The sequence below is a fragment of the Schistocerca cancellata genome, chromosome 2 (assembly GCF_023864275.1).
Source record: "Schistocerca cancellata isolate TAMUIC-IGC-003103 chromosome 2, iqSchCanc2.1, whole genome shotgun sequence".
NCBI lineage: Eukaryota > Metazoa > Arthropoda > Insecta > Orthoptera > Acrididae > Schistocerca > Schistocerca cancellata.
In genome coordinates this window covers 492,298,614-492,586,971 of record NC_064627.1, presented here as the reverse complement: position 1 = coordinate 492,586,971, position 288,358 = coordinate 492,298,614, and the positions used below count along the sequence as shown (strand labels likewise).

At 40.2% G+C, this 288,358-nt stretch overlaps 1 protein-coding gene across 1 annotated transcript; it reads left to right on the top strand.

The window, feature by feature from the left end:
* Nucleotides 1-57,963: 57,963 nt before the first annotated feature.
* On the top strand, nucleotides 57,964-246,868 carry LOC126155594 (glycerol kinase-like). Its single transcript, XM_049916239.1, has 11 exons — nucleotides 57,964-58,056; nucleotides 58,154-58,397; nucleotides 58,525-58,742; nucleotides 84,647-84,756; nucleotides 103,081-103,183; nucleotides 129,507-129,617; nucleotides 151,569-151,825; nucleotides 179,795-180,000; nucleotides 198,330-198,473; nucleotides 209,505-209,591; nucleotides 246,765-246,868. Exons 1-11 carry the CDS (start codon nucleotides 57,964-57,966, stop codon nucleotides 246,866-246,868), a joined length of 1,677 nt encoding a protein of 558 aa, XP_049772196.1.
* Nucleotides 246,869-288,358: the final 41,490 nt, after the last annotated feature.

Genomic DNA, 288,358 nt, shown 5'->3' with positions numbered 1-288,358 from the left:
AGTTCTGTCACCATTTGTGGCCTGCCTTGAAATACACTCATGGACATGAAGTCGGTTTAGTGCCAGGCTACACTCCAGTCAACAATAGTCCACAACAAGTTGTGAGAAGATATTGTGCCTGGCCAAAACAGTTAAGTCGATCATTTAGGCTCTTCAAGTAAATCTGCAGATCTTTGCATATTTTGGTGAAATTTGTCTGTGAACAGTGCTATGAGAATGAGTTTCTATTGAGTGAACAATGCTATGAGAGTGAGTTCCTGCTGAACAGTGCTCATAGCTGTATTACCAACAACAGTCTGTTTCATCACGAGTGTTAGACTAATTCTATCAATATATACAAATATGTCTGCTCTAATCCATAGTGACAGCAAAGAAGTTGTATAATAAAAGGTAAAGCTGATTTTTGAATGTAGGTATATTACAGTTTTAACATTTTACATGTGCAATAATCGTGTCATTTATCACATGTTCTGAACTCAATTCATTTGTGACAACCCATCACATCTTCTTCAACAACATGGGCCAACCACTTCTACATGCCCCTGAAAACTTTTGGTTCCAACAGTAAAGCTGAACAGTGCTGTCCCACATACTCTATAATGTGGAGACTTCAGACTCTCCCTAACAAGTCCAAGCTAACGACTGGCACATGAGCCCCACGTCCACCAAACGTTTATGTTCCCTTCCTTCCACTATTCCTAACAGGCAGCATTCCTCACATATATTTCTGCAGTTCTTTGTCCTGCTGTGAATACCATCTGATGGTTGAGGCATCAATGTCTGTGTTTAAGAAGCACTTACCCAGACACTAGCTGCCTTCAACATGTGGTCTGTGTCTGCTTCTCCACACTTAACTTTCTGGCTGGCGGCATTGCTTCATCAGATGGCCCACACTCACATCGAAAATATTTCATACCAGAAGACACTATGGTCATTTCATACCAAAGTAGCACTGTCAGTTTCATTCCATTGTGTAGCAATCCTAAAGCCACTGAACAAATCACATGGATTTTCCATTCTGACTTTGCTCGAGATGTAAGTGGAAACACCCTTCACAGAAACTTCAAAGTCCCTGATTTCTGTCTCGTGCAGGATGACACTTTGCATTCTACATTAGCTCTTATGTATGAGCATTAACTTTCCTGTTCTTGTCAGTCGAGACAACCACAGTTTCTCCATAAAAAGCTTCGTGCTGTTATGTTTGTGGTAACATTGAACATCTCAAAGAGCCAGCTAGTCAAACATGTGCAGTTTACTAAGAGTCTTGAGGACATAATACGCATCTCTGCATCATCCACTAATCATAACATAGCCATATTTAAACAAGTATCGCTTGTCCAATTGCATAGTGTAACGGCAGTCCTTAATTCACTAATAAATACAGATACACCTTTGGTTTTTCTCCCTGAAAAAGATCACTACATTAGCTGCTGTAGGATGAATGGAAGGAGCATGTATACTCGCAAGGTTTTTCTAATTCTTTCTAAAACTGTCTACCAAAACTTTTCAAAAATTATTACCAAACAAATAACTCGTAACTTAACTCATGTGTTGCGAAAAACTTACTATACTGAATTACACAAAGGCTTAATATGGTTTTCTCAATACTGTCTACAAATTGAGGTTTCTATAAAAATGCAATGTTTCCCTGAATGCTACCTAACTTCTGAAACAAGTGCGCAATTGAACTTAGAAAAAATCCTGGCCCTAAATTGTATTTTTCCTTACCTCGTGTCTTGACATAAGTTTCTGCACATTTCTCTAAAGATGCTCATAAAACAGTAAAGAAGAAAATTCCGTACCACAAGCCGCGATATGTGTATGTGCATTATAAACTGAACGAAAGTCGGAACTTGGTAAGGTCTTCATTCTAAAGTAATGCTTTAGAAATGAACTGAATGTTGACAATAGTATTTACAAAATGTGACACTAAGAAACAACTTTAGGCAAGGGGAATCTCGTCTTACTATCAGATCTATGCACATAATAATCACTCTGAGCTTCATTACTATCAATAACACACAACAATCCTATGCTCTTGCTTACCACAATCTCTCAAAATTCCAAAAAGTCTCACAAGTAATCCCAGCTCCTCTCTCAATAAATGAATCCAAAAGATTCATACTCATACCCTCAAACACACATTATAAAGAAAATTAGATTTCTTTAAAACACGTCTGCTGCTCAACACTGCTCAATTTATAATGTCTGTTACTTGCTAGCGCCCTAAGGTACTATAGCAATTCAAAGATATTGTATCAATAATCAAAGATAAATCAGCTACATGGTTTTACTACGTGCGAGCTATGCATATTGATATTCGTGTAATAAATAGAATTTACAGAGTGACCTAAATAACATGCATACTTCACAATTGCTCCTCGGCCCAAACCTTACAAGTATCACATGTAACAGTAACTCTGTTAGTATATGGCAACTCGTGCCCAGACAAATTACAAAGCTGGGACTTCACACCACAGGCAGATTTCCCTAAAATTTCTCTAATACTGGAAAGGATCTGCAGGCTCCTGCAGTTTAACGAAAGTAACCTTCAAATTTCTGTGGACGTTTATATGACCCAATTCGGCCACAAATTAAAGTCAAACAAAAGACACTGAGCTACATCCTGGCGAACTGCAATCCGTTGCAGTCGAGCTCGAGGAGGCACTGGACAGGCAACGTCAGCTGCTGATATTGTAGATATAACATGGAACCAGGTACAGAAATCTATGGATGGCAGCCACTTCTGATACCCCCCCCCCCCCTGCGGGTCCAGGGTAAGAATAGGCCCGAGGTATTCCTGCCTGTCGTAAGAGGCGACTAAAAGGAGTTTCAACCGTTTCGGCCTTCCATGTGATGGTCCCCCTTGGGGTTTGACCTCCATTTTCCAAAATTCTACAGAAGTACGAGCCTTTTGGGGAAGGACGCCTTACGTGGTGTATCACTGGTCCTCAGTGCACTAAGACCTTGGCACTCAGCATTGTAACGGCGTTGTAACCACACCCACTATTCCTCAAATTGGGTCTAAACGCCTGATGGGTTGCACAAGTTATGCCCATAGTGCGTCCCCATCTGCACCTACGATCATGATGGACTTTCCATGGCACCCAAAATCCAGCACGGTAGCCAGCCCGTTGTGGTGGGGTCGTCATGTACCCTCTAGGTTGTAGCCCCCTGACAACACAGGGATCGTACTGCCGATACCTGAGCTGCACCCTCCCCACGTCGGCAAAGGAGTAGATGCCCGTCTCCTTGGGGCATCAGGACTCCTGGCAACGGTCATCCTGCCAGGTGGCCCTTGCTGAGGCTGGGTGGCGCCCATGGGGAGAGCCCCTGGTCGGAGTGGGTGGTATCGTGGCGGATGTTTCGCAGATGAAACGTCAACATGTATCAGGTCGATCTGCGACCGAGTCTTCTAAAAAGAAAGGTACTGTCTCTGGTTCTGGTTCTCCTGCCCTTTCCCCCTTGGCCACTCCCTGGTAGGAAGGACAAGCCCGCCGGCTTGGGGCGAAGTACTTCCCCCGCTATTTAGTCTGTTCTCGGACTGATGGGGGGACGTTCGCCACCTTCAAGCCCATGTTCTTTGTCCAGCACATCGAGGACATCTTTGGGGAAGTCGAGGCTCTCAGTAAAATGCGTTTGGGGTCCGTTCTTATAAAGACCACCTCCGCCACACAGTCGGCGGCGCTCCAGGCGTGCGACCAACTAGGGGACATCCTAGTGTCCATTGTCCCGCATCTGGCACTGAATAGGATGCAGGGGGTTATTTTTCATCGGGACCTCCTGCTGCAATCTGATGAAGAGCTCAGGACCAACCTGGAGCGCCCAGGCATGCATTTCGTCCGGCGAATCCAGCGCGGCCCCAAAGACTGTCGCATCGACACCGGGGCCTTTATCCTCGCCTTCGAGGGGGACGTTCTCCCAGAGATGGTAAAGGTGATATGCTACTGGTGCGACGTGCGACCTTACGTCCCACCTCCTATGCGCTGCTTTCGGTGTTTGCACTTTGGGCACATGTCGTCATGGTGTGAGGCTGAGCCCCTTTGTGGCGATTGTGGATGTCCTCTTCGTGAGGAACATACATGCACCCCACCACCTCGGTGCGTCAATTGTCCTGGCATACACTCGCCTAGATCTTCAGACTGCCCTGCGTATCAGATAGAGATGAAGATTCAAGAATTAAAAACTTTGGATCGTCTCTCTTATTCTGAGGCCAGGAAGAAGTATGACCGCCTCCATCCCGTGACGTTGACAACTTCGTTTGCCTCAGTCATGTCCACTCCTTCCACAGTCTCCTCACCCCTATCCTGTCCCCCCTCCACCTCCTCACCCCATCCGGAGTCTATGCCTCCGCCTCCCAAATCCCTCCCTTCAAAATCCTCCTCCCTCGCGGCCCCTGCCCCCTCTGCCCTGGGGGCCACCCTTCCTCCTCCTCCCCCTTCGCCATCTGAGAAGCAATCCTCTTCTCAGGCGTCCATCGGGGAAACGTTCCGGACCCCGGCTTCCGAGGTCTGGCGTTCCAAAATGGACCCTGCGCGTGAGGACCTTCTTCGGGTCCAGCCCACCATCCCCGTGGCTCATCGGACTTCCAAGAAGGCCTCCAAGAAGAAGTCTTTATCCCCCTCCCCACCCCGGCGCGTTTCGTCTGACGCTCCATCCGTGAGTCGCTGCTCCCGGCCATCCTCAGTTTCGCCGGGACGCTCTGCTGCCAGGCGCTCAGCTGGCCTCTCGTCGGCGAATGATGCTGCCCCTCCTACACAACCCGGGAAAGCGGCCGCAGCTGGCGACGACTCGATGGAACAGGATCCGCCTCCTGCCAGTTGTAGCGTTGTTCCCTCGAAACCTGGCCCTCCGCGGCCGTCGAGGTGACCAGCTCTTCACCCGTTTCGTTCCCCCTTTTTTCTGACTAGCGATGGCTTTGTTACATTGGAACATAAGAGGTATTCGATCTAATCAGGAGGAATTACAACTGCTCCTCCGCCTGCACTGTCTGCTCGTCCTTGGTCTCCACGAAACCAAGTTGCGCCCAACTGACCGTATTTCTTTTACCCACTATACCTCGGAGCGGTCTGACCTCACCCCTGTGGACGGTATTCCAGCTCATGGTGGGGTCATGTTGCTCGTTCGGGACGATGTCTATTACCATCCCATCCCATTGACCACCCCACTCCAAGCAATAGCTGTCCGTATTACTCTTTCCACCTTTACTTTTTCTGTTTGTACCGTCTACACTCCATCGTCATCCGCAGTTAGTTGGGCTGACATGATGCACCTGATTGTTTGGAGACTTCAACGCCCATCATCCCCTTTGGGGCTCCTGCATCCTGTCAGAGAGGCTCCCTCTTGGCGGATGTCTTCAGCCATCTCAATCTTGTCTGCCTCAATACTGGTGCCCCGACTTTCCTCTCGGACTCTACTCATACCTACTCCCACTTGGACCTCTCGATCTGTTCTACCACTCTTGCCCGTCAGTTCGAGTGGTATGTCCTTTCTGACACCTATTCGAGCGACCACTTCCCCTGTGTCGTTCGGATCCTGCACCACACCCCATCTCCACGTCCTCCGAGTTGGAACATACCAAAAGCTGACTGGGGACTTTTCTCCTCCCTGGCGACCTTTCCGGACCACGAATTTCTCAGTTGTGACAGTCAGGTCGAATACCTCACGGCTGTTATCATCAATGCTGCCGAACGTTCCATTCCTTGTCCTACCTCTTCTTCACGTCGCGTTTCCGTCCCCTGGTGGAATGAGGCTTGTAGAGACGCTATCCGTGCTCGACGACGTGCTTTACGCACCTTTCGCCGCCAATTGGCGAATTGTATTGGATACAAATGACTCCGAGCGCAATGCCGTAGAGTCATCAAAGACAGCAAAAAAGCTTGTTGGGCCTCTTTCATCAGCTCCTTTAACAGTTTTACTCCCTCTTCTGTCGTCTGGGGTGGCCTGCGCCGGCTGTCGGGCATTAAGGCCCACTCCTCGGTACCTGGCCTGACTTCAGGTCATGAGGTCCTTGTTGATCCTGTGGATGTCTCCAACGCCTTCGGCCGCTTTTTCGCGGAGGTTTCAAGCTCCGCCCATTACCACCCTGCCTTCCTTCCCAGGAAAGAGGCAGAAGAGGCTGAATCTGGAAAATTATAATGCACCCTTTACTATGTGAGAACTCGAACGTGCACTTGCACTGTCCCGGTCCTCTGCTCCGGGGCCAGATGCCATTCACGTTCAGATGCTGGCACACCTTTCTCCGGCAGGCAAAAGCTTTCTTCTTCGTACCTACAATCGCGTCTGGACCGAAGGTCAAGTCCCCATGCGTTGGCGTGACGCCGTCGTTGTTCCTATACCCAAACCCGGGAAGGATAGACACCTTCCTTCTAGTTACCGCCCCATTTCTCTTACAAGCTGTGTCTGTAAGGTGATGGAGTGCATGGTTAACGCTTGGTTCGTTTGGATTCTTGAATCTCGACGGCTACTTACCAATGTTCAATGCGGCTTTCGCCGCCGCCGCTCCGCAGTTGTCCACCTTGTGACCTTGTCGACATTCATCATGGACAACTCTTTGCGAAAGCGCCAAACGGTAGCCGTGTTCTTCAATTTGGAGAAGGCTTATGATACCTGTTGGAGAGGAGGTATCCTCCGCACTATGCACAGGTGGGGGCTACGCGGTCGCCTGCCCCTTTTTATTGATTCCTTTTTAACAGATCGAAAGTTTAGGGTACGTGTGGGTTCCGTATTGTCCAACGTCTTCCTCCAGGAGAACGGGGTGCCTCAGGGCTCCGTCGTGAGCGTAGCCCTTTTTGACATAGCGATCAATACAATTATGGATTGCATTCCACCTAATGTCTCAGGCTCTCTTTTTGTCAATGACTTCGCGATCTACTGCAGTGCCCGGGGAACATGCCTCCTGGAGCGCTGCCTTCAGCGTTGTCTAGACAGCCTACACTCACGGAGTGTGGCAAATGGCTTCCGGTTCTCTGAAGAGAAGATGGTTTGCATCAACTTTTGGCGATATAAAGCGTTCCTTTCGCCATCCTTACATCTCGGTCCCGTTGTTCTCCCATTCATGGAAACAACTAAGTTTCTAGGGCTCACACTGGACAGGAAACTTTGTTGGTCTCCGCACGTCTCTTATTTGGCTGCCCGTTGTACACGTTCCCTTAATGTCCTCAGAGTTCTTAGTGGTTCATCTTGGGGAGCGGATCGCACTGTCCTGCTTTGCTTGTATCGGTCCATAGTCCGATCGAAGCTGGATTATGGGAGCCTTGTCTACTCGTCTACTCGCCTGCTTGGCCATCCCTCTTACGCCGTCTCAACTCCATCCACCATTGGGGGTTACGTCTTGCGATCGGAGCATTCTACACTAGTCCCATCGAGTCTTTATGCTGAAGCTGCCGAATTACCATTGACCTACCGGCGCGACGTACTGCTTTGTCGGTATGCCTGCCGACTGTTGTCAATGCCTGACCACCCCTCTTATCAGTCCTTCTTCGCCGATTCTCTCGACCGACAGTATGGGTTGTATGTTTCTGCCCTGCTGCCCCCTGGAGTCCGCTTTCGTCGCCTGCTTCGACAATTGGATTTTGCCTTCCCTACCACCTTAAGAGAGGGTGAGAGCCCGACATCACCTTGGCTCCAGGCTCCGGTTCATATTTATCTCGACCTCAGCTCGCTCCCGAAGGAGGGTACTCCGGCTGCAGTGTATTGTTCACGGTTTGTCGAACTTCATGCGCGACTTGCCAGTCACACCTTTCTTTACACTGATGGCTCCAAAACTGACGATGGTGTCGGCTGTGCCTTTGTCGTCGGGGCCGTCACCTTTAAATACTGGCTCCTCGACCAGTGTTCCAGCTTTACGGCCGAGCTTTTTGCTCTCTATCAGGCCGTTCAGTATGCCCGCCGCCACCGCCATTCATCGTATGTGCTCTGCTCTGATTCACTCAGTGCTCTTCAGAGCCTTGGAGCTCCATATCCAGTCCATCCCTTGGTGCAACGGATCCAGCAGTCCCTCAATTCTTTTGCTGATGATGGCTCTGCTGTCAGCTTTCTGTGGGTTCCCGGCCATGTAGGAGTGCCTGGGAATGAGGCTGCTGATGCTGCAGCCAAGGCTGCAGTCCTCCTGCCTCGGCCAGCCTCCCATTGTGTCCCGTCATCTGACATTAGTGGGGTTGTTTGTAAGAGGCTTGTGTCATTGTGGTGGGATACTTGGTCATCACTTCAAGGAAACAAGCTCCGGGCAGTAAAACCGTTCCCAACTGCTTGGACAACCTCCTCCCGACCATCTCGGCGGGGAGAGGTCCTTCTGACCAGGTTGCGGATTGGGCATTGCCGGTTTAGCCACCGCTACCTGCTCTCCGGTGACCCAGCCCCGCAGTGCCCTTGTGGTCATGCCTTGACAGTGCGCCATGTTTTATTGCCGTGTCCCCGTTTTAGTCAATCTCGTGTTGTCCTGTCTCTGCCATCTACTTTACAGGATATTTTAGCTGATGACGCTCGAGCAGCTGCTCGTGTTCTTCGTTTTATTACTTTGACTGGCTTGTCCCAAGACATCTAACCCTTTCACTTATTTTATCTGCATCTTTGTAAGAACTTTCTGGTGTCCCCCCCACCCCCCCCCCCCTCTTGAGTTTTACTAGATTCTATGTGCTCTAACAATCGTGACTGGGCGCTAATGACCTCAGTAGTTGAGCGCCCTTAAACCCCAAACAAAAAAAAAAAAACTTCTGATACCAAACATACAGGGCTAGAGCTTTGGCCTCTATGGTTGTCACAATAGCATGATGTGGAATGCGGGGATGGGAATCTTTCGTACCCTTGAAGGCGCTAGTAAGATGTTGTTAACATTGCACACATTCATTATTCGTGGATACACAGTTGTCTTCTTTGAGGTGGCCAGTAGCCAGGTGAGTAGGTAAAGCTCCCAAAAGACCTGTATGCGCAGACAACTGCGTATATCGTGATCTGTCACCACAGCAACACGGCTGCAGTCACAACGCGCAGCAGCGTCACAGGTTTCCGATTGGGAGCACTGCAGATGTCTGCATGGTGCTGGTGGCCAGCAGCTTACTAGGGCACTCGCATTGATGTAGAGAGTGTTATCCGGGAAATGCACCCAGCAGCTCTGCACAAGGTGAGTCGTGAAGAGGTAACGCACAGCCTGTCAGCGAGAAAATGGCGAGATGCTGGTTTCTGTTCATAGAGGCAGGTCGGGTGTGGAAGCTACTGCGCTCGCCTAAGATGTTGGCTGTTTGCCAGTTCATAAGGTACCATCAGGGGCCTGGTAATAGGAGATACCCAAATCTTCTCGTCAGTAAAGGCGTCACAGGCGTCGGAATGCCTACTCTACATGTCTGGAACAGGTTTTAAAATACAAATGTGTGATAACTGGAAACGTAAGCTAATTGTTCTGTGTGCTCAGATAGGTGTACAACATATTAAGAATATTAATCAAAAAACCTTATGGGCGATATTTAGCTTCAAAACTGTAGGCAAAATGACCTGAAAAAAATTTGAGTTGCCTTATTATATTTCAGGGACCAAAACTATGACGATCGTGGAAGTTGTCATACACTAAGCTGAAAACACATTGTTCTCAAATATAAAACGTTACTTATGTACCACTTGGCAATACTGAATACCACTTGGCATTACTGAATGAATTAAGTGAAAACTTGAATATTTTATGAACAGGTAAAAATGAGGTACCTTCGTCCTGATTTTGTAAAAAAAAAAAAAAAAAAAAAAAAAAAAAAAAAAAAAAAGACACCACCTTTTATAAAATTGCAGAGCAGTGTGTTTGGTTATCCGAAGCGAGCTGACAGTGTTAGATAATTTGAATCAAAGGTAGGCGCAAAAATAGCGCTCGGATTGTTACATCTCACAGAGTAAACGCACGCTGAACAGGGAGCTTAATAGGCAATAGCTCGGTAGCACAAGGATGTGGAATGCAAAGCTTCATCACCTACTTTTTCTCAGTTATCTACAAATCTGTCGAAAAGATTTTTTGTGAAAATGTGACATTCCTTTTACAAGTACTGTTTTCTATTCAAGCCTCAAAACCAATCACAAAATTGCGCCCTCCCCGCCCCCATTACAGAAGAGTTGGTTTAATTTCAATATGGGCTAACAATGCTACATAAATCGAGGTAAAGTAACCTGAAAAATCACGATGCGAATGAACTTTTATCTTAGACTTCTTGTATCCCCTTAAAGGCATGAAAACATGAAACTTTGGACAAACTACTTAGCAATATAAGGCTTCACAATACAAAATATCATTTCGTTACTACTTCCTAAATTTTTATAAAATCAGTTCAGACCTAATTTTCATAAAAATTACTGAAATAGATCATATTAAATTGATTTTCCATAATTTACTTCAGACTAGTCACAGCTGGAAGGAGCAGGAGCATATGTTACAGCACGTTCAATTTTACGATGTACGCACACAGCATCTGAAAACGACAGATAAATTTGAAGGAACATACCATGGCAACAGGCTACATTGTCGTCCATGTTTTGCAGCACGTGGTTTCTATTTTTAAATTGACTAGTAACTGTGAACTTCTCAACACCGGAGTTTATGTTCTTCGAAATTTCTCTGCAGTTCATTTTCTAGAAATCTGTACTGTCGGTCACATGATGACGTTGAAGGATGAGAACGGGAAGTGACGTGTTGCTCTGGTACCCAACATGCATCATGTGTTTCTGGCCAATAAAATGAATAAATGAGGGGGGGGGGCTGGGCTTTGAGGATGCATAAGTCTTATCAGTGCCTCATTTTGGTCCACTGATGTGCCAGTTCCAATTTGATTGTCTCGGAGGGGACATCCAATGATACCACACTTGACACCCTTCCACATGCGTGGGTGGTGGGGGTAAGTTTGAGATATTCAATAGGAACCCTCGTTTTTATTTCAGATTATGATTCTATGGCAAAATCTACATACGTTTTGTCTGAAGCATTTTTTTAGTTTCACCACAGATGGCAGTGTAATGGGAGGTGTAGTGATGGGCACACAATCGTCATTTATGACATGGTACTAAATGGCCCTCAAATGTACAATGACACCTGGGATCCCACCACAACACTGCTATGGTAGGACAGGCCAGTATTTCACAACTTCTATTTGGAAACACCATTCGCAACGCTATATTCCTCCAATGTATCGAACTGGGGACTACTCAACGCACCAATAGTAGGGTGATGTCTGTTCTGGTCCACTTCGTGTGGGTTGCATACATTCAGGGCAAACTCGATTCATTTACGACCATCTCCCCCTCCCTTTAACCTATTGTGATGATAATTGGTTTATAACCTCCCCTCTCTGTGGGGAGCCCTGGGAATAATCTGTCATCCTGAGAACCCCCAACTCTCCCCGTCCCCCTTCTCATCCACCATCCCTCTGGGAAATCTCCAACACCTCCTCTTCTCACTCCCCCTCACCGATAAAGCACACTTTTGATATCCAATTAATCGACTAATTAATTAAATGGATCAATTAATTACCCCCTCCCCTCCAGGGAAATCCCCCCCATTCCCCCCCCCCCCCCATGTCCTAGGTCAGAGGTTGTGTAGTGCTACATGCCAGTGTGAATGCAGATGTCAGCAATTGCACCAGGTCTGCAACCAGACTCTCTGCAACAGGGAGGACAGGCCAGCTGTGGAAGGTGCCCAGGATGACTAGAGTGGCAGGAATTTGGATGTTATGAATTCGTCCATTGCATACAGTTTTAAGTGATAGATACTGAATCTTCCCAGATGCTCATGTAAAAATTGGAGAATACTCAAAACACACGCAATTGCAAAGGCTACCCAACAGATACTTTCTATCGCTTCTCTATTCACTCGCCTATAGGGTAACACAGTGAGGTCAACTGCATCCCATACCCCGCCTAACCCGTTTAGGAGGCTCAGTGATGGCTAGCGCCTTGAGGGGACCACACCCTGCCTATCTAACCCATGTTAATTTAGGCAAGTATTTGACCCATTTCTGAAAAAAAACTATTTGATGCAGGGCCTTAATATTTTTACTGTATGTTACATAGTGCCAGGAGTCAACTGTACTAAAATCTACTTTATCTCTTATAGTTTTTAAGAAATACTTTTTATATTTATTAACAAAAAATATTAAAATTTTACTACAGAAAATATTTTTTTGTGAACTTCCTAATGGGAGAATATTAATGAATGTAGTACCAGAGGTGGCTTTTCATGTTATGCAGAGTCTCTGAAAATTTCATTCATTTATCTGATAGTTTCTGATATAATGGGGCATATGTACTGAAAATTTTAGTTTGCCAGAAATTACTGTAAAGAAAAAACTTTTAAAATTTGTTACTTACAGTTAATTAAAACACTCCTACTGCATACGATGGCCCTTCTTTGGCCTCTAGCAGGTCTTCCAGCTTCTTTTTCACCTTCCTGGATGTTTGACTTGCTTTCTTGGCCGTATTAGATGCAGACCTGTCTGAATCGGTTATCCTCATTTTATCGCAATGTTGCAGCCCAGTGATCATATTTTCACCAGGATTAATTCTCAGCTTTTTAAGTACCCAACACTTTCCAATATTACCACAACTGAATGCAATAACAGCATCATGAACTCCTAGCTTCATTGTATGCATGCTTACAAATTCAGTTTTAGGAAGGCGGTTCCAAATTATACTGTTGAAACATTCATTTGGGTTCTGTGTCTGCTATGCAGACATTTCCTTAGATCAGGATGAGCCAAGTGTCTGAAAATAAGTTTAATTGCTGTAATAACAGCATCAAGAAGAGAATGCTGGCGAGAATAATTCTCCTGATGGACACAATCCATGACATGGCTTATCATCAGTAGAGGACTTCTGGAAGAACATAGCCCAAACATCTCTCTTCATTGCCTCCGTATTTTCTTTATTTCTCCTAATTGCCTGCTCATAGTACACCTGCAAGTTTTTTTATCAGTTTTAGATAGCTGATCCTGTCTGGTCAACAATTTTCCATCTTCTAACTTTTCCTCTCATATCAACAGTTAGTTTTCTCAGCCTTGTTCTCAACCGTTTTTGAACATGGTCTACACCTATTTTGCTAATAATGGCATCTCCATATGGCTTTGAGTTGACAGTAGGTGGGTTGACAGTATGTGACAGAAAAATGGGCTTGGCACATAAACACAAGTGGTAGGAAAATGCTCTTTAAATACTCGAAATTTTTTTTTCAGCAAAATCCTTTTCGGAATACTTAAATAAAACCTTAATCTATCGAAATATAAAACCGAAAACATATTTTTTCAACCTGAACCACGGTGAGGTCCCCTTAAACTGGAAACGTCCATTAGTTCCACTCACTAGCTTCCTCCGCCATGCACCTGGAGAGCAGGCAGTGTCGACCTAGAAAAGAAGCACACACACACACATATATAATCAGTGTAATTACAGTTAAATATTACGATAGTAGTGCCAACCTGTGGACATTTGACAGTGAGCAAAGTATTGGATATTACCTCCTCCTGACGACTGTGGCCTTGGAAACATCAATTTCCATCATAAATCGGTATCCTAGTTAGAATGGACATAATTTTTCACATAATATCCTTCATCCCTTTCGCCCGCCCCCTTTCGCTATTTAAGCATTGAAATCTCAATTTCCCCCGTCAGATCTATACTAGACGACCGGACACTCGTTTTCTTTGCACAGGTCAGAACACTGATCCTAGTAACTTTATTCTCAAAGAGAAACACATTTCCGATTATCCATTATATGTGTAAAGCGCCCAAAAAAGGCTCTAAGCACTATGGGACATAACATCTGAAGTAATCAGTCACCTAGACTTGGAACTGCTTAAACCTAACTAACATGACATCACACACAATCATGCCCGAGGCAGGATTCGAATCTGCGACTGTAGCAGCGCAGTTCCGGACGGAAGCGCCTAGAACCAGTCGGCCACAACGGCCGGCACACAAGCTAGGCGTCTCGATTCTCCTAACTTATAGGAAATTGACGTTTAAGTTTTCCAGTCTATCAGATTTGAGAGTAGACTGCAGGTATTTTCAATCAGCATTCCTGGAAGGTTCTGCATCTTACCAAGACCCTCTCAAACAAGTGTTACAAAGGACAGGCGTCCGGTAATATGCCATTATCTAGAGCTCCCGCGGTCGAAAGGGTTGGGACATCACCGATATGGGTTGGTGATGTGTAATAAACGTCGCAGCCGATAGTGCGAAAAAGAACGTGAGGAACTGCTTAGGGGAGCCGGTAAGAGGACGTTACGTGTATCCATTTGGTTACAGCCATATTGCTCACCCTGTCTGTATACTAAAGCAGTCCAGTTGAACACTTCCATTGATATATTGTGCAGGTATTTACGAAATGAATCGATCACCCCTTGTGGTCAAATACACTACTCAATGTGTTCAAATTACAATTCCCCACTTAAAATCGATCACTCCTTAAGACTAGACATACGTAACTTTTTACAGGGGTAGTAGTCCGATCACTTCCCACATACGTCTTGTTATGCCGAAACAATAACCACTGTAACTTTACATTTCAACAGCACAGCACTCCCGACAAGTTGCGTGATTATCATTTCTAGGTGTATAGCGTCCGAAGAAATTGTCATGTCCACACTCAAAGTAATTGGGTGTCGTTTCTCACTGCTTACAATAGCTTCCCAGTAGCGAAATCCTCCCGCGACATTGTCGTTATTACATATTTATAGAGAAAAAAAGGGTGTAATTACAATTACAATTACAATTGCAAAGATCTCGCGTCTTTTATTTATGTTCCGTATATTTTTGCATGATAGCTGGCATTTGCCAGTCCAGGAAGAACTGATATCCCAGCCAAGTCATAGACCCCTGGTAATTCTCTCGAAATCCCATCACGTTCCAACAGTACAGATCCATAGTTACAGGACTGTGGAGTCCTCAATCCGACACTGACTAGGTAGAGAGCGATCACAAAGAGAAAAATAGCTCACCAGCTTACAGGCACAAAGAAATTCAGAAGCATGGCACTACAGATCATCAGTACCGAATAACAGTCCACAAATATCCTCATGTGTATGCGCTAATCTCCTGGAGGAGGAGGAGATTAGTATTTAACGTCCCGTCGACGACGAGGTCATTAGAGACGGAGTGCAAGCTCGGGTGAGGGAAGGATGGGGAAGGAAATCGGCCGTGCCCTTTCAGAGGAACCATCCCGGCATTTGCCTGAAGCGATTTAGGGAAATCACGGAAAACCTAAATCAGGATGGCCGGAGACGGGATTGAACCGTCGTCCTCCCGAATGCGAGTCCAGTGTGCTAACCACTGCGCCACCTCGCTCGGTGCTAATCTCCTTTTCCTATTCCTATGATTATCACGTTAGCAATACGACAGTGTAATGCCAGTCTCTCTCTCTCTCTCTTTCTGCGAGTGCCGCCCCCCCCCCCCAGGCGGAGGGGAGTGGGCGCACTTAAAACACGTTGTTTAGAATGTGACTGGCTTGTAAGTTTTAATAGCAAGCGGCATGGTCAGTACTGCTTCGACAAACGTTAAACTTTAGTAATGTTAACTGAAGTTATGTGCGAATGTGCACATAAAACTTCATCAAAATCCGCGTTGATAGAGTAGGAAAATGTTCCAAAAACAGGCGATTTGACATATGACACTACTGTATTGTAGGATCTCAAAGGGCGGCGTATTGGTGCTGAAGAAAATATTTGACAGAAAGCTTTGCCAGTTTCTGCCGACTGAGGATTGGAACAAGGAACGACGATGAAGGATTCAAGCAAAAAAGTTGGAGAGGATATTTAGTTAACTTTTTTCTCCAGCTGCCCATAAGTGACAGTTGGTGAAATTTGCTTCGCACATGAAAGAAAAGCCAAGAATAAGGCTTGTGGCTAGAGTGTTAAAATCTATTCCTGTAAGCTGAACTCTCGTGTCAGTGAATGTATGCTCTGCCATTGGTCTTCTAACGCGTAGGTCAAGTACCTAAGTTAGGTATTCGTTTTTTTTTTTTTTTAGTCTAAGACTACACGTTTAATTTGTTGAGTGAAACATTTTTCATATATGTAGTTCATGTAAGTACTGTTCTTAAATGATTCGTTTTTCCTAACCCTGATTATGGAATTACAATATTCGCTAAACCTGTGTAGAAAAAATTGGAAAAAGATTTACGCAGTGGAAGGGGCACAGCGTTGACAATTCTCAGGGGCGCAATATCACTTCGATATGGCTCTGCTTACAGGCAGCTAGCCGTAGCAGAAATGGAGTCCAGTTACGGTTTTTTCAATAAATAAGAGCCAATCACTTAGTCTCCAACAATCCCGTGGCTAACGTTCACACTGCACTGCCTCTGATGTCCAACCTTTCTCAAGCCCATGTGGAATGTTAAGAGACCACTAATGAATTTCTTACATTCTGCTTCCCACGGATTGTAACGGTAGGTTCATCGATAAACACAATTCTTTGTTAAAAGTACCCGTTGCCCCAATGTAGTACCGGAACCGAACGGCAGAATTCCATGAGTCTAGGGGACTGATGACCTCAGATGTTAAGTCCCATAGTGCTTAGAGCCCTTTGAACCATCTGTACACTCCCTATTGTGCTCTCAGGATAGATTAGACATTGGTAAGAATTCATCTTCCCCCCCCCCCTCCCCTCCTCCTGAAACTGAAGAAAAAAATGGTTCAAATGGCTCTGAGCACTATGCGACTTAACTTCTGAGGTCATCAGTCGCCTAGAACTTAGAACTAATTAAACCTAACCAACCTAAGGACATCACGTACATCCATGAACGAGGCAGGATTCGAACCTGCGACCGTAGCGGTCGCTCGGCTCCAGACTGTAGCCCCTAGAACCGCACGGCCACTCTGGCCGGTGAAACTGAACAGCAACTCTCAAAAGTCCACATACAGATAAGCTATCATCGAACAACAGCTGCTGAAAAGACATAAAATACGAATTTTTTATAATTTGTAGTGCATAAGGATTTGTTTATCTACAGTGTTTTTAATCCCATTTGCTACATCTTTACTCTTCATCTAAATTTGCACTCCATGTGCTCACGCAACGTAATAGTAAACTTCGCCGATGACGCGGCACTGGCGCTGGCGATCCACAATAGAAATACCACAAGGTAAAAAATCATCGACTTCTGGTGAGAATCGACAAGCGATAACAGACGAAAAAATTCCACCAGCGAAATATATAGCACCATAGAGATTAACCATACGTGTAACCACACCCGAAAAATCACCAACGAGAACACATCACTCCACTAATAACCCAAATCGAACCACAGCGAGAAAAAAAAACCGTACTTGAACATAACACGCCTCTGGCGTGGACAACCAACGTCCATCTCGCAAGATGCCCCCATCGGTATCGATGGCATAATCCAAAGCACATCAACATCCACTATCGGATCACAGATCAACTTACGTGGCACCACTATCGCATCCTCACTCGGAATGGTGGAACAGACCGTGCATACACCCCAACGGAAGAAACCAAACCATTACTGTATTCCAAGATGAATTCTGAGAAGAATTGTCGCAAAGATATGTGCAATTATTTCTGGGCCAAAAATGCAATTTTCACGTTGTTCCAACACATATCTTTGCTGTGGTTTGACAAGCTGCTAATAAAGTAATGCTCAAGGATTAAACCAATCAGTTTTATGATAAACTCAAGGCGTTTCAGCCGAGAAATCGGCACACTTTCCTATATATGAAATAAAATACTGTCTGTGAAACATGAGAGGGTACCAGTATGTCTCAAAATTGCGGTAAATCATCAAAATGCAAAACTCATTGAACAGATTTCATGGAGATCTTATCCTCTACTTATAATAATAAATTATCCAAAAAGTGCAATTCAAGCAACTAAGGAACAACACACAATATGACTACATAAGAGTTGGAAACAAATGATTCTTAACACAACCGTAATGATATAACCGTAATGGTTTGCCCGTACCGATAGAACCTGCGGCTTTGTTTTGGGCTGAGGCCGCAGCGGCAGACTGTCAATTCCTATGAAGATCCCCTACGCAGATTTCTGCTGCGGTTTCTGTTTGAGGGGTTGGGTGGTCTGATTTCAACTAAGTCATTCTAGTGATCATGTTGCGGACTTTGCCTACCAATCCTCCATTATTCCTTGTTTGCCCAGATTGGCTGCCTAAACCGGTCAGAATTTTGTATTCCTTCCTGTTGCTAATTCTGTTTTCTTGAAACTTACCACCATATGTCACCCGTCTGCTTCTATCATTCCACTGAGGCTCATTGCTAAATCTTTTGTCACCCTCTTTCTGTTTGTTTTGCTCGTTATTATTCCCACCTGATGCACACCTCGAATTTCGTTCATTATATCGCGTTCGGTTACTCGCGTGTTGTGCCTCCTTGACAAAGTCTGACACTCGTGGAGCGCTTTTAAATGACATTATTGAGTCATTAGATTTGCCAATGAGCAGTTCCTGGTACCTCAATGGCAGATTCATGTTGCAGTGTGTCATTATCGTCTTATCACTACACCGTTGGTCCAGGTAATAGTGATTGTTGACAAGCCTGCAGAAAAACTGTACCGGACTGTGACACCCCGATGCTTCTTAATCCTTCCCTAACATAATCTCCTGTTTAATCCTTTCTTGGGTGTCCTGTGAACAATAGGTCTTTAGGATAGCTGCTCTGAATTCGCCGTAGCTGCGGCAGTTTGCTGCAATGCTGCGCATGTGCTCTGCCTTTGAACCTTCCAGGTATCCAGACAGATTCGAATTTGTATGCTAGTGGCCATGACTGGGGTAGTACGCTACCATACTGAATAATCCATGACTCGGGATTTCATGAATTGTGCTTCTCTTTGTAAACCTGAAAATTTTGGACTGAGAGATGTTTTAATCCGAAATATTCATAATTTTCCGCCACTGAACTTCCTCTAACTTCCTTTAACTTCTGGCTAGCGTGCACCCAATATTTCATGGTAGAACGATCCCTGACTGCTGTGGCACCCTCGTCTCGTGTCATCAGAGTCATGTAGTAATGTTTCCGTACATCTGAGACGCACGCAATTGTCCTGCTTGGTACTTTGTGTGCTAAGCGCCACTGACTGCACGCTTTCGGCCGAGCGCCGTACACCGTTATACCACGAGACCTCTGTTCTAGTAGACGAATGCTGCAGTGTGGCTTTTGTTATTAAAAGACGCATGTAAATGAGCTACATCTGTCTGGAAAAAAAACGTGGTGAATACTGTACACTTTATTCTCTGTTACGGCAATTACCAGACGAGTTCTACTAATACATGAGATGAAGGGAAAAAGAAACACGATGCCACAAAAGTGAAAAACGTTTTAACTTTGTGGCGCCACGTTCCTTCTCTCACCAGCAATTAGCGTCAGAAGGGACCACCAACTTAGAAATAACAGGCGGTAACTGATGTTTTTCATGTTTATAACCGTGTTTTACGGAAATATAAAGTGTCAGTGATACACCACACTAAGGACACCTCAAAAATGTTTTTCAGAGACTCGTTTATTACGCTACAATGTCAAGATGTGTGACTATGGTGTGCAAAGATGTTTCCAATGAGGTTATGAGCACATAACGGTTGATTTGCGAGGTGGAAGTACGTGTTTCTATATCTGTCTAATGAAGGTAGATCTGTTGTTTTACAGCAGCTCACTTTATTCTAAAAATGGTGAAAATTAATGCAGTACTGGCAGCATATTCAGATAATGATTCTAGTACACTTCACTGCTCTTTAAACTCCTATCCAGTGGATTTGAGAAACGAAGTAGCAGTATTCCTGGGGGCAGTATTATTTCAGATTGAGTGATGCTTTTAATAAAGAAAATAAATATTACAGTGTATGTTAGTGCACTTGCACGAAGCACAGTTCCAAAATTCGGTATATAATAAACTAAAAATTTCGTAGTACAGGTATCTGAAGTGCAAGAATGAAAATATTAGATTTTAAACTAGTATTTAGGAATCCTAAATATCATCCAACATATCACACAAAAACTTTGAAACTGTACTTTTGAGTCTGGTATAGGCCTAATTATTAGAATGAAGTAATCGACAGATGTCAAATACCAGATTGTCACTTCCAGTATCGGATTTTTTAGTAGACCTCGAACCACACCTCTACACATAGGGGCTACCTGAAATCTGTTTAACTGAATTTATTTGAAGTTGTGCAGGCACACGTCAACTAACCTTCAATGACTGTCATTCAATATACCTGTGAAAGAAAACAAAGTTTAGTATAAGATACTCTGAACACCTAAGGCACTGAAAATATACCATATTTGCAAACCACTTCGTATAACAGAATCATCACCCTACTGCCCAAAAAGCGCCAGTAAGAAGTAATAATAATTTGTAGACACCTGATGTCCACCTGCCCCAACTCAAAAAAGATCCACTACAGTAACTTTAATCAAGAGATAAGCCATCCTTGTTACTTCAACAGATTACTTTTCGAGGTTATAATCCACAACTAAACTTTCTGTTAAAAATATTGCATACTTGTGGTTTCCAATAAACCCGCGATTTCAGTCCATACATTCGGAACTTTAACGAGGTAATGATATTTTTTATGTTCAGAATACCTCAAACCCCAATTTAGACTAAACTTATTAGTTCCTTAGGCTACACTTCGTTTCGTGTCGTGACGGCCATTATGACCGAAGAAAAAAAAAAAAACCTGATTTGAATTACAGTGATTGTCGTCCGAAATCTGTACGTTCGGACGATGATGTCGGCTACATTGTGACCGCACACGTAGTGGCGTACTGATTTGAAACGATCGGCCGATGTCGGTCGTCGGCGGAGCGGGCGCTCCTGCCCTTTATCGGACATTGCCGGTGATGTGGCTGCAGGTTGGGTTGTAAAATTTTGTCTTTGACATTCCAGGTGACCAACGAACTCACGGAGACATGTTGTTGCTTCTGGCTGAATTTCTACACGAGCGGCCCCTTCGCACATTTGTCTCATCTCACCTGCCAGCTGGCTCTACTGGGTAGTCAGACGTGTCTGCTCGTCTTTGAATTCTAAAATTTCTTCCTGTGTCTTTTCAGTTACTCTCTGTCTCTGTTTTTTGAGAGTAGAAATAGTATTCTTGGTTGCATTCTCTTCGACCTTCGCCAGCGCTGCCTGATATCGCGAAATTTGGGCATTTTTTGCGCATCTCGTGCTACAAATCTGGCTGTCTTAGCCTCATTTATGACTCTACTGCTACACTACTGGCCTTTAAAATTGCTACATCACGAAGATGACGTGCTACAGACGCGAAATTTAACCGACAGGAAGAAGATGCTGTGATATGCAAATGATTAGCTTTTCAGAGCATTCACACAAGGTTGGCGCCGGTGGCGACAATTACAACGTGCTGACATGAGGAAAGTTTCCAACCGATTTCTCATACACAAACAGCAGTTGACCGGCGTTGCCTGGTGAAACGTTGTTGTTGATGCCTCGTAAGGAGGAGAAATGCGTACTATCACGTTTCCAACTTTGATAAAGGTTGGATTGTAGCCTATCACGATTGCGGTTTATCGTATCGCGACATTGCTGCTCGCGTTGGTCGAGATCCAATGACTGTTAGCAGAATATGGAATCGGTGGGTTCAGGAGGGTAATACGGAACGCCGTGCTGGATCCCAACGGCCTCGTATCACTAGTAGTCGAGATGAGAGGCATCTTATCCGCATGGCTGTAACGGATCGTGCAGCCACGTCTCGATCCCTGAGTCAACAGATGGGGACGTTTGCAAGACAGCAACCATGTGCAGGAACAGTTCAACGACATTTGCAGCAGCATGGACTATCAGCTAGAAGACCATGGCTGCGGCTACCATTGACGCTGCATCACAGACAGGAGCGCCTGCAATGGTGTACTCAACGACGAACCTGGTGCACGAATAGCAAAACGTCATTTTTACGGATGAATCCAGGTTCTGTTTACAGCATCATGATGGTCGCTTCCGTGTTTGGCGACATCGCGGTGAACGCACATTTGAAGCGTGTATTCGTCATCACCATACTGGCGTATCACCCGGCGAGATGGTATGGTGTGCCATTGGTTACACGTCTTGGTCACCTCTTGTTCGTATTGACGGCACTTTGAACAGTGGACGTTGGTACTGATTTCTCAGGAACTATGCACCCAAATTGCGTGAAAATGTAATCACATGTCAGTTCTAGTATAATATATTGGTCCAATGAGTATCCGTTTCTCATCTGCATTTCTTCTTAGTGTAGCAATTTTAATGGCCGGTAGTGTACTTCTCGCGTCTCATCTGACCTATCCCTGAAGTCTTCAACCTCTTCTTTTACACCCTTAACTTAATTCCTGGCGTGATTTACGTTGTAGACAAACTCATCAGTCCTCCTTTGAATTTCCTTAATTTCTTTTATGACTTCGACCTGTCTGTTTTCCTCCTTGTCTTGTCGCTTCTGAATGTCTGTAATTTCATTAATGAGGATCTCCTGTCTTTGATCTTCTTCCTGTAGTCGTCTCTTCTCTGCCTCTTGTGTAAACTGAATGATCGATTCTCATTGCGTACTTAGAGCAATGCATTCTGGACTAGACGCACGCAACTTAGCTGCTCTATGGTACCTTATCCGCGAAATCGGACTGTTACTTTCCCTGACTGTACCTCTTTCCGTATTTACAGAACCTATATGACCTGCCACCTCGGTATTGTTTTCACTTTCATTTCCTGAGTGAACTCAGCCTTCATCATTGGAGTATTCTGGATTTGACATTTGCGCCCTGTTTGCAGACTGATTTAAAATGAACTTCTTCCGCTGTTCTATCTTGCTCGGCATCAATGGCTGGCTCGTGTTTCATTTTGAACCACATTAGTGTGCATCCTCCCTCACTATACAAACGTGCTTTGCTTTCGTGACCATTCAAATCGATTGCTACTTCTGCAAGTTTCCGATTCTAAGGCCACGTCCTACATACGCGACAGAAACGACTGACAGCGCGCGACAACTTCAGGCGACAAAACACAACCGCAGGTAGTTACGGGAGTGTCGTAACTGCCTGTCTTCCACTGCAACTGGTGACATTTGAATTCAAACGTGTTTGAATCTTGTCGCTGCAGCATGCGCGACAGAGCGATGGCCACGTGTCTTTTCGTCAAAGCAGTGGAGCGGACGCGACAGCAGTTGTCAGTCTGTGTGTTTATCTGTGTATTTACAGTAGTCATTCTTCCGCATTTATTGGCTGTTGAAAATTCTTGATCATAGAAAAAAAACATTCGTCTTCAATTTATTGGTAAGATAGTCAAATTCGCCTCTGCTCATTCACGTGTATTCGAAGAATTTGTCTGGTGATCTTCGTAGTTGATGATATTTATGAAATTCTCCATGGAGAGTTCTCTTTCTAAATTTCATGCACAGTATTCCTTTTCGCTTTATTTTCTTAAGTAAACCTAATTTTGGAGCCTTACTCTCCAGCTACAGTATTCTATAGTTTACAGGCTGGTTGGTTGGTTCTAAGCAGGCATCTCGTAGAGCGACATGGTTGTTCACAAGCAGGACACCCTAGCTTTTCGCCCGATGCTGCTGCTCGTCGCTGGAGTGTCGCGTATCCAGAAGTCGCTCGCTGTCGGTCGCTTCTGTCGCTCACGTAAAGGCCGGTTCCCACTAGGGCTGCCGCGCGTCAAAACCTCGCGTCAGCAGCGTGGTTGCCATGGAAACGGCATCAGCGGCACGGCGCGGCGGGCTCTGCGTCGCGGTTTGACCATGTCGAACCGCTTCCGCTGCCGCGTGCCGCGCTCCAGGTGCGCGCCGCCAATCACAGAACGTGCTGAGCGTGACGTCAGGTACGGAACCCCAGGCCACACGAACTTTCGCCGAACCGCTGGCGCGGACGCGGCGGCAGCCACGAAATACTTATCATCCGATTCCAAGGAAACGATTCGGTAGAAAAATTTGATTCTTGGGCATGTTACAGCCTGATATATTCTCTCGATAAAGGACCTAATTTCTTCTCGTTATTCGTCGTGGTTACTTGCTGTATCGCATTTACGTAAACCTTTACACGAAATTTTAATGAGTGTGCAGAGGTAAAAACGCATTGCGTGGACTTTGCGTACAGTTCATTTTAGGTAATACATTATTGCGTATGAAATTTAGTCAACATATCGAAATTGTTTTTAAAGCTGAGAGCAGAACGATAGCTATCGCCGTTCTCGAGATATTGAATGATACGTTGGCGGATGGGCTGTGCGGTGACCGCGTGCGGGTCGCTCGCGACGCGACCGGTACTTCGTCCTGCTCGTCGTAAACCATGTGGTTGTATCAACCGCAAATTTCGTAAACGGTTCAAGAAATCGAAACGTGTTTTTTTGCAAACGATAACTTGTAAAAAGTCAGGTATTTCGTCACATGATAAATATCCTAAATCTGTTTATCTACCGAGATATGAAAGAAACTACAGTTTTTCGGAAGGGATAGATGAATTTTTTTAAACGGCATTTAATAGCATGTGGAATGAGAAGTTACACCGAGACTAATTTACTGGTATGTCATAAGACGTAATTTGCTAAGTATCTACAGCTACTGATTATTTTCTTTGGAAGTAACAAACGTTTTTTTCTTTATCCAGTGTACTTTATTGGTTCAACACGAGTTTCGCCTTTTACTTTAAGGCATCTTCGGTGGAATCTAGAATGATTCAGTTTTGTTTTGATTTGTGATACTTGCAGATTATAAAACAGTTCACATCTTTTTTTACGTGAATAACTGATTACTTACAGTGAATCAAGTTATTGGCGGACATCTGCGTTTCCCCTGGAGGTTGAACTAAAACTTACAATATGGAACATAAGCACATTTTCACGTTCTTTTTTTTGTTTCTTCTGTCACTAGCTGTAGATATTTTACCGAAAACACTGATTTGAAGTCGTAACTACAGTGTGTTCACCTCATGTCCCTTCCTGTTTGGTTTGTTTATGTACATGTTGCCAACCTAAAGAATTATATGCTGAAAACTAATGTTTGTTTATTTCTGTTCTCCTTATATCTGTATGTGTTTATGGCTATCCAGTGATAGTTATAGAAAGTTGAAAGTGAATGCAGTAGTTGTCAGACAGTGGTTGAAAGATTTGGTGTTCAGCTGATTTCAGTTTTGGTTCAAATGTTTTGTGGAGTAGTGCATGGAAGAGTAAATTCATTGCTTACATTAATAGATAAAATAGTAGAATAGCATTTCAACAGATGATTATTATCAGAATACTATCACCCAACCCCTTTGTCCTCAGTCTTTGACGCCTCATAATATGTCCTGTCAACTTACTCCTCTTGTAGTCAAAGTTGTGCCATAATTTCCTCTTCCTCCTCTATTTAATTCCGTACCTCTTCTTTAGTTACATGATCCTCATATCTAATCTTCAGCATTCTTATTGATCACAACGTTTTGAAAGCGTCCATTGTCTTCTTGACAGAACTGTTCATCGCCCACGTTTCACTTACATACAAGGCTGCACTCCACACAAATACCGTACTCCACACAAATACCTTTGTAAAATAGTACCCAGTCATTAGAATTTATATTCGATATGAACAAATTTTCTTTTTCAGAATGCTTTTGTTGTTATTCACAGTCTTAATTTTATATCCTCTCTACTTCTGCCTTCTCAATTACTGCTTCCCTTTCAAGTCATTGAAGTCTTAGAAATGCAGTTTGGTTTTTGTACAAGTTGTAGATAATCTTGTGGCCCTGTGTTTTATCGATGACATCTCCAGAGTTTCAAAGAATGTTTTAATTAAGATTGTCAAAACCTTTCTCTAAACATGCAAATGCTATAAACACAGTTTTGCAGTTCTTCAGTGTGTCTACTTAGCTAAGTGGTAGGATCAGTATTGCCTTGCGTGTTCAGACATCTCACAGGAATCTAACATTGTGCTTATGTTAGTTTGTACAACCCCTCCCCCTCTCCTCTCTACATATTCCTTCCACTTTCTAGCCTTCTCTCATTTGCTTAGTTCTGGCTTTGCCAAATGAGTTCTTGGCAGTTGCTTCTCCTTTGAGCAAAGTTTTCTTTGTTCTTTCTCATTTTTCATTCCCATATGTTTTCCAAGAGCAAAATCGCATTGCAATTTTGGACTTGCTGTTAACGTCATATATAGACATTTCTATTTCCGATGGCCTACTTTATTTGCTACATTTTTATATTTTTCCCTCGTGTCAAATTTAATATATCACGTTTTATCTAACGATTTCTACTGTACCTCCCCATTCACATACTCTGCTGCATTCACCACTTCTTCTCTCAAAGATATCCATTCGTATTCTAGCGAATTCCTTCCTCTGTTTCTGTCAGTCGTTGCATTACGGTAACTTTAAGGTTATCGAAAAACTGTGGGTCTTGACTTATTCAAGTTCCATTTCCTTAATTTGCTATCGTTTACTGTCTCTTTAGTTGTAAACCGCAGCTCGTAACCAATAAATTATTGTAGGTTTGCGTCAGCACCAGGAGATGTCTTATAATTTAAAATCTGGTTTCGAAAACTTTGTTCCAAAAATATTTTATTCTTTCATGATTCTTAAGCAAGGTGCTGGCGATGATTACATTATGCTCTGTGCGAAATTCTATCAGGTGGCTTCCACTTTCATCCCTTCCCCCAAGCCTTTGTGTTCTTACTGTTTTCCTGTACATGCTACCGTATCACATTTTAAATTTTTGTCTCGCTTAACCCTCTGAATAATCTCTTTTGTCGTACATTGTTTCAATGTGTTAGGAGATAGTGAACAATCATGAACGGTAGTCACGAAATCTGTTTATGGTGAAATGAGAAAACATGAATAATGAAATATGTGAAAGAGTACATTGTACAGAAAATGAAAAATTGGTATGTCTTCACCCAACTTCGACTTTCCTTCATGTAGGTGTAAGATATAGTTATTCAAACACACCGGTCGTTTCGGTGGGTCCCAGCCCGTACCTCAGTGGCTGTCCGTCATTGGCTACCGCTGGCGTCTGCCGCTTCCAGGTGGGAACGCCAATTCCGCGAGCCGCCGCGTCAACGCGGAAAACGCTTGCCGCTGCCGCACGCCGCGCTGCCGCGCTCTAGTGGGAACCGGCCTTAAGACACGGTCTTTAAAGCATTACGTGCCACAGCTCTACTCTGATCTTCCTTTAAATAATGCACACATTTACGCCTAATCCCATGAAACAAAACTTACTCTAACTAAAATGTCGTACACATACCCCATAAACAAATTTGTTCCACAAAAGCTTGCGAAACGCTGTGGGAGGTAAATTTGTTTTGGGAAAGAAATATTGTACGAAAAAGACCTTTTTGGTGACAACAGTGATGCGTCTGATGATTGACAATGTTTGTACTACTTGGAACTATGCTCGCATTCAAAACCTGGAGAACAGTGCTTAAGATGTCAGCAGTGTAATTTGTGGGAAAACACTGAATGTACTGGAGTAAGCAACAGAACAAAAAACTTTATTTGTGACGTATTCAAATAGATAGGATTGTTGAGAATCATTTTTTCAGAAACTGAACTAATTTTGTTGCTTCATGGATTCACATTCGTAATTCTACTTCCAGTGTTCACTTTTTGTACGATTGAAGTGAGAAACCTTTTGTTAAACATAACCTATCACATATCTAACGTTCATCTGAATTTTTTACTTTTTCTCACTCCTATGTCATTTTACCCTGACTTTGGTCTAGAATGACACATGCACTTTTTACAAGAATGTCAAAAACGTATGGTTTATATTAATTTAAAAACATAGCATCAAGATAGCGAAACCTACAAGTGAATGAGGCATGGTCCTAATACAAATTTTATTAACATTATGGTTTATGAAGCAATAATAAACTAAAAACAGATTGGAACATCATTTCAGCCCCTACTCCTCTAACATTTTTTTCTGTTTTTTATGTTTCGCCACGATTATTATTCATTAATAATAATAATAATAATAATAATAATAATAATAATAATAATACTGCAACAACAGTGAAGACTGCTTTGGTTTTTAAGAATAACTGCACTTCTGCAACAATAACTTGCAGGAAGTTGCTGAAGTAAACTTGTAAACACTGCAGCAAGTACTTATAGAAGTTAGTAAACACAAGCCTTCCTTAATATTTCGCGTCTAGGGGCACCTTGACATTGACGGCGCCTGGTGACAAAGTAGTAGTAGCAGTAGCTTTATTCATCTGTAGATCTCTTTTTACAAGCATACCGAACATGTCGAAGTATTTAGAAATTTAGATCAATTTAAAATAAGGTAATTCGTATACACATATATTTACAGACCTATAGTTAGAGGCAATCATTAGATTTACTCCTAGTATACAATACTCTTTTTTTTTTTTTTTTTTTTTTTTTACAAATACAATAACAGTGTTCACTCATACCCCACTATCAGTCACTGCACACACTATACACACATTTTTTCATAACCCTACACACACACACACACACACACACACACACACACACACACACACACACTGGTGATCTCTGGGCCACACACTGGTGATCTCTGCGCCATTTTCTGTACAGCAACTTCCAATTTGCTATCCTGTAAAACTGAGTCAGCATCCCTCCATACTGAGTGAGAAGTTGAGCTCAGAAAGAGGAAGAGGTGTTAATATCATGCTATGCATAGATTGGGGGTAAGTATTTCTAGAAAGGAAAAAAAGAAGGAAAAGAACATAAAGTGAAGGTGTTACGGGGAATGTTGGATATTTTATAATCATTATTTTATTATTTATTTGAATAACATTTTTTCATCAAGCCCCTACTCTGTTTTAGCTAAGTGATCCTTCAATGTATAAAATGTATTGCATAACATGTACTTTTTAGCTGCCTTTTTAAATAAGTGTATTTTGGCAGCTTCTTTAATCTCTTTTGGTAATTCATTGTACAGTTTTATTCCTTGGTAGAAAATACTGTTTTTAGTTTTATGTTTATTTTTTCTTGGTAAATGTAAGTTGAGTCTCTCTCTTGTTGCATGGTCATGGGCAGAGCTGTTTGTGCAGTAATTACCAATGTTATTTTTGATGCGTACAACTGACTGGTAAATGTATTCACATGGAGCAGTTAAAATCACCAGTGTTCTGAACAGATCTTTGCAATGAGCTCGACTAGTATTTTTGGTTATTATTCTTATGGCTCGTTTCTGGAGTTTGAAAATTGTGTTCATAATTTGTGCATTTGTTCCCCAAAAAAGGATGCCATAGCTAAGAATATCATTCAGGTGGTGCCGATTTTCTCCGCTTCTGGCAGCACTAGTGCGACCGCCAAGTTAACGTGGCCAAACAGCACTATTCATCTCCACGAAATGCGTGTTGTCAAGAATGTTTAGGAGGCGAATGAACCCTCTAGTTACCACATTAGTCAAACCGCTCGTATTTGTAACCTACAGCAGGAGCAAAGTTGCCAACTTTCCTAAATGAAATAAGCTAAAATGTCTACGAAAAATGCCAGAAAAAAGCTGAAATAAAACAAGGTGTATTGTTGTGCAGTTTTATTTTTACAATAATTATACTGTTTAAGATATTTAAGGGCGAGAGAACTTCAAACGTACGAAGAACAATTTTATCACATTTTATAGGTACGCAGAGAAGTCAAAATGTAATCAACATTTTAACTGGTTTTAACTTTATTCCAAAGTTCTTGGAAAATAATTTCCTCAGGTTTACTCATCCAGTTCAAACTAACCTCAGGAAATAACTGTTCTACATGATTTTGCATCATGTCTAAAATGCTTGTATGACGTATTAGTTTAATGGCTTAAACAGCCGGAGGGAAAAGTACAGATATTCAAAAATGTAAAGTTTTCGGTAATCACAAACGACTTTTTTATTTATACGATACGCAAACAAAATATTAGCCCATATTTAAAACGTCCATATTTTGACGCAAATTGGACTTAAATAAACATCTTCATGTCAGTTTTTTTCGCCCAACTTTCTTTATCTCACAATTAAAAAATATGCTTCTGCTAGGACCTTACAGGATAAATTTCACAGTATCTGCACTGTAATATTAAATTAATCCTTATAGTTAGCAAACTACTGCACCGAATACTTCGCTGTTCCTCACAAACACATACACAAACACAACCACAACATAGCATTAGTTTGCTTTGTTGTGCTTTGTAATTCAATGCAATAATACACCTTTCATCGGATATTAAAGCGTTTTCTGAAATCTTAGTCCAAGGCAAATAAATTTCCTCTAATCAGCATCGGTTTTTTACGCTTTCCTATAGTCCCTAAAAAAGGAGCCAAATGATTGTTGAAAAAGCCATACTTCTGGACCCAATGAAATTTCTTATTTGCTAACTAAATGCTATTAAACAATAGATGATTTGGCGGCGCTGAGCAGGAGGGAGGCGCATTACCCCAAAGTCTACCAACTGCTACACCATGTTTTGATGGCTGTAGGGCCTTCAGGCAAAAGTGAAAATAAATAAATAATAAAAAATTTCAAAATCGGAGCCTGCCCTCTGTATTCAAAATACTGTAATCTATGGTGATTGTTATCGTGGTTCTTGATATTTGTGTATGTCATACCTAATTGTTGTTCCATGGGTTAGAACTTGGTGTGGAGAATAAATCAAGTACAGCAAGGAGGTAGCGAGATTTGAAATACAAGGTGCTTAACTGAATTTCCAACACTAATTAATTGCCTTCATGTATTGAGTTGAACTTAGGATAAAGTCTTGTAAGTAACAGATATTGTTTCTAAATTTCGATGTAACGTACTTAGTGAACTGGATACGTTTTCGTGTTGGGTTAACTTGGATACCATTCATAGGGAAAAAACATAGTATTTTAAAACACAATTAAAATCAAGCATACAGGGAGTGAAACAGATTTCCGTTTGCAGTTGCACGTGTATAACACGACAAAAAGTAATAGGGTATTACATCCCAATCAGTAGCAATGTTGTAGAAAAGAAACTTTGATAGTTTTATTGACGTATCAGTCGCAGAAAACCATCTGGAAGCCTGTTTTAAACAACCCCAGAACGAATATATTTGATCTCTACTACTTCACTGAAATCTTGTTACAGATTGATATGTAGCGTAGACAGAGGTCTAATTAGGTTGAAATATGACAATATTGTTGAGAGCTGACAAAGCTGACGCATCTGTATACGAAATAAATGCTGTGATAAGAGATTGGCCCATATGGTAGCCCCATTTCTACGTTCACACGATATTTGACGCAGTTAAAACAACTAAAAATGCAAGATAAATTCAGAAAATATGTATTGCAGAGTATGTTGTCAAATCTTCAGTTTATGTATACATAAATGACGTATCTGCTATGAAAAATTTCGTAGGGAGGGTGGGCACTGTGTGAATTTCATGTTTTCAATGGCTTCCTCCTTTTTTCTTTGCCCTTGCCTCTGCCGTTATTCGAGGTCAGTACTCCTAATCAAGTGGTGATCTCTGTCCTGGTAGCAGGCACCACTTTCACGAAGATTTAGCATATGAATCTACCTCTATACTCTGCAAACCATCTCAAGGTGGTACGTTCCATTGTACCAGTTATTAGATTTTCTTCCCATCCATTTACATATGGAGCATGGGAAGATTGTTTGAATGCCTCTGTGCATGCTGTAATGGTTCTTATCTTATCCTTACAATCCCTATGTGAGTGACACATAGGGGATTGTGGGATATTCCTTGAGTCATCATTTAAAGCCGATTCTTGTAACTTTATTAACAAACTATCTTGGGTTAGTTTACGTCTATGTTCAAGAATGTCAGTTCAGTCCATTCAGTACATTGAAGGGGGATCACTGCTATCAGCCATGGTGGGACACTAAGTGGGATCAGCAGCGACGAGTGAAAATCTGTACCAGACCGGGTTTTGAACCCGGGATCTCCTGGTTACAAGACGTGCGGTAACAGCTGTGCCATCTGGGACGGTGTTACCACAACTGCATGGACCATCTCAGTACGCCTCACAGCTGATCCCCACTCTAATTGAGCACTAGTATGATAACTTTGTTGTGACAATTCCTAAATCATGTAAATGATTTACAGGAAGATAATAAAATGAAATGAAATGAGTCCCTTTCCTTCAATATGTATCTGACACTTTCCCACATGTCAAACAAACCTTTGGTTTCTTGCTGGCCATCTTTGCATATGTTCAGTATCCCTGTTAGTCCTATTTGGTACAGGTCCAACACACTTAAGCAATATTCTAGAACTGGCCGCACAAGTGATTTGTAAGCAATCTTCTTTGTAGGTTGATTGCTCTTCTCCAGTATTCTACAAATAAACCAAAGTCGCCACCTGCTTTACCCACAATTGAGCACATGCGATCATTTCATTTCATATCCCTACAAAGTGTTGCACACTGATATTTGTAAGAGTTGGCCAATTCCAACAGTGACTCAGTGATATTATAGTCATAGGATCCTACATGTTTTCGTTTTGTGAAGTGCACAGTTAGCTTCTTCATATCATGTTGAATATTTGTCAGCCATCTGGTTGGAGGTCTTTCTCTGCCTCTTCTGCTCGTAACGATGGAAAGACACTTTCCTACAAGATCTTCACGTATTTGTGTTACTGTATGCAGAAACTTCGTTTATCAAATTAACAGATAATGTAATTGCAGTTCCTTTGGATGTTCCATTTTATTTTTTGTACTACATAGTTCACACAGTGGCGAGGTATGGTTGACACTGCACCTGTTGCTGTAATGAAGGTTTGTTGGTATAGGCCATTGTACTGTAGTTAAATTTGATTTTCAAGAAAAGTAAAAGCACTTTATCTAAACATGGAATTCATAGCAATGGATGCCTCATCCTCGTTTTACTCTTTTTAAATATGACTTTTTGTAGCAGCCAATCGAATAATTTTTTAAAATTTTTGTCTTTGTATATTTGTAGGAAACTTCATGGGCATTGAAATGTATAGTTTATAGTAGAGTATTAAAATTAAGGATGCCTTTGTTTTCTTCAGTTGTTGTTGTTGTTGTCTTCAGTCCTGAGACTGGTTTGACACAGCTCTCCATGTTACTCTATCCTTTGCAAGCTTCTTCATCTCCCAGCACCTACTGCAACCTACATCCTGCTGAACCTGTTTAGTGTATTCATCTCTTGGTCTCCCTCGACGATTTTTACCCTCTACGCTGCCCTCCAATACTAAACTGGTGATCCCTTGATGCCTCAGAACATGACCTACCAACCGATCCCTTCTTTTAGTTAAGTTGTGCCACAAACTTCTCTTCTCCCCAATCCTATTCAATACCTCCTCATTAGTTATATGATCTACCCAACTAATCTTCAGCATTCTTCTGTAGCATCACATTTCGAAAGCTTCTATTCTCTTCTTGTCCAAACTAGTTATCGTCCATGTTTCACTTCCATACATGGCTACGCTCCATACAAATACTTTCAGAAACGACATCCTGACACTTAAATCTATACTCAATGTTAACAAATTTCTCTTCTTCAGAAATGCTTTCCTTGCCATTGCCAGTCTACATTTTATATGTTCTCTACTTCGACCATCATCAGTTATTTTGCTCCCCAAATAGCAAAACTCATTTACTACTTTAAGTGTCTCATTTCCTAATCTAATTCCCTCAGCATCACCTGACTTAATTCGACTACATTCCATTATCCTCATTTTGCTTTTGTTGAGGTTCATCTTATATCCTCCGTTCAACTACTCTTCCAAGTCCTTTGCTGTCTCTGACAGAATTACAATGTCATCAGTGAACCTCAAAGTTTTTATTTCTTCTCCATGGATTTTAATACCTACCCCAAATTTTCCTTTTGTTTCCTTCACTGCTTGCTCAATATACAGATTGAATAACATCGGGGAGAGGCTACAAACCTGTCTCACTCCCTTCCCAACCATTGCTTCCCTTTCGTACTCCTCGACTCTTATAACTGCCATCTGGTTTCTGTATACAAATTGTAAACAGCCTTTCGCTCCCTGTATTTTACCCATTCCATCGTAAGAATTTGAAAGAGAGTATTCCAGTCAACATTGTCAAAAGCTTTCTCTAAGTCTACAAATGCTGGAAACGTAGGTTTGCCTTTCCTTAATCTAGCTTCTAAGATAAGTCGTAGGGTGAGTATTGCCTCACGTGTTCCAATATTTCTACGGAATCCAAACTGATCTTCCCCAAGGTCAGCTTCCACCAGTTTTTCCATTCGTCTGTAGAGAATACGCGTTAGTATTTTGCATCCGTGACTTATTAAACTGATTTATCGGTATTTTCACATCTGTCAGCACCTGTTTTCTTTGGGATTGGAATTATTATATTCTTCTTCAAGTCTGAGGGTATTTCGCCTGACTCATACATCTTGCTCACCAGATGATAGAGTTTTGTCAGGACTGGCTCTCCCAAGGCCGTCAGTAGTTCCAATGGAATGTTGTCTACTCCCGGGGCCTTGTTTAGATTCGGGTCTTTCAGTGCTCTGTCAAACTCTTCACACAGTATCGTATCTCCCATTTCACCTTCTTCTACATCCTCTTCCATTTCCATAATATTGTCCTCAAGTACATTGCCCTTGTATAGGCCCTCTATATACTCTCTCCACCTTTTTGCTTTCCCTTCTTTGCTTAGAACTGGGTTTCCATCTGAGCTCTTGATATTCATACAAGTGGTTCTCTTTTCTCCAAAGGTCTCTTTAATTTTCCTGTAGGCAGTATCTATCTTACCCCTAGTGAGATAACCCTCTACATCCTTACATTTGTCCACTAGCCATCCCTGCTTAGCCATTTTGCGCTTCCTGTCGATCTCGTTTTTGAGACATTTGTATTTCCTTTTGCCTGCTTCATTTACTGCATTTTTATATTTTCTCCTTTCATCAATTAAATTCAGTATTTCTTCTGTTACCCAAAGATTTCTACTAGCCCTCGTCCTTTTACCTACTAGGTCCTCTGCTGCCTTCACTACTTCATCTCTCAAAGCTACCCATTCTTCTTCTACTTTATTTCTTTCCCCCATTCCTGTCAATTGTTCCCTTATGCTCTCCCTGAAACTCTGTACAACCTCTGGTTCTTTCAGTTTATCCACATCCCATGTCCTTAAATTCCCACCTTTTTGCAGTTTCTTCAGTTTTAATCTACAGTTCATAACCAATAGATTGTGATCAGAGTCCACATCTGCCCCTGGAAATGTCTTACAATTTAAAATCTGGTTCCTAAATCTCTGTCTTACCATTATGTAATCTATCTGAAACCTGTCAGTATCTCCAGGCTTCTTCCATGTATACAACCTTCTTTTATGATTCTTGAACCAAGTGTTAGCTATGATTAAGTTGTGCTCTGTGCAAAATTCTATCAGGCAGCTTCCTCTTTCATTTCTTAGCCCCAGTCCATATTCACCTACTACGTTTCCTTCTCTCGCTTTTCCTACTACCGAATTCCAGTCACCCATGACTATTAAATTTTTGTCTCCCTTCACTATCTGAATAATTTCTTTTATTTCATCACACATTTCTTCAATTTCTTCATCATCAGCAGAACTAGTTGGTATATAAACTAGTACTACTGTAGTAGGCGTGGGCTTCGTGTCTATCTTGGCCGCAATAATGCGTTCACTATGCTGTTTATAGTAGCTTACCCGCACTCATATTTTTTTATTCATTATTAAACCGACTCCTGCATTACCCCTATTTGATTTTGTATTTATAACCCTGTATTCACCTGACCAGAAGTCTTGTTCCTCCTGCCACCGAACTTCACTCATTCTCACTATATCTAACTTTAACCTATCCATTTCCCTTTTTAAATTTTCTAACCTGCCTGCCTCATTAAGGGATCTGATATTCCACGCTCCGATACGTAGAATGCCAGTTTTCTTTCTCCTGATAACGACGTCCTCCTGAGTAATCCCCGCCCGGAGATCCGAATGGGGGACTATTTTAGCTCTGGAATATTGTACCCAAGAGGACGCCATCATCATTTAATCATACAGTAAAGCTGCATGCCCTCGGGAAAAATTACGGCTGTAGTTTCCCCTTGCTTTCAGCCGTTCGCAGTACCAGCACAGCAAGGCTGTTTTGGGTAGTGTTACAAGGCCAGGTCAGTCAATCATCCAGACTTGCCCCTGCAACTACTGAAAAGGCTGCTGCCCCTCTTCAGGAACCACACGTTTGTCTGGCCTCTCAACAGATACCACTCCGTTGTGGTTGCACCTACGGTACGGCTATCTGTATCGCTGAGGCACGCAAGCCTCCAGTTGCAATGGTGATGCTTCACCTAGCAAAGAGGAATTCAGAACGCTACATTCCAAACCAATTGAAGGACATTTTTTTGTTTCTGAGCTCTGATCCAGTTTTGATGTTCCATGTTCTGTTTTGTTCTGTCTATGAATGTGCTGCGGAGGTCACATATTAGGGGTTTGCATTTACTTTTTGAAAGTTCCAGTAAAACCTACAGTTTTGAGCAGTGATTACCAGACCATCAATAATGATTTACTAGTGGCTCACAGGGACATTTTTGGTACTTGCTCTGGTTGGCTAACCTGATTGTTTCACTGAGCTCAGACCACTCTCATGACAATAGTTGCTTGTTTCTTCCACACAACTGCCACTGTCAGTTGAGAATACTACATTGTTGGTCTCATAGCTGAGTGTTGCATATGCAAGAGGTTGTGAGTGCTATATTTTTCATGTTTATATCAGACATTTGGTAATGTACACTCCTGGAAATTGAAATAAGAACACCGTGAATTCATTGTCCCTGGTAGGGGAAACTTTATTGACACATTCCTGGGGTCAGATACATCACATGATCACACTGACAGAACCACAGGCACATAGACACAGGCAACAGAGCATGCACAATGTCGGCACTAGTACAGTGTATATCCACCTTTCGCAGCAATGCAGGCTGCTATTCTCCCATGGAGACGATCGTAGAGATGCTGGATGTAGTCCTGTGGAACGGCTTGCCATGCCATTTCCACCTGGTGCCTCAGTTGGACCAGCATTCGTGCTGGACGTGCAGACCGCGTGAGACGACGCTTCATCCAGTCCCAAACATGCCTGTTGGAACAGCAAGTTCCCTTGCCGGTCTAGGAATGGTAGAACGATGGGTTCGATGACGGTTTGGATGTACCGTGCACTATTCAGTGTCCCCTCGACGATCACCAGTGGTGTACGGCCAGTGTAGGAGATTGCTCCCCACACCATGATGCCAGGTGTTGGCCCTGTGTGCCTCGGTCGTATGCAGTCCTGATTGTGGCGCTCACCTGCACGGCGCCAAACACGCATACGACCAGGCAGAAGCGACTCTCATCGCTGAAGACGACACATCTCCATTCGTCCCTCCATTCACGCCTATTGCGACACCACTGGAGGCGGGCTGCACGATGTTGGAGCGTGAGCGGAAGACGGCCTAACGGTGTGCGGGACCGTAGCCCAGCTTCATGGAGACGGTTGCGAATGGTCCTCGCCGATACCCCAGGAGCAACAGTGTCCCTAATTTGCTGGGAAGTGGCGGTGCGGTCCCCTACGGCACTGCGTAGGATCCTACAGTCTTGGCGTGCATCCGTGCGTCGCTGCGGTCCGGTCCCAGGTCGACGGGCACGTGCACCTTCCGCCGACCACTGGCGACAACATCGATGTACTGTGGAGACCTCACGCCCCACGTGTTGAGCAATTCGGCGGTACATCCACCCGGCCTCCCGCATGCCCACTATACGCTCTCGCTCAAAGTCCGTCAACTGCACATACGGTTCACGTCCACGCTGTCGCGGCATGCTACCAGTGTTAAAGACTGCGATGGAGCCCCGTATGCCACGGCAAACTGGCTGACACTGACGGCGGCAGTGCACAAATGCTGCGCAGCTAGCACCATTCGATGGCCAACACTGCGGTTCCTGGTGTGTCCGCTGTGCCGTGCGTGTGATCATTGCTTGTACAGCCCTCTCGCAGTGTCCGGAGCAAGTATGGTGGGTCTGACACACCGGTGTCAATGTGTTCTTTTTTCCATTTCCAGGAGTGTAGATAGGCCTAGTTTGATTTATACATTGATACTAAACTAGTTTTGTTTTAATGATGGCATGTTCAAGTAAAAATCAAAAAACTTATTACTTTCATTTGGAATGGGAAACTGATTACTTCTCTACCCAGGTGAAAGACAAATTTGTGTGTTTACTGTGCTGTTCAGTGTTAAAGTGTATCAGTTGGGAACCAAGGAAATGTCAAATGTCACTTCAAGGCTGTTCACCCAGGGACTGAAAAGGATTTCCCACTCAATTCTGCCCTAAAGAAAGAAAAGAAAATCCAAAGTTTATGCCCAACAATCAACTGTTTTAAACCGTTAGACAAGAATAAAGCAGCAAATGGGGCATCTTTGAGTTTTGAAGATTAGTACACAGAACAAGAAACCTACGAAGGTGGAGAATCTATCAAAACTGCCATGTTAGAAGCCACAGATTCATTATTTAATAGTTCCAAAAATAAAACTGCGATAATATCTGCTATGAAATCTGTACAGCTTTCTGAAACTACAGTAATGAGGAGGGTTATGGTTATGTTTTGATGTTACTTCACAACTTAAAATTGACTTTGATTGCTGCAGCTATTTTTCCCTACAATTTGTTGAATCAACTGATATAGTTGATACAGCTAAGTTGAACATTTTTGTAAGAATGGCTTTTGTTAAATTCAAAATAAGAAGGAGCTGGTAAAGATTATACCACAAACAGGATGTGCTACAGGAAAAGACATATTTGTAGTTAAAGATCTTATAAATTCTGAAAATATTCCTGTAAAGAACTTGGTGAGCTTGGCAACTGATGGAGCTCCTGCTATGGTAGGTGGAGAGAAGGGATTCATAGCCTCGTGTAGTAAAGACAGCAGCTTTCTGAAATTTCTATCTTACCATTATATAATACATCAGCATCACTGTGTAGATAGTTTTTAAGTATGAATAACTGTAAAAGCAGCGAACAAAGTTAGAACATATGCAATACAGAGATCCTTGTTCGAAGCACTGGCTGGTGACTAGATTGTTACTATGGTGATCTCCAACTTCAGACAGAAGTTCATTGTCTTAGTAGACGCAGAGTTTTACATTTTGAGTTGCTTCCTGAGGTAGTAGAATTTTTGAAAGTAAGAGGGGAATCCTTCTGTGAACTAGAAGATCCAATTGGGATGCAGGATTTTGCTTTGCTTTTCTTGCAGACATCACCGGAAAGTTAAATATCCTTAACTTGCAGCTTCAAGATAAGGATAAAGACATTGGTGGAACAATTGTAGGTATTGCTCTATTTTGAAGAAAGCTGAAAATGTGGAGGAAAAAAATATCATCCAAGGTAAGTACAGACACTTCGCCTGCTGGAAACAAACCCTTGAAAAGTAAGGCTCTTCAATGCCTTCTTACAATGCCAAACAATTCAATGAAATTATTTAAGATTTGAGTATTCAATTTGATTAATGCATCCAAGATTTCAAAAGCATTTCAGTTGTTGCACGGTTTGTGTTTGCCTTTAAATTTATCTGCATGTGTTGTGGAGCATTTTGTTTTTCAATAAGACAGTGCTACAGTGGACTTGGAACTAACTGATTTTCAAAATGGTGTACGATTAAATTTATTTTCTTCAAGCCCTGAAAATATTTGGCATCTTGTTCCTAAAGAAAAATACCCAATTTTGCTCCAGGTTGGTTTCAAAGTGAAGGCAGTGATCAGCTCTACCAATGTATCTGAAGTTCCTTTATCCAGTAGGCCTATGAAATTTATAAACACAGGCACAGAGACAGACTGACTGATGAACACCTGGGCAACTGTATTTGAATAACAATAACAACCACTACCTAATCTCCCCCCCCCCACCCCCCCCAAAAAAAAAAAAAAACAAAAAACGCACACTTGTTAATGGACGGCAAGAGTGCCATCCTTCTCATTAAAGACAATAATTCTGACAAAAATCTATTCTTACATTTGTTGTCTAGTACTAGCTGCTCTTCAATCTCTTTCTGATGTACTACAGAATTTTCATTTGCTTCTTATACACAGTTTAATTAAAATTCATTTCATATTTACTAGAAATGTAAGTTTACAGGCAATAAGCAAATGTAAGATTTTTTAAAGAAATTTTTATTTCTGTCCTAATTTCTTTTGTTAGCTCACAGTATGATCTAAAAATGCTATGGTAACTTACAATCTTCGTAAGTTTGGTGGCCATGAGTTTCAAGTTAAATGTAACCAGATGTTGGAGAGTTATGATGTGCGTATTTCATAGAAACTTGGAGCTGATTAGGAATAAATACATTAGCATATTATTCATGATATGAAGGTCAGCATGCATGAAGCTGTTGGCACTCAACGAAATTACATGTCCTCCCACCCCTATAAAAACATGCACACATTGTATACATTTTGTACCAGTCTCAACATAGAAAGCAAAATACAGTAGAAATATGTTAAAATGTGAGTTTTAGTTCAATATTAGTGTAATAGTTGATATTCTATTAACGCTTCTAGACATGGCAGCATACTTGAAGAAGTCACCAGAGAGTAGCCCATGTGCGCAATATGTTGTACTTGTTGACTGATAGTATCTTACCTATATGGTCAGCCAAGAAGCCCCTTCTTTGTAGCAGTCACATTATGGGGATACCTCCAAGCCAGTATGATATAAGTTTCCCTCCAGCAGAAGTAGTTGAAGGTGAGGTGTGTTCGTGTAAAATATTTACAGCTAGTACTTTATATGTTGCCTCTCTGCATTGTCAGACACAGCTTTGAATAGCTTATCTAGTATTTCATTTCAGGAGTGCCTCATTGTGCTTTTAACCAGCAGTTGGTAACAGCTTGATCTCTTGTTGTGACATAATATCACGTAGGGCCCCCACGAGCACATAGAAATGCAGCAGTACGACGTGGCATGGACTTGACTATGTCTGAAGTTGTGCTGGAGGGAACTGACACCATGAATCTTGTAGAGCTGTCCATAAATCCATAAGAGTATGAGGGGGTGGAGATCTCTTCCGAACAGTACATTCAAGGCATCCCAGATATCCTCAAAATATTTATATCTGGGCCTGACCAGGCAACATGTTTCCAATCAACAACAGTTGAATGTCGGTGTTGACGGGCCCAGGAGAGGCATAAAGCTTAGTGTTATGCAGTCATCAAGGGTACATGAGTGGGCCTTCATCTCCGAGAGCCCATACTGACGATTTTTCGTTGAATGGTTTGCACTATCCAAGAGCCCATACCCATGATGTTTCGCTAAATGGTTCACATACTGACACTTGTTGATGTCCCAGCATTGACGTGCAGCAATTTGTGGAAGGGTTGCACTGCTATCATGTTGAACGATTCTCTTCGGTCATCGTTGGTCCCATTCTGGCAGGATCTTTTCTGTCCGCAGCGATGTCAGAGATTTGTTGTTTTACTGTATTCCTGATATTCATGGTACACTCGTGAAATGGTCTTATGGGAAAATCTCCTCTTCATTGCTACCTCGGAGATGCTGTGTCCCATTGCTTGTGCGCCGACTATAACATCACATTCAAACTCACTTAAATCTTGATAATCTGTCATTGTAGGAGCAGTAACCAATCTATCAATTGCGCCAGACCCTTGTTCTCTTACATAGGCATTGCCGACCGCAGCGCCATATTCTGCCTGTTTACATATCTCTGTATTTGGAATATGCATGCCCATACCAGTTTCTCTGGCACTTCAGTGTATTATTGTCATAGGTGCAGGGTGACTCATTTGCCTTGATGAAGAGAGTGGTACTCAATGTGGATTTCACTTAGCTCCCTACAAACCTGAAGTAATACTTACATATATCTAGCTGTATAAGACTTGTGTCCAGATCTGACATGAAACAGAAGCCATGTGTAACCCATATATGGCCTTATTAAGGCATAATATAATCCTATATAGTCCAGTCTCTGCACCAAATTCCACATTATCTTGATGGAATTTTCATAGTTAACAGCAGCATTTATGATAGCTACTCCCCACTGCTGTCGCAGGTAGTTTTGTGGCCCAAGCTTCTGGGTCACCGAGAGAAAGACTCTGTATCTTGTCACAAAACTTTATAGGCAATAAATATAAACCATACAGATTGTGGATGAAAACATGGAAACACCAAAAAAACAACATGTTACAATGCCTAAAACAGTGTAGGAAAACTGTTGGCATTCGAAACAGCTTCCAGTTGTCTCAGAATGGATAAGTACAAGTCCTGTGTGGTTCTCAAGAGAATCTTACACCATTCTTTGTGCAAAATAGTGGTCAGTTTAGATAATGAAGATGGAGGTGGATAGGGATCACACACCCTTCTTACCAAAGAAGACCACAAAGTTACAGTAATATTGTTGGCCAGGGGAGAAACAGTTCATCCTCATGGTGACAAAACCTGTCCTGTACATTGTGAGTTGTCTTGTAACACAGCATTGCCATTGGGGGACTAACTGTGTCAAGGGATGTACATGATCAGCCAAACTGGTCCGCGGGTCCAAAGGTCGCTGGTGGTACTCACACTGACAGCTTCTGGTCTAGGAAGCATGCATAAGCTGTGACATCTGCTGATGTAACCCCTCTGAGCTTAGGCCACTTGGTATACCACTGCTCTGAGAGGATTTGCTGGTGTGTGTAGCATACAGCCTTTATACAAAATTTAGCATTTCCTTATTGACAATAGCTTCAGAGATGCTATGGTTCATAACCAAAAGTTCCTGTCAACCAAAATGCTAAGCACACATTTGTTTATTTAGAGCATAATTTTGTCACTGGTACATTTCTGTTTGGCATGGGGGGGGGGGGGGGGGGGACAAAGCTGTATCTCCTTCCCAGGTTTTGTATTTTTGCTAGTTTCCTTCGTGGGTACCAGATAGTAAGCACACTTGTATCTCCTGTTGCCCCAGTCTGAAGACATTTGAAAAACACAGTCCTTTCCACAAAACATCCTACAATTTAATCAGTCAGTAGAATCCTTACGAAAGCTTGCAGGTTCTCTTGGACAAAAAATTTTTGTGGCTACTGCATCTGAATTATTGATTTATGTGTTCTCTCTTTTGTATGCTAGACCAAACACACAGAATTACCTAGAGGGTTCCACATTGTTGTAGGTAGTTATGTTATTGTTTGGAATCACATGGGAAATGTTTTTCAAAGTTACTGGAAGAAAATAAATGCATTATACAAACAACGGAGACTCCAAGTAGGAATTTCAACAATATAGAAAAAGACTGATTGCTACTTACTGTAAAGATGACACATTAGATTGCAGACAGACACAATTAAGTCACTCACACAAAGCTTTCGGCCACAGCCTTCTTCAGCAAAAGAGAAACACATTCCATTCACACACACAAGCAAGCACACCTCGCGCACACATAACTGCCATCTCTGGCAGCTCAGGCCAGAACACTGCACCTGTTGGGATTGTAGTCCTTGCACACACTGCCAGCGGGCATTCCTCCCTCCCACCACCCATACACTACTATCTCTTTCCCTTCCCCACCCCCTCCAGATTGCTACTTCCATCCCACGTAATAGTTGCTTTCTGGCCCGAGCTGCAGGAGTTGGCAGTCATGCGTGTTTGAGGTGAGCTGCTTGTGTGCATGAATGGTATGTGTTTCTCTTTTGCTGATTAAGGCTGTGGCCAAAAGCTTTGTGTAGGGGTCTTAATTGTGCCTGTCTGCAGCTTAACATGTCATCTTCACAGAACAGAAAAAAACTGTCTCGGGGTTGCACAAAATAGGTTTATTTAATCTTCACATGTGACGAGATTCAACTGTTGTAGGCATCATCAAAGAATCGATAAAAATTCTTGCTGGTTGTAACCACGGCATCAAAATGTAATTAATAGTCCCATAGACCTTGGAGATAACAGCCAGATAGCCACTGTTAATGCTTCAATTACATTACTGACAAAATTCTTCCTACTTGTAACTGAGGTGTCAAACATGGTTAAGAGTCCCAAAGAACTGGTATCTAACAGCTAGGTAGCCACTGTCAGTGCCTCATTACATCACTCGTGAAGAAACTGTCCCATGAACACACATATGGTCTGTTTACAATGCTGTGAGCACATGCAGTCATGCTGGCATTACATCGCTTACTCACAGATTGTAAACAGATCATATTTGTGTTCATGGAGCAATTTCTTCAAGGGTGATTTAATGAAGCAATGACAGTGCCTATCTGGCTGTCACCTACCAGCTCTTTGGGACCCTTAATCACATGTGATGCCATGGTTACAAGTAGGAAGAATTTTATCGGTGATTGTATTTAAAGCTTTAATGTTGCTGTCTGGCTGTTACCTCCCAGTTGTCTGCCAGCATAGCTGAGTATTAACATGTTTGCCTTCCATGCAGCATGACTGGTTTTGATTCCTGGCCGGGTTGGAGATTTTTCTCTGCTTGTGGACTGGGTGTTGTGGTGTCCTCATCATCACTTCATCCCCATCAGTGGTGCGCGAGTCACCTAATGTGACATCGACTGCAATAAGACTCGCACTCGGCAGCCAAACTTCCCAAGATGGGGCCTTCCGGCCAGCAATACCATATGCTCATTTCATTTCATTTCACTTCCCAGTTCTATGGGACTCTTAATTACGATCGACACCTCTGTTATGAGTAGCAAGAATTTTTATCGATTGTCTGATGATGCCTAGAACAGGCGGCATCACATGTGAAGATTAAATAAATATTCATTGTGCAAACAAGACTATTTTTTTTGTTCTGAAGATCTGTTATGGTTGCTGCACCAGTGCCACTGCCTAGCCATGGAGTGGGGTGATTTTACAGTAATTAGCAGTCCGTCTTTTCTTACATTGTTAAAAGCATTATACTGTATTCATTAGTTATTAAAATTGTTTAAATATCATTTATTCCCCCTCAGGAAACACCGCTTTAACAAAACATTGTCCTTGTGGGTGAGGGGGTTTGTGTGCTCCAATGAAGTGGAGGGCTATGCCGGCGGTGGTTTAACTACCAGCAGGGTCTCCCAACCCGGGCAGGTCTCCATAGAGGATCCAGACAAAGTGTGTCTCACAATGTCCTGTCCACTGTCCTGTCCTGTCCTTTCCTATCCCATCCCATTCTATTCTATCCAATCCTATACACTCCCTTCCTCTCCTTTTTCTCCCTGTGATTGTTTGGCAGCAGAAACAGTCACCTAATGTGGACAGCAGAAGATCCTTGGAAACCAGGACAACGTTGATGTATGTAGGCCTTCCTGAGAAGGGATGGATAGTGTTCTGTAGTCGTGGTAAAGACAAGCTATCTGACGGATAAGGCCCTGAAATAAAACCTTGGCAGGTGTCCATGCCATGAGGTGGCAGCCCCACCAGGACACTCGGGGGCTGTGGGCTGATAACCCCCACCGCCAAAAAACACATATCACAGAAACTAAAAGCAGAAACAGCCGGATGGATCTTAAGGATAAGACCTTTGGCCTGAAAAGGAAAACCCATATTGGGTTTTGGAATGTAAGGACATTGAGAGAGGCAGCGAGGCTAAGACAGGTCGAGAAAGAGATGGAGAGCTATCAACTAGATACTAAATGAAATAAGGTGGCCAGAATCTGTGGAATTCCAAACACAAAATGATGGAGTGTTGCTGTATGCGGGTCAGACAGGTGAGGACGCGATGCATAGGAATGGTGTAGGGCTCTTACATTTAAAAGCAGCAAAAGGAGCTAACTGGAGTGCAGAATGGATAATAACCGTACACTTTAAAACAAATGTGTGATATGTCACCGTAATTCAATGCTATGCACCTACTGAAATAGCTAAAGGAGAATTAAAAGATGCATTTTATACAGAACTTAACAGAATCCTTAGACAAATAAAATTTTAGGGACATAAAAATTTTAATTGGTGACTTCAATGCAAAAGTTGGTTCAGAAAATGAAGGGCTTGAACATATCATGGGTGTGCATGGCGTGGGGATCAGGAATGTAAATGGTGAACTGTTGATAGATATGTGCGCTGAACGTTACCTAGTCATTGGAGGCAAATTGTTTCCACATCGTAACTGCCGTAAGATAATGTGGGTTCCTCCAGACGATGTTACCAAAAATCAAATAGACCACTTAGTCATAAGCCACAAGTTCCGACACTCTCTGTTAGATGTCAGAAATAGAAGAGGAGCAGACGTTGGAAGTGACCACCACCTAGTTTTGACAGAATTCAGACTGAAGATAGTGGCAAATAGAACAAAGTTCAATCACAGATGCAAGAAAATAGATGTGGCAAGATTAAAAGACCAACAGATCAAAGAAACATTTGCCCTTGAACTACAAAACAGATTCCAGGTCCTCTCTGAAGAAAACTTTATGGAAGAGGGAACTGAAACATGTATCTGGGTAGTACAGTGATGGAAGATGTTGGAGCTGGAGATGACGTGAAAAACTGCATTAAAAAGGCAAATGCTGCCTTCATACAATTGTATCCAATATCACGTACAAAACAAAAATCTGTATTTTTAATACAAATGTGAAGGCTGTCCTTCCGTACGCCAGTGAAAACTGGAAAATGGATAAAAAGATAACATCCCAGTTACAAAGCTTCATAAATAGATGTCTTCGACGCATCATGAATATTTGGTGGCCAGAAAAAATATGCAATGAGGAGCTCTGGCGAATAACAAACCAGATACCTGTAGAAGACCAGATACGAGAGAGAGAGTGAGGTTGGTTGGGGCACACCTTGAGAAAACCAGATGGAGCCATGGAAAAAAAGCATTGGAATGGAGTCCCCAGGAACAAGGATGAGAGGAAGACCAAGGGGCACATGGAAGAGGACAGTGGAAGGGGAAGCAAAAAGAGTTGGCAAGACTTGGGCAGAATTGAGGCAAATGGCCAAAGACAGAGACGAATAGTGAGTTCTCCTGGATGCCCTATGGCCCCGTAGGGGCCAAAGAAATTAGGTCAAGTTTAAATATCATTTATTGGTTTTCTTCTACTTTTTGAGATAGTTCTAGATGGATCTGTTTGGACCCTGAAGAAGTAAGGGGAATGTTCTCGTTTTGAGAATATGTAGTACCCTTAGATATACAGCACTTGTAAAATTCTCAGAATTTTCAAGATTGGTGTTTTACAGACAACAGAATTATAAAACATTTATAACTTTGCACAGAGCATAATTTAATAATTACAAAAGTTTTGCTTAAGAATCATGAGGTTAGTTGTATATGTAGAAGACACCTGGAGATATTGAAAGGTTTCATATAGTGTGTGTAATGGTAGCATAATTTAATAATTACAAAAGTTTTGCTTAAGAATCATGAGGTTAGTTGTATATGTAGAAGACACCTGGAGATATTGAAAGGTTTCATATAGTGTGTGTAATGGTATGACAGAAATTTTAAAACCAATTTTTAAAGTGTGAAATGTTTCTAGCGGCTGATGTGGAGATCCGAGATAAATTGAAAGAACTAAAGGTTGTTGAAGATTTCAAAGGAAGGATTACACAATCATTGATGAGAACAAGGAAAAGAAAGCAACAGAAGATGAGTAACTAGCTTTGAGAGATTGAATTTTGAAATTAGTAGAGGATCAACAGTCAAAAAGAAAAGACCTAGAAATACTAGGATAACACATGAGATACTCAGTTTAATTTACAAATATAGAAAATAGAAAAATGCTTTAAATAAAGGCAGTAGAAGGGAATATAGATATCTAAAAATGAAGAAATTGCTAAATGGCAAAGCTTGAGTCACTAGAGAAGAAATTCGAAGCTTTAGAGACACACATAACTGTTGGAAAGATCAATGTCATCCCTAGGAAAATCATAGAAAACTATGGCAGAAAGAGTAGCTCCAATATGAATATTAAGAGCTAAGGTGGCAACCTATTACTTACATCTACATCTACATCTACATTTATACTCCGCAAGCCACCCAACGGTGTGTGGCGGAGGGCACTTTATGTGCCACTGTCATTACCTCCCTTTTCTGTTCCAGTCGCGTATGGTTCACCGGAAGAACGACTGTCTGAAAGCCTCCGTGCATTCTCGAATCTCTCTAATTTTACATTCGTGATCTCCTCAGGAGGTATAAGTAGGGGGAAGCAATATATTCAATACCTCATCCAGAAACGCACCCTCTCGAAACTTGGCGATCAAGCTACACAGTGATGCAGAGTGCCTCTCTTGCAGAGTCTGCCACTTGAGTTTGCTAAACATCTCCGTAACACTATCACGGTTACCAAATAACCCTGTGACGAAACACGCCGCTCTTCTTTGGATCTTCTCTATCTCCTCCGTCAACCCGATCTGGTACGGATCCCACACTGATGAGCAATACTCAAGTATAGGTCGAACGAGTGTTTTGTAAGCCACCTCCTTTGTTGATGGACTACATTTTCTAAGGACTCTCCCAATGAATCTCAACCTGGTACCCGCCTTACCAACAATTAATTTTATGTGATCATTCCAGTTCAAATCGTTCCGCACGCATACTCCCAGATATTTTACAGAAGTAACTGCTACCATTGTTTGTTCTGCTATCATATAATCATACAATAAAGGATCCTTCTTTCTATGTATTCGCAATACATTACATTTATCAATGTTCAGGGTCAGTTGCCACTCCCTGCACCAAGTGCCTATCCACTGCAGATCTTCCTGCATTTCGCTACAATTTTCTAATGCTGCAACTTCTCTGTATACTACAGCATCATCCGCGAAAAGCCGCATGGACCTTCCGACACTATCTACTAGGTTATTTATATATATTGTGAAAAGCAATGGTCCCATAACACTCCCCTGTGGCACGCCAGAGGTTACCTTAACGTCTGTAGACATCTCTCCATTGATAACAACATGCTGTGTTCTGTTTGCTAAAAACTCTTCAATCCAGCCACACAGCTGGTCTGATATTCCGTAGGCTCTTACTTTGTTTATCAGGCGACAGTGCGGAACTGTATCGAACGCCTTCCGGAAGTCAAGGAAAATAGCATCCACCTGGGAGCCTGTATCTAATATTTTCTAGGTCTCATGAACAAATAAAGCGAGTTGGGTCTCACACGATCGCTGTTTCCGGAATCCATGTTGATTCCTACAGAGTAGATTCTGGGTTTCCAAAAATGACATGATACGGGAGCAAAAAACATGTTCTAAAATTCTACAACAGATCGACGTCAGAGATATAGGTCTCTAGTTTTGCGCATCTGCTCGATGACCCTTCTTGAAGACTGGGACTACCTGTGCTCTTTTCCAATCATTTGGAACCTTCCGTTCCTCTAGAGACTTGCGGTACACGGCTGTTAGAAGGGGGCAAGTTTTTTCGCGTACTCTGTGTAGAATCGAATTGGTATCTCGTCAGGTCCAGTGGACCTTCCTCTGTTGAGTGATTCCAGTTGCTTTTCTATTCCTTGGACACTTATTTCGATGTCAGCCATTTCTTCGTTTGTGCGAGGATTTAGAGAAGGGACTGCAGTGCGGTCTTCCTCTTTGAAACAGCTTTGGAAAAAAGAAGGGAAGCCTGAAAGGTGGAAGGAATACTCTGCTAGTTCAAAAAGTTTTAAGAAAGGTTAAGATGCTAATTTTAATGTTTCAGGTGTTGTACATAGTGCCCCCCCCCCCCCCCCCCCCCCCATACCACACCCATCTGAGTATAGTGCATAGAACATTCATTCAACCGTGTGAAACTGTCAGAAAAGTCCTTCTTTAGGATGTTGTTCAGTTTGTGTGTCACATTGGCCTGAATGTCAGTTACATTACCAAAGTATTGATACTTTATATGAATTTCCATACTTTGTCACTTTGTGGTAGGTTTGTATTGATAACACCAAATATTGTCATCACTTGACAGTTTTTTGCAGAAAACAAAGGTCCACAGTTTGCATTTCAATTAAGTCACACTGTACATCCATGCATTGTGCTTTTTGTCCAGGAGATGAGGTCTGTGGGATGAAATTTGCACAGTTTTCTGTTCTTCAAAACATCCTGGGAAAGATGTTGCTCCATTGCGACTTGTGATACAAAAGTGTTGACACACTACAGCCACTGCTTCACACTGCCTACTCACAAATGACTGGTCAGCTGTACATCTGTTGTTTACGGTTGTTAGTTCTGACTGTCCATGTGGTTACTGTGCTGACATTACTAGTGTATATATTGTTAGGTTAACAGCATTTTTTGCTAAAAACTGTATCATAAACTGTATGCAGTTTGTGTTCCAGAGGAGAAAACTTAGTGTCAGCTGCATTTGAATTTATTAATATAATCTCAGCAGTGCTAGATCAAGGCCAAATTTGTGTTGGTGTTTTGTTTGACTTACCTAAGGCTTTTATCTTGTTAACTACCCAATTTTAATAATGAAGCTACACTACTATGGAATTAGAGGAACAGTTCTCAGTATCATAAAGTCATTTGAAAACAAGCAGTGAAGGTGTCATGCAGACAAGGGAAGCACCTGTCAGAACTAGATGACATAGGACATGGTGTCCTACAGGGTAGTCTTTCAGGGACCTTCCTTACCTTCTAACACAGAAAGTGAAATGACAATATTTGAAAAGGATAGATTGCTACTTACCATATAGCAAAGATGCTGAGTTGCAGACTCAATCTGTGCTTTTTTATAGTATTGTCATCATTCCATCCTGGACTTTCCATTGTTAGAAAGTGAAATGACACTCTTTGCACGTGACACAACAAACATAATCATAAGACTGAGCTTATAGGAGGCCGTAACTAAAAGTAATCACTCACTGGCTTGAAGTGAACGGGCTACTTCTCATTTATTAGAAAACTAATACAATGCTGTTTAGAAACAACAGAAGAAAAAAATGAATTGACTAAATTGCAAGTGCTAGATGTAAGAGTAGTTGAAAGTACAAAATTTTTAGGGATAACTGTAGACAGTTGTTTAGGATGGGAAGATCGTATTGCCAACGTAAGCAATAAACTGAGTTTAGCTGCTTTTGCTCTCAAACAAATTAAGCTGCTAATAACTGGAGATGATCTACACATGGTGTGTTTTTCATACTTCAATGCTATAATGACCCATGGTACAGAAATCTGGGACCACTTGACAGATACAATTAAAATATTCAAACTAAAAAAGAGAGCAATCAGAATGATAGGAAACAAAAGAACAAGAGGCAGTTGCAAACCTCTGTGAGAAAAATACAAGATTCTAAATTTCTACAGTTTGTACACATATGAAATCCTGCTCTTTGCTTGGGATCATAAAGATAAACTCAACAAAAATGAAGCTGTACACCACCACTCACCACCACTGCTCTAGAAACTGCACGGAATTAAGAATTCTGCAGAAAAATACAACTCAACCTGAGAGGAGCAGTGGTTATGTGGCAATAAAGTTGTAAAACTGTTTACCACCACTCATCACTAATGCCAAATTGAAGGTTAAGTTGAAACATTTGATCACACAGCTATTATTATAAATTCCTTTATATTCAGTCAGTGAATTTCTTTCACATGAAACTGTCTGAAGTAAACAAGCAGAGTATTTTTTAAAAAATGTACATAAGAAGAGAGAAAAGGGAAAGTAAAATGATGTAAATTCTTAGCAGCATTTTTTTATCTAAATGTTGTAACTTTGGTACAGTATTACTGTTTTTAATTTTTTTTATTAATGTAAACATAAATGGATAGAATATGTATGCCATGTATGACTGGTTTGTGCCATATATATAAAATGATGTAACCATGGTATAGAATTATTGCAATTAAATTTTCTTTCATTTATGCACATAGAATACGTATGTCTCATAAAATCTGTTTGGATTACTGTATCTGTAATTACATAACTATTACAGTAATTTACAGAAGCGTTGTGGCTGAAATTTATTAGTCTTGTAAGCAAATCTGCAGTCTGAATCAGTAAAAGTAATGTATTTTAATGTAAAAGTGGAGAATAAATATGTACTCGGACATGCTCCATAGATGTACATCCTAAACTGCTTAATAAATAATTAAAAATGAAATCAGTCTTGGAACTTTTTCCATGGATATTTTATGAGGATTGTATAATGGATATAAACTTGAAGATAAAATTGTGGAAAGCAAAGCATAAGTGAATGAACATGAGATGCCTGATGTGATACTATAAAAAAAATTTGCCATGGTGCTGAAATATCAAAGTCCAAATGAGGCACCTGGAGCGGATGACATCCATCATAATTATTGAGATTCTTGGGAAAATATACCATGACAGGTCTCTTCCACTTGGTGTGCAAAATGTGAGAGATCCTAATTACTGCCATACTTCAAGAAGAATGTAACACTTCCATTTTGAAAGAAGATGGCCCTTGACAGGTTTGAATGTTGTGGAACCATCAGTTTAATAAGTCATAGTTGCTAAATACTGGCACAGACTATTTACACAAGAATGTAAAGATTGGTAAAAATCGGCCTCAGATGTGATAAGTTTGGTTTCTGGAGAAATGTAGGAACACGCAAAATGCAACTGACTCTTTGTCTTACATTTAGAGGAAAGACTGAAGAAAGGCAAAGCTACATTTATACCATTTGCAAATATAGAGGAAGCTTTTGACAAACTTGACTGGAATACACTATTTGAAATTCTGAAGCTAGTAGTGTAAACTACAGGAGGTGACACTTTATCTACAATTTGTACAGTAAACAAACTGCAGTTATGAGTCAGAGATATAAAGAAAGCTGTATGTCTACATGACAACTCTGCAGTTCATACTTAAATCTTGGGTATTAATAAGTGCTTCAACTGTATTTGGTCCTTTATTACTGTATCAGTACCAGTTTCGTGGCACTAAAAGCCATATCTTCAGGTGCCTGGCAGAGGGTTCATCAAACCACTTTCACTCTATTTCTCTACCATGCTACTCTCGAACAGTGCACAGAAAAATGAACACTCAAATCTTTCCATGTGAGCTCTGACAAGGATGTGAAACAGGGTTGTAGATAGAGTTCTGTATGGATATGAAAATGCTAGCTCCATCTGCACCACATCCACAAGTCCCTTTCCATATCTGCATCTGCAAATTTTTTTTCTGCATCTGCATCCACACATATTAAAATATTGTAAATCACTTTATCCTCTCAGTATGCTGAGCTTCTGATGGCAAGCTTGTGCCAGGCCTGCATTTTTATCTAACGAAGCTGGACCTCATAATTTATGTTCCATAGACTAAGAATGTAGAGGCTAATGATGACTGTATTCTGATACAACATATTCTGTTATATTCTCATTTCCTTAATGTACAACTTTGTGTGGTAATTCCTGAAACAGATTTTGGGAAATTTTCTGAAGAATATTTTCTCAACATGGGGAAGTCAAATGAAAAATGAACTTGTTGTCATTGTCTTTCATACTGTTAAATGTTAGCCACATAGTTCATATATCAAATGTCCATTAATTCACCATAGTGTTAAATCATGTTATTGTGTTACAATTTTTGATGTAATATCATTGCATTGTGCACTTGTAAATATTTCTAAGTAAAGTATTGATAATGTCACCAATTTTATACCATTGTCTATGTGATGTATGACAACAATATGATGAAAAGGACAGGTTGCTACTCACCATATAGAGGAAACATTGAGTCACATGTCACAGACCAGAATAAGAAAAGATTGTTATGTATTTGAGCTTGCAGCCCAAAGCGCTTCTTCTTCAGTAGAAAACACACCCACATTTACACAAGCACAACTCACTTTCAGATGACCACAGTCTCTGGACACTGAGGCCAGACTGTGTACAGCAAATGTACCTGTTGGGAGAAGCAATCTGTGGGCGGTGGGGGTAAGGAGAAAGCTGGGGCGAGAAGGGTGAGGGATTGCAGGGTGGGGGTGGTGGTGGTGGTGGTGGTGTGTGTGTGTGTGTGTGTGTGTGTGTGTGTGTGTGTGTGTGTGTGTGTATGTGTGTGTGTGTGTAGTGCTGTTTGTGGGAGCATGCAGGAACGTGGTAGGGAAAGGAGCAGTAGAGAGGTTTAAAGGGGGGGGGGGGGTTGGGGGTGCGAGCTGGAAAGGAAAGGAGAGGAGGGGAAAAAGACTTGTGGGTGTGTTGGTGGAATAGAAGGCTGTGTAGTGCTGGAGTGGGAACAGTGAAGGGGATTGGTGGGTAAACAACAACTACTAGCAAAAGTTGAGGCCAGGGGGTTAAAGGAAAGTAGTACATATTGCAGAAAAACTTCCCGTTTGCGCAGTTCCAAAAAGCTGGTATTTGTAGGATGGATCTAGATGACACAAGCTGTGAAGCAGTCATTGCAATGAAGCATGTTTGTTGGGCAGCATGTTGAGCAACAGGTGGTAATTTGGCCACAGTTTGTGTGGGCATTCTGATGGCTTATTGGTGGACAGGCCCACATAGAAACCAGCACAGTGGTTGCAGCTTAGATTGTATATCACATGACTGATTTCATAGTAGTCTTGCCTCTGATGGAGTACATGATGGCTGTGACCGGACTGGGTTAGGTGATGGCGGGGAGGATATATGGGACAGGTCTCTGCACCTAGGTCCATTGGAAGGATACGACCCATTAGGCAAGGAGCAGGGGTGGAGTAGGGATGGACAAGGATACTGAGTAGGTTTGGTGGGCAATGGAATACTACTGTGGGAGGAGTGAGCATGATAATGGGTAGGATATTACTTATGACAGGTAATGATATGAGGTAGCACAAACCTTGGTGGAGAATGTGATTCAGTTGCTTGAGTCCTAGATGGTACTGAGTCACAGGGGGGAGTGCTCCTTTGTGACCAGACGATGTGAATGTGGTTCTGTGCTTTTGGTTGGTATGTTTGATATGGATAAAGGTACTGATGTGGCGATTTTTGAGATTTAGGTTAACATTAAGGAAGGTGGCTTGTTGGCTTGAGGAGGACCAGGTGAAGCAAATGGAGGATTGAGGAGAAGGTGCTGAGGATCTGGAGGAATACGGATAGAGTGCTCACCATCAATCCAGATCACAAAGACATCGCAGTGAACCTGAACCAGCTTACGGGTTTGGGATTCTGGGTGGTTAGGATGGATTCTTCTGGATGGCCCATGAATAGATTGGCAAAGAATGCTGCCATTTGGGTGCCCCTTGCTGTATCATGGATTTGTTTGTAGATGAGGCATTTTAAAGATGAAGTATTTGTGGGTGAAAATATAGTTGGTCATGGTGACCAGGAAAAAGGTTGTAGGTTTGGAATCAGTCAGGCATTGGGAAAGGTAGTGTTCAATAGCACCAAGGCTGTGGGTGTTAACGGCATAAGAGGGAGGTAGCATCAATAGTGATGAGTTGTGTATGGTACATAAAAAGGAGTCAGATCATGACATGATGAATCCAGTAACTGGAGTGTCCTACAGCAGCCATCAATTCACATTGTGACTGCTTTCAGTACTTATTTGAATGACTTGCATTAATGTAAATTAAACAGGATGGACTCAGACTTAAGGCAGTTGCTGGTGCAATGGAAGCAGGATGTACTTGTACTTGTGTGGAAAATCAGGAAGACTGCTATGTCACCATCATAATTGATTGCAGATGTCAACAGTGCATCTACTGTTTGTGGATACCACTCCTTCAAGCAAGTATAGTGGCATTCCTTCCTGGACAAGTAATAGTAATTACCTAAACAATAACAATACTTTTTATGGGTCTTTTTCAATGAAAAATGGATGGAAATAGTAATAATGAAACTACCATTTAACTTTTAACCATGAAATAATCATTATTGATCAGATAACTACTGATGAGCTACTGAGTCAAAGTGGGAAATCAGAATTTTATAGCATAATACGTCTAAGAGAAGGTATCAGGTGACAGAACAAATCATCAGTTTAGTAGTGAAAAAAGTGTAGGGATAAAAATTGTAGACAGAGACCAAGGCTTGAATGTAGTAAGCAGGCTCTAATGGCTCTAGGTTTCAGTAGATACAGAAAGATAAAGAGGCTTGTGCAGAATAGGCTAGCAAGGAGAACTGCATCAAACCAGTTTTCAGACTAAGAACCACAACAACAACACAGAGCAGCTGTTATGAGACTGTTTCTTCCTCCATCATATCATCCACTCGTGCAATTTCTATGACCTAAGCCTCCATAAGTCCCCTTCACACTTCCTTACCTTTGCTCCCACATTTCCTGTCCTCGTATCTCACAGCAGTCCAACCTTGTCCAAACATTATGCTCTTGTTTTCTACACACATTACTTCTTTCTCCCTCTCCCTCTTCCTCTTTTTTCCCTGTCTCTCTTTCAACATGTTTGTGAATGTTACCTTTGTCAGTCACTATTTTGCTTCTCTGTTAGAGATCAACATGTGTCCTCTACTATCATCCGTCTTGTAACCACCTTTATCCATCCTTGCCTTGTATATTGTACACCCTTTTAGCGACACATTTTGTTTCGTCTGCTCTCTCCTCCCCACTCAGACTGAGCAAGCTAGCATAAACAGCCCTTGTCCATCACCAGAGATGAGTGTATTTGGTTACTGTTATGTATGTCAGTATGACAGTATATATTTAAAGAGGTAAAAGAACAGTAGTTCAAAAGCTAGAAAGTTCATTGTATAGTTAAATATTTCTACACACCTAGCTTTAATCATCTACAGAAGAGTAGTTTGTCATCAATTTGTTATGTTGTATAATTCTTTATAAAGTCAGAACTTCTGAAAAGGGGTTATTTATTTATTTATTTCATTCGTTTTCTGTAGACCCATTAGCGATGAATCGCTTCAGTGTAGAATGTGACATTTACATAGATTTGAGACATTTGTTTATAATAATAGGTTGTACAATGAATAATATATTACATAGAAAAAAATGTTTACAAAAGAATTGTTTTTGTAAAAAGTTACACATTACTTTGAACAGACTTACAATAGATCAAAATCAATTCACATATTCCCATACATAAATTCGTCCAGTGAGTAAATGGTTTTACTTAGAAGATATTGTTTAAGTTGATCTTTAAATGTAGTTGGATCAGTAACTGACATTTCTATTGCCTGAGGGAGAGCATTAAATATTTTTATGCAAGAGTAGTGTGCTCCTTTTTCTACCATACTTAGATTCTTTTGTTCAAGATGTAGATCATTTTTTACCCTAGTGTCATAGTTATGATACATGCTGTTCATTTAAAAAAGGGAATGGTTTTTACACAAGAAACACATGAGAATGGCTGACTCCTCCATTTGTGTATAATGGTTAATCAGCAGTAATAGTCTTTTTTTCTTTCATCTCTTTTCTGTGCTTAATGTATCTGTAACTTTCTTTTATAATGAATAATTGCTTTGTGTGTTAGGTACAATGTGTGTATGTGTTTTCCCATTTGGATGTAACATGAAATTTTAAACATTTTGGAGCATTTCAGCCATTCTTTTCTCTCATTATTTCATGCAAATACATCAATGACAAAATTATTGAGTACTTGGAAACAATAAACAACAGTGTAATGTAAGTACTTTGCTAGAGAATGTCCTTTTATATCTATGGGTACTGACCTATTAAAAACATTTTATGTACTTTACTGCAACATTTTATTGCTAAAAGATGGTTATGTGTGTTGTATGGCAGATGTTTTGACAGCTGCTCATATGTTTTTGTGAATAATGTTGCATAGACCAAAATTTTTGATATGTCTACAGTTTAAAATAATATAAGTGTTAATGATTTTGCATGTAATTTGAGGCCCATCTGTCAGATATTACAATCTTGCAGCATGAGGAAAGAATCCAGTGAGGATACTCTCCTCCTTCCAAAACTGTCAGTAGTTTTTAATAACTGTACCTTACTGACGGAATTAAATCTATATACATCAGTCAAGGGCGGCTGGAGTTAGCAGAGTCTCTATTATTAGCATTGAATGCTATTCTGCATTATGTGTAGTACAGTCATCATATTCACAGCTCTACAGATGTATCTATGTATTTGTATTATGAAATATCACAAATTTAATGCCATTGTGTGGTTTTTTTCTCTTTTATATTTTACTGTTTCAGATTTATCCTTTGCTTTGACTTGAAATTATAGCAAAAATTTATAAAAAATCATTTACAGAACTTGATTTATAAAATTTGTTTCCAATCATCTACAGTTGGATTTAGATTTTTTGTAAGAAGAATGACTGAGTCCTCAGAAGAAGATTCATCACCTTTGATTGGAGTAATAAATGAAGGCACTAATACTGCAAGTTTTGTGGTATGCTCTGTGAAAGTCAGTCTCAATTTATAAAACACTGTTGTTTGATTTCATTCTTTGCTTTGTATCATTGTGCAAGACTGTTGCATATTTGCAGCTGATTAGTTCAAAGACATGGGAGGAAATTGTGTACCATACAGAAAGAATTAAACAAATATGTCCTCATGAGGGTTGGCAGGAGCAGGATCCAATGGAGATTATTGATCTTGTTAGAAAATGCATCAGTGAAACTCTTCTCAAAATGGAAGAACAGGGTATTGACATAAGTAGAATAGTGACCCTTGGTATAACAAATCAAAGGGAGACATCCATTCTGTGGGATTCAACAACTGGCCAGCCACTTTACAATGCAATTGGTAAGCCTAATGTTTTATTCTGACTCTGCAGTATTGCAATGTATCCTGGAATGGTATGGTTCTTGCACTTAGATTTTAAAATAGTTGATATGTCACCTGATGATAGAACATTTCTTTCTCTTTTCAGTTTGGTCTGACATACGGGCAGTATCATTAATAGACAATGTTTTGGCAAAAGTTCCTGACAACGACAAAAATGCATTGAAACCTATTTGTGGCCTTCCCATTAGTACATTATTTAGTGCCCTGAAAATAAGGTGGATGATAGAAAATGTGCCTGAAATTCGAAAGGCAATTAGGGAACAAAAGTGCATGTTTGGCACTGTTGATACCTGGATAGTATGGGTAAACTTTGACATTTTTAAATAATATTGCAACAATAATAGCCTTATGTATACCAACATTTTGTTTGCAAAGTACCAAAAATACAATTCCAATTTTAGATACTTTTAATTTGTCAATTGTCTCCATATTTTTAAAAAATTAAGTAGACAAAAGAGTTGTGAACTTTGTATTAAATTTTAACTGCCTTTAGCTAAACAATATTATCCACACAAGTAATCAGAAATAAAATAAAGAGGATGACAGTTTATCTACAACTTGTGGTATGGTACTGCAGTTCAACAACTGAAGGACTTGAAAGGAAGGCAATAGTTGACAAGGCAGCAAGACAGGGTTGTAGCCTATTCCTAATGGTATTAAATTTGCACATCGAGTGAGCAGTAAAGGAAGCTAAGGAGAAATTTGCAAAGGAAATTAAAGTTCACAGAGATGAAATAAAAATTTTAAGGATGGTCCTTGACATTGTCTTTCTGTCAAAGATAGTAAAGGATTTAGAAGATCAGATTAATGGAAATGATTCTGTTTTGAAAGAGTTTGTAACAATAACATCAACAAAAGTGAAACAAGGCCACTGGAATGTAGTCAAATGAAATCAGTTGATGCTGAGGGAATTTGTTTTGGGAATGTGACACTAGTTAGTAGATGAGTGTTCCTGTTTGGCAACACACTAAGTGATGACTGCAGGAATATAGAGGATATAAAATTTGGACTGGTAGAAACAGTGGAAACGTTTCTGAAACAGAAATTTCTTAACACTGAATATAAATTAAAACATTTTATGCATTTATGCATATTCCTTCTTCATTCTAGGTTAATTACTTGAAGACCTTTTCCAAGGCTGTAGAAAATAATTTAAGTGAAACGGAATCTCCCTATCTAACTTCTTTCTCCATTATGAATTTTTCACTCTAGTGGGGTAATTGAATGGAATCCTTTCAAAATATGCCTCATTGTTATGGGACCATGTGTTTGCATATTGAAAACATCATATTTCATCCCACTATATATTAAATACGTTATTGTATTTTATTTATTATGTCAGTATGCAAGCGTATTGGCATATCGCTGGCTTAGTTGTGGAGAATCTTTGTGGGCAGCCGCGTCTGTAGAGAGTCGAGCACAGGACATGGGACTCTTACGTTGTGTAGTGTGTAGCTCTGCATGTAAGAAGCATTGTTAGTATTCAGGTTGAAGTGTTGCTACAAGTGCTATTACAGTAAAGTGATTAAACATGGAAGTAATTCAGAAGAAAGTGCATCAAGATGTAATTAAAAAATGAGCAGTGCCGCTGATAACGTATTTGTGTATCCTCTCGTTGCGTGTCGCACAGTATCAATCATCCATGCCATGTTCGGTCTCACCAACAATGAACAAATGTGAAAATGTGAATCAGTAATACTATTTACCACAAAAGAGTGCAATCAAGTGCAAGTGATTTTTAGCGAGCGTGAGGACCTGTGTTCGATCATCGTGATTCCGCATTGTCAACAATCAGCCGCTCCGCGACGGTTACGCGCACGCTCGTACAAGTGAGAACTGAGAACTGAAAAATTAACTTTACGAACAGTGTTATATCATTACTAGTGACAAAGAGGACTATTACCAGGTATCTGTATGTGTGACGAGTGTAAGAACTTGCTTTCGATCATTCGGCTTCTGCATCATCAACAATCACCTGCGTTGTGTCTGTTACGCGTATGCTCATCTGAATTATATTTTTGGACTGTTAATCATCAAGATTGTTAATTAGGATAAACATTTACAATTTAGAGTGTAAACAGTGCAACCTGTGGTTTCCATATCGTCTCATAATATAGACGCTCATACCAGACATAGAACAGTGTTGTGTTTTAACATTGAGTGGCTCCCCTAAACCCGCTTGCATATTTCGATAGATAATTTCAGGCAAGCCAACAGCCAGCTGTGGTGCAGAACAATACAACCGCCACGGGATTGCCAGGTATGTGGTGTGGACAGGGCGCATGGTCACAAACGAGAAGTCAGTATAAGGAACCACCCCACCCATTCGTACTCGCGGGCGTGTTACAAGTAGTCACAGGTTCTTGCCAGGAATATTTATTATTAGTATCTGTACCTTCATATAATTGGCTCATCAGTCAATCAAATAATTTGTTTCTTTTCATTGCTATAATATCAACCAGAGATAGACTTCATTACTTCTTTGTTGATTTAGTGTCAGAGATGAATTATTCTTTTTCTCAACACCTGAGGTACCATTTTTCTTTTTCTCAACACCTGAGGTACCATTTAACTTAAGACTTCTGTTAAATTATTTTTCACAATCTTTAATACAACTCTACATATACGTCTCTGTGGATCCTCTGCAAATCACACTTAATTGCCAGGCAGGGGGATCAAACCATTTTGACAATGTGATTCTTCAACTTCTCCCGGTGTGTTTCTTGCTTGAACAGTCCACGGGTGTACTGCCGGTCCATAGTGTCCAACGGGCACAATATTTCGGCAATCAGACGTATCGCCATTGTCAGGTGTGCTGACGAACTGAGCTCCTGTGGGCTGGTGTCCGTCCGTCCTAAATCCCCTTCCCCCGCGAAGCGTTTTCCGTGGTCCACGCCTGCGGCCACACGTTGGCGGTCGCTGAGAGGCTGGCATTGGCATCTGTGGTGGCACCAGTGTAACTGCCTCGTCCTCCCTGGTCGGTTGTTCATTTTCTTTGTTGAACCTCTTTTTAATTAGACACAGTGCTAGTTCCCATGCCTTGCTGAGGTTATAGCCGCAATCTCTGTTGATCAGTCCGTCCCTGTGTAAGGGGTCCGTAGGCCCTTACTATAAGTTTGCACTCGGCACAGGTCGATAGGGCAAACAATCGATAGTGTCGTGTTGCGAGAGCGAGTGTAGAGTTGAGTCAGTCCCACGTTGCGGGCTGAGCGGTGTGGAGGCCTGTTGTTGTAATGCAAGGCTTTACCGACAAAGGGAGTGGCCATCGCCGCGGTTTAACCCCTTTGTGCTAGAATGATATTGGGAAAGTGAAGAAGTATAGTTACGAGAGTGATCAGTGATATTTCTGTGCCGATATTTTGGTTTCGCGTCTACCGCGCCGGCATCATTTTGGATTGCAGTGTTGGATTGCAGTGATTGTATTAGCGTGTGACGATAATGAATAACGAAGAGGCCTGTGCTGAGATTAGCCGTAATTAAATATGTATGACGAAGGCAGTGGCTGTCTCCTTCGTTTTGTGTTCTTGAGACGAATATAGGTTCTTGATTAGTGGAACTGTGTTGGTGTTCTTCTTGTTACCAGACATTTCATTATTACAGCATTTGAGAAGAACAAACTGGAAAGTAACAACTCCGTAGCAGTCAATTCCGATTGCCAGCCCCATTAGGTACACGTCACATTAATTAATAATTATTGGGCTGCTATTCGATCAGATCAGGTCGGGTCGAAAATTATAAATCGGCGGTGTTACACCTTGACTTCCCGTGAAAGGACAAGTGCAATTTTCTGACGAATCATAAGAACAATAGGTAATTTTATCTTGCTCAATGCGAGAAAATATTTTTCAATTTCAAGACAGAGTATAAACTTTGAAATCGCGACAAGAAACAGTGCATTTTGAACAATACGAAGTAATAGCATCTTACGATTGTGACTAAACTGTTTTTTTTTTCTCGCCATATTAGATCAAAATAATAGTGTCGATAAACTGTGTTATAATGTGCAAACGCGTAAATCCGCACGAAAAACTGTGAAAAGTGAACACCAAAGAAAGACACGTGTGAACATACAACAGCAAAACGAAGTAAGAATTAGTCACGAAAGCTTTAAAGAAGTGTTTAGTGGTAATATTGTGACCGAAATTACTCTTTGAATGACGAAAATCGAGCAAATTCATGTGGACCCATAAACTGTTATGCAGGCGACAATTTATTGTGGCGACGCAATTGTTGAGTGACGTCACGCAGACCTGTGCAGCAGCCACGCCAAAGAGTTTCGTTCCGCGAGGTGATTTCACACGTCATCCCAACTACCTGTGCAAGGAGTAGGTCAAGCACAGACGCACTACACCGACGGATCTTCAGCGCGACTTCGAGACACCGATCGCCATCCCGGCATCTAGCGGCCGAACTACAAACTACGCCCGCCTGAAGCGCCACGGAGCGGCCGGCTGAGAACTACGACGTCTCGCCACGGATCTTCAGCGTGACTTCACACGGCTTCGGCGGCAGTACAGCACCACGCCCACTTCAAACGTCAAACATCGCGGCAGTACAGCGCCACGCCCACTTCAAACGTCAAACATTGCGACTCGTGGTAACGTCAGTTGGTGAGTGAAGACGACTGGTTGGCATAACATTAAATTGCAGTGTGCAGTCTTCGCGGTAAATAAACAATTTTAAACTGAGTTTCACATTAGGAAAAGTGCCCAATTACAGTAATTTCTGAAAAGTTTGCGAAACATACTCTGAAATATAGCGTAATTATTGATGCATGCTTCACTGTCTAAATGGTGATTCTACAGATATGCTCAGTGTTTTTGGGGATTTTACATTTATAGATTTAATGAAGGGTGTGATTTGTCTTATTTAATATATTTGACATAAACTGTGTATGTGAGAATTGATATTTGAAATTATTAGGTTTTGAGAGTCGTTATGTTCAGTATTCATACGTATTGTGTCAATTTCGGGATTAACTGAAGATACTGCAGTTACTGTTTGATTAGTTTCGTGGTAATTAGGAGTGTTTTGGGTTACTAGAGGTTATTTTATATTACTTGCCTGTGCATTAAAAATAATCCAAACATGTCTACCGAAGATAAGCAGGTTTGTGTGGCAGTAGTTGAAAAGAAAGGGATAAGACAGGAAGACAGAGATGATTCAGGAATCAGTGATTGTGGGTTGTCATTAGAAAGCCCATTAGCACATTCAACCAGTTACCCCGAGACACCGGGACAAACGACGAGAGATAAGCCAGTTTCAGAGGATGCAGATATAAGGTCGATTTTAGCAGACTTGTTAAAGGAAACCAAGGCAACTAGAGAATCATTTAAGGAAGAGTTACAAGAAACCAAAGAAAGCTTAGAAAGGTCATTTAAGGAAACTATAGCACAAGAGATCAAAACATCGCAAATGAAGATGGAATGTAATCTGAAGAAGGAAATGCAGGAGTTACGAGAACAATTGAAGATGGACATCGACGAGAGAGAGAGGAAGCTACAGAAGAGCATAGACCAAGTCCAGGGAGACGTGGAGAAGATGGAAGGAAAGTTAACAAAAAGGATAGAAGACGATATTGAAGAAACTAAAGCCGAATTGGGAGAAAGGATCACCGAAGTGGAAACAAATTGCAATCATCGAATCACCGAGGTGACGCAGATGCAGAAACAATGCAATGATGCGGTTAAGGGGATAGGAAATAGGCAAAACCAACTGGCTGTCAATCTGAGAAATGCTATAGCCATGCAACGAGAAGAGGATGACCAGAGGGTTGGAATGGAAGGTGAGGCCTTCACTTGGGGAGTCAGGAAGAAGAAAGGGACTACTAGTTTTGATCAGTTTGAAGAGGAATTCTTGAAGAAATACTGGTCCAAAAGTCATCAGTGTGCAGCACTTGAGGACCTACTACACCACAAGTCACTTAATACATGGAGAGGAACGTTGAAAGAGTTTGCCGAACATTTGTGGGAATTGGACGAGACCTTGGAGCAACCCCTGAGCGATGACGTAATGATATCAGCGATAAAAAGAAGATTGAGCCGGAGAAAACAAAAGAGACTGTATCCGGGAGGCTAATTAAAGATAGGGAGGCCTTGATAGAGATACTGGAACAGTTGGAATCTGTTCGATCACAGGAACACAAGCAAGCTAATCATCAAAACCGAGGGGTAAGTAATGACCCAAGGAATCATTTTAATCATTTGTCTGATTATAGAGGAAGAGGTGGAGGAACCGGAAAACTGAATGACACTCCAGGTGAGGTCCGGTCAAGAGTGAGAGCTACAAGGACCCGAATAAACCTACTAAGATATATTTAGGACATTTAGTTGTTAAACGGACATTTGAAAAAGGGGAATGTTTATTTGCATTGTATTTTCTGATGTATTATAGCTAGAACTTCATATTTCATATCAACGATTACCTGAGAAAGGGTGTAAAACCTGTAATAACTAATTTGTAGTATAATAATTCATATGTCATGTGTTCACGTAATAATTTTTGATTGTATGTTGTGTGTTACATTCAATATCGGCTATAGAGGATTATTGCTGCTTGATAAAAAATTGTAATTTGGACAATGCCATGTTTATGAGATGTAATAACCTTTTGTAGAATATTATTGTGGAGGCAGCCCACTACCGGAGTCGAGGGATTATTTGGTGAATTGTAATTACATTGATTATTTACGCTATGTGTTTTGTTCAGATGTAGCAATGTCTAATTCCCTTGCCGATTCTTTTACGCCAGAGGCTCCAAAGAAGTTTTCGAGGGCGGGGATGTAAGGGGTCCGTAGGCACAGGTCGGCACAGGTCGATAGGGCAAACAATCGATAGTGTCGTGTTGCGAGAGCGAGTGTAGAGTTGAGTCAGTCCCACGTTGCGGGCCGAGCGGTGTGGAGGCCGGTTGTTGTAATGCAAGGCTTTACCAACAAAGGGAGTGGCCATCGCCGTGGTTTAACCCCTTTGTGCTAGAATGATATTGGGGAAGTGAAGAAGTATAATTACGAGAGTGATCAGTGATATTTCTGTGCCGATATTTTGGTTTCACGTCTACCGCGCCGGCATCATTTTGGATTGCAGTGTTGGATTGCAGTGATTGTATTAGCGTGTGATGATAATGAATAACGAAGAAGCCTGTGCTGAGATTAGCCGTAATTAAATATGTATGACGAAGGCAGTGGCTGTCTCCTTCGTTTTGTGTTTTTGAGACGAATATAGGTTCTTGATTAGTGGAACTGTGTTGGTGTTCTTCTTGTTACCAGACATTTCATTATTACAGCATTTGAGAAGGACAAACTGGAAAGTAACAACTCCGTAGCAGTCAATTCCGATTGCCAGCCCCATTAGGTACACGTCACATTAACTAATAATTATTGGGCTGCTATTCGATCAGATCAGGTCGGGTCGAAAATTATAGATCGGAGGTGTTACACCTGGTACGAATTTCGATAGCCTCACTAACGACACTGTCCCAGTATTTAGCTGTCTGTGCTAAGACCCTGGTGTCTTGGTAGTCCATTTTGTAATTTTCAGACAAACAGTGCTCTGCGATTGCCGACTTGTTGGGGTACATAAGTCGAGTGTGCCTCTGATGTTCTTGGCAATGATCTTCGATGGTGCGCACTGTCTGTCCAATGTAAGTCTTCCCACATTCGCAGGGAATCTAGTGTATGCCAGCCCTCCGCAAACCAAGATCATCTTTGACACTTCCCAGTAATGCTCGTGTTTTATTGGGCGGGCAAAAGACAGTTCGTACTCGGTGTTTCCTCAGTTTTCGTCCTATGTTCCCTGATAGTGTTCCAGCATACTGTATATAGGCGGTGGCTATCTCTTACTCCGTGACTTTGTCCATCTCCACACGCTGTACTGTAGAGGTGGGCTGGACAGCGCATCTGATCTGCCATTCCGAGTACATGTTTTTCCGAAATACAGTTTTGAGGTGTTCCAGCTCATGGGGCAGCTCATGGCTCTCTGTGTCCGAGATGGTGCACGCCCTGTGCACCAGTGTTTTTAGTACCCCATTCCTTTGCGAAGGGTGGTGGCAGCTATTTGCATGCAAATACAGGTTGGTGTGCGCTTTCTTCCTGTATACCCCATGGCCCAGGGTGCCATCCGCTCTTTGTTTGACCGTGACGTCCAGGAATGGTAAACTTCCTTCTGCTTCAGTCTCCGTAGTGAACTTGATGTTCGGATGTATGGAGTTCAGGTGTGTAAGGAAGTCTAGGAGCTTGTCCCTTCCATGGGGCCATATCACGAATGTGTCATCAACATAAAACATAGAAAACAAGTAGGTTTCCATTTGGATGATGCCAAAGCTTCCTCCTCGAAATACTCCAAATAGAAATTCGCAACCACACGCGAAAGTGGGCTCCCCATTGCGACTCCTTCTGTTTGCTCATAGTATTCTCCAGTAAACAGAAAATACGTTGAAGTCAGAACGTGCCTGAAAAGGTCGGCCGACTTCTCGTCAAATTTCTGTGCTATGAGCTCAACTGACTCTCGAAGAGGCACCCTGGTGAATAACGAGACAACATCAAAAATCACCAGGATATATTAGTCTTTCAGTTTGAAGTTCTCAAGACGTTTTTACGAAATCCATAGAATTCCAAACATGATGAGGGCATTTACCCATGTAAGGGCTTAGTAGTTCTGCCAGGTATTTGGCCAGCAAATATGTAGGTGCCATAATGTTGTTGATAATTGGTTGTAACAGCACCCCTTCTTTGTGGACTTTAGGGAGTCCATAAAGTCTTTGCGGTACAGGTCCTTGAGGTGTTAATTTCTTGGTGACACCCTTTGGTAAATCCGCGTCTTTGAGAAGAGCCCTAGTCTTGTTCTCCACCTTCTTTGCGGGGTGAGCATTGATTTTCCTCTAGGATTTGTCACTTAGCAGGCTCTGCATCTTCTCAGTGTAGTCCTTATGGGAAAGGACAACTGTAGCATTGCCTTTGTCAGCTGGTAAGACAACAATCTCAGGGCTCTGTCTCAGGTCTTGACTGGCTGCCCTCTCACTGCTGGTAATATTCGACTTGATCAGTTTAGTTCTCGTCAGAGCACGGCATGTTTCCTGGCACACTTCTTCAGCTGCTTCAGGTGGTAGTTGCGCTGCAACCTGTTCAACTGCACTGAAGATGTCCGCTACCAGCATGAACCTAGGTGTGGGCACAAAATTAAGTCCCTTCTCCAGAACAGAGACCGCATCACCAATCAGCTCAATGTCTGTGAGATTGATGACCGTCTTGTGTGGGACCTCCAGCGATGGTTTGTTAGAGAGACGAGAAAATTTACATATCTGACGTCCCGAGGCCTTCTTATGTGCTACATCGGCGGTCACCCAGGTAACACCATCAATCCAGTCCCAGGTTATGGAATTAAAATGATTGGCTAGTTGTAGATGTAGTTTAAGTAGTTCCTGGGAGTTGTACTCAAGGCTGCGGCAGGTAAAGTGCACCCTCTCACAAACTAAGGCGAGGCTAGCACACTTCTTAAATCTCTTAGCTGCTGCAGAGTCGATGTGATGCATGACGTTAGCAAAGTTTGGCACAACCTGATTGGCACTACATCTCTTCAGAAAGGTAAGAGCACTCAGCAAACGGCTCCTTCGGTGGTGCAGCTTGTCGAATTTCTTCATGCTGTGATATATCTCCTCCCAGTAGAGGTATATGATGTGATTCTTCAACTTCTCCTGGCGTACTTCTTGCTCGAACACTCCATGGATGTGCTGCCGGTCCATAGTGTCCAGTAGGAACAGTATTTTGGTGATCAGACATGTCGCCATCGTCAGGTGCGCTGACAAACAGAGCTCCTGTTCGAGCCAGACATACACCAGGAGAAGGTACTTAATTTTGCACCCACACCTAATTCATGCCATTAGCGGACATCATCACTGTAGTTGAACAGGTTGCAGCGCAACTACCACCTGAAGCAGCTGAAGAAGTGCGCCAGGAAACAAGCTGTGCTCTGACGAGAACTAAACTGATCAAGTCGAATATTACCAGCAGGGAGAGGGCAGCCAGTCAAGACCTGAGACAGAGCCCTGAGATTGTTGTCTTACCAGCTGACAAAGGCAATGCTACAGTTGTCCTTTCCCATAAGGACTACACTGAGAAGATGCAGAGCCTGCTAAGTGACAAATCCTAGAGGAAGATCAGTGCTGACGCCACAAAGAAGGTGGAGAACAATACTAGGGCTCTTCTCAAAGACGCGGATTTACCAGAGGAGACACCAAGAAATTGACACCTCAAGGACCTGTACCGCATAGACTTTATGGACTCCCTAAAGTCCACAAAGAAGGGGTGCTGTTACAACCAATTGACAGCAACATTATGGCACCTACATATTTGCTGGCCAAATACCTGGCAGAACTACTAAGCCCTTACGTGGGTAAATGCCCTCATCATGTTCGGAATTCTATGGATTTCGTAAAACGTCTTGAGAACTTCAAACTGAAAGACTCAGATATCCTGGTGAGTTTTGATGTTGTCTCGTTATTCACCAGGGTGCCTCTTTGAGTGTCAGTTGAGCTCATTGCACAGAAATTTGACGAGAAGATGACCGACCTCCATGTATTTTCTGTTTAATGGAGAATACTATGAGCAAACAGAAGGAGTCGCAATGGGGAGCCCACTTCTTTCGCCTGTGGTCGCGAATTTCTATATGGAGTATTTTGAGGAGGAAGCTTTGGTGTCATCCAAACGAAAACCTACTTGTTTTCTATGTTATGTTATTGACATGTTCGTGATATGGCCCCATGGAAGGGACAAGCTCCTTGACTTCCTTACACACCTGAACTCCATACATCCGAACATCAAATTCACTACAGAGACCGAAGCAGAAGGAAGTTTACCATTCCTGGACGTTATGGTCAATAGAAGAGTGGATGGCACCCTGGCCATGGGGTATACAGGAAGAAAACGCACACCAACCTGTATTTGCAGGCAAATAGTTGCTACAACCCTTCGCAAAGGAATGGGGTACTAAAAACACTGGTGCACAGGGCGCGTACCATCTCAGACACAGAGAGCCATGAGCTGCCCCATGAGCTGGAACACCTCAAAACTGTATTTCGGAAAAAACGTGTACTCGGAATGGCAGATTAGACGTGTTCTCCACCCCACCTCTACGGTACAGCGTGTGGAGGTGGACGAAGTCACGGAGGAAGAGAGAGCCACCGCCTATATACCATATGCTGGCCCACTATCGGGGGAAAAATAGGATGAATATTGAGGAAACACAAAGTAGGAACTGTCTTTTGCCCACCCAATAAAAGACGAGCATTATTGGGAAGAGTTAAAGATGATCTCAGTTTGCGGAAGGCTGGCATATACCAGATTCCCTGTGAGTGTGGGAAGACTTACATTGGACAGACAGTGCGCACCATCGAAGATCATTGCCAAGAACATCAGAGGAACACTCGACTTATATACCCCAACAAGTCGGCAATCGCAGAGCACTGTTTGTCTGAAAATTACAAAATGGACTACCAACACACCAGGGTCTTAGCACAGACGTCTAAATACTGGGACAGTGCTGTTAGAGAGGCTATCGAAATTCGTACGAGGGACGGACTCGTCTACAGAGATTGCGGCTATAACCTCAGCAAGGTATTGGAACCAGCACTTAGTCAAATTAAAAAGAGGCTCAGCAAAGACACTGATGCCACCACGGACCCCGACACCAGCCTCTCAGCGACTGCCGACACGCGGCCTTGGGCGCGGACCGCGGATAACACCTCACGGGGGGAGGGGATTTAGGACAGCCGCCTGTCGTCAGGAGTTCAGTTCGTCAGCACACCTGATGATGGTGACATGTCTGATCGCTGAAATATTGTGCCCGTTGGACACTATGGACTGGCAGTACACCCGTGGACTGTTTGAGCATTTTCACAATAATTCTTTTATTCCACTCTTGAACAGTGTGAGAAGAAACAAACACCTATATCTTTCCGTGTGAGCTCCAATTTCCCTTATTTTATTATGATGATCATTTCTCCCTATGTAGGTCAAGGTCAGCATCAACAAAATATTTTTGCATTCAAAGGAGAAAGTTGGTGATTGAAATTCTGTGAGAAGATCCTGCAACTGCGAGAGATGCCTTTGTTTTAATGTTGTCTACTCCAGACGCTGTATCATGTTCATGACACTCTCTTCCCTATTTCTCAATAATATAAAATGGCCCGCCCTTCTTTGAACTTTCTCTATGTACCTCATTAACCCTATCTGGTAAGGATCCCACACCATGCTGCAGTACTACAAAAGAGGATGGACATGTGTAGTGTAGGCTGTCTCTTTAGTAGATCTGCTTTATTTTCTAAGTGTTCTACCAATAAAATGCAGTCTTCTGTTCACCTTGCCCACAACATTTTCTATATGTTCTTTCTAATTTAAATTGTTTGTAATTGTAATTCCTAGTTATTTAGTTGAATTTACAGCCTTCAGATATAATTGATTTATTGTGTAACTGAAGTTAACTGATTCCTTTTAGCACTCATGTGGGTGTCCTCACACTTTTTGTTATTTAGGTTCAATTGCCAATTTTTGCAAAATACCAGTATCTTTCTAAATCGTTTTGCAATTTGTTTTGATCTTCTGATGACTTTAGTAGGCAATAAATGACAGCATCATCTGCAAACAACCTAAGACTGCTGCTTTGGTTACCTCTTAAATAATTTGTGTGGGCGAGGAACAGCAGGGGGCCTATAAGACTATGTTGGGAAGCACTAGGAATCACTTCTGATGTACTTGACGACTTTCCATCAGTTACTACAAACTGCGACCTCTCTGACAAGAAATCACGTGTTCAGTTTTGTAACTGAGATGATATTCCACAAGCACGCAATTTAATTACAAACCATTTGTGAAGTATGGTGTCGTAAGCCTTTTGGAAATCTAGAAATGCAGAATTGATTTGAAATCCCTTGTCGATAGCACTCAACACTTCATGTGAGTAAAGAGTCTGGACTGGAAGACTCGATTTTATTAAGTAATTTATGTTGCTTTACTATTATGACGATATCTGCTGCTAAGTTACTCATGTTGGCAGCCGTTCTTGATTTCAATTCTGGAATATTTACTTCATCTTCTTTGGTGGAGGAATTTTAGAAGGCTATGTTTAATAACTCTGCTTTGGCAGCACTGTCATCAATAGTATTTCCATTGCTAACTTGTGGAGAATGCATTGATTGTGTCTTGTCCCTAGCATACTTTACATATGAACAGAACCTCTTCGGATTTTCTGCCAGGTTTCGAGACAAAGTTTCATTGTGGACACTATTAAAAGCATCTCACATTGAAGTCTGCAATAAATTTCGAGCTTCTGTAAAAGATCGCCAATCTTGGAGATTTTGCATTCGTTTTAAACCGGCATGCTTCTTTTTGTTGTTTAATATATGAAATATGTTCAGAGAATTCTGGAACTTTGTCCACAAAATTTTTTTACACTTACCTTTCGCTTACTGTGCATGGTCTCCTTCGAAATACTCTCCTCCACAATTGATACACCATTCCCAATGCCGTTTCCACTTCTGGAAGCAGTCTTGATATGCCTCTTGCTGGATCGCGCGAAGTACCATCTGCTAATTTTCTTTTATCTCATCAATTGACACAAATATTTGTCCTTTCAATGAGTTTTTCAACTTTGGGAGTGAAAAAGGAAGTCTGCAGGGGCCAGGTCTGGAGGGTACAGAGGATGAGGCTGGACAATGATTTTGTTTTTTATGAAATAGTCATGCACCAATAGGGACGAATGTGTGGGTGCATTATCATGATTCAAGAGCCATGAATTATCTCGCCACATTTCAGGCTATTTCCTTCTCACAATTTCTTGCAGGAATTGTAACATATTCTGATAGTACCACCGATTAACAGTTTTTCCCTGTGGCACGAATTCATGATGAACTAATCTTTCAAAGTCAAAGAACGACCAAAACCTCTTTGGATTTTCTGCCAGGTTTCAAGACAAGGTTTCAGTAGGGAAACTGTTATAAGCATCTCACATTAAAGTCCACGCTAAATTTTGAGCTTCAGTAAAAGATCATATGGCTATGACATTTGACCTGAGCTGACGAGCTTTCTTTGGTCTTGGAGAATGTTTCCTGGCCCACTGTGAAGATTGAACCTTGGTCTCAACATCATAACCATAGACCCACATATCTTCACCAGTTATGATTCTCTTAAGGAACAGCTTGTTTTCATTTGTGCAATTCAAAAGCTCTTTGCAGATTGCAAGGTGAAGATCTCTCTTGTCTTGACTCATGAACCATGGGATGCACTTGGTAGTCAAACAGTGGATGCCAAGATGCTGTGTCAGGACTTCATGGCATTATCTAACTCAATTGTTACATTCTTCTGCAATCTCTTGGACACTCAGTCTTCGATTGGCATGACAAATTTTGTTAACATCCCTGACGTGATCGTCAATGGTAGATGTCGAAGGCCATCCTGATTGAGGTCTTCTTCAACATCTGTTCGGCCATTTTTAAACCATGTGAACCATTCGTAACACTGAGTAGGGCTTAAGCACTTATCACCGTATGCTTTCTGCATCATTTGGTGTATCTCTATACAGGTTTTCTTGAGTTTCATGCAAAATTTAATGCAGATGCCTTGCACCTCTAACTCATGTTCTACTCAATACAGCACTGAACAATAACTAATAGGCATAGAACAATGAAATTTGTGGCAGTTACACATTTAACACAGGGGTGTGCAGGGATGCCAACTGCATTTCGCTCCAACACACCATGGCTTGAAATTAAGAATGTTCCAGAATTTTTTGAACAGACCTCATACAGTGTCTGCATATCATTCCTTGTTTACTTTTACCTAAATTTTAATATTTAAGAACTGTATGAATTTAATAGATTGTAAATTTTTCCACATTAATAGTTCAGCAGTGAACTGTTCTTCTTGTTTTGTACTTTGCAATAGTATAAACATTTCACTTTATTCACCAGTCATATAACTTCCAATAAAACTCAGTCAGCCAGCTTATTTATTTGCAGTTCTCACTAATAAAAATATTTATTTTTTCATTTTACAGTAACATAACTTCACAATTAATAAATGTGTTTCTGTTGTTATCAACATTACATGGTCTTCAGTATATTACAGGGCAAACAACCTTTCACTACTATATACATGATAGAAATGAAACATTACAAAGGTTAAATTCGTACATGTTTTACATGCCCCCTTTAAAAAAAGAAAATTACAATTACTGTAATAATGGTCACAGGGAAAGTGAACATAATGATGGTAACTTCTTACAGTCACTGGCTGTTAGCTGAATGTGTCACTCTGACTGGTGCAATGATGATTCTCTCCCAATGAAATATTTGTGACGATGTTGTTTTGATGCCCACTGATTCAACATGAATCGCAAAAAATTAATATTTTTTAAATTATCTTACTGACCATAATGAGTGAAAACTCCTTAATTATGTTTAAAAAAGAAAAAAATGGTCATACATCTCTCAGGCTGCAAAGATAACATTACAATTGAAGATTCTATCACACTACAAGCCCCACATTTGTCGTGGGCATGCTTCAACATAATGATGCTGTTACATTTTATTCCTTGGTGTCAAGTGCTTACCAACACAGATTGTACTGCAGAAGAGTCAAATGATTTCTCATCCACACTAAAATTATAATTGCAAAATTAATTCTTCAGTGGATTGGAAATGACAGCCAACGAGTTTCAAAATATAGGTTTTTTAAACCTCGACTATGGTTTTGACAATTTTAAAATTATCTTCTTCAGAAGGTATAGTACGTAGAATCACATATTATCTATATCCAATGTGGGAGTCATTGACTCTGTCTAGTACATGTGCGTGTCATCTACTTAATCACATGATTTGTGTGATACACACATTTAGTAGACAGAGTCAATGGCTCCTGCATAAGATGTAGATAATATGTGATTCTGTCTACAATACCTTCTAAAGAATATAGCTTTAAAACTGTTGAAAACATGGTCAAAGTTTAATAAACCTGTAGACTGCAAGTGGTTGTCTATTATTTCCAATCCGTTGAAGCTCTTGTATGCATAGTTGCAGAAGTGCAGCCAACCGATTTTGATGAAATTTGGTATAGTGGTAGCGTGAACCCTTAGGAAGAACATGAGCTACTTTGGAAAGTGTGAAGCACAAGATATTTATTGATTTGAAGGATAACATTAACTAGGGAAAAAATTTACTCCTTGAATAAGTTAGATACTCTTTAACTTTTGAACTTTTCACATTTGTGAAAATTGTTTTATTGGTTGATATGTTCTACTTAATGTGATTCAACAAACAAATACAGTGCTTATACATGTTGGCACAGTTAAAAGCAGCCTGCCACCCCTTTGAATGCAAATGCAATATTTTGACTTCTGAAGTAGAGTAAACAGCTGCAACAATGTTCAGTTTTATGCAATAATGTATTGTCAGCATTCTTCTGTCAGCACTTCAGTTTGTTTCATCGGTGAATTACAGCTGTTTCACTTTGTGGTCTGCAAAAGACTTTCTCCATAGAAGAAAGAATTTTCATTGTAGAAGCATAGGTGAAAACAGGTTTGATTAAGGAAATTTGCAAAATTTTTTGGGTCAAGTGCCAGGATAGAGGACTACCAGCAAAGAGAGCAATACAGAGTGTGTATAAAAATTGGTGTACCTATAGATCTTTGCAAAAAGAATTCCTTCAGTTCTCACACCAGAAGTTATTGCAAACATTCGTCGAAGGATTAATCAGAGTCTGCAGAAGTGTACACATAAATTGGCCCAACAGGCACATGTAAGTAGGAGGTGTGGCCAGCAGGTACTAAAAAGTCTTAATTTGAAGCTGTGCAGCAATTATAGGAAGATGATAGAAATGCGTAAACTACTGCATGTGGCTTTTGAATACCATCAGTGATGGTTTGTTAGACCCTTTCCATTACATCATGAGTGATGAAGCATGGTTTCATCCTTCCGGTCATGTGAATTCACAGAACCTATGGTACTTGGCAGTGAACCCTAACATTGTGTGTCAGAAACCACTCCATGACTAAAAAAAATTGGTATTTGATGGAGTGGAACAGGAATGTACATCATTGAGCTGATGTTTTTTGACACTACCCTCAACAGTGTTGCATATATTGAAATTTTTGATACATTTTGTGCTCAACACACTGAATATGAAAGGCAATGCTCCATCTTCCAGCAACACACCACATGTATATGGCATCCCTGGAATGAGTCAATGATGTCTTCACTGAGGAATGAGCTGTCAGCAAACATTTATGGCCACCACGTTTGCCAGATATAATAACATGTGAATTTTTTCTATAAGAACACTTGAAGAGGGAGATCTGTGAAGCGAATCCAAACACAGCAAAGGAACTGAAAGACAAAATCAGCCATGAAGTTGCCGTCTTCAGTATCCGAGCTTTACACCAGGTGTATCTGAATATGAGGTGCACAGCTGTGTATTGACGCTGCAGGGGTCATTTTCAGTATCTTTTATAAATATATTTTTCAGTATATTTTTCATTGTAAATAAATGGTAAGCCCATTTTAGTTCTTCATTTCTGTAATTCCACTGCATTTCCTTTATACTTATGCAGCCTACTTTTATCTATGCCACCCTGTGCAATCCACGAGATGTTTAATCTGTACTTCCATAATAATATTATTCAATGTGTAAGTAACTCTGCAGTGTTAAAAAATTAGTAAATTTATTGCATAATCTACACATTGCATTATGTATAGTTCAATAGCATGATGCGTAGATGCATTCTTCTGCCCATGCCATTTCTGCTGCACCACCAGGCAGCGATGCTGCATGTGCAGTAGGGAGGAGGGAGGGTGGGCACTCATCCTAAGCTGTGCTTACCTGAACAGGCAGATATGTGTGGGCAGCTAAAGTTAATTGCAATTACAACACTTACTTAGCATCTGTCATCAGAACCAAACTACTGATACAAAAGGTAAAATGGTGTGTTTTTGATGTTTTCCGCTCTTTGCCTTTTCTATTGTGTTCAGCATGATGCTTTCTGCATGGTTGCAACTGCATCACTAAGTGAACTACACCTGCAAGGATAGATCAAACCCTTTGTGTCCACGCACCAACACTTCAGCACTGGACCCACTGCCCACTACCTGCTAAAACTTAATGTATTTATAATGGGACATACACATAAGTGATTCGAAAGTAGTATGTCAATGTAATAACTATAAATCACAGAAAGGATGACTATAATCTGATGATTTCTGCATGGTTGCAACTCATCTCCGAGGATAGATCAGATCCCTTGCATCCACACTCCTGCACTTCAACACCGGACTCACTGCTCAGGAAAAACTAAGCATTGATCGTTTGCTCTTGCCACATGTACTTGAAGGTACTAACCAACCTAAGACATACTACTCATAGTTGCTAGAATGTAATGTTATTCAGCACACCGTCCTCAGTCGCTAACAGAAATATCTTCTATTGTTACATCCTGTATAAATGTATAATTTTTTTAAAAATATGGAATTATATTTACTTGGAGAACAAGAGATTAAGAATGTTTGCAATATGTCTGATAAAAAGAAAGGAAGCTATATACATGTTAGCTGAAATGATAACGTTTCCAGATAACGTCAAGTGACTGAACTATAAATAGAGATTAGTCACACATGAGTAATGTTAGGAATGAAGAATCTCAAAAATTGCAAGGAATTCTTCGAAAATGCAAATTATGTTTCTAGTGAAGTTTGTGTACAGTGGGGCAATTCACAGTAGCAAGTGGCAATGTATGATGTAACACCATGCAACAGCATAATTCCAGCATGGCTGTCTGCAGAACATTAAGCATTGATTTTCATGTTAGGTTAGTTATGGTGAGGGTATTTAGTTGCAGCAGTCCTCAATATAGCTAGCATAAAGCAGACTTAAGGGGTTGAGACATGACCTACCTGCAAAGCAAATACTGCACTCAGCATTTCATTGAAGAAAGGTCATAAATCTACTGTGAAATGGTAGTATGGGAAAGCTTCCAATGATATTCACTACCAACTTTAATTAATGTGACTTTTCCCACATTTATTATCGCTATAAGTAGCATGATGACCAGATCCGGCTCTTATGCAAAAGATTATTTGTAGGTAGTGACCGGGGACAGTGGCAGGTACCGTGCGTTTTTGTAACTGAAGTCTGACAGACGAACATTCTCAAGTTGATTTAAAATTACACAGTTGGTGGACACAGTATTTTGCCCGATGACAGATAATAATAACGTAGAAATGTATTTAGTTGACACTGAGCAGTTAATAGAGTATAAGCATGAGGTGGATTTGAAGCACTGCATAATTGGTGTTTAGGTATGAACCGAAAATTTTCCAAATTACAAAGATACAAAATACGAAACTGCATTATATTAAGATTTTGATACATAGGTGCAGATTCTCTTGTAGATGTTAGTCATGTCATTACCGGCTTTGGACTTGAACATAACACTAACTATCCACAATTTCCCAAACTTCCACATAAATCCTCTAAGATTTCCAAACATGAACTATTTTGACGTGGAGTATGTTATATAACGACTGGCTTATAAGCATTTTAATGTTTAAGAAACTACATAATCATTTGAAAAACTGCTACATTAGATTTTGCTAATTGGACTGAGATATATGTTATGGCATAATTTGGTTTACTGAATATGTGTTTCATTGACAAAATATAAAAGTTCATGGAACATGTTGTGTGCATACATTGAGAACAACCCATTTACAACTACAGGCACCATCTTTAGTTTTAAAGTTATTTATGGAATTTCTTAATTAATGGCTTAATTACTTAATGAAGGAAATCATCCAGTGTATAAAAGTCAGGACAACAAATGCACTGTACTAAATTCTGTAATTTAATAAGTATAAAGGCTCAATCTGCAATGAAAAATCTAGGTGCTTTTGAACTTTTTTATTATCTAGTAAGTTACATAGTTTCACAGAAATTGAAATAATGTTATTTCAAGCTTGGGATACCACTCTTTTTAAAGAGAGATGTCAGCATATTCTATGCAAGCAACGTTCCCTAACTTGTATTAAAGTCAAGTTTTCAGTTCTTAATAACTTTTAAATAATGTGGTTCCCAATAAAAATAATTACAATACTAGAATCAGCACATTGAAAAGAAAAACCTGAACAATAATTCTAAGTGAGGTTTTTGATAGACTCTTGTACATACTGCACATGTACTTCATAGATACTTGGATGAAAAGTGGAAAATGAATAGAAAAAAATTATTGACAGGGATAGAGTCATTGTAGGTGCAGTCATTCCAGCTTGCTAAGGTAGAAAATGTAATATTGGCAGGTTACAGTGTATACCAGCACTGCTGCTTTCCTAAGCATATACCAGTACTGCTGCTGATTATTATTGGTTTTAAGGATACTAAATACCTAAGGTCTTAAGTCTCCTAGTCACTTCCTAGGACAGAATCAGTGTACCCACCTGTCTGTCTAGAGTGCATACTATGTGCAGATCTGAGAAAGTGTTCTGAATGTTTGTGTAGCATGTATCAGAGGATGAATGTTGGTAATAGTTCAGTACTTATACAGTGGGGTGTGGGAAGCTGGATGCCTAAAAGACACATCCAGGCTAACTGTTAATCTGCCAGGTGGATTCAAACTTATGCCACTGGTGGCCATGGAAGTCGCTGTAATGCTGTAAGATACATGAATGTCATCCCCCGACTGATAGTGCAACCATATCGGCAGCATATTGGTGAGACATTTATCTTGATGGACGAAAATTTGTGCCCCCATTGTGCACACCTTTTGAATGACTTCCTTCAGGATAACGACATTGCTTGACCAGAGTGGGCAGCGTGTTCTCCAGACATGAACCCTATTGAACATACCTAGGACAGATTGAAACAGGCTGTTTACGGATGATGTGACCCTCCAACTACTCTATGGATCTATGCCGAATCGCCATTGAGGAGTGGGACAATCTGGACCAACAGTGCCGTGATGAACTTGTGGATAGTATTCCATGATGAAAACAGGCATGCATCAATGCAAGAGGACGTGCTATTGGGTATTAGAGGTACCAGTGTGGACCAGCACCTCTGAAGGTCTCGTTATATGGTGGTAAAACAATGCAATGTGTGGTTTTCATGAGCAATAAAAAAGGCAGAAATGATGTTTGTTGTTGTTCTTGTTGTTGCTGTTGTGGTTTTCAGTCCTGAGACTGGTTTGATGCAGCTCTCCATGCTACTCTATCCTGTGCAAGCTGCTTCATCTCCCAGTACATACTGCAGCCTACATCCTTCTGAATCTGCTTAGTGTATTCATCTCTTGGTCTCTCTCTACGATTTTTACCTTCCATGCTGCCCTCCAATACTAAATTAGTGATCCCTTGATGCCTGAGAACATGTCTTACCAACTGATCCCTTCTTCTAGTCAAGTTATGCCACAAACTCCTCTTCTCCCCAATTCTATTCAATACCTCCTCATTAGTTATGTGATCTACCCATCTAATCTTCAGCATTCTTCTGTAGCACCACATTTTTGAAAGCTTCTATTCCCTTCTTGTCCAAACTCTTTATTGTCCATGTTTCACTTCCATACATTGCTACACTCCATACAAATACTTCTAGAAACGACTTCCTGCCACTTAAATCTATACTCGATGTTTACAAAATTCTCTTCTTCAGAAATGCTTTCCTTGCCATTGCCAGTCTACATTTTATATCCTCTCTATTTAGACCGTCATCAGTTATTTTGCTCCCCAAATAGTAAAACTCTTTTACTACTCTAAGTGTCTCATTTCCTAATCCAATTCCCTCAGCATCACCTGACTTAATTTGACTACATTCCATTATCCTTGTTTTGCTTTTGTTAATGTTCATGTTATATCCTCCTTTCAAGACACAGTCCATTTCCGTTCCTCTTCCAAGTCCTTTGCTGTCTCTGACAGAATTACAATGTCATCGGCGAACCGCAAAGTTTTAATTTATTCTCCATGGATTTTAATACCTACTCCAAATTTTTATTTTATTTCCTTTACTGCTTGCTCAATATACAGATTGAATAACATCGGGGATAGGCTACAAACGTGTCTCACTCCCTTCCCAACCACTGCTTCCCTTTCATGCCCCTTGACTCTTTTAACTGCCATCTGGTTTCTGTACAAATTGTAAATAACCTTTCGCTCCCTGTATTTTACCCATTCCATCTTAAGAATTTGAAAGAGAGTATTCCAGGCAACATTGTCAAAAGCTTTATCTAAGTCTACAAATTCTAGAAATGTGGATTTGCCTTTCCTTAATCTATTTTCTAAGATAAGTCATAGGGTCAGTATTGCCTCACGTGTTCCAACATTTCTACGGAGTCCAAACTGATCTTTCCTGAGGTCAGCATCTACCAGTTTTTCCATTCGTCTGTAAAGAATTTGTGTTAGTATATTGCAGCCATGGCTTATTAAACTGATAGTTCGGTAATTTTCACATCGCATGCTTTCTTTGGGATTGGAATTATTATATTCTTCTTGAAGTCTGAGGGTATTTCACCTGTCTCATACATATTGCTCACTAGATGGTAGAGTTTTGTTAGGCCTGGCTCTCCCAAGGCTGTCATTAATTCTAATGGGATGTTGTCTACTCCCGGGGCCTTGTTTCGACTTAGGCCTTTCAGTGTTCTGTCAAACTCTTCACAGCAGTATCATATCTCTTATTTCATCTTCATATACATTTTCTTCCATTTCTATAATATTGTCCTCAAGTACATCGCCCTTGTGTAGACCCTCTATATACTCCTTCCACATTTCTGCTTTCCCTTCTATGCTTATTACCGGATTTCCATCTGAGCTCTTGATATTCATGCAAGTCATTCCCTTTTCTCCAAAGACCTCTCTAATTTTCCCATAGGCAGTATCTATCTTACCCCTAGTGATGTGCGCCTCTACATCCTTACATTTGTCCTCTAGCTATCACTGCTTAGCCATTTTGCACTTCCTGTCAATCTCATTTTTGAGACATTTGTATTCTTTCTTGCCTGCTTCATTTACTGCATTTTTGTGTTTTTTTTTCCTTTCATCAATTAAATTCAATATATCTTCTGTTACCTGAGGATTTCTATTAGCCCTCATCATTTTACCTACTTGATCCTCTGCTACCTTCACTATTTCGTCTCTCAAAGCTACCCATTCCTTTTCTACTGTATTCCTTTCCCCCATTCTTGTCAATCGTTCCCTTATGCTCTCCCTGAAGCTCTACAACCTCTGGTCCTTTCAGTTTATCCAGGTCCCATCTCCTCAATTTACCACCTTTTTGCAGTTTCTTCAGTTTTAATCTACAGTTCATAAACAATAGATTGTGGTCAGAGTCAACATCTGCCTCTGGAACCTTTTTTGTGAATCTCTGTCTTACCATTATATAATCTATCTGATACCTTCCAGTATCCCCAGGCTACTTCCATGTATACAACCTCCTTTCATGATTCTTGAAGCAAGTGTTAGCTATGATTAAGTTATGCTCTGTGCAAAATTCTACCAGGCAGCTTCCTCTTTCATTCCTTACTGCCATTCCATATTCACCTACTACGTTTCCTTCTCTTCCTTTTCCTACTGTCGAGTTCCAGTCACGGTAGAGCTATCTGTATCACTGAGGCACGCAAGCCTCCCCACCATCGGCAAGGTCCATGGTTCATGGGGGGATGTTTATGATATCAATTCCAATTTTCTGTACCAGTTCTGGAACTCTCAGAACTGAGGTGATGCAAAACTTTTTTTGATGTGTGTATAATAAAACATTGGATACATTTTATTGTTGTTTTATTAAAATTCTAGGCATACGTGGTGTGTTGAAATTGAGGATGGTGGTAAGTGATATTGGAATGGAACACATCTGAAGTGTACCATTGTGTATATCAGTGGAGCGAATCATGTGGAACAGTGTGTAACATTTTGTCATTTTTTCTTTCAGAAAGTCTTCAAAATTTGTATGCTAGGCAAATACACATATTTTTTTTGCCAAGTTCAATTGAGTCCTGGCAACAGTGGAGCAGATAATGATACCTCTGTAATGATTTTTCTCATCTGTTGTGATTTTCATTATGGCCTTACAGACCACTTATTGCACCCAGCCAGCTGAGAAATGTGTCTGGAATATCTACAGCACTATTGTGCTGCTGCTAAGACACGTAAAAGTTGTGTCACTCTGCAGAAATATCTCAAAGAATTTGGAGACATATTCATCTCAAAGGCAGTTCAGGAAATGATAGAAGTCAGTGATCCATTTTCTTGGATCCAGTGAAGTCTCTACTATGAAAGTCAGTCTTGTAACAGTGATAAATGATCCATTTGTTTGGATGCCATAAAGTCTCTTCTTAGGAAGACAGTGATGGAGCAATGAGATGGCATAAGATGTAAATGAGGACAGTAAGATTTGATTGTTGAAAACAGCTACTCATCCTGGTGTTTCTCTTAGTTACACAATTAGGAGATGCTAAATCTCCTCTGTGTAAGTTACTATTTTATTTGAAATAGTTCCTTTCATGAGGAGCTGACAGTCTGTGGGTGAAGCTTGTTATGTACAGGTACACAAATTGTTACAGTTATGACTGAAAGACTGCAGCCTCAATTACTGAGGAGTCTAGTTCACAAGCCAAAGTCCATTCCCATAAACAGTGTCCAGTTAGTCTCACCAAGCATAGACAGTGAATAATAGAATATTCCAAAATTCTAGTCTGGGATTCGGAGCCTGATTGTAACTCTTGATTATTGTCATAGATATCAGCATTCCATAGCAATGTGAGACGAACTGGCTGTAATGGTCTGTGTGCCCAATTAAATAAGGCCAAGTGTTGTGTTTGCACCTATGCAAACAGGGTGGTGGCCACAGGTCACAATGCTTTACCCTCTATCAGATGTACTGAAGTAGGCCTGTCTGGCTAGCCTGTGAGTCTTCCTGGCATGCTGTGGCTAGTGTTACTATTGTTGTTAATCTCATTTGCAAATTGGTCGAGGTAGCCATAGCAGGATAGGTGCTGCCACTGCTTGGACTATCTTGCTTCTGCTTGACATGAGTTGCAGTCACTGCGTTTACACTTTGTATTGAGAGGCAGTGATTTATTTGTAGTGTGAGAGTTTTGTTGTGTATTTCCAGTGTGTTTTAAGTGGGTATTGATGGCATTCTACATTTCTGTTATATCCTTTTTTATGACCAAAAATAATAATTTAAAATACTCAACATATTTTATGTAATATTGCTACTGTTGAAATCTTTATAATATTTTCACTGCTGTTGTTATTATTTTTATTTTATACTGCAATAAAAATATAAGTGTGTGTAAGAAATTAACAAGAGGCAGTATATGCTATGTCAGAGCAACAGGTCTATGAGACAGTCATTCTTGAAATGCTCTAGAAACTATGGGACAAAGTGCACAAATCAATGTAAACAAACTATTTTTTTGAATAGTGGGATATTGTAGCTGCATTTCATTAACCTTGATGTCAGAATCTGAAGCCAAACTCTGACTCTAACCACCATGAGAAACTCTTTTTAATGGGGAAGAGAGATCTGAAGCCAAGCAAGGACCAGGAGAACACTACAAATGAAGTTAAAGTTCTGACTGAACAGGAATTTGGTTTTGACTTTTTGAAGGAACTGCCCTATAATTCTCCTAAAGAGATTGATCAAAATTATATAAATTGTCATTTCTATAAAATGGAAAATTCAAATAAGAATGTTTCAAAGCTTACAAAGAGACAAAGGCAGGCCAATACTTAACTTTGAATAGAACAACTACCATAACATTCAATAGCAGCACTCCCCTGAAAAATGAATATTTTGTTCTGAAAGCTAGAAACGTTGTTTTCTGTTTGAAGTATTTTTATGCTGCTTGGCAGTAATGGTAACGTAAGTTCCAAAGACGAATTACAGTGTTCAGTTCTTCATTTGTGTGGCTAACTCAGTACTTCCTTTTTGAATGGTTGCCTTTTCAGTATTTGTGTTAATATTTATCAAAGAGTTACTGCATCACATTAAACAAGTGAATTTTCCAGAAATTATGTGGAAAGTAACTCTTTTGGTGCACTTCATCTCTTCTCATCATTTCTTCCAGTGTAGAATCTGTGTAATAATGAAGTGTATTTAGTTTTTGTACTTAATACATCTTTAAGCCATAAATTTTAGTGTAAGTTAGACTATGAACCTAAATTAGCACTATTATTACATTTCATTTCAGAATTTGACAGGTGGTGTCAAAGGAGGTTTGCATATAACAGATGTTACAAATGCATCCAGGACAATGCTTATGAATATAGAAAGTCTTCAGTGGGATTCAGTACTCTGTAGGTATGTTTAATTCAGAGCTGTTCTGTGATTTTATTCCTTCAGAGTAACAAAAGTAAAAGTTGTAGAAACAAACATGAAACATATATATTTAAAAAAATAATTTATTTGGAATTAAAGAATAAATAATGCCATAGAAGGATGCGACAGTAGATGATTAGAGAGATTCATGAAGATCTCATTTACAATCAATAATTAAGGGCACTCATTTAGAAATTATCTCATAAAGTACACCTACATACACATTCTGCAAGCCACTATGTGGTGCATTACACTCGCAAATGGAGCGAGGAATAAATGACTCCATCTGCACCTCCGTATGAGTTCCAATTTGTCTTATCCTATATTTGCAGTACTTGTGTGAAATGACATTGGTGGCAGTAGAATCATTCTGCAATCAGCTACAAATGCTGGTTCTCTAAATTTTCTCGACATTTTTTTATGAAAAGAATGTTATCTTCCTCTGGGATTCACATTTGAGTTAATTAAGCTTCTCTGTAATACATGCATTTTGATCAAACGTACCAGTAACAAAAGTAGCAGCATGCCTCTGAATTGCTTTGATGTCCTCTTCTGATACAACCTGGCAGGAATCCCAAACTCTGGAGTGATACTCAAGAATGAATCCTTCTGGTGTTCTGTACATTATCTCCTTTATAGATCAGCTGCACTTTGCTAGAATTCTCTTAGTAAACTGAAGTCAACCATTTGTTGTGCCTGCTACCAGCCTTACATGCTCTTTCCTCTTCAAGTCACTTTGCAACATTATCCGTTGATGTTAGTTGGTGTGACCATGACAAGAAGCACACCACTAAACTGTATTCATACATTACAGGATTATTTTTCTTACCCATCTGCATCCCCTGAATTTTTCTACATTAGAACATGTTTCCATTCATCAAAACAAATAATAATTATGTCTCAGTCATCCTGTATCCTACAACAGTCATTTAACAATCCTATACACTACAACACCATCCGCAAACAGTCACATATTGCTGCTCACCATATCTATCAGATCAGTTATGTATGTAGAGAATGAAAGCATTCCTTTCACTTTTCCTTGTGGTACTCATGACAGTAACCTTGTCTCTGATGAACATTCACCATCCAGGACAGAGTACTATTACTGAAGAAGTCTTTGAGCTACTCACAAATTTGGGACATATTGTGTACACTCAGACCTTCATTAACAGTCTGCAGTGGGGCACCAGAACCATTTATTATATTTAAAATTAGAATGTACTCAGGAATTAGAAGCAGATTGATATTCAAGATAGTGACCTGTAATTTTACAGTCTGTTCTTTTACCCTTCTTACACACAGGAATTGTCTGTGCCTTTTTCCGGTTGCACAGGACTTTGCACTGAGTGAGTGATTCTGGATGAATGCAAACCAAGCAAGAGACCAGTGGGCCAGTATAGAAGAGTATTCTCGGTAAATCAGAACTGCAATTCCATCCTTATTTATTTTCAACTGTTTCAGTTGCTTATCAGTGCCACAGGTGCCTATTACTAGGCTCTCCATGTGATAATATTTGTGATGGTCAAACAGTGGTATGTCTGTTATGATCCTTGTTGAGTACCACACAAGAGGTACACAACAAATACTGCAGGAGGCTACCAACACACAGGAACAGTCATCTGGCATCTCTCAGGTCCATCTTTCTAGATTGCACTCACAAATCTGGACCTCTACCTGCTTCCATGCCTCTTCCTCTGGCATGTCATATGTCTGCCGATTAGAGTGGACAACAGCCAATATGGAACAGTGTCAATTGTGAGCTACTTTGCTTTCCTCTTGTACGGGCAGACATGGATATACTTCTGCTTACAGGCACAAAACATGATGTGCTGTGGACACAGTTCCAGACCAGCAATTGGACTGCGATATTCAGTGCCTACAGTCAGCTCAGTACAGTATTCTAAAGACTGCCCTCTTACGTAAGAGTCACTGTTTGTAATTGGATTGTTGATTGTTTGTGTGATAACAGTCAGTTACAGTGATACTATACACACTGCCAAAAGTCAGCAGTGTTATTTTAGATACCATTCTATTAGGTTTTGCACATAAAGTGCCATGTCAAATTATACCAAAGTGAAGTGACAGTTTGTAAAATGCTCTTAATTAATGGTATTTGTTACTTTTTATTGTGTTGCCACATCTTTGTTATATTGCTCCCTTGTCAGGCAAGTGTTTAATAATGCAATGATCACCATAAAAGAACTGTAGCAGGGAAACATTTTTTTGCTATCATGGATGTTTAGCCTGAATTAATAGTAGCATTCAGTTACGACACTCAACAATCCTGCATGAATAATTTTTTAAAAGTGAAATTTAAAAGTTCAACATTTCTTTTTATCTCTTCTGTTGCCACACAAGATTGGTCTATGAGTGAGTGAATAGAAGCCTTTGACTTGCTTAGGAATTCTTTCTAGGGCCAAAATTTTCTCGGGTTCGCAGCAAGATCTTTTGGTAATGTATGATGGTACTAGTTATATGCTTCACAAATCAGTCTTTTTATAGACACACAAATTTCCCTAACTTTTGCCTGTTGACATTTCCTTATTCTTTTTTTCAACTGAGAGAGGAGCAATCTCTTGTCCTCTCAGAATTATCTGAATTTTGTTATTCAACCACAGTGCGGCTTTTCTGTCCTTAATCCAGTTACTTGGCACATACTTCTTAAGAGAGTAGTTCACAATCAGTTTAACTTTGTTCACAATTCCTGTACGTCCATCATATTGGAAATAAATTACGTCCTTTCATTGTCTAAGTGGAATGCAAACAACTGCTTATCTGGTCTTTTGAGAATAAAAACTCTCCTAGTGTTCTTGATAAAGTCATTAACTCCAATAACTATTGCACCAACGGTATACATGGATAGGGCTTTTAGAGCCCAGAAGAGAGCAACTAGGATAATATAGAATATTAGTAAATGTCAATCCTGTAGAGAATATTTCATGAAGTATAATATACTAACAGTGTATTCATTATATGTTCTAAGGACTATACTGTTTGGAAAAGAAAATATGGAGCACAGTATAATAAATAGTGATATCCATAGTTATAATACGAGGAAGAAAGAGGATTACCACATACAATTCAGAAATAAAAAAGCAACCGATCATAATCCATTTTCTGCTGGAAGATTTTTTTACAACAGACTGCCAAATACCATAAAAATGTTAAAAGGAAACATATTTAAAATAAAATTAAAGCAGCTGTTAATTGCTAAATGCTTGTACTCCATCAAGGATTTTTAATGTTGTATGTACCTTATTTCTACTACTAAACTATATTGTTCATGTATGTACTGACTGACTATGTCCACAACTGTAAAAGTTATTATGGACAAATAAACCATTATTATTATTATTATTATTATTATTATTATTATTATGACATAATGATCACCAATCCCTGTCTCTGTACCAATGCTGTCAGTAAGATCAGTGCTATTTGTGGCTACAAGACCTAAAATAATTCCGCTATGTGTCGGCTGTTGAACTAACCACAGTACAATTTTTGGGAAATGAGTTCAGAACAACTTTACAAGATTGTCACCTGCAGTGAATCCATAGAGGCCTCAATACTTTGTGATACACCAGAAGAGGCATCTGTTCTTACTTGTATCAGCAAATCAGTTGTATATGAATGTTGATTTTTCATGCTTAGCTTGACTGCAAGTGAAAACTTGCCTTTTCCATTCACCAGGCCTTCTCTATGACCACATTGTTTCTTACATGTTGCTGTATGTGTTGGAAGTTGAAGCTGAGGACTAAGGTCATGGCACATCACTGTGGTATTGTCAGTGTAAATAAAAAGTTAGTAAAATATGAACACCTGAAATCATTAACAGTGGCATAAGCATATTCAATGAAAAATATAAAATTCAAATTTAGACTGTATCACAGGTAAGTCCTCAGACTTAGAATCTTGCTTTTTACAGGCAATGCTCTCATCAAATGGCTGTGTGAGTTGGAGCAATGATTAACACAGTGGACTCACATTCAGGATGAGTGGAATTCAAATTTTTCTTTACCTGCCTGTATTGAGATATTCATTAATTTCTCTGAATCAGTTATGACAAATGTTTTGATGATTCCCTTGAATAGGCCTTGATAAATATTTTGCTACTGCCATTGCACTCTCAGCTACTACTTCAGTGGCATAATATTAAAACCAGATATTTCTTTTTCTTTTCCTCTTTTTTTAGCAACTGGGCTGTCAAGGAAGACCTCACAACTTTTGTCTGTCATTACCACTCCCATACTTTCTGATCTCCACAGGGGTTCTCGTGCATGCCTTGGTGGTCTGTCTCGTTTGACAGGTTCTATATTGTGGAGAATGGCTTAGACACAGCATGAGGTTACTTCCAAAATTAAGTTCAACAAGAAACCAGAAGGCTGACAAACTGAAGAAGTGAGGTGCCCATGAAGTGATATTGTATCATGAGGAGTTAGTAAGATCATTGCCTCTGATGCACAAGGCTCTGGGTCAACACCATAATAGTTGGGAAGAAGGGTGTACTGGGCACTCACCCCATACTTCAAAGTCTGGGGAACAAGACAAAGTCAGTTTATGCTCCCCAGAATTCACGTAGTGATGTACGTGATCGACAAGCAGAGCCAGTAATAAAAGTTATGCTGCAAATCAGCAAATATGCAGTTATCATTTTGATTGACAGCAGTTTTTGCTTATGACTGAAGCAAACTGTTGCATCCTTGAAGTTACTATCTGTCAGATAATATTACACAAGTTCTAATTACTTCTACATTCTACCCTCATAAATTTCTGTGAAGGAGTAGAAGTTCTTGCAAACTGGAACAGATTGTTTATTATCCATGGTTACATTACAGAGAAAAGAGTGATAGTTTTTTCTGCTATGAATGCTTTAGGTCCATCCACATGGTGACCATAGAAGACCACGGAAAGAAACAGCTTTTATGAAAGAAGATTTCTATAACTGGAAAAACACTACAGAAAAGTTAAAGTACATGGGAAGGATATTTTTCAGTGAGGGTTTTGATGTAACCCTTATGTGTATTTTGAAGTTGCACTCAGTTTTTATGTATCTTGCAAGTATCATGTCTGTACTGAAAAGATATGCTGCAAACTGGTGCTATGGAGATTGTGCCAAATGATGTAGGACAAACAGGAATTTAATTTTAAGAGTGGTTAATCCTACTTTGTATACACTATATGTTACTGATGAGCTGTTCCAGTTACAGGAATCACAGTTTTTGCAGGCAAAGAGACATACGTCACATTGTTTTCAAACACGTACGAAAGAAACTCATCCAAACATTTATCAGACTCACATCATCAGTTACATTTCATGGTGGCATAATATAAAGTGACAAGAACATGAAAGTAATGTGAAACAACATGTATTGTGATCAGCAGAATTAATAACACTGTCTAGTATATATTATTTATCAAACTTTATCTCACTGAAGCCCTCCAAACACTGGCTTTCACAGATATGTTATAGTCATATTAGATCGGCACTGACTTTAATGCAAATAGACCTCACGAAGTGACTTATGTTATCTGAGAGAAAACTTTTACTACAACCAAAATAATTAATAAATTGATGAATAAATATTTTATGATTCTAAATTATTTGAAATTTTGATTACTGATCAAATTAATTAATGAGAAACAGGTGTTGTCCATGTCAGAACAAATACAGCAATAAAATATCATCAGAGTTCAGAATTTTGCAGGCATTCAAGAAAAATAGGCAACTGAAATTTCGAGGGTCTGAACTTAATGTCAATTATTTCATAATTAATTAATTTCAGATAATTCCAAGTATGTCATCAGAAAGTTGGGAATGCTGGTTTCGAATGAATGGTAACAATACCTCCTACAGTATGTTGTTCAGTAGCTCAAAATGTTTATCCAGAGTAGAAGTAATGTGTTTCAGCTATATCACATGGTTCTCAAAATTAGATGAACAAAATTGTTTCCAAGGAGCTGGATGTACAACATTAGACCTGCATTTATGACTTAAGAATGAGTTTTTTTCTTTTTGTAGAACAACTAAGTGCTGACTACCCAACACACCTCCCTGCACTATTGTTATACACATATGCTTGATGGTTTTACTAAATGGCATATGTTTAATTCATAGTAGATGAACTCAGTGAACAGGCATGTTTGCCCTTATTTGCTGTTATTTGAAAAGTAATTTAAAACTTACACTGTTCTTTAATGGAAGTTTAATGAACACTGCTTAAATTCCACTCCAAAAAGTAGATTCCGATTGATATGCATGCACAACTGTGAAAAAAGAGAACAATCAGCATAGCTTTGAAATCAGCCATAAACCTACAACAACAGACACTATCATATATCAGATTTCAACTCACCCACACTCAAAGAAGCAGCGTCCACTCAGTTACATGCTTTGTAGATTGATTGATTTATTGATCCATTTTCATCTACAGCTGCACAATGTGCAAGATATATTTGGATTTTTATGTTAATATTAACTGTTTTACATATAATATATCTTTGTACATAATAACACACATTAATATATCAATTAATGATGAATACTTAAATAAATGTTGTTACACTATATACAGAGAAATAAAATACAAATGTTCTTCTGAATGAGACTACACTGGGTTAACACAGAAATATTTAGTTTTGTAGGTATTCATTTACTGTATAAAAGCAGTGATCAATCAAGTACGACTTCAGTTTAGATTTGAAGTGACCAATGTTTTGTATGTGTTTAATGGTATCTGGTAAGGCATTTTGTAGTTTGATACTAGGATGGATAAGGCCATTTTGAAATAACTTTGTGTTGGCGCTTTGAACATGTATATCCAATTTTTGTCTTGTATCATAGCTGTGTATTGTGTGATTTTGATTGATGAGTAGTCTTTTTGTATGTAAGTTTTGCCTTAAATACATTATATTTTAAAGTATATATATGCAAGGAAGTGGTAGGATCATCCTTTTTTGAAACAATGGTCTACATGATTTGTGATTATTTACCCCCTTCCATTAGTCTTATATATATATATATATATATATATATATATATATATATATATATATATATATATATATATATATATATATATTTTGAATTTTGAATGTTTTGATGGCTTCTCCAGAATTTCCCCAGAACATAATCCCATACCAGAGGTGAGAGTGTACAACTGCATAATATACACTCTGAAGGGTGTTGTAACTGGTACAGTTTTTAATGTATGTAACACAAAACAAGAAGTACTTAATTTTTTGTTCATTTGCTCAATATGTGCTTTCCATTTCAAGTTGTCTTGTAGATGAAGTCCAAGAAATTTGGTACAGGCTGTTTTGGCATTTGTCTGTCCATATAGCTCTAGATTGGGTGATATCAGATTTTATGTTTGTTCCCATAGCTACAATTTTTTCAGTGTTTATTATTAAGTCATTGTCATCAAAGTAACATGTTAGTCTGTCAGTGGCTTCTTTTGTGTTTTTTACAAGAGTTTCTTCTGAGTTTCCTGTAATTAGAATACTCATATCATCAGCAAATTGAAATATTTTACTGCTGTCATTGCTTATGTTTAGGTCACTTACATAGAGTAGGAACAGAACAGGACCCATTACTGATCCTTGTGGCACTCCATATTTAACAGTCAGTAGCTTGGAATTATATTTCCTAATGACGTTGTACTTTTCTTGATCTATTTCCACATATTGTTCCCTGTTCTTAAGATAAGAGCTGAGCCAGTTGTTAGCTGTTCCCCTAATGCCAAGATTTTCTAGCTTGTGTAGCAATTTGTCATGATTTGTGGTGTCAAATGCCTTTGACAAATCTAAAAATATGCCCATGGTAAGTTTTTTGTTGTCTAATGCTATCAGTGCCTCTAATAGAAAGGAGTGAACTGCTGATTCAGTTGAGCGGTTTGCTCTAAATCCATGTTGAGATTCTGACAGAATGCTATTATCCTTTAAGAAGTCTGTTAGCCTCTTATTGAAAAGCCTTTCTAATATTTTTGTGAAAACAGACAGGAGTGCCAGTGGTCTGTAGTTGGAAATATCGTCTTTGATTCCTTTCTTGTATAATGGCTTTATTTTTGCTATTTTCAAACATGAAGGAAAAGTTCCTGTAGCAAAAGATACGTTACATAGGTGGGTTAAGGGCTCAGTAATCAAGTCCCCACACTTCTTTATAATGAAATCAGGTATATCATCTACACCTGCACAGTGTTTCATTTTGAGACTTTTTATTGTAACCTGTACTTCTTCTACATTTGTTGGATACAGAAACATTGATCTGCTTGAGACTTTTTTGACTCAACATAGCACCACTCAGCACACAAAACTACCAGAAAGAGGTAGAGATCATCACACAAAAAGCAAAAACCAATGGGTACAGTAGTAATCTAGTCACAAAGTTAAACAAAAAATTAAATAACAAATACAGTCAATAAACATGACACATGCTCAATCAAAAACAACAATACAAGAAAACACCACACAGAAACAAGCACATCCAGCAACAGGAGAACAATGACAAAGAATACATGAAAGAAAGAAGATTCAAGATGGTACACAAGACCAACAGGCACTAACTCATACACAGAATAACAAATATTTTCAAAAGGCAAGGTATAAAAGTTATCATTCGAAATGGATGTGTCAATCCAAAAGTACATTCAAAAAATAATTAGACATGGACATCTATCAGAAAGCAGGAATATACCATCTACAATGCAACACATGTGATGGAAGATATGTACAACAAACCACCAGAACATTCGGCACCCACTACAAAGAACATATTAGAGCATGGAAATGTGCTACAAGCTGCTCAACTTTTGCAGAATATTTAAGAGAAAATAATCACAAACCTACTACAAGAGAGAAAGACATGAAAATAGTTAGAATAAATCATGAAAAACATCTCCTAACGCCACAAGAAAATTATCACATACACAAAAGAAAGGTTGAAAGGAAGATACTACTAAATGAGCAAGTGACTGTGACTGACTACTCACAGTGTACAATGACTGATCATATAATAGACAGTAATCCCAATTGATGATCACAAATCCCATTTCTCTCCCAAAGTATAAATGTGTATGGGGAAAAAAAGATAAAATAAAAGTATGCGCGTGCGCACGCGCGCGCACACACACACACACACACACACACACACACACACACACAAATTACATTAGCACACATACAATCACAGCAAAATCAGTTAAAAGCAAACCCTGAGAAAGTTGGAGGCACCTACAGAAACAAATGATTATATACACAGAAAATGGAAGTTGAATTGTTATGTGTTGAGTGCAATGACCATAAAGAAAATTGCAACCTTCAACCAGTTTGCCATGCGAGAGAAAGATGTGTGGCTTAAAAATAATGAATGAGACACTGATCTAAAGTACTTTTCCATTTTATTACAAAAACCTGAATGAACTGTTTTAAACCCATAACCTATAAGTGCAAACAATAACCTGTATGCCCAGATGAAAAAATCATATAATATTTCAGAAGGTATTTCTGAAGATGCCTTGTAACTAAGACATCTGGGTAGCAAGATAAATAAAAAATACTTAATTTGTAGCATGCAAAAGACATTTTTCTTTTGAACTACTGTAGTTTACTTAAAAGTGCATACAAACTGCAGAGAAGTACATGGAAATCCCTCTTTCCAAGCATTTATCCCGACATGCTGGGTCTGCTGCTCTGGTTAACTGGATTTGGCATATTAATTTTATGGGGTGGCTGGATGCCCTTCCTATCACCACACCGTACCCTTACTGTATTGCTGCTCATTTCAGTCACAGCAATATAAGCTGTCCTCTTTGGTTCCTGCTCAACCACCCACTCAGAAATCACCGTATGTTTGCAGATAAACAGTCAAGTATTTATTTCATCCTTTGTTTTGTAATCAGACAGAGGTCACAAAATCGAATAAACTCATTCCTTAGAGAATGCATATTTATATGTAAGTAACATCAAATAGTGCAGAGCACAATTGTATTAGATTCATAAGAAAATACCAGACTGTTAAAAATGCTAAGATGAAAAAAAGTTGCAAATAGTGAGTGCAAACCTATTGGGTTAATGCACAAGTTCTTGCATTTATCCATAAGTTTAATAAACACATCAGATATACATAACAGAGGCTTTAGTCATCAATAATATCTTCTCCTTCACTATTTACAACTGTCTGCCAATGCTGAGGTAACTTTTCAATTCTGCTACAAAAGAAATCACTTGGTTTTGAGGCAGAGAACTCATAATGTCATGTTACAAGTGCATTTTCATCCAGAAAGGTAGTTCCTGGAAGATAGCTCAGTGAAGAGTGGAAAAGAAAAGGGCACAAGATCATGTAAATAAGGTGGGTGCAGATTGACTTCCCAACCCAGCTTCTGTGTAGTGTTTTCTGTCAGTCTAGCAGAATGTGGGCTGTCATTATTGTAGAGTAGCATCACTTCACACAGTGTTCCTGGTCACTGTTCTTGAACTGAGTCTCCAAGATGTCTCAGTTGCTGACGATAAATGGCAACAGTGATGATTACACCTCAGGGAAGCAATTCATAGTACACCATACTGTCACTTTTCCACCAGATGCATAATATTATCTTTTAAGGACGGGTGCAGGTCTTTGTACAGGGAGTTACTGCTTTGTTTGGGCTTAATCATTCCTTTCTTTTCCATATGTTAGCATAGAGACACCATTTCTCATCACAAGTAATAATACAGGGTAGAAATAATCGGTGTTCTTCATGAGCTAATTGTTGATGAGCAAGCAGAGATGCACGTGTGTCCATGCTCTGATTTTCGTGATTTTGCCTTAAAGCATGTGGTACCCATACACCCCATTTTTGAACCTCCTCCATTGAATGTAAATGTCACACAAAGATGGAATGATCATGGATATCACCTTCACTAGTTTTCAAGTATGCTGATGTGGATCATTGTAGATTAATGCATTTAAATGATCTTCCTTTACCTTTAAGATCTTCCTGAATGTGGTGAGTCAGCAATGTCAAAATGATCCTCCTCAAAATGAGAAAACCATTTTCGTCTTGTGTTCTGTCCAATGGTATTATCCCCATACAAAGTGCAAATGTTTCTGGCTGCCTCTGGGTCGCTCCTCTATTGAACTCAGACAGAAAGATACGTCAGAAATGTTCAGATTTCTCCATTTGGCACTCCATTTCCTAGTGCCCACTGATAACAAAATGATAAGGTGTAAACTCATATAGCAACAGTAAACTACAAATAAAAAATAGCAGTTAATAAATAAACCCATAGAAACTGGAATACCAACATACAAAACAAAAACATTGCAAACTTATGCACAAACCTAACACTTCCTTCAGCTCTGTGATCCATGTCCCTATCCACTACATTGTACTGAAGACATGCAGTTTTTGTCTTTTGTGTCAGTTATCATAGTATCTCTTGAAGGCTTATATCATTGAAGCATCACTGAATGACATTTAGTTATGAGGATGATGTGTTGGTGATAATCTTCAGTGAGCCATTGCCTTGAAATGGCAAGGTGCAAACTATAATATGAAACAGCTAAATATGCGAAAACCAATGTTGTGTCTGTCACATTGTGTGAGATGGTATTTTGACATCACTTCCGAATGAGCATTTTAAAGTCAATAGTGGTATGGTGCAATAGTCTGTGGCCCTTAATGGAAGTGGTATAATTATATCATTAAAACGTGCTAGAATAATCATGCAGTGCAGTGATATTGTTGGCACATTCATCACTCATAAAAGGTGTGTTTTTAAAACAACTTCATAGATACCAAGAGAAATACATTCCTTCAACATCTCTCCTTGAGTGTTATCACCTATTTTAGGCTGATAATGGAAAATGGGTAGTAAACAAGACACAGGATTTAAGATTTAGATTTGTCTCATGAGATATGGATAAAATCTCAAGAGGTGCACTTTTCATCATTTGAATCTTTTAACAAAAGGAAAGTGGAAAATGAGAAGTCTACACAGCAAATGTTTATGAAATATGTCTCAGATTCAGCTGCTGACAACAGTATAAGACATTATTATGCATATCATTGATATGGGAATTTTGTCTCTAAAAGTAAAGGCACTAGACTGCACCAATTACAATGCGGCAATAAAATTTTTGAATGTCCATCAAAAATAAATGTCATTCAGGCTGTAGATGAATCATGCTGTGTCAAAATTGTATCACCTTGTGTCAGTTGGGATTCACAAAACAGAAAAGAAAATTAAAGCACTGAATGTCACCAATAAAAGCACCATCCTTGCCATACTAGATAAAATATGAGACTTAATTTCTGACTTCAAACTTGAAAGAATTAACCTGTTAACAAGACGGGACTATAAAAATGAAAGTTGCTCGGCCTCACATTATTCTGCCAGTGGTGAGTCGTGTGCATGAAGTTGAAGGAGGTAATAGCCCATGTGTGTTATTTTACAAGACGGCAGAACACAATTAAGGAGCTGCATCTGAAGATGAAAATACAAATTTTTCGTTAATTATGATGAACAATGCAAATGACTGGATTTGTATAGATGGGCTCATGGAAACAATAATTATGATTTTGAACTGATGACATTATTGGTGTTTGATGGTATGAGACAAGGATTTCCATGTGCCTTCCTCATATCAAATAGAATGATCAAAAATACTTATTTTGCAAATAGAAACCTAGGTTGCAGTAGTTTCACCAAAAGTTTTCATGTCAGTCAGTGCAGAAACTTTCTTTAATGCGTGGCTAGTTTCAGTGGGAGCTCTGAAAATAAGACTTTATTCCCCATGCCATGTAGGCAAGGCCTGGACAAATGTACAAGATTCTGAGCACATTGTTACAGGAAGCAGACATCTTACGTTTGAAATTATGCTTCCTGTTGTATTAGTAACCTTAGAGGGCAATTCGTATACTACTGAGATTTTCACTTACCTATTGGAGAAGTGTTTCCATTACATGCATTGCTGGATGCATTGCCACAGACTGTATGCTGGGCTGAACTCAAATGTGCACATAAAAAGAATGTGTCACACTTTGAAAAAAGTTTATCTGGAGGGGAAGCTTGATAAGCATCTTGATGAAGTTGTTTTTGAGCTAGTGTCTTTTGTTAAACACAAATTGTTTGAGTGGCATATAGTGATGAAAGATATTCATTACAGGCATAAATCAAGTGGAGCAATGGACAAGGACCTCACTGTACAGGAGGATAGTGGTTAGGAAGTGCCATCTGCCTCAGAACAGATGTGTCCTGAGCACAAAACTTGCACCCATAGATATTTGTGACATGTCGATTTGAATGTGCATTGTAACATGTGAAAACATATACCAAATGAATGCCTATTATTTTCAGCCTCTGGCATCCACAGAAAATGATGGTACACTTGTCACAATCAATGAGAATCTTTTGGCACTGAATAAATGAGAAGAAATACTACACCAGGATTTGAACCATCACCCACAACAAAAGTGAGGCATCATAAAAACGTTGATGGATAGAGTAAGAAACATCAGCAAAGCAGAGCTACTTGAAGCAGAACTAAAGCATTGCTCAAGAATGGTTATTTGTTTGCTGAGGTAAAAAGAACATTAAGACCACCACACAGAAATCATAGAAATACTCAAGCACCAGGGATATCGAAAGATTTACTGCCTTCTGTTAAGGACATTACTGACCACATAGGAAAAATCTTGAAAAAGTGGAACATCATGGTAATCTACAAACCCATCTGCAAGATACAGTATCACCTAAAATCAGTGAAGGGTGCTTGCCAAATGGGAAAAGGCAGGAATTTATAGGATTCTGTGTAGTTGGTGGGGTGGGGGTATGTGGGCACTACACAAAGAATTGTCAAGAAATGACTAGAAGAGGATGAGATTGACAAATAAGCTGTTGCAAAACATGCTTTGCAGCCAGGAAACCAACATATTCATTGTCATAGGACTAAAGAACTGATAGACATAAGTGGATACCATGAAAGGCTATACAGAGAGGCCAGAGAGATTGTAAAACACCCCAAGAATTTCAGTAGGAAGGAGGAGGGCATGAAATTGAATTACATCTGGATTCTGGTGTTACCATGGGGTGATAGCAACAGTGGATGATGGGAGTTGTCAATGGCCAATTGTGCAAAGGTATCCAAAACGTGATGATGTCACACCACTGTGCTGAAGTATGCAGAAGAGGGATTTTGCTGCAGTCAGTAGTGAGCCAGGATGTGAATTGGACATTCAAAGAAGTTACGGTCCCCCTTGAAAATGTCCTCTGCAGATGGGGACAAAACATTGGGTTTTAATGTGAAATCCATTCAATCACAGCATAACAGGACAGAACATTTTATTGATTGTGACATTTCCAGCTGTAAAAGTTTACATTTTTCACTAGTGCTAAGTAGGCTATATACATCTTTCTAGTGTCCTAATACAATTCATTCCTCATTTATTAGTTCTCAGTTTCTTTTTCATTCATTAGTCCTATAGTTTAACTGTGAATACCGTATTTACCCGAATCTAAGCCGCACTCGAATCTAAGCCGCACCTGAAAAATAAGACTCGAAACAAAGGAAAAAAAGATTTCCCGAATCTAAGCTGCACCTGAAATTTGAGACTCGAAATTCAAGGGGAGATAAAAGTTTTAGGCCGCACCTCCAAATCGAAACAAAGTTGGTCCATTGTAATATGAGACACAATTTAGGTCGAATGAATGACGATACAGCTACAGTAGTTTGGTTCAAGTCGTAAGCTTTACCAGGTAGCCATTGCTATGCGTCAGGCGCTCCGTCCGTATTTATACGGGTACCCTTCCTTTTTCACGTGCTTCGTCTGGTTTGAATCGATTGCTTATTTTGTTTGATCTGATAAGTGCCGTTTTCTCTGTTATAGGTGTTTACGTCACTCTAAGCTGAAAATGCATCACTGTACTGTGTCATGCATTGTTTGTCGCATTCTGATAGTGCGTGTTTACGGTCTGTCGCCGTTCGCGGCATGGCTTGCTTTTGTGCGCGCTACCGCCGCTTACAACTAAAAAGAGGCGAATCGTCTCATTAGTGAAGCAATGTCAAGAGACTGCTATTTGTTGTTACTTACACTGCTGCTTTCTTTGAGAATGATCAACAAGAACCAAATAATAGGCTGCGTATGATAGAACATGTTCTGAACGAGAGTTAGGCGAAAATTTTTCTCCGTTTGAAAATCTTTGCGGCCGCTTCCTTAGTACATCAAATTCTGCACAGAAATTAGAGTCATCTTAGATTTAAAAATCTAGTCAGTTGCCGTGGTTCATTTCTGACTGTATCACTAAGAATAATACGAATATAAACAGACACGATAAGTGTATTCTTCCGCGTTTGCTGTTGTCTCACTCTAGTTTCGTAGTTTATTAGGAAGACAGGATTTAAATGAGATAGCAACAAACACGGAAGAACACATGGCAAAATGTTTATATTCGTATTATTCTAATGGTGAATGGTGAAGAGAATACTGCTTGTGATTCACATTTCATCAGGTTACTATTAGCAACCATCTCTTCTCACAGGTAGGAAAAAATTCAGAACGTAGAGTTGGCCATATTGAAAAACATCCCAAACAGTCTTGCCAGTCGGATTTTTGTAGTACATTGAAATTCTAATACATTCGAAGATGAACAATACGGAATTTGTATTTACTTCGTTCGATAATGTTTGAAAATGCAGTGGTCGAAACTCGGGGCGGAGAAAAAAAAGCTCGTCTTCCACCTTTTTTTTTATTTATTTACTGACGCAGAGGTTTTGGCGCCAGTATTTATCTTTGTGCCTACAAAGCATGTCTGTGTAGCGCTACATATATTCGACGGCAGAAGTTAGTTGTGGCGGCACCTACCAACATTTTTCAGAACTTCCGCTTGCTTTGCACTCGATTCTAAGCCGCAGGCGGTTTTTTGGATTACAAAAACTGGAAAAAAAGTGCGGCTTAGATTCGAGTAAATACGGTATTTACACAGTTTGTTTTGGGACCTTGTGTTTCTGTAGAAATGTTTCCAATAGTGGCATTGCTGATTACCATAACTCTTCGTATAAATTGTATGAAGGACAGTTGGATTTTATGAAATGACAAGGGATTTGAGTATAGCTGCCATGAACATTTAAATTAAAATGTCCACTTAGTATTACCATGTGTCATTCCATTTATAACTTAAAAATCCCTGTAACTGTTTCACAAATACCTCATAATCATATGGTGCCCAGCGTATTGCAACTATTATTATGAACTCCCAGCCAATTTTACTTCTGCAACAAAAGTTTCAAAATGCTAATCACTCAAAAATTGGAGGTGCCAATTCTTTTTATTTTGATATCACTTCTTAATGTATTTGGCAACTACAGCCTCACTTCACTGTTCAGTGTGGTTCTTGGTCTCTGAATAACTATAAACTCTAATGTAAAGTTCTTACTCAACATGGGCAAAACAAAGTGAAACTAAACTACACAACCCTGCAGTAATTAGACAATAGAATCACAGTCATATTGCTACACAGATCCCATGTGTTCCATACTTTGGCCAGATTTCCATGCAATCACTAACTGATAACTGTGATTTGCTCACATGTATGATGTACAAAGCAATCACACGCCCATCTAATGGTCTGCTGTTTTGATTAACTTTTCATGGTAATTGCTGGTTACTTTACAGAATATATTACATTGCTGATGCCAAGTGGAATGTGAACATCTTTCCAGTGTGCTAATGGAGTTTGTTTTTCATTCATTAGTTCTCAATTCATACTTTTCTTTGTTTATAGAAAAAAAATGTTCTGAGGCTGTTACTATATGCTGTTTGTGCTTGTTTCTTTCACCCTCAGTGATAACCGTTATTTACTACAGCATAGTTTGAAAAGTAACTCAGTGTATTCCTGAAGCACACTGCTTGACAGTAAGATAGTAACAACCAAGTCATCTTGATATCTCAGAGGTTGCTCTCTTAACACTCAGTTGTGTCATTGGCATATTGTTAACTGTTAGTGTAAAGGAATCTTATTTGTAATGCATGTACCTTTCTTATTATCCTGACAATAAATCCAAAACCACAACCTATTGTTGTAATCCATCATGGTGGTCAGACATGTGTATAGGACCTATGATGTAAAGTGACTGTCAATTCTCTTCCCCATATTTCAGCTCTCTGGTTTTAGTTGTGTGATAAATCCACAGTAGCAAGCTCACTGGAAGAATGTCATGTAGTAGCAACCAGTTACTGAGTATTGCCTAAGGAATACTGGACCTGTTATGCACATTTGCTTATCTCACGGTTTTCACAATTTTGATGACAGTACTCGTACTGCTTCTCTTGTCCCAGAACACCACTGTTTATTTACCCCACACTCATTGCCATTATTACTTGTTTATTATTTCCTTTGAAATCTGTATTTCCTTTAAAATTTCCTGACAGATTAAAACTGTGTACCACACCAGGACTCAAACCTGGAACCTTACCTTAATGGGCAGTGTTCTTGCTGATAACTGACTTAACAGGAATGTGACTCATAGTCTTCCCTCAACTTCACTTCTGCAATTACCTCTCTTCTGCTTTCCAGTCATATGAATAGACAGGCAGGAGAGGTTATGTGAATTCTCTTTTTTACCTTTTTTTACTGTATTAGTGTTAAAAGGCCTTTGCTTTTTCACTTTAACAAGAGTAACTATTGATACATACATACCACTTTATAACAACAGTAACTACTGATACATCAAAACAATACCATGACCCTGAGAAAGGGTGCTGACGACCACACTTTTTAGTCCCCAACGATTGTAAATCCATCCATCCAGTCTTCACTGAAGGCAGCGTATCTTGCTGCACTAACACTTCTGGAGGGAAGAAGGTTGTAGAGAAATGCTGTAGCCACAGTCTAGGGGACTGATTTCAACCTGCAGTGGAGTGTGTGCTATTTTGAAACTTCCCAACTAATCAATATGCCTATTGTATGCTGGGTTGGTACTCGAACCCAAATTCTTGTCATTTGTGGACAGTGCTCTTTCCTTTGTTTGAGGGTTCTGTGTAACTTGCTGCTGAACACAGTAAATGCACGTACATTCAGCATAGCTAGCTTCCTCCCCTCACAACCTTACATTTTTATACCCATATTATTCATTTCTGTGAATACTCAAGATCAGGATTTTCAGTTTAGAAACTTCAACTAAAATTTTAATTTTCTTTGTTGCTTATTTGTTCATATTTCCAGTACAGTGTAGCATATAAATTGTAGTGAATTGTAACACGTAATAAAGAAATGTTTTAGATTTAAAAATAATGGAAACTTTTACAATCATTTTATGTTTTATAGGTATATGCAAGTACCTAAGGAAATTCTTCCTACTATTCATAGTTCATCTGAAATATATGGTTATGTAGCAGAGGGACAATTGAAGAATATTCCAATATCAGGGGTGAGTTCAACAAATGTTAAATCAGTAGCTGTTTTATAACTATGGTGCAGCAGTAAAAGTTTGTTTACCTTCTGATAAACAATTATTTGTGTAATGGTGAAAATGATCTGGTGTACTGAGCAGTCTGTGAATATAACATCTTGAATGGATTCAAATGACATTTTAGTGTTTTAATAAGCAAGGCTAGTGTCAACATTGTGAGAGCAATTTGTAAGTTTCTGCAATAAGTATTACAATATCTAGTTCTGCACAGTAATTTTAGTTATGAAGGGGAATGGTTAGTAAGTGAAGGATGAGGCTAGACTATTTCCTAGAAAGGGGAAAGGACGAAAAAGACTAATGAGGATAATTTTGGAGAGACTATGATCCCTTGTGGCAGCAAGAGCTAGTGAAAAGTGAAAGGCAGAGAAGAAGAGGGAAAGGGGTGAGGATAAATTTCCATGGGAGAATGCAAGACAAGAAACTGTTGGAAGCTGGTAAGAACTTTAGGTATTTGTACTGATCAGAGACAAGAATCAAAATCTAAATTGTATCTAGAAGTGAAGTCGAAGGAAAATGATAAATATCATGAGTAAATGGGGATAAAAGGAAAACAGATGTAGAATGGATAGTATTGATCAGTAACAATAAACTCTAATTACTAGTATATCAGCAATCATTCAGGTTATGTGGAAAATAAGAGCATTGTTAATGTTATAGTCATAACTCTACAGCTCAGAAAACAAGGAAAAATAAACAGTTTAAGTTGTGAATATTAGCAAGTGAATGTATGGGACTGTTACTAATAAAACATGGCAAGCTTGAAATTCAAGAAATGGCAGTACTCTGAAAAATGCTTGTTGGAAAAATGTAAGCTACTGTGAAATTGCCAACACTTGTGATAATTATTAGTACAATGTAACTTTGAGATCACTTAAGGAGAGGGTGAGGGTGTTGTGTTATTTGCCACATGTGCCTTCTGGGTCATTTCAAATATAGTGAACACCTCAGGGAACTTGAACAATTTTGGCTGCCTATGTGTTGCTGAACTTGAGGTTCCTGAGTTGGGTGCAGATGAGTGCTGACAGTTGCCTTTTACTGCAACCTATGAGATTGCCGTAGAGATCACTGTTTGGTGTGACAGTGGAACATTGTGCGTCAGGGAAAGCAAAGATTTTGGCTTAAGTGTCTTTTATTTGATAGTTTCATTTTCGACGGACCATTTTGCATGATAAATTGTAATGACGTGGGATGAGTCAGTTTACATTCCAATTGCAAATTCATTTGTACATTCGGCTACATGCCAAACTTTTTTTTGTAAATATACAGATGTGAGTCAGTAAATCCTATCCATAGCCTTTTACACATTAAAATAATAGAAATTCTTCTATGGAATAGAAGGAGTTGTCAAGGGGAAACTTCTTCAGTTTGTATTCAAATTTTACTTTTCTGTCTGTCAGACATTATATATCACCCGGTAAGCGAAAAAAAAAAAAAAAATAAAATAAAATAAAATAAAATAAAATTAGTTGCAACATTTTGCACCCGTTTTTCTGCTGAAGACAGCCTTCATGTTGAGCAATGAAGTCATTTTTCCTTCTGGTGTTGTAGTTATGTACATCATTGTTCTTTTTGTACTGCAGTGGATTATTTATAAGCTAATAAATACATATGAATAAATTGTCAGAATGTCCAACTCCGTAAATAGATGCCTACAAGATGGTTGTAGGTGGGCACCACATATTATTATTACAGCACATTTTTGAGCTACGAAGACCTTTTCTCCTTAAAGATGAGTTACCAAAGAACATTATTCAATATGACATTACTGAATGAAAGTATACAAAATATGTAAAATTACTGATTTGTCTCTACCACACATGTGCCATGTTTCTAAGTACAAATGTGGCTGCACTAAGTTGTGTTAGGAGTTCTAAAGTGTGCTTGTTCCTTTTTTCAAGAATATTGAAGTTTCCAGCTTATTTTTGTTATTTCCTTATCATGTATTACACCTATTACACCTAGAGGTTCAGAACTTAATATGTAAATTTTTAACACTGAGGGTAAAATCATCAACAGAAAACCACTCAATGATACTTTTAAGAACATTATTTACCATTTCTTCTGTTTTTTGAGATATGCTTGGATTGATTACAATACTAGTGTCATCTGAAAAAAGACCTATTTCTGCTTGTTATATATTAGATGGAACATTGTTTACATTTATATGAGGAACAGTGGTGGACCTAAGATTGAGCCTTGGGGAACCCCATACATGATTTCTTCCCAGTCAGAATAATGTCCCCAGACTGCATTGGTTGAATTACAAAGTACAACTTTCTGCATTATTTTGGTTAGATATGATGTTGTCTATTGGTTAGCTATACCATCAATCCAATAAACCTTCAATTACCTTGCATAATACTGTGATTCACTCAATCAGATGTTTTAGATAGGTTGCAGAAAATACCAAATGGCACTGTTGTATTGTTTAATGCTTGTAAAATTTGGTGAGTAAAATATGTAAATGACATTTTCAGTAGATTAACTCTTCTGAACTTCAAACAGTGATTTACTGAGGATATTATTGTTGCTCAGGTGAGATACTATTCTAGAATACATCACCTTCTAAAAAATGTTGGAAAATGATGTGAGCAGTGAAACAGCTTGGTAGTTATTGACATCTCTCTTATCAAGTTTCTTAAATATGGATTTGACAATGGCATATTTCAGTCTCTCTCAAAAAATACCTTGATTTAGTAATGCAGTACATATTTAAGATAAGATTGAGCTTATTACATGTGAACATATCTTTAGTACTTTACTGGAAACACCATCAAAACCAGATGAGTTTTTATTTTTGAGAGAATATATAATTTTTTTAATTTCAGAAGGAGAAATTTGTGTTACATTTGTATGATTGAATTTTATGACAGTTACTTTTTCAGCAAACTGCTGTGATTTTTCTCTTCAACTTTTATTTTTTTTATTATTATTTTGAGCTTTTCCTCAGTACAGAGGCTTATCTCCAACATAATAATTTACTTGGAATTTACAATACAAACAATAAACGTTCTTAAACTATACTCTCAAAATATTTCTCCAGGTGTTTCGATCTTGCGTGTCCTCTTCCTCTGCGCCCATTCTCCTCATTGTGTGCTGTACATTTTGGAGCCAGGTGGTCACAGGATGTCCTCTTCTTCTTCTCCCCTCCGGTTCCCACTCCAGTATCAATTTTGGTATTCTGGCTTCCTCCATTCGTCGTACATGCCCGTACCACTGTAATTTCTTCCTATCCATTATGTCATATATTCTTTCTTTTATTTCCATTCTCCTTATTACTTCGGTGTTCCTTATCTTTTCTTTCCTGGAGATTCTTGCCGATCTTCTCCAAAAGTCCATCTCTAGAGCTTGTAATTTTTTTATGTGCTTCATGTTAATTGTCCAGGTCTCCGTTCCATACAGAACCACACTCTCTAATATGGATTTGTATATTAATTTTTTAGTTCTGCTCATTACATTCCTGCTCCATAAGACTGAGTTAAGCATCCCAATGACCCTCCGTCCGCTACTAATTCTTTTATTGATTTCTGACTTTGATTTTCCCTCGATTTCTAAAATGGATCCCAAATAACAGAAAGTATTTATCTTTTTAATTTTCTTTCCTTCAATGTATAGCTCATCTGAATCATTAGTCAAGTATTCTGTTTTTTGGTAATTAATCTTCAAACCCCAAGTTTTGTATGCTACTGCTAGTTGATTGCACATATAGTTAGCATCCTCCCCATCTTGTGCTACGACTACTTGATCATCAGCAAATAATTTTCTGGAACTATTCAACTATTTGTCTTTATACTTTGTATTGTGTTTAAGAAATGATTATTAAATATATTTGCTACCTATGACTCATCATTTATACTCTTCCATTCAGTTCAGTAGTGATGTTATCTTGTGGCTGATGTTATCTTGTGGCTGTCTGTCCTGTCTTTCATTTCACTACATTCCTTATAGCATTAAGTTTGTTGTTTATTCAGACATCATGTACATGTCTCTCAATTTTTAAATAATGTTTTTTAGTAATTTTAAGTAGCTTTTTAGTGTGCAACTACTGCCGTATCTGTACTTGGTATTGTCAACACTAGCTTTACCTTTTCCTTGCACAACATATTTTAATCCCTCTAGTGATCCAAGGCTTTTTACATGGCTGTTTAACATCCCTTCTGATTAGTTTATGATGAAAGGTATTTTCAAATAATGACATGAATATATTATTGAATAAATTAAATTTTATTTTAGCATTCAGTTCCTTATCAATTCTGTCCCATATCATTTCTTTTAGACTATTCTTAAAAACATTTGTCCTGGAGTCATCATTATTCTGATTTCCACTGAAGAATATCCATACTGTAAGGCACTCTTGTATTTATCCTAACTAACTGTGCATCATGATCAGAGAGAGCATTTGTTTCAGGGTAAAGAGTCATTTTCTTGCTTTGAGCTTCACCAAAGAAATATTATCAATTAGGTTCCTACTGTCTCTATTCATTCATGTGGGAAATTTAAGTACTGAGATCAGATTGTAGGATCCAAATAAGATTTCCAGATCACTTTTCCTATCAGAATTTTGTAGAAAATCTGCACTGATGTTGCTAGAGACCATTAACTGTTTGCTGCTGTTTGACAGATTGCATAGTAAGGAATCCATATTCCTCATAAACCGTTCAAAATTTCCCAGTGGTCATCTATACATACAGTTACAATTAAAAATGAACTATTTTTATTTTTCAGTATTAATTCGCAAGCACACACTACTATTTACTGACTACTGCAAAATCTACTTGTCTCAATGATTTTGAACTTGTGTGCTGTCTTAATATATGTGACAACTCCTCTTTTCCCCACATTATTTCTGCATGAGTAATCTGCTAGACTGTAATCTTTTATATGTAACTTACCTAACCCTCTGGTTATGTGGTTCTCAGATAGGCACAGGATGTCTAACTTTTCAGAGCTCTCTGAATTTTCCAAGCAGACAAGAAATTGTTCTACCCTATCCCTCAACCATCTAACATTTTAATGAAGTGAGCTAACCTTACTTTTCAATGCATTCTTAAGCCTTTTATGGGGCTCTTATGTTATTCTGACTTCTTTCAAAACAGGGTGCCTGAATCATGGTTCTAACCTAAAAACGGTACCTCTCTGACACCAGTAACCACAGGGATCATTGTTTGTGTGATGATCCCCTTCCCTCTCACTCCCCCCCTCCAAATATTTCTGCAAGAAGTTCAGCAGCTTATCTTTCCCTCTCCTACTCAGGTGTAGGCCCTGTCTAGTATATCCACATCTCCTAACTGTAGCAATAGGTGCTGCACTCATAAGAGACTTCATTCCATTCAGCATCAGCCTGCAGAACTCAGGACTCACACAACTCTCAGCAGAGTTAAACCAAGCTTGGTTACGACACTATATGACATTCACAAAATCTCATTTCCATGTGTAGTTGCTACACGTACTTCATCCATCGCTAATGCTGTAATTACTGTCCTTATCTAAGCTGCTCCCTTTATTTATTTATTTTTTTATTTACATGTCAAGTTCTGTAGGGCCAAATTGAGAAGCAAATCTCCAAGGTCATGGAATGTGTCAGTACGTGAAATTACAACATAAAAGTAAAAACAGATAAAAATAAAATGTTGATGAACCCAAAAAAAGACAAGCTGTAAGTTTAAGAAAACACAATCAACAATACAACAAGAATCAGCTTAATTTTTCAAGGAACTCCTCGAGAGAACAGAAGGACTCACTCTTCAGTTTCGATTTGAAAATGAGTGGATTACTGCTGTTGTTGTTGTTGTTGTTGTTGTTGTGGTCTTCAGTCCTAAGACTGGTTTGATGCAGCTCTCCATGCTACTCTATCCTGTGCAAGCTGCTTCATCTCCCAGTTCATACTGCAGCCTACATCCTTCTGAATCTGCTTAGTGTATTCATCTCCCTCTATGATTTTTACCCTCCATGCTGCCCTCCAATACTAAATTGGTGATCCCTTGACGCCTGAGAACATGTATTACCAACTGACCCCTTCTTCTAGTCAAGTTACGCCACAAACTCCTCTTCTCCCCAATTCTATTCAATACCTCCTCATTAGTTATGTGATCTACCCATCTAATCTTCAGCATTCTTCTGTAGCACCACATTTTCGAAAGCTTCTATTCTCTTCTTGTCCAAACTAGTTATCGTCCATGTTTCACTTCCATACATGGCTACGCTCCATACAAATACTTTCAGAAACGACTTCGTGACACTTAAATCTATACTCGATGTTAACAAATTTCTCTTCTTCAGAAATACTTTCCTTGCCATTGCCAGTCTACATTTTATATCCTCTCTACTTCGACCATCATCAGTTATTTTGCTCCCCAAATAGCAAAACTCATTTACTACTTTAAGTGTCTCATTCCCTAATCTAATTCTCTCATCATCACCTGACTTAATTCGACTACATTCCATTATCCTTGTTTTGCTTTTGTTGATGTTCATCTTATTTCCTCCTTTCAAGACACTGTCCATTCCGTTCAACTGCTCTTCCAAGTCCTTTGCTGTCTCTGACAGAATTACAATGTCATCGGCGAACCTCAAAGTTTTTATTTCTTCTCCATGGATTTTAATACCTACTCCAAACTTTTCTTTTGTTTCCTTTACTGCTTGCTCAATATACGGATTGAATAACATTGGGGATAGGCTACAAACGTGTCCCACTCCCTTCCCAACCACTGCCTCCCTTTCATGCCCCTCGACTCTTATAACTGCCATCTGGTTTCTGTACAAATTGTAAATAGCCTTTCGCTCCCTGTATTTTACCCCTGCCACCTTCAGAATTTGAGAGAGTATTCCAGTCAACATTGTCAAAAGCTTTCTCTAAGTCAACAAATGCTAGAAACATGGGTTTGCCTTTTCTTAAACTTGCTTGTAAGATAAGTCGTAGGGTCTGCATTGCCTCACGTGTTCCAATATTTCTACAGAATCCAAACTGATCTTCCCCGAGGTCGGCTTCTATCAGTTTTCCATTCGTCAGTAAAGAATTCGTGTTAGTATATTGCAGCCGTGGCTTATTAAACTGATTGTTCGGTAATTTTCACATTTGTCAGCACCTGCTTTCTTTGGGATTGGAATTATTATATTCTTCTTGAAGTCTGAGGGTATTTCACCTGTCTCATACATTTTGCTCACCAGATGGTAGAGTTTTGTCAGGGCTCTCCCAAGGCTGTCAGTAGTTCTAATGGAATGTTGTCTACTCCTGGGGGCCTTGTTTTGACTTAGGCCTTTCAGTGCTCTGTCAAACTCTTCCCGCAGTGTCATATCTCCCATTTCATCTTCATCTAATATCCTCTTCCATTTCCATAATATTGTCCTTAAGTACATCACCCTTGTATAGACCCTCTATATACTCCTTCCACCTTTCTACTTTCCCTTCTTTGCTTAGAACTGGGTTTCCATCTGAACTCTTGATGTTCGTACAAGTGGTTCTCTTTTCTCCAAAGGTCTCTTTAATTTTCCTGTAGGCAGTATCTATTTTACTCCTAGTGAGATAAGCCTCTACATCCTTACATTTGTCCTCTAGCCATCCCTGCTTACCCATTTTGCACTTCCTGTCGATCTCATTTCTGATACGTTTGTATTCCTTTTTGCCTGCTTCATTTATTGCATTTTTATATTTTCTCCTTTCATCAATTAAATTAAGTATTTCTTCTGTTACCCAAGGATTTCTACAAGCCCTCGTCTTTTTACCTACTTGATCCTCTGCTGCCTGCACTACTTCATCCCTCAAAGCTACCCATTCTTCTTCTACTGTATTTCTTTCCCCCATTCTTGTCAATTGTTCCCTTATGCTCTCCCTGAAACTCTGTACAACCTCTGGTTTAGTCAGTTTATCCAGGTCCCATCTCCTTAAATTCCCACTTTTTTGCAGTTTTCAGTTTTAATCTATAGTTCATAACCAATAGGTTTTGGTCAGAGTCCACATCTGCCCCTGGAAATGTCTTACAATTTAAAACCTGGTTCCTAAATCTCTGTCTTCCATTATATAATCTATCTGATACCTTCTAGTATCTCCAGGCTTCTTCCATGTATACAACCTTTTTTCATGATTCCAGAATGAGATTTTTATTCTGCAGCGGAGTGTGCACTGATATGAAACTTCCTGGCAGATTAAAACTGTGTGCTGGACCGAGACTCGAACTCGAGACCTTTGCCTTTCATGGGCAAGTGCTCTACCATCTGAGCTATCCAAGCATGACCTGGCAGATTAAAACTGTATGCTGGGCCGAGACTCAAACTTGGGACCTTTGCCTTTCGCGGGCAAGTGCTCTACCATCTGAGCTACCCAAGCACGACTCATGCCCCATCCTCACAGCTTTACTTTCGCCAGTACTTCGTCTCTTACTTTCCAAACTTCACAGAAGCTTTCCTGCGAACCTTGAAGAACTAGGACTCCTGTAAGAAAGGATATTGTGGAGACATGGCTTAGCCACAGCCTGGGGGTTGTTTCTAGAATGAGATTTTCACTCTGCAGTGGAGTGTGCGCTGATATGAAACTTCCTGGCAGATTAAAACTGTGTACCGGTCCGAGACTCGAACTCGAGACCTTTGCCTTTCACGGGCAAGTGCTCTACCATCTGAGCTACCCTAGCACGACTCATGCCCCATCCTCACAGCTTTACTTCCACCAGTACCTCGTCTCCTACTTTCCAAACTTCACAGAAGCTCTCCTGCAAACCTTGCAGAACTGTTCTTACTTAAACTATGTACAATTTGGCCTTGAATTGCCCTTGTATTTATTGTAAGTTTAAATTGAAACCTGTACAATTTGACACATTCCATATCCTTGTGATTGACTCACTGACTGGATCTATGAAAAATGAAATAAATAAATAAAAATACTTTAATTGTTCAGGAAACTAACCATTCCTAAGGGAAAAATTACAAATACGGCTAAATACAGGGCTAACATGTGCAATACTGTACCTCAGTATTCTGTATCACAGAGGAGTATTTCAGACATCAATCTAAGAAACACATTTCCCAAGAAAGTTATATGATTTCCTGTAGAAACTAAATTTTTATTTAATTTTCCAGCAATGCTCAGAAAATGATTGTTAAATACTGTACATATATCTGATTTATCAGTAACAGAAATATTTTTACTACAAACTGACTCTATATTGTTGATGTTGTGCTGCTTCACAACTTACCATATGGTTTCAATTTCATCCTGTGAATTAGCTATTTTATTTGCATACAACATACTCTTTGCCTTCCTAATAACTTTTTTAAGCACCTTACAGTATTGTTTGGGCTACTGCAGCTTGATTGTGACTGATTCTAACATTTTGATATAATTCCCACTTTGTTCTACATGATATCCTTATCCCACTAGTCAGCCACCCAGGCTGCCTTTTACTGGTAGTACCCTGTTTAGAATGCTGTAATGGAAAGCAACTCTCAAAGAGCATGTGAAATGTGTTAAGGAAAGCATTTCATTTGTCATCTATGTTATCGGCACTATAAACATCCTGCCACTCTTGTTCTTTGTTGAGGTTTAAAAAATTCTCTATTGCTGATGGATTAACTTTCCTACATAGTTTGTAATTATATGTGACATTTTTTTAGTACAAAAGCCTTTTAGTGTCAAAATTTGTGCATCATGGTCTGAAAGGACATTCCCCCCTTTACTAACAGAATAGGAATGAAGAATGAATAAAGATATTGTGTATGGCTGTGCTACTGTTCCCCTGCACCCTAGTTGGAAAAGTCTGCATCAGATCGTATGAATTTAGGAGACCACCAACATCCTCTGTCTTACACCATAATATACAAAATTTATACTGAAGTCACCACATAGAACTAATTTCTGGTACTTCCTACAAAGTGAACAAGAACCCTCTCTAGCTTGAGCAGAAATGCTCTGAAGTTAGAGTTAGGGGACCTATAAACAACAACAATTAGAAGTTTAGTTTCATTAAATTCAACTGCCCCTGCACAACATTCAAATATCTGTTCAGTGTTGTGTCGTGATATGGCAATGGACTCAAATGTAATACTGTTTTTTATGTACATGGCCACAACCGCAAGGAACTGCTTGAAAAACAGCCAGCTAACCTGTATCCTGGTAAAGGGAGCCTCTGAATTGTTAAACTATTTAAGTGTTTCTCCAATATACCAATAATTTCAGAGTCGACATCTATAAGCAGTTCACAAACTTTATCTCTTATAACTCTTATATTTTGATGAAATATGCTAATTCCTTCGCTACTTGGAAACATGACATCCTCTGAAGGTGATCCCTTACTTAGAAGGACTTCCTTTAAGCAGGTATACCTATCAGCTGACTTCAATTTAGAAAATGTGCAGCTCTAACACCAACTACTACAGGAATTTTTCCATGAGTGATCCTACCACCACCCGCTACACTGTCACCTATAAGCTTTGCCAGCCTCCCATTCCCATACCTATTAAGGTGCAGGCCTTGCCTAGTGAAACCCGATCTACTGATAGACTCAACTGGCACCTCTGAAATGTGGCCCATGCCATCTGCCATCAGGGCGTACTCCAGCACTTAACAGCTGCATTAAGATAAGGCTGATCATGATGCTGAATCAGTTGCACGAAATGCACACTAGTGTAACCAGTTTGAGTAGCTATATTTACCAGGTCACCACCTATATCATATTCCCCATCCCTATCAAAACAGTTCCCTGCTCCACTCACTATCACTATCTAATCCTCCTCCATAAAATTCCTACATAGCTCCCCAATGCTGTCAGTCACCTAATCCCACTCTACACTAGGCATCACAATGCTGGTGGCTTGGTGCTTACTCCCCAACACTTCCTGCAACTGCTGGCCCACACCTCTACCATACAAACTACCTAGCAGCAGGACCTTCTTCTTTCTGTTAGATTTGGCAGGTGACCTAGGCCTCCTAACTGCTGAGAACTGCTGCGTGTTCCCTACACCTACAGCTAAAAGAGGCTCCTCTCCACTCAACTCTGACAGTCGGTCAAATAAATTGCATATACGCAATGTATAACTGTCAGAATACCTCCTACTCCTAGCTGCCTTCTTGTCAACTGCCAGTTTGCTCCTCCATCAACTTGTTTCTACTACAGATTCTGCATTCCCAGGAGAAGATCTCGCTATAATGCCCACTGGCTTCCCCACTGCATTCCCCCCAATGAAAGTACTTTGAACAAATCCCACACCATAACCCACTACTCAACAACCTACAACAGAGCCCACACTTCTCACTCATGGTAAAGTTTTACAGTTACTGAAAAAACTGTGTGTCTACATTACCTAAGTTCAGTTACATTGGTGGAACTATTTATAGAACAAACAATAGTGGTCTCAAAATTCTCTCTCTATAAAGAAATCAACTACTTATATTAATACTACTGAACCACAAGTAATACCAATATTGACAAAACTTCACAAAATTATTAGCAGCCACTGGAACACTCAATGAAGTTAAAGCACTGAATTAAAATTTACTGAAATATTTCACTAAAAACAATAAGAAACATCAGCTGAAAACTAAAGGATGAAATTTACTAAATGACTTCTACACACAGAAAACTCTAAAAAACACAATGAGCGAATGTTTCCAGAAGTTAATTAAAGCGTTATTTTGCCACAAACAGCATAAAACACCGCTGAAAACTATTAAATTTAATAACTGTATAAAAATGCACAAATAACTTTGTCAGCACTTAGCTTTATAACCACTACAGCTGCAGCTGCATGCCGCAAAATGTAAACACACTACTGAGGCATGAGGCTTGGACAAACGATGTAAGCACACTCATGAATAACAGACCATTTGAGTCAATAACACAGCAAGAAAAACTAAGATTAATGAAAATCCACTAATAAGTTACTTTTATAGCAAATATTAACACAAATAAACTTTAAAATAATTAACTGAAGACTAAAACTTTATAAAATATTGACGAGCAATTTCAACAGCAGTCCAGCACATGTGACATCACACCAAATATCATCCCTGCTTCACCCTATACAATAACCTGATCCTGTTTACCAAAATATTCACACAGATTTCCTGTCTTCTGTTACATGGCTTCACAATACTTGTGATGTGGTACCCTGTTCCTAATTTTCTCTGTAGCATTTGGCCTACACCCCTCCAGTGGCTACTACTTGGCACCAAGATTTAATTCTTCCTATTTTCTTTTGGTACCAACATACACTGAGTTTCTTTGCTAGAAGTCTACTGCTTTGTACTGTGACATATAGTTGGATGAGGCTCTTCCCTTCCTTTGTCATGTAACAAATCAAATTTATTCAATACTGTAAGCTTAAATGTAGAATAAGAACTTGAAGAAATGTTCCCCTTTACTCAGTTTCCACAATTTTTTTCCCACTTCAGCCAATCTAGTTCAGATTTCACATTTTCTAATTCAGTCTGAGGGGCACAACTCTTTCCTTGTGTTCAGCGATTCTCTTGTCTTTCCTCCAGAGACTGCAGTTTCATGGCAGAGATTCACTGTGTTCCCCATTCAGTTCCCCTCTACAGTCACCCCAGTGAAATTCCAACCCACAGCCTACACATACCACTCCCTCTTTGACTACTCTAAGACAACATCCACACTCATCAGGCATTGCAACACAGATTACATGCTGAAAAATATAATTAAGTCACTTAACATACCTTACACTATACGAATTTTTGTTATTTATGAGCCAAAAAAATAGGCTTACAGGTTAACACTTCAGGCGCATGATATAACATTAAAATTTAGTTATTTTTGCTCACAACAAGAACTCAGCACTCACTTAACTGTGCCTCTTAATTAGCTTAATTACAATATCAAGAGGAGTACAGATCTCTCAAAAACGTCACCTCCATTTCAAGATAAGCTACACTCTGGTTGGGTGGATGGCTGTTGAGGCAAAACACTCATTAGCAGCCATTATCTGAGGCACCTGCCACATCTCAATTGTGTTATAATACCTTAGGAATTTACTGAAGGAGGAAACATGGACTAAATGTAAAGATACAAAAACACAGATGAGAAGTTCAGCATATTAATGAATATATTTACACATTATTTTAACATGTCATTTCCAGCTAAAAATCAGAAAATCAAGTGTAGTAGGCTTAACAGAAAAAATTGCTGGTTGATAACAGGTATAAAAAAGTTATGTGCTGAAAAATGTAGATTATATGAGATCACCAAGTCTTCCACAGTATCCAATGAATTCCTTGCATATTTCAAGAATTATAAAATGATATGTAAAAAAGTGATCCAAGAAGCTAAGGTAATGGCAAATGACTGCTATATAAATAATCCCTATAACAAAATGAAAGCTGTATGGAGTTTAGTGAAACAGCAAACTGACAATGTTTCTCCTCAAAATTCCAGTATTAAATTGAATTGTAATGGCAAAGATATTAATGATCCTAAAGAAACAGCAAAGTGTTCAATACTTATTTTAGCAATATAAGAGAGCAATTAATTTCTGAAATCAAACCTTGCCATACAAACTGCCCAGTAGCATCTGTAAATACCAACATAAACCCTACTTCACTGTTTCTCTTTCCAACAACCCGGTAAGAAGTCCTGTCATTTATCAGAACTTTAAAAGTGAATCATTCCACTGGAATAGACGGTATCCCAGACAGCCATATTTAAAAAAATGTGGAGATCTCATTATTGAAACATTAGCTCACCTTTTAATAGTTCCTTTCACACCAGAATTTTCCCATCATGCCTAAAAACAGCTAAATTCAAACCACTAGTCAAAAGAGGTAAAAAGGATGAAGTGGCTAACTACAGGCCCATTGCTCTACTACTATCTGCCTTCTCAAAAATGGTAGAAAAAATTTTTCAAAGAAGAGTACTAGATTTTCTGGAAGAGCACAAAATACTATCCACAGCACAACATTGTGTCAGGAAAGGCCGATCAACTGATACAGCAATTTTTGGTCTATTAACTGAAGTACTTCAGAAACTAGATAATAGTGAAAATGTCATTGGAATATGTCTAGATCTCTCTAAGGCTTTTGATATCATAGATAACAGAGAACTATTGCCTAAGCTTGTCAACTTGGGGATTAGAGGAACATATAACAACTGGATAAAGTCATACCTAAGTGGTTGAAAACAAGTGGTTGAAGTGCAAAATCAAAATTTCATCATACTCACTCAACACTATTCAAACTATGAAACCATTGAATGAGGAGTGCCACCGGGCTCAGTTTTGGGACCTCTTCTATTTCTGTTATATGTGAATGACCTAAACAAATTCTGCAAGAACATCATCCAGTTTTCTGATGATACGAGTGTGCTAGTGAGTGGGAAAGAACTGGAAATGATTCAGAAGTCTACAACAGAGACACTGAACAATATTGAAAACTGATTCACTCACAACAAATTGGTAATAAATGCAGGTAAGACAGTGGCACTAAATTTCTATAATGTGAAAAAAGGTGAGCAGACTGTCCAGATTCAGATATCTGACAAAGATCTTCAGAATGTAGACAACGTTAAGTTCTTGGTTGTATGGCTCCAAGATAATGTTAAATGTGGGACGCATATTGAAAAAGTCTGTAAGAAATTAAGCACTACATACTACTTAATGAGAATATTAGAGGGATGCTGCAACAAAGATTCTCTGAAAACTCTGTATTATGCCTATTTATACTCACAACTGAAATATGAAATTATTTTCTGGGGTAACTCTTCTCTTAGCCAAAAGCTCTTTAGGCTACAAAAAAGAATTATAAGAATAATGGAAAGTGTAAAATGGAACAAAACATGTAGACCACTCTTTAAAAAGCTAGAAATCCTTCCACTTCCATGAATATACATGTATGAGATAACACTGTTTGTGAAAAAATATTCAATGGAAAATCCCACTCTCTTTTAGAAAAATGAAAATCTCCACTCCTATAACACCAGGCAAATAGGAAACTTTCATTTAGAGCCCACCAACAACACCCTGAATAAAAAAAGAACTGCTAAGGCATATTTGACTCATCACTGCTTCTATAGCCTCCATGAGTTCCTTCAGGAAGTTCGCTAACGATTTGTGTCTTTGCCTTAGTGATGTCTCATATAATGTTACTAGAACTTAAATGATTTACCATGTAAATGATGCTGTGATATGAATATTAATCTGCCAGTACAGTACATGCTTTTTCTGCTTTAAAATATCTACTCTTCATTTTTGTATAATATTTGCTCTGTATATTGTAACTCAGTGATCATTTAATGTAGAAATAATGAAATTAATGCAAATTTAATATTATATATTTTGTTTACATTGACTTGTCCTACATCATAATGTACTATTTGTGTACTATATGATTACCAGGAGCAATAAAACTCTACTATACTCTACTCTACTAGCTCTGGTGCATGGGACTCTGTCTTAGTCGACTTGTAAGCCTCTAGCTTCTTGTGTGATTGAGATCAAACTTTTCAACTCTTCTTCTTTAACTCTCAGCAACAACATAACCAGCCCCATTTGATGTAACTAAAGTGATATTCAGTAAGGAGTGCAGAACACAATCTTCCTCTCAGAAAGTCTTTTAAAAGACAGGACTTATAAGTACAAACATCAACTTCTCAGCAATAACTAGATTCCAAGAAGCTAAATATCTAGAGATTATGTCATTGAAATAGAGCTACATAACACCTTGAATTATAGCAAAGGTGCTGTTTCTTGCAGTGACGTAATGGACTCTTGTCTAAAGAGGAATTAAAATACTGGTGGGTTACCAAAATGTATATGCACCGTATCTTCACTATATATTCCCTCCATCAACAGGTAGACTAGGAAGCAAGTACTAGTTTGATCAAAAAGTTCCACAAACCATCAAAATCTACTGCCCCTTGTGTGGGTATTTTAATGCTTGAAATGTCTGGATCCCCTATATGATTTTCACTCAGTGTAGAGCTGTTGAGAACAAGTTCAGTGGTGCAGTGACAGATTCTGTCAGGAGCAGGTAACAGAGTCTGCCTCAATTCAAACACCTGGCCACCTGAATAACCTTGAGCCTTTCAAGTAGGAAGGCCAAATATCAACATATTATAAATGGAAGGAAACTGAGGTCATGAGAACTACGAACAGTTTCACCAACAATGCATTTGTATTGAGAGCATCAGGAGGATTTCAGGGAGAGGTAAGAGGTGTCCAATAATATTAAAGTCTCAAGACCAACCTGTCAGACATAGCCCAGACAGTGGTGGAACTTTTTGCTAGCATTACCACACTGTCAATCAGGATCCAGTTTTCTAGAGCCACCAAGCTGTCATTGAGTGAAAGGTTTGTATGATTACTCCCACCATAAAAGAGGCATACGATTAACTCTTATCCATTAAGGAGCTGGATTTTCATTAATTGCAGCCCATGTTCCATCACAAGGTCATGATAGGGTGTATTACAGCACATTGTGGTACTTTACAGATATAAGACCAGGAATTTTCCCTGTGTTATTTGAATCCTCCTTTAGAAATAGAGGAAAAAGCATACATGCTCTTGTAGCTATTATAGTGCTGCCCTCACGAGCTGTTTAGGAAAAAATTTAGGTGTACAGCCACCCTTTTCTGGATCTTAGCATAGATACAGCTTCTTAGTTACTTTCAGTGTGGATTCAAGAGGTATCATTATTCCAGCTTTGGTAATTTGACCCTGCTGGAGCAACAATAAACTGAATTTGTCAATAACCTTCAGTATCTGGATTCAGTAGGTAGGCTGTAGTTAAAGCTAATCTAGAAGTTAATTATATGTTATGCTGTGTGATTGCCAGCTATACATACAGGGACACTACAGAACTGCTATTATCAGTTTGTTAGTAATCAAAGTGTCCTCAGTCCTGGTTTTGAACCTCACTACTGCTTAAATTTGAATAAAAATAATCAACAGCAGTGGCCGATGGCTTCTGGCGTTGTTCTGCCTATGGCCTTATCAAAGAGATTGGATTAAATGACACAGGTTCAGAGCAATCTATTGTCTTTGGTGTGAGAACTACCCCTAAAAGGTAGATGGATCAACAATGATCAACAACTTGAGAATGAAGAAGGCAGTGTAAACCACTGCATTAAAGACACATAATGTGTGTCCACAGGACTTGTGGACTGTAATTGGAAAAAAGTGTCATGGTAATGTCTCATTGGCAAAATATTCCAAACTAGTCCCCCATGTGGATCATCAAGGGGGGGCTGCCAAGAGGGAAGTGACCATGAAAAAAGACTGAGTAAGTAATGAAAAGGCAATGTTCTACGAGTTAGGATGTCAGATGGTAGAAGTTTGAATGTTGTACAGAAGCCAGAAAATCTTAAAAAGGAAATGGTAAGGCTCAATCTAGTTATTGTGGGGGTCAGTGAAGTGAAATGGAAAGAAGACAAGGATTTCTGATCAGATGAGTGTAGGATAATATCAACAGCAGCAGAAAATGGTATAATAAGAGTAGGATCATTATGAATAGGAATGTAGAGCAGAAGTGAGTTAATGTGAACAGTTCATTGTTAGGGTTCTTCTCATTAGAACTAACAGCAAACCAACACAGACAACAACAGTTCAGGTATACATGCTGATGTTGCAAGCAGAGAGTGAAGAGATAGAGAAAGTATGTGAGGATATTGAATGGGTGATTGAGTGCATAACAAGAGAAATTAAAATGTAATAGTCATGAGGGGCGGCATGCAGCTGAAGGGGAGGGAATAGAAGAAAGGCTTACTGGAGAATATGAGCTTCTTAGTAGAAATGAGAGAGGAGAAAGACTGATTAATTTCTGCAGTAGATATTAGTTAGTAATAGCGAATACTCTGTTCAGACATCACTAGAGGGGGAGGAATGCTTGGAAAAGGCCAACAGAAATGGAAATATTTCAGTTAGATTACATCATGCTCAGGCAAAAATTCCAAAATCAGATATTGGGCTGTAAGGTATACCCAGGAGCAGACATAAACTCAGATCACAATTTAATGATGATGAAGACTACACTGAAGTTTAAGAGATTAGTTGGGAAGAATCAATGCACAAACAATTGGGAATATGGAAATACTAAGGAATGAAGAGAGACACTTGGAGTTCTCTGAGACTGTAGATGCTGCAATATTGAATAGCTCAGTGGGCTGTGCAGTTGAAGAGGACTGAACATCTCTGAAAAGGGCAGTCACTGATATTGGAAAGAAAACAATAGGTACAAGGAAAGCCATTGTGAAAAAACCAAGGATAACAGATGAAATACTTCAGGTGACTGAACAAAGAAGGAAGTACAAAAACATTCAAGGAAATTTAGGAGTGCAGAAGAAATACAAGCCACTTAACAATGAAATAAATGGGAAGTGCAAGGAAGCAAAGGCAAAAGGGCTGCATAAAAACTCAAAAGAAATCAAAAAGAAATGATTGTTGGAAGGAGAGACTGAGCATATAGAAAATTCAAAACAACTTCTGGTGAAATTAAAAGCAAGGGAGGTAACATTAAGAGTGCATTGGCAAAATCTGTTAAATGCAGAGGAGAGAGCAGATAGGTGGAAAGAGTACATTGGAGACCTCAAGGGAGGAAACTTTTTTTATGATGTGATAGAAGAAGAAATAGGAGTTGTCAGGGAAGAGATAGGCAATCCAGTATTAGAATCAGAATTTAAAAAGAGCTTTGGAAGACTTAAGATCAAATAAGGTGGAAGGGATAGCTAACATTCCATTGGAATTTCTAAAACCATTGGGAGAAATGGCAACAAAATGACTATTCACATTGGTGTGGAGAATATATGAGACTGGAAATGTACCATCACACTTTTGGAAAAACATCATCCACACAACTCTGAAGATAGCAAGAGAAGACAAGACAAGTGTATGAACTGTTGCACAATCAGCTTAACAGCTCATACATCCAAGTTGGTGGCAAGAATAATATACAGAAGAATGAAAAAATCAGGGATCTGTTAGATGATGATCAGTGTGGCTTTAGGAAAGATAAAGGCACCAGAGGCACTTCTGACATTGCAGTTGGTAATGGGAGCAAGACTGAAGAAAAATCAAGACACATTCATAGGATTTGTTGACCTGGAGAAAGCATTAGACAGTTTAAAATGGAGCAAGATATTTGAAATCCTGAGAAAAATAGGGGTAAGCTATAGGGAAAGTTGGGTAATATACAGTATGTATAAGAACCAAGATGCACCAATAAGACTGGAAGACCAAGAACAAAGTTCTCAGATTAAAAAGGGTGTAAGGCAGGGATGTAGTCTTTCACTCCAACCGTTCAATCTGTACATCAAAGAAGCAATGAGGAAATTAAAAGAGAGGTCAAGAGTGGGATTTAAATTCGTTGTGAAAAGATATCACTGGTAAGATTTGGTGATGTCATTGCTATTATCAGTGAAAGTGAAGAAGAATTACAGGACATGGTGTTTGGAATGAACAGTCTAATGAGTACAGAATATGGATTGAAAGTAAATTGCAGAAAGACAAAAGTAATGACAAGTAGCAGAAATGAGAACAGTGAGAAACTTCACTTCAGAATTTGGGATCACAAAGTAGATAAAGTCAAGGAATTCTGCTACTTAGGCAGCAAAACAACCCATAATGGATGGAACAAGGTGGACATAAAAAGTAGATCAGCATGGATAAAAAGGGCATTCCTGGCCAAGAGAAGCCTGCTAGGATCAAATATAGGTGTTAATTTGGGGAAGAAATTTCTGAGAGTATACGTTTGGAGCTCAGCATTGTGTGGTAGTGAGACATGGACCATGGAAAACTGGAGCTGAAGAGATTTGAAACCTTCAAGATGTGGTGCTGCAAAAGAATGTTGAAAATTAGTTGGACTGATAAAGTAAGGAATGAGGAGGCTATCTACAGAATTGGTGAGGAAAGGAAAGTAGGGAAAAACTGACAATAAGAAGGGACAGTATGATAGGACATCTGTTGAGACATGAGGGAATGACTGCCATGGTACTAGAGAGTAAAAACTGTAGAGGAAGACAAATATTGGAATACATCCAGCATATAGTTGAGGTCTTAGGTTGCAATTGCTGCTATGGGTAGACTCATGACTACCTGACTGGCCTTGAGAACTTTGTGATTTTGTGTGTTCTTCATTTTGTATTTATAAATGGTAACTTGCAGGCCTGTTTAGTGCTGAGAATTTCAGACTTCTAGTGCATTATGGACTTAGTGTTTTTAAGTATTTGGAAGCCAAAAGCAGCACTGTCAATAGCAAGGAAATTTTTATCAACAATAAGAACATGAGAAATAGCTGGAATTGAAGATTTTAAGCCGCAATGTCAAGAGCAGATGCAACTCTTGTTAGCAAAAACTACAGTATGGACTCATAAGCTGTATTGTCTTTTTTGTTACATAATGAAGCAGTGATGTACAGGGAAGTGTTTACGCCACTTCTTGGCTTTACAAGCAAAATCATTGGAGCACCAGCATGCTTTCCTTCTTTGCTAGATGTTGATGTAGATGCAGATGTGTGGTAGGTGCTAGTTGTAGTTTCTGCCATACATTTTGTATTTTTGTGCAAACTGAATCTGTTAGTTATTCCTAGTTGTTTACCATTCTCTGAAATTTGTGAATTGTTGGCCCCCTTCTGTTGTAGTCATGAGGTGTGAACACCAATTTTTGAAGTTGTTGATACAATTGGGATCAATTAGCACAGAACAAATCAGGTCTATTGTGTGACAAAGGTCTTGCATTAACAGTAGCTCTCAAAAATTCCCTGGTAATTGAGTGGAATTTGCAAGGTGGAACAGAGGTAGCAGCATTGAATTTAGCCAAGTAGAAGTCCATTCAGTACCCAACCACTAAAGTCACAATACTAACAGGTCACCTCAGCCTCCATCATTGTTGTAAAGCCTTATGAAAACTTACTGTAACTAACCTCTATTGACTCTCCTTGGTATTTACTTCAGTGTCTATGTATTACAATTAAGAATACTTTCTTAATTGGAATAATTATTTTTATGACCATTGTAGATTATGTGTATTTTTTTCAGAGATATACTTAAGTTATAATTAGTTAAATTGACTGGATTTTTGGATTATCATTGTGAAATGTAACATCACCTCATTTGTCTGTGAAAGATTCATTGCTACATCCTGTGATATTATTAGTAGTAGTCAGTATACATAAATTGATTGAGGAGTGAGGGCTTTAGGCTGAGCAGTATGTAGCTGGTAAGCTGCGAGGTGATGGCTGGACTGGGCAGGTAAGTGAGGACCAAACAGCAGCAGCAAGCCATCAAGATGATCATTCAGTGAGTAGATGTTTCCAGGAATTTCCCATAAGGAAAGGGAACATAACTAAGGAACTGCATGGCCTTACACACTAGCAGCTTGCCAAGGTTCTAGCTGTATTTGAAACTGATGGAGTAGCCGGAGATAGCTGTCATGTTTGCATGAGGTGTGCTGGCTTGTGTGACTGTGTGCTTGTTTTCCCTTCTGATGATGATTTTGGCTGAAAATTGAGTGTGTAACAGTCTTTTTATTGTGCTTGTCTGTAACTCAATGTGTTACCGTTGTGATGAGAAGCAATCCATTCTTGTATAATGTTGTTGAATTTGTACATTAATATTTCCAGGGAAAATGTTTTGAGTAGTGTAGTGTGGAACTGGCAGGGGTGGAGAAAAGAGGTTAATTGACTAGTGACTGCTTTTTGCTGCTAATGTCATGTTCTGTTTGTAATTTAGTGAAGTCAAATCAAAAAGAAATAATATTCAAATGATGGATATCAAATATGTATATTGACATGGTCAGAATATTTGAAAACTGTATAGAATTATTCTTTTGACTAAAGAGGTTAGTCGTGTGACATAGCTGCATGTGTGATAAAGTGTTAGTTTGTGATGCAGCTAGATGTGGCATAGTCAGTTCAATGCATCAACTTACAACATGATGAGGGGTATTTATTGTGAATTAATGTAGACCTTTGAGACTGAACATTGTTACTGATGAACTGATATTAAAATAGAATTGGGTGATCTATTGTATGTGGGGAATTTGTTCAAGGTAACATGTTAGTGCACTGCACAATGAATATTCTGCCACTCTTGCTCTTTAATGAGGTTTGAAAAAGTCTCACTTGTCATTGGATTAACATTTCTAAATAGATAGTGTTAAAATTTGTGCATTATGGTCTAAAAGGCATTTTACTTTTTTACTAACCAAGTGCTCCTCTAGTAATGAAGAATGAACAAAAATGTTGTCTATAGTTGTGCTACTGTGCTAGTCGGAAAGAATGCAGTCTGCATCAAATGGTATGAATTTAGAGAATCTTCCAACATGTTTTTCCTTGTACAGTCACTTAAAACATTAATATTAAAGTCATTACAAACAGCTAACTTTTGGTACTTTCTATAAAGTGAGCCAAGAACTCAATCTGGCTCAAAAAGAAGAGTTATGGGTCCTATAGATAATTATAATTAAAAGATATCTAAAAACAAAGATGATGAGACTTACCAAACAAAAGCGCTGGCAGGTCGATAGACACACAAACAAACACAAACATACACACAAAATTCAAGCTTTCACAACAAACGGTTGCTTCATCAGGAAAGAGGGAAGGAGAGGGAAAGACGAAAGGATGTGGGTTTTAAGGGAGAGGGTAAGGAGTCATTCCAATCCCGGGAGTGGAAAGACTTACCTTAGGGGGAAAAAAGGACAGGTATACACTCGCACGCACACACATATCCATCCGCATATACACAGACACAAGCAGACATTTGTAAAGGCAAAGATTATATTCACATTATAATTAAAAGTGTAGTTTCATTACATTCAGCTATTCCTGTGCTGTATTCAGTGACTTGTTCAGTGCAGTATGTCAACAGATTCAAATGGAAAACCATTTTCCATGTATATGGCTACATTCCAACTCTGCTAAGTGCTCCGTGAAAAATATCCAGCTAATCTGTGTTCCAATAGCCTCTAAACTGCTATATTGTGAAAGTAGAGCTCTGATATTCCAGTAATGTCACAATCAACATCAACAAGCAGTTCACTAACTTTATATCTAATATCTCTTATATTGTGATGAAACATGTTCATTCCTTTGTTGTTACATACCTCTCCTTTTTGAACATGGTTCCTTTGCTAGACTTCAGAGACACCTATCATCTGACTTCAGTCTGAAAAAAAGTGCAGTCCTAGCATTGGTTACCACTTAGTGTTGTTCCCATGAGTGATTCCAACACCCCCCACTACTGTCACCTATAAGTTTTGACAGCCTCCCCTTCCCACACTTGCTGAAATGCAGATTGTAACTAATGAAGTGTGACCTATTGATAGCCTCAGCTGGTACCACTGCAAAGTGAACCATACTCTCTAATAGTCAGTGCCTTCTTAAGTCCCATGTTAATATGCCTATTGATAGCCTCAGCTGGTACCACTGCAAAGTGAACCATACTCTCTAATAGTCAGTGCCTTCTTAAGTCCCATGTTAATATGCCTAACAGCTATATTAAGATAGGCCAATTGTGACACTGGAACAGCTGCATGAGTTGCATATTTGTTTTACTATTTTGAATAGCCATCTTTTCCAGGTCAACACTTATGTCATGCTTTCTATCCTCATCAAGACTATTCCCAGCTCCACGTACAATCACTATCTGATCCTCTTTTGTAAAATTACTACATAGCTGGTCTATGTTATCAGTCACTTAAGCCAATTCTGCACTAGGTTTCACAATGCTGGTGACCTGGTACTCGTGCCCCAGCACTTCCTGCAGTGGTTGGCCTACACCTGTGCCATGAGAACTATGTAACACTAGAACCTTCTTCTTTCTATTTGAATTTACAACTGGTAGGCATAATAGCTGCTGAGGTCTGGTGCATGTTTTATACACCCACAGCTACAAAAGACTCATCTCCACTAAGCCCTGACAATTGGTCAAACTGAAACTGTCTCAATATATTCTTTTCCAAGCAGCCTTAGTACTAACTGCCAGTTCCCATTCCCCAGCCCCCTTCTCCCTCCTCATCCTATCGAGTTACCCCCTTGAGTTTTCTAACTGCACCTGAAGGACACAGATCTTACATTCCTGCTCCTTTATTCACTAATTTTTCCTACATACTCTGCAATTCCAGATGAGGATATCCCCAGAATGTCCACTGACTTCTCCATTATGTTCTCCATCTCCCCAATGTAAAAACTTATTACAAATTTCACACTGTAGCCCACTACTCATGAACCTACAACAATTTTTTACAATTTTCAAAGAAAACTATATGTCTATGTTACCCAAATTATGCCACTACTTAAGGGTAAATTTCAAGAAATTCATCTGTAAATGATGCCTACAGTATCAGATCAAAACCCTCTCCAGATTTGAAGTTTCTATCTGTAGCCGTATGGACTGGGTGATGATGAGTTGGTCAGTCAGGATATTTCCCTTTATATATATATATATATATATATATATATAGACTACAACAGTTTCCGCAATAAGTGATTGCCTAACATGTAAATTAATCTGCTTTGTTTATTTGCATTCACTTATGATATATGGCATTATGATCGAGCAATGTAAGTTCGAGCAATGTGTGGTGTAAGTTCATAAACCTCTTGTTGACATTTGTTCAGGAGTCTGGGATAGAGATATTGGCCTCTAAAGCTGTATTTTGGCTGTTGCTGCCCATTCTGTCCTGACCAATCTTGATAAAGTGGGTGTTCAATTGTTCTTCTGGTCAACAAATTCATGTGTCCCACCCATTGCAGATATATTGTGGGTTGCACAGAGACTGGCTTGCCACTGCTAGCCAGCCATTATGGTTGATGAACTCAGGCACAGAGCTGAAGCTGCATTGAATGATGTTCCTGTATCTATCTAAACTCATTTGATTTCATGTACAGTTGATTTAGAGCTGTTGTTACTGTCAGAGGTGGCACCAGTGTGTTATAAATTTTACAACCTATTTATCGCTACATTATTTACAAATTTAATCATATATACTTCCTACTATACTATACATGTACTTTACTTAATGCCAATCAAGTGTTACAATTTCATAGCCAGTGGTGCACATATTCAGTGGGACAGCCATTGCTAGGTAGCTCTAAGGAATTATAACTGAATTTGAACATAATGCCAATTGTTCGGAACCTGCAGTTGCCAGATGTATTGAGTGTGTAAGAACAGCAGATTTTTGTATCATTACCAAAAAGGGCTCTACCTTCACAACCAACATCTGCTGCCCCAGCTTAGTGACTGTGATGATCCACCATCTCAGGCCTCAAACTGTATGGTGTTTCTAATCATGATCTGGGAGTCAGTGGAAACATCTTTTCCAGAAAAGCTTTTAGCACGAGGACCTTCCTGGTGTGTATAGACCATTGTTCTTAGATACAGAGTGCATAGGACTCAAGAGTGCTTATATAAGCAGTATGTCTCTCTTTGACGACAAAAACCATAAATAATTTTACAAAAAGCAAGCTTCCTTGGGTGGAAGACAAAGGTAGCAAATATGTAAAGCTGAAAACTGAGGTCTGGAATATTGCTGCCAGAATAGTAATAGAGAAACAAAATATTGAAACCTTCAGAGCAACACTCTAATTCAAATTTGGAACATCTGAGTTCAAGTCCAGTTATAGGACAGAGTTTTGATTTGCCAAGAATTTTTATCTTTCTATCCTTTTATTTTTCAAGAAAATCTTATGTAGAAACCCTTCCACCATTTGTGTGGAGTGATTTGAGGAGGTAAAAGGAGCATGGCTAATGCAGAATTTTAACTCATAACCTCTTAAAATGTCTCTTGCTTGTGTTATCTTACACCACCATATTTGTGAAGGAGTGGTGATAGAGGATAATGCTCCATGATGATAACCAAAATGTTATGTGATGTAGAGTATTAAATGTGATCAGCCTTTCCAGTGCTTCTTAATGCCAACATTCTTGTCACTGTTACTCTCTCAGGACTGTCAAAGAAGTGCTATATGGAGTATCACTATTTGCTTTGAATTTGCTTGAAGATTATTTCGTGACTTTCAGTTTTTGAGTATTGTACTCTTTCTTTAATTTCTTTCTGCGTGTATTCTCTTGTGTAACTCATGAGGCTATTTAAGTGTTCTTCTATTACATTTTGCAACTGTGGTTCCTAATATATATTGTATTGGTGAATTATCTTTATCAGATTAGAAACTGTGAAATAAACTGAACAGGCACATTTATAAGGCTAAACTATTGTAAAATAAAACATATTTACATTGTTATTGTAAAACTGTTTACTTGCAAACACTGCAATTGGAATAGTAAAGTACATTAATTTGTTCCATGTTTTAAGGTTCCTGTGTAGTTATAAGTGAAATTTTATGAATTAGATTTTAGGTAACCAGCAATCAGCATTGATTGGAGAAATGTGTCTAAATGAGGGAGAGGCAAAGAGTACTTACAGAGCTGGTTGTTTTGTGGTCTACAATACTGGCACAACAGTAAGTTCACACTACTTAAATGACATAAATGAATTTTATTTTCATTATTATTATTTGAATATTTCTCTGAAAGCATCACATACACCTAACTGAAATTGTTGCTTGTTAAATTCGTATACACTTAATTTGTATATTAATACCAAAAATAAAAATTAGAGCAGTGAGCTATATTCAACATACTAAAATATCTGCAGCTATAATTACAAAAAGTAATCAAGGAGGGTGGACTACCAGCAGTGTAAATCCCAAGATATAAAAATGACAGCTTTCTTAATTGAAAATGGGAATGTACAGGTCCAGTAAAGTGCTGAAAGAGATATGAATACAGCACACACAGCCTTGAGACAATACATTGACATGAAACACACAATAGTAAGGGAAAATAATACCTTAGGTTAAATTAACAGAGAAGTAATAAATACAGAAGCCTAGTTCTGTTCAGACATCGAAGGTTATAGTGTATGAGGGAAAAGGTAAAGACAAATTAGTTTCTTTGTGAATGTGAATAATTTTTTTAGGGTGCAAAGGTACACAGAAAGTGAAACACAATATAAAAATAAAAGAATAATTTTTATGTCATCCATTTACAGTTTCTTTCCTCAAACTCCTTTTCCCTTTTAGGCAAACATAGGTAGCACACACGATACAGTATCAAGTAGCCTCACCTATTGGCTTTCTGTCACTACTGTCATCAGTTAACTTAAGGGAGAAAAATCATATGCACCGTCTACCTGTAAAACGTGAACTTCTTCCTGTATACTACTATGTTTTAACTCTTTGTGCATTGTATTTTCTGAGGCAGAGACTGGAACCAGTTCAGCATTTGCCTAAACAAGCATGGAAAACCACCTAAAAATTCCAGATGGCCAGTGCACCAAGTTTTAAATCATTAATTGGAATGGTGAAGTTAGTATGCTGTGCTGTATTTCTTCTCTTCAAAATCATACAAGTATCGTACAAGAAGGACTGTCATAGGTGGGAGGCTAGACCAAAAAATGATGGCGCTCCACACATGTTCTGCTGTAGTTCGCTTCTATTGTAAATCTACTTGCTCTTATAACAGTATTATGAAAAGGATAGATTGCCAGTCACCATATAGTGGAGACGCTGAATCACAGACAGGCACAATGAAAAGACTGCTATATGTTTAAGCTTAAATGTAACACAAATGGATAGTAGTCTTTTCATTGTCCCTGTCAGCAACTTAGAATCTCCTCTGTATAGTGGGTAACAGTGTGTCCTTTTCATAATATTGTTGTTATTCCATCCTTGACTTTCCACTACTTATTCTTGTGCTACTGCTGATATTAATATTATATTTTTTTCCTTTGTTTGATTTCATTTTGTTATTTGTATATGTATACGACAGATGAAATATCCAGTTTCTTGTTCAAACAGGGATGTTCAAAACTTACCGTAGTTTCTCAGTTACCACTGATAACATTATAAGTAGTTCACCTTGAACTATTTTTTTGAGGGAGATATTTGTGATTTATGAGTGGTGTTCAGAAATGATTTACAGTGGTAGTTTTTGTACTTTATTTATAATGAAAATGAGTCAATGTACATTGGATCTCTCAGTAATTTGTAAAAGGAATTTCAGTTTTTGTTGACAGTTTCTCTGAAACAATTGTCTGCAGGTTCTGTTCACTCAAATTTGCGACTCATTTATATCTATAATAATTACCAGTTGCTTTTGTGTTAGCATTAATGTTAACAATGGAGGCAGAAGTGAATTAATATTCATTATGTTTAACACTTAATATTGAGCAGTGTGCAAACATGGTTTTGCTTTACATAATCTGACTGTGAACCACATAAATGGAATTAAGACCTACATGAAGTAGTAAATACATGTCAAAGTGAAACTCAAAAAACTGTGAAATAAAAAACCACCCAAAAGATTTACTGTACACAGTGGCCAAAAAATACCATTAACCTCAATTAATAATCAATATAATCGTATAAACTTGAATAAATAACATGAACAACAGTTCTTTAGAGGAATTTTCTTGGGATATGAACCATGTATTGCTACTTGTGAGAGGGAGTGCAGCATTACCAAGGGAGATTATGAGAATGCGCTCTCCAAATCATGATTGAGATGAGTTGCTGATTTCAAATCTTCTTTGACCTGGTTAGACAGTTTCAAGAAATAATGCATTTTATGGAGTCACAAAACAAGTAAGAGTATAGGAGAGATGGCATAAATTCATAGCTGACATGAAAACATAGCTTGCTGTTATCCCCACATCTCTGTGTCAAATGCGGATTGATCAGATTTCGTGAAAGAACTGTGAGCAAACTGCACTTTATCATTTCGAGGTGAAAGAAGACAGAGTCTGTTGTGCAGTCGATGAATGCTAAGACTCATTCATATAGAACAATGACAGTGGTACATATGAATGAATTACTATTTCTGCACTTTTATATCTGTCTTCAGGGACCTTAAAGCATATTAAGACTAAAAATTTAGAAAAGGACTGTTTATTAAAAAAAATTATAGTCAGCTTATCAAAATCTGGAAAAATAAGAAAGAATAATTTTTAACATCTTATCAAATCTGAGAGATTACCTGGGGGAGTTGCTGCTACAACCTTGCCACTCTGGCTAAAAATGGGGATGAGATGCGAATACAAAAACTCAACAAGAGAGTTCTCTTAGCCTCTCTTACCTCAATCCTCCATAATCCTACCTACATGTGGCGCACCTGTTAAACTGAGCAACCCAGTGGAAGGTTGGGTAACCAACCCCAGCGGGAAACTGGGTCAGTGAGCCGACAGGATGTGGAGGACAGTGGAAGGCAACGGGAAACCACCACTGGAATTACTTCCCTATATGTTCAGGGGATGGACCTCTCTGCACAATATTTCGGAGGTAAAGCTTCTTCTCAGTCGGATCTCTGGAGGGGAATACAACAAAGACTCCAGAGATCAGTGCAAATGGAAAAGGAAGGAAGGGGGAGAAGAAGGAAGACTTATTGAGAGTTGGGACTTGGAATGTTTTAATCCTCCTTCAGGAAGGGAAATTAGAAGAGACCAAATATGACATGACAGGAAACAAATTGGATGTACTTGGAATGTGTGAGGTGAGATGGGGTGGTTGTGGAGAACTAGAAAGTGACGACTTCCGATTATACTATTCAGGTGAAGATAAAAATTGAATGTATGGTGTTGGAATTTTGATAGGTAAAAGACTGAAAGACAAGGTTATCAAGTTTGACTATGTTAGTGGAAGAATAATGATGATGAGACTGAAAGGGAAAAAGAAAGACTTAGTTATCATCCACGTCTATATGCCAACAAGTAATCATTCAGATGAAGAGGTAGAAGAATGTTATGAGACGATAGAAAACTTAGCAGAGAGAGAGAAAGGAAATGCATGTATTGTTATAATGGGTGATGCTGTAGTTGAGGAAGGCCCAGAGGGAAAAGCTCTGGGAAGATTTGGACTGGGAGAAAGAAATGAGAGGGGGCAAAGATTATTGGAATACTGCAATGAAAATTTCATGGTAGTTGGAAATACTCTATTTGATAACCACAAAAGACGACGGTGTACTTGGATATCTTGATTTAACAACAAAAGATATCAAATTGATTACATAATGATACAACAAAGATACCAAAATTGCCTCAAGAGTGTCAAAAGCTATCCAGGGGCAGATATTTATTCAGATCTTACATTAGTAATAGCTGAGGTTCTAGTTAAATTGAAAAGAACCTGGAAAGGACAGAAGAGAGAGCACATTAACTTTGAGAAACTGAAAGACAAAGGCAATTGTGAAAAATTAGAGTGCATATTGTGAAATCATGATGAAAGTACTGGAAATGGATCAAAAAGGCAGCTAAGGAAATGCTTGGAGTCAAGGAGAGGAAAAAAGTAGAGAAAGAATGGGTAACACCAGATGTGATAACCAAGATGGATGATTGCAGGAAACGGAAAACTGTAAACACAGAAGAAGGGAAGCGAAACTACAGGTGGTTAAATAATTAATTATGAAGGGAGACAGAAAAACCAAAGGAGAAATGGCTGAGAGAAAAGTGTGACAAGATAGAGAAATTAGAGAAAGAAGGAAAATATGATTTGATGTACAAAGAAGCAATGGATTTGACATTAAGGGCAAAGAGAAACAACAATGAACTAAAGGAAGTAGGGGCAGGAGATGGTAAAACGGTGAGTGAACTCCAAGAAATAATGAGAATATGGGAAGAATATATAGGATGGCTATACACTGCAGACTGCCAACCATGTGAAGAAGACCTTGGGATAGAAGAAGAAGATAAAGTTGCAGATGATGACAAAGGAAATGCAATACTAACTAGTGAGATTGAATAATCTATGAAGGAGATGAAAAACAGAAAGGCAATGGGAATTGATGAGATTCCTGTGGAACTGTTAAAGTCATTGGAGAAAGAAGGGAAAAGGGAGTTGATTGAATTGTGTAACCAAATATATATGACAGGAAATTGGCCAAAGGACTTTACAGAAAGTATCTTAATACCTATAGAAAAGAAAAAGAACAGCAAAAAATGTGAAGAACATAGAACAGTGAGCCCGATATCGCATGCAGCCAAAGTCTTCCTGAGGACGCTCAAAGGAAGGCTATATGGAAAGCTGAATTGCGTAATAGGAGATGAACAATTTGGTTTCAGGCAAGGAGTGGGAACTAGAGATGCTATTGGACTACTGAGAGTGAGAGGGGAGAGGTACAGGGAGAAGAAAAGGAAGGTGTATGTTGTGTTCATTGATCTTGAGAAGGCTTTCGACTGTGTCAGATGGGACAAACTGATGTAAATCTTAAGGAAACATGGAGTTGACTGGAGGGATAGACAACTAATTATAAATTTATATTTGAACCAGAGAGCAAGAGTAAGAATGTAGGTGTGATGAGTGAAGAAATTGAACTGGGGAGAGGTGTAAGACAAGGTTGTTGTTTATCGCCAACACTGATTATTATATCTCTGGAGGAAATTATTAGTGGAAGTAGTGACGGAAGGAGAGGAGTTTGTATAGGGGTCAGAGAGTGGATTGTATAAGATTTGCAGACAACATGGTTGTGATGGCAGAGAGTGCAAGAGAGATGGAACAAAGTTAGATGATCTAAACACAAAATTAGAAGAATATGAAATTAATATTAACAAGAAGAAAACAAAAAGCATGGTAATTGGAGGAAAGGGGAGAAAATGCCATATGAAAATAGGGGGAGAGGAAATAGAGCAAGTGAATAACTTCAGTTACTTGGGAAGTGTAATAATGGATTATATGTATTGCTCAACAGCAATTAGGAAAAGAATTGCAATGGTGAAATAAGGACTCAAGATGAAATTACTTTGTGGACCACTAAACAAAGATCTGAGGAAAAGACTTGCCAAAAGCTACATCTGGAGTGTTACACTATATGGTGCGGAGACCTGGACATTGAGGAAGAAAGATGAAAGAAGATTGGAGGCACTAGAGTTGTGGATATGGAGAAGAATGGAAAAAGTGAAGTGGGAAGACCAAGTAAGGAATGAGGAAGTATTAAGAAGAGTTGGAGAAGAAAGAAACATGCTGAAAGTCATCAGAAAGAGAAAACGGAACTGGAGTGGACATTGTTTGAGGAGGGACTGTTTATTGAACAAAAGAATACAAGGAATGGTGGAGGGAAAAGGGGGAGAGAAGAAGAAGATATCAAAAGCTGGAAAATATCAAAGGAGGCAAATATTCAGAAATGAACAGACTGGCTATGGAGATACAAAAGTGGAAGTGGCTTAACCCATGACAAGACCTGCCATATGGCAGAATACCATACATAAATATATATTCAACATAGTTTCTAAATCACGTGCAGAAATCAGTTCATTGCTTTTGTTGGACTCTTTGCCTGGTCATAATGGTACCTCAGGCTTTCAAGTGGATGATGGAAAGACTTTTGATACAATTCAGATTCCAATCAGAACAACCAATGTTATCGTCGATAAAGAACTTTTTCCACTGTGTAAAGTATTTTAAAGGAAACTATCAGACAGTATAATTTCTGATAATTCCGTGTCATTTGAGGTTTATCAGGAGAACAGTATTCTTAAATTTCAGTCATTTGTGCATTATCTGTTTGCATAAGCACATTTTCTGTATTGCTTTAAGTGTGCTTGGTATGCAGGACAATAAGCATGTCAACAGCCAGGGCCATTTCTTACTCCTCCAAAATTCTGTCTAAGTAAAACTAGTAACATGTGTGATGTGCCTGAAAGCATTAATTTTTCTTTTGTCAGACATGCCAGGTGTAAGGATGATGTTTGTTTCCATCATTCAAATAACACTTTTCTGTATTGTGATGACTATGAGACATAAATAAGGAACAGCTTCATTGTTATTAAAATATATATTATTCAAAAATTATCATAAGAATTGTGCACAGGAACTGTTATAAAAATGTATGCATAAGAAATATTTCATTGAAATAAATTAAAATGATTTATTTTCCTCTGCTTGTAACCTTTGTAAGAATTACATCTGCAGTAATTTAGCTATCAAACCAAACTGCCTTTTATTCAAAATATTAATGATATGTGACATTTTTATATGGTTTAGGTGCTTCATATTCATTCATGTCACTCTTGGTATTAAAACAATGTGGCACTATGCTCTCTTGTCACAACTGATTGCTCACTAGGCAGGAAGGGCTATACAAACTGTCATAAACAGTTCTTCACATAACAGAAATGATTAACTTCACCAATTTAAAAAAAAAAATACTTACAGTGTGTCTTAGCAGCTAAAAATTTGACAGTGTATTTCTTTATTTGTATTCTTCCTGCATAAAAAGTTCAGAATGGAATTCGACATATTGGACTGGACTATTCCTTTGTAAGTCATGTAAGATTGTTGTAGAACACCATACTCTTGACAGTTGTTTCTTGTGAAAGCCAGTCCATTAACAATATGCCACAAGTGTCCCAAAAAACAAGATCAACTGCATACCTGTAGATGGAGCAGCACAAGGTTTCTTAGGTTGGGTACTCCCAGCAGGTTTCCCTTCCATAGACTGGATTTTCTTGTCAGGTGTATGGCATGGTCATTATGATTTGTCAACAAACTGTGACTGTTGACGAATCCTAGTTGAAGTCAGTCTTTGACTATGGGTATTGTAGAACAAAGATATGTAAAGAAAAATGGATCGTCATTCTTAAATTCTCCTTCTGTGCCTGTGTTAAGACCCCTGGAACTCAGTGTGCTCACAACCTTTTAATATCCAAATTGTCATGAATAATGGACTGCAGGGTTGTGCTGCTGAGTCCTGTCTGCCATTCCTGTTCATCAAAAGTTATATTCCTATCAGCCATAATCAATTGAAACACAATCTCAGTGTTCCCCAGAGGCTGTGATGTTGACGGATGGCCAATACGCAAAGCCTTCACCTTCCATCTTTGCCCACAGTTTTCTCCACTTAACAACAGACAAGCACTGTTCTTTCACTACACACATATTCACAAGAGCCATCTAGCATCTGCATGGTGTACTTGGATCAGTTCATCTTACAAGAGAATGTGCCTACAATTTGAGCAATACTTGTAAAAATATTCAACTGGAAATAATTTCCAAATGTCCCTTGTATTATACACGTAAACTGCATGAAGGTGAAATTGCTGCTGTATTATATATTTTCTTTAACAGATATCAGTCAAGTTCATTAATATCAATAGGATGATTCAAAACAACAGCTAATGAAACTACCAATGGTGAAGAACCAGGTCAATAAGCTGACATTTGTTGCTCAGACTGAGAAAACTTTGAAATAGAGGCATTGTGAAAAGAACTCACAACATCTGAGCAACTAACAATAGGGACAGTGAAAGTAATGGAGGTTATACAGAATAGCTTGTAAAAAAACTGGAAGATGAACTGAGAAATGAAGTGATGGGAAGAAATTGGGATTTAGTATTTAGTAAACAACTATTTCACCTACAAGTCATAGAGATACCAGCCAATGGAAAGCTAGGGATATCAGTGCAATATTTGAAAGATACCAATGAATGGAAAACTGAGAAGATCACTGCCACCATATTTAATGTACTGCTGTAACTGTCCATTAAGAACCTGTTGGATGTAAACATACCAGCTTGGTGACTCGGAAAAAAACATCAAAGACAGCAGTCAGCACAGATAGAATTAAAGTAAAAGTGTTTATTTTGTTACATGGTTAATAACTATTGCCATAATGAGTGATAAGAAAATTTGGACATATGTGTTGAGAATGAGTGATGTTAATTATATTCGTATGATCTATATAGGTAAGATTCAGTGCATGAGGGTAGACATAGTGTAATTCAAAAATGCATGGAGCAACTATTTAGTAACATAAGGAAAGATTTACAAGCAGTGGGTCAAATATAAAACAGATTCATCAGTTATTTTAAAAGTAAGTTGCATAGTGATGGGAAAAAAAAAATTGTAGAAGTGATCTCAAACATTATATCAGTAGTTTAAAATCAAATATGAGGAATGATGTAAAAACTTAATTGGTTACAAGAATGGACTCATTTCATTGTTTGTATGTGATAACCTAGAATCAATTCAAGGTAGCTTAGAAAGCAAAATACAAGATGCAAAAGAAAATTTGGGATCAAAATTATTAGCTTTCAGCACTGATATGGAATACAGAGAAGGAAACTGATAACAATTATAATGAGTAGAAGGAAGTTGTTGATTCTTGTCAGGCTGTCTCAAAAGTGGTAATTAAGTATGTTCTGATAATGATAGTACTGAGATGATCTCTCAAACAGAACAGTAGATATTGCTGAGGTAAAGGATGTGGAGGTAAGTTAAGAAATTTTAAATACAACATTTAATGTAGTTAATGACACTGTGACAGAATGCCTGCGTAAAAAAGTATGAAAATGTTTTGAAACTGTCACTAAAGGAAATGAAATTCAAATAACTGATACTGACGTGTGCAGGTAGAAAGCGAGAATGTTGTCAATGTTAATTAAAGTGTCATAATATTTCTTTGTAGATATCAAAGTAAGCAATGCACAAAAAGTAACTTTTGATGTGAAGCAGCATTCAGTGAAATTGTAATTGTAAATTGTAATATTTTCAACGGTTTTGACATTTATGGTATTGTGTTTCATATGTAGAACAGCAGTAAACATTTGATTTCACCCTGCGGGTGGAGAATAGGCTTGAGAACAAGGGCCAGATATATTTTGAGCAAATAAGTAGGCAGGGAATTTGCTGCTCCTTTGTGAATACATTATATGGTGAATAGTGCCTCCCCATCTGTGTGAATTCATTTTTTATTTCTTGTTTCATTGTCTTCATCCACTAGCATGTCTGTAGATTGTAAAAGAAATGTGTAAGTAAGAGTATTGAAGCAAAAAATATTTAAAGGTGTTTAAAAATAAAAACTTTTTTCCTTTCAGTCTTTTAAGAAAGGGAAAAACATTTTATGTTGTCTTTGGATCCAGCAATAATGAACATTTGCATAAAATAATGAATGTCTCTAACATACAAATAAAATGAAATTTGAGTTAGTAACATTATGAAGGCATGTAAAATTTGTCAGAAAATATTATTAAAAAACTACAGTGAGGTGACAGAAGTTATGGGATACCTTCTAACATCATGTCAGACCTCATTCTACCCAGTGTATTGCAGCAGCTGAACATAGCCTGGAAGCAATAAGTTGTTGAAAGTCCCCTGCAGAAATACTGAACCATGCTGCCTTGATATCCATCCATAATTGGAAAAGTGTTGTTGGTGCAGGATTTTGTGCACTCTCTGACCTCTCAATTATGTCCCAAACGTGTTCAATGGGTGGCCAAATCATTCGCTTGAACTATCCAGAATGTTCTTCAAACCAGTTCTGAACCATTGTGGCCTGGTGACATGGCGCATTGTCATCCATAAAAATTCTATCATTGTTTGGGAACATGAAGTCCATGAATGGCTGCAGATGATCAATGATCAGTTAATTTGGACCAAAGGACCCAGTCCATTTCATGTAAACACAGCCCTTATCATTATGGAGCCACCACCAGCTTCCACAATGTCTTGTTGACAAGTTGGGCCCATAGTTTCATGATGTCTTCATCAAATGTGAATCCTACTCTCAGCTCTTACCATGCGTCTGGATCCATCTACCATTCCTCATTGAATGCCTGTTAATTCCCATCATATGGCCATAATCACATTGAATACCTTTCATGTGAATCACGAGAGCACAGATGGAAGTTCAACAAATACATGGCCCATTTCTACCTTACTACATGATACCATAAGTAATGTACATATCGCTGTCCCATGTCTTCATCACCTCAGTGTAAAGAAAACTGTAAACATGTAAAAGTATTAGAAGTATGTACAGCTGGAATATAAAAATGGTTCAGATGATGAATTCAGTGCCATTTTTATAAGGATTTGAGAGTATTGCTGATGTTCCATGTCGAAATCAAAGTGAATTTAGTTCAGGTGTCTGTCACTCAGTTCAGACCTAAGAAAGGTAGGTGATATATAGTGAAATAATATTTTGAATAACTTGTGAATTACCTGTAAAGAAGAATGATGGTTTATGAGTAATAATAATAATAATTTTTTTATTTATTATTTTTTATTATTTATTTTATGGCCTTCATTGGACCACTCTAGTCAAAAATACAAAGTTGTAAACAAGTTGTTACACTGGGCTACAATTTGGCTCAACAATAACTTAATATGATATTTAGGTAATATAACACTGGTCAACACTAATTTTCTTGCCAAGGATATTTGAGTGGCTTTAGGATGGGTTAGTGGTGCTGAGGACGAATATAGCAACCATTTATGCAGTTTGGCTCTAGTTTTTGAGATAATGCATGATTTATTCAAAAAATTAGAAGAAATTGCTAATACTGAACCCGAGCGCTGCAAACTACAATGAAAAAAGAAAATAATCTTTATAAATAGCTTCTATGAAAACCTGATAGGCATTTGTCCATGTATAAAACATAATTGAAAAGTTTCTCTATAAGTATATCATTTTCCGTCCATGACTAACCGCTTCCTGCACGCTTTCCTTTTATAGGTCTCTTCAGAACAGTCACGTTGCAGATTCCAGCAATAATCTGCCATCATATGCCTGTCCCATCTTCCTTTATATCTTTCCTCTATTCCTTTCATATCTTGATGGAACCGCTCTCCTTGTTCCTCACTGAAATCACCTAGATTACGAGGAAATCGATCCAAGTGGCTGTGAAGGAAGTGCAATTTTATGCTCATGTTAGCTCCTAAGTTTTGAAAGTTAGTGAGCATGTTTTTGACCAGTTCCTCATAATTGGGAGCTTTATGATTGCCCAAAAAACATTTTACAACAGCGACAAAACTGTTCCAGGCCGATGCTTCAGTGACAGTCATGACACTTGTAAAATTGGTATCGTTGATGAGCCTGCGAATTTGAGGACCATCAAATATTCCTGCCTTAAGTTTTTCACTACTGAGTCCAGGGAATGTATTGCAGATGTATGTGAAGCAATTACCATTTCTGTCTAAAGCTTTGGTGAATTGCTTCATTAGTCCTAACTTAATATGTAATGGTGGAAGAACAATCTTGTCCCTACTAACCAGAGGTTCATTAATGATGTTTGCTTCACCAACAGCCATATGTTCCCTTGGAGGCCATGTTTTCTGCTTCCAATGTTCATGCTTTGCCCTACTATCCCACATGCAGATAAAACATGGGTGCTTTGTGTATCCACTTTGTTGTCCAAGCAAGAAGTTCACCATTTTCAAATCAACACAAATCAACCACTGGTGCTGCATATACTGAATTTTCTGCAGAACCATCTTGATGTTAGCATATGCTTCACAAAGTTTTGTTGAGTGGGCAATTGGAATAGATGCGTAACGATTGCCATTGTGTAGGAGAACACATTTTAAACTTCTAGTGGAACTGTCTATGAAGAGACGCCAGTCCTCTGGTCTATATTCCGGCAGCCCCAATTCAAGTAAAAGTCCAGGTATATTGCTGGAATACACTATAACCTCTTCTTGGTTGAAGTATGGAAGAAGGTTTTCTTCTCTCATCCGGTAAGCTGTTATTTTAACACTTGGATGAAGACAGTTCTTTTCCTTAAGCCTGGATGCTAAGAGTTCTGATGCTTGCTTTGAAAGATTGAGTTCTCGTATCAAGTCACTGAGCTGCTTCTAGTCGAACTGCTGGGGTTGTGTCTCACGTCCTTCGTATTCCGAACCACTACTTGTACATTCCTCGCCGTGCACCTCGTCATCTGATGATGTTAGCGTGGGTAATGTTGTGAAGTTTGGTACAGGAACATCGTTGCTTTGCACCACCGGTCTTCTTGCTGACTCCAAATTGGGATATTCCCACTTTCGTTTTTTGAACCTATTAAAACTTTTCACATTAACAATGCAAAAATAGCAATCATCTGTATGGTTCTTCTGCTCTTGCCATACCATAGGCACTCCGAAGTTTAAGCTTTTCCTTTTTCGTTTTGTCCACTGCCGTAAGCACTCCACACAGCATTTACAAACTTTATGGGGTGCCCACACCTTGTCTTGATCTCCAAGTTTAATTCCGAAATATGCAAGATACGCTTCCTTCACAAAAGGAGTGATATTCTTCCTGTTCTTTTGAAGAACGTATTCACCACAAATGTAGCAGAACTCATCTGGATGGTTCACGCAAAGACGGCGTGAAGAACTCATGTTTTCCTAAAACAAAATTGCACAAATACTACATATTATGCAGAACTTTTTTGTATTTGCATGTCAATCACATCCAACAAACATCATTAATTGTTTTGTGTGAAATGAATACTCACCTCTTATTTGCTACGTCACGATGAAAAGGTTCTATCTCCTTGAAGCTGCACTGCACATGTGTGTGACTTTCGACCATCGCCATTTTTCTTGTTTACACTGAACGCTACCTATCGGCTGTTGCGGGGATTACCTCGGCCAACAAATGAATGTCGAGTACCGCCGAATTCAAATCTGCACAACCCTCAATATCTTCAACACGCGCACCGCACAACAGGACTGAACACATGCTGACAGTGTGATGTTTGCATGATGTAATCCTCAACCACACAGATGCACTCCCTGAGCACAATTGTTTAATAAAGATAGTACAATATCACTAATTAAAAAACAGGTAGCAAATACATTACACCATATATGGACCCTGCAGTCGATATTATCCACATGAAACTCTCATTTCCACAAATAACCTATATCTCAAAAACCAGAGCCAATTTGGAAAAAGTACAAATATACTCGGAATGAGTATCATAACAATATCCCATTTTCGTTCAAACTTCCCTGGCAACGAAAAAAAAAAATTATTTTGTAGAGCTGTGTAATTATTAGAGTCTATTCTTATATGAAAGGTGTTTTGCTCTTCTGTCTGGCCAATATTTCTTCATTCTTTCAGATATTTTCTTTCTTTCTTCATCTGAGACCACTCTTCGTGTACTCCTTTTATTGATTTTCATTTGTTGTCTGGTTTGCGGGTCTTGCAGTATTCTGGTTTTCTCTGTCTTGTTTTTTAGGTCATCTACTGTAATTTGGAGTTCTTTTATATCTTCCTTAATTTCTGTGATCCATTTAATGTTGCTCTTGCTATTCCACAATTTTTGTATTATTTTTTTACTAATTCTGTTTTCTGGATGTCCAAAGAATGAGATGCATTTCTTCCTGATCATGCTCATGACAGGTTCTATTTTCTTATATACTGTTTCATTTAATGTCCATTTAGTTTATATTATTTATTTATACATGTCCTAATTATTCTTCTTTCTATTTTTAGTATTCTGTCAATTTCTGCTGTATTAGTTGTTTTGAAGATAGTTTCAGTTGCATACATTATTTCTGGTTGTGTAACTGTTTTATAGTGTTTTAATTTTGCATCTATAGATAGCTTTTTTTGTTGTATGTAGTTTTGGTAATGTAATTTGCGTAGTTCAGTTTATTTCTTCTATATTACCATGATGGCTTCTCATTTAGATTGTATGTTATTATTTCGCCTAAATATTTAAATTTATCAACAATTTTTATTTCCTGTTCTCGTATTGTAATTTTGTTTGCAAGTGGTGGATCAGTTAGCATAATCTCTGTTTTTTCAAATGATATTCTAAAGCCTACTTTCTTTGCTATTGCTTGTAGTGATTTCACCTGTTGCCTGGCTTCTTGAACGGTGTTGGCTAGGAGAGCAAGATCATCAGCAAATCCCAAGCAGTTTAAGCTAATATCACCTTTTGCACTTCCAATTCTTATCATCTTTGAATTGTCCTTGTACCATTCTCTCATTATGTATTCCAGTGCACAGTTGGACAGTAATGGTGATATGCAGTCACCTTGTCTTAAGCCTGTTTTGAAGAGGAATGGTTCCCAAGTTTCTCCTCTAAACTTCACTTTTGATTTGGTGTTGGTTAGAGTGAGTTGTATTATTTTAATTAGTTTTGGATGGAGTCCTAGATTTCTTAAAATTTTTAATACTGAAGGTCTGTGGAGACAGTCATATGCCTTCTTAAAATTTACAAATGTTGTTGCCAGAGGTTTGTTCCGTTTCTTGTAGTATGCCATAATCAATTTTAAACTAATTATCTGCTCTGCACAGCTTCTCCATGGTCTGAAACGTCCCTGATATTCCCCTAACTCCTGTTGTAATTGCTGCTTGATTCTTTCATATAGGATCTTGGATAGAATTTTGTATGTGCAATCTAGGAGAGAGATTCCTCTGTAGTTGTCTGGGTTGCTCTTATCTCCCTTTTTGTGTAGTGGGTGGATGATAGCTGTGGTCCAGTGTTTGGGGAATCGTTCTGTTACCCAAATTTTTGTTAGAGCCATGTGTAAGGAGGTCTTTACTGTATCACTTGCATATTTCCACATTTCAACAAAAACCTGATCTTCTCCACATGCCTTATAATTTTTTTGTTCTTTAAGAATTTTTTCTACTTCTTGGAAAGTTGGAGGGTCTAGTTGGTTAGATTTGGTTTTTATTGGGATATTTATGTTGATTTGTAAGGGTTCTTTGGGTTCCTCACAATTCAGAAGTTTGTTAAATGCTTTTGCCATGATTTCTGCATTTTCCTTGTTACTGTGTGTCATTCTTCCATCTTCAGCTTTCACTATTAGTGTAGGGGCCTCATATTATTGTAGTTGTTTCCCAAAGATTTTATGGTAGTTCCTGGCGTTGGTTTTATGATAATTACCTTCTTTAGAGTTTATAATATCTTTATGGAATCCTCTCTTGATTCTTCTAATATTTTGTGTGAATTTTTTTCTTTCATTTTTTAGGTTGATGGCATTTTCTTCAGTTTTATGTGTTTGAAACTTTAACCATGCTTGGTGTCTATCTTCATGGAATTTGTCACATTCTGATGTCCACCATGCATGTTTCCTTTGTGGGTTCAAGGGAGCTAGATTCTCTGCTTCTTTTTTAAGATTAGGCACTAGTTGTTCTAAATCATCTGTTAATTTGATGGTTTGTGTTATTTGTTGGTATTTATTATTTTTAATTAGCTGATGTGGGTCAAACCTCCTTTTTATTTTATTAGTTTTTCCGGTCTTCTTCTTTAACTGAGTGAATTTGATTTTAATTTTAACTATATAATGGTCTGAGCCCGTGTCTACTTCTCTCAGTACTTTATCATTGTGGATCTCCTTATGAAAATTTTTGTCCATACAGACATGGTCTAGCTGCCACTCCCCCTTTCTCCAGTCTGGATGTTTCCATATTTTAAGTTTACTTGGCTTCCTCTTAAAGTATTTTGATTTAGATATAAGGTTGTGTTCTCTGCAGAGTTCTACAAGTCTTTGACCGTTTTTGTTCGTAAATTTATGTGGACTCCATTTTCCAATTATATCTTTATATTTCCTTTCTTTTCCCAACTGAGCATTGAAATCTACCAATAAGATTTTTACATTCTTTTTATTTACTCTGTTCACATTTTGTTCTAGAAAGCCCCAAAATTTATGTACGTCTTCCTTTGTTTTTGTTAGACAATTTTTTTCATTTGTTGGGGCATGAGCATTTATTATTGTATAGGTTTTATTCATTGTTTTAAAGCTTAGAGTCGCAATTCTTGGTGATACTGCTTGGAAATCTGTTACTGAATCTATTATTTTTATGTTTACTAAAAACCCTGTTCCAAACTGGGGACATTGTTTCATTGTCCTCGGTCCCAGTTTCCCATTATAAATTCTGTATCCTTGTGATTCGAATGGGTCTTCTGTGGTGTTTCTCATTTCTTGGATCCCTGTTATTAAAATTTTTTGTTTATATAGTTCATCTGTGAGCTCCTTGAGTTTATCGGTCTGAAGTATTGAGTTTATGTTGTGTGCTTCTATATAATTTATCTGCTCATGTTTAATGTTCTTTTTGTGTTTTAGTGTGCATTTTGATGGTTGCAAATGCTCCGATTTGTTGTTGTCTTCTAGTGGACTACCCACTGAATCAGATGCAGCCTTTTCCTGCCTTTTTGAGCAGGACAGTGGAACTTTTTTCCTAAAAGACCTTTCCATTTTTGACTTTCGAAGCTTGTCAACCTTAGTTGGAGCAAGCTCCAATTTACAACTATGATTGTTAACTGCAGAGGGTGTGTTTGGTCCATGAGAGCTATTTTATTTCACTCAAGTCCACCGGTAAACCGGTGAGGACTCCCCTATCCGCCACCTGGGACGCGTCACGTAGGAGTATCACCTCTCCTCTTACTATGACAGCATAGTAGGTTCGTGGAATAATAAAATTATAAATATTAATAATAAAGTATTAGATTTTCTGATCTTTTGCTGTGAAATGTTGTTCTTTATAATCATTTTGTGGTTACAATAAAGCATGAATTAGATGCTCACTGATGTAATGAAGAAGTATGTAAGAGAGTAGTGAAGGTATAGTAATGAAGTGATATAGTGAAGTATATGAAATGATGAGGTGTAAATTTGTATTGTCTGCATCAAGTCTCTAGAAGGATTTGTTTAATGAAAAATATAATTTAATCATTAAATTAGTAATGAAGAATATCAGAAGTATTAAGTGTTGTGGAGTTTAGTGATAGTTAGGGTTCTTAACATGTATCCTTGTCTTTGTAAGAGCAAACAGTGGAAAATCCAGGTTGGAATATAATGAAAAATATAATTTAATAATTAAATTAGTAATGAAGAATATCAGAAGTATTAAGTGTTGTGGAGTTTAGTGATAGTTAGGGTTCTTAACATGTATCCTTGTCTTTGTAAGAGCAAACAGTGGAAAATCCAGGTTGGAATATTTGTTTTTGCAGTAGTTAATTTTTCGGAATGCATTTTATCAGTTAGCAAATTACATGTAAAGTAATGAGAAACAAGTAAAGAAGTAAAGTGCATAAGAGATGTTGGCAGATGTTAAGATATGATTGTGTGTGCAAGTTGTGTTTGCTTGAGTGTGTGTGTGTGTGTGTGTGTGTGTGTGCGTGTGTGTATGTGAGTCTATTGTTGACAAAGGCCTTAATGGCCGAAAGCTATAACTGTGTGAATCTTTTCATTGTGCCTATCTGCAACTCAGCATCTCTGCTATATGGTGAGTAGCAACTTTCCTTCTCTAATATTGTTAATTCCTACCTGGATTTTCCATTGTTTGATACATTTGATTTAAGGTGACTGTTTGAGGATTTGGGAAAGGAGTATGGCACTTAAGTTAAAACTGGTTTATTGTTTTTTGAAATGTAATGGTAATACTGATTACTGTAAGAAGGAAATTGTTTAAAAATGCAAAGTGAAATAACAATTATTTACCACTTCATAATTTATTTTCAGGATATGCTTACCTCTTGATGTGCTTATCTCTTGTCTCATGTGGATTTATCATTAGTGTATTTTGTACTGACCATTTAAAATGATAATTATGTATGAAAATGTCTTTGTCAATAATGAACCTAATTAATTGAACAAAATTAAAAAATCTGGACAGAAATTAACAACAGATTTTTGTAATGTTAAAAGTAATTGAATTTTGGAGATTACTTGATTTCATTAAGTTTTGAGTCCATTTGGATCTTAAGTATAAATTCCATTCATTTAATTTAAATTCCATAGTATTAAATTGATAAATATAGTTGATATTCCTTAAATCTTGTAAGCATCTAATTAATGTTACAGATAATTTTGTATATTTATATAACTGATTGTGAATGTAAACTTTTTGTTTTGTTTATTTTCATTTCATTGAAAAAATTGACACAGTGTTGTGATAGCACTGTCAAAAAGGATTCAGAACTACTCTTCCCAAGGACTAGTAAATGCTGGGGTTGAGTTGCAGAAAGAACTCAGAAGAAGAAGCTGAGAAAATTAAGAAGTCAATCATATTATAAAATATTTCCGGTGATAAATAATGATTGCTCTAGGGAAACTGAGAAGCCATTTTAAAAACCCCCAATAATAAATTATTCTTACATAAGGGCAGATGAGAGAAAGTGCATGTTGTAGCTCAGCCTGCAGCATAGCATATACTGACAACTTGGTAGTAATACATGGAAATACCACCCTCTCATGCACTCTGCTATTTGTGCCCAGTAATATACACCAGGCAGACGGGGAGGAGCTTTGAGGTCTAGTTGAAAGAACATACTGAAAAGACAGGCTCTAGAACATCACCAAGTTCACATCTAAATGATTAATGGAAAATCTCATATAAAGATGCGAAACAAATACTAACAAAGAGATAGAGGGGCTGGCCAGTACTTACCTCAGCTCAGTACAGCCGATAGATACACATAAAACAGAACCAAAAATTTACGTTCCTAGCTTTCGGAACAAATGTTCCTTCATCGGGGAGGAGAGAGGGGAAAGAAAGGGAAGAAGGGAAAGGAGATTCAGTTACTCACAACCCAGGTTATGAAGCAACAGGGAAAGGAAAATAGGGAGGGTAGCAAGGATGGAACCATGCCTCCATCCTTGAGTGTTTTATATGAGTTTTGAGGGTTTTATATGAGTGTTATTAATATTAACATTTTTTGTACATATGTTCCCCTGCCTTCCTTGCTGGTAGGTACTTTCAATTTTAATTTATATTATTCTAGCTGTGCCTGCAGTACTACACATGGTTAAACAGTTATTTATAAAGAAACGTTAATGCTGAAACTCACTATCCACAAGCATGCACCATCACAAGATTTATCTCTTCAGGGTATTAAGATGTGAGCTGCTTACGGCCCCAAAAACTGTGTGACATCAAAGAGAAAAAAATAAAAAAATACTACCAGATTTTGAGACAGTGGAAGAAGCCAACAGAGTACATGTTGCTCACAACTCACTCATTTACGTAAGGCGAAAGTTTTTATGCAACTGAATAGTGAATTACAAAATGTGCCAGGAAATGGAGTAAATAATTTAATGACTGTGTGATGCCTAGTGTGGAAAACATTGCAATTGTCTTGGTGTGTATGAAGAGCCAGAAATCTATCATAATATGTTTTTTAAGCAATGTTCTGAGACTTCTTGTTCTCTACTTATGTGTAGAGATTTCCGGCTCTCGGTACATGCAAGCAGCCAATGTTGAGCTGTCTGTGCAAAAAACATGGTATGCCCACTTGAATACCTGCCACTTTTAATGTTTGTCCTTGACTATTATTTATAGTGATTGAGAAGGTCAATTTCATGATTGTTAATGCTTCTGAACCACTGAGACCCTTGGGGCCAGTGAAGTTTACACTGCCAATCCAGACACAGAAGCCAAGTCATCATTTAAGAATCCCAATATTATTGTAATCAAATACACTTGCATACAAAACATTCTAAGTGCTACAAAATGTTTTTGTGCTCATATGTTACATTGTTACAGAGTTTGGTGGTGGTTATATCCTGCAGGAATATTTCTGCTGTCCTAGACTTATGTATGTAATTATTTTGTTTGTCAAAACAGTTAAAAACTAATGTCTACACTAAATGTACTGCATTCATTTGATAGTTCACTTCCATGAATGACATTTTAGTCATGTTATCCACCCTACAGTAACAGTAGTTACATTGATAATTCATTGGAACAGCGATTTGTTTTCCAGAATAAAAGATAACCTATGGGTTAATTGAGGGTATAGGCTATCTCTGTTCCAATGTTCATCCAAATCCATTGATATGCTTCAGTGTGAAGGAGTAACTTGACAAAGAAAATAAAAACAATTTGTAGTTTGGTGCAGTGCAAATTTTATAATATTTATACATGCAACAAAGTCATCTGCCCCCTTGTGTGCCTGTTACCGGAAGATACACTTGCATATCGTAATCAAATCTAGCCTCACTGAAAGCCTGCCAGGTTCTATGTGTAAAGGCTTGACATGTCTCTGTTGTACACTATTTAAATAACACTGTCATTCTTCAAGCATATCAGAAGCTATAAGATACACCTGATGCTCAGCAGCTAAAATGCACTAGGCTTGTATCGAAGTATGGACTAAACATTTTGAGGAATGTATAACCATTGTATTCAACAACACGAGGAAAACGTAGATTGCTATGTACCATAAAGATGACACATTACACACACACACACACACACACACACACACACACACACACACACACACACACACATATTTGTACAAGCAACCACACTTCATGCACACAAGACCGCCATCTCCAGCAGCTCTGACCAGAATGGCATCCTGGTCCAAGCTACCAGAGGTGATGATCATGTGAGCATAAGGTGTGCCTGTTTGTATGAATGAATATGTGTGTGTTTCGTTTTCTGATGAAGGCTGTGTCTGAAAGCTAATGTGTCTTTTAGCAGTGCATGTCTGCAACTTAATGTGTCATTTTTACTGTATGTAGCAATCTATCTTTTCCTTATGTTATTTATAATCTGATCTGGAGTTTTCATTGTTTAACCATTGCATTCAGTCCATTGGCCATATTATATAGGACATATTAAACAATAAAAGCATTTTCACAAATACAATTCAAAAGTCAGATAGTAAATAGCTTTTTTTAAGAGTAATGATTGTGTCACATTTCACATTACACTCTTCAAATTAATAAATATCTTGTACCATACACTTTTAAAAGCAACCTGTCTGTTAATTCAGGCTACAAGCTAATTGCATACAAAATTTATTCCAAATCCTCTCAGTCATTTCAGTGTGAAGGAGGAAATATTCACACACAAACTTTCACATTTATAATACATATGAGATATGGGATTGGCACTCCACCATGTCTTATGTATATTGTGTCTAGGACTTCACTGAGCCTGGTGCATCTTTCTTTGCATATGCAGCAAGGCAATATTTCCGAGTGTTACACCGAAGTTGTCAGTACATGCTGTACTGTCAGCTGGGCCGCTCCATTCACACTTTCTCATGGCCATTTGTGTAAGCACTATTTATGGGTTCTCAACTTCCCTAAGGTAATCACTATTTATCTCTGGGATTCTGTTATAATTTGATTTGGTTCTTAGTACCCCTGTTTGTTGTAGTTTACATTTTGGATGTGCTCCACCATCAAGTTGTTGACAACTGTGAAAATAGGGGACATCTATATTTTATAGAGCATGTCTAAGAAATGGTCCATGGTCTTTCTTTTGTTATTAACAGTGTAATTAAAATTTTGTTATGTAGTTAGCCTATGTAGGTTAAGAAAAGTGTTTTTTTTGCATCTTCTTTATGTCAGTTGTTAAGCACTTGAGCATCTGGCTTTATAATCACAAAACTAGTTGTGAATCAATAGAAGATGAATAAATCTTCACATGGCAGCTGCTGTGGCTACATATTATTCAAATTCAAGTTTCTGTTTTCCTCTAATAATCACTGTTTTTGAGCTTAAAATTCTTAGGAAATGAATACCTTATGACAAAGGCTTGTCAAGTCAATTTTTATTATTGTTATAGTGTTTAAAAAGAAGCATTATAGTCATGACATGAGTGTCTAAATTAACGGAATATGTATTGTATTTTCTTATGCCACTGACTGTCAGAAATAATTATTAAATATTCTTTTTTCTTTCATGTAGCGGATAGACTCAAGTCATGGTTTAGTAACAACAGTTGCTTACCAATTGGGCAAGTCAGCATCACCAAATTACGCTCTGGAAGGTTCTGTGGCAGTTGCTGGGTCATCCATAATGTGGTTAAAAGAAAATATGAATCTAATTGATAGTGTCCCAGAATCAGAAAATGTGGCTGATGAGGTCAAGACAACTGGTGATGTTTACTTTGTCCCAGCCTTTACTGGACTTTATGCTCCCTACTGGAGAAATGATGCCCGTGGGTTAGTATCTATTCCATAACTTATATTGCAAGACATGTGTCGTGAAAACAGCTATTATATTAATGTTATTTATCTGGCATTTAAGACAAATTTGTTATCAAATGCTATCACATTTCATAAAATTGTTGCTTAGTTTGGTTGGCAGGTAGACAGAATTTAAGTAATAACTTGAAAAGAACACAAAACATTCCAATCACTTAACTCATGGTTGAAAGAGAGGTAATGTCAGGGACATTAACCAACAATAAAATCTAACTATGGAAAGTCCAGGTTGCAATATCTACAGTGTAATGAAAAAGATAGATTGCTACTCACCACAAAGAGGAGCTGTAGAGAGAGGATCAGAGAAGGGGATGAAGAACACTGGGTGCACCAGTAGAGAGCAGTGCACATTGAGCATGAGGGGAGGCAAATTGTGAAGAGGTAACAGGACAGAGGGGATGGAAACAGTTGGTTTAAGGCTGTGGGGACAGTAGGTTACTGTAGGTTGAGGTTGGTATGATATCAGGAGTGGAAATGTGTTATCAGTATAACTCCATCTGCACAGTTCAGAAAAGATGGTAGTGGAGGGAAGGAGCCAGATAGCCTGAGTTGTGAAACAGCCATTGACCTAGAGCATGTTATGTTCAGCTGCACGTTGTGCCACAGTGCATCAACTTTGCTCTGTTCATCCTGGTGAACAGCTGGTTGGTAGTCTTACCAATATAAAAAGCTGAACATTGATTACAACAGACCTGCTTTCACAGGTCGGCTGGCCTCTGATGGGGTAGGATAAGCCTATGACAGGACTGTAGTAGGAAGTGCTAGGGGGGTGCATTGGGCAGTCTTGCATCTGGGTTTCCTACAGGAATATGGTCTCAGTGGCAAGAGGTTGTAATTTGGAGTGCCGCAGGGATGGATGAAGGTGTTGTGAAAGTTGGATTGGTGACATAACACCACTATAGGAGGGGATGGAAAGGATCTTGGGTAGAATGTCTTTCATTTCAGGGCACTATGATAGGTAACTGAAACCCTAATGAAGGAAATGGTTCAGTTATTCCAGTCTGAGGTGGTTTTGGTTGTCAGTAAGGACACTTCTTTATTGATGTTCCTTGAGGGTGGTGGGAGGCTTGGGAGTATGTGCAGATGTGGAATAGGTTTGTGGCATGGTGCCTGTCTTTGGAGGCCTATGTGAGACCTCCAGCATACTGTGCAAGGAAGCTCCCATCACTGCAGATATTCAGTCCCTAGGTGCCTTTTTGGGGTTAAAAGGGTGGCAGTTGAATTGAAGTGTAGGTGCTATTGATGGTTGGCGGGTTTAATGTGGACATAAGAGTGGATGGAGGCATCAGAGAGAAGGAAGTCAATGTCTAGGATGATGGCATGCTGGCTTGAGGAGGACCTGATGAAATGAGTGGGAGAGAAGATCTTGAGGATGTGAACAAATGAGGATAAGATGTTCAAATGGCTCTCAGCACTATGGGACTTAACTGCAGAGGTCATCAGTCCCCTAGAACTACTTAAACCTAACTAACCTAAGGACATCACACACATCAATGCTCAAGACAGGATTCGAACCTGCGACCATAGCAGTTGTGCGGTTCCAGACTGTAGCGCCTAGAACCGCTTGGCCACTCCGGCTGGCTGGATAAAATGTGCTGGCCCTGAGTCCATATCATCAGTGAGCCTGAACCTGACCAGGGACTTGAGATTTTAGGAGGTTTGGAAGGTTCCCTCTAGACATTCCTAAACAGAGTGGCTTTGTCTAGATTCCCTTCAAAGGAGAGGTAGTTGTGAGTTAGGATATAGATAGTAAGATGTGGATTTGGAGTCTGAAGGCCATGAGAGTGGTAGTGCTCAATAGCAGCAAAGCTATGGGCGTGAGGGATGTTGGTTTATAGGGAAGTGGCATTAACAGTGATGAGTAGGGATCCAGGAGGTAAAAGGTGGGGATGGCGGAGAGTCAGTGAAGGAAGTGGTTGGTATCTTTGATGTGGGATGTTCTGTTTTGGACAATAGATTGAAGATGTTGGTTGATGGGAGCCAAAATTCTTTCAGTGGGAGGATAGTAACTAGCTACAATGTTGCATTCAGTATTGTTGGGGTTGTTGATTTTGGGGAGTATGTAGAAAGTGGGAGTGTGGAGTGTCATAGGGGTGAAGAGGGAAATGGATTCAGGTGAGAGGTTCTGGAAGGGTCTACGGTTATAATTAGGGACTGCAGGTTATGGTGAATTCTAGGATGGGGTCACTCTGGCAGAGTTTGTAGGTGGAGGAGTCAGACAACTGACAGAGACCTTCCGCCAGTCACAGCAAACCTTTGTCAGGACATGTTTTGATGCTGTGTTTGGCTGTCCTTTTGTCTATTGAAATATTAGTGTTCATAGGAAAGGACCTGGGGAAGGTTGGTGAGGCCGAGCTGGAGATACGGAGCTCCTAGAAGATGACCAGAGGGCGGTTTGGCAGGAGGGGGGGGGGGATCAAGGTTTGATAGTAATACGAACTGGGAGAGGCAGGGATGAGTGGCAGGACATTGGCTTTGGTTAGAGGGATTGGTGACAAAGAAGTCTTTCCATTTTAGAGATCTGGAGAAGGAGAGTTGGTCTCTGACAGGTCAAACTTGGTTAAATTTTGGTGTGGAGCTGTAGGTGAGGCCTTTGGATGGAACTGAAACTTCTGTGGGGTTGTGGATTTTTGTGGAAAGGTGTCCTGAGACTGTTCAGTTCTGAATTTAGTGGAGTGTTGGAAAGGAGCTTTGGGAGGTGGGACAAGTTGAAAAGGTCCACTAGGGAGAATCTGGGTGCTATGTGGTGTTGATGTGGAGAAACACGGTGGGTAGGATAGGGGTGGGATTTGGACACTGGTGCCCTAAGTTGGCAGCAGGATGTTAGCAGGCTGGAAGTGGTGTCTGGAATTCTCTTCCAGGTGCTGGAGTGCAAGGGATTCTTTGGAGGGGAGATATACAAAGAAATCTGTGGTACTGCTATGGGCAGCCCGCATGTTATCCTCTTATGCTAATCTGTTTATGGGCCATCAAGAGGAAACCTTCCTAGCTTCCCAAAATCCCAAACCCCTGTTCTGCTTCAGGCTCTTTGATGGTATCACCATGATCTAGACTCAGGGCCAGGACACTCTATCCTCATTCCTTCACAACCTCAGTACCTTCTCTCCCATCCACTTCAGTTGGTCCTCCTCAACCCAATGTGCCACCATCCTGGTCGTTCACCTCCTACTCTCTGATATCTCCATCCACACCTCTGTCCACACTGAAACTACCAACCACTGACAATACCTACATTTTGACAGCTGCCATCCATCCCAAACCAAGAAATCCCTTCCACACAGCCTGGTCACCTGGGGACAGCGTATCTGCAATTATGGGAGCTCCTTTCCCCAGTATGCTGAAGATCTCATAAAGGCCTTCTCAAAAAGGCACTACACCCCAGACCTAGTTTGTGAACAGATTTCTTGAGCTGTATCTCCACTCACTGCCCATCCTCCCTCCATCCCCAAGAATCAATTATAAAGGAGCACCTATTTCATCACCCAGTACCACCCCACACTGGAACAACTAAACCACATCCTTTGTCAGGGCTTTAATTATCTATGATCATGTCTTGAAATGAGGGACATTCTACCCAAGATCTTTCCCACTCCCTCCTAAAGTAGTGTTTTGTCACCCATCTAACCCTCACAACATCCTAGTCTATCCCTATGCCACTCCCAATCACAACCCTTGCCACAGAGATCATATCCCTATGGAAGACTCAGGTGCAAGATCTTCCCAATCTATGCACCCAGATCTTCTGGTTTCAGTTCTGTTACATTCTTATCCTATCAGAGGCTGGCTGAGCCACATGTGAAACCAGCCATGCCATGTAATAGTTCTGTTGCAATCACTGTTCAGCTTTTTATATTGGTATGGCTCCCAACCAGCTGGTCCACCATTATGAATGGCCACTGTCATACCACCCTACGGCACAAGATGCAGCTGATCGTAATGTGCTTGATTTCAATGGCTGCTTCATGACCCAGTCCGTATGGATTCTCTCCTCCACCACCATCTTTGTTGAACTGTGCAGATGGAGTTATCCATACAACACATTGTCCTCTCCTGAAATTATCCTGGCCTTGACCTACAGTAACTTACTGTACACAAAGTCTCCACCCAACTGTTTCCAACCCCTCTACCCTGTCATCTCCTCACAATTCACTTACCCTTGCTCTAACTGTGCACTGCTCTCAGCCAGCACACCTATTAGTCTTAGTTCCCATCTTTCCTCCTCTCCTTTCTTCTCCCCATTTTTTTCTCCTCCTTTCCTCCTCCTCAGCCTCCCGATGCTGCATCTGGAGGCCCTGTTCTGCCACCTCCAGTCCCTACACATTCTGCCAGTCAGTGCTGATTCCTCTTTCCCCACCCATACCCTGCTATCCATTCCCCTTCCCTGCCGCACTCTGGATTTTTGCTACCATTCAGTGTGTTTCAGTTGTATTCTGGCTGGAGCAGCTGGAGATAGTTGTTATGTATGTAGTGTGCGTGCAGTGTGCTTCATTCTGTGAATGTGTGTGCATTTTTCTTTTCTGAGGCTGTGGCTGAAAGCTTATATGAAATAGTCATTTTGTCATGCCTTTCTGCAACTCATCATGCCAACTGTGAGTAGCAATCTGTTTTTTTTATAATATTGTCAACAATAAAATCTTCTGTGTAAATTTGTATTGTCTGCATCAAGTCTCTAGAGAGATATGGTAATGGTAAAGGTGCTATATGTGCAGAACTGCTGCTTTATTACATGAAAGTAAACACTATACAAAACTGCCAATGAAATCAGTCTTTCTCAGTGGTAGACCATAAGAGCAGACTGGGCTATCTACAGGGAGCAGAAGCAAGAAGAATTGTGCTCTAAAGCAAAGTCTCAAGTTCGTAGTAGCTATAACAGGAAATGTGATGATCCATCACTATTGTGTGCATGATTAGTGGCCAGAAATAGGTTGCAGCTAGCTTGTTGAATTCTGATTTTAGGTTGCAGCAAGAGATATTCCTTTGTAGATGAAGTTGTGCATGTGGACTCACATGCCCAGTAATAGCACTTTTCTGAGTGGAGTATATATATTTCTTCTGTTTCAACATCATCCCACTGGATACATCATCACCCCTCCTCAAAGATGGCACCTAACTTTGTGCTAGTTCTTGTTAGGGAGGGTGGACAAAGGAAAGATAATTGAAGATTCCAGTGGTGGCAACCACTACTGATCATCTAGGATAAGGTCTGGAACCAGTGAATTCAGGACTGTGGTTTCTTTCATCAGGGTGAAAGAGATAACATAGATTATTACTGACAAATTTCTTTACTACCAGAGTTTCCAAAAGTTTGTGAAAAAGCGTACAAGAGTAGTATATATAATTTGTTGCTTGACTCTCAGTTTGGCTTTAGGAGAGGAATGTCCACAGAAAATGCTATTAATTCTTTTGTGTATGTGGTAATATCAGGGCTAAATGATACATTGAGGACCCTAGATATTTTCTTTGATTTAACAATAGCATTTGATTTTGTGGAAAATGCAATAGTTTTGCATCAGCTGGAACGTTATGGGATTAGAGAAAAGGCTCAACAATACCTGCATAATTGGGAGCAGAAACTTTCCTTCCAGTGCCAACAAACAGGGAAGAGACTCAAATCTGACTGTGGGTGGGGGTGGGGGGAAGATCATATCTGTTTGCATTGTTATTTGCAATAGTCAGAAGACATACTTTGTTGGTGCTGCACATTTTAGCAATTTTGATTGAGATAAACTTATGCTGCATTGTTGTTCTTCAGCTTGCCTGTGTAGAAATGTGTACAGAATCAGCTACGTGACAAATCCATGCAATATGCTTGTTTATTTATATATAAAAGCTGACTCAGGAATTTTCCTTTGTGGAAGACCATGTGTACAAGATTGCTTACAAATTTAAAGTTCTAGATTTTTACTGCTCGCATTGTATCTACGTCGTCTTTAATTGATTGCACCAACACCCATTTGATTTGTGATATATTGTGAAATTTTGAACATTTTCAAGTGCTGTGATAAACTCATACTGTTATAGATAATTGTAGGTTTAAACTTAATTGTGGTCTTTTAAAAGTTTGTGGACAGAAGGTCTATCCTCATTCAAAACAATCATTCCCTAACTTTATTGTACAGTTTACATGAGAAATAGGTTATTCTGAGAATTTTCAGATGCTTACAAAAATATAGTTTCATAAGTTACCTGTGTGAGTCTTTTGGATACATAGTTTATTTTGTAGCAAATCAGCATTTGTGTTTCACAGTTCTGCCAAAAAACACATTACTCCTGAACTTCATTATATATCAATGCAAATAAGTGTGCATTTTTAGAATTTTTGGAAGCTACAATTGTCCTTTGCATAATCTATGACCATATTGTAGCAAATCAATGTTTGTGATTTAGTTACTGTAGCAGATTTCCTAACTAAAATGTTGTGTTACACCTAATTTTCCCTTGAAGAGGAGTAGTCACAGATATTATCTGCATTTATCATAAATTAACTCTTGTTTTCAAGTTTGATAACAATTACAATCAACCTCAAAACGTTTTAAGAAACTAGAAGTTTTTATCACAGCTTTTTGTCTTACCTTATCAGAAATCTTGTTTTGTGTATTTACATTGATTCTTATAGGGAATTACCAATATTTTGGCTCAATTAAAGATAATCAATGGGCTTAATTTAAAGTTATTTGTTCACTGTCTTGCACCAGCCAAAATGCAGCCCTACTGTAAAGGCTGTTCTTAAACATAGGATGAGTTGACTGTTGTTCGTAAGTGGCTGTAAATTGCCCTGACTACTGTCAAATGATTGGCAGCTGTTGCAAATCGATGTTTTGGAAGAGCTCCTGAAAGCTGTGTACTAGTGATACCTGTACCAGAGGTACCTCAAGTACGTGGGTAGTTTGAAAAGTTCTCGGAATATCCACGAGGGGTCAGCGCTAGTGCAACGAGTTGTTTATGTGATATTCCTTGTACTGTTGCCTGTAAATATGTGCCCTGTCAGTGCTCTTGGAAGAGAGCTGTAGTGGTGTCATGGTTCTGTTGTTGTTCCTGTGTAGTGATTTGTGAAGATGGAAAAAATCGAGATTCGAACAGTGATTGAGTACTTCGTAAAGAAAGGTATGAAAGCAAAGAACATTCATGCTGATTTCTAGAATACACTGGGGGCCTCTGCTCCTTCATATTCAACTGTTGCCAAGTGGACAAATGAATTTAAATTTGGTTGGGAGAGCTTATATGATGATTCGCGTATTGGTCGGCCAAGCTGTGTCACTACTAAAGAAATCATTGCAAAAGGTGCACAAATGGTCATGGAGGATCGCTGATTGAAAGTGTGTGAAATTGGTCACTCTTGCCAGATGTCATGTGAAAGGGTATATCACATTTTAACTGAAGAATTAGAAATGAAAAAATTATCTACAAGATTGGTGGCATGACTCTTAATGCTGGATCAAAAATGCATGAGAATGGACATATTATTGGAGACTACTATGCTAACCTCCTGGACGAAATTGCAACAAAAGATACATAAAAAAAGGCTAGGTTTAGCAAGGAAGAAATTCATCTTCCATCAAGACAATGTGTGCCCACACACATATGCAATCACCAAGGCAAAATTACATGAACTAAGGTATGAATGGTTGCCACACCCACCTTATTCAGCTGATATGGCTCCGTAAGACTTCCATTTCTTCCCAAAACTGAAAATTTTTCTTGGTGGATGAAGATTCACTTCAAATGAAGAATTGATAGCTGAAGTTGTCAACTACTTTGCAAGCCTGGAGGAAACTCATTTTCGTGATGGGATCAAGGCACTGGAACTTTGTTGGACCAAGTGCATTTTCTACAAAGAGACTACATTGAAAAATAAAAAATGTTTCAGTGACGTAAGTACTTTTTTTCTGTTGTGTTCCAAGAAATTTTCAAACCACCCTCATACTACCCTCTCCTGTTGATCTTGTCACCTCTGCAGAAAGTACAGGATCTGCCATTACTTGTCAATTTGACTCGAGTGGCGTGTCAGTGGCAGATCTAGTCATTGTGTACAGGATGGTTGGGGATAAGGGAGTACTCGGGTGTTGTACCAATCACTCTAACTAATAAGTCTGGGTTGCTGTGTTTCACTAAAGCCGAATCTGAGTGAGTGGGGCTCATTTTACCTATGTTTGGGAAACCAATTTTGTGCGGTGTCAGGAGGAGGCAAACACAAAAGGATAGAGGTCTATTAACCATCGTTATTTCAAATGTATGGCAAATGATTGTATCCCTTAGGGAAATCAAAGCAAGGGATAGGAAAAGACAGCAGATACACTGAGTATGTATGCCTGAGGGTCTCATTCAACATTTTGAAGGGACTATTCCAGCAGCCATTGAGGGAACATGATGCAACCAGCTGCAGATGGTGGTGCATGTTGGAACAAATGATGCCTGTCGCCCGGCCTCTGAGGTTGGGTTATTCCAGTGACTGTTGGAGAAAGTTGAGGAAACCAGACTTGCACATGGAGTTTCAGTGAAGCTCACAATTTTCAGCATTGTCCTCAAAACTGATCATGGCCCTTTGGTTCTGAGTCGAGTGGAAGGACTGACCCAGATACTTTGAAAGTTCTCTGACAAGGTAGGCTGTGACTTCATGGACTTGCACTGTGGGGTTGAGAAGTGTTGGGTGCTCCTAAATGGGTCGGGTGTGCACTAACCCTTAGAGGCTGCTACTCAGGTAGCTGATTGTGTGTGGTGTGCACACAAGAGTTTATTAGACTAGACAACTCTCCATCCAATCCAGATAGTGCCAGCTGTTGGAAATCAAGAAGTATCACTGTAAGATTGAAATAAATGCCTCTTACAGGTGAGAGTATTAAAATTCTAATGGTAAACTGCTGAAGCATTTACAACAAATTGCCAGAGTTTGAAGCACTCATGACAAGCAGTGAAGCTCACATAATACTAGGTACAGACAAATAGTTGAAACCTGAAATTGGTAGAAATGAGATTTTTTTGGGAAAATTTAAGTGTATATCAAAAATATAGGCAAATATGAAATGGACTGGTGTATTTGTTGCAGTAGACACGATACTCAAATCCACTGAGGTAAAAATTTAAGCTGCTTGTGAGATTATTTGGGCTAGACTCAGTATAACGGATGGCATAAAATGATAAATGGAGCCTTTTATCACCTGCTAGACTCATCTCCTGATGTAACTGAAAACTTTAGAGAAAACCTCAGTTCACTTGTACATTAGTTCCCAGTCATACTATAACGATTGGTGGAGACTTTAATTATCCAACAATTAATTGGGAAATGTACAGTTTTGTTAGTGGTGGGAGTGGTAAGACATCCTGTGAAACTTTATTAAGTGCCTTCCCTGAAAACTATCCAGAACAGGTAGATAGGAACCCCAGTCATGATAGAAATATATTGGATCTAATGGTAACAAATAAACCTTCCCTCTTTGGGGATGTCTGCATCGAAATGTGTCAGTGTCTGTCATGTGGTTGTAGCAACAATGATTACCAAAGTACAAAGAACAATTAAAACAGGCAGGGAGATATATACGTTCAGTAAACTAGATAAAAAATCAGTAATATCATATCTCAATGAAGAAGTGGAAACTCTCAGTACAGGGCAGTGGCATGTAGAGGAACTCTGGTTCAAATTTAAAAGAATAGTTGACCATGCACTGGATAGATATGTACCCTGTAGAACAGTTCATAATTGGAGGGAACCTCCATGGGATACAGTCACTGTAAAGAAACTTGTAAAGAAACAGAGATTACTGCATAAAAGGTGTAAACAAAGCAAAGGGCTATAGATAAAGAGATGCTGAATGAAATGTGTTTGGCTGTTGAGAGAGTAATGTGTGATGCCTTCAATGACTATTGTAGCAGAGTATTGTCAAGTGATTTTACACAGAACCGAAATAAATTCTGGTCATATGTAAAGGCTGTTAGTGGCTCCAAAGTTAGTGTCCAGTTCCTAGTGAATGAGACAGGAACTGAAACTGAGGTTAGAAAAGCAAAAGATGAAATGCTTAACTCCATTTTCAAATGTTTTTTACATAGAAAAACCAAGGAGAATTGACTCAATTTAATCCTTGTACGACTGAAAAGATGAATGAATAAGTATTAGTGTCAATGGTGTTGAGAAACAGCTGAAATCATTAAAATTGAACGAAGCTCCAGGGCCTGGTGGAATCCCTGTCAGATTCTATATTGAATTTGTAGCTTAGTTAGCCCCCTCTAACTACAATTTATCATAGATCCCTCAAACAAAAAACTGTGCCTACTTCTTGTAAAATGGCACAGGTCACACCCATTTACAAGAAGGCTAGTAAAAGTGATCCATAAAACTACCGTCCAGTATCCTTGACATTGATTTGTTGTAGAATCTTAAAACATAATCTGAGCTCAAAGATATAGAGGTATCTTGAATAGAATTACCTTCTCAATGCCAGCCAGCAGGGATTTTGAAAACATTGATCATGTGAAACCAAACCTGCACTTTTCTCACATGGCATACTGAAAACTTTTTATGAAGGCAGTCAGATAGGTACAGTATTTCTTGATTTCCAAAAAGCATTTGACTCAGTACCACATCTACACTTATTGCCAAAAGTACACCGATATTGGGTATAAAGTGAAATCTGTGAATGAACTGAGAAATTTTTGATAGGGAGGACGCAGTGTGTTATCTTGGATGGAGAGTCATCATCAGATGTAGAAGTAACTTTGGCCAGGGATGTGTGTTGGGATCCGTGCTGTTCATGATGCATATTGATGACCTTGCAGACAATATTAATTGTAAAATTGGGCTTTTTGCAGATTATGCAGTAATCTGTAATGAACTAGTATCCCCCCCAAGAAACTGCGTAAATATTCAGTCAGATCTTGATAAGAGGTTGGCAACTTGTTTTATATGTTCAGAAATGTAAAATTGTGCACTTCACAAAACGAAAAAACATAGTATCCTATCACTATAATATCAATGAGTCACTGTTGGAATCAGCCACTCATACAAATACCTGGGTGTAACGCTTTGTAGAGATCAGTCATGGGTAAAGCAGGTGGTAAACTTTGGTTTATTGGTAGAATACTGGGGAAGTGCAATCAATCAACAAAGAACTTACAAATAACTTGTGTGACTGGTTCTAGAATATTACTCTTGTGTGGGACCCAAGCCAGATAGAACTAACAGAGGATATTGAACATATACAGAGAAGAACACCACAAATGGTCACTAGTTTGTTTAATCCAAGGGAGAGTGTCGTAGAGATAATCAAGGAACTGAACTGGAAGACTCTTGAAGGTAGACGTAAACTATCCCAAGAAAGTCTGTTAACAAAGTTTCAAGAACTGGCTTTAAATGATTACTCCAGGAATATGCTACAACTCCCTATGTATTGCTCACATAGGGATTGTGAGCATAAGAGTAGAATAATTACTACTCACACAGAGACATTCAAACAGTCATTCTTCCCATGCTCGGTGTGTGAATAAAGCAGGAAGAAACCCTAATAACTGATATAATGGGACATACCTTCTGTAATACACCTCACAGTGGTTTCCTGAGTATAGATGTAGTTGTAGATGTCCATGTACATGTAGATGTAAAGTGCAGGTGTTCCACAGGGTTCTGTTTTAGGGTCAGTGCTTTGCTTGATGTACAAGATGATTTTGCTAAATGGGGATGAACTGCAGGATATGATGTTTGAGAGGAAAGGAGCAAAAAAGATCAAATGGAAATGTGGCTGCAAATGCATGGTGTCTTTGCTACAGGTATTTATTAATTCATCATGTCTGTACACTATTGTGCAGTGCATGACATGCTGTGATGAGACCCACGGACCTTTAAGCATGTGCAAAAACAATGCAACAGTGGGCGAAGCACATGTTCAAATGTGCCATCTCGCAACTGAATGATGTAACAGGCAGTATGAACACATTGTTCTCATGTCTGAAGATGTGGGATGGACTCAACACATATGACTTCATTCAAGTGCCCCACAAGTAGATATCTAAAGAGTTGACAAACATGACAGGTGGAATGAAAATTGTCCTGTTTGCAGATGGCACAAGTGTTATTGTGAAAGATGTTGAATGTAATGTAAATGATGTAGCTAGTAGGGTAATCAGTATCATCAGCATGTGGTTTTAGAGAACTCAGTAAAACAACTGTAGCAAAACACAATGCTGATATGGAATCTTGTAAAAGTGAAATTTTATTATATGAAGATGGTCAAACAGAGAAGACGACTGTTTTAAATTCTTAGGACTGATGCTAGATGGAAGGCTTTCTTGGAAGTATCTTATGTATGACCTTGTGCAGAAACTGAATCGCGTTATCTTCACTGTAAGAATGATTTCCAATCTCTTTGACTATGAAAGATGAAGACTGGTTGAATTTTCAAATTCTCATTCTATTATTTCATATGGTGTTTTACAGGCTGCTTGAGAACTCCGATTGCAAACTTGTAGAACTTGTAGAGGGGTGGGCACATAATATTCTGAATAGGAACTTGTGTCCAGAAATGTAACAAATGTAATGTTTCCATGCTACAGCCATTTCGAAACAGGGTTGCTAGGTAGGTATGTAACATGGTAGTCTTAGTGGGGGGTGGTTACTTTGGATCGGCTGATATCATTTGACATCTGTCCTACCTTTCTGACCTGATTTGAGCCTCATTCACTTGTCTATGAGTGTTAGAGCAACACGGTTGAGTACATGTATGCATGATACACTGACCTGATACTTCTGAATGGTGAAGCCCATGGTAATGGAAGAGCTACTCATTGCCTTTATCAAGATTGTCCTTCACAATGTCCAATTCCATTGTATACCCTTTTCATCAGGCATCCTTCACAATGTCTGGTTCTATTTCATACACTTTTCACCTCAATTACACAACAGCTTTGAGAAAGTGTACCTTCACTGTCAGCAGGCATGACTGTGTTGGTCCAAGGAGACACCACACACCTGAACTAGAGGAGACCATACTGCATCATGTCGAAGAGAACCAGTGGAGTGCACAAACAATTTTTTGTAGCTATTAATGAGTGGAATTGTAAAGCAAGTGATGTACTGGATCATAGCTAATCAGTTACTTGCAAAAGTGGCCATGTTACCAACATGTTTTCCAATGGTTATAGTACAGAAAAAGTATGTTTCCAGACTTTGTTCATTCCATGACCAAGTAACTTTAGCTTTCGTGGTCCCATGCAACCTGATAAATAAGTAAACAAATTAATGTGGTCAGAGCAGCAGTCTGACTCCAATAGCTTGGGCTGCATTCAGTAATAGTCCTTGGTAGGCAATAATTTTATGCATTTTCCTCTTTGTGCTGTAAAAGGTGTTGGAACTTTATAATTTACATGTATTTTAAAATGGGCAGATAATGGCAACCCGATGTGGAAGGATGGCAGCACAGCTGATTTTGATGGTTCCACTGGTGACTTCTCTCAGCCTCTACATTACATGGATGTTGCTTATGGACATTGGCCCTCCTTCTGCCCAATCTGGATGACACAAAAGAAGTATGTACTGACTATAGATCTGTTCTAGAAATTGCTGCTGCCTGGACATATGGTGGCTAGCAGACCATGGGATTCCCTGCTGTTTAATGGTTATGCAGGACTCTTGTTGCATCTTGAAATTGACCTGTGTTTACTGAGAAACGTTATGAGAGTTGCATCTTTAGGTGAGTGCAGAACAGCAACTGCATGTACTTCTTGAAGGCACTAACCAGTCTTTTGGCCTCTCCATAGGATTTCAGGTGAGATGGCAGAGCAAGTACATGTCTAACTCCATTCTGTTCACAAAATTTTTAAAGTACTTCAACTGTGAACTGCAGACCATCAACTGATGTTATCACTTGGAGTAACCCCACAATTGCAAATATTGTACTTGTGACAAAACTGAAATTGCAACTTTGGCATTGGTGATGAGAATCAGAATAGCAGATAATAATTTTAATAATAGGTCAAGAATATAGAGTTATGTACTGTGTAATAATAGACATGTAAAATCTAGGCGAAGATACTGCCAAATGTCATTCTGGATTTGTCCATTGCAAGAAAACTTGGAAAGTATGTGATACATTATGCAGAATGAATGCTTGATCTCACTCCATTGGCAGCCGTGGTCACCAGAAATGTTTGGACTCAACAGATCTCTCCACTGCCTAGCTAAAAACATGATACTTTACTTACTGGGACCAGGCAAATTTGAAGCTGTAATAATGATCCATTCTGACAAGTTTGTTAGCGAGTTCAAAATTTGATAGTAGGATAATCTTAAAATAATTATCACCATTGTAGCCTTTGGACTTTTTCTGTGGTAACCTGGCTTTTGGTCCAAACAGTGTTATTAAATGTTAGTGATTAGTTAATAACAGAATTTTTTTACTGTACAAGAACAGCTGAAACATTTTCAGCATATAACTGATAAGCAGTTCCTCTTTTTCTGTCTGCGAATAATTTTATTGTTCTGCAGTCACTGTGTTGGAGGCAGTTGCATATTGTTTGGAAAAACTGCCATATTTCAGATTGCAGAGCATAAGTTGTTAAAATTAATAGTTTGCTAGGCAAATATGTTCACTTTAAAAGTGTGGACTGCAGTGGTATCTTAACTGAGAAATTTCTCGACTGCAGTCTCATGTCCCGCTATAATTAGCACCCAAAACTTCCTGGAATATTGGAACTGGTTGTGTTTTGGCACTCAAAGCTGTAACCTAGCCTTTCAAGGGTAGTTGTTGCAAGCACTGAGCTATTCAAGCACATCTCACAAGGTGGCAGCACAGCTTTAATTCTGCAAGTACCTACCCCCCACTTTGTAAACTTCAGTGCAACTCTTCTGCATATCTTATTAGAAGAATGAAGAGAATTGGTTATAAATCATGACTGGGTGGAGGCAAATGTTTCTGTAGACTTCCTGTCCATTCAGGTTAGATATGTGTGAGCATATGCTTCCATAGCGCTTATCATCTTTAATAAAGCTTTTACAGGTATGTAAAAACATATTCATTTTGTTGTATAGACCAGTGTTTCAGCTACTGTTACAAATAATCTCCATATTTATAACTATGCCAGTGTCAGATTCAGATTTTGTATAACATCATTTCATCCTGCTCCTTAGTGTCAGTTGGTGCAGCACATCATTTCAACTCATCTTTTGGCTATATGATGGGAGTAAAGAGATGGGAACTGATACCCTTTCTGATATTAGTTTTTTATTCTATTTCCTATTAGCTAGTGCACAATGACATATTACTGTTCCCATGAATCCTGGTCATATATGAGACAACCCAGTGTGATATGTGCCTTCAGCCACTACATTTACTGCCAAACCTTTTGTACCAACCTTGGGAGCACTTTGGCTCATAGCATGACAACTGCTGACAGTAAAGATCATGTGAGCCTGTATCTATCATTGTGATTCGTGTTGGCTCACTGCTTCACCGTATCAAAGGCCTCTTATATTTTTCTCTTAAGAGTAATTAGCCACCTAGCTAGCACCTGTAGTTTTTCTGCACCTATGAGGTATTGTACATCTGTTTCGCTGTCATGTCTGAAGCTGTAAGTGACACTTATGTTGTGTGAAATGCGTGCTCTTAGGTCACCCTGTATGACCAGTGTATATTATTCATCATTCATCATTTTCCCTGCATGTGTAGATTGTCATGGTTGCAACCATGGTTGTGTTATTTGTCAGAGCATAATTATCTCCTAACAAGAACTTAAACTTGGATACACTGTACTAAACATATGTCACTTAGCACTCAGTATCCTGTTGTAACAACAAAAAGAATCAATTTTTGACAGAATAATTTAACTGGGTAGATGAAAAATGTACTCACCAAGTGGCAGCAGAACACACATATAAAAGAAGGTTGTAATTAGGCCAGCTTTTGGAGCCAGAGGCAGAAGGCAGAAGGTTTGAAGGGGAAGGAAGAGGGATGAAGGAAAATGACTAGGCAGGTCTAGGAAAAGGGGTAGATTTTGGATCAGTCACCCAGAACTGTAGGTCATCCCACACAGGATGAGAAGGAAAGACTGATTGTTGGAGGTTGCATTGGATGAGATTTGAAAACTTGAGAGCTTAAAGGTGGAAGACAGGATAATACACAGGACAGAGATTAGTGCTTAAACATTATGCATGAGTTAATAAGAATGAAAAGTTAAGTGCATTGTATATGACGGGCCGGAGTGAGGCAGAGAAAAATAGCACTATTTCCCACCCTGGAGTTCCGAAAAACTGGTGTCTGGGAGAAGAATACAGAGTGCACATGTGGTGAAACAGGCACCAAGGTCATGATTGTCATGTTGTAGAGCACGCTCTGCAACAGGATGTTGCATGTTTCCAGTATACACCCTCTGCCTGTGCCCATTCATCCCCACCGAATTTATATCAATCTTAGTTGATCAGTACCTGCAACCCATACTACAAAGACTCCCCTCTTTATCAAAGATACCAACCATTTCCTAGATCGTCCGAAATCCATGTCAATCCTACTCCCACTACAAACCTTGCTTGTCACCATTGATGCCACCTCCCTCTGTACTGACGTCCCACACATACATGGTCTGTCTGCTGCTGAACATTTCCTCAGTCAGCACCCACCTGATTCCAAACCTATGACATCCTTCCTACTCTCTTAATAAACTGTATACTTACCAACAAATACGTCACCTTTGACATACAAACAGATCAGGGGTACGGCTATTGGAACCAGGATGCCTGCTTCCTATGCCAACCTTTACATGGGTTGCTTGGAGGTGGCTTTCCTGGGATCTATAAGTCTTCAACCCCTGGTTTGGCTTAGATACATTGATAACATTTTTACCATATGGACTCATGGTGAGGCTGACATTCTAAAATTCCTGGAATCTCTGAATACCTTCTCCCAATTAAATTTCACATGGCCCTCTTCCGACTCCCATGCCACTTTCCTTGATGTTGGTCTCATCCCCACCAAAGGCCAGCTACACATTTCTGTCCAAATTAAACCTGCCAACAGACATCAGTACTCACATTTTGACAACTGCCATCATTTCCATGTCAAACATTCCCTTTCATACAGCCTTGGCATCCGAAGCAAACGTAACGATGCAGACTCTTTACAGCAATACACCATCATTCTTTCCTCAGACTTCACTGCACATAGTTACCCCACCAGCCTAGTTCAAATGCAGATTTCCCGGGCCATCATATTGAATCCTGATACTGCTAATACCTCCAAAAAACAACTTCGGAGCACACCACGGGTGACTCAGTATTATCTCGGTCAGGCATGTATTAATCAGCTACTTTGACAGGGCTATGACTTCCTAAAACCATGCCCTGAAATGAGATTGATTCTGTCTGAAATTTTTCCCAACACACCTAGAAAACTTTTTTGTCGCCAACCCAATCTCTGCAATATTCTTGTCAGGCCCTATACTCCTTTTGCATCCTACCCTTTGGGTCCTAGCCCTGTGACTATCGCCGCTGCAAGACTTGCCCTATGCACTCTCCTACCAACTGCTATAGCAGCCCTGTAACTGGCAGAGCATATACAATCAAAGGGAGAGTCACCTAGGCCCGCATCTCGTGGTCGTGCGGTAGCATTCTCGCTTCCCACGCCCGGGTTCCCGGGTTCGATTCCCGGCGGGGTCAGGGATTTTCTCTGCCTCGTGATGGCTGGGTGTTGTGTGCTGTCCTTAGGTTAGTTAGGTTTAAGTAGTTCTAAGTTCTAGGGGACTTATGACCACAGCAGTTGAGTCCCATAGTGCTCAGAGCCATTTGAACCATTTTTTGGAGAGCCACCTATGAAACAACACCCATCATATACCAGCTATTATGTAAACACTGTTTGGCCTTTTACATCAGCAGGGCTACCACCAAATTATCAATTAGGCTGAATGGACATAGGCATCTTGTGTATACTGGCAACATGCAATATCCTGTTGCAGAGCATGCTGTACAACATAACAGTCATGACCTCAACGCCTGTGTAACCATAACTGCCATCTGGATTCTTCCCCCAGACACCAGTTTCTTGGAACTTGGCAGTGGGAACTAACGCTATAAAATGTCCTTGGTTCTCATCATCAACCTGGCCTTAATTTATATTAATTTCTGCTGTCTCATCATTTCTTCACAGTAACTACTATTTTCTTCACTCCATTTTAGTTTTCTACATCTTTCATTGTCTTACCTATATATTTTTACACCATCCTCCTCCCACATCTGTACTTACAGCACACTTAGTTTCTCACTCTTATTAACTCATGTATAATTTTTAAACAGTAATATTTGTCCTGTGTATTACAGTGTCTTCCACCATTAAGTGGTCAGGTTTTCAAATTTTGTCCAATGCAGTCCACAACAATCAATATTTCCGTCTCATCCTGCATGGTAAGTCTCCCCTTAAGTGTGGTTCTGGGTGACATTCCCGAAATCTACCCCTTTTCCTAGATCTCTCCAGTCCTTTTCCTTCACTCCTCTTCCTTCCCCTTCAAGCCTTTTGCCTGAAGAAGGAGCCATTCGCTCCAAAAGTTTGCCTAATTACAAGCTTCTTTTATGTGTGTGTTCTGTCGCCACTTGGTGAGTAGATTCAGTATCCTGTTGGTGCTGCAAGGAAGACAGCACTTGAGAAACTTCAGAAGAGTCACGAAAAATCGAATTTTATGTTTAATTACTAAATACAATCTTTGAACAATTTTAATGTAGCAAGTTTTATAGTTAGTCAAGAGACTGATAATAAATAAAAACCATATAAAGACTGAGAATATATACAAGGCAGGGTTGCACACAAGTTCTGGAAATCAGGGAATATCAGGGAATTTCAAATGTGTCAGGAAAATCAGGGAAATATAAGGGAAATTTGAAAAAAAAACCACACTGGAAAAATTACATTTTGGTCTCAGTAGATGAAATGGTTTGTTAACTGAGATGTCACTCATGGTTTCTGGCTGGGCGCAGCTGAGTACAAGTGAAGTTTCTCTACTCCCTCATTCTTATTGCTTCTCCCCTTCTTACCACTCTCCCCAGCTTGCAGTCAGTGTTGCCACCACTTCTTACTGCTAGCCTAAGAGCTGCTGATGAGAGGGAGGGAGGCATGAGGAGTGGTTTGTTTGGATCTGATTCTGAGAGATGTAGATGCAGTGGCCTGAGATGACGGTCATTTGTTCATGAGTTTTATGCCCTTGTATTCTAACAATGGTTATGGCCGAAAGTTTAGTTCTGAGAGTGTGATTTACTGTTCTAGCTGCTTGTCTGGGACTCAGTGATCATCTTTATGGTGCGTTGCCACCTATCCTCATTACTATTGATTCTCAGAGTATTTTCACAAATTATCCATAGCATAGATTGATCACCATGGTCTCATTTCATCAATATGGCGTCTGTGACACGTGAATAGCTGGCCATGTGAGTGAATTTCCATAACGGGCAAAAACCACAGGCCATTGCTGCAGATACCTCTAATGGATCGGTCCTGCCAATCTGAAGATCGTCGTTTCCCATTAATGTGCAGGCCCTGCCCATTGGATCTAGTCTCAGCGATATGTCTGCAGGCCACATCTGTCTGTGTGTGGTGTAATGCAGCAGATTTTTGTGGTTTATCCATGGACCCAGGACTGAAGTGATCCTTGGCAGGCCAGAGGCCCCAGGCAATGGATTTGAAGAATTGTGACTGTCTCACGACAAGCATGTTGTACAGTGCAGTGTTTTACAGACATTTTACTTATTGTAGTACATTTTGAAAGTACTTTATATATTAGAAAGTATGGACTATAAGAAGAAGAAAATTGTGGCAGTTGCTGGCAGTCTGTACGCTTTGTACTCTTATATTTCTTGGAAGAAAAATCACACAATACCTGTAAAATAATACACATGACACAGTGGGTAATAACCGAAAATAACGAACATAGTAGAATCAACATTTTATTGGTGGTCACCTGTGGGTTCACACAACCCTTCTCTGCCTTATACACTTCTTTCAGGAGGTCTACTTTTTCTGAGGTTATTTCTGAAAACAGTGAAGGTATTTTAAATATGTCTCGCAACTCCAAGGAAATGCATATTTTTGTCACCAATCGTGTTCTGTTTTATTGAAATAAAATAACAACAGTGGTCTTAATGAAACATATATACCATTTGGCCTGCTTTCTCCACCTAAAATAGTTCATTACAAAATATGTTGATGGTAGTACTTAAGATTTTTGCTCACACAGAGGAGAAATACAGAAATTCTTACATATTTTTCAGATCTCAATATTGTCAGGGAAAAATGACAAAACTTGTCTGGAAATCAGGGAATTGTACTTGGCGAAACTTGTGTCAACCCTGCAAGGGCACATCAAAAATAAGTTGTATGTGTCACCTCATGCTAAGACATTTGCCCATCAAGAATGGTGCATTGTCAGGGGAGACTGAATGTTCTGGGTTTCCTGCAGACACAGTTCTGCTACAGTATGTATAATCGGAGTATCACAGTATGGGAAAGAAGTGCTGCAACAAATGGAAGTATATTTCAAAGTTGAAGTACTCAAGACCATATGATTCTTGTGGGAAAAACATCTAAATCACAAATAGTCATCATGAAATTCCAATGCTGTATGGACTAAATGCTGTGTCACAGTCAGCTGGAAATGGAAATGATCGTATGGCATCTATGGTCAGGAGGCCCCTATTCAGGGAAGTTCGGCTGCCAAATGCAAGTCTTATTTCATTTGACGCCACATTGGGTGACTTGTGCACCGGTGATGAGGGTGAAATGATGATGAAGACAACACAACAACCAGTCCCTGAGTAGAGAAAATCTCCAACCCCTCCAGGAATCAAACCCGGGCCCACTTGCATGGGGGGCGAGCACAATACCACCAGCTAAGCAGGCGGACACAGTCAGCTGTACTGGAATGATGCCAGTAATTTAAACAACGCCACACAGAGATTGGTGATCCTGGTTGGGAAGCAAGGTGATTGACATCAATGACAGATGAAAATGTCCAGACCGTTGGGCAACTGATTCACAGCAGTTGCATATTTTGGCAATGAGGATGTACACACAGCAGTTCTCAAATGGCTCTCCATGACCAAATAGCTGATTTCTATCATCAAGGAACTGAATGACTGGTAGAACATTCTGACTGTTGTTTACAGAGACTTAGTGATTGTGTTGAAAAATAGTGTCATTTATGTGAGTCACTTTGAAGTGTAATGTAGCATTCTATAAAAGGTATTTGGTCTGCCACAATAATGTGTTACTTCCTTTATGAAAGCCCCTCACAAAAAGTTTTTTTTATAAATGTGTCTGAAGAGTTATTTTGTGATTTTAAGAACAAAGCATATATTCTAAAAAATATGAAGAGTTACTTCCCTACTAAAACAGTGAAAGTTGGAGCAGTCATAATGTCTTTGATTATAGCAAACCAGCAAACTGAAGATGATCTTAAATTGGATTCAGCTCTGTCAATAGTAGTTGGCAATTGTTGTGACATGAATGATACAGTGCAAGTTTCACTTTTTGTCTGATTTATTTCAACTGCATGTCTTAAAGAATAACTTTTAGGATTTTTGCCAAGCAAATTCTTTAACTGAGTACACCATATTCCACTGATTCAAATTGCCTCAGTGTCAACAAGAGAGACAGGAAATTTGACTGGCATCAGAAGTGGGTTTGTTGCTATTTCGAAAGAAAAAAGCTATTCACTAGATACTTACCATTACACTCTTCATCAAGAAGCTTGTTGTGTGCAGACAGTTACAGAGAAAATTTGTGAAGGTATGGAATTCTTGATGAAGATGGCCAATTACAGCTGAAGGTTGTAATCAATGTCAATTTAAAGAACTTTTCATTGAATTGGAGAATACATTGGTTACCAAGAGGAAAGATTCTGAAAAGTTTTGCTTCCTATATTTCTAATTGAGAAGGGATTTTACTATCCAGACCTAATGAATGATCAGTGGATCCAAAAATTTTATTTTATGGTAGATGTGTTGTTTCATGTAAATTATCTTAATCATCAAGTAAAGGGGATGGGAAAGAATTTTTCTAATGTTGAAAGAAGTTTTTACATTTCAAAAATTCTTTTTGAACAAGATTTTGAAAGAGAAACTTTGATTCTCTTTCCGAAACTGTTGAAATGTTGCCAAGAAAATATTTCAGATATTGACATTAGTTATTTAAAAGCATCATTTTTAAATATGAGGGAAGGTTTTCTAATCAGGTTTCAGGAATTCAGAAACAGCAAAGCAACAATGGCCTTTATTTATAGAAAAGAGGCTCTTAATGCTACAGTACTAAAATTAATTTTTTCTCCCATAATATCAACATTAGTGATATTAAAATGCAATAGCTGAATTTAAAAAGCAAAGAATTATGAGACTCAAACTTGGCAAATCTCTGTGATGATAAAGAAAAATTGGAGACAAATAAATGTGAACTTAGATTGTAGTGGAAGTGGTCTCCTTTGAATGACCTGGTGAGAGAAGATGTGTTGATTTTTAACATCTGTTATAGCATTCCTGACTCATACAGTCACCTGAAAAAACTAGCATTTTCTGTTCTTTCCTTATTTGGGTCTCCGTATTCATGTGAACAATCGTTTTTGAACATAAACTTGATCAAGATTAAATTGAGAAGTCGTCTTATTGATGAGAACCTGGAATCATGTATAATATTAAACAATACAACATAGAAAACTGCCTTACCAAAATTTCCCAATCCATTGTTCACATTAGCATTTGTCACTCACTGCCATGATTTAATTTTATCAATAAATAACACATTTTAAGTATGATATCAAGTTTTATTCAGTGTCTATATATAACTAAGACTTAGCATGTTAAGTACCATGTGTTAAATTAATTTTAGGGAGTGCTTGGAATGAATGAAGATGTAATGTCAAGTATTGAGAAAGGTATGTTGAGATCGTTTGAACATATAGAGAAGATGAATGAAAGGAGATAAACATAGCAAGTATTTTTTTATTTTGTTTATTTATTCTTAATTGTTACAGCCTGTTATTTGGGAAACTAACAAGGACTGTGACTCACTTTTTTGTAGTTAATAGAAAGTGTATCGATTAATTATTATTTCTTGGTACTAATAAATATTATGAAAAAAATCCAAGTATACAGTATGAATGTGGATTAGAAAGTTGCAAGGGGTTGATTTCAGTGAACATATCTCAATCAGATTGAGGGCTTTTTGGCAAAGTCTAGGCAGGGTAGGGTGGTAAGATATATTCACAATACTCTTAGATATTCACAATACGATAGATGCGGCTTAGTACTGCACTGAACAACATTTTTAAAGCTGTTCTCTGAGATTAGCACTGGAAGTTCAGTTCATCATAATAATTGCAGTCTCACAGCTAGAATTAGTTCTTACAAAACTTTATAGGAATAACAGTCAGATTGTAGTATGTGGTGATTTTAAAAATAGTTTTCTTTAAAATAGCAACAGTCAAACAATTGGAACGATTGTTGTCAACTTTCACCCTACTCCCAATGGTCTCATTCCCAACAAGAGTATATGGGCACAGCTAGACCTTGATCAATAATCTTTTCCCGTACCCCACAAATTAAATCACATAAAAACACAAGCCATAATAAATTATCAGTCTAATCACTAGTAGAAAAACAATAAATGGTCACACAAAGGTTAAACATGTTAGAGTAATAAATGTGGTATCTACTAGCTTGTATTTAGAAACAGTTGACACGATGAGAAATTCAAATATTGTCTTGGACTTATTTCTCAAACATTTTGAGGCCTGCTTCCCCCAAGGGCAGATTAAAATGAAATCAACCTGTTGTGGAAGGAAAGAGTAGATAACAGCTGTCATCAAAACATCATGTGCTAAAGAGAGAGATCTGTATACAGAACAAAGGGCTAGTACAAACCTAGCAGTGAAACTAAATTACAAAAAATACTGTAAAATTCTAGCATGTGTAATCAGGAAGGCCAAACTTATTCCTATTTGTTTCACTTTTTTTGACGTTCCATATGGTTTTTTCTATATTGTTCAACTTATTAATTTTTTCTGCATAATGCATTTGCCCTGCTTAACAAGCAGGGACTCTGCAATCCACTGGTGGTGGTTCAGACAAGAATAACCAGAAAGTAGTAGCCTCAGATTTCAACAACTTTTTTCTCACTGTAGCTGAAAGAACAGGGAACCGTAATATACAGTCTCACATAGAAGCAATAGAGCTACCAAATCACATGTAAATCACTCCAGATATAGCACTTCATTTTGAAAGCACAACTCCTAAAGAAAGTGAAAAAATCATAACATCACTTAAAAGCTCAGGATCTTCTGGATATGACAGAGTATCGAAAATGATTTTAAAATCATGTGCAGACTTAATCAGTCACATATTATCCTGTTTATGTAACCAGTCAGTGAAAACTGGCATATCTCCAGATAGACTGAAACATGCAATAGTGATGACCATACACAAAAGTGGGGCGAGAAATGTTCTGTCCAATTATGAGCCCATCTCTTTGCTGTCAGTGTTCCGAAAGTGTTTGAGAGAGTAGTGTATAATAGTATTTATGGCCATATGACACAAAATGACTTACTGACATCTACCAAATTTGGCTTTTGTAAGGGGTTCTCCACAGAGAGAGCTATATTTAACCTAACAGATGAAACTCTAGGTGAATTAAGTCTCAGAAAGTATCCAGTGGTATCTTTTGTGACCTTGCTAAAGCTTTCAGCTGATGGTAACATTGTAGTTCATTTGCAACGGGTTATAGATGAGGTATGATGTGATATTATGTGATATGTGTGTTAGTGTTACATTTCAGATGTAACATTAGAAGTAAAAGCATCTGTTATTTATTTCTCTTTCAGAGATTCTATAAGTGAACTCACCTGGAAGATGCCTTCAGTAATCTCATAGTCTTCCACGGTCAATTATCCTCCAGCTAATGATGAATTTGATGAATATACGCTCCTGGAAATGGAAAAAAGAACACATTGACACCGGTGTGTCAGACCCACCATACTTGCTCCGGACACTGCAAAAGGGCTGTACAAGCAATGATCACACGCACGGCACAGCGGACACACCAGGAACCGCGGTGTTGGCCGTCGAATGGCGCTAGCTGCGCAACATTTGTGCACCGCCGCCGTCAGTGTCAGCCAGTTTGCCGTGGCATACGGAGCTCCATCGCAGTCTTTAACACTGGTAGCATGCCGCGACAGCGTGGACGTGAACCGTATGTGCAGTTGACGGACTTTGAGCGAGGGCGTATAGTGGGCATGCGGGAGGCCGGGTGGACGTACCGCCGAATTGCTCAACACGTGAGGCGTGAGGTCTCCACAGTACATCGATGTTGTCGCCAGTGGTCGGCGGAAGGTGCACGTGCCTGTCGACCTGGGACCGGACCGCAGCGACGCACGGATGCACGCCAAGACCGTAGGATCCTACGCAGTGCCGTAGGGGACCGCACCGCCACTTCCCAGCAAATTAGGGACACTGTTGCTCCTGGGGTATCGGCGAGGACCATTCGCAACCGTCTCCATGAAGCTGGGCTACGGTCCCGCACACCGTTAGGCCGTCTTCCGCTCACGCCCCAACATCGTGCAGCCCGCCTCCAGTGGTGTCGCGACAGGCGTGAATGGAGGGACGAATGGAGACGTGTCGTCTTCAGCGATGAGAGTCGCTTCTGCCTTGGTGCCAATGATGGTCGTATGCGTGTTTGGCGCCGTGCAGGTGAGCGCCACAATCAGGACTGCATACGACCGAGGCACACAGGGCCAACACCCGGCATCATGGTGTGGGGAGCGATCTCCTACACTGGCCGTACACCACTGGTGATTCTCGAGGGGACACTGAATAGTGCACGGTACATCCAAACCGTCATCGAACCCATCGTTCTACCATTCCTAGACCGGCAAGGGAACTTGCTGTTCCAACAGGACAATGCACGTCCGCATGTATCCCGTGCCACCCAATGTGCTCTAGAAGGTGTAAGTCAACTACCCTGGCCAGCAAGATCTCCGGATCTGTCCCCAATTGAGCATGTTTGGGACTGGATGAAGCGTCGTCTCACGCGGTCTGCACGTCCAGCATGAACGCTGGTCCAACTGAGGTGCCAGGTGGAAATGGCATGGCAAGCCGTTCCACAGGACTACATCCAGCATCTCTACGATCGTCTCCATGGGAGAATAGCAGCCTGCATTGCTGCGAAAGGTGGATATACACTGTACTAGTGCCGACATTGTGCATGCTCTGTTGCCTGTGTCTATGTGCCTGTGGTTCTGTCAGTGTGATCATGTGATGTATCTGACCCCAGGAATGTGTCAATAAAGTTTCCCCTTCCTGGGACAATGAATTCACGGTGTTCTTATTTTAATTTCCAGGAGTGTATGTTAAATAAAGTACATCACATTGTAGCAATTAATGTTTCATCTCTTCCTCTTTATTTACACTCAGTGTAATCTGTCTGATGATCAACACTGATGCAAGCAGCAGTGTAGATATTTGAGAAACAGTAGCAAATTATGCTAACCAGCCTCATCCCACATAGTTCATTTGTGACAGACTAATATTTTAATTCTCATAACTCTGATAGGCCAAGTAGACTGACTGACTAGAAATATGTGATGCAGAAGCATGTATTCACACAGTAACTTTCCATACACCAAGTCAATGAACAATATTTTATGCATGATTCCAGTGCCACATCCTGACTGACATAAACTACTGGTTGCTAGATGCTAACTACTTTACAAGGACATTCATATTTTAACTCCTTAATGTTGGTTGCATAAGTTTCTGTACACCACACCCAGTTATAGGTGTGTGTAATATGAAAAATCACAATTTATGTTTAGAATGTTGAGATAAAATTCAGGAAAATTAAAAGGAATAAAGACACAATGGGCAGTGACATAAGTTCCATTCACTAACAGCTGTATAACTATAAAATGGCCGTAATAGAAGGTACTATTTCATAAGGATGATTTCTGTGTGCACAGGGATTCCAAAAGCTTGCCAAAAAGTTTTGGAAAATTGAATAATTAATAAAGTAATAACCTCCTTCAGTTAAAGTTGTCAAGTTGTCATTTTTTGAATCGAGAAAGAGGGCTATGAAACTGTGGTACTGAAATTTAGAAGTGATCATAATTTAAGATTTTAACTTACCCTAAAATGAAAATTTTGAAATACAAATAACTTTTGAAAAATGTACTATTACAATCAGTCGTCTGAAAACTATCCAGTGAATAATAAATTTTAATGAGAAAGAACATGAATAAGAAATTAGTTATTTTCTGTAATTATCGTATACATGCTATTAGCAAAAGGGTCTCCAATGAAGAAAAAAATGTATTGATGTCAGGAGTAGTATAAGAGCAAGTAGGATAGTCTTGACTTAATTTGTTACAGGTGGTAGTAGGACCACACATCTTTTTGCCTGAGTTGTGTACATCCTTGATGAGTGTGATAGAAAAATGCCTAGGCAGTCATGCAAAGTCACACATTCCAGACATATTTGACAATATTCCACAAACTACTGGTCACAAATTAAAAAGGCTAACTCCAGTGGTAACAGAAGAGATTTTATCCTGACAGGGTCAGAAATGTAGGCATGGGAAATGACAGGGAATTGACATATATTGGTGTGAAGAATAAGAGAGTATTTTTGGCACTGACTACGTTTCGCACCTCAATAATCCCATACTCTACGGTCCACTTATTATGACAGATGGACATTACCTATTTGAGAGATAGACCATATAAAGCTACACACTGTGTTGTGTATTGCCAGTATTAACTTTTTTGTAGTTCATTGATCCTTGGTTTCTATATGTGTCTGTGAGTATTCTGAATCATTTTCAGTCTAAAAAGGCCAGTTTACAGTGTTTTCTGTTATGCAGCCAAAAATACTCCCATCAGAATAATATACACAAATTATATATATGTACAAAACAATAATTTATTGCCAACAGAATTCTTTGTGGGCTAACAGAGTTTACAACAAAGCAGCACATAGTTCGAGCATGCTTGGAAGCCGTATGTTACCAAGTGAGAGATATATTAGAAGCCGTGAGGAAGGATACAGGACTTACTTTAATAACTTTGAAAGCTAATGGAACAATGGCACAAAATGATCTACTCCTGCAGCTTCAGGCAGACATATGTGGAATTCCTGTTGGTATGTAGATAACTTTAAGTAAGTTTATTATTTTAATGATGAAACCCAAGCAACTTCTATGCAGTACAAAATGCAGTATGATTGATCAACTATTATTGAGGGCATCTTTGGATAAATAATTCAATAACATGTTCTGAATTTTTATCAGAATTTTATGGTCATAGTAGCTTTGTGTTGTGATATTAAATAAGTTATGTTAATATGAGGCAACTCCTGCTTCCAACAGTGAGCCATCCTGCAACATTGCAGCATCACAAGCGATATAAAAATATGTCACTACTCATTAAGATGGAATTCAGGAACAAGTATACTACGTCATGTAATGGTCGCCTGGTCGTAGATATTGCTAATTGCTATAATCGCACTATTTCACTCCCATTTACGAAGCTTGTTAGCACTTGATGTTAGGTTGGCGCCATTACAATGCATTGTAGTAATCACTGCTGCTTGCTGGATCGCTGCTGTGTCTCGATGTTGATGCTGGCTCTAAATCTGGTTGTCTAGGGTTAAAAACATGAGGTCCCGTGTTTTGTTTTATGTGCTTTTGATGATAAAGGATGAACAAAACCAACAAATATGTAAACTTCAAATATTTATTTCTCTGGTGGCCATCTTAATTCCACTGTCCACCAAAGACTATGACACAACACAACTTCCTTTACATGTTCTTTGGATTGTTTATCCACCTCAAACAATAACACACTAACACACTGTACCAAAGTGACATTCCGACTGCCTCTGCCTCTCGACCCTTCTTGCTGCTCGTATTTATAACATTGTCAAAGAACTACTAAAAAGAGATATAGTTTACAAGTCACATGTACATCTGTTATCATAATTTGTGCAGAAAAGTTATTAATTTGCATCGAGTGACATAATTTAACATGTTATTAAAATGACAGACAGATTTGTTGACTTGACAGAATAATTCTTTGTTACAAAAAGTCCGTTTTCTAGAAGTTTGTCAATTGACTTCTCTAATTTGCATAAATAAGTGATTAACATGAATTATTAAGAAATACATTGGTTTTCGTCTAAAACAGGATTGATTTCGTGAATACTAAGTGAAACCGCTCCTAGTGAACAAATAAGTTTCACTGGGTGATTTTTATTTAAGGAGATCCAAAATACCTAAGTTGTACACTATTTTTCGTACTTCATATTAATTATTTAAGATGAACTCAGTGTTTTTACATGATGACATTTGCTGTATCAGTGATCAAGTGATATTAACTTTTGTGTGGGTTAGTTATTCAGTATAATTTAATGGGTTGACTGTTTATGGAGACATGTTACGCAATCATTGTTAACATACACAATAACTTTTCTATAATCATAAATACTCGTTAAACTGGTTGAATTTGGAGGGTATCGCATACTTCGGTACAGTAAAGCCTTTAATATGTTCCGTTACAGTCATCACAGAAAAATGAGACTGTCTGTTGTGTGTTAGTGCTGGATTGTTGGTGTTTGAATTGTGTCCTTACAGTGTGACAAGTTTCATCAGAATTGATCAATGTTATGTCAGTGAATGAGTGGTGTACTGCAGACCAAACCTAATCTGCAGCATAAGAGTTGCCTCCTTTGTATTAGACCTTGCCTGTGACATTTTATGCTGGGGCCAAGAACTCATTTGTAGCAGACTGTTATCTCCTGCCACTGAATTAATCTGTCTTGGCTGAATTTATCACACTATAAGGACACTGTTCAAGGCAAAAAACCTGTTACGTACCATAATGTACTTATGTCAGAAGGTGACAGCTCTGCACATGCCTCTTCACTAATCTGTGGCAGTGAAGCGAATGAGACTTAGTCTTCTTCCGGGCTCCCTGCAGTGCATAATTCCAGGTGATGAAAACAGTTCTCCAGACTGCACTATGGTCATATTTAAGCATAAAACAGTTTTATGTGACATGGAAAGTATAAGCAGACTTCTTTCAATTTCTCTTTCTCTCTCTTTCTTTCTCCTTCCCCCCTTTCCCCACCCTCCCAAAAGAAAATCCCTCCTCCACAGATCACTTTTTGCGTTGATGCAAGAACTAATAGGTCTATACTAATGCAGACAACTCATTGGTTTGGTAGTATATGAATATGGTAGCCAGGAAACTAAAATGTTACTTGTATTTGTTTTGTAGCTGAGCAGTTCTGGAGGCATAAACCTTTTTTAGATGAATAAATATGAACGGAAATATTTGTGTTTTCTGAAACTGTCAAGTGTTGAAGCAGATGGAATTAGTTTGATTCTGCCTACAAGAAAAGGAATATGGAAACCTGAGGGGACAGGAAGTCATGGACAAACTTTATGATGTCAATAAGTTTGTCAGCATCAGATTGATGATGTGGTTTCAGCTGGGTTAAAGAAAGACTGACTGATAAGTTTACCTTGACTTAGCTTTAACTGTTCGTAAGTTGCTATGTATTTGCCTTACACTAATTCATTTTGTTTTTGTTTTTAATTATCTTTATTCTACTCATATAAGACCATTTGGATGTAAATGTTCATGAAAGAAGTTTATCAGGCAGACTAATTAACTATGGCATACAGAATGGTTAAGTCATTAAATATAGCAGACAAAGACATTTTAATGCCATTATTAGAGGAAAATTTTACTGAATTTAGTGTGGTGTGCAAAATTCCAGTATGTTATGTTGCAACACTGCTATTTACATGACATTCCCACTGCACCATCCTCTTTCCTTTCCTTTAATATTTGGATATTATGCTTTGTAGTTTATTCAGATATTGTTCATGTTCATTCATTAAGAACTTTAGATATTTACTTTCCGTAACCATTTTCATTATTATGGGTTGTAATGGCACAATTGTCTTTAAACTTCAGTGTCCGTATCACTAAGATTGAAATGGAACCATTGTGTTAGATTATTTAAGCTATACATAGCACCGCACGGATGTTTTCCTTGTTTTACCCTCTGCAAGAAATAAGTTGTCATTTGAAGATAACTCTGACTGAACTTTCACATTAGGGAGTAGATCATTTACACAGAACATCACAATATCACCACATAGAGAAGGTGTTGAGTGCAGACAGACATATTAGATTAGTACTTGTTCCATAGATCATGAATACAACACTTGGTAATGATGTGGAATGTGTCAAGTTAATAAAAGGTGTCAATACAAGATATTACATTACACAAAATATTACATGATACTTAATATTTTTTAATTTTTTTTATTTGGGTGGGTGGGGGGGGGGGGGGGGGGAGTTGGGGAATTTACCCACTTCCTATATCCAAAAATTCATCTAATGAGTAGTACATTTAAATGTAGATTAAGCTGTCTCACAGAACCGTTCCTCAGATGTAAAAATTTTAAATCCTTACCGTATTTCTATGTACATCCTGCAGGTAGTCATATTTGTGTAACTATGAGGGATGTTCAATAAGTAATACAACATTTTTTTTTCTTTGCCAGTTTGGGTTGAAAAAATGCAAAATTCATTGTGGGATGTCATGGAATATTCCTGCTTCAGCCCCTATAGTTTCATGAAATTCTGATAGCTGGTGGCGATATAAGTATCCTTCAAAATTGTGTCTGTAACAGGGGTGTGCTCCAAGCAGAGGGCTGTCACTGAGTTCCTTTTGATGGAAAACCATGTCCTTGCAGATATTCAGAAGCAGTTGCAGAATATCTGCAGAGACCTGGCAGTGAACAAAAGTGTGGTGAATCATTGGGAAAGATGTTTGTCATCCTCGCAACAAGGCTGCGTAAACCTGTCCGATCTCTTGCATGCCAACCAGCCACACAGAGCTGTGACTCCTGCAAGTTGGAATGTGCGAACATGCTCATTTGAGGTGATCAGTGGATCACAATCAAATACCTCACTGCTCAACTGGATGCCTTCATTGGTAGTGCTGACAAACTTGTCCACCAGCTGGGGTATTCAAAGGTGTGTGCACACTGGTTTCTCACCACATAACAGAATGTCATAAATAGTGACAAAGGACTATTAGTGCAGAGTTTCCTGCATGTTAAAGGCTGACCATACAATTTTTTGTCAAACATCATCACAGATGATTAAAAATGGGTTCACTTTGAACTGGAAAAAAACGACAATCCATGGAGTGGCACCACACTGTCTTTCCTCCAAAGAAAAAGTTCAAAGCTGCCTCCACAGCTGATAGATTCACGGTGGTGGTCTTCTGGGACCCTGAAGAGGTTATTCTGTTTCATGTCTTCCCTCAAGGTGGAACGAACAACTATAAAGTGTGCTGTGCTACCCTCAGGTAACCAAAGAAATGGGTTCAGTGTGTTCATTGCCAAAAAAATGCAAATGAACTTTTCTTTCTCCATGACAACACAAGGCCTTACACAAGTCTGCACACCACAGAGATGCTCACATAACTTCATTGGACTGTTCTCCCTTACCCACCCTACAGCCTAGATCTCGTACCTTCTGACTTCCATCTGTTTGGCCCAATGAAGGATGCACTACACAGTAAGCAGCATGTGGATGATGGGGATAATGGAATAATATGGTGTATTGGAATCCTAAATAAACCTACTTTCAGAACAAAAATGTGTTGCATTACTTACTGAACACACTACATAATTCCTGAACATAATATAATGAACAGCAATGTTCATAATCACAAAAAACAGGAAAGGGAAAACTTTCACAGAATTATAAGTAGTAAGAGGGCTGTACACTGCAGTCCACGTACAATAGGAACAATTTTTTACAACAGACTACCATCTTTTCTTAAGTTAACTAATTTAAATAACTTAAATAATAATAACTGAAGCATTTATCAACAGATAAATGCTGTTTGGAGTTTGTTTATTATTCATCTTTATTCATCCAAAGATCATCTCACAATGATGTAGGATTTGTCTTGAGAATACAATGCAAATCATTAGGCCAAGATATACAACATACAGAATACAGAACGTGCTTTATGAGGCTGGAGCCTATGGGGATAGGATAGGTGGTCAGACAGACCCGTCCTGGCATTTGCCTTAGCAATCCAGGAAAACCACAGAAAACTGAATTCGAAATGGTTGGACAGAGTAACTCCATCGTCCTATATATGAGATCAGTGTCTTAACAGCTGCACTGCCTCACTGGATAAGTCCTTATTGTATAATGTTCCTTGTTTTACACACAATTTGTTCCAGCTAACCTGCAAATAAAACATAGTTTTGTTCTTAATTGCTGCATACACTGAGGACACCTGCTGATAACTCATGGACTGTGAATATCTGCTGAGCCCCTTACACCAACTCCAGGTTCCATATGCAACTGTGTGCTTGACATATTATTTCAGATTCAGATTCAGATTCTTTATTGGTCATCCAGCATTATTACATGCAATAGATTTTGTCAGTTCACGTAACCTATTAATTTCACAAAATAAATTTTTTCATATTTAAGATGATATTGGGCATTTCTAAAAATTCTTCTAACGAATAGAATGGATTAGTTAACAAGAAGTTATGTACATTTTCTTTAAGTAATTTGTCAGGTTTGATTGGTGCATTTTTAGACAATTTGTTATATATTTTAATTGCCATATACTTATGACTATTGTTAGTTTTAGCTAATATATTTTGTGGCAACAGCAGAGAAGTACAGGTTCTTGTATAGTAGTCATGCCTTTGATTTGTTACACTTAAATTAGGTAGTTCAGCAAGTATGTAGTTAATGCTGTAAATTAATAACTGTTAAAATTCTATATTTAATGAACTCTATATTTAATGAACTGTGATTGCTTTCTTCCGAAGCACCATAATTTCATTTATTTTTCTGCTGTTTCCCCAGAGTATTAACCCATACCTTAAAACAGATTGAAAAAAGGCAAAGTACACTGTCCTTACGTACTCAAATGTCACACAACACATTAGTCTCTTCAACAAATTTATAACTCCTGACAACCTAACCACTATGTGATCAATGTGAGAGATCCATGTTAGACTGTTGTCAAGTATGATATCTGAAAACTTTGCCTTTTGCTTTTCTATTTTTGTAGTTTTTGATAGACTGAACCACATTTAATAGTCCTTATGAATGCAGTAAACCATATTCAAGGACTGAAATGTGAACAGGTGCTGTAGTTATCCCCTTTCATTGCTATCTGCTACTCTTAGTCCTCTAATCTTTAATTTTGTAGTGTGCATTACTTTTCAAGAATGTTTTAGCTGCCTTTTTAAGCAGAGGTGTTTGAGTAATCTTTTTCATTTTCTTTATAAATTTATTATACAACTTTATCACCTGATATAAAACACTGTTATGAGTTTTTTATTTGCTTTTCTGGGTAAACGTAACTTCGTACTGGCTCATGTTCTGTGATTATGTATAAAAGTATTACTGCAATGCACCACAGATTGATAGATGTACTTGCTTAGTGCACTAAGGATGCCCAATTGCTCCTTACACTGAGCCCAACTACTGCTTCTTATGGCCCTTTCCTGCAGTTTAACAACTGTGTCCATGTTTTGTGTCTTCGATCCCCAGAAAAGAACTCAACAGGTAAGAACTGAGAGTATGTAGGCATAGTATGTCACCTCAAAACATTGGCTGGTACAAGCTGATGCTAACACCCTAAGAGAATAACATGCTGATGACATTCTTTTTGCCAGTATCTTTGTATGTTCATTCCACATTAGCTGACAATCACAGTTCATTCCAGCAAACATTGTGTTTGCTAGATAATCTATAGATGTATCGTTTATATTTAAAGTGACAGAGATGATGATTCCCCTCTTTATGCTGAAGTACGTACTGTTTATTTTCTGTATGTTCAATGTTAATTTATTACATGCTGCCCAACTGTAAACATCCTTGAGGGTCTCATTTGTCTCTAACAGGAGTTCTGATGGTTTATTAGTGACTATGATATTGTTGTCATCAGTGAAGAGGACTGTTTCCTCCATGTCTTAACATTTTATATTATGTCCTCCATGTCTTAGATTTTATGTTAAGAACATAATTGGACCTAATACACTATACTGTTTATATATTTCTTGCCTGAAAATTGTTCTACTAAAAATTTATCACCAGCAGGTGTGTGAATGATCTCCAACTTTTGCACCCTGTTTTCCAAGTAAGACTGGCACCACTCATTTGTTGTTCCTGTTATATCTAGTGCTTCTAGCTTCCTCAATAGTAGTCGTAAGTGCTGAAAGCCTTGAAGAAGTCTACGAAAATGCCTGTAACACTATCATTCCTTTCAAGAGCTTCAAGTACAACTTTTGTGAACTTCACAACGGCCAATATTGTACTTCTTCCACTTCTGAAATCAAACTGTGCTTTGTTAAAAAAGTTGTACTTAACTCATGTAACCTGTCAGTCTCTCTTTCATGATTGCATCAATTATTTTTGAGAATGAAGACAGCACTGAAACTGACCTGTAGGCTTAATTGCTTTCTGCATTACCTTTCTCTAGTGAGGGCATCTCTTGCGCATGCTTTATGTATGCCAGGAAAACACATAACTGAAAGACTAATTTGTTATATTTGTTAATAGAGCTTATTTGCTATCTATGCTTTCCTTCAGAACACAGACAGCTAAAATATGACATCACATCCAGGGAAGATGTCAAGAATGGAGGGATGCAGGTGGTTCGCAGCTGTCAGTGTGTCTTCGATTACCACCACAGGTTCCATGCAAGTGTGGGTGTATGTCTCCCATACCTAATACTGCTCCCACCAGCCTGTGTCCATGGCGTGCTGCATGTTTTGAGCTGCTGTTTGCTTTGATGATGGTATTTATGGAGACAACCATTGACCTAGTGTAGCAAAAATGTGATTCATCCAAAGAGCTGATTGGCAGTCAAATCCCAATTGTCCTGTGCCGACCACAGTTGTAATTGACGATTTGATTGGGTCAACATGTGAAACATGTAGGGGTGGTCTGCTGCGGAACTCCATGTTCAACCGTGTACGATGAACGGTGTGATCTGAAACAGTTGAGCATGCACCAGCATAGTGCTCTTTCAGCAGAGATGCTGGATCACCATCTATCCTACTTTACAGTGCAGACAAGCCTTTGAAACACACATTGAGTGTAGAGGCATGGATGTCCAACCATTTAGTGCCTAGTGGTAGTTTCACTGTCCTTCTACCACTTTTCATAGATGCTCGTGAAAGTAGCACATGAACATTCGACCAGATTCACTGTTTATGAGATACTCATTTACAGGCTCTGTGTAATAATAATCCACCCTTTGTCAAAGTCACTTATCTAAATGGATTTCCCCATTTGCAGCCCATACCTTCACTAGGGTGATTCCCTATCTATGTCTGCTCTGTTTACATACGTTTGTCATCACATCACATGCCACAATGTCACCAGGCAGCAGCATCCAATGTCACATTGGGCGGTGGTCATCATGTTTTGCGTTATCAGTGTAATAATTCACAAAATTTGCTAATTATTATGGACTTTCAATTATTCTATCCTCATCTTTCATTTGTATGTTGTTATTATTGAGTCAGTCTTTTCCAGTTTCTTGTTTTATACTATCCCACACCACCTTCCTTTAGTTTTCTGCATTATATATTTTTTGTTATTTAATGATTTGTTTTCGTTTTGCAGCAAGCAGTATCTTCTCATATATTTTTTATTCATGTGATAGTGCTCTAGGAACTGTGAATTAGTGCAGCACTTTTACGAAGAACTGATAAATTTAAGTGTGTGTGTGAACTTTCTAATGCCCACAGTTAGTCATCTATTTTCCATAGCTACTGTAGCAGAAGTAGCTAATTTTGGAAATGTCTTCTCAAAAATTAATTTAAAAAATGTGTGGAATTTAGATAACTTAGCATCTACATTACTTTCCATACACAGTTCAACACAGGTTTAATTTGGCAGTGTCCTATAAAATGTATGTATCATATGATCTGAGGAAATCCTTATGTAGGACTGAAGTTCTGCAGGTTTCACCAAGCCTGTTGTTAGCTTTATTATCTGATAGTGATGATCCAAAATGTCGAGATCTCTGACAAATACTTTACAATTTTCCCTGTTAGTATCCATAAGTACATGGTCTACAATTGAAGCTGAATGTTTTGAAACCCTCTTAGCAGTGTTTAGCATTTGTTTCCCACCACAAGTGCTCAAAATGTTTAAGAAGTTATTACTAGTTTCACCTTGAACACCTGTGTGTTCACATATTATTATGTTAGTTCTGGGGGCTGAGAATCTTTCCTTGACTTCAGCTAATTGCTGAAGAAAATGTCTCTACTACTACTAGGTGAGCAATAAATACACAGATGATTAACTTCTTATAGACATCTAGCTCTGTTATTTCAGTGGCTGCCAATTCAAAATTTTTACCTACACTGTGGTCATATCTTATCTAACTTCAAAATGTGTATTATTCCTGATATATCAAAAATATTATTTGTACTCATGATACAAGGGACTCATTGAGTTGCATACAGAGCAGACAGGCACAATGAATAGACTGCTTCGTATAAGCTTTCAGTTAAAGCCCTCTTCTAAAAAGAGGAAGGCATACCCTTTCACACAAGCAAGCACACATCACACACACGTGACCACTACTTCCAGCCACTCTGGCCAGACTGCAACAGAAAAGCATTGAATAAGAGCAATAGTCTGAAGCATGGTGGGGAAGGGGCAGGGATAGCAGGTTATGACTGGGGGGGAGGGGAGGGGGAGGTTATTACTGCTTGACAGAGCACACTGAAACGAGGTGGCAGTACATGGAGAGGAGCAGAGAAGGAGAAAAGACCTGTGGATATGCCAGCAGAGGACAGCACACAGTGAGGGTGAGGGGAGGTGAATTGTGAGGAAATTACAGGAAGGGCAGGGTGGAAACAGTTGGATGGAAGGTGTGGAGACAATAGGCTACCATATGTTGAGGCCAGGATGATTTCAGAAGCAGATAATGTCTTGTAAGTATAACTCCCATCTGTACAGTTCAGAAAAGCTGGTGTTGGAGGGGACAACCCAGGTTGACCACGTTGTGAAGCAGAGATTAAAATAAAGCATATTATGTACAGGTGCATGTTGTGCTACAGGGTGGTCCACTTGACATCTGGACACAGTTTGGTGGTAGTTGTTCATCCTGGTGGACAGCTGGTAGGTAGTCATACCAATATAAACTGCTGAACAATAATTTCAGCTGAGCTTGTATCTGATATGGCCGCTTTCACAGGTGGCCTGGCCTCTGATGCCCTGATATTAGGGACATCCTTACACCCCTCTTAAAGTGGTGCTCCATTGCCCATCCAACCTTCACAGTATTCTAATCTGTAGTTATGCCACTCCCAATTTCAATCCCTTGCCAGAGGGCTCATACTCCTCTGGTAGACCTGGTGCAAAACCTGCCCAATCCATCCATTGAGCACTTCCTATTCCAGTCCTGTCACTGACTTATCCTACCCTATCAGAGGCTGGGCCTTTTGTGAAAGCAGCCATATTATATACCAGCTATATTGTAATCAGTGTTCAGCTTTTTATATTGGTACTACTACCATCCATCTATCCATTAGGATGAATGGCTTCTGCCAAACTGTGGTGAAGAGCAAAGTGGACCACCCTGTGTCACAACATGCAACTGAACATATCATGCCTGATTTTAAAGGCTTCACAGTGCAGTCAGTCTGGATCCTCCCCTCCACCACCAGCTTTTCTGAACTGCACAGACAGGAGTTACCCTTACAACACATTCTCTGCTCTCAAAATCATCCTGTCAACCTAACAATAACCTACTGTCCCAACCTCCTCCACCCAACTGTTTCCACCCCCCCCCCTCTCCCTCACAATTCACCTACCCTCACCGTCATTGTGTGCTACTTTCTTCCTGTGCATCCACCAGTCCTTTCCCTTCTCTACTCCTCTCTGTTCCACTCCTGTTTCTTCCCCCTTTCCCCTCTCCCACTGACATTTGATACTGCATGTGTGAGCTCTATCCTGCTCCTCTAGTCCCTGCATGCTCTGCTAGGCATTGCTAATTCCTCTTCCCCCTCCGTACCCTGATATCCCTCCCTGTTCATGACCTGCTTTGAATGGTTGCACCTGTTGAATGTATTTCTGTTGCAGTCAGGCCAGAGTGGCTGGAGATAGTGGTCATGTGTGTGTGAAGTGTACTTGCTTCTGAGAGTGGGTGTGCATTATCCTTTTCTGAAGACAGATTTGAACCATAATCTTATATGTAACAGTCTTTTCATTGGGTCTGCCTGAAACTTAATGTGTCATCTTTACGGTAAATAGCAATCTATCCTCTTCATAATAATGATGATGATATTCAAAACTGGACTTTCTGTTGTTTTATTATCCCTGATAAAGATACATGATCCTTCACCATTTAAAGTAGACTTACAGTAGCGACCTTCACATCCACACAAAGATAGCAATATATGCTGCAACTGTCATCTCTACACCAGTACTCTGTAATCCATACTACCATGCTGATCAAAGACTTAATTAAACTTGAAGCTACTGTACTTTATTTTTAATGCTCTGAACATTTGAATGAATAACAGATAATTCTGAGCAAATTTCCATGGTGCCTGTACATTCTGTGTGGTAATTCTATTTATCCACATTCATGGTGATGATGATGATGATGATGATGATGTTTGGTTTGTGGGGCACTCAACTGCGTGGTTATCAGCGCCCGTACAATTACCCAATCTTTGCTCAGTCCAATTTCGCCACTTTCCTGGATGATGATGAAATGATGAGGACAACACAAACACCCAGTCATCTCGAGGCAGGTGAAAATCCCTGACCCCACCGGGAATCGAACCCGGGACCCCGTGCTCGGGAAGCGACTACGCTACCGCGAGACCACGAGCGGCGGACACCCACATTCATGGTGCAGAGGTCTCCATGCTGGTTGATATACTTTTAAGAGAGGGGAGCCTGTTGTTATGGTTTTGTTCTAAAAAGAGGCCTAGTTCTCATACCCATGACAATGGGTATTTGACCATGCGGGGTCCCACACTAATCATCTCCACCAATCTTTATTTTCCAACCCTTTTGAGTTGACAAAAGCCTTATCTCCAACAGTTCCACTGGTACCAGTGCAATGTGTTCCTCATGCCTTACAACAGTGCCAAGACAAAACCAATCGTCTCACTGGAACACCTCTACTATGCTCAAGTTGGTGCGACTAGTTAGGGAAACTGCCTTATTCAGAAAACTGCCCATGTTGTGTTCTCTGTTCCTACCCAAGGTGTTCCCTGCCCCACTCACTGAAACCACCTAATCATCTTCTCTGAAAGCCTTATGTAAAGGCCCAAAATCCTCAATCACCTGATCCAGTCCAGCACTTGCTGGTGACCTGATACTCATGCTCAAACTTCCCCTGTAATTGAAGGCTTACACCTCTACCATTACTGTTACATGGCAGATGGCAGCAAAACTTCCTTGTTGCTAACATTAGTGTTAGGTTGTGGTGGTGCTCACCTTATTTGTTTCTTTATTTGTTGTCCTCGGTGTCGATGTACTGGCTGAAAAAATAGGGGGTGGAAGTGCATTACTGTCTGCTGTTAATGATGTATTTAATAGGTGCACATTTGAGTTTCACAGTCGTTTACTTTCACTTTTCATGACCCCCCCCAGACACATTAAATATGGCCAGTGCACTACTGTTTAACTTTCAATAAGCCTCAGTAATAGTTTTCTGGCAAACAACCACATACTGTCACCATAGTTTACTGTTGAATATCTACAAGCAGTAAAAACCAAACCACAGAGCTCACAGTTCTTGAAGAACAGAACAGTATATGTGAAGCAGACACTGTAATTGCTTTAACACATGGACTATTTTTGAACACTTATTTCACAGTTGAAGCACTGTTGTTATTCTAACCAACACAGGTTTCTCATCCAAAACTTGGCCGTGGATGGACTGTCACGTGGCCAAAATTTGGGCCGTTATATATCCTCACAACAGTAGGTGCCGAAACTACACATTGTTTGAAGTTAAATTTACAGAAATTACAATTAAAACTTAACTCATTAAATTAACTTAATACCTCAAAAGATTCCGTCTTTTTAACAGTTTTTTCTTCTGTGAGAGTTAGGCCAAATTATTTTAATAAATCATGAAATGAACATATATAGTTATGCAAACAGTTACTGGTACTTTTGACAAACCTGTTAATTACTTTGGAATTAATTAAGGGCTGTCTATGCTAACATTTTTTCAAAGAACCAAATAAATATTTAAAGAATGTTATTGTTCCATCTCCCAAATGTTTATAATTAGTACAGATGAATTTAAGTTATGAAACAATTACTGATGTTGCCCTACAATGAAAGTATTAACTAGGAATAGTCAACTTAAATTAAAAAATCAATTACTTACATAAAACTAAGCACAAAATTAGATCTTTTGTTATATTCTTTTCAACATAAATTAGAAAATCAATTACATAAAATTAAAAGCACAAAATTAGATCTGTTGTTATATTCTTTAAAACTAAGGACCAATCTTTCCCTTTTATGAAAATGTAGATTACATTTATGTATCTTAATGGTAATTAGTTAAAATTGGAAAAAAAGGAATTTAAGGAGGCAGTTGGTAAAACAAGAGAGGAAGTAAACAATATCCCAGCTTGCTTTGTTACAATGTTTCAGCTGCTACAGTTGAGGGGGAGGAGCCTTAAGATGGGGGAAAAAAAATGTAAAACTTCATGGCAGATTAAAACTGTGTGCCCTACCGAGACTCGAACTCGGGACCTTTGCCTTTTGCGGGCAAGTGCTCTACCATCTGAGCTACCGAAGCACGACTCACACCCGGTCCACACAGCTTTACTTCTGCCAGTACCTCGTCTCCTACCTTCCAAACTTTACAGAATCTCTTCTGCGAAACTTGCAGAACTAGCACTCCTGAAAGAAAGGATACTGCGGAGACATGGCTTAACCACAGCCTGAGGGATGTTTCCAGAATGAGATTTTCACTCTGCAGTGGAGTGTGCGCTGATATGAAACTACCTGGCAGATTAAAACTGTGTGCCTGACCGAGACTCGAACTCGGGACCTTTGCCTTTCGCGGGCAAGTGCTCTACCATCTGAGCTACCGAAGCACGACTCACGCCCGGTCCTCACAGCTTTACGTCTGCCAGTACCTCATCTCCTACTTTCCAAACTTTACAGAAGCTCTTCTGCAAACCTTGCAGAACTAGCCCTCCTGAAAGAAAGGATACTGTGGAGATATGGCTTAACCACAGCCTGGGGGATATTTCCAGAATGAGATTTTCATTCTGCAGTGGAGTGTGTGCTGATATGAAACTTCCTGGCAGATTACAACTGTGTGCCTGGCCGAGTATCGAACTCGGGACCTTTGCCTTTCGCGGGCAAGTGCTCTACCCTCTGAGCTACCGAAGCACGACTCACACCCTGTCCTCACAGCTTTACTTCTGCCAGTACCTCGTCTCCTACCTTCCAAACTTTACAGAAGGTTTTCTGTGAACCTTGCAGAACTAGCACTCCTGAAAGAAAGGGTACTGTGCAGACATGGCTTAACCACAGCCAGGGGGATGTTTCCAGAATGAGATTTTCACTCTACAGTGGAGTGTGCGCTGATATGAAACTTCCTGGCAGATTAAAACTGTGTGCCTGACCGAGACTCGAACTCGTGACCTTTGCCTTTCGCGGGCAAATGGTCTACCATCTGAGCTACCGAAGCACGACTCACGCCCGGTCCTCACAGCTTTACTTCTGCCAGTACCTCGTCTCCTACCTTCCAAACTTTACAGAAGCTCTTCTGCGAAACTTGCAGAACTAGCACTTCTGCAAGAAAGGATACTGCGGAGACATGGGTTAACCACAGCCTGGGGGATGTTTCCAAAATGAGATTTTCACTCTGCAGCGGAGCGTGCGCTGATATGAAACTTCCTAGCAAATTAAAACTGAGTGCCCGATCGAGACTCGATCTCGGGACCTTTGCCTTTCGCGGGAAAGTGCTCTACCATCTGAGCCACCTAAGCACAAGTCACGCACAGTCCTCCCAGCTTTACTTCTGCCAGTACCTCGTCTCCTACCTTCCAAACTTTACAGAAGCTCATCTGCTAACCTTGTAGAACTAGCACTCCTGAAAGTAAGGATACTGTGGGGACATGGCTTAACCACAGCCAGGGGGATGTTTCCAGAATGAGATTTTCACTCTGCAGCGGAGTGTGCGCTGATATGAAACTTCCTGGCAGATTAAAACTGTGTGCCCGACAGAGATTCGAACTCGGGACCTTTGCCTTTCGCGGGCAAGTGCTCTACCATCAGAGCTACCGATGCACATCTCACACCCGCTCCTCTCAGCCTTACTTCTGCCAGTACCTCGTCTCCTACCTTCCAAACTTTACAGAAGCCCCCCAGGCTGTGGTTAAGCCATGTCTCCTCAGTATCCTTTCTTTCAGGAGTGCTAGTTCTGCAAGGTGGGCAGAAGAGCATCTATAAAGTTTGGAAGGTAGGAGACGAGGTACTGGCAGAAGTAAAGCTGTGAGGACCGGGCGTGAGTCATGCTTCGGTAGCTCTGATGGTAGAGCACTTGCCCACGAAAGGCAAAGGTCCCGAGTTCGAGTCTCGGTTGGGCACACAGTTTTAATGTGCCAGGAAGTTTCATATCAGCGCACACTCCGCTGCAGAGTGAAAATCTCATTCTGGAAACATCCCCCTGGCTGTGGTTAAGCCATGTGTCCGCAGTATCCTCTCTTTCAGGAGTGCTAGTTCTGCAAGGTTTGCAGAAGAGCTTCTGTAAAGTTTGGAAGGTGGGAGATGAGGTACTGGCAGAAGTAAAGCTGTGAGGACCTGGCGTGAGTCGTGCTTCGGTAGCTCAGATGGTAGAGCACTTGCCCGCGAAAGGCAAAGGTCCTGAGTTCGAGTCTTGGTTGGGCACACAGTTTTAATCTGCCAGGAAGTTTCATATCAGCGCACACTCCGCTGCAGAGTGAAAATCTCATTCTGGAAACATCCCCCAGGCTGTGGTTAAGCCATGTATCTGCAGTATCCTTTCTTTCAGGAGTGCTAGTTCTACAAGGTTCACAGTAGAGCTTCTGTAAAGTTTGGAAGGTAGGAGATGAGGTACTGGCGGATGTAAAGCTGTGAGGACCGGGTGTGAGTCGTGCTTCGGTAGCTCAGAGGGTAGAGCACTTGCCCGCGAAAGGCAAAGGTCCCGAGTTCGATACTCGGTCAGGCACACAGTTGTAATCTGCCAGGAAGTTTCATATCAGCACACACTCCACTGCAGAGTGAAAATCTCATTCTGGAAATATCCCCCAGGCTGTGGTTAAGCCATATCTCCACAGTATCCTTTCTTTCAGGAGGGCTAGTTCTGCAAGGTTTGCAGAAGAGCTTCTGTAAAGTTTGGAAAGTAGGAGATGAGGTACTGGTAGACGTAAAGCTGTGAGGACCGGGCGTGAGTCGTGCTTCGGTAGCTCAGATGGTAGAGCACTTGCCCGCGAAAGGCAAAGGTCCCGAGTTCGAGTCTCGGTCGAGCACTCAGTTTTAATCTGCCAGGAAGTTTCATATCAGCGCACACTCCGCTGCAGAGTGGAAATCTCATTCTGGAAAAAAATTGTAAATTTTGTATGACTAGGGCCTCCCGTCAGGTGGACCATTCGTCGGGTGCAAGTCTTCGATCTGACGCCACTTCAACAACTTGAACGTCAATGGGGATGAAATGGTAATGCTTAGGACAACACAACACCCAGTCCCCGAGTGGAGAAAATCTCCAACCCAGCCGGTAATCGAACCCGGGTCCTTAGGATTGACATTGTGTCGAGCTGACAGGGTGCGGACATCAAGATGGTGAAGAAGTAGACATGTGTGGCAGACTCTAACCATGATTACAAAGGTTAGGAATCTGAAGGGCACAGATCTTCCTTCCTGCTCCTCTATTAATTTATTCCTGCTGCATATTTTGCAGTTCCAGGAGAGGATCTCAACGATCACATGAAGGTCCTTCCCGCCACATTCCCCCATATCAAACCATTTACTACTGTTTCCACAATACATCCTGCTAGTTGCTCTCCTAGACCACCTCACACTCTTTCCACTTATGATCAGATAATGTCTATAGCAATGAAGAAAAAAAGTTTAAATATGAAACACTAAAGCAATATTATGTAATTATTGTGTTTATTTTACTATAAAAAGATTGCAGCCCCTTCTAATGCAGTAAATTGGTTACTACCACAATTAAGTGAAGTCAGATGCAGGGTTGTTCTAGAAGTCAGGCAAATGTAAATGAAAATTTGTCAGATGTCACACATAACAGCAATTTAAAATAGCTTGAGATATTTCTGAAACCTAATGTAGAGATTCCAAATCGTCCATCATGTAACAGGAAAAAAGGCACTAGTGTGGCTATTCACAACAATAGGTATTTATAAAAATATGTGTGTATGTACATAGCTTATCACAAGTTTTGATTTCAACACCCAAACAAAAGAGGTACCTATAAAACAATAATTATAAACTCAATGAAGAGGCATACACACAATATAATATGAACGGTATTCAAAATGCAAAAACAGACTAATAAGAACAAAAATACAATCAAGAAATACTGTACTTGGCTGCTGTCTTGTTATTCAATAGAATATTTCAAATTGTAATGGCTCATTGTAACATTGTTGGTGTATGTAGCCATAAACTTGTTTTTGTGACAGAAAACTGATTCTTTTTTTCTTTAATGTTTTCATCAATGTATGTATTTATGTTTTCCTGTGGGAGAGGTACCATTAGTACAAACTGGTATATCGGTGTACATGCCAAATAAAGCTCTGACAGTGTCTGAAAAGTGATTGTTAACGGAAAGCAAATGGCAGTGGCCATGTGTGCGTAATGCATATATGAATGTGTGCTTGTGTTTTTCTACATTTGAGAAAGGACTTTTTCCAGTAGCTTAATTTACTTTTAAATGCACTTTATATATGTGTGTCTTTAACCTAGAATGTGAATAAAAAAAAAATCTGGTATTGAAGTTGCAAAACACTGTGTGTTACAATCACTTCTTTCTGTCCATTTATTTTTATTTATTCGTATCAGCAAAACAGTTATGACACACTGCACTGGAATCGTGTCTATATTCTACAAAAATGTACAGACTCAGTTACTACATCCACAGCTCTGCCCTGCAAGCCACTTTACAGTGTATGATGGAGGCTACTTTTGGTACCAAATCATGAACTGAATTTAAATGACTGTGCCAAACAGACTGCACTTTGTTTTCTATGTGCCTGTATGTTACAAGGAACTCGTTCATCTTCTATTAATCCAGGGTTATTATCATTGCAGTAACATTGATTTTATGATGTGTGATAGTGTTAAGAACATTAAAGATATTCAGTTCTTGTTAAATATTCTATATAGATGCAGTGGTATCTTTTGCAGATCGTTCAGCTGTACCTGATGTTTCAACCCTGGGTATAGCATTGACAGCTGCCCAAGCTGAGGGTATTGATTTGTGGAATGGTTCACCTATTGCTCTGAATTTCCACAATAATCATTGTTTTGAACCATGTATAAGTAATGAAGGTTTGTACTTGTTGTTTTTCCATAAACGATGGCCACTTGCAGTATTTTTAGTTTCTAATGAATTCTTCATAACAGTACCTGTATGCCCAGATGTGGTGAAGGGTTAAAGGTGCCTCAATATATATTGACAGACAGTGGGTGTTAAATCCCTATTCAGCCATCTTGGTTAAAGTTTTTCGGTGTTTTTCCTAAATCAGTTCACATAAATATCAGTATGGTTCCTTGTGCAGAATATCAGATGATTCTTTTCCCAGTCCTCTGTCTTAATGCCCTAGGTAACTGGAGAAAAGGACTGTGTTCTCATTTTATGTGGAGAGACATAGCTAGAAATATTTTTAATTTGTATGTGTAGCATTGGGAGATCAGATAATTACAACCATTCATAGAGAACAACGTAAAGGAATATAAGCTGGCTTTTGTCCAGATCGATTGACAATAGATCACATTTTTATCCTAAGGCAATTGTTTGAAATGTGAAGGGAGTTCAGCACTTCAGATACTTGGGACTTGGTTTACCAACAAGAAAAGCATTGAAATGGACATTAAGGAAAAATAGCAGTGGAAATGAAATGCATGTATTCCCTCAGGGAGACACTCAGAATCAATATCAGCAAATACTAAGATGAGAATATATAACACAGCGGTATGCCCAGCGGTCTTTTACAGTTCAGAAACATGGAGTCTGACTGAAAGAGAAAAGGATGAACTATTAATATTTGAAAGAAGAGTAATGAAGAAGATATGGGGGACAGATCTCAGATAAAGGAGAATGAAGAAGGGGGAAGAATCAGGAAATCTACCTCTTTATGCAACAACTGACAATAATACCAAAGCTGAAGAGCAAATGAATCCAATAGAGAGGCCATGTTGCCAATATGACAGAAGAAAGACAGTTGAAGAAAACATTTGAGGGGAAACCAAACACTATATGCCCCACAGGACCTAAAGGCAGTGCTGGATGACTGACCTGATGAAGGACCTGGCAGCCCTGGGGATTGAAAACAGCTGGAGTAACTGAGCACAAAACAGAAAGTAATGGAAGCTATGTGTGGAAGCAGCACATGGTCTGCAGAGCTTGTGGCTGCTGGATGTGTATTTATAGCAAGAATATGAAAGCTTCTGGATTTTGAATGCTTTCAGTTCCACTGATGCATTCAGGTGCACACGCTTGTGAAATACAACATTGATGCAATTGCAGTTGCACCATTGCAAGTAGTGACAAAGAGTTTATAAGAAGAAGTATACTCATTACCAGCTATCATAAAGATTCATAACTAGAAAGAATTGTACGAAACATAATGAAGTGTAAGATGTAATGTGACTAGGGCCTCCCATTGGGTAGACCGTTCGCCGGGTGCAAGTCTTTAGATTTGACGCCACTTCAGTGACTTGCGCATTGATGGGGATGAAATGATGATGATTAGGACAACACAACACCCAGCCCCTGAGCGGAGAAAATCTCTGACCCAGCCGGGAGTCAAACCTGTGCCCTTAGGATTGACATTCTGTTGGCTGACCACTCAGCTACTGGGGGACGGACAAGTGTAAGATGATTGGAGTTTATCATGAATGCCTCAGCAGTTAATTACTGGGATATTAAACACTTCATCTGTGGGGGCCACTTCTTCTGGGTCTCCTACAGCTACCATTTTGTGTATTGGATGAAATATCACCTAAGCTTAAACAAGGCTACCAACCTCTGATGTGTAGTGCACCCCTGACATATTTAGATGGTTCCTACAGTTCTCACCCCCTATGAATTAAGTCCACAAAGGTTCATTAAGAGACTTTAACAGTTCTTGATGGAGCCATTTTGTAACAGCAATGTAATTAATTGATCAAAAGGCAACCCAACTAAACAAGAGTGTGTCATAGCCTGATATCAGCAGGAAGTTCATGAGGAATGAGCATTACTCATTTGTGACTGAATATGGCAACTATACTGAAAAATGAAGAAGATCTGTGAGAATTAAAGTTGTTACTACATTTCATATAACTGCTTGAATTTTATGTACACAGTTTTAATGCACAGCATTTTTATAATATCACTAAATTACAGCTTGCGATGAGTTTCTTGTTTTTTTTAATTAAATTGCCCTTTGGTTACACATTTTTGCTTGTGTGATCGAATATGACCAAAAATATTGGAGGAAGTTTTTGTTTTGAAGATATTATGGTAGTTATGTATTACAAAGTTAAAACTGTCATCATCCCCAGAGGCTGGTTTTAATACCATGGTACACAGGCACAGTCTTATTGGAGGAGGTATGCCATTGCTTTTTCTGGCGTTTTGAGTGGATTTGCTTAGCCACTTGCAGCACATCCTAGAATTTATCGTGAACTATGAACCATGGTGCAACTCGTTTTCACAGTAACAACCATTTCCATGGCAGAAATGTGTGATAATTGATGCATAAAAAAGAGATCTGACCAGGTATCGAACCTGAAAACTTTGATCTGTAGTCCAGAATGTTACTGCTGTGCTGTCGAGCCACCATAAACTTTCTTTTCAATACACATATATTTTAACTAATACATTTGGCTAATTTGTTATCTCCTCTTTTCATTTATAATCCATTATCTTTCATGGCTGACCTACAGTAATGGGCCAGCATAGAAGGATTGCAGTTGCCTTAGTAAAGTTTCTCAATGGTTGAAACCTGCTGCACAAAACATTTTCCATTTTCATAATTTCACCAAGATTTTATTAGTTGTCAAAAGAAGTCAAAATGAGAATGGCAAAAATGCATTTTAGGACCATTTTACTTTCTGTTCTTTGATAAGCTCATGGTATCTTTCCCATTATTGTTCAGCATATGGAGATTACCTTGTAAATTTTCTGGCAGTGGTTCTAATGAAGCCCAAGCTTCTTTCTTTTCTCCTTCATAATAGTTTAAAACTATATGACTCTCATCAGGCTTCTTGTATCAGAACCTAGATTTTTATCTCAGAGAATCTAGGAAACTTATGAAAAGATGCATAAATCCTTGCATATTATTACAGAAAGCCTTCACAGACTCTTTCATTAGCCATAATTTAATGTGTAGTGATAGCAGATGTACATAAGTTGCCGCTTCTAACTATTCAAATGAAATGTTTTTCATATCTTGCTCTGAGCACTCTCCCAGAAGCCATTCATTCTTTTCAAAATGCTGTAGGCTGACTGTCCCTCTCATGAACAAAATAATAAACTTATTGGAAAGAAAGTATCATAATAGCAACTTTCAAATTGCCACATCTGCACCATTTATGCAACAAAAGAGGTAGTGTATATTTTGATAGGTCATCATCGTATTTGCAGCTTATTTGACTGGAATAACTGGATATGTTGATATCATCATAAAGAGGGCACCACTGCTGATGGTGTGTGTTGAATGTTCATTGGACTCAAAGTCATTGTCTTGTGGGTTGTGCAGTGCCTTCATTGTGCTTCCCTAAGTCAGCGTCATGTGAGGAGGTAGTGTGAGTGGGCAGACTGCAGATGGTGTACTAGGATACTTGACAGTCTAGTTTCACTTTTTATTTATTCTGTATAGGAGTAGAAAGCTGCAGAATGGTCATCCACATAGTTACTTTGTTTCTTCTATCCAACAGGGATTTCAAAATACACTGAGCTTCCTTTTCCATTCTATTACTTGCGTAATTACTGACATGAAATAATAAGTGATGCAAACAATTTGTCCTGATCTCCTAAATTGCACGTAGAATAAAGATTTGAAATAACATGTTAGTACCACAAGAGTTACCTACAAACTGTGGTAATAATATTTACGACTTAAATAAGACTGCACCAGTGCTGCCCAGTGGTCTTTCACAGTTGCTATTCTTGTGCCTGATTACTGTCAAAAAGGGTGACTTTGGACAATTTTTGTGTTTCTTAAAATGTAGGTCTGTGTCTACAGATTACGTTTTTCATATTATTGTAAAATTTACCTTTTTTTGTTTGTTTCCCAAGTCTCGGCACAGTGTGGGGGCACCTATTTATTTTATCCAGAATGCTATATTCACCCTATCATATGGATGACTCGGGACAGTGAAAGTGTTTCTTTTTAAGTTGTAAATATTTGATGCAAATTTTACTGTTCTTTAAGGTGGAATATGCAAAATTATATTACATTAAATTAAAAATGGATATTGAAAATTTAAAAAAGAGGCAAAGAAAGTTTGGTACACTATTTATCTTAAAATATTTTCCATTCTCTCACTCTCTCTCCTCACACAATACATACTTTTCTTTCATTTTTCTTCTTTTTTCCTTACTTTTAGGTAATCAGATTTTGTTAGTATTAACTCTCTTTACATTCTGCTTTCATACAGGAGCTAGTAATGACCAGTTGATCAAAGAGAGTATTAAGTTTGCACATAACTTATGTCACAGAGACTTCTTGAATGTCTTCCTCATTTGGAAAGACATAGATGATTGATGGCTTTTGAGACTTCCTCATAAACGAAGTTTTCACTTTGGTATCTCTTATGGTTAATATTTTCCTTATGATTGCTTTCAGAACAACCTAGGATTTTCACTAAGAGTAATTAAACTTTATGCCAATGAACTCTTCTTTATTTAACTCAGCCACTGAGCTGTTATTACTGTTTTTTTTTAATTGCTCAATGTAATTGTTATAACCTTTAATCACCAATAATTGTGTGGATATTCAAACACACTCACTTAGAAACAATAGCTGGTTACATGATAACAACTCAGTATCTCTTATTCGACTGCCGTGCCGTGACATGCGGCCGGCACCGTTCGTAGCTAGTTGGCACTCCCGCGCTCAGCCAAGTTGTGGAGCACCTCTATTGCCGTTTGCGCGTACTGTCGTGGCGGCACTGTTAAATGTCGTGGCACTGTCACAACACTTTTCCCCCCTTTAAAAAAAAAAAACGCTCACTTCCTTGGAGACATGGACAGTGCGGAGACATCCATGGCCTCTTGTGAGGCCCCAAGAAGATCCCGCAGAGAGACACGAGAGTATGGTCGAAAATGTCCAGGACGGAAGCTCGTGCGTGGAACGTGCCTCCTGGATGAGATGATGGGTGAAAACTCCGGAGCAGCATCCATAGATGTCGTGGACCTGGGGGTGTGCTCCAGCGAGATGGGTCCAGGAGCAGGAGGCGTCGCGACTGGGGCCAGTTCTGGCGTACTCAGAAATGGTAGCGACGGCGGCTGCATCAACACGTACGGTAGATCGGCAGCAGCGACAGGACTGGCTTCTCGGGCTGGTGGAGGTGAAGGAAGGGGCGGTGGCACCGGCATGGCCACCACTCGTGGGCGCATCTGGTCATAATGGCGAACAACCATGCCGTCGTCCATACGTATTTCACAAAGCCGGCGGCCGCGAAGAGCCTTGACCACCCCTGGAATCCATTTAGGGCGAGATCCATACCCTCGTGCCCACACGTCGGTGCCCACCGAGTCTTTTCCCGCACTAGGGGACACAGCACAAGGCCTGACAGGGTGAAGCAGGTGCAGTAGAGTGCGCGGTTGTCGGCCATGCAAGAGTTCAGCAAGGCTGCGATCACCCAGAGGCGTGAAGCGATAAGAACTCAGAAATTGCAGCAGAGTGTCATCTGTGGAAAAATCACTAAGGAATTTTTTCATCTGGCTTTTGAAAGTGCAGACAAGGCGCTCGACCTCCCCATTCAATTGCGGATGGATGGGCGGTGCTGTAACATGATGAATCCCTTGTCCAGTACAAAAATCACGGAAGGCCTGCGAAGAGAACTGAGGGCCATTTTCCATGACGATCGTGGATGGAAGACCTTCTAGCGCAAAGATTTCAGACAAAGCCAGCGTCTTCGCCGCAGTGGTGGGCGATGGACATTGAACAAGAAACGAAAACTTCGAGAAGGCATCAATCAACAGTAGCCAATAAGTACCGAGGAAGGGGCCGGCAAAGTCAGTGTGCACCCGTTCCCATGACTGCGCCGGATCAGCCCATGGAAAGGGCATTGTACGAGGTGCAACCAGTTGTTGAGCACACTGACCACATGCAGCAACCATGTGGGCGATGTCCGAATCAATACTGGGCCAATAAACATCCCTGTGGGCCAGGGACTTAGTCCGAGAAATACCCCAATGGCCTTCATGCAACAGTTTGAGAACATCTTTGCGAAGAGAGGCTGGCACCACGACCCGTGGAGATGTGCCATCCGTGGCCAGAAGAACTACACCATCACGAACAGACAGACGAAGGCGCAAGGCATGGTAGTTGTGAAGGGGATCCGATGCCCGGCCCTGGGTCCTGTCCGGCCAACCCCGTTGAACAAAACCGACCACCTGACGCAGGACCGGGTCCCACGCAGTAGCCGACGCGACCTGCCAACCTGTAAGTGGGAAACCCTCGACCGCACGACGCTCTTCCTCATCAATGTGGAAACAGAGTAGTTCATCACGATCGAAAACCGGGTCGGGGCCCATCGGCAATCGTGACAATGCGTCAGCATTGGCGTGCTGGGCCGTGGGGCGATAGTGAATCTCGTAGTGAAAACGAGACAAGTATAAGGCCCAACGTTGCAAGCGGTGAGCTGCCTTATCCGGAAGCAACGCCGATGGGCTGAACAGAGAGACCAGTGGCTTGTGGTCGGTGACGAGGTGAAACTTAGAACCATACAAAAAAACGCTGAACTTTTTTAGAGCATAAATGATAGCGAGCGCCTCCTTTTTGATTTGAGAGTAACGCCATTGTGCATCGTTGTGGGTCTTGGAAGCATAGGCAACGGGTCGTTCCGACCCATCCTCATACCGATGGGTGAGAACAGCCCCTAGGCCATACTGTGACGCGTCAGTTGCCAGAACCAAGGGCTGACCCGGACGGAATGTGGCAAGACAAGGTGCCGACTGCAATTGAGCCTTCAGGGGGACAAAAGCCTGCTCACACTCATCGGACCATCAGAAAGGCACGTTTTTTCGTAACAGCTGATGCAGAGGATGAGCTACCGCCGCCGCGGATGGAATGAATTTGTGATAATAAGCAATCTTGCCTAGAAACGCCTGAAGTTCTTTGACCGTAGACGGCCGAGGTAGAGCGTTAATGGCTGCAACGTGCTGACGTAGAGGACGTATACCCTCATGGGACAAGTGGAAACCAAGATACACAATGGAGGGTTGGAAGAACTGTGACTTGTCCAGATTGCACCTCAACCCTCATCCAGATAGTTTATGCAGCCGGGAACGGAAGCCGTGAGCTGTTCCAAAAACTGCTGAAAAATGGCCGGCACGCTAGCGATGCCAAATGGTAACCACTGGTACGGATACAACCCACAAGGAGTGTTGATGAAGAGAAATTCCTTGGAAGAAGCATCCAACGGCAACTGATGGTACGCCTCCGATAAGTCAAGTTGGGAAAAGAACTGGCCCCCAGTGAGCTTGGTAAATAACTCCTCAGGACGGGGAAGAGGATAAGTGTCAATGAGCCTCTGAGCGTTGACAGTGGCTTCAAAATCACCACACAATCGCAGACTCCCGTTTGGTTTAGAAACCACCATGATTGGCGATGCCCATTTGCTGGAGGTAACAGGAAGGAGAATCCCTGAAGCTGTTAACCTGTCTATCTCAGCCTTGACAGGTGCACGCAACGCTACCGGAATAGGGCATGCCCGGAAAAACTTAGGGCGAGCTGTAGGTTTAAGAGTAATGTGGGCTTCAAAATCCTTGGCATGACCCAGACCAGCAGAGAACACAGACGAAAATTCAGAGCACAATCCATCCAGCTGTTGATACGGAATATCCTCAGATATGAGGTACACATCATCATCAACGGAGAACCCGAACAACTGGAAAGCATCATAACCGAACAGGTTTTCAGTGCCCGCATGATCCACCACATAAAACATGAGGGGTCTAACAACAGACTTGTATGCAGTGGAAGCATCAAACTGGCCAATGATAGGAATTTTCTGTTATTATAAGTTCTCAGATTTCACATAACAGGAGACAAGGGAGGGGAGACCAACTCCAAATACGTGTGAGAATTAATGAGAGTTACTGCAGAGCCAGTGTCCACTTGCATGCGAATGTCTTTATCCAGAACACGAACAGTAACAAACAACTTATTTGTTTGAGAAAGCACACAGTTAACATCCATGTCCGATGCCTCGTCCTTGTCGACAGGAACTTTAGGGGACTGACACATAGAAGCAATGTGTCCTTTTTTCCTACATGAATTACACGTGGCCTAACGTTTTGGACACGCGGCCCTGTCATGCTGTACGAAACAACGTGGACAAGAAGGAAGTGTGGAACGAACCTGCTTCTGTGGTTGCTGTTGTTGCTGCGAGCGTTGCGGCCCAACGCTGCCACATATTCGTTCTCCTGTGAGACAGGCAAATTGTCTGTGTCAAAAGTTGACTGTACAGTGCCTACATCACACCACACATCTATTTGCATGCCAGCAGCGTGAGACACTTCAAAAGATTGAGCGATGCTTAGAACTTCCGACAACGACAGGTTTGGCAGTTGTAGGGCACGTTGCCGAACTTCTTTATCAGGAGCAAGCCATAGAATAGCATCCCTAACCATTGATTCAGCATAAGACTCATGATGAGTGTCCGTGACAAACTGACATTTCCTACTCAGACCGTGTAAGATTGATGGGGCTGTTTACGACACTGGTAGAACACCACGTGGGCGGCAATGACGTGGGTGTTTTTTCGGTAATAGGTAGACAATAAGTCACACATTTCTTGGAAGGACAGAGAGCCAGGTTCCCGCAGAGGGGCTAACTGAGATAGCAGCTGATAGATCCGTGGGGAAATCCAAGATAGAAGTAACGACTTATACATAGGAGCATCGACAATGCCGAAAGCCAAGAAGTGTTGCCACAAACGCTTCTCATAATCCTCCCAGTCTTCAGCGGCCTTGTCATAAGGAGGAAATGGAGGCGGAGAAGAGGAAGACAGACGATGAGTAAGCGACATCGACAACGCCTGAATAGCAGCCGTCAACTGTGTTTGTTGTTCAATGAGCGCTTGCATAAGCTGTTCCATGTCTGCCCCATCACGAACACATAAATCCACAACACAGTGAAAATATCCGACCTCGTCGCCAAAAAGTGTTATAACCTTTAATCACCAATAATTGCGTGGATATTCAAACACACTCACTTAGAAACAATAGCTGGTTACATGATAACAACTCAGTATCTCTTATTCGACTGCCGTGCCGTGACATGCAGCTGGCGCCGTTCATAGCTAGGTGGCGCTCCCACGCTCAGCCGAGTTGCGGAGCGCCTCTATCGCAGTTTGTGCATACTGTTGTGGCGGCACTGTTAAATGTCATGGCACTGTCACAACAGTAATTGCCATCAGTTGTAAAATGATTGCATGTGTGAGTCATTGCTCTGATGTTTTTCACTTTCTGAACTCAAATTTTCCACAGCGTCTTGGATGGAAGTAATGTTAGTGTCACTACTGTTACAAGAGTGTGGATTGTGAGGGCCATCTAAATCAATGTTTGCAATGCTTTACCTCACATTAAGAAGTATCTGTGTCTCCAAGCTGTACATATCACACATAAATAAGTCAAACGAATTTTCTATTGTTTCTCTCTTTCTTCAAATTTCATCTTCTTTTTAACTATTTGTTTTGGAAATGAGTTTCAATGCCTCCTCTGGATGAAACAGAAAAAAATTTAGGTTTCTTGAAGCCTGCTTTTGTGTCTTGTTTGGACAGTGGAATTAATAGTTAAGCATTTCCTTGAGTTGGTCAAGAAACATGTCCTTCATAATATTCTTCAGTTTCTATTCGTGTAAAACTTTTCACTACTCAACCTTCAGCAGGCAGAATTAAGCACTATCAATGGGCTGCACAGATGTGTTGAATTAGTGGCGGTAATATAAATTTAATGTTATGCTCTTTGGATTTCTGCAAAACATTTACAGAGATGTGACATAACAAATAGCCCCTATTAGAGCTTTCCGTGTCTTCTTGGTCAGCTTTTTAATAATGGAAGCCTAATTCATTCAAATCAGTTACAGAATATAGTCATTAAACCAGGACAATTTTGAGCATCCATAAAGTGATCCTTTAGGGTCCCCTTGCCTCCAAGAACCATACACATGTGATGCCCCATAAACTATGTAAATTGGAAGTAGCTTGTCTATAGCTGTGCCACAGAACATGATATTAATATTGCTCTTTTGACTGTCAATTATACAATATATAGCCTACATTTTGGTCTTTTAACACCAGGTTCATCAGTTTACATTGGTTTAATTGTAACTGGTTATGCTCCAGTAGGAACTGTTGACATTCAGGAAAATAACCCTGTATCATTCCTTAGTCAGTTCAAGCATACAATCTTTCAAAATTCATGCACTTTCACTCAGATAGAATTTTCATGTGTCTTTTTAGGTATAATATGACCCAGCCCCATTATGGAAGAGTTCACAATTATTCTAACACCTGTCAAAGTCAAGGGAAAACCCCAATCACTTGCAGTTAGTGAATTTATTACTGTAACATTTTCCTAATTAGAATGAGAGAAGTTTGGCCTCCAGCTTTCTTGGGTAGAGAATCATCTTTATAGAACTTTTATTTTAAATTAGTACTTTCAATTAAAAAATATGTATCCTTTAATTTGAGGACATCAGCACACCACCGTTAAACAATGCTCAAGCTGTGAAAGTGCAAAACATAATTATGACCATCCAATGTTGCCAACATAATAAAGGACAAAACATTACCAAAATGTTTTAAGTCATCCCGCTGTCCCTAGTCAACCCATTTGACAGAAGTGTATTCATTTAATGGGGGATTTTGGCCAGTGAATTCCTATGCAGTCTGACTGTATTGTTACAATAAGTTAACACTTTTCAGATGAACCCCAAGTCTCAATCAGGCACTGGTTATAGCCTCCGCTCACACTCCATCTCGAAAGTGTTAAATAATAACTAACAGTAAGTATTCATGAAGAGAGTTAGATAAGATCTTATAGTGATTGCATTTTGTGACAAACCAGTATGACTTAGTCATCTGATTTGGTATTTTCTGTAACATGCTTTCATCACTTTATCATTCTATTATAAACAGAACGGAACCACAAGTACAACAAATGGAAAATGGCAGTTCAGAGAAGCTTTGGATGGGCCACTACAAAGAAGTCCCTAGCTATGACAGGTTTGTTTCTGTAATATTTTGATGAATCTTGCAAATGTAACAATACACTATAGTCTGCTAAAAGAAGAAAAAGTAGCAAAGAGAGCAGGCCAGATACTGCATAGCATATTTAAAGGTAATTTTAGAACTTTTGTAATTGTAGATTATTTTACTTGGGAACTGAAGGTGGTAATGAAGAAAGAACAATAATAAATTACTGTCTACAATGGTGTAAGAATATTTTGTTGCATATTGAACAGGAATTGGGACTGGTAACGAAACATGAGGTGACTGTGTTGATAAAAGACTGAAGCCACATGGGCAGTGGAGATATATATCTGCCAAAGCATTTGTGTGTAAATAAAGAAGATGTCGATGGAAAATAAAATGGAATAAATGATGTCATTTTAAATGAATTACAAGGTAAATAAATAAATATAAACAAATATTGAAATAAAACAAATGCAGAGAGTTTAAGGAGAGGGAAGTATTGACTAAGTGTGAAGACTCAGATACGGAACAAAAATGAAAGCTATATAAATTAGAGAAAACAAGGGGAAAATTATAACAGTTTAAGCTCAGGAGGATAATAGTTAATCCGACTGTGCTGATGAATGAGCTGCAGTTAACACAGGGCAGAATTGCTTTTGTGGTACTAGACATGATTCATATGATAAGTACTTCACTAGATTTGTGTTGGAGAGAACATTCTGTAGCAGAATTCTGAGTCTTTGGTATGTGACTAATATGTTTTAACCATTACTTCCTACAGAAAAGTTCAAAGCCACCATGCCCATTTTCATGCTAGATAGCATTCACATGCACTGGACGGACATAATGATTTTTCATATGGATACCACTTCCTGTGTGATATGTGAGATATGGCACACTGAAAAACTGATCAGAGACATCATTGCCAACTGACACTAAAAATGAGTTTTTCTGGACAGTAGAGTATGGCTCTAGAAGTTTTTAGGTGTATTTAATCTTTGTCTGTTGACACTGTATATATATGAAGGCAGGCCTAGATACTGCTGTGGAACGATTAAGCTGTGCACACAATTTCTCCAAATTTGAAGAAGTATTACAGAATTGTGATACCCAGTAACAAGAATGCCTGATTATTAAACATCATCCCCTGTTTGATACTTGGAGGTGATTGCAAACAATGTGTACACATATATGTAAAGCTGGCAGTAAGTATGCATGTATGTATGCATGTATGCATGCATGGCTGGAATGTCTTCCCAGACTCCTGAATCAATTTTCATCAAATTTGGCAAACAAATCACAAACTTCATGTCATGAATATCAGTACTGTGGGGTTTATAACCTCATAGCTACAATAGGAGCAGAGATAATGAGCAAACACATGCATTTGCATCACCTGCCACATAGGCTGCCCTTCACGACAGGTCCATTTGCTGGAAAGGTACACGTCTGTCTTATCTACCTGCTTTGCTGGGCAGTCTACACATCATGGGCAAGAGATGGGTTTTCAGCCCCTGATTTGTAGGTTGCCCTGAATGACAGGTGTATTGTGTTGGAGTGATATTGGCCTGCTCTATTGACATACACTCCTGGAAATGGAAAAAAGAACACATTGACACCGGTGTGTCAGACCCACCATACTTGCTCCGGACACTGCGAGAGGGCTGTACAAGCAATGATCACACGCACGGCACAGCGGACACACCAGGAACCGCGGTGTTGGCCGTCGAATGGCGCTAGCTGCGCAGCATTTGTGCACCGCCACCATCAGTGTCAGCCAGTTTGCCGTGGCATACGGAGCTCCATCGCAGTCTTTAACACTGGTAGCATGCCGCGACAGCGTGGACGTGAACCGTATGTGCAGTTGACGGACTTTGAGCGAGGGCGTATAGTGGGCATGCGGGAGGCCGGGTAGACGTACCGCCGAATTGCTCAACACGTGGGGCGTGAGGTCTCCACAGTACATCGATGTTGTCGCCAGTGGTCGGCGGAAGGTGCACGTGCCCGTCGACCTGGGACCGGACCGCAGCGACGCACGGATGCACGCCAAGACCATAGGATCCTACGCAGTGCCGTAGGGGACCGCACCACCACTTCCCAGCAAATTAGGGACACTGTTGCTCCTGGGGTATTGGCGAGGATCATTTGCAACCGTCTCCATGAAGCTGGGCTACGGTCCTGCACACCGTTAGGCCGTCTTCCGCTCATGCCCCAACATCGTGCAGCCCGCCTCCAGTGGTGTCGCGACAGGCGTGAATGGAGGGACGAATGGAGACGTGTCGTCTTCAGCGATGAGAGTCGCTTCTGCCTTGATGCCAATGATGGTCGTATGCGTGTTTGAAACCGTGCAGGTGAGCGCCACAATCAGGACTGCATACGACCGAGGCACACAGGGCCAACACCCGGCATCATGGTGTGGGGAGCGATCTCCTACACTGGCCGTACACCACTGGTGATCGTCGAGGGGACACTGAATAGTGCACGGTACATCCAAACCATCATCAAACCCATCGTTCTACCATTCCTAGACCGGCAAGGGAACTTGCTGTTCCAACAGGACAATGCACGTCCGCATGTATCCTGTGCCACCCAACATGCTCTAGAAGGTGTAAGTCAACTACCCTGGCCAGCAAGATCTCCGGATCTGTCTCCCATTGAGCATGTTTGGGACTGGATGAAGCGTCGTCTCACGCGGTCTGCACGTCCAGCACGAACGCTGGTCCAACTGAGGCGTCAGGTGGAAATGGCATGGCAAGCCGTTCCACAGGACTACATCCAGCATCTCTACGATCGTCTCCATGGGAGAATAGCAGCCTGCATTGCTGCGAAAGGTGGATATACACTGTACTAGTGCCGACATTGTGCATGCTCTGTTGCCTGTGTCTATGTGCCTGTGGTTCTGTCAGTGTGATCATGTGATGTATCTGACCCCAGGAATGTGTCAATAAAGTTTCCCCTTCCTGGGACAATGAATTCACAGTGTTCTTATTTCAATTTCCAGGAGTGTATTTTCAGGAGTTGCACATGTGGATGCACATGCCTGGGAGAAGCTTGAGACAGATAGAGGAGGGTACAGACAGTGAGGGGGGAGGGGGGACAGGAGCAGATGGATAGGGAGAGAATAGTGTAGGAGAGGATGGACAGAGAGAGGGGGGGAAGGAGGAGATGAATGTAAAGAGGAGAGAGTTAGTGACAGACAGAGAGAGAGATTTGGGAAGAGGGGATGGTAAGAGACAGCTGAGGTGGATGTAGGGATGCAGACATAGTGGAGGGGCAGATGAACAGCAAGACAGGAGTGGAGGATATGGGTACAGACTTATTGAGGATAGGGAGAAGGGTAGTAAGGGGTGAAGGACAGATTGAGAGAGTGGGATTAGGAGGGGATGGACACATAGGGACAGGGGCAGGAGAAGTTAAGACAGTGAGGAAGAGTGAAGGCAGGAGGAGAAGAAAAGTTACGAATAGTGGGGGCCGTAGGAGATGGGTAGGCAGAGGAAGGGGAAAAAGGGATGGACAGAGGGTTGGGCAGAGATGGGAATTGACAGAGAGGTGTGGTAAATGAGGGTGGACAGAGGAACGGGAGAGGTGGGGATGGAAGGAGGAATTGATGACAAGGAGATAGATGGAGAGGTGGGGAAAGAAGGAGATGAGAAGGGAGAGGGAGGAAGTTGAAATGGACAGAGAGAGCGGGTCTTGGATGTGTTGGTGTAGTATCAGCATGCTTCATCGATCTGTTGTGCAGATGTGGATGGGCACAGTTGGAGGAAGGTTAAGATGGATAGAGGACAGAATGCATAGAGAAAAGGGGGTTGGAGAGGATGGATAGAGAGAAAGTGGGACAAGAGGGGCTGAACAGAGAAAGGGGAGGCAGGAGGAGATGGGCAGAAAGAGGTGGAGGAGGAGACAGATAAGGAGAGTGAGAGAAGGAAGTGGAGAGAGAGAGAGAGAGAGAGAGAGAGAGATGAAGAATGGACAGGAGGAGATGAATAGAGAGGGAGAGAAGGAAATGTACTGACAGAAGAGAGGAGAAGATGAACAGAGAGAAGGGGAGCAGGATATGGAAAGAGGGAGGGGGAATAAGATACAGTCAGAGAGATGTGATAGAGGAAATGTACAAAAAGAGGGGTAGGAGGAAATTGAGAGACAGAGTGAGTGGGGATGAGGAGATGGATGGATAGAGATAAAGAGGATGAGGTGGACTGACAGATTACAGGAGAAACAGGTGGGCACAGAGAGTGTGGAGGAAGAGATGTGTGTACCTGCATTTCAGAACATTGTATACTATAATGAAAATAATAATTTTACTATTATCATGTCCACTGTAATTAATGAGCCACACTTGTAGAAATATTCAGCAGTGACTATCTATTTTTTTCTTCTGCATATTTGCACTTTTTTCCAATCTGATGTCAAGCTGTGAACATGTAAGCAGCAGGTGCTGTTACTGTATCAAAAAATGGTATATTGAAATATTAATACAGGTTGTATTTACTTAAAAATGCTTTACCTTCCTCACTTTATTTGTAAAGAATATAATTTTACATATACATCTCTATTTTTTTTGGTGGTCACATCAAACACTTTGAAGGTAAATTGTTCTGTGGTATAACAACCAGATATTTGACATGTTGTGTCACTATTTATTCCTTATGATAAAGCAGAACCACCCTGAGATTTATTTGCCAATCATGACAAGTAGGAATTAGGGTGGGAAAGTTGGGATTGGGTGACCCTAATGCAAGAACTGGGGTCCTCACGTAATCACTTCAGTGTTCATCACTTTTAATACATAACTTGTCTTTATTAAAGCCAAACTAGTTTTAAAAACAGTTAGCAGTAAAACTGACTGAGTGAACTTTAGAAAAATTACTTTTAAACAGCTGCAACTAATCATGAGCCACCAGCCATTAACTATGCACCAAAAGAACAGAATTTTAAGGACAATTAAAAACAGTTAGCAGAATTCACTGAGCAGTTTTTTTTAAACTAAATGACCTTTAAACAGCTGCCATTAATTACGAATCCACTGTCACTCATTAGACAGCAAAGATTCAGGATTTTAAAAACAACTAACAGTTACTGAATAGTTAGCTACACTTAATCAAAATTCCCTTCAAAAAAATGGTTCAAATGGCTCTGAGCACTATGGGACTCAACATCTTAGGTCATAAGTCCCCTAGAACTTAGAACTACTTAAACCTAACTAACCTAACTAACCTAAGGACATCACACACACCCATGCCCGAGGCAGGATTCGAACCTGCGACCGTAGCAGTCCCGCGGTTCCGGACTGCAGCGCCAGAACCGCTAGACCACCGCGGCCGGCTCAAAATTCCCTGATCAGGTTGTAAGTAAATGGTTTTTTAGACAGCTGCTGTTAATTATGAACCCACTATCATTCAGTAGACAGCAAAACAGTCACTGAATAAGCAGCTAGAGTTGGCCAAATTTATGGATCAGATTTTAAGCAAATGACTTACAAACATGTGCCATTAATTATGTACGCACAATCATACAGTATACAGACAAGATACAGAATTTTTTTAAACAATTGACAGTCACTGATCATATTTCAAGCAAATAACTTTTAAACAGTTTCAATTAATTATGTGTAGTGGTTACATAAACCCCATTTGTGGTGGGGGGTGGGGGTGGGGGGGTCTTGGGGTAGCGAGATGTAAGAATATACGTGGAAGTTGAAGTTACTTAACTTGGATAGTATGTCGCCGTCCTTCCACTCCTTAAGCCTGCAGGAGACTGGACCACCTTCACTAGTGTCTAACCAGCCAAATAACCTCCAGGTCGCTGGTGTGTTTTCCAAAATATCATGCTCACTCATGGAAATTACTTTGCAGGTTCAGCACCTTCACAGGAGCTGACTTGTTCTCCTTTTTACCATCCAGAACTCCCAACCTCTTGTACCCCAGCTGACTTGCTCTGCGCACCACCCACTCACTGTCCAAAACATTCCTGCTTCATGCATTTTGTCTGCATCGGTGGTGCCACCAGCATACCTCCAAAGTAATCCAGAGAAAGATTGTCAATGAGTGGTGAAATAGGTAGAAGGCCAAGCCCACATGGCTGAACCTCTGCCACTGAAACTCTAAGAGCCCTTGAGTCCCATAGTGCTCAGAGCCATTTGAACCATTTAGCCATCAAAGAGCCCTGTTTTCACCAAGGACAGAAGGTAGCTACCCTCCATAACCTGACTGTCAGAAAGTATAAAGATCTCTCCATTCAATTCATTACAGACCAAGATATTGAATGTACTGAGAAATCATAAAATTTAACAGGGGCATATAAAACGGTGACCTAGTTTATTAGAAGGGATTGGTCTAGCGTTGGCTACAGTGTTTAACCTATGCACAAACACCCAGTCTCCCACCTTCCCTTTGAACTTGCACCTAACACAGTTGTATCTACGCACCAGACACCTATGTGTGAGCTCTATATGGGGTGAGTCACTAACTATTGCCACCTAGAATAACTCCAAAAGTATGACAGTAACTGAAACGTTTGTGGGACAAATGTTGCGTGGGACAAAAAGGTATGTAACAGTAAGGCCTTTGAAGGTCAACGAAGGTCACAAAGGTGGTGTGAACGTCCATTTACAGAAGGTGTTTGAAGTGATGACCATTGGTATCAATGCATTGCTGAAATCTTCTTATCATGGATTGAGTGTTATTCCTTATCACATCGACACTTATCAAAACACATGCTCTGACAATTCTCTTTCATATATCATGCATCTAGTAAATATTCACTGAGTACGGTGTATTCATCTAACAAGCCATTGACATGTAAACATCATTTGACAGTTTTGTAATACAACACTAATAGGAATGGTAAGACTAGTATCGTCGAATCAAGACAATGTAAATGATGTATTCCTTCAAACAACAAGTCGATAAGCTTCTCATTTACGGAGAATGCCAATGAAATTCAGTGAGAGCTAGAGACTCATACGCTGAATGATATCCTCAACATACTCGCCCTACACGTCATACATTGAAATATATGTATGATAAATTGAGAATAACTTGTGTTAGTTCATGTCGAATCGCAAGGGAATCTGGCATGAGCCAGAGTAGTGTTGTTTGTGTTCTGCATTGCCATAGATATCATCCTTACCATATCAGTCTCCACAAAGAATTAACTGGTACGAATTGTATGCATCACATTGAATTCTGCCGATGGGGTCAACTTCAGATTCAGAGGGATGGCACAGTTATTAATTTGATTTTATTTACCAACGAGGCTACATTCACGAACCATGGAAATGTTAATTTGCATAACATGCATTATTGGGCAACTGAAAATCCATGTTGGTTGTGGCAAGTTGCACACCAAAAACCGTGGTCGGTGAATGTTTGGTATGGGATTCTGGAGAACAAAATTATAGGTGCCTATTTCATCAAAGGAAATCATAATGGTAGAAAGTACACGCCATTCCTGAAAGAAACATTAGGTCTGTTACTGGAAGAAATACCTTTAGAAACAAGGAACAGAATGTGGTATCAACACGATGGGTGTCCAGCACATTTTTCGCTGATGGCCAGAAATGAGTTGCAGAGACAATTCTCAAATCATGGGATTGGACGTGGAGGAGATGTGTCGTGGCCAGTTCATTTGCCACCTCTGGATTTTTTCTTGCGGGGATTCGTGAAAGACATTGTTTATAAAGATGTCCCAACTACACGTGAAGATACGTGAGAGAGAACTGTCAGAGCATGTGCTTCGATAAGTGCTGACGTGATAAGGAATACCACCCAATACGTAATAAGAAGATTGTAGCACTGCATTTGATACCAATGGTCATCACTTCGAACACCTTCTGTAAATGGACGTTCATGTCACTTTTGTGACCTTCGTTGACCTTCAAAGACCTTACTGTTACACATGATTGGATTCATCTCGACTACTGCTATCAGAAAATAAGTACCAAACTATAGTATCCCATTTAAAGAAATGAAGTTGACCTTCATATCTCTGAAGTGACCCCCTTTGCAACAAAAAACCATCATATTATGGCCCCTGTTGTCCCATGCAACTTTTGTCGCACAAACTTTTCAGCTACTATCATACTTTCGAAGTTTTTCTTGGTGGCAATAGTTAATGACTCACCCTGTATTTTAATTCAGTAGCAGACAAGTAGCATGATGCATAGGGAACAGGATGCCACTCCCTCTGATGTTCTTGGTGGAGTACCACCACTACCCCAGAATTGGATGCGTTGGTCTGGAAAATAAGGCGCTTGCTGAAATCTGGGATAACTTACAGTAGGGTTTCTATAGGCAGCTTTAATTGCCAGAAAAGGTAGTTTAATGACTCACCCCCCCTCACCTCCCTACATCCTTCCCCAAGGAAGGGCTCATCTTCCTTGCGCAAGTTGTTCAAGGGGACTACCAATTGGGCGAAATTAGGAACAAACTTCTGAAAGAAATCCACCATTCCAATAAATCCGACTATTCCCTTCTTGCTCTTTGGGGAGGGGGGGTGGGGTGGGGGGCGGGTGGGGGGGAATAGTCACACAAGGAGAATGCCCAGTCCAGATCATTGCTCTGTCCTTGAACCAAAACCAGATGACCAAAAAGGATATACAAAGGTGAGCCAAGGTAAGCTTAGAAGGCTTTACTGTAAGCCTGGCCTCTCTAAGACTTAACAAAACTTCTTTGAGGTGGTCCAAACACTTCACAAATATGGCACTGTAAACCACCACCTCATTGAGATAGTTATTAACAGATTTGAACTTAAGATCTCACAAAACATGGTCCAAAAGGTGAGACAACATGGGCACACCTGTAGGTGATCCAAAAGGAAGTCAGTTAAACTGGTAAAGGTTCCAATCAATACAAAAGGCAGTTAATGGTTTGGAATCTTCAGTCAAGGGTATCTGATGGAGGCTTGATTGAAGTTCATTACAGAGAACCAACAGGCACACAGAGAACCAGGTGAAACTATTGTGAAAGTTGGGCAACAGAACTGATTCCTAGATGACCTTCTGGTTGAGTGCACTATAATCGGCAACTGGGCAGTAACTGCCACTCTTTTTGTTTAGGAACAAGAAAATGGGTGCATTTTAGGGAGGAATCGAAAATCTAATGACATCATCCTGGAGGATGTTATTAACTAGTCTGAATAAAATCTTTATCTAGGGTGGGAATAATCTGTAAGGTGCTTGATGAACAGCGGCCAACTGGATCTTATATTGGATATTACTAGTAACACCTAATTTATTAGTAAGGACATTGGGAAATCAGGATAACATGCTCAACAGTTACCTAGCCTTGCCAGGCTCAACTGGAAAACTCAGTTCCAACAGCACATTAGTAAGTGGTTTAGAGTGCTAACACAAACACAATGCTATCATTTCAGTAGGGCAGAACAAACCAGCATGCTCAGTGAAGTCACAGCCCAGTTTTAACTTAACTAACAAATTCTTAGCGAAAACAATGTTGACAGGCCATGTAAAATCCAGTACACCTAACTTCCCAAAAGCTGCCCCCCACCACAGGTAACTCTTGTCCATTAATCGCATGAAGCCCTGCTCACTCTCCTGATGGCATAGATTATCACCTGTATCATCCCTTTTGCTTTCATGTAATGTGAGAAGACTCAGATCTACCTGTAGCTCCCTAAATTGACTAATTAAGCTATCAATGGTAGCACATTCATTGGGCTTCAGGGATGTCTTCTTTAAATTAATAAGACGATTCACCAAAAATGTGGCCTGTGCTTGAATCCTATACATTTGTTTGTGTGTAGGCTGACTGTCCTGTAAGAAGTTCGCATTTTCCCACAGTGAAGTGTTACTGCCATTTAGGCAAACGACCTTTCACACTCCTTATGTAGTACAAGGAAAGGTGATTGTGAAAGAATAATATTAAGTAGGGAGTGAGTCACAGAACATATACTGTGCGTGGATGTTTGTTTTCATATGTGGAGACATTAAATGGGAGTTGTGGAATATGAGAAAATGGCAAGAGATGGTGACAAATAAATGGCTTCACTTGCTGTGGGTGGAGCCTTTAACGTTTTTGTATCACGACTTGGTGGTGGCTTAACCGTTAAGGGCAACCACACTTTCCAAGAATGATAAAGAAAGACAAGATGGTTTTGTGACAAACGAAGTGTATTGTAATCTTAATATTCATTTTGAGCCTTTGAGGCATATGTCATATAGAAAGTTGTATTCTACTCTAATTCACAAGCCACACTAATGATCTGTACACCCATTCAAGGAAATGTATGTTTGTAAAATGGAGGTAGTGAACATGCTTTTTCATGATATGAATAAAAGTTACTGTATTTGATCCAGTAACAGCTGCAGAATATGATGAAGTCAAGTCTTTCCTTGGCGACACACTGGATTTCAGAGACACTGATTAGCAGGATCTCTATTTCAAGAGAATCCACCACAGCAACTGGATCAAAAGGAAGAGGTAAATATGTCAGATGTTACATTGGGTGACAGATTTCATGAAGTGTTCTCACTCAACTTCATCTACAAGGAGTGAGTCATCAGGTACATAAAACCCTAAACCAACAAGAAAAACACTTAATTTGGCGACTGTGGCTGGACACAGGAGCAAAAGTAAGAAAATTGAGAACTATAAATTTGCAAAATCTGGAAATTCAACAAGTGATAAATCACAGAATTTCTAAGAGCAATGTATATTAAACAAAAGGAAATACCAGAACAAGGCACATTTACACAATTGTGGTACAAGTATTACAACATTTAAATTTATGTATCAAGTAAACAAAATTGACACATGGAAAGAAAAGAATGTTTTAACTGTGATGGAATAATATCTTGATGTGTTTGGAAGAAAAGAATTTTTCAGTGGTTTCAGAGACGAATATTTCAAATATGCAGTAGTAGCTACCCAACATTGCAGGGGTGCTGCCATACAACACAGTGCTATCCACCTACCGCTGTGTTTGAGACACCAGCTGCGCTGAGCGGTACAAATCATCATGGTACATCACCACATACATGCAGTTGCATTGACTACATGATGAGAGAGTGTGTTTCATCAAAAAGGGTGAGCCTTTCAGAAAATACAGAAATCCACATTGAAAACTTTTTCAGCTAGACAGTGATACAGTACTTCAGCATTATCACATTTAAGAAAATGGTGCAGTAATAGCAGGTACATAATAGAGAATATTTGTGTTGTATGATAGTCATTATTAGAAGAATGGCCACAGAGCCTCCAGAAAGTTTTCAAAGTCTTTTGCAACAAATATCTGACAAAATCAATTCTAATTTTAAGGAATTATCTTAAACAGTAAATTCTAATATTAAGGAATCATCTAACAAAGTAGATGCTAATGTTAAGGAACTATCTGTCAAAACAGTGTCTAAAAGGCAAACCTACATTTCTAGCATTTGTAAACTTAGAGAAAGCTTTTGACAATGTTGATTGGAATTCTCTCTTTCAAATTCTGAAGGTGGCAGGGGTAAAATACAGGGAGCGAAAGGCTATTTACAATTTGTACAGAAACCAGATGGCAGTTGTAAGAGTCGAGGGGTGTGAAAGGGGAGCAGTGGTTGGGAAGGGAGTGAGACAGGGTTGTAGCCTATCCCTGATGTTATTCAATCTGTATATTTAGCAAGCAATAAAGGAAGCAAAAGAAAAGTTTGGAGTAGGTATTAAATCCATGGAGAAGAAATAAAAACTTTGAGGTTTGCCGATGACATTGTAATTCTGTCAGAGACAGCAAAGGACTTGGAAGAGCAGCTGAACGGAATGGACAGTGTCTTGAAAGGAGGGTATAAGATGAACATCAACAAAAGCAAAATGAGGATAATGGAATGTAGTCGAATTAAATCAGGTGATGCTGAGGGAATTAGATTAGGAAATGAGACACTTAAAGTAGTTAAGGAGTTTTGCTATTTGGGGAGCAAAATAACTGATGATGGTCGAAGTAGAGAGGATATAAAATGTAGACTGGCAATGGCAAGGAAAGAGTTTCTGAAGAAGAAAAATTTGTTAACATCGAGTATAGATTTAAATGTCAGGAAGTCGTTTCTGAAAGTATTTGTATGGAGTGTAGCCATGTATGGAACTGAAACGTGGACGACAAATAGTTTAGACAAGAAGAGAATAGAAGCTTTCAAAATGTGGTGCTACAGAAGAATGCTGAAGATTAGATGGGTAGATCACATAACTAATGAGGAAGTATTGAATAGAATTGGGGAGAAGAGGAGCTTGTGGCACAACTTGACTAGAAGAAGGGATCGGTTGGTAGGACATGTTCTGAGACATCGAGGGATCACCAATTTAGTGTTGGAGGGCAGCGTGGAGGGTAAAAATCGTAGAGAGAGACCAAGAGATGAATACACTAAGCAGATTCAGAAGGATGTAGGCTGCAGTGTGTACTGGGAGATGAAGGAGCTTGCACAGGATAGAGTCACATGGAGAGCTGCATCAAACCAGTCTCAGGACTGAAGACCTCAACAACAACAACAACAGTGTCTAAAAGTAGTGGACTGCCTGTCAAGGTAGAAAATACAAAAGAAGAACTAAAATTGGAGCTAACAGAACACTTCAAACATGAAATAGAAGCTAAATTAACTAGCATTGCAAGTACTTTGACTCCGTTGCCTCAGGAGTTGAAGGATGAGATCAATAACCAATGAAGTTTAGTTTGCAAGGAAGTAAAAGAGCAGTTCAAAGAATTAGATGATAAAGTTAAAAAAGTATGTCAGTTTTCTGTTAGAGAGTTAAGTCAGGTTAAAGAGCAAATCTTAGAGGTGATCAAGCATGTAACTGCCTTAGAACAATGCAGCGAATTTAGAGAAATAGTTGCCACACCTGAAATGCTATCTAATTTTGAGGCATGAATTTGTAAAGTCTACCATACTAGAGAAAGTAGAATCACTTAATAGTAACACTCTTTATACAGTAGGTGCTGAATATTGGTCGAAGTATGTTAAACATTAGGCAATTAAACACGCAAGGTGTGGATAAACCATGATGTCTGTTAGCTGATAATGACCCACAATTTATTAGCTTTACTTTTAAGGACTTCTTGGCTTGGGAATGATCAAACAATGGAAAATCCAGAATGGAATGTAACAATACCAGGGAAGGAAGGTTGCTACTCACCATATAGTGGAGTTAATGAGTCGCGATAGGCACAACAAAAAGATTAACACAATTATAGTTTTTGGCCATTAAGGCCTTTGTCAACAGTACAGACACACACACACACACACACACACACACACACACACACACACACACACACACACACACTCACAAACGCAACTTGCACACATGTCTGCAGTCCCAAAGAACTGAAACCACTGCAAGCAGCAGCACCAGTGCATGATGGGAGTGGCGGCTGGGTGAGGGTAAGGAGTAGGCAGGGGTGGGGAGGGGAAGGGACATTATGGTGGGAGTGGCAGACAGTGAAGAGTTGCAGTTTAGACGGAGGGCAGGGCAGAAGGTGCGGAGGAGGTGGCGGTTAGTAGTGGAAAGGAGAGAAATAAAAAGAAATTAAATACTGGGTCTGGTGGTGAAATGATGGCTGTGTAGCGCTGGAATGTGAACAGGGAGGGGGCTGGATGGGTGAGGACCGTGACTAACGAAGGTTGAGGCCAGGAGGGATACGGGAATGTAGGATGTATTGTAAGGATAGTTCCCATCTGCACAATTCAGAAAAGCTGGTGTTGGTGGGGAGGATCCATGTGGCACAGGCTGTGAAGCAGTCATTGAGATGAGGGATGTCATGTTTGGCAGCGTGTTCAGCAACAGGGTAGTCCACTTGTTTTTTGGTCACAGTTTGTCAGTGGCCATTCATGAGGACAGACAGTTTGTTGGTTGTCATGCCTACATAGAATGCAGCATAGTAGTTGCAGCTTAGACTGTAAATCATGACTGGTTTCTCAGGTAGCCCTGCCTTTGATGGGATAGGTGATGTTAGTGACCCTACTGGAGTAGGTGGTGGTAGAGGATGTATGGAACAAATCTTGCATCTCGGTCTGTTACAGGGGTATGAGCCATGAGGTAAGGGTTTGGGAGCAGGGATTGTGTAAGGGTGGTCAAGTATATTGTGTAGGTTTGATGGATGGCGGAAGTGGTGGGAAGGATAGCGGTCAGGACATTTCTCTTTTCAGGACACGACGAGAGGTAATCAAAACCCAGGAGGATAATGTAATTCAGTTGCTCAAGTCCCGGATGGTACTGAGTTTCGAGGGGAATGCTCCTCTGTGGCCCGAGTATGGGACTTTGGGAGGTGGTAGGAGCCTGGAAAGATAAGGCATGGGAGATCTGTTTTTGTACAAGGATGGGAGGATAATCACAGTCAGTGAAGGCTTCAGTGAGACCCTCGACATATTTTGAGAGGGACTGCTTGTCATGCAGATGTGACGACCACGGGTGGCTAGGCTGTATGGAAGGGACTTCTTGCTATGGAATGGTTGGCAGCTGTTGTATTGGAGGTACTGCTGGTGGTTGGTAGGTCTGATATGGGTGGAGGTACTGATGTAGCCGGGTTGAGTAGGACCAGGTGAAGCAAATGGACTGTGTTGATACCACATAAGCATTCTGCTTCTTGTGGCACTTCATCCAGAAGAGGAGGAAGAATATGTCTGAGGAAGATGGCATACGCTGTGCTGTTTGGACTACCATTGATGAAATAAGGGCCAATAATTGTAGTACCAAGCAGCCCACACCAGACGTTAGGTCTCTACTGACGTGGATGTTCCACCTGTCTAAGACATCATGGGTTATCATTGCAACAATCTTGCATGTTCCTTGTATTTACGCATCCTTTGTTTGAGGAGGAACATTCATCAGTAAATAGAACATTGGAGAGGAAGTTCAGGTTGGCAAGGATTTGCTGCTGTGCCCACTGACAGAACTGTACATGAATCTGGAAATCATTCCCATGCAATTTTTGATGTAGGTGTACATGGTAAGGATGGAACTGGTGACATGTAAGAATACAATGTACACTGGTTTTAGGAATGCCAATCTCATGTTCAAGCTGTCATGTGCTCACATGTCGATTCATAGCAACAGAAGTGAGAACAGTAACTTCGGAAGTTTTGTCTGTGTGAGTGCTATGATGATTGCATTGTCGTGGGCTGAAACTTCCCGTTTCCTGAAGTGTTGCAACAAGACGAGAAAACATACATCGGGAAGGTGGGTTCTTGTCAGGATATTGTTCTCTGTACAGATCTGCTGCCTGCGTAGCATTTTGCCTACCTTCAATAACAACAACAACAACAACAACAATAAAAGAAATGTTATGTTGATGTAGTTTGTAGGAAGGACAGCCTTTACTGTATGCCTACCCTACACAACAGTATTTAAAAGGACTAAACTACTGTATTAAATATACCTGTAAATAAGAAAACAGTATTGCAATTACTGTTCTGCTAACATACATTTCCCATAGATGAGGAGCATTTCTACCTTCTCTTTGTACATTCTACTCACACAACTCTTCAACTGATGATGGTTGACAGAATGACGGGCGTGCATTCTTCTTATGTTTACATTTGTCCTCTGTCAACATCAGCACGTGGATGTGGTCCATTCCCCCAAGTACCTACATCTACATCTATATCTACATCTACATTTATACTCTGCAAGCCACCCAACGGTGTGTGGTGGAGGGCACTTTATGTGCCACTGTCATTACCTCCTTTTCCTGTTCCATTCGCGTATGGTTTGCGGGAAGAACGACTGCCGGAAAGCCTACGTGCGCGCTCTAATCTCTCTAATTTTACATTCATGATCTCGTCGGGAGGTATAAGTAGGGGGAAGCAATATATTCGATACCTCATCCAGAAACGCACCATCTCGAAACCTGGTGAGCAAGCTACACCGCGATGCAGAGTGCCTCTCTTGCAGAGTCTGCAAGGGAGTGCTGGGAGTGTCAACGTCAGTATTGTGTTATGTAATTAATAGCATTGTGTTTCAGTGAATGGTACACTATGATACATTTTTGAATAGGTCTTTAGGAGAGGAAATGAATTACTGAATAAAAAATACAGGGTGCCATTTAAAAAAGTCATACCACTGTTGATATCTTTGTAAAAAACAAAGCTACAGTGAAGGCAATCATGCTGATTAATGTCTCCCTGATGGCTAAAGAACATTTGATGGAAATATTTTGTTATTTGCATCTGGACAAACCATTATTTAGGTTGGTCAAGATAAATGGGACACCCTGTATATAACGTGATATCTCTCTATATAGAAAGACTGGTAATACAGGACAATTACTTACATCACACAGGATGTGAAATAAAAAAGATGGAGATACACAAAGTAGACTAACACTGTTTAGCGCCATTTACCTGAAATGGAACAAAAAAAACTGAAAAGACTTGTTATTAGAAATGAAGTTTTATTCCTTTTTAAAGAACAAAATCATATCCAGTGTTTTTAAGTGATTGGGTTGTTCATAGCTGTATGCTATTTTTTTGAACTTGTGAGATGTCCCGAAATATTTCTTTTAAGTGGGGGAATATGAAGTCTTATATGCTGATTAGGCAAATGGCATTTCACGTTCCTTGTGTAGTATAAGGGAAGATGATCATGACAGAATAATATGAAGTAGGGTGTACGTCGCATGGCGTATACTGTGCATGGGTGTTTGTTTTCATATGTTGCAGACTTTAAACGGGAGGTGTGGAATATGAGAAAACAACATAAGGTGGCAACAATCTGCTTCACTGTGGGTGGGGCCTTTTACATTTTGGCATTGTGGCTAGGTGGTGGCTTGACCATCAAGGAGCAACCACACTCTCCAAAAATGAGAAGAAAAAAACAAAATGGTTTTGCAACAAATGAAATATATTGTTATCTCGATTGTCTTGTTAAGCCTTTGAGGTGTATGTTGTATAAAAAATTGTGCTCTAGTGTAATTCATGAGTCATGCTAATGATCTGTACACCCATTCAAGGAAATATATGTGGTGGGGCTAAAGATTTTGGTGAATGCTATCAGACAACAAACAAAACAAAGATACATACAAATGTTCTTTAATGCCATTCAAAATAGTCACCACACACTACAAAACACTTTTGATAACGTTCGTACAACTTCAGAAAACTATCATCAAAGACCTCCTGTGGAATTGATCACAGGACAGCTGTCACACAATCTTTGACGGCATTCACGTCCACACAATGTTCACCTTTCATGGCCACCTTCAAGTGGGGAAACAGGAAGAAGCCTGCAGGAACCAAATCAGGAGAGTATGCAGGATGTTCAAGAAAGGTTGCCATATTCTGTGTCAGGAATTGGTACACATGGACTGCGCATTGTGCTGGGGCATTGTCATGGAGCAGCGTCCATTTTCCAGTCCTGTGCAACTCTGGCTGAACCCGCAGGATACACTATAGCAGTTAGTTCAAAACAGACTTGTAAAATGCAGCATTCATGGTTTGACCTGCAGGAACAAATTCCTTGTGGATGATGCCATTGTTGTCAAAGAAGGCAATCAACAGTGTTTTCAGCTTGGATTTTTGGAGACAACTTTTGTTTTGGTCAGGGGGAAGACAGTGAACAGCCTGACATCAATTGCTGTTTTGATTCTGGATTGAATTGGTAGCACCAGGTCCCATCTACCATGGCAATGGTGTTCAGAAGCATTGGATCCTGGTCACACATGGAAATGAAATCACCAGCAGTTTCCATTAATTTTGCTTTCTGTTTGCCTGTGAGCTTGTGCAGTACAAAGAGCCAGATGTAAGGACATACATGTATGGAAGTTACTTAACTTGGACAAGATGGCTGCTGTCCTTCCATTCATTAAGCCTGCAAGAGACCAGACCACCTTCACTAGTGTTGAACTGGCCACATAACATCCAAGTCACTGGTGTGTTTTCAAAATATCATGCCCAATTGCGGAGACTGCTTCACAGGGCAGGCGATAACCAACAGTGAAAATCAGGGCAAGTGCTTTCACAGGAGCCAGTTTGTTCTCTTGTGTACCTTCCAGAACTCCAAAACTCTGGTGCTGTGGCCGACTCACTCCACACACCACACACTCATTGTCCAAAACCATCCTGCTTTGGGCCCCCAGCATACCTTCAAAGTATCCAGACAAAGATTGCCAATGAAGTTTGAAATTGACAGAAGGCTAAGCCCACATAGTCCAGATCATTTCCTCACTCTTGCTTTCATTTTTATGCAAGAATTTTGTCAAATTGATTGGTAAACTACCAGACGACATCAAATGCCTTAGTGACCTGATGTCCACAGCCCAACAGTTTAATTTTTACAATGAATAATTTCATAAATACATGCTGACTCACAATCAGCAGAAATTTACAGCATTTTGTCTAATAAGTGACTATCTCTTATTGATCACCATTGGAGCTTTCTCTTTGTTGGCACAGTTTTCAAATTTGCAAACTTTCTCAGTATTCATAATCTCTTAATATTGTGACTTACTGAGAATTTTTTTTATTGAAATATCTCAGTCTTTAGAGAGAGGAGGATGAGGAACGCTTCAGTGGGAGGAAGAGATATGTGCAATAAATGTGTTGATGGCTTACATGAGTGAAGCCAGGGGATAAAGACTAAGCAGCACATATGTATATATTTATGTTTGTATTCAAGGATTTCCTCCTGAACCCATGGATAGATTTTATCAAAATTAGATACATAAACAGCAATCTTCATGTATATCAGTGCTATGGGGTTTCTAACATCCTAGCTCCAGTAGGATCGGAGATAGAGGAAAAATGTGTATTTTCAGTACTTGATGTATAGGCTGTCCTGCACGACAGGCATGTTGTGGGGGTAGCATGAGCTCCTTTATCAATGTGTTCTGCAGGGCATCCTACACATCAGGGACATGAAACAAGTCATAGGCTGCCCTGCACTAGAGGAATGTTGTGTTGGAGTAGTACTGTCATGCTTTATCAATCTGTTTTGCAATGACTACAGGTGCAGCTGGGCACAGCTGAGCAAAGGGAGGGGGAGGAGATGGATAGTAAGAGAGGAGGAGGGTGACATGTATAAAGAAAGGGTGAAGGGAAAATGGAGAGAGGAAGAGGGGAAGAGAAGATGGACAGAGAGAGTGTTGAGGACTATGAGATGGTCAGAGTGACAGGTGTGAAGGAGATGGACAGAGAGTGGTGTGAGGAGAGGATGAACAGAGGGGTTGGAAGAGATGTACAGAGATGGAGGGACAAGGAGATGGTCAGAGAGTGGGGGAGGAGATGAGTTGTCTGGCTAGTATTGCCATACCTTGCAGGGGCTACACATGCAGATGGGTATGGCTGAGCAGAGAAAGGGGGTGTGAGATAATGGATAGTGATAGAGGGGGGAGGATGAGGTGGACAGAGAGTGTGTGAAGGAGAATGACATGGCTGGAGACAAGGGCTGGAGGAGATGAACCGTGAGAGGAGTGAGGAGAGGTAAACAGACAGTGGAGAGGTTGAGATGGACAGAAAGAGTGGGGAGGATGTGATGGCCAGAGAGAGATGGGGGGTGAGAGGAGGAGGGGATGGACAGAGAGATTGTAGAGTAGGATGATATTGACAGGTGGAGGGGTGGAGGAGATGGACAGAGTGAGGGATGAGGAGGGGACAGACAGAAAGAGTGGGAGGAGTTGTGTAGAGAGAGGAGGGAAAGATGGTGGAGGCCAGTGGAAGGGATAGTGGGCAGGTGGAAAAGAAAGAGGGGGAAGAGAAGATGATCAGAGAGAGGAAGGCAGTATGTGGGCTGAGGGAGGGGGGAAGGAAGATATGGTTGGTGAGAGAGTGTGGAGCAGATGGACAAAGAGAGGGAGGGGAAGGAGATCGAGAGATAGACAGAGGGGAGGAGATGGACAGGTAGATGTGGGAGGATAAGATGGACAGAAAAATGGGGTAAGCTGGATCAATTTGAATCATATTTGGCACAGAAACAGTACAGCTTATGGGTATCAGCACTGTGGGGCTTATAAGCTCTTGGCCAAAAATGTGTTGTTTTTTTTCAGTCTACGGCATTTAGGCTGCCTTGCATGACGGATATATTGTGTGGGAACAGTTTTGGTCAGCCATATCAGTCTGTTTTGCAGGGCAGCATACAAGCCAGGGGCAAGAAATGGGTTTCCAGGCCTTGAAATGTAGGCTGACCAGCCTGACAGATGGGTTATGTTTGCGGAGTATCAGCCTGCTTTATTGACCGGCTTTACAGGGCAACCTGTGTATCAATCCCAAGTAAATGATTTTCAGGAGGGCAAGTAAATGAGTTTCAAGCTCCAAATGTGGAGCCTGCCATGCATAAAAGGTGTGTTGTGGGAGTAGTATTTGTGTGCTTTATTGAACTTTATTGCAGGGGCTTCATGTGCCAGTGAGCATGGTTGGGGACAGTTTGAGGTGGATAGAGAAGGGATTGGACAGGGCGAGTGGGTGGAGAAAATGGGCAGAGAGAGGGGAGGAGGTGGAGATGGGTGAGGCAGGTGGAAGGTGTAGGGGGATGATGAGCAGGTGGAAAAGGAAGAGGGGGTTTGGAGATGGAAAGAGAGAGGAGGTGGAGGATATGGTCAGAGAACGGGGTTGGAGGTCGATCGGTTTTAACCAGTTTAGACACACAAAGAGCCAATGATTTAGAAACTCCTACCTCACAAACGAGAGGAGATATAGGCAGAAATGTAGTTTTTTTTCCAATTCCTACTGTATAGGATGCCCTGCATGACAAGTATGTTTTGAGAGTAGTATTGACCTGCTTTATTGACCCACTTTTTATGGCAGCCTACACATTAGTGCCAAGAAAAGATTTTGTAGCTTTAGTGACCTGTTTTGTAGGTGCTAAATGTGCAGATATCTACAGCAGGGAGAATGTGCAGATGGATAGAGGAGGGGTTGAACAGATAGAGGGAACAGGAATGGATAAGGAGAAGGAGGGCAGGTAGGGATGGACGAGAATATGAGTGGAAGAAAAGAAGGGACAGAGTGAGTAGGAAGAAGAGACAGATAGGGCATGTGGGGTGGGGTCTCAGGAAGAGACGGATAAGGATAGGAAGAGAGGGGCAGGAGGAGATGAGTGGTTAGAGATCAGAGGAGAAGGTGGTCAGGAATAGCATGTAAGAGGAGACAGATAGGAGGAGGAGGGATAGGAGAGGATAGGCAGAAGAGAGGAGGGGCAGAGGAGATGAGCAGGGGATGGGTGGAGGAGATGGATGGGTAAGGGGCAGGAGGAGTAGATGAATGGAGAGAGTAGAAGGAGAAGGGCAGATGGAGGTGGTAGGATGAGGTGGACAGAAAGATACAGGGGGGAAGAAGTGAACACAAAGAAGGAGGAGGAGGAGGAGGAGGAGGAGGAGGAGATGTGTGCAGTACACAAGTTCAGCATGAATGAAAGGTGGTGGGGATGTGAGAAGGAGTGTGCATTAAGGTACTAGGTTATAGAAAGTAAGGTTCTTATAGAACAAATTTTGTTTCATTTACTACAGGTGTCCACAAAGGAAATATGACACAATTTAAAAGACATGTTGCCAATAAAATTTAATATCATTTAAGAAAATAATTTGCAACAAATTCTCCATTGAGCTTATGACATTTAAAAGAATTAACAAAAATCATCTTAAGTCCACTTATTACAGTTACAAAACAGCCTTCAATAAAATGTGACACAATTTAAAAGGGAAACAATTTTCGGTTGAATATCAGAGTTACTTTAGTTTAGCATGATTAACTGACAAAATAAAGTTTCAGTCATTGAAAGTAATACCAGAGTTATAATTTGCTCTTCTGTAGTAAAATCACTGACTCAACACATGGCTCAAGGTTGACTTCTTATAGGTGAGGGCATTATTTACAGTTTACAAACACCACTCATGGCAATTAGCTACTTTACTGTAGCATAAAGAAAATGGAGCTACATACAACCATACTTATAATTACATAAAGGTATACACCCAATCAGTGAGCCTCGGAACATGAAATGCATGCCGAAAGTAATTATTGGCTAAGCATTATTTGGCATGTCACTGTGCATTAAAATCATAATATACATGTGTTACCAGTAAGTATAATAGGAAAGTTAAGATAACCTCATAGACAAGACTTGGTGCACAGCTTTAAAAGTGATGAGTTTCTGGAACAGTAACCAAATACAAGTTTTCCTCACCACATAAAAATGCCTTATTAAACCCTTGATGGCCTCTAACATTGCTACTCTAATTTTATTTCAACATAGTATTGCTGGGAACATTACAATGAGATGTATTTCCAGTTACAAAATCATTAATTCAGGTTTAATGATTAAAGACTCGCCAGATTCAACGCAGTTCAGTTGCTTACATGGAATTCCAGTAAACTGTCAGTGAAATTTTTCTCTACAACCTGCAGCCAAGAGTTTAAGAATCAACTGATGGTAATCTTCCATTCATTGCAGTGTACCATCAGAAAAAGATATAATTTTTGCTAAATTCCTCACCTTCTCATGATACACCACATGCCATCCCACATGAGTGTATTAAACGTTGGTTACCATCTGTCCATGGTGTAGCATGCTGCTCCAGAACTCCAACAATCGGCCGGCTGGAGTGGCTGAGCAGTTGTAGGCGCTTCAGTCTGGAACCGCGCAACCGCTACAGTTGCAGGTTCGAATCCTGCCTCGGGTATGGATGTGTGTGATGTCCTTAGATTAGTTAGGTTTAAGTAGTTCTAAGTTCTAGGGGACTGATGACCTCAGATGTTAAGTCCCATAGTGCTCAGAGCCATTTTGAACTCCAACAATCAACATCATCCTGCTGCATATTGAGCAAGATCATGCTCATGCACATGCATCTGGCAGTAAATTTCCTTAGCCGCCACTTTGTGTGCACCCTTTAGGGGTGCTGCAAAATCTGCTACCCAACGATGAAGTTACAGGGTCTCTGACCACATTCCAAATTTGTTGATACAGACTGGTGCACGTGTGAACCTCCTATCTGAATCTCCACCTGACATTTTTCCTCTTGTATTTGACTCAAATCTACTCTCATTACCTTGCCCAAGGTATGTACACAAAAATTGACAGCTGTAAGAACCTCCACATTTTTATAAGGACACATGAAATATTTTCTATAGCCTTACTCTGGGTGTGGAAATTTTTAACAAAAATCAATCTCCAACCTTCATTGAGGCAGGGCACCTTCCTTGATTGTATCTCCTAACATCTCTCCGGCATGCAAGCTGAATATTTTCTAGTGCCCTAGATCTGTGAATCACGACGGGATCCATTTCTCATGCAGCAAGTCATTAATGTTCCATAAATTTGCTGTAGGTGAACTAGTGGATATGCCAAAATCAGTTTTGCTGGAGTAATTTTTGGGGCTCCTGTATCTCTGAGTTGGAGGCAAAGTTAAGCCTCCCCAGAGATTTGTACCAATTTGCTCGCAAGTTTGCATGGAAAATAATGCAGATTTTGTATTCCAGGCCACTCTCTGCAACTGAAGGTTGCCTATAATAGGGAATGTTGGTGATGTGTGATATCACACTGCCAAAACAAAACTTACAAAACTCCCTAGATGTAAATGTGCAGGAATACCCACTCGCCATCAGAATGAAGCAGGAAAAAATACCTTCCACAAATTGAATAATTATAGTAGTTGTTATCCAGTACTATGGAATAGCCACGGAGAAAGGCTAAAGGCATCTACCACAACAAAGATATATGTCTATTCCTACTCCTGGTCTGGGGAAATGGCCCCAAACAACTGATAAACAACTTGTCCAAGGGTTTCTGTTCCCAATCAGGTATTCTGGTTAGGCTCCACACACTTAAATTCCGCACATTGAACCACAACATTTCTCACTTTGGAATTCAGTGTGGAACAAGTTAGATGCTCCACAATTTTTTGAATCATTTTATAAATCTCTGAGTATCCCCCGCACAATGATCAATGGAAGTACTGAAAGACTGCCAGCACAAGCTGCTTATTTAACAAATCTTTGGCCTTCTGTCATGACAGGAGTAATAGAACACAAATCCTCTAGTCAACTGGTGTCCACCCACTGAGTTACATTTCATTAGCTGCCTCTTAAGGTTCCTTTGTTTCCAGTAAATCTCAGTTAGAATTGCAGCATTCAGTAAAACAAGCTCACCTGCTCCCTGTGGTTCGGTAGCAGTTTGCTCCACCTTGAGCGTACCACTTAAGGCATCAGCCACTCAGTTATCAGAGCGTTTAATGTGTTTCACTGGAAACTTAATGCAGATATGTGGACTGTCCAAAGGGCTATTCTCCCAGTTTTTCAGGGCCTTGCTAAAACTCAGCTCAGGGCTTGATTATTGTTCTTCAATATAAAGCATTTGTGCTTGATGTAGAAGTGAAACTTCCATAAGCCAAACAGCATGAGGAGAACCTCCACAACATGAACAGAATATGAATGGATTCATGAACTAAATAATTCATCTCAGAAATGTACTAGGATGTGGAAGCATAGGCAATGGGCTGACATTCTTCATCTTGCTCCTGAAAAAGAACTGCTGCTATGAGGATATTGGATGCATCGGTTTGAGGCTCAAATTCCGCCCCAAAATCTGGAATTGCTAGAACCGGATCATTACTTGAGCCACCTTCAATGCATCAAGTGCTGGCTGTTGGCTCTCAGACTAACAAAATGCTACGAATTTGATTTAAAGATGTGGACAGGAAATTTCTGAACGCGCTAAATCAATGGTTTTAGGTTTCACAGCTAAGGCTGGACTCCCTTAGGCACTGCAAAACCTGCCTTAAGTGATTAAAATGTTGCATTAAGATGGTGTCATCCTAATAATTATAGAGAAACTACAATTTTAGCCCTCCCAAGAAGGAATCCAATATGTAGGTAGCATCACAGCACCACACGTTACCAAGCCAAATGGCATTATGGTGAATTCAGTTTTCAGTCAATACAGAAGGCCATAAGGTATCTGAATCTTTCAATTAAAGTTATGTGATAATAGACCTGATTTAAATTTAGTATTGTCAAATAATGTGCTCCCACGAATCACAGAAAGCAATTGTGGAGATGTGGTAATGAAACTGACTCTGATAGAATATACTGGTCAAATGCCCGATAATCCACTACTGGTGGGTATCCCTTACCTTTCTCTTTAGGAACTAAAAACGTAGGAGCCACATAAGGTGGAAGCAGAGGGGCTAATGACTCCATCTGAAGCAACTACTTAATAATCTGCCTCAGTTCTCACACCTTGGCTGGGGATAAGCAGTAAGGCGACTGCCGTACTGGAACATGAACCGTTAACTGAATATCATATTTGATCATGTTTGTAAGGCCTAACAGCATAAAAACATCAGAGAAACGATCTTTACAAAGTCAGTTTCCTGAGATTCCTATTGTTTAAGATGATAAAACTGAAATTTATTCTTGACCCCTTCCATTGAATTGATACCTCTGACCCGATTATGCACTAACAATCTATACTTCCTATCTGGCTTAAATTTAACCTTGAAAATTTTTCCAGCATTTTTCAAAACACATTGTGTCCGTATTATTTAGTCACAGCCTAAGATAATAGACAAAGAAAGACGCCTAGCTACCGGGAACACCAGTGGCCAGAAATATCTTATATTTTCGCATTGATCCACACCATACTGCTTAATGGCAAACTTTACCCATTCAAGTACTGCATTTGTGATTAACTGACAACAAAGGTGGGAATTTACAAATGTAGTTATGACACTGGTGCCAATGATAGCCCATTAAGGAGCAGCTACTCCCTGAATCCAGTAAGCTACAAACCCACTCCCAATTAATAGCATTTCACCGCCCAATCTTATTACTACCTTTTAGTGATCAACCACCTCGTCGATACCATCACTTGTTCTTGAGATTAGTGCGCTGAAACTTACAAACCCTAGCCATGTGCCCTGACTGATTATAGTGAAAAGAGCTGCTCACATGAGAAGAACCTTGCCTGTTTCTTTCTGCCCCCAGATTCACTGGCCTTGCCACTGTAGCTTCAGGGTACATAGTACTACTGTCTCCATTGATAAAGCAAAAGCTTTCGAAGGTCGCTATCAACTGATAAAAGTCCAACAAAATTATTAGACTTCCCAGTGAAAATCACATGTGATTGGTCCTCAGGAACATGCCTTCCAAAATATCGTTGTTTCACCCTCAGTAGCACCTGAATGTAGCAGAAGTCAATCCCTGTGGATGTCTTGCATGTAGTGGGCAAAACTTTAATTCTCCCCTTCCCAAGGAAGTGTGATAAGAGTGCTTATATTTTCTATACACATAAATCATCTGGTGGACACAGTGGGCAGCAATCTTCGGATGTTTGCTGATGGTGCTGTGTTGGACAGCAAAGTGTCGAAGTTGAGTGACTACAGGATGATATAAGGTAACTTAACAAAATTTCTAGTTGGTACGATGAATGGCAACTAGCTCTAAATGTAGAAAATGTTAGTTCATGCGGATGAGTACGAAAAACAAACCAGTAATGTCCAGACACAGCATTGGTAGTGTCCTGGTGGCACAGTCACATTGTTTGTACATCTTCGCAAAGTGATATGACATGGAACAAGCATGTGAGGATTGTTGTACAAAAGGTGAATGGTCTTCTTCAGTTTATTGAATAATTCTAAGAAAGTAATTCATCTGTAAAGGAGACCACCTGTAGGATGCTAATGTGACCTTTTCTTAAGGAGTGTCTGGGATCCATACTAGATTGGATAAAAGGAAGACATCGAAGCAGTTCAAAAGCGAGCTGCTAGATTTGTTAATGGTAGGTTCAAACAACATACAGGTGTTACAGACATGCTTCATGAACTCAAATGGAATCCCTGGAGGAGAGGTGATGCTCTCTTCAAGAAAAACTAATGAGAAAATTTAGAGAACTGGCATTTAAAGCTGACTGTAGAACAATTCTGCTGCTGCCAACATACATTTTGCATAAGGACCACACAGATAAGATACGAGAAATTAGGGCTCACATGGAGGCATATAGACAGTTGCTTTTCCCTTGATCTATTTGCAAGTGGAATAGGGAAGGAAATAACTACGAGTGGTGCTGAGTACTCTCGCCATGCTCCGTACAATGTCTTGTGGGCTGTGTGTATAGATGTAGATATAAGTGCTATAAATGCAAAAACTGCACCATCTCCACACTAGACTCAGTTGACAAAGCTCACCTTCATGTATCATCCTGGCTATTGCATTGGGAAGCTTCTTACAGTGGTATGACACTCCAGTTTCACCACCGTGTGGCACACCACTATTGCTCCGCACCTGCATTAACCCCATCTAGCAACCTTTCCTACAAACACAAACCAATGCTTCAAAGCTGAAACTGCATTTCTTTAGCCTGTAATTTCTACAGCATTGGGGTTTGTTTCCCACCTATATTAATTTGGAACAAATCTTGAATCCAATAGGATTAGATGATGCAGACGATTGGGAAAAACAAACCAGTAATGTCCAGACACAGCATTGGTAGTGTCCTGGTGGCACAGTCACATTGCTTGTACATCTTCGCATAATGTTGCAAAGTGATATGACATGGAAAAAGCATGTGAGGATTGTTGTACAAAAGGTGAATGGTCCTCTTCAGTTTATTGAATAATTCTAGGAAAGTATGATTCATCTGTAAAGGAGACCACCTGTAGGATGCTAATGTGACCTTTTCTTAAGGAGTGTCTGGGATCCATACTAGATTGGATAAAAGGAAGACATCGAAGCAGTTCAAAAGCGAGCTGCTAGATTTGTTAATGGTAGGTTCAAACAACATACAGGTGTTACAGACATGCTTCATGAACTCAAATGGAATCCCTGGAGGAGAGGTGATGCTCTCTTCAAGAAAAACTAATGAGAAAATTTAGAGAACTGGCATTTAAAGCTGACTGTAGAACAATTCTGCTGCTGCCAACATACATTTTGCATAAGGACCACACAGATAAGATACGAGAAATTAGGGCTCACATGGAGGCATATAGACAGTTGCTTTTCCCTTGATCTATTTGCAAGTGGAATAGGGAAGGAAATAACTACGAGTGGTGCTGAGTACTCTCGCCATGCTCCGTACAGTGTCTTGTGGGCTGTGTGTATAGATGTAGATATAAGTGCTATAAATGCAGAAACTGCACCATCTCCACACTAGACTCAGTTGACAAAGCTCACCTTCATGTATCATCCTGGCTATTGCATTGGGAAGCTTCTTACAGTGGTATGACACTCCAGTTTCACCACCGTGTGGCACACCACTATTGCTCCGCACCTGCATTAACCCCATCTAGCAACCTTTCCTACAAACACAAACCAATGCTTCAAAGCTGAAACTGCATTTCTTTAGCCTGTAATTTCTACAGCATTGGGGTTTGTTTCCCACCTATATTAATTTGGAACAAATCTTGAATCCAATAGGATTAGATGATGCAGACGATTGGGAAAAACAAACCAGTAATGTTCAGACGCAGCATTACTAGTATTCTGCTTGACACAGTCATTTTGTTTATATATAAGGTTGCAAAGTGAAATGAAATGGAATGAGCATGTGAGGATCGTGGTAGGGAATGTGGGCTTTGACTTTGATTTGTTGGGCGAAATTTTGGCTTCAGCTTTAATTGAGATTGCTTACACAATATTTGCTTTCAGGAAGGAGAACTGTCCTATGAAAACTCAATATTGTCTTGCACCGCAGAAAGGAATTGGAACACAGGCAGAAAGGAATTTGGAACACAGGTTAGCAGCCACACCTACCTTGTTTATATCTTGTTTACTCAGCTGTAGCACACAGTCCAAAGTGCCACGCAGTCTCTGTGTTTATTCTGTTATGCTTCTGTCAATGGTTTGGCCTTTAAACTTCGTTTATATTGGGTGTCCTTGCTTGACATTGGAATAATCTGTAACAAAACACAAGGAACAGCACCAAACAATAAATTTTAATTAAGCTAATTTTCTTGGTTTGCTAAATTTCCTTTGTATTTCCTATGATGCAGGCACACACTGCTACAATTGAAAGGTGGTAGCAATGCATGAAGGAGGGAGTGGTAAGGTACTAGGCTTCAGAAAGTGAACCTCGTACAGAACAAATTTTGTTTTATTTATTAGAATTGTCCACAAAGCAAATTTGACAAAATTTAAAAGATACATTTCCAATAAAATTTAACATTTGGTAAGAAAATAATTTGCAAGCAAGGCTCAGTTAAATTTTTGACAATAACAATAATTAAGACAAACAATCTTCACTTCACCTATTACAGTTACTAAAGAGTCTTTAAAGAAATTTGACACATTTTAAGAGAGAAACAGTTTTCAACTGAAAATATGTTACTTTGACATTAGAGCAATTAATTGATAGGAAAAAAAAATCAGTGATTGAAACTAATAACAGATTTATAATCTGCTCCTCTATAGTAAGGCCACTATTCAGCACTTTGATCAAGGTTTGCTTCTTACAGGTGAGCATGTTAGTTACAATTTACAAACACCATTGATGATAATTAGTCACTTTACAACAGTATAAAGAAAACAGTTATATTCACACCATATGCATAGTTACACAAAGGAATAAATCTAGTCAGTGAGACCTGGAACATGATAACCGTGCTTAAAGTGATTATAAGCTAAGCAATACTCAGCACACCACTGAGCATTAATATCATAATATACATGTATTACCACAAATTACACTAGAAAAGTTCAGGTAACCCTACACAGAAGACTTGGTGCATGGCATTAAAAGTAACCAAATAGAAGTTGGTCTCACCACTTGAAAAATGACATATTAAACCATTCATAGCCTCTAACACTGTTACTTTAGTTGTATTTCACTGTAGTGCTGCCAGGGAGTTTACAATGAAAGGGACCTTCAATGACAAAGTGATTAGTTCAGATTCAGCAACTGAATACTCATCAGATTCAACATAGTGTAGTTGCTTAGATAGAATTCCAGTCAATCATCAGTGAAATCTGCCTCAGTAATCTGCAGCTAAGAATTTAAGAACCATCAAGTGGCAATATTCCATCCATTGCAGTGCACTATCACACAGGGACAATTACTACTGAATTTTAGACCTCCTCACAGTATGCCATATCCTATGCCACATGAGGATATAAACACTGGGTACCATATGTCTGTTGTGTAGCATGCTGCTCCACTGCCTCTCTGTGTGACCCCTTTAGGCACTCTGCAAAAACCGCCACCCAATGACGAAGTGACAGTGTGTCTCATCGATGAAAGTTGGTGCCTGGTTCAGTGTATGTAGGAAAAGGTGTAGGGAGAAGGTTATATATATGCCAGTCAGCTTGTGTGTAAACAAGTCGAGCATCTGTCCTCCCAAATCTCAGGATCAATTTCAACCAAATTTGGTATGCAAGCAGCAAACTTCACGAGTACCAGCACTGTGAAGGTTAGAATCTCCTAGACCCTGTGGGAGCCGACGTAAGGCAAAAACATATTTTTTTCCAGCCCCTGGTGTGTAGGGTGCACTGCGCAACAAGCTTGTTGTGTGGGAGTGGTGTCAGCCTAGCTTATTTATGTGCTTTGTAGGGCATCCTATACATCAAGCGCAATATATTGTTCTCAAATCTGTCGTGTAGGTTGCCTTGCAAGAAAGACGTGTTGTGTTAGTATTGGCCTACCTTATTGACCTACTTTGTAGGGCATCCTATACATCAGGGAAAAAAATGGTCTTCAAGTCCCAGACATATAGGCCTAGGCTCTTCTGCATGGCATGTGTTGTGGGAGTAATATTGGTATACTTTATTGTCCTGTTTTTCAGGGGCTATAAGTGTTGGTGGGCACAGCTGGGGAGAAGGTGGAGGTAGATAATGTAAGGAATGGAAAGAGAGAGAGGGGGGTAGAAGGGGATGGATAATGGGAAATGGGACCAGTAGGAAATGAGTATGGAGACATGGGGAGGAGAAGAGGGACAGAGAGAGGGGAGGAGAAGATAGACAAAGAGGGAGGAGGAGGACATGAACAGAGAGAAGGGGAGGAGCAGTTGCACAGAGAAAAGGGAGAGCCTAGGAGATATGTGGAAGATTGACAGGGGTAGTTGGCAGGAGAGGATGTGAGAGGAGTAAGAGGGTGTGAGAATGCAGGTGACAGAGAGAGAGAGGGTGTTTGGTGGAAGATCGAGAGTGTGTAAAGAGGCAGGTGGAAGCATGGCAGGTTGTGAAGAGGCATGTGGAAGACAAAATAAATATGAGAGTGGTTTGAAAAGTTCTCGGAATCACCACGAGAGGTCAGCACTAGCGCAACAAGTTCTTCACGTGATATTAATTGGACTGTTCCTTGTAAATATGTGCCACCTCAGTGCTCTTGGAAGAGAGCCATGGCAGTGACATGGCTCTGTTGTTGTTCACGTGTAGTGATTTGCAAAGATGGAAAAAATTGAGATCCGAGCTGTGATTAAGTACTTTGTAAAGAAAGGTATGAAAGCAAATGACATTCATGTCAATTTTCAGAATACACTGGGGGGACTCTGCTCCTTGATATTCAACTGTTGCCAAGTGGACAAATGAATTTAAATTTGGTTGGGAGAGCTTAGATGATGATCCATGCTGTTGTCGGTCAAGGTGTGTGACTACAAATCATTGAAAAAGTCCACAAAATGGTCGCCAATTGAAAGTGCATGAAACTGCTCATGCTTGCCAGATGTAATCTGAAAGGGTACATCATATTTTAACTGAAGAATTAGAAATGAAAAAATTATCTGCAAGATGGGTGCCATGACTCGAGACAAGCGCCCGCATACATGTGCTGTCGCCATGGCAAAATCACACGAACTAAGATATGAATTGTTGCCAAACCCACTTTATTCACCTGATATGCCTCCACTAGACTTCAGTCATGTCCCAAAACAGAAACTTTTTCTTGGTGGATGAAGATTCATTTCAAACAAAGAATTGATAGCCGAAGTTGTCAACTATTTTGCAGGTCTGGAGGAAACTCATTTTCGAGATGGGATCAAGAAACTGGAACATCATTGAACCAAGTGCATAAATATATAAGGAGACTACATTGAAAAACAAAAAAAGTTTCAGTGACGTAAGTACTTTTTTTCTATTCCGTTCTGAGAACTTTTCAAACCACGTTCGTACCTAGGCAAAGCCAGATTGTTCAGGCATTTTTTATTGTAAATGTGAAACATCACAATATGAGCACACACTTATAATTTTCTCTAGATACATACTCTGCAAGCTGCTGTATGGTGTATGGTGGAGGGTATCCTGTACCCCTACTAGTACCACTTCTCAAACACCGACCTCTAGAGTACTAAATTCAGTGCTTCAGAGGCGCAACGGAATCCCATATGTAGAGATATCAAACCACAAATTTCTCTAGTGAATCATAATCATTGTGCCTGAATTGCAATACTAACAGATGGTGAATATCAAAACTTAGGAGCCACAAAATCCCAATTTCACCACTGGTGAAATCATTCGTTGTAAGTCTGGATTTTCCAAAACAACTGACAGTAAAATGCAAACTCATCAGTTACAAATTCCTATTAAAATTATGGATTCCCCTCATTCATTCCAACTCCTTTCTTTATTTTACACTTGGTTACATGATGCAGCACCCCCCCCCCCCTCCCCCATAAACCATAGACCTTGCTGTTGGTGGGGAGGCTTGCGTGGCTCAGCGATACAGATAGCCGTACCGTAGGTGCAACCACAACGGAGGGGTATCAGTTGAGAGGCCAGACAAACGTATGGTTCCTGAAGAGGGGTAGCAGCTTTTTCAGTAGTTGCAGGGGCAACAGTCTGGATGATTGACTGATCTGGCCTTGTAACATTAACCAAAACGGCCTAGCTGTGCTGGTACTGCAAACGGCTGAAAGCAAAGGGAAACTACGGCCATTTTTTTCCCAAGGGCATGCAGCTTTACTGTATGGATAAATGATGATGGCGTCCTCTCGGGTAAAATATTCCGGAGGTAAAATAGTCCCCCATTCGGATCTCCAGGCGGGGACTACTCAAGAGGACATCGTTATGAGGAGAAAGAAAACTGGGGTTCTACGGATCGGAGCGTGGAATGTCAGATCCCTTAATCGGGCAGGTAGGTTAGAAAGTTTAAAAAGGGAAATGGATAGGTTAAAGTTAGATATAGTGGGAATTAGTGAAGTTCAGTGGCAGGAGGAACAAGACTTTTGGTCAGGTGAATACAGGGTTATAAATACAAAATCAGATAGGGATAATGCAGGAGTAGGTTTAATAATGAATAAAAAATAGGAGTTCAGGTAAGCTACTACAAACAACATAGTGAACGCATTATTGTGGTCAAGGTAGACACGAAGCCCACGCCTACAACAGTAGTACAAGTCTATATGCCAACTAGCTCTGCAGATGACAAAGAAATTGAAGAAATGTATGATGAGATAAAAGAAATTATTCAGATAGTGAAGGGAGATGAAAATTTAATAGTCATGGGTGACTGGAAGTCAGTTGTAGGAAAAGGAAGAGAAGGAAACGTAGTAGGTGAATATGGATTGGGGGTAAGAAATGAAAGAGGAAGCCGCCTGGTAGAATTTTGCACAGAGCACAACTTAATCATAGCTAACACTTGGTTCAAGAATCATAAAAGGAGGTTGTATACATGGAAGAAGCCTGGAGATACTGACAGGTTTCAGATAGATTATATAATGGTAAGACAGAGATTTAGGAATGAGGTTTTAAATTGTAAGGCATTTCCAGGGGTAGATGTGGACTCTGACCACAATCTATTGGTTATGAACTGCAGATTAAAACTGAAGAAACGGCAAAAAGGTGGGAATTTAAGGAGATGGGACCTGGATAAACTGACTAAACCAGAGGTTGTAGAGAGTTTCAGGGAGAGCATCAGGGAACAATTGACAGGAATGGGGGAAAGAAATACAGTAGAAGAAGAATGGGTAGCTTTGAGGGATGAAGTGGTGAAGGCAGCAGAGGATCAAGTAGGTAAAAAGACAAGGGCTAGTAGAAATCCTTGGGTGACTGAAGAAATACTGAATTTAATTGATGAAAGGAGAAAATATAAAAATGCAGTAAATGAAGCAGGCAAAAAGGAATATAAACATCTCAAAAATGAGATCGACAGGAAGTGCAAAATGGCTAAGCAGGCATGGCTAGAGGACAAATGTAAGGATGTAGAGGCTTATCTCACTAGGGGTAAGATAGATACTACCTACAGGAAAATTAAAGAGACCTTTGGAGAAAAGAGAACCACTTGTATGAATACCAAGGGCTCAGATGGAAACCCAGTTCTAAGCAAAGAAGGGAAAGCAGAAAGGTGGAAGGAGTATATAGAGGGACTATACAAGGGTTGATGTTGCTGAGGACAATATTATGGAAATGGAAGAGGATGTAGATGAAGATGAAATGAGAGATATGATACTGCGTGAAGAATTTGTTAGAGCACTGAAAGACCTGAGTCGAAACAAGCCCTCAGACTTCAAGAAGAATATAATAATTCCAATCCCAAAGAAAGCAGGTGTTGACAGATGTGAAAATTACCGATAAATCAGTTTAATAAGTGACAGCTGCAAAATACTAATGTGAATTCTGTACAGACGAATGGAAAAACTGGTAGAAGCCGACCTTGGGGAAGATCAGTTTGGATTCCATAAAAATATGGGAACACGTGAGGCAATACTGACCCTATGACTTATCTTAGAAGCTAGATTAAGAAAAGGCAAACCTACATTTCTAGCATTTGTAGACTTAGAGAAAGATTTGTCAATGTTGACTGGAATACTCTCTTTCAAATTCTGAAGGTGGCAGGGGTAAAATACAGGGAGCAAAAGGCTATTTACAATTTGTAAAGAAACCAGATGGCAGTTGTAAGAGTCGAGGGACACAAAAGGGAAGCAGTGGTTGGGAAGGGAGTGAGACAGGGTTGTAGCCTCTCCCCAATGTTATTCAATTTGTATATTGAGCAAGCAATAAAGGAAACAAAAGAAAAATTCGGAGTAGGTATTAAAATCCATGGAGAAGAATTAAAAACTTTAAGGTTCGCCGATGACATTGTAATTCTGTCAGAGACAGCAAAGGACTTCGAAGAGCAGTTGAACAGAATGGACAGTGTCTTGAATGGAGGATATAAGATGAACATCAACAAAAGCAAAATGAGGATAATGGAATGTAGTCGAATTAAATCAGGTGATGCTGAGGGAATTAGATTAGGAAATGAGACACTTACAGTAGTAAAAGAGTTTTGCTATTTGGGGAGCAAAATAACTGATGATGGTCGAAGTAGAGAGGATATAAAATGTAGACTGGCAATGGCGAGGAAAGAGTTTCTGAAGAAGAAAAATTTGTTAACATCGAGTATAGATTTAAGTGTCAGGAAGTCGTTTCTGAAAGTATTTGTATGGAGTGTAGCCATGTATGGAAGTGAAACATGGACGATAAATAGTTTAGACAAGAAGAGACTAGAAGCTTTTGAAACTTGGTGCTACAGAAGAATGCTGAAGATTAGATGGGTAGATCACGTAACTAATGAGGAAGTATTGAGTAGGATTGGGGAGAAGAGGAGTTTGTGGCACAACTTGACAAGAAGAAGGGATCGGTTGGTAGGACATGTTCTGAGGCATCAAGGGATCACCAATTTGGTATTGGAGGGCAGCGTGGAGGGTAAAAATCATAGAGGGAGACCAAGAGATGAATACACTAAACAGATTCAGAAGGATATAGGCTGCAGTAAGTATTGGGAGATGAAGAAGCTTGCACAGGATAGAGTCGCATGGAGAGCTGCATCAAACCAGTCTCAGGACTGAAGACCACAACAACAACAACAACATGATGCAGTCAGTTGTAACTGACTCAGATAATAATGCTTGTTCGAGATTTGAGATGCAGTTCTTCATAATTTCTGAATACCATATTAATGTCTGATGAAAGTTTTCAATTCCATCGACTGTTAACACATGTAATATATTATTTCAATATTTCTTACATTTTCTGACATTTGCTTGACTAGAACTCTGACGTATTTGAAATGACTTCCTCGTGTAGTGATGTGTGTAACTTCACATAATTCTTTTGGCCTCTTTTACTGTTGCAAGGAAGACTACTGAAACATATATTGAATTTCACATTCAGATTCTTTATTTGGATTGTAATGAGTACTTTGTGTAGCAAAAACTATTTGTCTCTTGCAGCAGTAACTAATCATTACAACAAAATTACGAGTTCTTTTACTATTTTGTGCAAGTGCCTGTGCCTCAGGTGGTGCACTGTCACACCTTTCAACATGTCATGAGTACTGGATACTTCCACTGTACTTAGTTTTTTCTTAGTTTTTTGTTGTTATGGGGTGGCCATGCACTGGGAGAGTATTTATTGCAGTCTGTAGCTCTACAGTCTCATAGCAAAGTGTGAAAACTTTGAATCAACAGAAAAACAATATGTACAATGGATATTATTTAATAGACTTACCACAAACTATAAATTGTGGAGCTTGTATGCCATAGTGTTGACACCAGATTTCTGAACTTTACTTTGAATCACCATGTTTACAGAAAACTACAAAGCATTGTATGGTTTGCCTGATGTTGATCTTATGAAAGGGTTACAGAGTGTGCAGTGAAATAACATTAGTTGACAATTGATAAAGTGTGATGAAAGCCACCAGTAGTGCTGCAGTCAAATGGATCTCATATTCTACCATAGAAAGAAAATAAAGAAGCATATACTTCTTTTACAGTGGATGATACCACTATGGACACATCTGTGCTGAACTGCTGTAGCATTTAACTATATTCAATGCACAGTGAACTTAAAACTGCTGTGGTGGCAGTCATGTGCAGTCAAAGGGGTAAAATATTGTTGACAGAGGAAAATGTGATTTGAAAAAGTGACAGTCAGTCCAGAGGTACTATCAATAAGCTTGAGTCACAAGAAAATCTCAAACTAATGTTAGCAATTTTGCAACCACAATGACTTTTCATTTATTTGTGTTGTGCAGCAATAGCTTAAGATACTATGGAATAAAATGAACACAGTTTTTTGGTGGAGCCTCAACAGGAACTTAGAATGAGCTTCAAAAAGTTAGCACCTAAAAAGTTTGTTAGTTAGTTAACTAACAAAACTAGAATAAAAAACCTCACAGAGTCTTCTTTGTAAATTTTACAGTCATCATTTCTAGTCTGTACATAATACCCTTAATTTATATTATGTATTTTGTAATAATTTCTTTTAGCTTTCAGTTTTCATATTTGTAGATGTTTGAGTGTTCTACATATGGGTAAAATTATTTTATGTGTATATGTAATGTACAACTTTCTAAAATATTTAATTTATATCATTTAACTTTGTAGATGAACGATACAGACTCCTGGCTTCTCTACCTGGCACTCTGTTCCTCATCACGAATTTTATTTTCCTAATTTTAAGCAAAGAATTTGCTAAGGAGCAGTCTTAACAGATAAAAGATGAAGTATTATTTGTTAAATAATATATTTTAATATTAATAGATGTAATAATTTTTAAACAGGGCACCACAAAAAGATTTTCTCTCAATATGTGATGCTGTTTTTGTGACATCTCATTATTTGTGAAAACATATTTTTAGCGTACTCATATTTTTGAAAACAGTCTTGTCTTCTCTCTCGCAAGGGAAGTAGCAAATTAATGTTAATACGCTGTTTTAAACTGCAGAATGTGCTAACAAAACTTTGTATCTCATGAGTTTATATTAGGAATATCCATGATGTCATGTTATTAAGCTTATTATAAAACATTATGTAAATACATATCCAAAAACTATACCTCAGCAATTGTTTTGATGCCTCTGATCTGTAACTTCATTATTTTTTACTGACAGTTGCAGATATTATTTAGAAAGAGAAACAAAAATAAATAAAATGTTTTCACCAAAAATATCGCATCATTTTGAGCCCCCCTGATTAATGCATCACTACACACCTGTTTTCAGTTCCCTCTACAGTTCAGCAGGCTGCATTTTTCTTTGCAATATATGGAATGTTCTTCTCTCGATAATCCTGTTTGTGTGTGCATATTTTCTAGTGGTGAACGGAATAGAATTTTTCAGAGATAGAACTTCTCAAACAAAATGTTTTATGTTAACCAAAACAGCAACACCACTATTAATACATAGAAATGTTGATAGAAAATGTAGGTTTTCTACTTGCTATCTATGCTTGCGGCAAAAAACACATACAGTAGCGTTATTTGTGTTAATTTATTCAATTTACTTAATTTCAATTAACAGGGTAATGAAATTAAAGTTTCACTTTTAAAATTACTTTAAAAAAAGAACTGTTCAGAATGACTTCAAATTTGAACAGAATATTGTCAAAGAACGGGGAAACATTACGGAAATAAAAAAAATTAACAAACATTTTCCCACTAGATGCACTGCAAAGCATCATAACATAAATGGGTTAGACTACAAACGACAGCTGAATCAAAATTCAATTGCTATAGTGTGCATTGCAAATTAAACAAACCATATTGAGCAACATGTATTAATGCTCAAGTTTGTAATTTAACAGGTGTGGCACTATTAGTTAGGTAAGCCCATCCCTCATGGAAAGGTCATACCATATTGGATGGGATAAATTTTTAATTGTCCTGAGCCAAAAGCCACATAAAAAGCAACAGTGAACTAGGTTTTAATTGTTGTGAGACTGGTGCAAGACATATTTAATATGCCGTCCACCATTTTTTTGCTACAATTTGAAATTGAGAAATAGCATTTTCCACAACAGATCAAAGTATATCAGAGATCATGGTCAGAATGCCTTGTGCAGTGCATGCATTCAGTTCAACAGCATTTCTAATTGATATACTGAACACAACATCTTTCAGGTAACCCCACAACCATAAGTCACAATGATTAAGATCATGAGTTTTGGAAGGCCAGGCTGTAGGGAAATTAGGCTGATAATTCTATCATTCCTAAAATGCCTCCGCAGCAGCTGTTTCACTGCTGTGCAGTGTTGGATGAATGCCATCTTGAGTAAAAATGATCTTACCAACACATCCATGCTGTTGAAGGGTTGGAATGACTTCATTGCACAACAGACTCTCATGGCATTTACCAGTGATGGTACAGGTAACAGAACCCACAGGGCCCATCTCCTTGAAAAAATATGGCCCTATGATAAACAACACCAGCAACTCAAACCATTCAGCCAACTTTGCAGAATGAAGCAGTGCTGATTGATGTGCGAGTGGGTTTTCTGTTGCCCAAATTCTACAGTTCTGCATATTTATATGTCTTTGGAGAAGGAAATGAGCTTCATCCGTCCACAGAATGTTCCATGGCCATTTGTTGTCCTCTTCCAATGAGAGCAAGAAATACTAGAGCAAACATCTGTCATCCTGACAGGTCAGCATGAAGAACTCCCGAAAATGGGTTTTAGTATGTATAGAAATGGAGGATTTTTTTGTTTTTGTTTTTTTACTTTTTTTATTTTTTGCACTGTGCTCACAGGTACATTCAGGCAGTTTGCCATGCACTGCATGTCTCTACACCACTGGACAATCTCTCCTAAAATGTTGTGGCCACATCATCTACTTACATTGAATCAACTACTTTCCCCCTCTGCCACACTACACTTCAAAAGAACCTGTCTCTTCGAATTCTGAATCATTTTATCCAGACCCTTGGCAAACATCAGATCAGTCCCTTTTTTTCATATCCTTGAGTACCCAAAACTTGTGCAGAGCTACTAGCACACATCACCACTCTTGAAATACTAACAGTGCACAATCCTGCACTGTGAGACCGCTATGGTCGCAGGTTCGAATCCTGCCTCGGGCATTGATGTGTGTGATGTCCTTAGGTTAGTTAGGTTTAACTAGTTCTAAGTTCTAGGGGACTAATGACCTCAGAAGCTGAGTCCCATAGTGCTCAGAGCCATTTTTTTGCACTGAGACAGTCATGCTGAGGGTCTCAGATGATGTAAACTGAGGAGCAGCCATGTAACCTACATCTTTTATTTTGTGTATCAGCCACCTACAGTACCATCCAGTGGTAAAAGTTTCGTTAATTTTTTCTCCTGTAACATTTCCCTCTTCTTTGATAGTATTCTGTTCAAATATGATGTCATTCTGAGTAGTGGTTCTTTTTCACAGCATTCTGAAATTGGAACTCCAATTATAACCATCATCTGCTTCACTCCTCCTATACATTTCATCACATCCAGTCTTATTCTGGTATTTTATAATTATTTAACCTCTCTATGTCAAAACAATCATTTTTACCATCCACTTTGGTTAGTGCTGTTGGTACATAAGTTGAGATAACCAAAAACAAGTGTTGCAGCTCATTTCTAATTCATTCATTCATTGTTCAGACATTGTATTTTGTGAATGGCTTTCATAAAGGGTAGCTCTCGGGGATTTGGAATTAGTTAAGTTATACATTAATGGATGGAAACAGCCACTGTAGGCTACATCTGTGAAGTATGGTACTAAAAATTTGACTAGTTCTAAGCTACTTATGTTGGTTACATAGGAATTACTTTTAGATTACTTCATGTGCATGAAAAAAGCATCTACTCTGAGAAAACCACTGCTCCTCTTTTCACATTACTTAGCTGCTGCTTTCATCTAATTCCTCAAACAAACCATTAATGCAGATTTACACAGGATGGTATCAAACCAGTTGTTTATATGTGGGATGCTTCTATGATTACAAAATTTTAGGGGTGATGGATCTGGGTAAACATGTCAATTTGAGCTAAGAGACCCTGGTCAAGAAACGAGAGAGTAAAAACATAATCACGGATACACCCTGTAGTGACATAATTAAAACACATTATAACACTAGAGTTATGTAGAACTTACATAGCTGAGGTTCAGTGTTCTACAAATTTTAATTTGTAAAATACTTTTTTCTTTGTTTTTGAATGTATGGACATTTCAAATTTCCAATTTAATGTTCACTGACAACCTTTTATAGAATTTTGCATCAGAATATAGAACTCTACTCTGAATGCTGGCAAGGGATGCATAATCCATTTGGAAATTATTTATACTTCTAATATTGTGATAAAGAGTTTCACAGTCCATCCTAAAAACATTGTTCTTATTAAGTACAGATACCATTTTGAAGTATATGCATTGGCATGTAAAATAATACAATTGATAGCATACTTGTGAAGACAGAATGATATGGTCAGCAGCATTTTTATTTCTTGTACGGCCTACATTTCATCAGCCACCCACTCTATAGTGCTTGCAGTACTGCTACACACATGCACTTGAAACAATAAGGGATTATTTGTTCTTTTAATCTTGTGGGTTTATGTGGCCATAAATCTTGTGTACAGTTGCAGTGAGCCACACTTACTTTGGTATGAGAGCTGTGTTCATCATGTAACACATTCGAAATACTGTCAGTTTCATTTGTGTGTTGTTTGGTAATGGTGTTGCAGCTTTACACAAAGTTCTTTGTAGCATTAACAATTTTCCATGTTCTTGTTAAAGGACATTCACATTTATGCAGTATGCATAGTGAACTGGCCAGTTTGATGCAAAAGTACACAAATAACTAATTGATGTTCAGAATATTTCTAACATGTTTGGTGTTTCAGTGCTAGTCTAAATTGACACAACTGAATGATACTACAGCTGCCAACATACATTTCACATAAGGATCATGAATATAAAATGTTTACAACTGTATCACATCTATGTGCATCATGTATTACACAGAGATGATTCAAGACAAGAGTCACCTTCTGCACCTAGTTTCTAAATTAAATTTTAAATTGAATGACTCTTATTTTGTGGACTTATGCAGCCAGTTTCGAATCTAATGGCAAGTTAGATATCAACAATGCTTACTTCTGGTCAGAGGAAAGCCGTCACTGGTTAAGTCACAAATACAGCCAGCATGTCTGGAAGCCATAGGCATCCACTAGGTGCGGGCAGGGGTTGGGGGGGAGGGGGGGGGGGCATTTTTAGATTCTGCTAAACCTCTCATGTAGCCAGTTGTAGCATAAATTGGCTGATATTGAAACAATATTATGGCTTTAGCAAGAGCTGTACGATTCATGTCAAAAAAGGCAGTTTTAGAATCTTGTCCCTCCTACTGGATAAATTTTTGTTGACAACCATGTTTGCAGCTTAAATGTCTGGTGTGTACTCATCCATGATAATGTTATTGTACCTCACTTTTTGGATAACAGTTAAATAGTTTGAGGTGTGTGTGTGTGTGTGTGTGTGTGTGTGTGTGTGTGTGTGTGTGGATGCGCGCTTGTGGGTGGGTGCACGCATGAGTGCTTGTGTGCGTATGTTAAAATGGAAAAAAAAAAAAGTACTGCCATGATGACTTTATGAATCCTCTTTTGAGCAAAGGAAATAGAGCATACAGCCATGTGTGTAATGGAATCAAATATAAACTGATATTTGCAATGCAGTTTCAATCAAGATGGGGACAATGTGCCTTGTGTATACTGTCCAGTCTGTCAACATGAGTCAAAGGTTTATTTCAAGCTAAGGCCATGTGCTCATTATTATTTTGTGGTAAGAAACATTGTTGACATGGAAAGTTGTTTACCAATTTGATGTACGTCACAGTGACATCATTCAAACATTAAGCCTCTATGGTGAGACACAAAACAATGAAGATCTGCTGCATAGTGATCCTCCACAGACAACATCAACTGATGACCACTACCTAAAAATTATGTCTCTTAGGTACCCACAACCCAAGAGAAAAGTACACTACATATTTGGGGGCAACTGGGAAGGGTCTGTTGACCCAGACAGTACTCAACACTCTCCACACGAGCTATTTAGCCACTAGGTGTCCATTATGAATAACAGTACAAACCTCTCAGCATTGTGGTGCATGAAGAAATTGGACGACAAGGGAACATCTGGAATGGAACCTGAATCAGTATCACTGTATTTTATTCACTGACAAGTGCCAGAATTATCTGATGATTGATGATAGAACAGTGTGGAGGTGGTCAGACACCGATTCATGCCTCAGTCATGCAGTGTCACAGGTTCAGTAGGAAGGTGGTTCATTGGTATCATGTGAGGCTTTTGGGCAGCTTATATAACTGTTAAGGATAATGTAATGGCTGTGCAGCATCAGGATAAGATTCCTGGAGATATTTCCTTGCCCTGCTTTCAACATTTTGGTGACAGGTTAGTCTTTCGAGATGGTAACTCACTAGCACATTGCACCTACTTTGTTACAGCTTCCTCCAGGAGTCAAGAATCAGTCAAATTAAATTGTATCTAGTGTATCTGAAATGAACCCTACTGAACATGCTTGAGGCAGTAAGAATTGCTGTCAGCAACTGAAGCCAAGTTCTAGAGGCAGGAGTTGTTTGGGGTAGTGTGGATGGCAGAAAGAGGAAAAATGGGTTCTGCGTGAAATGAATGAATGAAAGACAGCAAGCAAATAAAAAAAAACCACTTGTGAAATGCTGTTCACCAGATACAAAAGAAAGTAATTTGTCCATTGAATAGCGACAGGTGATGAGAAATGGATATATTTTTAGAATCCTAAGTGTTACAAAACATGGGTGAATACAAGTAAACCATCAGCATCCACTGCAAGATCACATTGCCGTGGAAAAAGAGAATACTCTGTGTTTGGTGGGACCAGAAGGGTGTCATCTGCTGTGATCTGCTAAAACCTAGTGAAACTGTTGACACTGACCACTACCAACAGCAAATGATCAATTTAAATTGAGGTTATGTGAAAAATGACTGGAATATGGAATAAGGCAACACAAAGCGCCATCCCACATCAAAAAATGGGTCAGGGAATTGATCAAGGCATTCAGTTGGGAAATACTATGCTAGAGCATGCAGCTTATTCTCCAGACTTGGCTCCATCTGATTATCATCTATTTGCACCACTGGGACAGCTCTCCCTGAACAATGCTTCAATTCATATGAAAATGTATGAAAATGGCTCGCTGACTGGTTGACTTCAAAAGAAGATGTATTTTTCTGGCATGGCATTTATAGCCTGCTGGAGAGATGGAAAAAATGTGTAAATAGCAATGGAGATTGAAACTTCCTGGCAGATTAAAACTGTGTGCCGGACCGAGACTCGAACTCGAGACCTTTGCCTTTCGCGGGCAAGTGCTCTACCATCTGAGCTACCGAAGCATGACTCACGCCTGGTACTCACAGCTTTACTTCTGCCAGTACCTCGTCTCCTACCTTCCAAACTCGCGCACACTCCGTTGGAGAGTGAAAATCTCATTCTGGAAGCAATGGAGATTGTTTAGAATGAAATATTGTTTGTCAGTTTCCAAGAAGATGTGTAATTATTGCAACCAAATTCCAGTTTCATACTTCCACACCTTGTTTGAAACTCAACAACTAATCCATCCATTTTCTTCAGCATATCATGATGTTTAACTCCTTTGTGATAAACTGTGTCTACTTCTGTATTTTGACAGTGATCATGATTCCAAAATTTGTCTACACTTTTCTTACTATATTGTCAAATATGAAAAGCTCATGTGATTTTCTGAAGCACTTTTTTGCTTTTAAATGGGTGTAGTTGACATGTAAGTTACCATAATCATAATCATGGACAATATCAATTATGAGATTGGATCAGGATTGATATTTTCATGTATTCTGTGAATTTACTCCACTATGTATCTCTTTGGCTTTACAAGTACACATTGTTTTTTGGATATCAGTGTTCAACCATTCTTTCAACATGAAGTGATTGTTTTATCTTCAATTTCTTCCAGTATACTCTTTATACCTAATCTGAGTCTTAGACCTTTATTTTGGATGCAGTCAGCTATTATGTATCATAAAATATGTGGCTTCTTCATCTTCATTTTTCTGTCATGGTGAAACACTGTGCCCTATAAATAATTGTAGAGACTGCCATTAATTATAAAGTCTTATCATTGACCTGACACTGTCTTTACCATCTAGGGTTCTTTTAAGTGTGTCACATAAACTAGAGAATAATTCAGCTTTGTAGCCAGGTATTTAAAACATTCATTTCTTCCACACAGTTGCCTTGTATGAACGTTTTTCTTCTTATCAAATGTTTCTCAGTGGATTCAAATTTGACTATGTTACAATTATTTGGCTATCTGCAAGGAGTAAGTTCACCCTGGGTAGTTCTTTATTAGATTTCAAAGCCAAACATTTTTTCCAATTATTAATGGCTGTGTAAAACTTAAATAACACACATCCTTGGTTGACACCTTGGTTTACAGTTATTTGCATGCATTTTTGGACACTTACCATTACTCCAATGTCTGTTTTTTGATAAGAGTTAAATTTGGTGACTTGATTGTATGTATGATCCACTGTCACTTGAAAAATCATTGAATTGTATTGGTGACAGGACAGTGTAATTTAAATTCAACTGGGGACCAATCCAATACCTGTGTAACAGGAAAATAAATCATTGTTCATAGTATTGTTTAAAAAACAAAATGGGTAACTACCCCACAGTAGATATAAAATAGTAAATGACAAGTTTGTGGAAAGGGGCAATGCACAAAAAGCAAACATAATTTCAAGGTGTGGCTGTGAGAGAAATGGAAATGTAACAGAAAATATTGATACAAAATTACACTCCTGGAAATGGAAAAAAGAACACATTGACACCGGTGTGTCAGACCCACCATACTTGCTCCGGACACTGCGAGAGGGCTGTACAAGCAATGATCACACGCACGGCACAGCGGACACACCAGGAACCGCGGTGTTGTCCGTCGAATGGCGCTAGCTGCGCAACATTTGTGCACCACCGCCATCAGTGTCAGCTAGTTTGCCGTGGCATACGCAGCTCCATCGCAGTCTTTAACACTGGTAGCATGCCGCGACAGCATGGACGTGAACCGTATGTGCAGTTGACGGACTTTGAGCGAGGGCGTATAGTGGGCATGCGGGAGGCCGGGTGGACGTACCGCCGAATTGCTCAACACGTGGGGCATGAGGTCTCCACAGTACATCGATGTTGTCGCCAGTGGTCGGCGGAAGGTGCACGTGCCCGTCGACCTGGGACCGGACCGCAGCGACGCACGGATGCACGCCAAGACCGTAGGATCCTACGCAGTGCCGTAGGGGACCGCACCGCCACTTCCCAGCAAATTAGGGACACTGTTGCTCCTGGGGTATCGGCGAGGACCATTCGAAACCGTCTCCATGAAGCTGGGCTACGGTCCCGCACACCATTAGGCCGTCTTCCACTCACGCCCCAACATCGTGCAGCCCGCCTCCAGTGGTGTCGCGACAGGCGTGAATGGAGGGACGAATGGAGACGTGTCATCTTCAGCGATGAGAGTCGCTTCTGCCTTGGTGCCAATGATGGTCGTATGCGTGTTTGGCGCCGTGCAGGTGAGCGCCACAATCAGGACTGCATACGACCAAGGCACACAGGGCCAACACCCGGCATCATGGTGTGGGGAGCGATCTCCTACACTGGCCGTACACCACTGGTGATCGTCGAGGGGACACTGAATAGTGCACGGTACATCCAAACCGTCATCGAACCCATCGTTCTACCATTCCTAGACCGGCAAGGGAACTTGCTGTTCCAACAGGACAATGCACGTCCGCATGTATCCCGTGCTACTCAACGTGCTCTAGAAGGTGTAAGTCAACTACCCTGGCCAGCAAGATCTCCGGATCTGTCCCCCATTGAGCATGTTTGGGACTGGATGAAGCGTCGTCTCACGCGGTCTGCACGTCCAGCACGAACGCTGGTCCAACTGAAGCGCCAGGTGGAAATGGCATGGCAAGCCGTTCCACAGGACTACATCCAGCATCTCTACGATCGTCTCCATGGGAGAATAGCAGCCTGCATTGCTGCGAAAGGTGGATATACACTGTACTAGTGCCGACATTGTGCATGCTCTGTTGCCTGTGTCTATGTGCCTGTGGTTCTGTCAGTGTGATCATGTGATGTATCTGACCCCAGGAATGTGTCAATAAAGTTTCCCCTTCCTGGGACGATGAATTCACGGTGTTCTTATTTCAATTTCCAGGAGTGTAGAATCTTTTGATAGTGGCAGGTTGTCAACTGAAAATGAAAATGAAAACAAATGTAATAAGGAAACGGAAGTTGTTGACTTTTGTCAGGATGATTTAACAAAGTAATGTCAATGTGTTCTGATGATTATTTTAACTGAAAAGCAAGTAAGACTTTTGATATTGAAGAGGCAGTGGTAGCTACAGAGGATGTTGACATAAATGTTGATACATCTGACGATGTTGAGATAGAATGTGTATCAATAGTAAATGAAATGGTTGAAAAAGTTAATGATCTTGTTGACGGAGAATTCAAAGCTTTGATAATTAGTGATAAAGTAAATGAAACACAATTAGTTAAGAATAATGTAAGTAATGTTCTGCTGAAGTGTGGACTTACTGAGAGGAGAAAAGTCATCAAAGTAAAAAAACCTGTTCTCAGGTTATCAGTGACTGATATGTACAGAGTATTGGAGACAGATAAAGAAATGAACATGTTACAAAAAGCAGCATTTTGTGAGATGAGTACAGTAACAATAAGGAGAATTTTGTATCAGAAGTAATAAAGTTGTTTCAGCAAAAAGGTAATGTAAATGTGAAATATGACAGGTATTTAAAAGTAACATTAAAGATCCAAGGTAACCACAAGTTTAAAGTCTATAAAAGGGTTGTATAGCAGCAGAAGTAAAGAAAGAGAGGAGATCTTAATTACGGAGTTTAGCATCACTTGTGGTAACATGTAAACGTTTTGTGTTCAGTGCTATTATTTAAGGAACAGTTCGTCCTCAGTGAAATGTCTTTAATAGCTCTTCAGGTATCAGTGCAATGGAATAAAACTAAGATACAGTTGGCTACAATAATATTTGAAACATTGAAGCCAAGTTTGTAAGTGTGGTGTCCTTCAGGCCTGAGTTTAAAGTAGTATGATGGTATATAGTAAAAGCAATGTAAACGACAATCAATATTTTGTGTGTGTTTGCATAGAGTTTGTTACTGTGGAAATGTTATTCTGTAGATTCATTTTTTGTATACGAGTTACAAATCAGGTGTTTATTTTGTAGTTAATAGAGTAATGAAGTAAGTAAGGAAACAAGGATATAAAGTGTTATGGTGCATTGAGAAAATAATGAACTGATAAAGAGCAGTAATGAGAAATGGGTTAGGTAGCTATCAATGGTTAGGGAGACTGACTTTGTATTAGGCTAATTTTTATTGATAATACACATGTGTAGATAACAAGGTTAGAATTCGAATGATATGATGGAAATAACAGACATGAATTGTTGTGACCGACAGTTTGCAATTTTTTCGCAAACACAACTTGCATTGATGTAAGTTCACAAGGTTGATGATGATGATGAGCGTGTGGCGTCATTGGCCGGGAGGCCCCTCGCGGGGCAGGTCCGGCCGCCTTGGCGCAGGTCTTATTACATTCGGCGCCACATTGGGCGACCTGCACACCGGATGGGGATGAAATGATGATGAACACAACACAACACCCAGTCCCTGAGCGGAGAAAATCTCCGACCCAGCCGGGAATCGAACCCGGGCCCGGAGGACGGCAATCCGTCACGCTGACCACTCAGCTACTGGGGCGGACACAAGGTTGATGACTGAACAACAAACGAAATGTAACAATAACAATGCCAGTAAAAGTCTTCTAACTGAGGAAAACCAAAGTTCACTTCTGATTTTCCGCAAAGGTTCATGGTAACATACCCGCGCGCGCTCGCGCTCACACACACACACACACACACACACACACACACACACACACACACACACACACATACACACTAGTAAGAGTCCATTTCAGAGACAAAGATGTAATTTTCAGCGGTAGAAGTACACGAGGTCGTCATCTGGAGTGAACTGAACTTCTGGGCTGGTTCTAGCCCCTAAATAGCTACCTCCAGCCAATCAGGTTTGGCGCAATGATACTTCCTGCAGGCCATGGCTCGAGCTCCCCCTGCAGGAAGTAGTGCTCGGAATGTCTGTTTACATTATCTTGTGTGTAAATAGCCGGTGTATACCATGGTGCTTTTGGTACGCCCTAGACATAGACCACCTCGTCCTCTGTGGTGTAATATGGGTTGCTGGCCCTCAAGTGCTACCTAGGATCTGGCATAACACCCTTCCCCCATTGGAAAAGCTGGTGTGGCACAGGCAACTGCGGAGGAGAGAGTACCAATGTAGCCCGGTGCAGTAAGCTGATCTGGAGCTAAGTCCTACTGAAGGAGGCAGTGGAATGCTGCAGCAGTGGTGGTTGCAAGGTGGCGACAGGCTGGGCAAGCGGCATGGGGACGTCCGTGTCGTCCAACTGAGGTGGTGCCAAAGAGGGGCCAAGAAGTGGGTTCAGGTCCGGAGTATGCGGAGGCGTGGGGCTAGCAGCCGGCATCTGCTGGCTATCTCTGGGAAGATCATCCACCAACTGAGGAGAGGGCATCAACATAGGCCCCAAGGAAGGGACCAGTAATGGGAGAGAGAGAGGAGCCAGCATTTGGGGCTGTGGCTGCCCGAGAAAACGAGAATGCAGTTGGTTGCGATGACATGAAACCACCCTGTTGTCCAGGTGTATGTCGAACAGTTGTCGACAATGGGGCCGCATAATGACCCCTGGAAGCCAGCTGGGCTGGGACCCAAAACTGCGAGCCCACACCTTGGAGTCAGATGAATATCGGCAAGTGCCTGGCAGGGCGCGAGGTCCAATCTGTGGCAGGAGGAGGTGGAGTAGGTTCCATGGCTGACGATTATGGAGCAGTTCGGCTGGACTCTTGTCACCCACCGGCGTGACCCTGTAGATACTAAGAAATAATGTAAGAGCTTCTTCTGGAGAATGGTCCTCCATGTACTTCTTCATCTGTGTTTTAAAAGTGTGAACAAGGCGTTCTGCCTCTCCATTGGATTGGGGGTGGAAAGGAGGAGTAAAGACGCGGTGGATACCATTATCGTCGCAGAATTTGGTGACCTGCAAAATTGTGGGCCATTGTCTGATACCAAGGTGATGGGAAGATCTTCAGTGGAAAATATTTTTGACAGAACCGTGATGGTATTCTCTGTGGTGATAAAGGAGCATTGGGTAATGAAAGAAAAGTGGGAGGTGGCATCCGTGACGAGTAACCAGTAAGCGCCAAGGAACGGTCCTGCAAAATCCCCGTGGATGCATTTCCATGGGAGGGAAGCGGCCGGCCAGGGTTGGAAGGACTGGCACAGTGTGGGAAGGGCCTGGGTACACTGCTGACAACTGCAGACCATGCGCTCCATGTTAGCTGTCATGCCTACCCAGAAGACATGGAGACATGTGAGGGTTTTCGTCCAGGCAATACACCAGTGACCCTGATGTAAGACATGGAGAATCCGGGACCACAGGGAAGTTGGTACAATAATGCTTGGATTGGCATCATTTTCCACACAGAGGAGCACCCTGTTGATGGCCACCAGTTGATGGCAGATGTAGAAGAAGAATCGGAGGTCAGCCCGAGTGCGAGGTGGAGGAACCATTGGCCAGCCATGGAGAACACAGCGGCGCACCAGTTGGAGGAGCGGATCTGCGGTTGTCACTGCGGCCACTCTCTCAGCTGTGACTGGAAGTGCAGCTAACCCATCCTGTATGTCATCATCGACCTGAAAAATTAGGAGGTCCGATGAATTGAATGTTAAATCCTGGCTGGAGGGGAGCCGAGACAAGGCATCGGCGTTGGCATGCTGGGAGGTGGGCCGGAAATGGATGGTGTACCTAAGACATGAAAGGAATAGAGCCGTCGCTGCAGGTGGTGGGAAGTCTTCGTGGGTAACTGGGCTGATGGAGAAAATAAGGCCATGAGGGGCTTATGATCAGTGTTTAAGGGAAAAGACATACCGTGAAGGTAAGGGTGGAATTTGGTACAGGCAAACACGATGACTTGGGCCTCTTTTTCAGTTTGGGAATATTTGCATTGGGCCTCTGTAAGGGATTTAGATATACATGCCACCAGGCGTTCTGATCCGTCCGGTAGATGGTGCAAAAGGACAGGCCCAACACCATAGTCTGAGGCATCCATAGCCAAGAGGAGAGGAAGAGAAGTGTTATATGGCATGAGACATGCTGCAGAGTGCAACCTCCACTTTAAGATTTGGAAAGCCGATTCACAAACCAGGGACCAATGATAAGACCGGCATAGGTGATGGAGGGGTGCCGCAATGTGGGCGGCGGAGGGAATGAACTTTTGATAGTAAGCAATTTTACCCAGGAAAGACTGCAGTTCCTCAGGCCGTTGCAATTCGGCCGAAACGTCGGTTTTAGTTTATTATTGTTGTTAGTTTTTAGCAATGACACGGCATAATACCCAGAAGAATTTTAATCACTATGACACCGGCCGCAGAAGCCTACGTTCTTATTTTTCTTGGGATAGTTTACGTCTGTTTTCAAGCGTCTAACAGTTCAGTTCCTTCAGTATTTCTGTGACACTTTCCCATGGGTTAAACAAACCTGAGACCATTCATACTGCCATTCTCTGTATATGTTCAATAACCCACGTTAGTCCTATCTGGTACGGGTTCCACACACTTGAGCAATATTTAGGATGGACCGCATGAGTAATTTGTAATCAATTACTTTCATAGACTGATGGCACTTCCCCATGATTCTACCGATAAACCAAAGTCTACCACGTGCCTTACCCATGACTGAACCTATATGGTCATTCCATTTCATATCCCTAGAAAGTGTCACACGTAGATATTTGTATGAGTTGGCCAATTCCAACAGTGACTCTTGATATTATAATCATAGGATACTACATTTTTTCGTTTTGTGAAGTGCAAAATTTTACATTTCTGTACATTCAGAGCAAGTTGCCAATCTCTGCATCACTTTGAAATCTTATCATGATCTAACTGAATGTTTATGCAACTTGTCTCCAGTACTTCATTACAGATAACTGCACCATCTGCAGAAATTACTATTAATATTGTCTGCAAGGTCATTAATATACAACATGAACAGCAAGGGCCCCAACACACTTCCCTGGGGAACACCCAGAGTTACTTCTGCATCTGATGATGACTCTCCATCCAAGATAACATGTTATGTCCTTCCTACCAAAGAGTCCTCATTCTAGCAACAAATTTCACTTGATACTGCATATGATGGTACTTTTGACAATATGTGTATGTGTTGTACTGACTCAAATGCTTTTCAGAAATGAGGAAACACTTTATCGACCAGGTTGCCTTGATCCAAAGCCATCAGTACGTCGCGAGATAAATGCGAGTTGGGTTTAACATGAGCGATGTTTTCAAAATCCATGCTGGTTGGCATTGAGGAGGTCGTTCTATTCAATATACCGCATTACGTTTAAGCTCAGAATATGTTCTAAGATTCTACAACAAATCAATGTCAAGGATGTTGGATGGTAATTTTGTGGATCACTTCTACTACCCTTCTTGTAGATGGGTTTCAGCTGTGCCTTTTTCCAAGAACAGGCCACAGCTTTTTGTCAGAGGGATCTACGATAGATTATAGTTAGAAGATGGGCTAAATCGGCCACAAATTTGGTATAGAATCCGAGGGATTCTATAAGGGCCTGGAGCTTTGTTCAACATTAACGATTTCAGATGTTTCTCAGCACTACTGACATTAATTACTCATTACGAGGGTTGAATAAAAAGTAATACCTCCACCTTCATTAATTGGGTTTGGATGGGAATATTTTAATAAATCAAACGCAGAAATAATCCTTAGAATGTGATGTTTAATTACCAATATTCACTTTTCCACATCTACATCTACATTTATACTCCGCAAGCCACCCAACGGTGTGTGGCGGAGGGCACTTTACGTGCCACTGTCATTACCTCCCTTTCCTGTTCCAGTCGCGTATGGTTCGAGGGAAGAACGACTGTCTGAAAGCCTCTGTGCGCGCTCTAATCTCTCTAATTTTACATTCGTGATCTCCTTGGGAGGTATAAGTAGGGGGAAGCAAGATATTCGATACCTCATCCAGAAACGCACCGTCTCGAAACCTGGCGAGCAAGCTACACCGCGATGCAGAGTGCCTCTCTTGCAGAGTCTGCCACTTGAGTTTGCTAAACATCTCCGTAACGCTATCACAGTTACCAAATAACCCTGTGACGAAACGCGCCGCTCTTCTTTGGATCTTCTCTATCTCCTCCGTCAACCCGATCTGGTACGGATCCCACACTGATGAGCAATACTCAAGTATAGGTCGAACGAGTGTTTTGTAAGCCACCTCCTTTGTTGATGGACTACATTTTCTAAGGACTCTCCCAATGAATCTCAACCTGGTACCCGCCTTACCAACAATTAATTTTATGTGATCATTCCACTTCAAATCGTTCCGCACGCATACTCCCAGATATTTTACAGAAGTAACTGCTACCAGTGTTTGTTCCGCTATCATATAATCATACAATAAAGGATCCTTCTTTCTATGTATTCTCAATACATTACATTTGTCTATGTTAAGGGTCAGTTGCCACTCCCTGCACCAAGTGCCTATCCGCTGCAGATCTTCCTGCATTTCGCTACAATTTTCTAATGCTGCAACTTCTCTGTATACTACAGCATCATCCGCGAAAAGCCGCATGGAACTTCCGACACTATCTACTAGGCCATTTATATATATTGTGAAAAGCAATGGTCCCGTAACACTCCCCTGTGGCACGCCAGAGGTTACTTTAACGTCTGTAGACGTCTCTCCGTTGATAACAACATGCTGTGTTCTGTTTGCTAAAAACTCTTCAATCCAGCCACACAGCTGGTCTGATATTCCGTAGGCTCTTACTTTGTTTATCAGGCGACAGTGCGGAACTGTATCGAACGCCTTCCGGAAGTCAAGAAAAATAGCATCTACCTGGGAGCCTGTATCTAACATTTTCTGGGTCTCATGAACAAATAGAGCAAGTTGGGTCTCACACGATGGCTGTTTCCGGAATCCATGTTGATTCCTACATAGTAGATTCTGAGTTTCCAAAAACGACATGATACTCGAGCAAAAAACATGTTCTAAAATTCTACAACAGATCGACGTCAGAGATATAGGTCTATAGTTTTGCGCATCTGCTCGACGACCCTTCTTGAAGACTGGGACTACTTGTGCTCTTTTCCAATCATTTGGAACCTTCCGTTCCTCTAGAGACTTGCGGTACACGGCTGTTAGAAGGGGGGCAAGTTCTTTCGCGTACTCTGTGTAGAATCGAATTGGTATCCCGTCAGGTCCAGTGGACTTTCCTCTGTTGAGTGATTCCAGTTGCTTTTCTATTCCTTGGACACTTATTTCGATGTCAGCCATTTTTTCGTTTGTGCGAGGATTTAGAGAAGGAACTGCAGTGCGGTCTTCCTCTGTGAAACAGCTTTGGAAAAAGGTGTTTAGTATTTCAGCTTTACGCTTGTCATCCTCTGTTTCAATGCCATCATCATCCCGGAGTGTCTGGACATGCTGTTTCGAGCCACTTACTGATTTAACGTAAGACCAGAACTTCCTAGGATTTTCTGTCAAGTCGGTACCTAGTATTTTACTTTCGAATTCACTAAACGCTTCACGCATAGCCCTCCTTACGCTAACTTTGACATCGTTTAGCTTCTGTTTGTCTGAGAGGTTTTGGCTGCGTTTAAATTTGGAGTGAAGCTCTCTTTGCTTTCGCAGTAATTTCCTAACTTTGTTGTTGTACCACGGTGGGTTTTTCCCGTCCCTCACAGTTTTACTCGGCACGTACCTGTCTAAAACGCATTTTACGATTGCCTTGAACTTTTTCCATAAACACTCAACATTGTCAGTGTCGGAACAGAAATTTTCGTTTTGATCTGTTAGGTAGCCTGAAATCTGCCTTCTATTACTCTTGCTAAACAGATAAACCTTCCTCCCTTTTTTTATATTCCTATTAACTTCCATATTCAGGGATGCTGCAACGGCCTTATGATCACTGATTCCCTGTTCTGCGCATACAGAGTCGAAAAGTTCGGGTCTGTTTGTTATCAGTAGGTCCAAGATGTTATCTCCACGAGTCGGTTCTCTGTTTAATTGCTCGAGGTAATTTTCGGATAGTGCACTCAGTATAATGTCACTCGATGCTCTGTCCTACCACCCGTCCTAAACATCTGAGTGTCCCATTCTATGCCTGGTAAATTGAAATCTCCATCTAAGACTATAACATGCTGAGAAAATTTATGTGAAATGTATTCCAAATTTTCTCTCAGCTGTTCTGCCACTAATGCTGCTGAGTCGGGGGGTCGGTAAAAGGAGCCAATTATTAACCTAGCTCGTTTGTTGTGTGTAACCTCCACCCATAATAATTCACAGGAACTATCCACTTCTACTTCACTACAGGATAAACTACTACTAACAGCAACGAACACTCCACCACCGGTTGCATGCAATCTATCCTTTCTAAACACCGTCTGTACGTTTGTAAAAATTTCGGCAGAATTTATCTCTGGCTTCAGCCAGCTTTCTGTACCTATAACGATTTCAGCTTCGGTGCTTTCTATCAGCGCTTGAAGTTCCGGTACTTTACCAACGCAGCTTCGACAGTTTACAATTACAATACCGATTGCTGCTTGGTCCCCGCATGTCCTGACTTTGCCCCGCACCCGTTGAGGCTGTTGCCCTTTCTGTACTTGCCCGAGGCCATCTAACCTAAAAAACCGCCCAGCCCACGCCACACAACCCCTGCTACCCGTGTAGCCGCTTGTTGCGTGTAATGGACTCCTGACCTATCCAGCGGAACCCGAAACCCCACCACCCTATGGCGCAAGTCGAGGAATCTGCAGCCCACACGGTCGCAGAACCGTCTCAGCCTCTGATTCAGACCCTCCACTCGGCTCTGTACCAAAGGTCCGCAGTCAGTCCTGTCGACGATGCTGCAGATGGTGAGCCCTGCTTTCATCCCGCTAGCGAGACTGGCAGTCTTCACCAAATCAGATAGCCGCTGGAAGCCAGAGAGGATTTCCTCCGATCCATAGCGACACACATCATTGGTGCCGACATGAGCGACCACCTGCAGATGGGTGCACCCTGTACCCTTCATGGCATCCGGAAGGACCCTTTCCACATCTGGAATGACTCCCCCCCGTATGCACACGGAGTGCACTTTGGTTTTCTTCCCCTCCCTTGCTGCCATATCCCTAAGGGGCCCCATTACGCGCCTGACGTTGGAGCTCCCAACTACCAGTAAGCCCACCCTCTGCGACCGCCCGGATCTTGCAGACTGAGGGGCAACCTCTGGAACAGGACAAGCAGCAATGTCAGGCCGAAGATCAGTATCAGCCTGAGACAGAGCCTGAAACCGGTTCGTCAGACAAACTGGAGAGGCCTTCCGCTCAGCCCTCCGGAATGTCTTTCGCCCCCTGCCACACCTTGAGACGACCTCCCACTCTACCACAGGTGAGGGATCAGCCTCAATGCGGGCAGTATCCCGGGCAACCACAGTCGTAGTCCGATCGGGGGATGCGTGGGATGAGCTGGCTGTCCCCGACAAACCCCCATCCGGACCCCCACAGTGATGACCATTGGCAACAGCCTCAAGCTGTGTGACCGAAGCCAACACTGCCTGAAGCTGGGAGCGAAGGGATGCCAACTCAGCCTGCATCCGAACACAGCAGTTGCAGTCCCTATCCATGCTAAAAACTGTTGTGCAAAGAACGTCTGAACTAATCTACAGAGAGCGCAAACAAATCGACACAAAATTTAAACGGTTATTAAAATACAAGATTGCCTAGTAAATGCAGTAATGCTGCCACTTGCGCACTGCTGACACACTGCTCGGCGGCGGAAGGAGACTACGCGATTTTACACTATTCAGGTACTAAAACGCGATGCTACAACTCTCAAATACTATAATACGCCAGAAATTTATGAATTAAACAATGCAAGTACCAAAAACACGCAAAGAAATTAAGACTTAAACTATGTGACAAATGAGTGAGCTAGGAGTATACGACTTGCTACTGCAGCTGCTTATCCAACGGTGGCAGGGAGCACACTGACTGACCAACCGACACTGGCCGTTCAAAACAAAAACAGAAGACAGACGACTACGCGAATTTACACTATTCAGGTACTAAAACGCGATGCTGCAACTCTCAAATACTATAATACGCCCGAAATTTATGAATTAAACAATGCAAGTACCAAAAACACGCAAAGAAATTAAGAATTAAACTATGTAACAAATGAGTGAGCTAGGAGTATACGAATTGCTGCTGCAGCTGCTTATCCAACGGCGACAGGGAGCACACTGACTGTGACCAATCGACACTGGCCGTTCAAAACAAAAACAGAAGACAGACGACTACGAGAATTTACACCATTCAGGTACTAAAACGCGATGCTACAACTCTCAAATACTATAATACGCCCGAAATTTATGATTTAAACAATGCAAGTACCAAAAACACGCAAAGAAATTAAGAATTAAACTATGTAACAAATGAATGAGCTAGGAGTATACGACTTGCTGCTGCAGCTGCTTATCCAACGGCGGCAGGGAGCACATAATCACCAGTCAACTGGATACATTCTACATCTACATCCATACTCCGCAAACCACCTGACGGTGTGTGGCGGAGGGTACTTTGAGTACCTCTGTCGGTTCTCCCTTCTATTCCAGTCTCGTATTGTTCGTGGAAAGAAAGATTGTCGGTATGCCTCTGTGTGGGCTCTAATGTTTCTGATTTTATCCACATGGTCTCTTCGCGAGATATACGTAGGAGGGAGCAATATACTGCTTGACTCTTCGGTGAAGGTATATTCTCGAAACTTCAACAAAAGCCCGTACCGAGCTAATGAGCGTCTCTCCTGCAGAGTCTTCCACTGGAGTTTATCTATCATCTCCGTAACGCTTCCGCGATTACTAAATGATCCTGTAACGAAGCACGCTGCTCTCCTTTGGATCTTCTCTATCTCATCTATGAACCCTATCTGGTACGGATCCCACACCAGTGAGCACTATTCAAGCAGTGGGCGAACAAGTGTACTGTAACCTACTTACTTTGTTTTCGGATTGCATTTCCTTAGGATTCTTCCAATGAATCTCAGTCTGGCATCTGCTTTACCGATGATTAATTTTATGTGGTCATTCCATTTTAGATTACCCCTAATGCCTACTCCCAGATAATTTATGGAATTAACTGCTTCCAGTTGCTTACCTGCTGTATTGTAGCTAAATGATAAGGGATCTTTCTTTCTATGTATTCGCAGCACATTGCACTTGTGTACATTGAGATTCAATTGCCATTCCCTGCACCATGCGTCAATTCGTTGCAGATCCTCCTGTATTTCACTACAATTTTCCATTGTTACAATCTCTCGATATACCTCAGCATCATCCGCAAAAAGCCTCAGTGAATTTCCGACGTTATCCACAAGGTCATTTATGTATATTGTGAATAGCAACAGTCCTACGACACTCACCTGCGGCACACCTGAAATCACTCTTACTTCGGAAGACTTCTCTCCATTGAGAATGACATGCTGCGTTCTGTAATCTAGGAACTCTTCAGTCCAATCACACAATTGGACTGATAGCCCATATGCTCTTACTTTGTTCATCAAACGACCGTGGGTAACTGTATCAAACACCTTGCGAAGTCAAGAAATACGGCAACTGCCTGGGAATCCGTGTCTATGGCCCTCTGAGTCTCGTGGACGAATAGCGCGAGCTGGGTTTCACATGATCGTCTTTTTCGAAACCCATGCTGATTCCTACAGAGTAGATTTCTAGTCTCCAGAAAAGTCATTGTACTCGATCTTAATACGTGTTCCAAAATTCTACAACTGATCAACGTTAGAGATATAGGTATATAGTTCTGCACATTCAATCCCGCGTCCGGCCATCCTGATTTAGGTTTTCCGTGATTTCCCTAAATCGCTCCAGGCAAATGCCGGGATGGTTCCTTTCAAAGGGCACGGCCGACTTCCTTCCCCGTACTTTCCTAATCCGATGAGACCGATGACCTCGCTGTCTGGTCTCCTTCCCCGAAACAACCAACCAACCAGTTCTGCACATCTGTTCGACGTCCCTTCTCGAAAACGGGATGACCTGTGCCCTTTTCCAATCCTTTGGAACGCTACGCTCTTCTAGAGACCTACGGTACACCGCTGCAAGAAGGGGGGTAAGTTCCTTAGCGTACTCTGTGTGAAATCGAACTGGTATCCCATCAGGTCCAGCGGCCTTTCCTCTTTTGAGCGATTTTAATTGTTTTTCTATCCCTCTATCATCTATTTCGATATCTACCATTTTGTCATCTGTGCGACAATCTAGAGAAGGAACTACAGTGCAGTCTTCCTCTATGAAACAACTTTGGAAAAATATATTTAGTATTTCTGCCTTTAGTCTGTCATCCTCTGTTTCAGTACCGTTTTGGTCACAGAGTGTCTGGACATTTTGTTTTGATCCACCTACCGCTTTGACGTATGACCAAAATTTCTTAGGATTTTCTGGTAAGTCAGTACATAGAACTTTACTTTCGAATTCATTGAACGCCTCTCGCATAGCCCTCCTCACACTACCTTTCGCTTCGTGTAATTTTTGTTTGTCTGCAAGGCTTTGGCTATGTTTATGTTTGCTGTGAAGTTCCCTATGCTTCCACAGCATTTTTCTAACTCGGTTGTTGTACCACGGTGACTCTTTTCCATCTCTTACGATCTTGCTTGGCACATACTCATCTAATGCATAGGCCTATTGTACGATGGTTTTGAACTTCGTCCACTGATCCTCAACACTATCTGTACTTGAGACAAAACTTTAGTGGTGAGCCGTCAAGTACTCTGAAATCTGCTTTTTGTCACTGTTGCTAAACAGAAAAATCTGCCTATCTTTTTTAATATTTCTATTTACAGCTGAAATCATCTATGCAGTAACCGCTTTATGATCGCTGATTCCCTGTTCTGCGTTAACTGTTTCAAATAGTTCTGGTCTGTTTGTCACCAGAAGGTCTAATATGTTATCATCACGAGTAGGTTCTCTGTTTAACTGCTCAAGGTAGTTTTCAGACAATGCACTTAAAAATTTTCACAGGATACCTTGTCCCGGCCACCCGTTATAAACGTTTGAGGCCCCCAGTCTATATCTGGCAAATTAAAATCTCCACCCAAAACTATAACATGGTCGAGAAATCTACTAGAAATATTTTCCAAATTTCGCTTCAGGTGCTCTGCCACAACAGCTGCTGAGCCAGGGGGCCTATAGAGACATCCAATTACCATGTTGGAGCCTGCTTTAACCGTGACCTTCACCAAAATTATTTCACATTTCAGATCTCCGTCAATTTCCTTCGATACTATTGCACTTTTTATCGCTATAAACAAGCCTCCCCCTTCACTGTCCAGCCTGTCTCTGCGGTATACGTTCCAATCTGATACATTTCTGCCAACGATGAACAAGTTTTCTGAACCCATCACGGAAGAAGTCGACACTCTGTTTCCGCAACCACAGTTTCACAATTCTCTCAACGTCTTCATCAGAAGGATAGTGATGTTCTCACAGATCGTCTTTCATTATCGGGAACAGATGGAAGTCAGAAGATGCTAAATCTGGACTGTATGGAAGATGCAGTACAGTTGTGCAATTCAGTATCTGAAGTTGTGCTATGGTGCACAGATCTTCCGATAGCCAGGCAAAGCAGTAATGGCCGGCCGAGGTGGCCGAGCGGTTCTAGGCGCTACAGTCTGGAACCGCGCGACCGCTACGATTGCAGGTTCGAATCCTGCCTCGGGCATGGATATGTGTGAATGTCCTTAGGTTAGTTAGGTTTAAGTAGTTCTAAGTTCTAGGGGACTGATGACCTTAGAAGTTAAGTCCCATAGTGCTCAGAGCCAGCCAAAGCAGTAATGTGACCCACACGTTCTTGTTAAATGCCGATTGTGCTTGCATTTCCTCTCTGATACAACGATCGTCCTGAATCAATCTGTCAACATTTTGCTTGTGAAACTCAGTGGTTGCTGTCACAGGACATCCAATTCTTTGTTTGTCACGCAGGTAAGATGTTTCTGCCTCAACATTCTTAAACGTACTCGCCCAATAATTCACAATACTAACATCAACACAATTACCATAAACTGCTTTCATTCTCTGATGAATCTCCTTTGGGGTGACATCTTCTGCTGCCAAGAATTCAATGACGGCACGTTGCTTCAATCGTATTGACCGACCATCGGCTCAGGGTTCTATACTTTACACTGTAACAACTCAACCGTTCAATGCTAAGGCTTCCCACCAACTGGAGCTGTAGAGAAGAGTCTACGGTACAAGCCAGTACCAGCCGCATTTCAATGCTGCCAACTCTTTAAGAGCTACGAAGGTGGAGGCATTACTTTTCAGTCAGCCCTCGTACACTCATCTTTTCAGTGGTTCAAGGATTAAATTGGGGGCATCATCCTGGGTTTTTCTTTGTAAAGGAACATTTTAAAATGGAGTTAAGCATTTCAGCTTTTGCTTTGTTACTCTCAATTTCTTGGTGTATGAAAATACGTGCTCTGTTCACCGAAAAACTTAAGTAATTGGATGTTTAGTTAGCTAAAAGTGAATTCCGCAACCTAAATTAATTAACATATGACCAGAGCTGTGTTGTAATTATCCAGAGTGTGTAATGTAATTACCAGCACAGTGAACTGTCGTTGCACTAAGTGATGCGTGTTATGGACTACCTTGAATGAAATACGGAAGTGTAATTTATCTGATGCAACACTAAAGGACTGTACTAAACACGAACTGCGCCATTTTTAGCTAAATGTGTAGTGCTTATTTCGTGCCAGTGTTGAAAACTTCACTACAGTGATCGTGTGTACTAGCCTGAAAACTTGCACTAATGATATTTTTATAGCGTAAAAACTGGTCACTGTAATTAATAACTCGACGTCACGTGAATAAAATGTGTATGTTGATACCATGAAAAACATGGTGTCATGTACATTAATGAACAAATACCACCTACATACAATTAGATTTTCAGCTTTGCTGTGATCAAGACTATCAAGGAGAGTCTACAAAATTTAAGCCATTTCCTTTGCATACTGATGCTTGTTCATCATTTCTTTTGCATACTGGCCATCTCTTTGTTGTTACTCAATCCTCTTCTCTCCTGTGGCTCCCCCTTGCAACAGTCAGGGTTGAGAACAACCGGTTGGTGGGCACTGTCTTGTTTGTCAAGATGGGTTTTACTTCCACTTGGGGTGTCCTAGATTCTTTAGATGGCTTGGGCAAAGATGTGAAGTTGCAGGAAGCTGCAGACAAACAGTTGGTGAGCATAAACAGTTCTTTATTACTTCACAGACTTAAATATATGGATGGGCCCTCGTCTCTGGTGTAGTTTGGCATTGGTTCATAATATTTACTTTCAGCACACTGGCTGAGGATGACTAACAAGCAGCCTGTGGAATACACACGCTGCTCAGGAGCGACATGTTGATATGGCATTGCTGGTACTCTGGGCGCTGAGTCAGTGCTGACAGCCAGTTCAATGGATGCAGCTCTGCTATGGGACACAAGGCAGCTGGCAGCAGCTCTTAACTTTCGGCAGGTTGGGGCATCATCCAGAGTCAAACTCTGGACCAGTGGCTGGGGATCAGGGACAATGGCTCATGGACTTTAGTGGCAGATATGGTGAGTTGTCCTGTAGAGGCGGCGGCAGAGTGTTGGCTGCCAAGGCCTGTGCAGTCAACTCAGTTGGTTCACAGCCCAGAGGCGGCACTGGCGGCAGAAACATCATTACGCGGTGGCTCCAGTGCTGTGACTGACACAGGGTGGGCGCAGCTACCTTGCTTTGCTGGTCGACCTTACGAAAGGCTGGACCTGGGCGTTTAAATGTGGGAGACTTTGTGTGATTGTGCAGAAGTGGCTATGTTCCTATGTCACATGGAGATGCCTGGAAAGATGATAAAGGTTCAGCTGTTGCAATGTGACAGTGAGTCAGACCACAGAAACTAACTGTCACAGATTGTTGACATGTGCAAGTCTGACGATATGGAAATGGCTTTTTGTTGCTGAAGTTTCTTAAAAGGCGTGGTGTTGTCTAGTGGTGGTCAGTGTTTGAGACCGAGCACCTGTCTAAGGAGTTGCTGTGCTCTCTTCCATTACTCCCTGAAACCTCCTTTTTTGTGCCCTCTGGCTATTGTTTCATTATGGCGTTTCTTCTTCTGTATACCAATAGTTCCTGCCAACTCTGTAGTATGGTTAAGACTCCCTTTCTCTCTGCTTGTAATTAATGCACTCTTGAAATTCATGCAGAGAGGCTGAGTACCAGATAAACCCCCCTCCCACTCACCCACCCACGCTCTCTCTCTCTCTCTCTCTCTCTCCCTCTCTGTTTAACACAAACAAGTAAATGCTTAAATGAAGGATTCATTCTTTAACTGCCACACTTAGATACTTCTTCCAATCCAGCCAAGTGTGTCGAGTACACTTTAAATTATTATAGGGGTGAAATTTTTCCTTTTTTAGTTTCTAGTACCATATTTTAATACTCTTTATCCCTAGTGAAACTAAAATATTAACTGCACATAATCATTGTCTTTATTTTAGGTATTAGTTGTACAGTTTCCTTTTGTGGCCACTATAATTATCATAATGATTTGTAAATCTGCTTAAATTGGAGGAAATAACTTATAATGTCCTTTTATGTGTAAATTGTTTCTGAAGATTAACACTGCTTTAAATTTGTTAACATTGACTAAAAACATACTCCAGCCCTGTTAAATTTGTGGTTATATAGCCACAAGAATTACCCGTTAATATTACACATTCAGTACGCTGCATCTCGATATTTTTCAACATTTTGGCCCTTAAGACATGCTTACTCGAATGATAAATATAACCAGACCTTTGTGGTATATTCCAATGAAAAGTTAACATTTCCTCCTATCACTAATTTGTCTTGTATCTGTAGCAGCCGCACTAATTCATTGCAATTATAAATAAAGTGTGTCCTATTTATCTTGATCATCCCAAATAACTTTCTTGCCAGAAGTAAAATAAAAAGTGTATCGAGTAAATGTTGTTTACCTATCAGAGGAACATAAACCATCGTAATTTCTTTTTCGTAACTTTGTTTGTTATGAAGGTATGGACAGCAGTACTTCTTTTGAAATAGCATCCTGTGTTTTTTATTTGGTTATCGACTGCCGTAGACCTACTTTTCATCAAGTTGTAGTGCTATGCCATGTGGATAATATGCAGGAGGTATAACAAAACTACACAGACCTCATAATCACACTATTATTTTGCTTCTAAGGTCGGGGATGAGGCAGGATCTTCACCAGGGCTGGGTGGTCCCAGAGACAATACATGATCCAAAGGGTACATGCATGGAGCTGTGTCTGTAAGGATACCATCAGCAGAAAAGCGGGAGGTGGGAGCAATGGTGTTCATGTTGTGTGGTAACCTTACAGTTTTGTGGAAGTGATGTATGATAGAGCTATCCATGGTCTGAATGTTGTTGTTTGATGAGAAAGTTGTTGTCAATCAATTTGATGTTGAGGTCTTTAGGGAGGACGCTGAGGACATTGAGTTGCAACATGAAGGTCAGAGGTACGTTATCGATGGTGAGAGAGTTATCAGATGAAGTAGTGGGGAATCCTCATCTGGTAGAGCTTTTGGCAATGGCCGGCCGGTGTGTCAATCAATTTGATGTTGAGGTCTTTAGGGAGGACGCTGAGGACATTGAGTTGCAACATGAAGGTCAGAGGTACGTTATCGATGGTGAGAGAGTTATCAGATGAAGTAGTGGGGAATCCTCATCTGGTAGAGCTTTTGGCAATGGCCGGCCGGTGTGGCCGTGCGGTTATAGGCGCTTCAGTCTGGAACTGCGTGACCGCTACGGTCGCAGGTTCGAATCCTGCCTTGGGCATGGATGTGTGTGATGTCCTTAGGTTAGTTAGGTTTAAGTAGTTCTAAGTTCTAGGGGACTGATGACCACAGATGTTAAGTCCCATAGTGCTCAGAGCCATTTGAACCATTTTTTTGGCAATGTCCACGCCGGCTTAAGACGTTTAATGGACACAGTCATAGGTTTCAGATTTAACAATATCTCAGACATATGATCATCCCTTTGAAGTATCTTGTGGGGACCTGATTATTATTGTTGTAATTCTGGTTGTACGTATCATAGCGTAATATCACGAACTCGAATTTTTTGAGGACCTTGTGAGTGAAAACTTTGGGTGTTGAGTGTGGAAGAGCTGGAGGTAAGTGGAGCTGAGTGATATACCGTTCAACTTGTGAGACTAGGTCGGGCAGATGTGGAGATATAATCACTCCTAGGTTGGGTTTGTGGACCGTACTGACTCCCTGAAGCACCCACAATGCCTCTATCCAAAGTACGGTGTGGTACTTTTAATGTCTGATGCCACCACTCAATGGATTTGCTGCTCTGGGGGTGATACACAGTCATTATAAATTGCCAGGTGCCGACCCTGTTGCACAGTTGAAGGAAGAAGGTTAATTCAGACCACTGACCCTGGTTGGTCGTGATAGACATGGGACAGCTGAAGTGTGAAATCTAGGTGTTAATAAAGGCTTTGGCGGTGAACTCGATCATTATATCCTTAAGTGGTATTGATTCTACCGATCGCATGATGCGGTCCATCACTGACAGAATGTAGCAGTAGCCATCAGAGATGAATGGGCAGGGGTTTGTTGAGGTGGCATGAAGGTCGTTGCTCTGGCCATGTGTGATGATCTTAAGGTCAGTGGGTATCAGATTGGGTTGTGGTAAGCGGAGATCGGAAGTGCTCCTGCTGTGGTGGTAAGTCATGTTCGACGCCATTATTGTAATCATTCTAATACATGGTTGATGTTGATTGATGGGAAATATTCTGTCTGCACTCCATTGTTCAGCACCATACATCAAGTGGCTCTTGCTCGTGACCGAGCATGGCCAGTTGCATTTGTGAGGGCAAATAGACAACCCATAATGTCCATAGAATGTAATCAGGTATGAGGTGTTCGAGTAAATCAGTTGGTGGGGCGAGGATGCTATCAGTGATCATGCCCTCTTGTTCACCCATGTGACTAAGCAGAATGACGAATTTTGAAGTATCACTGATGATTACCCTCAAAGTAAGAATGCTGTCAACAATGGCAAACCACAGGGCTGACTGAATGGCCGAAAAGATGAGTTCCCAGTCCAATGGGTTGCCATGGTGGCAAACGTAGAGGAAGAATGGCTGTGCATTTAAATTAGGCTCTGTATGCGGTGCGACTTGATGGATGGTAGGCGAATCGGAAGGTAATGCAGATGGCTGCATGTGGCCCAGAGTGAATCAATTCACTCATCGGCCAAAGCGAGTGAACGTGAATCCAAGTGACTGGCTTAATGTGGCTTGCGAGCGAAACAGAGTCCACTGCGAAATCACAGAGTAGACTGACGAGCACACACCCTTGTTCAGCGCCATTGTTCATTGTTGGAGCACTGTCTTGAAGAGGGTCACTATCATTTAATTTGAGGTGCGTGAAAAATGTTGTCCGTAACTCCATGTACTGTAGCACTAGAGCTGCTGTCCGAAATCATGGGGGTACAGTGGCAGAATTGTAGTCACACAGTAACCGTAAAAGTCCCACACTGAATGGAACATGGTCGTTGTACGTCACCAGTGTAGTGCTACGCTATGTGGATAATATGCAGGGAGTATAATAATCTACACGGATCTGATAGAGCACACTTTTTATTTTGCTTATGGCCTTACAAGTCAGTTATAACTGTACACAAGAAGAGATTAAGCGAATTAAGTGTCAAAGGTCGCATAGGTGGTATCAGTCGACTGTCAGCGATGTTCTTTGTAGTCGTGGAGTTGCAACGAATACATGTTCAGAAAGGTAAGACTGAAATTTTTGTTAAGGCAAGCAGTTACAAAAGAATGAAATGTCCTTTTAAAATATGAAATTATCGTTTTGCCAAATTCGTTGAACACTGAGTCATAAAACTCATATCTCAGCTGCCAGAGGAGGTCATTTTCAACTAAGTTGGTAACCTGTTCATGAGTTAATGAGCTACATACATGATTTTTTATCCTTTTCATGGCTGAATAGCTTCTCTCGACAGAGGCATTAGACGCAGGAATAGTCAAAATAAATTCATAGTTCTTGTTGCATGCAAATACCGCAACTGAATATCCACTGAGTGGCGATAAGTGGCCTTTACAGTGACATGTGGGCATTGGCATGTACGGCTTGAAACATCTGGAAGCAAACACCCCACAACAATTGTCGGAAGGGTCCAAGCTGTGTTATGATCTGGGAATGTTTTAGTGACATTCCCTGCGTGATCTCGTTATACCGGAAGGCACAGTGGAACAACGCAAATATGCATCTACCCATGGGGCCCACGTCTACCCCTACATACAGTTTGTTTTTTCCTCGGCAGAAAATGCAACGTTTCACACAGCTTGCAGTGTACTTGTGTGGTTCGTAGAACACCAGTATGAGTTGCATGTACTCCCCTGGCCACCAAACTCCTTGGATTTACACCTAATCGAGAATCTGAGGGTCCACTTGGATCGGGTTGTTTGTGACATGGATCCTCAACTCAGAAACCTAGAACAGCTGGACATGACACAGCTCCTTCCAGAACCTCACTGACTCTCTTCCTGCATGTATCGCAATGATATGTGCTGCGAAAGTTTGTTACTCAGGCTTTTGACACGTGGTCACATTAACGTGGCTGAACAATGTGCATCGACCATTGACGTAAGCTCTGGCTTGCAGTCTATCAAATAAGACGTCAGTGAGGCAGACAATATTTTCGAAAGTATGTAGATCGAAACGAGCTGACGTCTTGCATTGTGATTTCAAATCAACGAGCAGCATTAGCCTACAGGCTAAACTTCTTTGCAGAGCTGTACCGAGGTGATCGTGCGCCCGTGGCGGCACTGTCCGTTCTAACTCCCCCTCTCGTGGTCATAAAACTACATTTCTGCATCTTTTCTGAATGTTGTTGTTGTTGTTGTGGTCTTCAGTCCTGAGACTGGTTTGATGCAGCTCTCCATGCTACTCTATCCTGTGCAAGCTTCTTCATCTCCCAGTACCCAGAATTTTTCTTTTGTTTCCTTTACTGTTCGCTCAATATACAGTTTGAATAACACCAGGGAGAGGCTACAACCCTGTCTCACTTCCTTCCCAACCACTGCTTCCCTTTCGTGCCCCTCGACTCTTATAACTGACATCTGGTTTCTGTACAAACTGTAAATAGCCTTTCGCTCCCTGTATTTTACCCCTGCCACCTTCAGAATTTTAAAGAGAGTATTCCAGTCAACATTGTCAAAAGCTTTCTCTAAGTCTACAAATGCTAGAAACGTAGGTTTGCCTTTTCTTGATCTAGCTTCTAAGATAAGTCGTAGGGTCAGTATTGCCTCACGTGTTTCCATATTTTTACGGAATCCAAACTGATCTTCCCCAAGGTCGGCTTCTACCAGTTTTTCCATTCGTCTGTACAGAATTCGCGTTAGTGTTTTGCAGAGGCGACTTATTAAACTGATAGTTCGGCAATTTTCACGTCTGTCAACACCTCCTTTCTTTGGGATTGGAATTATTATATTCTTCTTGAAGTCTGAGGTATTTCACCTATCTGATACATCTTGCTCACCAGATGGTAGAGTTTTTCAGGACTGGCTCTCCCAAGGCCGTCAGTAGTTCTAATGGGATGTTGTCTACTCCCAGGGCCATGTTTCGATTGAGGTCTTTCAGTGCTCTGTCAAACTCTTCACGCAGTATCATATCTCCCATTTCATCTTCATCTACATCCTCTTCCATTTCCATAATATTGCCCTCAAGTACATCGCCTTTTCATAGACACTCTATGTAATCCTTCCACCTTTCTGCTTTCCCTACTTTGCTTAGAACTGGGTTTCCATCTGAGCTCTTGATATTCATACAAGTGGTTCTCTTTTCTCCAAAGGTCTTTTCTGAATATGTTTAGCTATTTTTATCACTGAAAAACATTAATTTAACTATATTTATACGAAATACTGAACAAAATTCAGTACATATATCATTATAGTAAAAGAAAATTGAAGTAAAAACGACATTTTATTGTTTACGGGGCTACTGCACACTGGTTTTTGTATGATGTATAATACAGAACCGATTTAAGAACCGTACTAGGCGATTTCATCACACAACCTGTCGGAGAAGAAGTATACCAAGAGAACATTGGCAATTTCGCAGCACATACGTTCACCAACAGGAATGGTACCAGATTCACTGCTTTAACAAAAAGATTTGAAAATCATTTCGACCTCCCTGAGAAGTAAATCGACATTTGGAAGCTACAGTTGCGCATTCTACAGACTTCTGTAACAGTAACTGTTTTGGTTGTTTCCCCTTAATAATGGTGTAGCTATTTTCGTAATGATAACAATATTTCTAAATTTTGGACACATTTACCAGTTTATCCTAATAGAGTATTTGGAAGTGTGTCATCACAACATAAAAATAGCCCTTAAACAGACGATTGCTATGGTGTATATTGTACGTAGCTACTGTGTCATGTTACTTTTAAGTTGTGATCACAACATAAAAATAGCCCTTAAACAGACGATTGCTATGATGTATATTGTACGTAGCTATCGTATCATGTTACTTTTAGTTTCCCATTTCATCAGGCGCGTATGTTCTCTACATTGATCTTAAATTTTCGCTATTCTCCATTTTATCAGTGATTGCAACCTTTAAAAACAGTTCAAAATGGCAATTCCCAAGAAATCCAGAAAATTTAACCATATTTTTCACTCGTCATACCAGAAATGGCTTTAATAAAAGATTCTCGGTTTACAAGCCGCATTACTTCGGGAAAAAAAAAATAAACCACTTGAGCTGTCTCCGCCTTCATCATCAGGAGTTAATATGGCTGACTGTCAGGGCTCACGTCACCCGACTTGGTTCTTCAGAGTCTTCTTTCTTCCTTTTGTGTTGGTACAGCTGGAACTTTCCCTGTAATCAAACTTGGATTAGACGTGGCTTCATTATTTAAATTGTCTTCTCTTGATGATGCAGTCCTTGTCGTGACTATCACTGCTACAAGTACAGGAATATATTTTTTTCCTTTTTGTTTATTCTCTCTCTCTCTCTCTCTCTCGTTGCTTTCCCTCTTGACCACTTCAGTCTGTCACCACTTGGTTCAATGACTTGTTGGCCTGGCGGCGACTACACTCTTGGTAATATATTCTTTGTGAACAGAGGCTACTTCTTATTAGCCTGGTCTTTAGAGTAGGTGAACTTGGCTGTGTGGCAGGCTCAGCGAAAGTTTGTAGGATCTGTCTGCAGATGATGCCCATTACGCCAAGCATCCTCTTCTTAAACCTACAGTTCGTCTAAAGCGCCGAAGATGGTGTGTCTGAGGGTGTAGGCGTCTTGACTGATTCGGTGGTCGCCTCTACTTCCTTTTGAGAAGAGGCTGGCGTGGTTCTGAAGATGAAAGGGACGACGTTCGTTTCCTTCGCTGTTGCCAAGATTGTCGTACATGTACGTGTCTGGGAGGCTCGCCCTTTTGGTGTGGGCTACGAGCTGTCGCACCGCGGAGCGAAAGTCACTGGGAGCGTCCAGCAGCGATGGTGCAGGTGCCTGGGAGAGGATATCTCTGGAATCGGCCAATGCTGACATTGTAGGTCCCTGGGGGCGGACAGGAGGGGTCACGGCCGTTTGTGTCTTGTTAGCCATGTTGTCAGCTTGCAGCGTTTTTGCGGGAGCTGGAGCGTCAGGCATCTGCTGGAGGTTGCCTCCATTACTGCCGCCAGAGCAGTTGAGAATTGCACTGTTAGCAGTCGGATGGTTTCCGTCATCATCTTGCGGAACTTTTTGTGTCCCGTTGCTAGGTTTGTGCTGTCTGCCTGTGGGGCGAGCGCCTGTGGTCTCGGTGGCGGGGTTCGGTCGGCTGCTCCAGTCGTGGGTAGAGATGGGCAAAACTGTTCTTTCCAGAGATCGGATCAGAACTGTTCACTCCCTGAAATGAACTAGCTCTTTTTCATGACTCACCACTCATTCACAATAGAAAATAAATGGAAGGCACATTGCCCTTTAAACTTGGTTTATTCCCATACTATACCTGTATTTTGATCTTATTTGACCTTATTTTGAAGTAACACAGATAATGAGTAAGAATTTTGTATTGTTTATTGAAATTTCCACGATATGACAAAGTTTTTGATTATTGATTCACTCTGCACTATCGTGGTTTTGGCTTTGTAGCCATTATCATGGTCAAAGATGAAATAGTCATAAAATATCTGACATGTCTGAATGATTGAAACATTGTGACAATCATCCACACATGTCAGATATGTAATAAATATTTCACCTTTGCACGTGATAATGGCTACAAAGCTAAAATAGCATGCTGATAACGACACTTTAGAGTGCCCCGCAAGACAAACCTCCACATCTAAATAGTGATAGTGTGAAAAGAAGTAATAATAAAACTTAATCAAATGGTTGCATTTTCATTCATGAAGTACAGTATGACTGCAGTCCACAATGAAGGAAAAACCACTGATAGATTTATATTAGAAACGAACTCCGATGCAGAGGCGGTGAGTCAAGCAGGTCGAGCCGCGAGCTGTATTACTGCGTGAGCTAAGACCGCAGAGACCAGAGTGACACCTGAGTTGCTTTGCTCAACGCTCTGGCTAGAGTCGAGAATGGTGGGGTGAGCGTTGAGTGGGCGAGTTCCGAGGGTGGGGGGAGTGGTGAACGGCCACCAGTCACCCGCTCTGCGAGACAAATCGTCCGTTCTCTTGCGAGCAGGTTGTTGCAAGTAGTTCTTATGGTCTCCACTAGGAGACTCTCTGTTGCTCGCATCAACTGCCCAGAGGGCAGGACGTGTGACTGAAACGATCGCCAACGGAGTGTGATGCTAAGTTAAGGGGCGCCAGACACTGCACGCGGCAGAGGAAGCACAGAGACGGCACGGCATATGTGAAACACAAAATCCAATGCGGCACTGCACAATGCAGGCAGCCAAGGCAGAAGCAGGGCAGAGGCCGGCGCTGGCTGTGTTGTATGGCGTGCAGTGTGCTCTGACCAGCAGAGGCCCCGCTGATCTGCTCCGACTCTCTCCCTCTCTCTCTCTCTCTCTCTCTCTCTCTCTCTCTCTCTCTCCGCTGTGGGAAACGTTTGGAGTTACCGTTCTTTTTTTCTAAATCACTGATTGTTCACTCCTTTGAAAGATTCAACTCTATGAACCAGTTCAGGAGCGGATCCCCCATCTCTAGTCGTGGGAGCCTTCCCCCTGCGCCTGCGTTTTGGTTTCTGCTTCTCGTGGCGTTAACTCGTATCGTATTGGCAGCCGCGAAAGCTGGCCATGTGAATGCCGGCACAGTTGACACAGGTCGGTCCAGCGTAGCGTGTCTTCGTGCAGGCGCTCATGTCGTGCGCTTGCGCGCATTTTGCGCACGTTGGCTATTACGGTAGGACTTCGCCACACGGCCCAACTGCCGGCAGCGGAAGCACTGCTCCACTCTGTTCATGTCCGAGGCCGTTGGTGTATCAGAGGCCGTTGGTGCAACTACGGCTTAAAATCGGAACAACTTCCGTTCGTGGAAGATCTCTTCATTCTCTGTGTGTCAGGCTGGGCCTATAAACAGGGAGACTGGCGGTCCTCTCCTGTCTGTGACCTGGCGAAGAAGCCGAGCTGGTTAGCTCTCTGACAACTTCTCCCATCGTCATGATCCATGAGAAGTCACGTAATGTTGCCTCCTCTTCTCACGCCCTCTGGGGTACCTGGGTGGTGCTTCGACGGCGAGGTGCTCAGCCAGGAGTCTCGTGGTCGCGTCATGCGCTGCTTGAGTGGCAAAGGACAACGACAGCAGAATGCTGTCGCCCCTGCCTTGGTGCAGTAGTCGCCTGGTGATGGCGGCTTTCAGTTCGCCCACGACCTGTCTCCTGTATATTTTAACAAGAGCTCCGGAGTCGAGACCTTCTCAGGTACAGGCGTCAGTCCTGCATCTCCTGTGGCTTCTGCTGCGACGGTGGAAATTATCGCTGGTGTGTTGCCATGGTTGGCGGGCTCATCTGTGAGTTCACCCGTGGTGGCGGCTGCTGCTTCTTCTTGCTCCGTCAGTTGTGCTGCGTCTTCTTCTTCTTCATGTCTGGAGACGACCTTGCTGGTTGTGGCCATGTAGGACAGGTCCGTATGGTCTGATGTTTTTTGAGCATGTCATTTGCATCGGCGTTGCCATGGCCTCTTCTTGTCTAGCATAGCGAGGATCAAAGCAAACACGACAGTTTGCTTCGAACGACAATTTGCTCAGTCAAAGACACACGTTACGTCAGACCGATTAAATTAAAAAAAACTATTAAATTTAAAAAAAAAACCGTAGGAAATTTAGGAGATGGGATCTGGATAAGTTGAAAGAACTAGCTGTTGCTGAGAGCTTCAGAAGGAGCACTAGGCAACTATTGACTAGAATAGGGGAAAAACTACAGTAAAAGACGAATGGGTAGCTTTGGGAGATGAAATGGTGAAGGCAGCAGAGGATCAAATAGGTGAAAAGGCGAGGTCTAATAGAAATCCTTGGATAATTTAGGAGATAATGAATTTAACTAATGGAAGAAGAAAAATAAAAAGGCAGCAAATGAAGTAGGCGAAATGGAATACAAACTTCTAAAATCTCAGATTTACAGGAAGTATAAAATGGCTAAGCAGGAATGGCCTGAGGACAAATGTAAGGATTTGGAAGCATTTACCACTAGGGAAAAGGTAGCCACCGCCTACAGGAAAATTAAAGAGGCCTGTGGAGGAAGGAGAAGCAGCTATATGAATATCAAGAGCTCAGATAGAAAAACAGTCCTAAGCAGGGAAGAGTAGCCTGCAATGTGGAAGGAGTATATAGACGGTCTACACAGGGGAAATTTAGAAAAAAGTTTTTTTCTTTTATTTTCGCACCTAGGAGTGGAGCGAGCTATTCGCGATCTGGCCCACTATAGAGTCGCGGTTCTATTCAGTCAAATGTCAGACAAGCTATTAGTGGGGTAAATGGGGGAGCACAACTGGGAATAAATAGGAAGAGCATACCAGTACCGGCATACGCCTTACAAACAAAGGAAACCTCCCGAAAACCTTGGTCTGAACTTGGGTATTGTGGCCATATTAATTTATTTGTTTGACAACATCCCTCCTTGAGAACGTTGTCCCAGCCAAAAATTAAAATGTTGTGCAGGGTGTATGTTGTATGAGTGTGGAAGTGTTACTGAAAGGACTGAAGTGTTGCGAATATCACGGAAATTGAAGATGTCGTAGACGAATATGGGATGGGAGATTTGATACTGCGAGATGAATTTGACAGAGCACAGAATACGTAAGTCGAAACAAGGCCCCAGGTGTAGACGACATTCCGTCAGAACTACTGGTAGCCTTGGGAGAGCCAGCCAAGACAAAACGCTTCCACTGGCGAGCAAAATGTATGAGATAGGCGAAATACTCTCAGACTTCACGATGAACATATTAATTCTAATTCCGAAGACAGGAGGTGCTGACAGGTGTGAATATTACCGAACTATCAGTTTAATAAGTCATGTATGCCATATGCTGACACAAATTCTTTGCAGAAGAATGGAAAAACTGGTGGAAGTCGATCTTGGGGGAGATCAGTTTGGATCCCGGAGAAATTTAGAACACGCGAGGTAATACTGACTCCACGACTTATCTTAGAAGATAGGTTAAGGAAGGACGAACCTACATTTCTGGCATTTGTTTAGAGAAAGCTGTTGACAGTTTTGACTGGAATACTCTCTTTGAAATTCTGAAGATATCAGGGGTAAGACACAAAGAGCGACAGGTTATCTACAACTTGTACAGCACCAGACGGCAATTGTAGGAGTAGAGGGGAATGAAGGGGAAGCAGTGGTTGAGGAGAGAGTGAGGTAGGGTTGTAGCTGAGCGCCGTTTTTTTTTTCAGTCAGTACACTGAGAGATGAATAGAGTAACTGAAGTTCAGGGAGAAGAAATAAAAACTCTAGTGTTTGCCGAAGACATTTTAATTCTGTCAGAGACAGCAAGCGATTTGGTAGAGCAGTTGGACAGAATGGACAGTGTCTTGAAAGAAGAATATAAAATGAGCGGTAACAGATCAAAGCTGGGGAAGGGAATATAGTAGAATTAAATCAGGCAACAGTGAGTGAACTGAGTTAGCAAACGAGACGTTAAAAGTGGTAGATAAGTTTTGCTATTCAGATATAAAAAAAACTGATGACTGCAGAAGTAGAGAAGATATAAAATGTGGAATGGCAATAGCAAGGAAAGCGTTTCGGAATAAGAGAAATTTTTGAATACTGAACATTGATTTAAGTGATAGGCAGTCACTTCTGAAAGTATTTGTCTGGAGTGTAGCCATGTATGGAAATGAAACATGGACGATAAGCGGTTTAGACCAGAAGAAGGCTGAAGCTTAGATGGATAGATCACGTAACTAATTATTAAGTACTTAATAGAATTGGGAAGAAAAGAAATTTGTGGCACAACGCCACTAGAACAATGGATAGATTGATAGAACACATTCTGAGACATCAAGGGATCACCAATTTAGTATTGGAGGGAAGTTTTTTCTTTTTTTTTTTGGGGGGGGGGGGGTCGTAGATGGATATCAAAAGATGAAGCAAAGTAGCAAAGGATGTTGTGTGCAACATTGGCCCGTTTTCAAATAGTGCAGTTCATGACCTAAGTAATTGGCTTATAAAATAAACTAACGGTAAATCACAGTAAGTCCCAGTTTTTACAGTTTCTAACATACAATGCAACAAAACCTGACGTTTTAATTTCACAGAATGGGCATATGATTAGTGAAACTGAACAGTTCAAATTTTTAGGTGTTCAGATAGATAGTAAACTGTCGTGGAAAGCCCACGTTCAGGGTCTTGTTCAAAGACTTAATGTTGCCATTGTTACTAATCGAGAGGTATATGAAGTGAGTGATCGTTCGACACAAAAATTAGTCTACTTTGCTTATTTTCATTCCTTAAGTCGTATGGTATTATATTTGGGATAACTCTTCCCATTCAAAAACGATATTTTTGGCTCAGAAACGGGCTGTTCGGGCAGTAGGTGGTGTAAGTTCACGAACATCTTGGCGACCCCTGTTCACGAGTCTGGGTATTTTGACGTTGGTCTTTCAAGGTAATATATTCCTTACTGTCATTTCTTGTTAACAATATTAGCTTATTCCTAAGAATAAGCAGCTTTCACTCAGTTAATACTAGGCAGAAATCAAACCTGCATTTGGATCGGACTTTCTTAACTCTTGTGCAGAAAGGTGTGCAATATACTGCTGGATTCATTTTCAGTAAACTATCGCTCGAATTCAAAAATCTTAGCAGTAACCCACACGCTTTCGAAACGAAACTGAAGAGTTTCCCCATGGGTCACTACTCCTATTATGTCAAGGAATTCCATGAAAATTAAACTGATTCTTGTTTTATTGTTGATTGCATTTACTTAAACATGTAGATTGACTTTTTTCGGGTTCATAAACATTTTATTTTTATCTGTTATTACTTTTATTTTGTAATTTAATGTACTGACAATTTCCATGGCCTCGGAGACTTGCTCCTCAATTTGGTCCTACGGAACTAGATATGTAAATAAATAAAAATAAATAAATAAAGCAGGCTGCTGAAGGAGGTTCAGAAGGATACACGTTGCAGGTCAATAACGTGTCAGTGTAGGACATCTCACAGCGCTTCTGGCTTGTGGAAGGTTTTCACGCTCATAAGCGACTGATGTGAAGTGGTACTTCTATTAGCAGATGGAAAATATTTCGAGTAGATTTCCCGACCACGTTATGGTTCTTGATGGAGATTTTAATTTGCCAGATATAGACTGGGAGACTCAAACGTTTATAACGGTTGGCAGGGACAAAGATTCAGTGAAATTTTTTTAAGTGCATTATCTGAAAACTACCTTGAGCAGTTAAACACAGTCGAGCGGTTCGGGGCTACAGTCTGGAACCGCGCAACCGCTACGGTCGCAGGTTCGAATCCTGCCTCGGGCATGGATGTGTGTGATGTCCTTAGGTTAGTTAGGTTTAAGTAGTTCTAAGTTGTAGGGGACTGATGACCTTAGAAGTTAAGTCCCATAGTGCTCAGAGCCATTTGAACCATTTAAACACAGAACCGACTCGTGGCGATAACATATTAGACCTTCTGGTGATAAACAGACCAGAACTGTCTGACACAGCTAACGCAGAACAGGGAATCAGCGATCATGAAGCGGTTACTGCATCGATGATTTCTGCCGTAAATCGAAATAATAAAAAAGATAGGAAGATTTTTCTGTTTAGCAAAAGTGACAAAAAGCAGATTTCAAAGTACTTGACGGCTCAATACAAAAGTTTTGTCCCAAGTACAGATAATGTTGAGGATCAGTGGACAAAGTTCAAAACCATCGTACAATATGCATTAGATGAATATATACTAAGCAAGATCGGTAGAGATGGAAAACAGCAACCTTGGTACAACAACCGAGTTAGAAAACTGCTGCGGAAGCAAAGGGAACTTCACAGCAAACATAAACATAGCCAAAGCCTTGCAGACAAACAAAAATTACACGAAGCGAAATGTAGTGTGAGGAGGGCTATGCGAGAGGTGTTCAATGAATTCGAAAGTAAAGTTCTATGCACTGACTTGGCAGAAAATCCTAAGAAATTTTGGTCTTATGTCAAAGAGGTAGGTGGATCAAAACAAAATGTCCAGACACTCTGTGACCAAAATGGTACTGAAACAGAGGATGACAGATTAAAGGCCGAAATACTAAATGACTTTTTCTAAAGCTGTTTCACAGAAGACGACTGCACTGTAGTTCCTTCTCTAGAACGTCGCATATATGACAGAATGGTAGCTATCGAAATAGATGACAGAGGGATAAAAAAAAATTAAAATCTCTCAAAAGAGGAAAGGCCGCTGGACCTGATGGGATACCAGTTCAATTTTACACAGAGTATGCAAATGAACTTGCCTCCCTTCTTGCAGCGGTGTACCGTAGGTCTCTAGAAGAGTGTAGCTTTCCAAAGTTTTGGGAAAGCACGCAGGACATCCCGGTTTTCAAGAAGGGACGTTGAACAGATGTGCAGAATTATAGACCTATGTCTCTAGCGTCGATCAGTTGTAGAATTTTGGAACACGTGTTATGTTCGAGCATAATGACTTTTCTGGAGACTAGAAATCTACTCTGTAGGAATCAGCATGGGTTCCGAAAAAGACGATCGTGTGAAACCCAGTTCGCGCTATTCCTCCACGAGACTCAGAGGGCCATAGACACGGGTTCCCAGGTAGATTCCGTGTTTCTTGACTTCCGCAAGGTGTTTGATACAGTTCCCTACAGTCGTTTAATTAACAAAGTAAGAGCATATGGAGTATCAGACCAATTGTGTGATTGGATTGAAGTGTTCCTAGATAACAGAACGCAGCATGTCTTCTCAATAGAGAGAAGTCTTCAGAAGTAAGAGTGATTGCAGGGTTGCCGTAGGGGAGTGCCGTAGGACTGTTGCTGTTCACATCATACATAAATGACCTTGTGGATAACATCGGAAGTTCACTGAGGCTTTTTGCGGATGATGCTGTAGTACATCGAGAGGTTGTAACAATGGAAAATTGTACTGAAATGCAGGAGGATCTGCAACGAATTGACGCATGGTGCAGGGAATGGCAATTGAATCTCAGTGTACACAGGTGTAATGTGCTGCAAATACATAGAAAGAAAGATCCCTTATCATTTAGCTACAATATAGCAGGTCAGCAACTGGAAGTAGTTAATTCCATAAAGTATCTGGGAGTAGGCATTAGGAGTGATTTAAAATGGAATGACCATATAAAATTAATTGTTGGTAAAGCAGTTGCCAGACTGAGATTCATTGGAAGAATCCCAAGGAAATGCAATCCGAAAACAAAGGAAGTAGGTTACAGTATACTTGCCGCCCACTGCTTGAATCCTGCTCACCGGTGTGGGATCCGTACCAGATAAGGTTGATAGAAGAGTTAGAGA

What these genes read in the sequence shown, in the direction of transcription:
- LOC126155594 (XM_049916239.1), top strand. Translation starts at nt 57,964, where the DNA reads ATGACTGAGTCCTCAGAAGAAGATTCATCACCTTTGATTGGAGTAATA. An exon ending in TTGTGGTATGCTCTGTGAAA is followed by an intron (nt 58,057 to 58,153) that starts GTCAGTCTCAAT and finishes ATTAGTTCAAAG; the next exon opens with ACATGGGAGGAAATTGTGTA. An exon ending in CATATGTGGAATTCCTGTTG is followed by an intron (nt 180,001 to 198,329) that starts GTATGTAGATAA and finishes TATCTTTTGCAG; the next exon opens with ATCGTTCAGCTGTACCTGAT.